The 288,358-nt window shown below is 38.5% G+C and overlaps 1 protein-coding gene and 1 non-coding gene across 2 annotated transcripts; one reads left to right on the top strand and one right to left on the bottom strand.

Moving 5' to 3' along the window:
- The first annotated feature begins 107,570 nt into the window (after positions 1-107,570).
- Positions 107,571-214,751, top strand: cdh7a (cadherin 7a). Its single transcript, XM_053486696.1, has 12 exons — positions 107,571-107,997; positions 120,288-120,725; positions 147,081-147,375; positions 161,483-161,602; positions 167,929-168,096; positions 168,406-168,593; positions 171,415-171,668; positions 173,849-173,985; positions 185,073-185,194; positions 194,314-194,431; positions 195,223-195,474; positions 212,896-214,751. Exons 2-12 carry the CDS (start codon positions 120,480-120,482, stop codon positions 213,411-213,413), a joined length of 2,418 nt encoding a protein of 805 aa, XP_053342671.1. The 5' UTR covers positions 107,571-107,997; positions 120,288-120,479; the 3' UTR covers positions 213,414-214,751.
- Positions 214,752-239,997: 25,246 nt separating this feature from the next.
- Positions 239,998-240,070, bottom strand: trnav-uac (transfer RNA valine (anticodon UAC)). The gene has a single exon. It is a non-coding gene; the product is annotated as a tRNA-Val (tRNA).
- Positions 240,071-288,358: the final 48,288 nt, after the last annotated feature.

Raw genomic sequence — 288,358 nt, 5'->3', positions numbered from 1 at the left:
CTACCGTCGTCTTGTGATTAAATGACTACATTTCTTCTTTAAAGAAGATTGAAGGTTCAGTACTGTCCTTCCATGTTTTAATAACCAGTTGGACAGTTCTTAACCCGATCCCAGTAATTACAGCTCAGTCTCCCTAGTTGTTTTCTTAGCTTGATGTAGGACAATACTTTGACTCTTCTGAAACACAATAACATCTTTGCTGTGATATTGGGATATGTCTCCTGACAAGGTTGTTTAAGTAATGAGAAGCTCCTCACTGCATGAGTTAGGGTGAAATTGTTGCAGCTGAAACACATTAATCAGTGCAGTAATTATCCAATCAAAGGCGCTTAAGTACTTGCTTATTTAAATCCAAACATGACTTCTATGGGGGGGTCAGGCAGTGTAGAGTGGGAAACAAAACCAACTCTGAATTCATGGATTTATTAGATGCAAAGATATGTGTTCTTTCTTTTTTATTTATTTCTTTATCTACGCCTTGTTAACATTGAGTTGTCAGCCAAGTATACTCTGAATACAGTGTCCAAATACACTCCATGTTCGGTAATCAGAGTAATTAGAGAGAGTGAATCGCAGATGAAATCAAGTAGCTCGAGTCAAGATGAAGTTTCGTCTAAAAAACGACTCCATTCACTTATACCACTTCAGCGCTGTTATTTCAGCCAAAGTGAAAGTATGAACTAATCCCAGTAAAAATATTCACTTTATCTTTTCTAATTAATATCTATTGGTGCAGGTGTTTGTTTAATTGTGCATTAGTAGCTTATTTTAAAGTAGATTATTACAGTAAATCTGACATAACTGTTCATAACATCGCTTTTATCCAGTATTATGATTCCACTTACGGTGCAGGTTCAACTTCGGTCAGAGATCTAAGTACTGCAAAAGTTTTAGTAAATTATGTTCAGCAGTTGATTTAAGACGCGCCCACAGTTTGACGAAGTACGCTGTCAAAACTTATGGTTTCGAATCTGGCACAAAACTGCTCATAACATCACTTTTACTCAACATTTTGATTCAATTTATGGCGCTGGTTCAACTTCAGCCAGATATCTAAGTACAGCAAAGTTTCACTGAATTCTGTCCAGACAGTTTTGCGTGATCCTGTGACAAATTCTGGTTTGACAGACAGACATACAGACATACAGACAGATATTGAAAAAGGGTTTTCTGACAAATGTACAGACAAAACCTTTCTTGTATTTATTTACTTGCACTACTTTATGGCATGTATGGCAGGATGAATTTCTTAAAAATGAAATATTTGAAAATAGATGCTAAAATTGCCTGTTTAAACTCACCTGACAGAGCACACATGATGCTGCTATCAGGTTTGGGTAAAAACACTTGTGTTTACAGATGGTGCAGGTGGATTTCTCTTAAAACACGTACTTAGTGTGTGTCAACACGCGGCATCGGCGCTGAACAGCAAAATACTTGCGAGAGTCTGCAGTCAGGTAGAATTGAAAGAAGCATGAGTCAGATTTGTCATTAAAAACATAGAAGTCAGATGGAGATGTGAGAGGAAATGGCTATAATTGCACGTCTGAGGTCTGAATGTTGCCTAGCAGGCTTTTTGTTTTATGTCCGAGTATAATCACCGATCTGTCAATCAGTCACCGATCATTAACGCTCTCTCACGGTCACCGCAAATGAAAAAGCCCAATGAAAATGACTTTTCCTTTTACAATAGAGTGAAATTGCGCACAGTGTGCCCCGGGATCCGTTCTCTTTTTCTCTTTTCTCGCCCGTGATGAGAGGTTCTATACATTATTTTTTTTTCTAAACGTTGTAATTTGAGTTCTGCTATAATTATAATCATTTCTCATAATCATTTTTTAATAATGTGTCATTTATTTCATTATTACTGTATTCAATATTATTAACTTTATCATCAAGGCTGTCTTTTGGTTCCTGATTATTCACAAGACCGTTATCAAAAACGCAATTAATTCACAAGAATTTGATTAAATTCTGAAATATACTAGAAAAAAACCATCAATATTAATAATAATAATAATAATAATAACAACAACAACAACAATACTAATAGATTTTCAGCCAGGTAAAAAAAAAAGTTAATTAAAAATAAAATAATATAAAAGGTTATAAAACAGCAGTTAGTTTATCTAACTGAAATTAAATTAATTAAATCTTCATTTTGGCATGTATATGCATTAACTGGTGTCATCATTTCTCTTTAAATAATATAGCTTTTAATACATCTTTTATTTATCCAATCATTAAAAGTAAACAGCTAGAGAGTAGAGAGTAGATTGACCCGGAAGTATCTTGTATAGAGTAGATCGGACCACAGATATCTTGTAGAGAGTGGATTGGACCACAGATATATTATATGGAGATCAGATCATGTATATCTTATATAGAGTAGGTAAGACATTTCCACTGCACTTGATGAGCACTAAAGCTGTATAGTGCCTTAAGAACCATGAACTGAAGCATCAGCTGAGATTGAGTTTAATCAGCAGGGCCAGGCTTTTGTTTTTAGATCACAGGAAAAAAGTGTTTTAGTGTGCAATAGACAGCAACATTCTAACATTACCGGATGCAGTAAGATGTAAAAATAACCTTTTGTTCTGAACGACTTAAATTCTTGATCAGTTGCAAGAATTTGGCTTCACCCTTGATTGGTTAGCTCACCAGATCTGTGCCATAGAAGCCAATACTTGAACAGGAAGGCGGGACTTAAAAGCAGCTGAGTTAAGCATTTTATCCAAAATAATAGACATGGGGAGACATGGTTGATGATTGTGCACAGATCGCACCTTAACACACACCTGCCCTTATTAAAAGTTAAAAGCAATAAGATGCATGGTATTTCCATCACTGGTACATTTCACACTAGATAGTGATGCTGTTGTGGTAGAGACAATGCCCTGAGGTGGCATAGTGCTAAATTGTAGTACATGTAGTGTTTATTTAATAAAAGATGTGCCTGATTCATAACGTCATTATCTAAACTCCTCCAGCCGAATTTTCTATACTCTTAGAAATGTAATCATCTAAAATAAAATGTGATTGCTTGGGTATGAGTAGGATAAGCCAGTTATCTCGTTAGTTGTGTACATGCGTTCTGGGTATATGTAAAAAAATACTCGATGGAGGAAATGAGTAATTAGTCGAATCCCAATGGAGAGGATGACTGTCTGCAGTCACGCTGCTTATTGTCTACTGATTATAGCGCTGATGTAGCGTAGCATGTTCCTGTCCAGGACAAAACATGATGATGAGTATTATTCAAACCTAACCTATTTATTAAAATATCCATTATCCATCCAATGCTAATTAATTAATCAATTCATCAACTGGTACAAGCCCAGCTGATTCGTTTTCCATGACGCCAATTTCTGAATTGTTTTATTCTTTTAATATTTTTTATACAACAACAACTGACTAACATCTGCAATATTTTAGTTATTAAACAGCATCATACTTTTTATTAGTTTTTGCTTCTCTTTAAGATTGTTAAAAAGACAATCAAACAAACATGCACATCTCGTCATGTTAGAGAGGAACGGGATCTCATCATAAAATTTGTAGCTTGAGGTGCAATTGTTATAATGTGCTGACACTGGGGACTCCTTCCTTTAAAAAAATGTTTTAGGTTTTTTCTTTGATAAATAACAGCACAATTAAACTTAAAGCAAGAATTCACATATTGTCTTTTGCATGCAGCATGTAGTTTTTTCTTTCTTTTTTAAAAGAAATGACATTTTATAGTAAAGTATCGTTCATATTTTCAAGCACACAAAAACATCAGGGAGTATGAAACAGTCAAGTACACGGGTAGCCATTAAAATCCAACGAAAACAAACGACTTCACCCTGAAATTGTTTTAAAAAAGTGTATCCTTGTTGTAGAACCCGATTATTTGGGCTCATTTAAGAAAGGCCAGTTTGCTTTGACCATAAATTTAGCATGCACCTCTCTCATTAAAGAGAAAAACAAGCCCCAGATGAGTGCCTGTGAGCCTTATTAATGTGGAAAGTAAGCTGGTGAAAATAGACCTGCTTTTTCCTATTGTTTTTTAGATTATTTCAGTTTCATCCTCATATAATAATGTGCAAAAGCACAGAATTGTCCTTTCGAAAGGATCCTCAGGTGCTAGAAGCGTCACAGGAAATACTTGTCATTTATTTATACAGTTATCTGATGAGCAGATCAAGAGCATTCATGTTCAAATAACATCACAATAAGGAGAAAACTCTGTCTCAACCGGGGTCAATTTGTTTGATACCAGTTTAGGTATTTTAGAACCACAAGCGCACCATTTTTTAGAGTTTACACAGGTGCTGCGTGACTCAAACTTGATTTAGGTCACTTGCAATTCTCTAATAGTATAAATAGGTGTTTGATTTGCTGATTAAATTGCAGGAAAAAACAGGTCTAGGGTTATTCCTAATAAAGTGGCCAGCGAGTGTAAATGAGTGTTTCCTGATTGAAAAAAAATTATGCTTTATACAGCACTTTCCAGTCTGATGAGGAATGAGAAAATCCATCACTGGCGGTAATTCGGCGAGTGTATTGACATAGTTAATTAAGAATAATTAGGACTCTTCTCTCAGACTTCAAAACAGAAATATATGACTGAAAGCTAACCAGAAAGCAAAAATAAATTTCTGGGGAAGCAAGAAAATTGCCCTATTAAGCAATATTCATATTTTTTTCTTTCTTTAAAAAACAAAACAAAACAAACAAAAACAAAAGAAAAAGCATTGGTGTTCCTCAGGGATGCATTTTGGGCTTTCTCCAAGTTACTGGATCCAAACTTATAACAATAGAGCAGTTGTGTTCTTTATTCTGAATGGTCAGAAAGCGTTGATTTAGTTTCTTGTAGTACACTAATATTAATGTACACCTACCTTTACACCTTCTTGTGTCGTTTTAATATACACAGAAAGGTTTAAAAATAAAAAACACATGTAATCATGGATTATAGAGATTTCATTCATTTTTGTTGCCAGATATTATTTGGTCATATTTAATTCCCACCTGTATAGTTAGGCTACTCCTCAATCTGCAGCATGACGAAAGGCTAAAATGCGCTTCCTTCGATGCGTATGATGATCGCGTCTTTACAAACTGCTGCTCATGAGCCATTAGGGGGCGACATAAAACACCTTTAGGAAAGCGCCATACAGTATCTGCTTGTACTGTATGAATTCACAGACGCGCCATAATTGGGTAGTGCTGCCAGGATTCGGGAATCAAACTCCAGATGATAGTGGGGAACGCGCTTCTGTTAAGAGGGTAACTTTTTACGTTTATTAAAGGAGTCTCCATTGTCAGGGAGGTAATGGAAAAGAGAAAGTTGACACATTTATGGCATACCATGAGCTAATTTGTTTTATGGTTATTCCTCATTTGTAAGAAAGCTATAAACAGATAAAAAGCACATTTGCTAATATCATTGCAGTTACAGTTATTTCAATACGGTTATTGTTACTTCTCATCAAGCCACCCAGTGGCTATTTTCCCATGACAGCATATAGAGTTTTTTTTTCCATTAACAAAATAAAATAAAATAAATAAATAAAATCAAAGTAAACAAAATTCCAAGTCTGAAATCAATACACTTCAGATCCTTGTGTTATGAAAAATCCTGAGGGTCTGACGAGAAATAACAAGCATCGACTCGTTGGCTGCATCGACACCGCTAATAAGGAGCTGTGAGTTCTCACCTGGAGCTTGCTGTGTCTGTGTGTGTGGAAGAAAAAGAAGGTAACAAGCTCTAAGAGGAGAATCATCTTCTCTCATGTGTTTTAATTAGCTCAAAATTCAAATTAATTGCATAATTTAAAAAAACATTTGGCTGTGGATCGTCCGAGAATAAAGTTAGCAAAATTTACGTTATAGCCGGGCTAAGCAGCCATTCGCTTCCCCTCATCTCGTTACCTTTATTTCTATTCTTTTTAACAAAAATATAATACACATTTGTTAAAAAAAAATAAAAAAATTACGGCAGTCATATAAAAAAACAACTAATCAACTATTGATTTTATGCGATGCATTACCACAAAATGTCAAATTCACATATCATGCTCCTCTTTAAACAGATGTCTGTTACTGTTCCAGCTGTAATCCGACTCTGGCATGCCTGGATTTCCTTCTCTTCCACACATTTTATAACACGTGTCTAGTCAGTGTCTGTAGCTTGAAATAAACTGCTCCCGAATGGCCCTTTGTGGAAGTGTATTTTTCAAGCTGTTCAGACCTGAAATTGCTGGTTGAAAAAAAATCCCTTACAATTTTGGGATATTATGGGCCCATTTTCCCCTCCAGGCTCTGGGTTCGATCTCCACCTGAGTGTGTGTATGTTCTCCCCGTGCTTGGTGTGTTTCCTCCACATACTCTGGTTTCCACCCACAGTCCAAAGACATGCAGATTAGGCTAAGTGGCGTTCCCAAACTGCTCGTAGTATATGAATAAGTGTGTTTGTCTTTGTGCCATGTGATGGATTGGCACCCCGTCCAGGGTGTAACCCCACCTCGTGAACTAGGGCTCCCGGGATAGGCTCCAGTCCCCCTTGTGACCCCGTATACAGGATAAAATGGTACAGACGATGAGTGACTGAGGTCCATTTCCCACCCACTTAAAGTCTTGTCCAGACCATATTTTTGACACGAACAAAGCAGAATTATTATTTTTTGAATAATGAAAATATTAATGAAAGCACCACTTGCACGTTACAGGAGTTTGGCTAACCTCGCTCCAGCACTTCAGACGTGAGGCAGGCAGTTCAATCACGGCTCTGACATACTGGGAAAACTTTCTACCTTGATGTTTTATAAGCTCTAGTGAAACCCTGGGATAAGTGCACTAGTGTAGCAGGGGCTCAGACGGAGAAATAACGCCCCTCATCTACAGTAGATCCTGCACTGTTTTATACTGAATGGTCTCCCAGTGATCTATACCTGACCGGAACGTGGTTTAAGACACCTTGCACATGCTTATTCCCCCCAGTGTTTTGAAGCCACAGATGAGAGATAAACAGTCCCGGGTTATACAGCAGTACAGGGGAAATTTTCAGGGCTTTTACATTCAAGAGATAAGCAGTGACAGTGATAAGGCACATTGCTCTCTTTGAAAAGGGTTGCTCGTCGGCACATCATTATTTTCCTTACAGATTGTCGCAGATTGCTTTGGCGAAAAAAAAAAAAGGAAGAAAAGAATGATGTGTCTTCAGTCATGGTATCCTTTACAGTCACAGTGACTCAGATTCATCCCCATTTATACAGTACAGTGTGTGTGTGTATGTGTGTATAAATATATATTCCTGGTCTGCCATTTTTCTTGACATTTTCAATAATAATGTATGTACATGATCTGATGTGTAGATGGAAAATAAACTTCCCTTATATTTCTTCGATTTCTCATTTCAATGCCGTCCAAATGTCAGGACATAGAAGCACTGATTTTTTTTTTTTTTGTTGAACTCATGCCAAAACGCAATTCTGTTTACATTTGTGCTTTGTAGTCTTCATCAATGAGCACCAGAACCTCAACGTCTCACGAGAATGGCCTTATGGGCTTAACCTGGACTTTAATAGCCACTTCTTAGAAATTCTGTGAAAAGAAAAGCATTTCACAGGATTCGACATCTTGAGGGTGGTGGGTTACAAGGGCAGATGACCAAATTGTGCTTTAGTCCTGTTAGATAAGAAGAATTTGAGACAATTACTTAAACTGGAAGATTTAAACAAGTACTTTGTGATTGACGGTTATTACTTAGTGTATCACTGAAACATACGCTAGTGCCTCTCTAACACTCTGCCTTAAATCTTACACCGATTACTCATGGCAACCTTTCTTCAACCATTCTGAACAAAATGCATCTTTATTATTACCCTTTTGCATTTATTTTATTATTCTTTAGCCTGAAGTCTCCTATTGAAGCTGAATTTAAAATATCCCGAGCGCCTTGCTTCATGTAATCAGATGTGTGTGTGTGTGTGTGTGTCTGTGCTAGAGGACACATGGTCACCTTGTCCCTCTGTTCCAAGGTTTCATTAGCATGCTGATTACACTCCCCGTGGCGCTTAAAGCAGCCACTGAGCCATAATGAAGCGTGGGCTGGGGATGAAGGTGCACTCCGGCCCAGACTAGTGACCCCCCGTGATCGTAATCAGAGCCGGCGACACGAGTCGCCCATTTCTCCATCATCCCTGTAATTACAGTTCACATACTGTTACAGACAGACACACACACACACAAAAGCCTCACCTTCACCTAGTGGTTTTGCTGTTTCACAGTCACACAGTTCAAATTTTTAAAACAGATCGTAGATGTTTCTTTATTAAGGCTTGATGAGCTGAAAGGTGATGCAAGGTGGGTGTTTATAGAGTCACATCTCAAAATCCCCTAAAAATATGATCAGCCATAACATTAAAACCACCTGCTTAATATTGTGTAGTTCCAAAACAGCTCCAAACCGTCAAGACATGAACTCTACAAGACCTCAGAAGGTGTAAAGTTCTGGTATCTAGAGGCCAGATCCTTAAAGTCCTCTAAGTTTCAAGGTGGAGACTCCAAGGATCTGACTGGTTTGTCCAGGACATCCTTCAGATGCTCGCTCGGATTGTGATGTGAGGAATTCTGCACTAGTGAATCGCTAGAAAAACAGAAAAACAGACCCATAAGTTGGTTGTGTTTTCATAACGCGTCAATAGTGCAGATTGATACAAGGAAAAAAGTGTCAGCGGTGTCAAAGTCGAAGCGATGCAACTCAAACCAGTAATTTTTAAGTACAGAGAGTAAAAACTCCCTTTATTTTTCCATATAATTCCTTGTTACTATAATTTACAAATTCCTGCGTTTTACTAGCGCTTGGGTACCATCAAGGTAGAACGCTTTCTTGCGAATGGATTGATTCATGTCCAAATATGTGGAAATGGCTTGAAGCAAGGTCAGGACTGTATGGGGGACAGGCAATAAGTCCCAGCTACAGTAAGTTCCTGTAATGTGCAAGTGGTGTTGGTGAGTGATTGTGCGTACAGTTCACACAAAGCTATGTTCCACGATTTTTAAGGATCAGGAGGACACCAGTAGTCCTACTCTCTGAATGTTCATGGGAACATCTGCAGTGGACTCTGAGTCACTTCGGTTGGGATCGTCATTTATGGAAGTACAGACTTCTTTAAAACATTTGTACTATTCAAATGCTTTACTGTGGCTAAGAGGCCAAGTTGATCATTTGTACTCCTTCATTTACTAGAAATTTCATCACAAGTCCCGGGTTGACTTGAACAACACTCGTATGTAACAATAAGAATAAAAAAATCTTCAGTTTCCGATGCAAGATCAGCCTCCTGCTTTTCACTTCAGTAGTTGATGATGCATGGAAATCCATCATAGTCATCATGGAAGTCCATGACTGCTGGGGAAACTGCAGTCACATTAACATTTTGTAAATATTCCCCCAAAGTCTTGAAATATTTTAATTCATGTACACTTTGCCCAGTCAGTAGTTTTCCCTTCAATGCTCACTTGCCTGAAAAAAAGGAACTCTATTCTCTACGTGGATTTGTCACGGTTTACAAAGTATCACATTTGTTCACTTGTCTTGTTTTGCCAAAAAAGTGTAAAATCAAAGCTTTTGTAAGAAGAACATGTTGCAGTTTTCACATTAAAAGTTTCGTTACAGACAACTTTTTGTGCCGGATTGAGTGAATTTAATTTATCGCAGTTTGCGGTCAAATTGTCCATATATGTTGTTTCTGTATATGTTTTTTAGGAAGAAAATATAGGAATTTAAACTGACAGAAAAATTGAAATATAAAACAAAGTGGGAAAAAAAGTCACATGGAGATATTTAAAATGGCTGTAATTGCACATTTTATGGCTGGCTGCTGCCTGGCAGGGGGTCAGACTTCGAAAAAGTACAGTGGCTTTTGTTCAGCTGTCACATATAATCGCCCATCTGTCAATCAGTCACCCGGAAAGCTTGTTATTTCCAATATAATAAAAATGACCTTTTGGGTTTATAATAAAATAAATTTGCACTTGTACTGTTTCAAGATTGTTAGAATTTTTGTCATTTTTTATGTTTTTTTTTTTCATGCATGCTGTCTTCAGTTTCATTTTTGTTTCGGTAGACATTACTGAGTACACAGACCCCTAATTATAATAAATAATCAACAGTTCTTGACCAATCAGATTCGAGAATTCAAAGGCATTATGGTATAATTAGCTAAAGTAGCCTAAGGTCTATTAACATGTTATTTCCTTAGAGTTTGACATCTTCTACAACATCCTATCACTATAATTACGTGTTTAAACAACATCCATCTATCAGCGCACACCTTCACGGTCATACTCATCCACACCGATCGATACAGACAGGAATAATTGCGAATGCACTCGATTCCTGACTCTCACAGCTACTTAAACTTGTCAGCATTACGGTGATCTGGCTTGACGCACTGGTTTGACACTAATTTACCGAGCGCATGCAGCATGTCAGATCACCCAACGTCTAGCAGTTAATGAACTACACTTCTCACAGTTCCGCTCTCAGCGTATATTACCGAAATACCTGCACGTGGTATCTCCAAGGAGACTATGATATAGTCGTTTATCAGCAAAACTCCAGCAGAATGTTGCCATCGCCAGTGCTGTCACACCTACCCGGCGCCGACTTGTTGTCAAGTTTCTATGTGATGTTTCGAATGTGTTCTTATCTCGTCACTCGACTCTGTGACTTCAATTAACATGACATGAATCGGTGCAGGGGAATATAATCAGAGATGATGTTTCTAAAACAGATCCGGTCGGAATAGGGGCCATGGTATCAAAGCATGCTGTGAAATTGAATACGGGAGAAAAAAAAATAATTACAGAGTCGAGCGACAGCCTCAAACGCTATTTTTAACGACGCTTAAGTAGAATAGTGCCTGAAGTAGCTCGAAATATTTCATGCAAATTCTCGTTTAAATACATACAAGTTGAAGGACAACGTCAATCACTTTGCTTAAGTTAAACAAGCAGACAAAGTCAAGCAGGGGTAATCTACTAGGGGTGTTCGAGTCAAACTGAGATGTGTGACGAAGTTTCTGGTAAATGCGTAAATTGTAAAAAGCGATTGACATTGACAAGTGATGCGTCTGTCTTTGATAACTGTACACATAATCATTCACCAACACCACTTGCACGTTACGGGAACTCGATTGGTAGTTATTGCCACATCACCTGTACACACCTGACCTCGATCGAAGACATTTCCACATGTTTGGGGCAATAAAGGAGTTCCTGGGAGGCCAGGGTTTTAGGTGTGAAGCAGGCACTCTGATTATGGCTCCGGTGTATCTCTTGATGGTGTCCAAGCACAAGTGAAACACTGGTATAAGTGCATTAGTGTAGCAGGAGAAATATCTGAAATTTAGAACATCCTGAATAATAAAATATAACTAAATACATTATTAAAGAAAAAAAAAAACACAAATATGCCACAACCAAAAGACCAAAGCCAACCTACAGCACTGTGCTTAAACGACCAAGCTTTACTGCTTATAGAAATATTATAATAATTTAGCAAAAATTTACAGTTTTTTATTATAAAAAAAGTGCTGGTTAAAACCACCAAAAATATTGAAAGAAGGACTTTAACTTATTATCGAAATCCACATGCACTTTATTAACACATATATTAATAATCGCAAAACAATTTTTTAATCGCAAAACAATTTTTTTTTTTTTTTTTACAAAATTGGATGAAACACATAAAGAAGCATGGGATCTAATCAGATCTAAATCTATCATGCAGCGAGGCAGACGCTCGTCCTCGTGGATTCGCACCACGTAAACCTGCAAATGAAACAGTTCCATGCATAAAAGCATGTTTACTCCGAAAACCCTGCAGAGAGAAAATTGGTGATAAATGCCTTCCTCTGCATCGCACTGTGGTTCTTGTGCATTACCGGGGGCTGGGCCCCATGAGATCCGTTACCTGAGTCAAATTTATTATGACTATCACGCGGCATGTCCTTTCTCTTGTACTTTGCCTGATCCTTGGCCCGTGTTTGCATTGCTAATACGCTTCCCGGCTCTCTGTGGTCTCCTGATAAATCAGCCTGAGCAGATGGTATTTAGCAACACTTTTGCACATGTCTGAGTATCGTGTTTAGGGGCCCTTTATCGCCCGGGCCCTCTGGGCTCCAAACAAATGATACAATTTTTTTTTCTTTTCTTTCTTTTTTTTTAATCTTACTCGGAATACTACTGGAGATGCATAGCAGATACTTTAGTGAAAAAAAATTGCATAAATAAGTCTTGTTTAGATACAAGGTCAGGGTAAATAGCAGTCGTTTTTGGTCCGGATGTACTTATCAGTGCAGTTTAAATCAGGTAATTAAAGTAAAGTGCCTTGCAAAAGTATTCATACCCCTAGAACCTTTTCCATTTTTTGTCACATTTCCGACTACAAATGTAAATGTATTTTATTAGGATTTTATGTGATAGAAAAACACAAAGTGGCACATAATTGTAAAAGTGGAAGGAAAATGAAAACTTTTTTTTAACAAATAAAAATATGAAAAGTGTGGTGTACAGACCATTTGTATTCTGTCCCCTTTACTCTAACACCCCTAATTAAAATCCAGTGGAACCAGTTGCCTTCGGAAGTCAACTAATTACCTAATAGAGTCCTTCTGTGTGTAATTTAAACTCGGTATAAATACAGCTGAAAGGTGTAAAGCTAAAGGTTTGTTAGAGAACTTTAGTGAACAAACAGCATCATTCATGAAGCCCAAGGAGCACAGCAGACATAAAGTTGTGGAGAGGTTTAAAGCAGGGTTAGGTTATAAAAAAATCTCCCAAGCTTTGACCACCTCACGGAGCGCTGTTCAAATCCATCATCCGAAAATGGAAAGAGTGTGGCACAACTGCAAACCTACCAAGACCGTCCACCTACAGTAAACTGACAGGCCCAGTGAGGAGAGCATTAATCAGAGAAGCAGCCAAGAGGCCCATGGTAACTCTGGAGAAGCTGCAGAGATCCACAGCTCAGGTGGGAGAACCTGTCCACAGGACTACTATTAGTGTGGCAAGAAGAAAGAGAAAGAGAAATAATTGCTTGATGTGTCCACCACGTCTCGGTACATGTTACCGGCTGGGAGAGAAACCACACAGTTCATCATCACATCACAGATGATACTCTTTGTTTACTGATTAAAGGAGATATTTAAGCTTTTGTCTAGTGTCACATTTGTCTTATAAATCAAAAGAACAAACATCGCTAATGTATTCTGGGGACAATGAGGACGGGAAGACCTGGAGACTGACAGGAGATATTTAGCACATTAACATGTTCCAGGGAGACAAAAGAGTTTTAGCGAGTCTGAGGAAGTATGACCATATAAGGACTAAGAAGCGTAATGAAGGGGTTGTTTTGTTTCCCAAATTTGGTAAGGCATGTGAGTAATTAGAAATCTAAGAAGTTGTATATTTTAAATCGCTACTTAAGTTTTGCCAAGCGAACTGGCTAACTGCTGAAACTAGCAATGAAAAACCCTCCAGGAAACAAAGTTAGCATGATAACTGATAAAGATAACGCTTTCAGGGGAAACTGACTTGCTGCTAATTTTTCTTTGCTTAAGCCCAGCGTATGCTGTCACATCAAATGCATTTTTAAACACAGAGCATTAAAGCAAGTGTGAAAAGAAACTGACATACACACCCACACACTACCTTTCCCTGCTCATTCACTAGCGTCTATAGAATAAATTCACGAATCAAGGTGGAATTTATGGCATTTATCAGAATGAACAGTGTTAACTTAAGGTTAATGTAAGGTTTTATGATTTTAAGGTGAAAGGTTTTATAGTATGATGCAAACTTTCCCATAAAACCACCCCTCTCGTTGAACTTTTGATTCCTTATACGGTAACACTACCTACATTTACATTTAGCAGATGCTCTTATCCAGAGCAACTTACATTTTTATCTCGTTATACATCTAAGGGTTAAGGGCCTTGCTCAAGGGCCCAACAGTGGCGATTTGGTGGTTGTGGGGTTTGAACCTGGGATCTTCCAATCCGTAGTCGTAGTGTTTTTCCGTATCTTCCGGGTAGAAAATCATCCAGTAAGTGTATGGAAGTGCGGCAGACACAACGAGCAACAATTCTTCTACTTTTACACCATCTTAAAGATGTGGGAGCGGTACAGTAGTTCAGGTGGCTAATGGCTCTAGGTTGTTGGTTTGGGGATCTGAGGACATGGGTTCGAGACCCACCATCAGTGGGTTTTCACACCCCAGTGCCGGCCCCCAGTCCAGAAAGAATGGGAGGGTTGCGTCAGGAAGGGCACCTGGTATAAAACCTACTGTATGCCAAGTTGTTGCGGATTGATTCTCCTTAAACTCAGCAACTTGCTGAACCTTAAACTTAACATGACTGATTAAATACTAAAGATAAGTGTACTGTATTAGTATCAGGATAAAGCTCTTGAGATCTCCCACGGATAATACCACTCCAAGCCTAATAATGATGAATCGCTGGTTAAATTTACCCCCAGGGGTTTTGCTAAATGTGTGATAAGAGACCAGATAACGGTGTATGTTGGGAAACTTCAGTCATTTTGGATATTACAGATTTTTATCAGGCTCCAGCTGGTCTTTACAACTCTTTCGGGGGCAGCGCACCGTTAGATTTACGATATGGTGATATTTACAGCTTTCTCTTCAGGTATGATTTAATGCTAAGCTGTCATTTAGTAAAATCGAAACATTGTTTAGGCGGAATATTAATACAATTTATATTCTGTTATTAAACACACCAGTTTTTGACCTGTTTATCACCCGAACTCACCATCCACATGTCAAAAGTGACTGAGGTCTCTTTTTTAGCCAGGCCGTCACACTGCGCCCTAAAAACATTGGGTGAATGCCAGTAGAAACTGATAAGGATGTAGTTTTGTCTCCCTTGACGTTGTGCTGCCACGCTTTTTTGGGCATGGTGAAAAAAATCCAGTTGAGGACACAGGATAAACTTAATGAGAAAGTAGTAACGACATTATCGACCAGTTCACAGCGTGACTTAACACTTCTTAGGGACTTCAGTGACGTACTAAAAGCATGGCGCAGACGGGAGAGATCGCATGCCATTCTGACCGAGTCGTCATTGGGATGTCACTGCATTGTCGCTTCATCAGGGAGAGTTCTCACAGCGCCCTCTACAGGCTCATACACGTTATCCTGGTGCTTACCAGGTTTATAACGCGCGAACAGCAGGTTATCAGTGTGTCTATGTCATGTTTAGAGAATTTTGTATAAACATTGTATTTAATTCCTTAAACCATCACATTGTTATACAAATACCAGTACCAGACGCCTTGAGAACGTAGTAATAACTTCAATCTCATTCACCTTGGTGAGCATGTGATCATGTGCATGATAGGAAACTAGCGACAACCACGATAAGAACCTGACAGGGATGCGGCAATTATGTAGTAAAAACTTGATGATAAATGCACATTCTTTTCCATTTTATCCCCAATCCCACTGCGTCCTTTGACATTTTTATAATGCAGTGGGAAATTCATGATTTTCATCAGAGTATGACTGGCCATTTAGTGCATATTATAAAACAGGTGCAATAAAAAAAAGAGAGAGAGAAGGGAAACAACTACCTAAATTAGGATTTAGGAAAGCAGTAATTGAACATAAAAAAATATAACAAATGCTAAGTGATTACCATAAGAAGCTTGATTATGCTAGTGAAAACAAAATAACAAACCCGGCTCGGTTTCTCACGTTCATCTACTCCAAACCTGTAAACATAACACAAGTATATCACACGTTGTTGTTGTTGTTGTTGTTGGTCTTTCGGCTGCTCCCGGCAAGTGGCTGCCAAGTGGTGCCAAGCTTGGCACAGGTTTTACGCCGGATGCCCTTCCTGATGCAACCCTTCCATTTTACAGTATCTGGGCTTGAGACCAAAACTGCATCCAGTGGCTGGAAATCGAACCCGGGCCTTCCGCATAACAGGCAAAACATGTACCACTGAGCCACCAGGGCCCCTAACACAAGTATATCACATATTGTGGATATTTAGTGTGTTAACATGCTAATGGTCACTACACAAGTGCAAGCCCTCATCTCACTTCTGGACGGCTGATTAGATCGAATCTCTATTCTTTTAGTCTGTGGGAAACTAATAAAACTGTCCACAAGTTTTTTGGACTTTTATATCGTGATAACCTCATGCACAACAATTGTCAATTGTCTGTCACTGTAAAACTTCACAGACAGAGTGTCAGACAAAACAGCATCTGGTTTGGTTTTACATCGAGTCTGACTTCACATGCAGGATCTCTACAGTCTCAAGTTTCAACCAGTACCAGAAATCAGAAATGTACCAAGGAACATTGCTAGCGATGCATCCTTACAGTAAGTATGACGCTACTGATCTCTCCCACTGACAGGTCTCGACTTCCAAGTTCACATCGGGACTTTGATCAACATGGCACATGGATCTGCAAAACCTGCAACTCGGAACACGCCGGTGCAGAGAAACCCGCTGAGTGTGGTTATGAATTTACGAAAAGAAACCTGAGAGACTAACCGGAGATTAAGAGAGCGAGCTGGTAAAGGTGTTGGGGGGGGGTGCGGGGGGGGGGGGGTACTCTGAGGCATTAGCTTAAGAACAAAATAAAACACTCGAGTTAAAGTAAAAAAAAAAAAAAGTGCCGCTTAAATGAAATGTAGGAGTAGCTCAGTTGAGCTCAGGCGGGATTTTGACCTGCTAAGAAAAGACGTGAGAGAGAAAGCGCGAGAGAGAGAGGGGGTGTTAAACATGAATTTGAGAAACACTGCAGAAAGTGAGAAGATTTACTGTATGTTGACATCGAGGGAGAGGCACAAAGCAAAGACGGAACAGCTCGGCGTTTTCCACGCATCAAAGGCCAGAAGTTGGAGCGGAGCCTGCGGGGACGACTGGATTAGCGGCTTCGGCATTGTTGTGACGCCTTATCACACTGACACATTCTCTCGGAGCGTGAGCTCTGCCAGACTCACGCCACACTTCCCCAACTTGTAGCACGTGTAATTGTGGGACGCATTCCCTCAAGCCAGAACACTGACTAACGTTCCCTTTCGTCTTCAAGTTCACATCCTTCGCTTGCGCTCAATACTCCGGATTCTCCAGACAGCAGACATGAGTGAGCGCGTGCCTCATACGCTTAGGCATAGCCTGGCGTAGCATAGCCTAGCAGATAGTGGCTAGGCTGGTTAGCGCTGCCATGTGACGGAGCCTAAATTCCTGTGACAGTGACATTTCCTGAAGCAGGACAGATGTAGGCCAGTGGGTCAGACAGGGACTGCATGCGACAGCCATCTGTTCCAGGGATTTTTAAAATATAAAGGTTTTACAAAGATACAGAATATTAGGTTTACTCATTATCACACGCTTTAGTAATTATAAAGCATTTGACAGATCTTCTGATCAAAGCTATATAATAGTGAACCATGAACACGCGTTCGTCACATGTCAAAGATATCATAACGCAGTTTATGAAGAGAATTGGTTTTGAACGTCTTCCTTCATATACAGCTCACAAATACAGTTCATAATGTATCATAAACACTTATATCTAATATAGTCTTAAATCTACTTAGTAATCTAATATATCTTTAATATAAGCAGACTCGTTACTGACAAACTCTTGATGGAAATGTGTTACTACACCACATGTAGATTTTTAACAATGACATATAAATACATTAGGAACTCCATTAAGAAACATTCCCCGTGTGTTATGACAGTGTTACGAACACTACCCATCAAGGTGCAATTATTATCTGAAGGGTAAGCGAAGGTCGTTATGTGCTTTCTCCGTGACAGCTGATGTTAGCCGACCACATATTTTCAAACTGCTGCTCACGCCATGTTGGTAACGTCGTGAAAAACACTTTGAGTAAAGCGCTATCCGCCGTTTCCTCTTGCGTGAGACACCAATGATTGGCTAAAATCACTTTAATTGATCTGAGATTGTGCATATGCCTTCCCATATGATGGCATGTTAATGTGTTATAAAGACTGTTTATAATTTATAAGTACCACTTCAATCATTTTATTTAAAGTGTCATGAATATCGCTTGTTATTTTGTTGATATTGTAATGTGTAATGGCTCTTCATGATTAGACAGAACAAACCATGATATAAATGTATTTAAAATCATACGGTGATATAGCGCACTCTACAGCGTACTTAAAAACACTTTAATTTAACTATTGACCCTGACCCTATTAAGCTCTGACCCAGAGCCAAAGAATCAGACTTTCTTATATTTATTCTAGTCTTGAGGAATGCTACTCCAGGTTTCCTGAAGGACTTAATTTGGCAAGTTCTTCTTTCTCATTTTCAGCCTGGTCCCTTTCTGGGGAATTATTATTATTATTATTATTATTATGATTATTATTATTATTATTATTATTATTATTATTATTATGATTATTATGGTTTAGCCAGACAGTGATGTATGAATCATTTAGGCATCAAAACCATTCTACTTGGTCATGACCCAGTGAGAAACAGATGCAGATGTTGACAGATGATTAGTATACTGGTGATGCTGCATGCTGAGTGGATAAAACAGATGAGAGGGGTAACGAAGTTGATGTTGATGTTTTTACATAAAGCACTTTGCAGGCTACTTCAGTAAATAATCTATTCCCATTTCTTTTAATTGTATTTTTAATCTAAAGAAATGATAGGGGTCAAAACTTCTGCACAGAAAAGTTAAATAAGGAAGAAAAACTATGTCTTTTAGGTGATGTACTACTGTACAGTACTGTATATCACATGTACAGTTAAGTTGTATTATTACAGGAGGACCGAAATATAATATTAAATATATAATTTTACTAATCACGGATATAACTCATTTTGACATAAAAAAAGAAAGAATTGTATTATATTGTTTGTTTGTTTTTAATAACTTTATATTTAAAGTGGTCCCATGCTTGTAGCACTTAATGATGTTACAAACAGCACCATCGTTCGTTTCTTCTTTTATGTGATTTTGAACAAAATCAATATACAATATAACAAAGTTACAATAAATAGTTCTGCAATATGAGGAGTACAGTATCTTCACACCAGAGCGAGTCTATGCTGCTAATAATCAAGGAACACAGTGAACGGAACAGAACGTTTACAGGAAGAAACAAGGCCTGATGAAACAATGGCAGCTGAGAAGAGAAAACGCCGTTCTGGGAAATGTTCACAGCGGAAAAAATAAAAAATAAAAAATCACGCTTATGACTCTGCATAAAGAGCAAAGCCACCAGAGAACTCTTGGCAAGCCATCAAATTGAACACATAACGCTGTCTTTTTCTCTCTTTCTCTCTTTCTCTTGTACTTTTCTCTCGTGCCTTTATTGAATTGCATGCAGTAATTCACAGCTTCGGTCGTTTCCGTTCAGCCCCGTCCCAGCGGATCGCCTTTTGATGGAGCGTTCTAGGTCTCGGAAGCTGAGTGACTGTTTGAGGTAACGCGTTGCTCTCTGACACACTGTAGTACCTTCTAGTCGCCGCGACCGAATATACCCGGCGACACGCCTGCAGATCTGTCACGTCTCTTCAGCATCAGGGAGTGACGCGGCCCCCTTTGGGGCTACAGGATGGATCTGCCATATTTTCCTCTTGCGCTGCCGTCAAGCGCTTTTTATTGGCATGGCGGCCTGGTATTTCTATGCAATATCAAGCTGCTTTGTGAAAATGCTTCCAGAAATGAAAGAGGTTTAGTTTCAGATGGACTACGCTGGCCTTTTACAACTGAAGGACCTTTATTCATATAAAAAAAAAAATCTCTAGAGTGCATAAAAAAAACCCCACGAATGTCTTTATGGTTCACATGAGTAGACACCCAAAGGCACATGAATAATTCATATTTCTTTCATTGTTGTTTTTTTTTCAGTGACATGTAGGACATGTGAACATTTCTACTTTTCATGTTATTTACCGTTTGCAGCAACATGTACAACTTCTGCCTAAGGAGTGAATTTTTTTGCCATGTTAATTAATACATGCATGAAAAAAAAAACAACACCAGAAAATAGGTCTTCACGTCGCCATTAAATATTAATCCATTTTTGAAGCAGAAACAAAAGAATAAAGGTATAAGTGGATGATCCAACGATTGAAAGAGGGGGGAAAAAAAAGCATTGTGTGGTGCTGGAGGCCACGGCAATGCCGGATAATGGAAGTCTGCTTTTGAGGCCATTGGTTGTAGATATGAAATTTTAATCCATCTCTCTAAACTTCTCGTCAGCTCAGGTCAGGCTATTACCTGCAGGTCACGCACACAGACAAAGCAGGTCACGGCGAGGGCGATGGAAAAATCAACCCCGACCTTCCATGTGTTGTTCAGACTGCATGCTTCTCTGAGCTACGGCTGTTTTGAAATTGACATCCATTTAGAAGTATGAAAAAAAAAAAAAGAAATGAAAAGGTGCACAAACTGGGGTTAGATGCGAGTCGATCACAACTTTATTTAAACGTGTACTCAAAATATATAGAAAAGCTTGGGGTACAGGATATCACACCATGTTCCTGTCTGGGACCTCGGATAAAATGTCAAAAAAATACTTAGGGGGCTGTAGTGATGGAGGAAAATAATCAATGATGGCGTGATGTGATACAGCAGACTTGATCTAATACTAGAGATTTTTCCAGTATACTGTAAATCGGTTACACCAGAAGAGTTTGGAAAAATATGTTTTCTTATTAAGATATAACACATTGTACATTTTTACCATTTACAGTAATAATTGGTTCCTGTTCTAGCTTATGTTATGGCAGCTACACATCTTTTTCTTTTTCTCTCCTGAATAGTAAGAAGGGCAACTTATGTTACCGAAAAACCTCAAAAACTTTGTTTAAAGTTATAACTTTACCTTTCACTGTTAGAAAGATCACTGACACTGGAGACTCAGAGGACATTAGAGACAATACATGCTAGTTCCACTGGGTGCAGAACTACAGTACATTATCCATCACCCCCAGCACATCAAGTGCCTCACTAATCAATTTCATTCATGTCTCGTTATGTCTTGTTTGCATGACTATATAAGCTTATATACTGGACAAACCCTCCATGACATCACCTGTTATGGAGGTTTTCTGAAGAGCAGATTCAACTGTAGGACCTCTGGTCGCCACCATCTTGGCAGGATCTGACTCTGCCTAAACCTTCATGAATGGGCAAATGGGTGGACCAATACAAGCATGGCTGTTGGTTTGAACATGACTACTGTACTAACATCAGTTAGCTTAGTTGTAGCATAGGAAAAATGCTAAAGTGGATTGCATTAATTTATAAACTAACATTGCATTTGATTGAACTCTGTCAATTCATTCGCTATTACTCAAATCGGCCACATCCTCAATATAGTTTTAATTGAAAATGAATCCCTATACAGTTGTCATGAAAGGGAAATCTAGCTTTGGAGACCAAAAATTTTTTTTTTTTTTGTACCAGGCTGTAAACATGTTTTGGAGATTGTATCACTTTTCGAGCTCTAGTGGTCATTTGAGGAACTGCACATTATGGCATTTCCACTTTCAGACTTTGCACCTTGGGAATGTTCTCGCTTTTTTGACCTTCAAGCTTTTGTTATCTTCTATGCTACATCATTGCTCCCATGTATGCTTCTTGACTAATATTCATAGCTGACATTAATAGTTCTGGTTTTAACCATCCTTAATTAATTACTCATGCTTCCATCCACCTCCTCGGCCATTTCCTGTTGGACAAATCCACATAACTCTCTTAAACACTTAAGAGAACAATCTTGTGATATGTGTGATTAGTTCCTAATTACGGCTTGACGTGCATTTTGAGACTGCAATGAATGATTCCCTTGTAGCCATATCCATCTGATGTTATAAACAACAAACTCACATGACCTATTCAGGTTCACGAGAGAAGGAGAGAAGGATAGCTGGTTGTCCTGAAATACGGTACACCAAGGTTGCGTGTGTTTTTATGGTGGGGTGAACCACCGAGAGTTCTCCAGGGAGTTGACAAGATCTTGACATTTGGATGCATCTCCAGTACAGCGGCCTGGTCTAGCTGAGATTTCATTTTCAGGTGATGAGCTGCCATCCGTGATGAGATGTCTGACAGACACGCTGAGATGCATGAAGGAGGAAACAAGGAGATGAGGTGAGTGTCATCAGTATGGCAGTGGCAAAAAAAAAATAATAATATGGTAGGATATGACCTTGGTGCAAGAGTGGGTGATATAAATGCAAATATTGCGATATGAGCAAGCTAACAGGCCATGTTTAAATATGTACTTTAACAAGAATGTTGCTAATTGTGCTATGATTATTTCAACATAACTGGTGAAGTGTGAACACAATGACCAGAATTAAGATCACAGTTTCAGTTTAACAGTTAACAAAAATGCTAATACTAGTACAGTATCTGAATGAGAGCTCACGTAGTGGTACAGTTTAGATCCGTCCGAAAAAAAACAAACAAAAAAAAAAAACTGAATGTGCAGTTGACTTAGTGAGATTTACAGCACAAGCCTGCAGTACAGTACAGTATATTAGTCTAAATGATTCTTTTCACAGGGGTAACTTAATAATATGATGTAATGTTTACCTTAATGTTAATCTTTATGGACTGAATGCTGCAATAGATACAGCATTAGCATACTGGAAACTGTCTTCTGGTCAGTGGTGGATTATGTTATAGGGCCCATAGGCTATTGCTTGCGTGGGGTTCCCCCTTACTCATTATGCTTTACCAAATAATAAGTAATTTAGTGCCATGTGCAATAGCGTGCTACAAATATTCCACAGCCCATCACTGACAATACGTGACTTACTGCACAACAATTTGTTAAATATGTTTCTCATGGCCCAATAGGGGTCTATTTAAAAAGCAATTTTAAATAATTTAAAGTAGTCTGTTCAATCCGGGGCCCCTGCACACATGGGGCCCCTAGGCCAGCCTGGGCATTAATCCGCCCCTGGTTCTTCCAGATTTGAAAGTTATTATTTAAAAAATAACAATAGATAAATATCTTTGGAATGCAAAAAACATTAAAGCCATCCGAAAATTCCAAATAGCTAAATGCTTATTCGTCAAGCCTGGGATTAAACCAGTACTTCTTCTACAAAAACTACCTGAGATCAAGCTAACTTGGTAAATAAAAACATAATTTTTATATATTTGCTATATATTTCAGTCAGTCACTGAGAAATAGCTGTGCTGGATACTTTAACTAAAATCCTAACTGTGGTATGTGAAAATACAACTTACTAGTATGTGGTTTTGCGGGCTTGAACAGGCTAATCTTACTCTCCTAGCTTATGCTAACTGTGTAAGGAAATGTATTTGGTCACTCAGTCAAGATATTCCGACAGGGTCAACATTTTTTTTATATTGATATTAGAAGCTAATCCAGCTAGTCAGCAAGGTCACATTGAAATATATTGTATAAAAAATTTAGCATCGGCATATGAAGCATTTTTAACATACAAACTAATGTTGCGCTAAAGGTGGCTAGGTTGCGCGTACATCAAAGCCATTCAAAACTTGTTTGCATTAGTGGAAAGCCAAGCGAAGATTTAGTAAAGTCATAGCACCATGGGATCCAATAATGTTAGCAAGGACGGTAGCAAGAAGAAAAAGGAGTCACTTTCAGTTTGATTTTTAAAGCAATCAGTGCGAGGAGGAATCATAAATTACGGTGAGGTGTACGTGTATTTTTTTTTCATATTTTACTTTATTTAAATTTGTATGATTATGATATGCCAGTTAGTTTGATGATAGCTTAGCATATGATGGAAAATATTAGCATTTAAGGTACTGTAAATACACCCTGCAGATGAGTTAGATAAGGTAAACAGCTAAATAAGATAAGGTTTATATTTTGACATGGCAAAGATGTCTGACGGAAATTACATCTGAGTAATCAGTTTAGCATAAATATCTTGTTGATATCAACAGTTCAAGCTAGCTAAACGTGTTCAGTCAGGACCATCCTAAAATGCTAATATTGTTATTCAAATCTCAGTCATGCAGCCTAAAATATATAACGTAAAATAGATAAGTTAATGCTACATGTGCAAAAATAAATTTGTCCTTTAGCATGTAGGAGGAAAAAACTACAAGCTAACTGGTGTTTTGTGAATGCTTGTATTTCAGTCAGTGAGCTAGCATTATCTTTATTTAAAAAGTATTTTAAAATTATTATCCTGAGGCCCTTTTGAGTAAATTTGTGCATGAACACTTAGCATGGATAATTTAAGCAGCCAGCTAGCAGCTCGGTCATGGTGTACGATAGCAGTATTAGCATTTTGGGCTTTGATGGATAAAATAAATATTAACATTGTTAGCGTTTCTGACTGAAGTACGTCTGAATAATTGATGGCATGTGAACAGATAAGTCATGCAGGATAATCAGATACAGTTCAGTCAGTCATGCTAATAAAATGCTAATAGACACTACCTGATCCCGGCGCTTACCGGTTTGTCATTCTCATGTGGGTCACGTTAGGCTTTTCTCGGCCAAGGTTCTGCTTTAAGTGCGAAGAGAAATTTCAGGTTGACGTCCAGAGTCAATCCCCTACTTTTGGCATGCTTCACAGATGCTTAAGACTCTCATGGTGGAGAATAAATGCTGTCTTTATCCATGCTTTGGAGCGCCTCGGGCTGAAGGGCAGCTCTCGTGCAAGCTATCAATAGTGAGTCCGTCCCGGGAGAGCCAAACAGATTGAGGTCTTATTGGCCGGACTCAGTCAGGTAATGTCCTCCAGGAGTTATTGCAAACTGCCCCTCTTTTCTTTCACTTTAAAGACTCTCGGAGAGCGTGACTCGTACTCTCTGAATAACCGCGAGAAATCAATGACGGATGCCGACCTGCCAGTTGATCGTGCTCATATGTCAACACATTAGCATGCTTTTCTTCTCTTGCTTTAGGCGTAAATATTGACTGGATCTCAAATACAGAGGTATTCCCAACGGTGCACACAACCAAGCCCTTTGTGTCACTGACATTCTCTTGAGCAAAAGAAGATTTTAATAATTCATATACAGTAAACATACAGAGTGTTTACAGGTTTGAAGATGGTTTCGCTTACATGAAGCAAGTGCTACCTCATTAGTATGGCCTTAGCAGCACATGTATTTAAAGTTGTATCGTTTAGTACAACAGGTTCGGTTCGGTGCGAGCTGAATGAACCTCAGAGCATTTCAGACATTTTTTGTTTTGCATTTTTTAAATAAACATATATAGAGCTCAGGATTGTGCAGTATAGAGTAATATATCCTTTTTTTCGACAAAACCTGGGCAATAAGATGAACTGAGATGATTTTAAACAATTACACACCCATGACTGAGCAAAGAATGAAAGAAATAAATGGATCTCATAGGCAATGAAGTAGCACAGATGCACATAATCACATGTTTTCCTGGTTGTTTTTGGTTGTTTCTCTGACGTAAAAAAAATCGCAAATTATATGCTCATTTTGAGAGTTCTACATTTTTGCGGCATCATTCAAATATTCTGGTAGTGGTAATATGTTATAAACTTAATACTAACTTTCGTTCTTCCTGGCATATCCAAAAACCCATATGCACAGTTTGATGTCTGATGCCGCCTCTTTAACACACACCGTCAAGGCTTTCATGTACAATGCACAGTGTGTATATATATATATATATATATATATATATATATGCAACATGTTATTTCACTAATTAATTGAAGCCTACCTCAATGCAAAGTTGTTCTAATTAGAATCAGATGGTTAACAGATATGTGGCAGGACCCGTAGGCCTCGTCCAAATCTGATATGTTCCACAAATCTGATCTTTTGAACTGACTGTCCATACTGTTTGGTCAGACTGGGATTTGGCTCTAGTTAATCTGGCTCTGGCAGCTCAAATCTGACACCTTGTCAACCTATCTGCATTGGTTGCTGTGGTAACAATGCCAGAGGCTCGCAGGCAGCACAGTGTTTCCTCATATATCACCCTGTTTCTGTACATTCCCTCTAGCTTTGCCTGTACCACCGCACCCCCACCCTCCCCCAAAGTGCTATCAGACATTTCACTTTCGTCCTCTGTCCAGCGACTACTGTTCTCCATTTCCATACTGCAGCTAAGCCAGACGCTATTCCTAAAACAACATTAATTTAGCTGCATGGAAAATTCAAGGGTGCAGCTGTCACATACACTAACAGTCAAAAGTTTGGAGACACCTTCTAATTACATCTTTCCTGATTTTTATTTCTTTCTACATTTCTCAAAAAAATGCTGAAGGCGTTTATCCAAAATACACAATAATCTCTTTTGAACAGTTATGATATTGAGATGTATATCTGCTACTTCTGCTCTGTAAAGCTTCATAACGGCTCTAATCTGAGGTGCTGGTTGTTAATTGGTGATTTCTGAGGCTGGTGACTCTAAATGAACTTCTCCTCTGCAGCAGAGCTCAGTTTTGGTCTTGTTCTCCTGGGAAGGTCTTCATGAGAGACAGTTTCATCATGGAGCTTGATGGGTTTTGCAAATGCACTCGACACGATACTGTTCTTGCAAGAACTGCTCTAGAACAGCTGACCTTCACATCTTAAAATAACAACTGACTGTTAGTATTGTTACTTAATTACATAATGCCATATGTGTTATTTCATAATTAAAAAAAAAAAAACCCAGTATAGTTATTAAATAGAAAATAAATCCAAACTTTTGACCTGTACCGTACATAGCGGTAATATCACCAGCAGCAAAAACAAAACAAAACAAAAAACCCTCCATGACATCCTAAAGCATAGCAACTTAACTATCTTTCTAAGCAATTAAAATTACTTATTTCCATCTCTTTTTCTGAAATTGTCTTCCCGCACAACCTTAAGCAATGAATCATTACGTAACGTAATGGACAGACTGAGATCTGATGGCACCCTGTCCAGGGTGTACCCCGCCTTGTGACCCTGTAAGTCTCCTGGGATAGGTTCCAAGGCCCCCTGTGACCCTGTATACAGGATAAAGCTTTATAAACAATAATGATATTTATTTTTTTAAACTATTTTTATTATCTAACTTAAAAAAAAAACTTGCATAATTTCAATTTGCTATGTATTTCCGTCAGTGCCTAGATACGGAGTGCCTAAAGTGACATAAGTAAAAAAAAAAAAAAAAAAGCAGAGAAAGTTTCATGTGCGCATTTAGTAATTAATTTATTTAATTAATTATTTGTTTTTTTTTAACTCATCCATCTAGTACGTACTTAGATGTTTTTTTTTAAAGAAAGACAGAAAGCTTTATGTGAATTTGTTATGCGTTTAAGAAATGATAACTAGTGGTTTAAAGCTTGTACTGTATGAGTTTATACACTATGTTTACAAGTTAAACTCATCCTCATTAAAAAGTAAGTGAATCTCTTTGTTGTTTAAACTTTGTTGTACCAAAAACGTCTCAAAACCGAGGTATGTTCTGAGCCATAATTTTATTTATTTATTATTATTTTTAATTACCATCACCCGTTATCGTCTCCTTTTTCTCTCTCTTAAAGTTAATAAGACTAACTCGAAGCCCTCCATCCGTGTTCAGCAACGTACCATGAGAACGTATCGTGTCTTGAGTTTAGCCTTAAATCTTTTACGCTATAAAGCCATGTTTCTGCCAAGCTGCTGTAGCATTGCTCTTAATTCTCTCCTAACACCTCAGTATACTGATTCCTAGACACTTTTTTTCCCTGCGCTGATTGACAGAACTAGCATGTCCCACAGGACAATCTGAGGCTCGCACCACAACCCCTGTTCGTTTTCTCTCTGCTGATTAGAAAAACGTTTTTTAAATACAATAGTCATGACTACATTTATCCTAGACCCCAATAAAAAAAAAAAAAAAACAGATATTCATGGCATACTTCATGCTTCACTAAACACTGTAATTAAGAGCTGATTTTCTTAGCCTGACCTTGGTGCTGTTTTGCACTTACGCACGTTACCTGCGCTTTTTTTTCCCTAGGAAAGAACCTCTCAATTACTGTATTATCTCCATGTTAATAGGGCATTATGGATGCCACTAGGGGTGTGAAATGCCTGCGTAATGATGGGGTTATAATAGACATCATGAATAATGAGCTAGGATCAGGGAAATGAGACAAAGCTCTCAGTGCTAAGCCGTAATTTAGCTTATATACAGTGGGCTGCCATTTTTGTTAGCCTTGTAGCTTCACTTATTAGCAGCCTAATCAAATACACCACCATAAAGATCACTGGGTGGGTGTAAAAAAATAACAATTTTAGAATTGTTGTCACATTCCTGTACCAATTCATACTGATTACTCATGAGCCAGTTATCATCAGCTAGTATTATTTGTCAATGATTACATTTAGGACTTATTTTTCTCTTTCTGATAGTGAAACATGTCCAAACATGGTCGAAAGGGACGTGGCCTACAGAGAGCGTCAATGTCTGTACAGTAAATCCCCTACATACGAACGATTTCCATTCCAAGAGTCTAATTTGTTTGTAAGTCCAAGTCTTAGGTACACACCACAACCACTTGTACACCACAACCACTTGTAGAGGATGCACACGGCACGCACGTGACGATGTACGCCAAATGTGTCGTCTAACCTCCACGTGTAAACTCGTGTTTATATCTTTGAAAGTTCTTAACTTGAATTATGTATGTAGGAGACTATATTCTTAGCAATTTTTTTTTAGATAATTATTTTACCAAACTCACGAGGGTTTAGATGATCTTCAATAAGATACAATATTCATAATTATTTGTGAAAACAGCATGGTTTTAGCATGTTTTAGGGGTTTAACTGTTTATGAAGCCATCCTGCAGTCCCACCAGTGGCCACCAGTGGGTTCAGTTGGAGATGAGCATTCAAAATAGCGGGTGAGTTAATTGCCTAAGCTTCAACGTTGTGACGTTGTTAATCTCGTACCTTAACACTGGCATTTGAGGAGTTTGAGATGCTGATTTCACTTAGAACTGCTGAATACTGGCAATGATGCTGCATTTTACTTTGCTTGAAAATGGGAAATTGTCATCTTTTCATAACATTTCTGTATATTTGTATATACTGTAGCTTAGTTGTTTACTCTTCATGCTTTGATTGCCAATGTTGATTTGAAGTCACTTCCTGAACTCGGGGTTGAGGAGATGCTAAGTTTAAAATGATGGAAGAATTGCTTGAAGTGTCTGCCAAGAAAGAGAGAGCGAAAGAAACACACACACACATACATACGTACAAACAAACATACACACATGCGCACATGCATATGATGCCTGAATGTTCAATTGGGTTTATTCACAGAAAGAGAGCACAAGTTCACTTCCTGATTCTATTACATTAAAGCCATTCACATGTTTTATAGAACTCCGGGGAAACAAAAAGATTCCAGTGAGCCAAGGAAGTATTACCATATAAGGAATAAGGAGAAGGAGGAGACTATGGAAAGAGACAGGGAGTATTATAATGTACAGTAAGTCCCTCACATACGAATGACATTGTTTGACTTAATCTGCTATACACAGTATAAAACTAACATGGTCCATGATCTTGTTCTATAGGATTTTGCTCATGGTTCAATGATTCATGTTAAAAGAACGAGCGATGTCTGCCACCTTTTCACCTCGCTTTATTCTCACTTTTGTCTCTATAGTTATAGCTTGGCACTTTGTAGCATCATTGCCGCTGCTTTTACGCTTGCTGCACTGTAGTGATGCGCGGGTCGTCTGGTAACCCGCGGGTCTGGTTGGGGCGGGTAACGGAATTGTCACTTTATTTACGGTGCGAGTTGGGGCGGGTCATTTAAAACAAAATTAAAACAAAAAATTCATGTATGTTGCGTGCAATTCCCTATCTATTTTGTATTCTTGGTATGAATATGACCTGATTTATCGTTCATATTCATAATCATATGTTGTTGCCAGTTTACAGGGCGATGTTTCCAAGCACTTTCAGGCTGAAATAAAGGCTGGGTTGGAAAAATACCCCACCCGGGCATCACTACTGCACTGCACACGTGTCTATGTACACTGGACATGTGATCTAACTTCCACGATTGAACATACATGAACACATATTCGTATCTTCGAAAGTTCATAACTTGAATGTTCATATGAACAGGACTTTATTTTTAGCACTGCATTTTATTTTTATATAATAATTTTTACCAAACTCATGAGAGTTTAAGGTCATTTTTACGAAGATAAGATCATGTTTTTCGGCTGTTCCCTTTCAGGGGTCGCCACAGCAAATCATCTGCCTCCATCTAACCCCATCCTCTCTATCCTCTTCTCTCACACCAACTAACTTCATGTCCTCTCTCACTGCATCCATAAATCTCCTCTTTGGTCTTCCTCTAGACCTCCTGCCTGGCAGTTTAAACCTCAGCATCCTTCTACCGATATATTCACCATCTCTCCTCTGAACATGGCCAAACCACCTCAATCTGGCCTCTCTGACTTTATCTCCAAAACATCTAACATGGGTTGTCCCTCTGATGGGCTTATTCTTGATCCTATCCATCCTTGTCACTCCCAAGGAGAACCTCAACATCTACAGCTCTGCCTCCCGTCTTTTCTTCAGTGCCACTGTCTCTAAGCCGTACCATTCAAAATGGCGGCTATTCAACGTCGTGACGTCCGAGCGCCTAATCTCTTACCTTAACACTCGAGACGGTTTATTTTGCTTGAAAATAGGAAATTGTCTTTTTTTTTTTTACCTCCATGGTAATTTTCGTTGGCTAACAACACGCGAGCTTTGATGTAGCTGAGTTGGTTACTGTTCATACTTTGATCTGCAATGCTGATTTGAAGTCACTTCCTGAACTCGGGGTTGAGGAGATTAAGTTTAAAATGATGGAAGAATTGCTTGACGTGACTGCCTAGAGAGAGTGAGGGAGAGGCACACACACACTTTTGGGTTTATTCACAAAAAAAGAGGTATATTTGCAAGAATTCACTTCCTGAGTCAGTTACATTAAAGCAATTCACATGTTGAATAGAAATCCAAGAAAACAAAGGGTTCTGAGGAAACAAAGGGTTCTGGGGAAACTAAAGTGGTCCAATGAGCCATAGGAAGTATTACCATATAAGGAATGAGGAGGAAGGGGAGGGGGGGGGGGCATGGAAAGCGAACCCTGAGAAATTTACAAGGAAGGCAAAAACGTAACAGTACAATGTTTTGGAGTTCAGGAGTAGGAATTCCAGGTTGCATGTTCTTTGTTTTTTTCTCTTCTAAGGTTCTTAATGACGGGTTGCAACTTAGTCTGAGTTTTAATTATAGAGTTCAAAGCACTGTGCAAGTTTTTATATGAAATATGCTTTTAAATAGATTCGAGCCTACGCAGGTATTGAAATACAAAGATACGTTTTTCATCTCACCCCTCACCCCAGGCTAGTACAAATTCAGTTGTTTCATTAGATAGATAGATCGATAGATCGATAGATAGATAGATCGATAGATAGATAGATAGATAGATAGATAGATAGATAGATAGATAGATAGATCGATCTAACAGCAGCAGTAGAATGAAGTAATGCAAAGACAGGTGTGTAGATGTAATTGCACATTGTAGATCTTACACATAGTCAGTAATATGCAGGGTAATGTGAGAACTGAACAAAAGTTTAATGTTAGGAACAGAAAAAAAATACTCCAAGATACAGTATATGAGAAGGAACTAATAAGTGAAATGAAGTTAATTGCACAATATTGTATGTTATAGTGAGATTAACTAACAGCTGGAAGCTAAGAACATTTGAATCTGCAAAGGACCCCATAAAGAAGCACTAATATATATATATATATATATATATATATATATATATATATATATATATATATATATATACTACCGTTCAAAAGTTTGGGGTGACTTTCTAACTCCATGATGGTTCCTGATATTTCTTTCTTTCTACATTGTAAAGGAATGCTGAAGGCGTCCAAAAAATGCATTAATCTCCTTTGAACAGTTAATGGTGAGATGTTTCTGCTACTTCTGCTCTGTAAAGACTTTATAACGCCTCTAATCTGAGGTGCTGGTTGTTAATTGGTCATTTTTCAGGCTGATAACTCTAAATGAACTTTTCGTCTGCGGCAGAGGTAGGTTTTGGTCTCGCCCTCCTGGGACGGCCTTCATGAGAGACAGTTTCATTATGGTGCTTGACGGATTTTGCAAATGCACTTGACAATACTGTTCTTGCAAGAACTATTACAGAAAGGCTGACCTTTGTGTCTTAAAATAACAACTAACTGTTGTTTTTCTTGTTGTTACGTAATTACCTAATTCCATATGTGTTATTTTTTGATAATAATAGAAATGCCCAGTATTGTTGTAGAATGTAGAAAATAAATCACTAAACAAAAACAAAGAAATTTGCAAGTGACCCCAAACTTTTGAACAGTAGTGTATATATATATATATATATATGCTTAAAAATGCATGCCCATGTTTCGAGTGTCAACTCGTAAAGTAACACAATCAGATTTCCCATATGCACTACGTAGGGTGCCTACTGAGTACAGCCGCTCAAGCGTGCATTTAAATAAGAACCCAGTGTAGCTTATAATAAACGGTCAAACCTTTATGATCAGCCCTTTAGACTGACATATGGTGGTGACACATGATGTCTCGCCTCAGGCTGTGCACACACACATACACACATACACACACACACACACACAAACAATTGACTTTCTGCCAGCGCATTTTGCTGCCGCTGCAGGACCTGACATTTAATGATCTTTAGACAGAGTGATGTCACATTTATCAGTCTTCATCAGAGCGAACACATCCCAATCGTCCAAGTGTAAACACAGGCCTGTTCATCCCCTACACACACACACAAACACACACACGCGTGCATATTTCCTCAGCCTTTCTCACTGTCTTATCTCTCTCGCTTTCACTTATACACTCAATCAGGGCAATTAACCAGCGCAGACGTTTACGGCCCAGATGGCACCGCACTAATCCTAATCCTCCTAACACCAGCCAAGTCGCTGGAGTTCGGCCAGTTCAGCGCTTTCTTCAACAGCACAGTCGTAGCCTGAAAGTGTGTGTTTCGCCTCCCTAAGAAAAAAAGACAACTGTAAGCTCTTTTGCTGATATCTCTGTTCGGAAGTGAGCGGTGCTAAGTGTAATTATGGCGTCACATTAGGAGCAGAAGTTCTTTTGTAAATAATTTACCAACACACCAGAAGGAAATGTTTATATTCCTGATAGTTTTGTCACGGCTTCATGGTTGCTAGCTACTGTACTGCGCCATACGCACGAGCTTCGCGAGAGCTTTGACACGACAAACACGTCATCGTTACATGTTACATGAGTTTATCCGAAAAAAAAGCAAAGAAAGCAATCCAGAGCAAATCTAAAAATGAATAAAATTATCTTTTAAAGTAAGCACAAAAGTAATGGAACAACTTTGTACTTTACCTGTGTATTAAAAATATTGGTAACTATTCAGCTACAAAACTTCTGTATTTTTTTTTTTTTTGAATACATAAACGTTTGCCAGGAAAATTATATAAATGCAAGAAATGTTTCTCTGACATGCCAGGTTTCAATGACACAAACAGTTATATAAACCTATTTTAGTAGTACACTTTCACATTTTGAGCAAAGCGCAACATTTAGCTGCCGGATTCCAACAAAAGACGATGCTTCAGGACGAGCCAATCACATCCCTTCTTTATCTCGTGTGATCCAGACGGTAAAGTATTACAGTTATGGTTCGCTTAATATCTGTGATACGTTTTGTAAAATAGGATATACTGTATATTTAGACAACCACAAACACAACTGCAGGCTGCTTTATCCCTTGGGTGGTGAAGTTACAGTATAGCATTTTGAAAAAAAAAAACAACACCACAAATTTACACTGACATAACCCAAATAATTTTGATCTAATATTTTGGCAACTTTTTAACACCCTTGTGACTCAAAGAAAACACCAGTTTGCGACGCTTCTTGTTTCATTACAAAAACCATTTTCTTTTTAATCAAAATAAATAAAGGAGTTATCTCATTTTGCTGCCAAACTGTTCGTTCGAACGCAAGGCCTTTTTGGATGTTTTTGCACTTTTTACTTACAAATTTTAAATGTAGACCTTCTTGAACTTTTGCTACAGTCTGTTTACTGAGCTGCATTATTATCAAATGTAATCACGTACGAAACCATTAACACACACGAAATGATCTCTGCTGTTCTCACAGCTTCATTTAAACTGTGAATTTATGCTAATCCACGACGAAAGCACGATGTACACGTTTGTTTGTGAACGCACAACAGTAACGGGTTGCTTAGCATTCTTTACATTTCTCACAAATGTTCAATTGTAATTATCAGGAAGAAAAAAACCTTCATAGCTTTTCTATAGCATTTTCTTCTTCCTCTTCTTCAGGCTCGTATAAGAGTTCTGATTCTCTACATGTCTGCAGTCTGAGCTCCGTCATACACCGGCACTTTATTAGCCGTAGTGTTCCAGTGAGGAATGGAATGCCAGCTCAGTGCAGGATGCCGGTATGATTGGAAGCAGATGCTCCTTTAATGATGTTTGAGTAAAACATTGAATGTCTTCATCTCCCTGAGTAACTCGTGTATTATAAAAACAGCCATAAAGCAAGCGTCTGTCATGAACATCCTGCCACGGGCATTACGCTCAGGATGGATTGGACTGATGAGAGCAGATTTCCAACGCTCTCACTATCCCAGCGCTGGGCCCGCTGTAGATTTATGGGACAATAATGCACCTTGGCCCGACTTCCTCTTGCCCCCCACATCATATCCTATTAACCTTGGCAATGTTTAGCGACGTAAGTACGGCCGCTCGGGTAATACTGCTGAAATAACGTTTTTGAAACATCAACCCCTCGGGAGTGACCCTGAGGGCTGGGATGTGATTGAAGTACAGACGGGGTGTGTATGTGGGGGGGGGCAAGGGTAAAGGAGGGGTCAAGATGAGGCCGAGGGGAGCGGAGGACATTCACAACATCGAGTTTCAATTCCAGAATTCTCTTTTTTTCCCCCTTTTTTTTCCCCGGTCACTCATTACAGCTGTAGATAAAGGAGGTGATGGAAGGGGGCCACGTTTGCCACCGGACTTCTGTTCGCTCTGGTCGATTGTGTTGAATTTACTCCTGCAGTGTTCAATTGAGTCTGGTTTAATCCTGCATGGAGGGAGGAAAAGAAAAAAAAAAATCAATATTTAAAGAGTTAAATAAACCTGGCTTTTTAACTTTTTTATTGTTGAAAAGACTGGCTTTGCGACTGGCCGTTACAAGGACACAGTTTTTATGCAGACGATACAGGGAGAGGGATATAAATAGGAGGGTATGATGATTAATTAGCATCGTCTCGGCCAATCGTATTAATTGTGTTTAAAAAAAAAAAAAAGCTTGCTAAGCACAATGGCGCACCCTGTGAAAATGGCTGACTTGGTGAGGCCGTGCCCAGAGCGCTTAGCACAGAGGACACGAAGGGGATGAACCTGACATGAGCAAATATTTGGAAAAATGTCTTCCATTACTCGGTTAAACAGACGCAAATTAGACGAGGCCTAAGAGCTTGTCAGAAACGAGAAGCCACTCGAGTGTGCTGCGAATAGAGGAACTGTAGCTCCTGTATGGAATACATAACACAAAACACACAAAGGAGATTTATCAGGTTTGAGTAGCTAAAAAATAGTAGCCGTGATTCCCATACCCTTACTGTAGAGTCCTTTTAGAGTCGTGTTTGAGAATGAACTCGAATGGGCGGTTTTGATTAGTTCCGCTTAGAGTTCGTCTCCTGATGGCATCAAATACTGTATGTTTTTTTTTTATTATTAAAATCTCAATAGGAACTGGAAGTAGCTTTACAGTATACTGTATAGCTTTAAAGTTAAATAATGCAGAAGATTAAAATGAGCAAACTTAGCAAACAAGCTAATCTTCCGCGATATGAAAACTCAGTGGTACTAAAGGCATCGGTGATCTCTGCTATGTCTTTCGAATCTTTAAATGTAATCTTGTAAATAAACAAAAAAAATACTTACAAATATAAATACAGTACAGTTGTAGCCTGTAGCAAGGCTTATATTTTTTCTTCCTCCATTGCAATAAGTCAAGCAGAAAATAATAATCTTAGTAAGAACTGAAGTTGTAAGCAGGCGTCACGCTGGCGTAGTGGTTAGTACTGTCGGCTCGCACCTCCAGGGTCTAGGTTTGATTCCCGCCTCAGGTCTGTCTGCATGGGGTTCGCATGTTCTCCCCGTGCTTGGTGGGTTTTAAATTGGCTTTCCCAAATTTCCTGTAGTGTGTGCACACTGCGAGGGGTTGGCACCCCGTGCTCATGCCCTAAGTCTTCTGGGATAGGCTCCCGACCCCTCCGTGACCCGAAATACAGGAGAAAGCGGTATAGACGATGAGCGAGAGTGAATGAGTAAAGTTGCAAGCAGAGGTGCTGCTTGTCAATAGGTTAGGCAAACATCTGGGAGGACCCCAGCCCTCAAACTTATTTATTATTTACTGTATAACGTACAGTAATGGTAATGAATGCTGGTTGGAAAGGTCCCTAATTTTTTGTTAGAGTCCCGAGAATCACTTCTGGTTGTAGGAGGAGAACGGAGGAAACATTGTACCACATGTCGGTCAAAGGAATCCATTTTCCGCACTGCTTATCCTGTGTAGGGTCACGGTGGAACCTATCCCAGGGAACTCACTGCAAGCTATAAGCACACACACACACAAACACACAAACACACATGCACACCCCCTATTATATCTTACAGCAAATCTGGAAACACCAATCAGCCTACAGAGCATTACAGAGTCTTTGGACTGTTTTAGGAAACCAGAGCAGCTGGAGGGAACCCACCAAGAACGTGCAAGAGAACATGCAAACTCTACACACTTACACACACACTGGAGGTGAGATCTGAACCTCACCCCTGGAGGTGGGACCAACTTACTGTATATCACACCTGCTGTACTGTTATTTGTATAGAATTGATCAAATTTCAATTGAAATGCTGAAAATGATTTTGGTGTTTGTCACCGTCACTCAGTTTTGTGTGTGTACATGGAAAAACTAAAGGTCTAGTAATTTAGTACTGTAGCCTCAGTTTGTACATAATATTTTATTCTAATGATTTTAATAATAACCTGATGTACTGAGACGGGCTTTAATTATCATTTAATGTGAGAGAAAATATTTTGGCGAGCACATAATGTGTAGAATGGGTTAAAGGTTTTGTCTATGATATACTGTCTAAAAGGGCATTTGCAGTACTGTACAATGCAACACATTAGAAGACTTTTGGGTTGTGATGGAATTTATCGCCAAGATAACACCGTGATGGAATTCACCGGAGGAGTTTTGGTACTGGCGTAAAAGCACTGGGGGTTGTTCATCTTGTGTTGGAATTAGAGCTTTCCGTAGATTTATTTCCCTTAAGCGTTAATCTTTATTTAGTTGTGAAATGAAAGCATTAATACACACATAGTTTTTTCCTTCTGTTGTGTAATGAAGTGCCCTGCTGTACCAAAGTACTTACTGATGATTCCAGCTCTTGATGGTGACATGTACGTGTCGCTAGTGGCTCTGTTCTTCAACAACGTGACAGCTGATTTGACAAATTCAATGCGAAAAAATGCACTAACATAAACAGATCTGAGAACAGTTTTAGAACGGCTGAACTGGTTCAATCTATTAGGCCCAGATTATAGAACTGTTCCCAGAACTGTTTTTGTTTGTTTATAGTTTTTGGTTTAATCAATCAGCTGCACATTACGGGAATTTTTAATTAATTAATGTTTAATCATTTTAACATGTTAAGTACTTTGAAGTGTTATTGTGGCATTGCTGACATCATTAATTGGAAGGGTTTTTATTCCGACATACTGTAATGAGTTAAAAGGGATTTCAGTCATGGTACAGTGTATTTAAAGGGATTTATGGTAAAAATGTTGTCTACTGCTAGGACGTCGGTTATAGTGTAACACATGGGAATGTCCTTTGCTAGGACAAAGTGTCCTGGTAATAGATTATAATAGGTATTAAATAGGTCATAATATATATATATTTTTTTGCATAAATGTTACGCAAGCATTTCGTCATGATGTAATGCGTAAGAAAGGGTGTCGGTTATGATAGAAGTTATCTAATGGGGTTTCAGTAAAGACGTAATGCAATAGATAGATGAGTTTGGATAGGACATAAAGGAAAGGTTTTGTTGCAACATTAAACACTATGACTTTATGTGTTGAAAGGGATTTTTATTAGAACGTAATGACATACATTAAAGGAGTAGTGGGAAAAGAGAGAAATAGAGAAGTTCAGATCGATAGTGCGATGCCTCTATTCTCTTTCCTGCCTTCGGTATATCAAGAACATTATTAGACACCTCTCTCTCTATTTCTCTCTCTCTCTCTCTCTCTCTCTCTCTCTCTGTCTCTTTCTTTCAACCTGCCGGTCCTCATATCCATGACTACCGCATATTATATACGTATAATAAAGCAATTATGAGGATATTATTGGACATTACTTACATTCCGTCTCATTCTATCACTCTGTAACTCTACAAAGCAGACGTGTTTTCTCATAACATCATCCTGACACGGTGGCACATTTTATATACAGTATCATTAAGTAAGAGTGTAAACGCTATCTGATGATAATTTGACTCATGAGAAAGTTATGAGTCACATATATTCACGTCCGTACATCGAGACCTTGGAATGATGAGGTTATATCTGACGCTATATGATTTATCAGGTGAAGCATTGAGATTCCTAGTTATTGATGTTCTCTAGGTAAGGGGACAGTTATTTTTAACTATCATAGATTAAACAAGGCCGTCAGAATGGATTAGGAAATATATCAATAAATAATGTAATAAATAAATAAATAGGCAAACAAAGAGAGGAATATTGGAACTCTGAATAGTTGAAATGTGTAAATTTGTTTTCAATTAAAAAAAATACCAATAGTTTGATTCGTCATTTTTAGTATAAAAGAGCCATTGAAAAATTTAGTTAGTAATTTGGTTCAGTTTATTTTTCAATTCAATTTCATTGCAAAGCTTAATAGTAATATAATATGGCCAAAACACAGTATCGGTGCTGATTTTTTTTCTTTTTCTTTTTGTTATACATATAATACAGAAAATGTGTGTGCTAACAAAGCTACTTCTGAAGTTTATGCAACATGGAAGTGACCAATCCCACTATTTTTTTTAAGAGATTTTATGTGCCACAAAAATAGCTATTGTTCAGCGTTATACTGTCTCGCTTTAAACTATTATTATTTAAATTGCGAATTATTATTGAAATGAAAATTGTTAAATTAAACCATTTTACCAGACGTCATTAAAATTCCAGGGTGACCTCAGTGCTTTACATCAGAGATGGTTTTGAGTAAAATCCTAAAAAGCTAAAAATCTGTAGTGTCCGTAACCAAATTAATATCTTAGTTAATATCTTAACGACTTTGTGTTTTAAAATAATACACTTTTTCAGGTTTCTGTCTTTTCATGTGAAATCTAAATCAGCCAAGTTTCATCTGAATGACAGTTAAAATCGTTAAAAGATTTAAATTCAAAAAAGTTCCGGGACACTACAGACATAAAAGGGCCTTGAAACTGTATTTAGTAAATGTGTTTCTTTTTATCTGATAAGAATATAAATGTGTAGAATATTTACAAAAATAGAAGCATGGGTGGGGAGATAAAAGGCATTACGTATTATGAAAAAGTATAAAAAATTATGAATTTTGATCAAAACAAATTATGATTCTTTACGAAGTTTATAAAAATTAAGTATTGTTATATGACCCTTTCTAAAAATTCACTTTTTCATCTAGGTAAGACACTTTTAAGCACCAATACCATGTTTAGGGTAAATATGTAGTGTAATAATAGTAACAACTCCTGCAGTAACAACAACAACAACAACAACAATAATAATAATAATAATAATAATAATAATAATAATAATAAATAAATTCCAAATAATAAAAGGAAAGGTAAAAGTCTTAAAGTGACCTGAGTAAAATACATATGTAGTGTCCACTGTACGAGCCTCTGGAGGCAGTGTTCTGGGGTCCAATGATCTGGGGTTGTTCAGTTGCTCAGGTCTAGACTGAAATGAAGTCAGCTGACAACCCAAATTTACTGAATCACCAGGTTATCACATCTATGGAGTTTTTTATCCTTGAGGCAAAGGAAATATCCCAGGACTTCGATTGTTAGAGTTCTAAGGGCATGAGGAATCATTTTCACTTATTAATGTGACACCACAGTGTGTGTGTGTGTGTGTGTGTGTGTGTGTGTGTGTAATCAAAGCTAAAGATGGTCTAATGAAATATTAGAGTTCTGCAACTTCTTCTTCTTTTTGTTTGTCCTGTATAACGTTACCCGTAAGCTGTTATTGTGAATTTAAGTGATGTAAATAAAGCATGAATGCTCCTCTCTTGACTCATGACTGCATAATTTTAAAATAGACCCCAGGCCAGCTTTTAATTTCTGAATAAACCTCATGATTGCTTATTAATGTCTGGAATGAAATGTCTTTCCTGGAATACCTCAATGAAAACACACACACACACACACACACACACACACACACACACACACACATAAAGAGAAGCAAAACATTCTACACAAGCTCTCACTCATGAAGTGGTGTGAAAAAAAAAAGAAATTGAGAAAAAAAGAAACCCCGGCAGCATCTCTCCTGATCACGTGACCAGAGCAATAAACCGAGCGTGATTAAAGTCAGGAGAGCCTCATCATCCGTCCTCCCATCCCGTCCTAATCCAGCCCATCTCCATCACAGTGAGATGTTCAGGACCGGCGACCCAGCTGCAGGTATGTCTCAGCTGCGACATTGCTTCATAACTGGATGAGCTGGAAGACGAGGAAATGGGTCAGATGAGACAACATGCTCTTCCGGCCATTATTCAAAAACGCTCAATCGGCACCGGTGACTGATCCGCAGCTGGGACTTAGATTAGACATTTTGATTTATGCCTGTAGCCCTGAATATAAATATATATATATATATATTTAAATTTCACAGCTGAATTAATCAAAAGGAGCGCTGATGTGTGCTACGTGTAATTCCCAGAACACTTAAATTTACATAGATTTATATCCACTTACATGATGATAAAGAAATCCTTCCTAAATTTTTCAGTCTAATCGAATCTTATCCGGCAGTCGGTCTGATTTCCGCTTGCACCAGACGTGACACCTGCGACAACTTAAGTTTACATCACTATTATTACACCATATTATCCCACCTACTGTCTGAAATGTTTTCGTGTCATCTCGATGCGGATGAAGATATCTCAGAGAACGTTGTCTGGAGGTGGACAGGGATTTCGGAAAAGTGAAATATGTTTTTCGAAATCGTTCGTCCGGGCAGCACCCAAGGCGATCCTTGTTGCGTTAAAACTCGACCAGGTCACGTAAAGCGTGAACCAGCAGCCCAGGGTAAACAAGAGAGCTCATTGCGTGACAGGGTGGAACGTTATTTATTTTTTTTTGGAGCGTGTCTCAACATCGTTAGCGCAATTAAAGGTGGCAGCGGCTGTGTCGGTTCAGACCCAGCTGTCACCCGACAGTTTGTTTTCCACGCCGCAGCCTTGCCTGAGCTGACAGTGCAGGGGTGAGAAGTAGCCCATGTTTAAAACCTGATGGGTGTATGCCAAATCCCTGGAGGGCAAACACAGCCGCTAGACGGGATGGTGTGAGTGTGTGTGTACTGTATATATGAGTGTGTGTGTGTGTGTTTTGACAGCAGACATGCTGAGCAATTAGGAATACAGTGTTGTATATACGGTGTAATATAATGACATGGGGCTTTGAGAAAATAATATACCTAGTCTAACAGAAAAAAAAAAACGTTTAAAAAAAAAAATCATCACTGCTGCATGATCCAACAACATGTCATTATGCTGTAATTACCGATACACAGTTTTGAAACAGTCTATTATGGACTGTTTCAATAATGTATGCAAAAATATTCAACATTAGCAGTGTGGAATTCTCAAGTTGGATCGTAGAGATATCATTGATACGGAAAAATTCTCTTTAAGGATGAATGTACAGCAGTACCTTGGGAAACAAATTTAATCCGTGTTTAAGGAGAGATTTCGTATTGCAAAACGCATTTTTGTACAAATACATTAAAAAAGGAAAAATATACATTAAAATACATAAAAAATAAAAAATACAAACGTTTGTATTGTAAAACACATTGTCCTATAGGAAATAATGTAAATGCAGATAATCCGTTTCAGACACCCAAAAATATTACCAATATTACCAATTTAAAATTTACTATTATCATATTTCTGCATATTAAACCAATCAAAACATTTAGAAAAGACATGTAAATGAAGTAAAATATGAAATAAATAGACATTAAACCTCACTTAGCCTTTATTTATGATTCCTCTTGGCACCGGCTGCTTTAAAAACCAAACTATTTTTAACGGCTCCAAGGACGTACACGCTATTTAGCCGGCATTCGGTTCGGTTCAGTTGTTTGTATGTAGAATTTATAAAGCCTAGTACTTATGATACTTAAGACATGCTCTACCTGTTCCTTCAGTACTTGGGCTAACCCCCCTAAAAAAAAAAAAAAACTATTAAACCCCCTTCCCAGTTGTGTTTAACTGATGACACTTATTCAGTAACCCAGTATAAAGATCTACCCAATTACGGAAACTTCAAAGCACTTTTGTAAGTCGCTCTGGATAAAATCATCTGCTAAATGCCTAAATGTAAAATTTAAAATGTAAATGTTTGCATGCCGAGGTACTGTACTGTACCACTGCATTTAAAATTTAAGGAAGGAGTCTCCAGTGTCAGCACTTTGACACAAATTAGGATTTTTTTTTTTATCAACATTCATCAGAATTAAATGTAACTACAATATATATTTTATATATTTTCAAATATATTTTTAATTGCTATAGGAAAGTACTTAAACTTGTCTTGATTATTTCTCTCCAACAGCATGATGCGGAATGTTCTCCCCAATAGACAGGATCATGATTACATGATTCTTTTTAAATATTTTTCCACCTCTGTTAGTTTGTGCCTAAGATCGTTATCTTGTCGGATGCACCCACACAAATACTGTATAGTTTCCCATTCAATTCTTTTTCTATTTAAAATCAACTGAGCGATGCAAACTTTTGCTCATGACCTCCAGCATGGCTGAACAGTTTCCTCTTCAGTGTAGGTGTAAACAATAGAAAGGAAAAGTGGATGCCTGAATAAAGAGCAACACCCTTCAGGGTCACACCGAGGTGTCGGATAGACTCAGGCCAAGCGCGCATCGGTGTTGAACAGATAAGTGGTCTGAGTGATACAGGAAGGAGGTGTAGATAACTTCCCACTGCTGTACGGAGGAGGAAAAGAAGCCATTAGCTGATTCGCAGGCAGTTGTTTGGAGCCGAGCCATGAACAAGCGTATCTCCTGACCGATCAGCAGCGCAGACATCAATAACTGTGGAGTGGAGCTTCTCAGGACGGAAATGAGCAGCCCAGATCTGGTAAGGTGATACGCTCGATGTGTGTGTGTGCGTGTGTGTGTGTGTGTGTGTAGAGTCAATCAATAGCACTATATCTGTCTGTACCTGTATTTGTTTTACAGCTCCAAATATCTTTATTTGTACAGTATATGGATTATGTGTGTATACACACACACACACACACACACACACACACACACACACACACACACACACACAATCCACTAAATTATTAAGTTGGCTGTGTTTTCTAAATGATAAAAAAAACACCAACACTAGGCATTTTGGATTTATTTATTTATTTATTCATCGATTGATTGATTGATTGATTGATTGATTGATTGATAGCAGGTAAAAATTGCTTTGTCTAACGTCTTGAATTGTGTAGCTCACATTCGCATCAACCAGTGTTGTTTTTCTTTATCTCTCAAGACTTCCTCATAAAAAAAAAAAAAGGTTAGCACTGTCGCCTCGCACCATCAGGTTCCGGGTTCCATTCCCACCTCGGGTCTGTGTGCGTGAAGTTCTCCCAGGGCTTGGTGAGTTTCTTTAATTGGGTAAAGGCCAATTAATGTTTTTTTTTTTTTTGCAAAATCAGATAAATCCATTATGGTGGCTTTAAAAAAAAAACTTTTTGTAAAAGATGCAAAAACTAATGCAAACTGACTATTTTATTGATTTATTTGGTCAGAAAGGTGCTAAATGCCATAACATAATGTTAAAATTGGTTGGATTTTGTCAGTGTTTTTTTTTTTAAAGAATATTAAGTTATATTAAGAAAATAGCATACTCATGCTTTGTCTTTTTCTTGTGAGTCTTTGGCAGCAAACAGACTGAGGCTAAGAAATAATTTTGAGTTTTTCTGCTCACGAAACCATTTAAAGGAGCTTCAATAAGCTTTGTAATTAAAGATTGTCTTGAACGTTCTCCAAAAGTCCACTGAATGCATTTTCTTCCTTCACAGCAGCCACTGTTTTGCCCAGCGGGTGTTTTTGCTTTACTGATCACATTAAAGAACGAATCGATGCTCGTGCCTTTTTTTTTTTTTGGGGGGGGATGCGTAGCATTTTGCTATAAAATTCATTTTTATACTGTCACATTTTGCCAAAAAAACATGTATGTTTTTATCACATTTGTCTTTTTAAAAGTCTTGGTTATAGACAAGCCTGGGGAAAGTAATTTGCCAGAATAAGTGAATGTGTTTATTGCATTTTGCAGTAAAACCCTTTGATGGTCCCCACAGAGACATTAATAACTGACAGTTTTGAGATCTTTATTAAGGTTAAACTTAAGGTTAGATTGGGTTGAATAATTTTTTTACATGACAAGTGACGACTACAGTTATATAAACCCATAAACTTATTCATTCATTTATTTTCTCCACAGTATACGCTGCATCTGCTCTCCCTTGTGAGGTCTTCAGGTATAAAAAGTATAAATCTTTTAAACGAACCGATCGTTAATTCCTAACTGTATGGCAGCGTTAAGATCGTACCGAAAGTGAGCAATTTTCACTAATAAATAGGATAATTAAAGCGTTATGCTACTTCCAGTCGATTTGCTCCTTAAACCTGGTTCAGTTCTTCCACTTACTGTAGATAGATTTATCCATTCTGTTCTTGAGTTTTTTCTTTTTTTCCTCTTTCCTTTCTTTTTTTTTTTGTTTCTGCAAGAAAACTGTAAACCTGCTCAGAACATCCGAAAATGAAAACCCAATACTTGATTTCTTCAACTAATTAATAAATGCAAGTAAACCTTTTGGAAGGAGTCTCCAGTGTCAGGAGAGATGATTTCTTAGTCACCTGAAAAGCTGTGTTTTTCTGTGATCTTTTTAGAGGGGGAGACAGAGTGAGTGAGAGAGAGTGTGAGAGACAGAGAGAGAGAGAGAGAGAGAGTGTTGATGGAACAGGAAGTCGAGCTACACATGTCGTTCCCGAGCTGCCAGTGATCCAGACTCCCTCTGCCCTCCGGACCTGTCTGACCCATCCTGGTGCCCCGCTTCTGGCTGAAGATCTCGTCACATGGATGCCCCGTGTGTCTCTCTGGGATGCGTCTGGTGTCTGGGGATGATTCTCTCTACCTAGAAAATGGTTCTAGCCTCGACTGGTGTTGGCAACTGTTTCTCTGGGGACTTGACAGTTCGATAGTTCAGGACTGGAACTTCCTACAAGTCTACCTGGGTCTTCAATAACTACCTGGACTCCATATTAACATCAATTAACATCAGCTATTATAGCTGAACTGCCTCCCACCCTACACACTGTATAAATGCAGATCATTTACTGCTTTCTGTTTCACCCAGATGAGGATGGGTTCCCTGTTGAGTCTGGTTCCTCTCAAGGTTTCTTCCTATTACCATCTCAGGGAGTTTTTCCTTGCCACTGTCGCCCTCGGCTTGCTCACCAGGGACAAACTGACCATTTTGATTAATACACATTCACATTCCATACAAACTTAAATAATTATTTTGATTGTGTAAAGCTGCTTTGCGGCAATGAAAATTGCTAAAAGCGCTATACAAATAAAATTAAATTGAATTGAATTGAACAACTGTTTAGTGCTGCTAAGTGAGCAATCTCTGTGTGCATGGAGCTTGGACCTCCTACAGTCCAAAAACATGCAGATAAGGCTAATTGGCATTTCCAAATTGTCTGTAGTGTGTGTGTGCCCTGCAATGGTTTAGCACCCTGTCCAGTGTGTACCCTGCCTTGCGCCCTAAGCCTCCTGGGATAGGCCCCAATACCCCCCACACACAATACCCACAATTTTGCTTGTTTCTATTAGTAATAAAGAAATAAATGCATTTAACAACATAATTGACATGAGGTCCCACAACAGCTAAGTGGCTAGCACAGTCACCTCGCTCCTCCAGGATCTGGGTTCAATTCCCGCCTCGAGTCTGTGTGCATGGATTTTGCATGTTCTTCCCGTGCCTGGTGGGTTTCCTCCGACAGCTAAAGACATGCAAATTAGGATAACCGACGTTCCCAAATTCCTTCATCTCCCAGTGTGTGTCTGTTCTCTGAGATTGATTGGCACCATGTCCAGTGGCTTAGTGGCCAGCACTGTTGCCTTGCACCTCCGGGGTCAGGGTTTGATTCCTGTCTGTGTGCATGGAGTTTGCATGTTTCAGCCCCTCCGTGCTTGGTGGGTTTTCTTCAGGTACTCTGCTTTCCTCCTACAGTTCAAAGACATACAGATTAGGATAATTGACGTTCCCAAATTGCCCCCGCTTCACGCCCTAAGTCTCCTGGGATAGTCTCCAGGCCTCCGTGACCCTGTATACAGGATAAAGCTGTATAAACAACGAGTGAGAGGTGATAACTGACATGAGATACCAATTATGCTATCGTCATATTGTCCAGAACACATTAGCATTAAATTACTTCCATAACTCAAACTAACATAATTTTTTTTTCTCCCATTGATCAGCTCTCTAAAACCTGGTCTTGCTAAATATCCGCAGCAGATAAGCAAGCTCTCAGTGAGTTGTATGGACAGAACGAATTTTCCTTTTTACACACAGAGCAGCATAAGTCGTGCCCGCCCCTTCCTCTCGGCTGGAGGGAGATGTCTAAGGTAATGGAGCGCGGTCAGGAGCGTAGAGCGCCATCCTGATCTCCGTGAGGAACGGCAGGACGCCGAGACGAGGTTCTGCTTTCGTGGCGCTCTCTCCGAGAGGAGCTGACATTTGCTGTGTATCCTCTCGCTGCGGGAACTCTGTGGATTGATAGAAAAGAATGTGCCGACTGGAACGTCCCACTGAGTCTCGGAGAGCCGTTTTAGATTTCTTAGTTCTCGCAGTGAAGCGGACGCTTTCAGCACGCACTTACATAAACATTTCAGCTGGAGTCATTGAGAAACTGCAGAAGCGTGATGGAAAAGCGATGCTGTTCGGGAAAATAACACAGACGTTAAGGGCTATAAAAACGTCCTGAATATACAACTGCAAACTCATAAGTTGTAAACAGTCACGGTTTAGCCGGGTGGGTGGGATTATTTTATATGACACCATGTGGGTGTTGAATTCTCGATCCTGATTGGTTTACTTTTACATTCTTGTTTCTATAGTAACAACTCAATCACAGCTCACTCATACATCAAATAAACAGTGTTGTTGTTGTTAAATAATATAGCGAAGGTTTCTGTAAAAAGGTGTTTATGTAATATTTATAGAAGAAGTCTTCAGTGTCGGAGGTTAAGCTTTAAGCTTTAAGACGTTTATGTTTACAAGTTTTGCGGAGGTGCAGGACTGATTATAGCGATATAACGTAAATAAGAACGGAACCTTGTTTCATGGACATTTCACATTTTTTATTTTCTTTTTTATTAAACCTTGGTATAAAAGAAATAAAACGCTTTGGGACATGCTATTCTTGGAATATAATCATTTATATTTGTTTTTATGTATATAATCATTTGTGGTAAAACTGTATCTCTGCTTCATTACATCAGTACATCATTGATTAGTTTCCTACAACATGAGCCGAATGAGTCGGGATGCAGAATTAAAAAAATTCCTATGCAACCTTGAGTAAGCCCGGCATTGAAATAACCAAAATTTTCCATTATGTTTTACTGTTTTCTAGATAAAATCTTGGAAGGATTTTATTGAGTAAACAGTGATTCCAAAAAAAACAAAAAATAGTCACAAAAATTACAAATAGTTCATGTACTTAAATTATAATCTTTAAAATATATATTTAGGTTGTTTTTATGTTGCTTTATTATTATATTTTTAATTATTTAATATATGTTTTATTTTTTATATTCTGTTTTATTATTTTTGTTTTTTTATATTTATTTTAAAAGTATTTAAATTTATATGTATTTTATATAGTATAAAAAAAAATTTGTTTTACTTTTTGTATTACCATTTATATCATCTTATTTTTTAATTTTTTTTTGTTTTATATTGGTTTTCAATATTTGTTTTAGTTTATTTATTTATTTATTCTTTTTAATTGTTTTTTTTTCATCTATTGACACAATATTAGACACAGTAGTCCACAACAGTGGCTTACTTGTGGAAAAAATAAAATAAAATAAATCTTAAACATTTTTAAGTTCCTAATTCCCAGTTAAATTATCAAGACAAATTTTTTTTTCGAAGAAATAAAGTATCAACATAGAATTTCTGTGCTAGCAAGCTGCTATGAAAAGCTAATTAGCTACATTATTAACAAGTGGCCTGAGTGTTAATGATATGCTAAGAAATAATGATTAGCGTATTGTCTAATGAGGAAAGATTTCTTTCTGAAAAACAATTTAATTATCAAGTGACACTTTGAAGAATGCTTGAAGCTTGTAAACATGGGTTCTGCCGGTTCTCCAGGTTCCATGTATCTTCAAAATTTATGATGAGTTTACTATGCTAAATGATGCTAGCTGTAAGAGAGAGTGTGTATATGTGTGTGTGTGTGTGTGTGTGTGTGGTGCCTTAAAATGGAATGCTGCCAGGTTTATCACATTACTACTGCACACAAATTACTGTACATTCGAACACATAATGCTAACAGACACAACTTTAAAGCAACAGGCAGGTGTGAACCAGCGCACGGAGGTGTAGTGAGGTTGTGTTAGTTGTGTGTCACTGACATGGAAGGCAGACTGATGAAGCTCATTGCTTTGGAAAATGTGCATGAAGCTCCACAGCTGTTTTCTCAGCGCTCCTCCGAGGGGTGATCGGGTTTCATCTGCTCGATCAAGCATGAGGCTGTGCTTTATACGCGGCCTGGGAGTCCTTCTCCTGCTCATCTCTTTCTCTTCACCCTCCTCCTCGTCCTCACACACCTGCACACTTCTCATACTCACGTTATCTCTCATCCATCATCCACTACTCGATGCACGTCACGTCTCCAAGACAAAGACGTGAGAGGGAAAGAAAGCAGCGTGGCCCGCTTATAAAGACGATTTCATCTCGCTGTCTGTTTGCGGGACTCGTATCCGCAGAGCGAGTTTCACGAGCGGTTCAGGAAAGATGTAACTCCTTTGAGTTAACCATGTATGCACGCAATAAAACACTCCGTGTTGTCCTGTTAGGGGAAAATAATCAAAGACAAATCGCTGTGATGAGACAAAGTTTCTCTTTTCTCAATCATGTGATTTTTTTTTTATTAAAATATGACACTTTCTTCACACCAGCTATAGCATAAATCATTAATAAAACATAAATCATTAATTCAACACAAAAAACACGAAAATCATGTTACTAAGAAAGCGCAAAATTTACATATTTACATCAGTGTGAATGAGTTGTTGCTATAGAAACATTGATGTAGTAGAACAAGTGCATTAAATCTAAGACGTGTTACTGTCAGAGCTGCTGTTATAGAAAACTAATTAACACCTCCTAACCAATCACAGTTCAGAATATAACATTGCTGTGATATAAAATGAATAATAATAATAATAATAATAATAATAATAATAATAAAAAAGAAATGTTACAGAGAGGATTATTAAATTATCAACAAAGAGTATTTCAATTATCAAAACTTCTACATAATTTGTTTATAAAATAAAAAAAGGGTGAGCAGTCACTTCCCTTATTTGTTCATTAATACATTTAATTTAAACGTTTTATTAAATAAACAACAATAATGAAATTTGGATAGAAAAACTTATTTTTACTTTTTTTATTCATTGATTTACATTCAATTTTGTGGAACAGCCATGAAACAAGTTTTTTCTCTCTCTCTCTCTCTCTCTCTCTCTCTTATTCTCTTAACACTCATTTAGGAACATGTTCTACAGGTACAGGAAGGCGCTAGAAACAAGCAGCAACTCACTTCCCTGAATTTCATTCAAATTCAACCTTATTTTTTCAAACCATTTGCCGATTTAAAGCTTTTCATAAATATTTGAACTAACTGGCTTTATTCCAAACACAACACAAACAAAAACAATCCCTCCTGTACACTGCCAATTAACACCTTTTTAGCTTTTATTTATTTTATTTTTACTACAAATTAATCACCATTAAGTGAGAACTTTATTTAAACTCTTATTAACTGTCTGTCTTCTGTAACATATTAACAGGGCTCTGAGGGACGTTTAATTAGAGGTTGGAGAAAACACACATACACACACAAACAAAGAAAATAATTATTAAATGTTAATTGTAAAAAATTATACAATGCAAAATAAAATTTTTAACACAATATGTTGTTTATTTACAACTAATTATTCACTACATTTAAGTTTCCAGCACAACAATACAGATGTGTAAGATTTATAATTTACTATTTATTTATTAATCATAAGTTTTTCCTGGCGATGGACAAATTACTGAGCCATTATTATATTATTGTATGTTGTGAGTTACCTATTGAAAGAATTTGAAGTTAAAAAGTAAAACAGTCAAATGTACTTACTGTAAGTATTAAAATAAAAAGAACAAATACTTTTAACCGATGAGGAATATTTTGTTGTGAAACAGACTTTTTTATTCCTGATCCAGGATCAGGGATTAAAATATCACCACAATATTGTTATATAATAATATAGAATATATATCGGAGGGGGCTATGCTATTTTTATGCCTTAAAAATATAATTTAACCTAGAATTTGAAATTTTTAGTTAATAATGTTAGCTATTGTATTTAATGCTAGTCGCATTAGAGAACAGTCACGATTAAACAAGCACGATTGACGACAGTAATCGTCAGCAAATTTGTTAAACTCAACATGCTAATTTTTGTTTGATGTAATTCATGCAATCTGGGCAGGGAAAAATACATTTTGTTCCTGAAACTACAAAAGCACACACACACACACACACACACACACACACACAAACACACGCACACACACACACACACACACACACAGAGATAGCTTAATCTATATTACATTGTGTAGAATGGAAAGATTGATGAACTACACTGATATGATTTTTGATTGGCTAAACCAAACCCATGCTAATGTTTAAATTCAATAAAATTCAAGGAAAGTATAAATACACCATAATTTATCATAATTAAGTACAACAACTCTAACTTTGTTAAACTAATTTGCTTATAAGTGCCTAAGTTGTAGTGAAATTGTACATATTTATTACTAATTGAAAATGTTTAGTTAACAAGTAAACAAGATTTTATTGTAAGTTTTTAATCTACCATCTTGTGTAAGTTATTTTTACTTTCTACCATACTATCCAATATTGTCTAAGAATTTATGAACAAATGGTGGATTGTTAATTGTTAAAGGTTTTTATTATAAGATTTTACTGTATATAAGCATATCACATGTATTTTAACTATTTACAATACAATACAATGCAGTAGAAAATAATCAATATAAGCAATAAGCAATACTTGATAATTCATTTATTGTTAATAATTACACTATTACTGGTTTATAAACGGCTTATCAAAAAATGAAAAAAGAGCTAACATGACCAAGTTGTATGGCGTTTATCCAAAAACATCAATTTTACGATGTTTATAGCATACGGCGTCCTGTGTGTTTTATTTAAGGAATAAAACTCCATAATTCTCTATAATGAATTAAACAGCACATTCTGTGTGAGAGGTTTAATTTCTCTTACAGGACAGCAATTTGCCTAAAACAATCACAAGCTTTTATTATTTAAAGAACGACACGTCGCAATTCGTAATTTACAGTTACATTTAATGTTGAAGGATATCAGTGAAAAAGAAAAAGGACAAAATTAATCATTCTATGGCAACAGCTTGTTCACAGGGACGTGTTCGATGGACGTGTAATCCTGGTTATGGTTTATTTAAGATGTATGAGAGTGTAAAGTGACAGCAGTTTGTCACAGGTTGCGTTTTGTCTTTTATTACCTTCAAGAAAAAGTGAAAAAGGGAGATAAATGATGAGGGAAGTGTCTGTTAAGATTAAGAGCTGCATAAATATAATTCAAGTAATAGCTGAGCTAACGTGTCCGTGGGTGTGTAACGACATTAAATGAAATCATAAATTGGTAAATTAAATTAAATTAAATTAAATATACAGTATGCACTGCCTGGCCAAAATAGCTGTCTTTTCAAAAGAGCCTCAAGCAAGTTAACTTCAAGAAAATGTGGTCAGAAACAAAATCATAAACAGGGATCACTTAAACGCTTGATGGCGTTGCAGGGTAAAAAAAAAAAAAGGATTGGGACTAAACAGCTGTGTGTCTATAACAAAACAACTTGTTATTGAGACTGGTTAGAGAGAAAGGCTTCAGTTTGCTACGGGGCATAAAGATTGGACTTTGGAGTGATGGAAAATGTCATGTGACCTGATGAGTCCAGACTGACCCTATTCCAGAGTGATGGGCGTGTCAGGGTAAGAAGGGAAGCGCATGAAGTGATGCACCCATCATGCATAGTGTCCACTGTAGAAGCCACTGGAGGCGGGGTTACGATCTCTAGTTGATCAGTTGTTCAGGTCTAGACTTAGCAATAAAATAAAGTCCTATACAAGTCCTGAATGATCGTGGTATCACATTTATGGATAAACGCCATATTCCAGCACTCTTCAGGGAGAACGGGGAATCATTTTCTACCCACATCGACTAGACGCTCTGTAATCAAACCTACAGTACATGCAGTCAAATTAAGTATTAGTGTGTAACCTTTTTTTTTTTTTCGCCAGGGGGTGTTAAACCCGTTAATAAATCAGAGGAAACATCTTGGAAACATCTTGGTGATATAAGAAACACAATAGAGCGTAACCTTGTAAGGAATCAAACGAATGAACCTGGTCAACCGTGCACTCGAGCAAGAAGAGAAGAACTCTTCATTCCGAGTCATCTGGAAGTCTGCGTGTAGTGGAAAGGCTGCAGGTGTAAAATATAATCTCTTACCGTTCCTCAGGTTTCCTTCCGGGAACGTTTCGGAGATCTTTAATGTATGATAAGCAACAGCTTGGGTATCCGTAAAAGAGCTCTTGTGAGGACGGCGCGGTCCTCCTGCACTCGCTGTCCTCAGTTTGGAGAGGTTTGTTTGCTTACCTTTAGTGCGTCTCGGGTGAATATTATTTATCTTGATGCTCATTATTCATCGCTGCAACACACCTGTGGGAGCACGGCTCCTCCGTAAGATGAATACTAATGACTCCGGCAGCTCTTAAAGTTCATCTACGCTCTCTTTAAGGATTTTCAGGACAAATATCAAAGAACCCAAGTTTATTCCCATACCAGTGTTTCATTTAATTAAAAAAAAACAAAAAAAAAACATGTTGCTATTCCTTTGCTATAAATGCTATTTTCCTCCCCTAAGAACTATAAATATTTGTGACCTACAAAATTTTTTGAAGCAATTTCCTTTCCCTGGCTGTAAAATCTTTCCGAGTGATGTAGAGTAACCTTCTTACCGCTAATTGCAGTGTTTTGAGAGCGCCATATTTCTGCCACGGCTCGGATCACGGCTTCATTTTAGCTTAAGCCATTTTCATTATTTCTCTCCGTGCACACTTTTATAGACGTGCAGCCGCTGAAGCTGTCAAATCTCGCTGCTAGACAGAGCCAAGCTCATTTTCAGCCATCGTTGTCTTCTAGATTTTTGCTTTTAGCTGTTGGCTGATGTTTCTATTCAAAGCGGGGCCGAGTCAAATCCAAAGATGCATGTGTTTAAAACTGGAATCAACAAACGACTAATCTCACTGTGTGTGTGTGCAAATGTTATGTTATGTTATTTGCATTTAACTTCCGCCTCCCATGTCTAATTCCACGTCTTATCTTTCATGTATGTTCATAATTCCAGTTTGATGTATGTAATGTTTCATGTTCCTTGTCTTTTGTATTTTTCTGTCTATACGTTCTTTTGCAAGTGTAAACCTCATTTTGGATTTTTCCATGCTCACCTCTAGAGTACGTTTTGAGTACTTACACTAAATGTTAAATCTGTAGCCATAGTTGGACATCTGAAACACTGGCCTCCCAGGAACTCCTTTACTGGACCAAACATGTGGAGATGCCTTGGAGTGAGGTCAGGACTGTACGGAGGATGTGGCAATAACTCCCAGCCGAGATCCTGTAACGTGCAAGTGCAAGCTATAGAGAATGAGTGGGTAAGAGAGAGTAATACTGTAGGTAATAAGACCCTGCTTCATCAAACTGTTGTTGATTATTTTCCTACAACAGCACAACCTACAGTAGTGTGTGTTTCTACAACCGTAGCGATCTGTGATCTGATCCTGATATACAGTAATTAAAAAGTCATATTTAATAATAACTCATTCATTTAGTGCATTTATTGTAACGAAATGCAAATATATATTTAAAAAAAAAATCTGCTAGTTTTCCTTTTTTACTTCTTCTTTTTTTTGTTTGTTTGTCTCACTTTGGCATCTGTTGCCATTTACTCTAAAATCTTGTTAGCTGGCTTTCTACCAAGTGTAATAAAAAGGGATTATGTTCAATCTAAACCAGACAAAGTGTCCATATTCTGACATTTCACATATGGTCAAGTTAAAAAAATAAATATAAAAAAAAACTTTCATCCTGCAGGAATCTTCCACAGATGGCAATCTCACAATCTGTTTATCCACAAAGAACATTTATACTACTTTGCTGTTTCTCTTCCACCTCAATAAAAAATCTCTTCCAGTAAGTAAGCAAGACATTTACAAGTAAACTGTAAAGTTAGCAAAGATATATACAGTATATACACGGATTGGTTTTGATATGATTAACAAAAATGTCTGTTCAATCAACTCAATCAACTCGAAATGACTTCTACAGTATATTTATGTGTATTATATTCCTGCTCATTTGTACCAGTTTTATAAATGTAGAAAAAGACAAAACGACAGTTTTAGTAAAATATACACATGATAAAGTAACACTGCAAACTAATCATGATTAGACAGATCTTTGATGTAAAATGTGCACACATGGTTTTGTCACATGTGATTTTTTTACAAGATACATTTATTTTCTTTGATTCACTGATTAAAAAAAATCTATATGAATAAAAAAAGTCTTTGTCTGTATGTTGGTCAGAAGTCATCTTTTCAACTATATCATTACATTTCACACATGTGTGGGCGGGTCTTAAATCAAATGCTGGACAGAAATTAATAAAACTTTGGCAGTACTTAAATATCTGCCTGAAGTTTAACCAGCACCATTAGTAAAATTAGTTATGTGCCATTAAAACAGTTATGTATAATAATATAGTATAATAATCTATTTTTAAATAATCTACTAATGCACTACTGTCTCCATGTAAACAAACACCTGCACCAATAGATATTAATTAGAAAAGATAAAGTGAATATTTTGACTGGGATTAGTTCATATTTTCACTTTGGCTGAAATAACAGCGCTGAAGTGGTATAAGTGAATTTTAACACGCTGGAGTGGTTTTAAGACAAAACTTCATCTTTATCCTTTTATCTACTTTTTCCATTTCTCATCTGTGATTCTCTCTCCGATTACCGAACAGGGAGTGTATTTGTCTGAGCACCAAAGAAGGACAACTTAGTGTAAACAAGGCGTAAGATACTCAACCTTACAGAATGGGATTTCTTTGTATTAATAAGTTAGACAGAGAGTTCTGCTGTACAGAGAGACACACAGACATGTACGTGGGCTTCAACCTCACATAATAATAATAATAATAATAATAATAATAATAATAATAATAATAATAATAATAACAATAACAATAATAATAATAATAATAATAATAATAATATTACTGATTACATTAAATATCAGATTATTTTTAGTTATAAGCTAAACTATTTCTGCAATCTCCTAAAGCTACTTGAAAAATGAATTCTAAGTAATAAAACATAAAATTAAATGAATCCTAAGTATAAAAAACATTTAAATGTTAATGATATAAAAATCATGTTGAAATAAAGTGTTAAATCCCATCTCTAAAATAAATGAACCTTGTTAAAAAGTACATGATGTTGAAATGATGTAATGTCATTTTGTCACTCTTTTTTGCACATTTGAATGTGCACTTTATATATATATATATATATATATATATATATATATATATATATATATATATATATATATATATATATATTTTTTCCTTATTAAAAAAACATAGATAGTTCCCTGTTAGCTTAAAATGTCAATCTGTCTTGTCTCAACTAGCCAACTAATTAGGTTTTTTAGTTAGCTAGTTAGTTCTGTTATTTTATGTTTTTAATTTATGTTGTATGCAGCACCTTGATCCCGGAGGAACGTTGTTTCGTTTCACTGTGAACTAAATGTATATGGTTGAAGTGACAATAAAAGCCTACTTGACTTGAAAACATGTGGCAAAAGATCAACCTTATACAAATATTGCATTAAAAACTGAAATTGACGTGGAAACGAACAAAAAAAAAAGTTTAAACATTGTTAAAATAATTTTAACGTTTTAAAAAACATTTAAAAAAACAATGAAATGAATAAATATTGTTTAAAAATACATGAATTTAATGTAAAAAAAATCAGATATGAAAATGTGCAAAAACTAAAATCAGAACTGCAAAACTGTGTCAAAAATCACAAGAAAATAAATGAACCTTCAACATCACATGTGACAAAATATGCAAAAATCACATGTACATATACATTTAGTCAAATGAAGTTTGCTTTAAAAAACAGTGTAAATATTATGTGAAAACAAATGAATTATAAATTTATTAAAAGAAGTAAAATAAATATAATATAATATAATATAATATAATATAATATAATATAATTTATCTATATATTTTTTTTGTTTAGAAGACAAAATAAAAATAAATTACTTTTGAGGGAACCATAAATTCACTTCATCATAAGGACAAAGACACAAAACTGAGAGGTTCATCTTTTCCATCTGCTTTTCTTGTTCTGTTGCTCTTGTTAAACCTTTAATGTAATTTTTTTTTTTTTACTTTACATGGAGCTGACATTTGGTGATATTGATTGTACCACTTCTGTAAGTTCTCTAAGCTTCCTGTCACAGAAACACACACCTGCTGGTCCTCGTTGTCTGAACCAATATTTGCTCTGATCCTAATCCAGCCTGTTATTTTGCAAAATTGAACAGATGCCAGGAGATGACGCGAGTGTAATTAACACAATGATCGCTTCATCCGCAATCGTGTTAAGACAAAGTCACAAAACTCAGAGGTTCGTCTTTTCCATCTGCTCTCCCTCTTGTTCTTGTAATTAAAAGACAACTTTTTAAAGGACAGTGTGAAGGGGTATGCGGGCTGAGTTTTTTACTGTCCATGTGTATGACAAAAAGTAAAAAATAAATAAATAAGTGTGTAGAAAAAGTACTGTAGTAACTGACATATTGCATTTATTTATTTACTATTTACTTTTTAGAGTTGAAAGGGTGAACTTGATTCAGGGTGTGATGGCAACCCCAACAACCCCCCCAAAAAAACAAAAGACATGGGTGCAAATGTTGCAAATAATTCAGCAGAAGTTTGCTTGTTTTTAAAATTCATAGCACATTCAGAATTTTTATTTCATGAAAACTTCAATGAAAATCTAAATTTATAGTTTCCTGAAACACGTCCTACCGAAAACTGTTAAGATAAAAGTGAAGCTGTGGTTTTAATACCAGTTGATTTTTCTTTTTTGCACAAAATTCTTGTCTTGATAATATTTTAAACTATAAAGAAGCTTTAATGCTAACGGAAAGAGTTCTGCATGGCTACTTTTTTTTTTTTTTTTAATAAAGCAAAAAAATTTAGTTGGTCATTAAAATCAATGTCAGATAAAAAATTACCCATATGAAAGTGGTCGGGTCGTATGTAAGAGTTGACGCATTTTATGTCTTGTTATTTCCGGAAAAGGACGAGTAATTGAGTTAATGAGTATTTGAAGCTGCTATAATGCAAATGAGAACGGGAAATAACTTGTTTTTCCAGTTCAAATACAATGTTGCTTTTTTTCAGATGATTACAAATTTCAATTGCTAGAAATAAAATTGTTAAGCTATAAAAGAAATAAAAGACTGCTGAAGCACTGCTACACTGTGAGCTGAGTTAACGCTTGAGGAGCAATTTTTTTCAGCTGCTTTTGAAAAAAAAACAGTACAATAACAATATTTCAGGCTTTTCAGCTTTCATGTTACAAATTTCCACAAATTACCCAGTTTTTTTTTTTTTATTCCTCCCTGGACGAGCTGCCAGCCAGCGAGGATGATTGGTCCCGGTCCTTCCTTCCTTCTGTAGCTGTGTGTGCTGTGTACGCCGCTATTCTGTCTCGGGCGGTCTTGTGCTTGTTTATTGCTCTTTTTATGTCCTGGAGTGGTTTCGTTAGTTTCACGGAAGAATGTGAAACCTGGTCGCTTGTTAGAGTTTGTGAAACTCGCACCAGGAAAATGTTGTTTTTATTAAACCTCGGTCCGAAGCTATCGATTCATTTTCTATAACAGCGGCACAGACAGGTCTTTCAGCTCCAAATCAGGGGTCGGCTTTAGTGTATGTTAGATACATATCGAACATTTAAGGAATGAGTCTCCAGTGTCAGCGCTTTGTAGCCATCAGGTCATTTTCTTGGTAACATGCATAAGATGAAGAAAATGACTGTTTGTAGCTGTTATAACATTAAATGTAACTCTAAATGGATGAGAGTTACAATTAAGTTAAAGAGTAATTGGTAAATTTCTGTGATGTGCTGTCGGAGGAAAACAGTCATCTTCTGCGTGGTAGATGTAACTTGGTGATTAGTTTCCTAATGAACCTATGAAATCTAATTAACTTGGATCTGACCAGCATGAGCTTTAGAGAAAACACTCAACAATAATTGTATCTTGCACAACCACACACAGACACAGACAAACTGGATATAAAAGAGTAAAAGCTTGTTGTCATCATCGGGTCAAGTGCTGCTGCATCAAGTTATTATTTTATTTTTTTTATTCTTACAGAGTGTACTTGTACTGCTGGTAAATTCTTTTAAAATACATTGCAGCGAGCGCGCGATTCATTTTTCTTCATTTTTCTTTCTGGATACGCACTCGCAGCCTCGTATATCAATTTCTTTCAAATGCAAAGCTACATTCTTCCTGGTTTTATTTGTGAAATTTTTATTTGTGGCAGATTTTACCTGATATATTAACTATGATTTTTTTTTCGAATCATAGTTAATATATCAGGCAAAAAAAGGAAAACAAAGCACTCTAACTTTTAGATCATCTCCGAACACAGAGTTTGTTTTGTTTGTTTAACAGCTCAGGAATAGCAATGAGAGCGAATTCAGCGTTCTGGTCAACACTAAAACACTTCCTCATTACTCCAGCTCCAGAACAAACACGAGCATGCTGTTCCGCATAAAAACTGATTTTATTACCTGAGCTGATGGGTTTAGGCCACGTGCTGAAAACGAACCAGCGCTTAGCCATGCGGCACGGCGCGGCTTCGCCCTGCACGGCTAGCCACGGAGGGAAATTATTCTGGGTATCAAGACAAAATAAGGAGAAGAGTAAATTCAATGACAAGCCAACGATGCCTTTGCCTCGTAAAAAACAATGGTGCATGAATATCTGAATAGGATTCAGATCGTTTCTTATGTAGAAGAAAAGCAACAATACAAATTGAAAACAGTCTAAACAGAACAGAAGTGGCTGGAAAACACTGCTAACATCAAACACAAACAGGAACCACAAAAATAGATTTATAAGTATTGGTGACCTTCGGTGAATCTAATGGAGAACTTGCTGGTATTAACAAGGTCAGGGGTCACTGAGCGCCGAAGGTATCAATTAGGATTTTACTCACTTAGAATCTGTGTGTGTGTGATGAGGGATGAACAGCCTGATTATAGTCGCAATATGAGTACGATGGCAGAGTGAAAGAAAGACATTTACTGACTCGCGTGAGATTTTGTTTGTAAACATGAGGTTTAGGTTTTAAAATAATTTGAAAAGCATTAGACTAATTACAAAAAAACCTAATACATAGTTCAATAATCAGTGATTATCATTTAAGTAAGTGCATTCAGAAATGATTTCGGTCACATTTGAACAGTTTGACGGCAAAATGAGATAATTCCATTGTTGCAAACATATCAAATGAAGCAATAGTTCTTATAAAGTAACATAGTATATTATATGCCTATTTTTTGTTTGTTTGTTTGTTTGTTTGTTTGTTAGTTTTTTGAGCCACAAGGAAATTAAAGCACAAATGCCAAATGATTTGTCAAAATTGGTTGGATTATTTGGTTATGGGTAAGTGTGAATTTTATGTTTGTTTGTTTGTTTTCTTTAAAGAGCTAAAACTCCTTATATCAACCTGTAGTGTTTATGGTTATCTAAGAATGCAATATCTAACAGTTGGGTACAAATTATATATAATACATTAGGTTTATATATATATAATATTATATATATATATATATATATATATATATATATATATATATATATATAAAACAAACTCATGCTCTGATTGTGGTTTTGCAGCGAGACAAACAAAAAGCAGTGTCAGCAAATTAGGTCAAGGACAAAAGTGACCTAATACAAATATCTTAGAAACACAGAAACTTAGTTGCATTTCAGTACAAGATGAGAGCTCCTATTATAGTACAGGTACAGTATGCACTGTTCATGCATCACCCGACCACGTGTCCGTAAGCCATCCAACATGGTTTATATGATTATAGTAATAGCAGACAAAGTAAATGCATCGCTTCCCCCTCCACATACACACACACACACACACACACACATGCACACACACACACAGTGTGAATATCTCATGTCTCTAAGTGTAACATTATCTCTCTGCTTACACTACAGAATCCCAGATAGTCTCTTACAGTAAATATATAACATGGTGTTCAAACAACATCCATATCGCACTATTTCACAGAACGTATTGCGGACTTTAAGTGACACATACCTGTCATTTATTACTGCAGGTGTGACTGTAATTAGAAGTAACAGCGTGTAAACATCCTTTTCTTGGCTGCATAATTTGCGGAAAAAAAAAACACATTCAAACCACTCATGGCAGCTACTGTTTTGCACAGAAAGGAAGTATGTGATTGGCTCGACATGACTGGTCAGGTTTTGCTTAAAAATCTGGCAGCAATATGAAAGGTTTGCTCAAAATATGGAATTTTAAGAAATTTATTATTATTTTTTTTTTACATTTTGTTATAGACAACCTTGTGTGTCAGAGAAATGGCAAAATTAGTAAAAAGTCCAGAAAATGGCACTTATATTGGTTATATTGATATTATGTCTATTTTATTGCAATAAATTACAATTGTAAAAGTATTAGTCAAAGATAACACAAGTTATCCAAAACAAAACACAATCCATAACCACATAGCCCTGTGTGAAAAAGTGTTTGCTTTCCCCACTACACCGCCCCCCCCCCCCCCCCTATTCTTGAATTTTGTGTTCCCGTAAAAAAAAAAAAAAAAAAAAAACTTTTATTTAAAAACATCATGATGTGTTTACTTGTGTTATCTTTGACTGGTATTTAAATTTGTTTGATGATCTGAAACATTAAAGTGTGACAAACATGCAAAAAAAAAAAAGAAATCAATAAAGGGGGCAAATACTTTTTCACACAACTGTATATACGTATGTCTTGAAAACTTTAAGCACTGACACTGGAGACTCTTTTTCTTTCATCTTCTGTTTGTGTGTTGCATTTGATGTACAATTCATGTGTAAGTTGTTACTATAGACAAACTAACATATTAGAAGAAGCCCAATAACATGTGATTTGCCTTGAAAGTAGGCCAGAACTACTTACGGCTCCTTCTGACCAATCAGAATCAGGAATCCATTCCACGAATGTTTTCTAATTATCGTGCAAATATAATTGAACACACATTTAAAACACATACATTTCCCTAGAGATCAGAACAGTAGCATGGCAGTGTTTTAAAAATTCGCCCTTCACACAAAAGCCACTTAACATTTGCGCTGCTTTAAGAGGGTTAATTGTTCCAGAATGCTGCTGAACAACATTAGCCCTCTCTGGGGTGCGTCCATGATTCTGCATTCCCAGTACGCACAGGTAGGCTTTGGTTAAGTACAACCCTGGCGTGTGTATGTCTCGCGGGACGGTAGAGCTCGCTGTAGCGTAATTGATTTTCTGGTCAAATGCTGACACTTAAAGATGAGCACAAACTTCTGTCCTTGTTCAAGGCCAGCTACTAATTTTGGATTTTTCAACTCTTCCCCATGTGTCCTGAACCCTTGCTGAGAGGGAAATTGACTCTGAATCGATGCTCCTGCCTCCTCAAAGCACAGGGGACGAGGAGAGTGAAAAATCAACAACCGCGAGGCTGCACGAGGGACGCGGGATAGTGATTGATGCGCTCCATGTCCGCCATAGCTGCTAATTTATTTCCCGCTGCTTCATAGAGCTGTAATTATCTTATATTGAGGGGCGGCACGAGCCGACTCCTCAGAGGGTCACCGAAGTCTCCTTGATCTCGTTGAGTGTGAGTGGAAACACAGGCCAAATCCAGTTGATTATATCACAAAATACAGTCTAGTGATGAGTCAAGAGAATTTCGAAAGTAAATAACAGCAGAGTGATTGATGTTTTTTTTTTTACTTTAAAGTGGACAAACTAAAATCATTACAAAAATAATTCATATTTTTTTAATCAGCTTAATTAGCACTAAGTCCCCATTAAGTGCTCAGTACTAATTAAGTTCTCTCCGACTCATAATGTTAACAGGCTACATCAAAATTAGCAGTAGATGTAAACAGGTAGCAGGTGCTTTTTATGACAAATAGTCAAATGATCATATGGTAAATAACATTGCATTATTGTACATATCTGCCTTCGAATGGTAAGTTGCATGTTGTGAAACATAAGCTACTGCAAATAAATAAATAAATAAATACATACATAAAGTAACAAAATAGGAAATAGCCCTCTATACAATAAATACATACATTTTACAAATTCTTAATGTGAATGTTATGGTTTAAATGGTTTAATTTTAAGTTTGTGAATTTAAAATATGCTAATTTGTATGTATTGTAATATGGTGTAATTGTAATGTGAACATTGTGCATATAGTGCTTGAATTATATGAATGGTGAGAAATCAAATTGCATACTTTGTGGAAATGGTAAATTCATAATGTAAAGGTTATAAGTTCATAACAAGCGTTTTTTGTAAGAATTTATAATGTAACAAAAGTGTTAAATGCTAGTTTTGTATGCGTAAATTTAAAGGATAGGAAATTTTTCAAGTTTGTAAATGTGTAACAAATTTTGTGAATAATAGAAAGTTGTAAATTCAATGTATAGATTTTGTGAAAATTGTAAATGAATATTAAAATATTTAATGTTACATTTATAAAATACAGTAATTTAGTACAATACTGAATTTAAAAATATATAGCAAATTTTACATTAAATATACTGTACATAGTATAAATGTACAACAACAGAAATAAACAACTTAAATATCTAAATAAAACTTTATGAAAAGTTCCAAATTCATAATGGGAATTTTGTAAAGGTCGTAATTTCATAATGCATTTTATAAAAGCTGTAATTTCAGATTTTGTCTTTCTTTCTTTCTTCCTTTCTTTTTTTTCTTTCTTTATGAAATTTGTGAAGGTTGTAAATTTGTTACATGAAGTGATTGGGACTAAACAGGTGCGTGACCTTAAGAAAACCACTTATCAGTGAGGCTAGTGGGAAAAAAGGGACTTCAGTTTGCTAGGGAGCATAAAGAACAGACTGCACAGCAATATAAAAAGGTCATGTGGTCTGATGTGTTTAGATTTACCTTGTACCAGATATATGGGTGCATCAGGGTGAGAAGATGTACACCTGCAGATGAAGTGATGCTCCCAGCATGCCTAGCGCCTACTGTACAATCCTGTGGAGGCAGTGTTATGATCTGGGGTTGATGCTGTTGGTCTGGTCTAGTTTCACTAACATTATGTGCCCAAAAAATGGCTTCAGTTGATGACCTGAATGTACTGAATGATCAGGTTTTTCCACCAACAGATTTGTTCTTTCCCTGATGGCACGGCCATATTCGGAAATTCATCTGGATTTATTGATCACACATGGATCGGTCACCACAGAGTCCAGACCTTAACCTCATTGAGAATCTTTAGGATGTGCTGGAGAAGGTTTTATGCATCTCCCATCATCAGTACAAGATCTTGGAGAGAAATTAATGCGACTCTGGATGGAAGTAAATGTTGTGACATTGCATAAGCTTATTAAAATGATGCCACGGTTATTGTCTTTTCAGTATGATCTAATGTCTTTTATAATCTAAAGACACCAATGCATTACCGTTAGCCATGCAGTCCCTACTGCACAAAACATGTAGATATCTAAATTAATTGCACATTATATAAATATGAGTTTGACTGGAAGTAATCCAAGATCTGCACAAGGCGAAGAACACACTAGGGTTTTATTTAAACTACACACTACACACTGACACGGCACATGTGAAAGCAGTGTAGTATTTGACTTTCCTTGAATAGTGAACAGATTCCAGACTGAGTGACGCTCCTGTATTGTCTTGAGCCGTCAATGTCAACACAAAGAAATAAATAGAAAAGAAAAGAGTAAAAGCTTAGATGTTTTTGTCCTACAGAGGAGGTTTGCAAAGTGAAAGTGCACTGCCTTAGTAAATTAATGGAAAATACCCAGGAGATTATAACTCTCCTATGACATTTTAAAATGACCCAGGTGACTGAAAATCTTGAAAAAATCTCTCACTGTTGCACGCATCCTTACTTTTCCATCACCCGCCCATGGCCCCTGGAGAAACTGGTCTTAATTAGTTCCTGTTCTGGTAATGGGCTTCACTGAGCTTTGGCCTGGCGTAATGGTGACGTGTCAGTTCCCTCATCATGTGTAGCTGAGTCTCTCTCTCTCTCTCTTTCACTTTCTCTCATTCTCACTTAGTGCAAAACCTCTGCTCATTAAAAGCTAATTATCCTCATTTGCATTTTCGCCTGTTGTTTTCATCTTAGCATCTCCGTGTCTAGACGAGGTGCGAGGAATGTTTGAATAGGAGTTTTAATTGGACTCCAGTTGATGAGTTCCAGAAACAAATATTTTACCCTGTGCCCCAGAACATGCATTATTCGCCCCTTTACGGATCCCACAAGAAAAATAATCAACAACGGGGTGCTGCGATGAAACAGAGTTTCTGTTATCCCTTCTACGTTGATAAGTATTATCAATAATTGTCCTATAATGGCATGCCCTAAAGTCTTTTATTGCTCTTACTCCTCTGCAATTTGCCAACAATGATCATTTTCATTATTAACAAACGACGGTTCAAACTATTTATCTGCGTAATTGTTGCTTTTAATGCTGCGGATCGTCCCTGAAACAAGGTTGCTGATTTTGATTGGTTCTATTATAGCAGTTTTAAAGATGCATTGCCTCAAACGCATCTTTTTTTAACTTTCAATAGGACAGACACATAAGACAAAAAAAGACAAAAGCGTGAACTAAAGTTGTAAACCAGTAGCCTGGTCATTAAGGAGAGGGCCTTGGTGGCCCAGTGGTAGTTTTTTAAGGCCTGGATTGGATTCCCAACCAATGCCCAAACCCCAGACACTGGATGCAGTTCCAGCCCCAAGCATGGTTAAAATGGGGGGGGGGGGTTACATCTAGGTACAGAACATCTTGGGTTCGTATCCTAGCGGTATCCTCTTCCTGCGCTTTCGAGGCCAGGAATAGCTCCGTTGTTAAGGTTTTGGACTATGGTCTGGAAGTTCCCATGTTCAAGCCCCACCACCACCATGAAGTTGCCCCTGTTGGGCTTTTGAGCAATGCCCTTCACCCCCAACTGTTATGAGATAAAAATGTAAGTTGCCCTGAATAAGGGCACCTGCCAAATGGCATAAATGTAAATGCATCAGGAAGGGCAGCCAGCAAAAAAACCTGTGCCAAGTTGTTGTGCAGATCAGTTGGTACACTCAACAAGAGCAGCCGACTAACAGCAGCAACAGCCTGGTTATTAAGGCATTAGACTACTGTTTGGAAGGTCCCAGGTTCAAATCCCACCACAACCAATTTGCCAATGCTCATTACATGTTTCATATACAAAAAATGTCCCTTTTGCTTTTGTTGTGTTGTCGTTTTCACAGATAAGTGTTGTATTCTGACTTTTCTGTAGCACATCCACAGAAATCCACAGTGACACAAACTCTTATACAAACCCTTAACACAAAACTTAACACAAAGCTTCTTATTCTGTTTTATCCTTGACCTTACCTTGTGAAGTCCCTAAGTGACATCTAATGTCTAATCTAACAACATCCTGGTGCGGTCATGTAACAACTTGTGAATCTTGTGAACTTGTACCCATGACATCATTTCCAGATGGGTGGCGTGCTTGGGTAGCATTATGTGCAAGAACTAGCTCCTGTAAAAGTAAAAAAAGAAAGTAAGTTTCATTCAACAATTCTAATAACTTTTAATACCATCTCGTATATCACCTGCTTTAACTGCAATTCTTGAACAAATTAATAAAATATGGCTGTGACATACAGCTGTGGCGTTTAACCCTAATTTTCAGGGGAAATGTTCAAGAAGTGTTTCATGTAATATATTTGGTTTGTCTTATATCGCCAATAGTTTCCCTAAAAGGAGAAATGGGTCCGCGTTTTTATGGGTTCACCTTCCTCAGTCTTCAAAAGCATCACCACACCACGTTCCAGCACACCTGAGCCACGTCTTCATCTAAGAGTGTTATAATTAGCGGATGGATGGAATGATGTGACAAAATGAGCACACTGGCAGCGCGACGCTCCTAAAGGCCTGCTGAGGAACGACGCTTGTCCAGCAAACCCAGCACGGCCTGCTGAATATGGCATCGCCTGCCGTGATGCGTTCCAATCCATTATGATAACACCTGAGAAAACCAGCCGAGTGTCCATTTCGGTTAAAGAGATCGTTAGTGGAATATTAGCGGAAACCTCAAACATAGCCAAACAACCATCACGACAGGGGTCCGAGTTGTACTTATTGAGGTAAAGGATAACGTGGTAAGGCGAGGCTGACAGTACAGTATGTCTATCATCATGCGCACATGTCAGGAAAAATCATACTGATGTTCTAAAACGAATGGCTTTCTAAAATCGTGCTAGAAACGAAAAAAAAGACAAGCGTGAAGACTTCATGCTAATTCATTCATGCTAATCGCTAGCTGTCACAACACAAAGCGACTGAATATAACATATAGACACATACTGTACTGTAGATATTGTTGAGATCTATATCAGGTCTCAGGCTTTTCTACGTTCTGCCTGAATTCTTGCACAACAAGAGCTTTGTGTTGTTGTTTTTTCCCCCTTCTTTATATTCTAAAGCTGTGACATTGACAATGAGATGTAGGAAATTGCAAATGAATACATCTGGAGATTATTCAACCCTCTGTTCTTGTTGTCACATCTGCTAAAGTTTAAATTTTGTCAGGAATTTTAATCAACTGCTTGAAGACATGTTGTTAAAAAAAACAAACCCAAGCCTAATAACATCCTAAGACTTTTTCAAAGCAATTTAGATTTTGCACTAACAGATGAGATTCGTTTACTAAATTAATATCTACACTGTGCATCTGCGATGCGACACTGGACAAGCAAAGCAGATATGAGGTTAATTAAATGAGTGAAGAAGATCCTAGAACAAGATCGAATAGATATTGCCTTAGAAATTTGATGCAGCTACAAACTATTCTATCACCAGCCTGTCTCTCCTCTTTTAATAGCGTATTTTTATTGTATCGGACCTGGCTGCTAAGTCGAATTGTTTCGCTGTTGAATCATGTGACTGTAATAAAATCACATTGATAGCGAATCAAATCCTTTCACTTTTGCATCAAAAGATATTGCTTTTGCATTTTTGCATCTACAGTATATCTACCAAAGCATGGTACAGTATTAGTGCATAAAAGAATTTTCAGATAGGATAATATTAATATTTCTGTTTCGTAAATATGCATACACATTTTTATTTTTATCAGCTTAAAATAAACACATTTGCTAAATACAATTTATGCCCTTTTATGTCTGTAGTGTCTGTAACTTTTTTGAATTCAAATCCTTCAGACACTACAGACTTTTTAGACTACAGGCGTTTTAATCTCTTTCCCCCGAAAAACTATTTAAGCAACAATTTTTACATGCTTATTATTGTTTGAAGCCAGATAGTATAACACTGAAGAAAAGGCCATTTTTTCTTCAAAACGGCTGAAGTTACCAACTTGAAATTTTTCGGGAAGCAAAATTTGGTCACTTCCATGCTGCATAAACTTTAAAAGTAGCTGTTAATTTAATCATATGTGTGCTATATCTAATAATATTGGTTCTCAGTGAAATTATATGATGGTGACTCGAATCATATTAGTGATGAACCGAATCATAGCGGTGCTGAATCGAATTGTAAAGGTTCGGTATATCATCATAAAGAATACGATTCAAACCCATACAATAAACAAGCAATATTTTTTGCGTCCTTAGCACATTTTATTAATTTAGCATTTAAACAAAAGTTAATAAGGCTGAAACCAGAAGCCAGTTTTCTACGCACATCTATTTTAGGTGCTCTTCAAATTCAGGTGTTGAATAACGGGTGATGAATAGCGCTTTGTTACAGCATCAGTGCCCCTCCATAAAGCTGACATATTTACATCTGAGCAGCTGACACACTTCAGTTCGAGTGCGCTTTCTGTTTCGATTATTTGCCTTTTAGCAGCTTTTCATGAATAGAGTAGGGCCGCGCAATCCAGGTCAGGTGAATACTTTTAGATTATTGAACGAATAGATTTACAAAACTCATATTTCTGCAAACGCTTTTAGGTAGAATCGAACTAAAGCCCAGAGATGAGCACAGACTCCTAACTCTAGTTCTTGGGGCGTGAGGATCCATGTACGGTCCATGAATTAATAATTAGGCAATAAAACATAAGCTCCCGGGGACGTCTGTATCACGATCCACTGCGATCGTAAAAAGTGTGCACGTTTTATGGAAGGTGAAATTCACACCACGAGACATTGGGATGTTCCTTCATGTCTGAAATTGTATAAATCATTACAGAAGCTAGTATTGGGGTGATGAAAGGATCAAAGAAAAGAAAGAAAAAAAATGCTAAGTGCAAATGTTTGTACACCCTAAGGCCAAAATGGAAAATGAAGAAATGAAAGAAATTTGAACTTTTGAAGACAGAGAAAGTTATAAAAACAAGTCATAGTGTGTGTCAGATTTTTTTTCATCTAATATCATAAAAAAAAAACACTAAGATGTTGCACCTATAGTGGGTACTGTATGTGCTGTAAACTTTTATTACTCTAACATACTTTCTGGATACCTTTTTAAAAGTTCAGTTCTAAAAATATGTCAGTTTTTCTTTTTTTATATACTTTTGCAAAAATGTAAGCATTCCATTAAGCGACAAATTTTTTTGTTGGATTTCGTACAAACCGTTTAAGCTTTGGGTAAAAGAATGACTCCATACTCAGGGTGCCATTACTTTTACAAATATTCATTTAAGCAAAGGAGTCATTTATAACATGTATAAAGTGTTCAAAAACAGCATTTATGCCTATCCTAATCCACTATAACTAAATATCACCATAAATTATAATATTTACAGCACAAAATCATACATTTTTTTGCATTAATGTGTGAATTTGTTTAAAATCTCATACAAGTTATGAAAAATCATTCACAAATTTACTGCAATAAAATATGAATATAAATATTGAAAAAAAATCAATTGATACCAAACTTCAACAGGAAGTCGCATTACCCGATTTTATTGAAGATCTCATGAATAAGAAACGTCTTTCATATTTTTATGGTTATTTATGTACAGTATGACACACTATGATAGTGATACTAAATAATTAGGTCGCTTTAAAAAGTACAATAAGCCTGTAGGCCAAATTGCACCCTGAATGAAAAATTTTAATAAAGTAAAGTAAAATAAATAAATAAATAAATAAATAAATAAATAAATAAATCCTTAGAATTTCCCTAACGTCCTCGTGCCATTTTGTGTGTTGGCTAATTATAGGCTAAACTCGAGCCTGTTACTCATTTAGGAGCAAAGTGCTGCAAAGGAACCTTGTATTAAATGAAAAATTGTCACCCGTGATGGATTAACACATTTCAACGTTGGAATTCCTTATTCTTGCGATTTCAGTTGTGCAATTACCGAGACCCTGAGATCGCGTTACTAATAAACGCTACTGTACATCAGTGCTCGGCTCCTCGGCTAACCACGTCCCGTCGCTGTTTTTATTCACCTCCTTTAACTGTGGAACAGTGAGTCTTTTCACAGTCCTGTTGGTGTTGATTATTAACCTTCCTGTGAACCGTCAATTAATCCCCTTAAGCAGGGCGCTGAGCCGGAGTGAAGCTCCACCGCCGAGCTTCTTGCCCTCATTGCTATTCAGCTCCGAGGACATTGTGTACAGGGACTTAATTTGTTACATATGTCATGTTCTTCGTGCAATCTTGCCATGCGTTATACCCCACTCTGCTGGGATTCTCAATTCGTGCTCGGGGCCTGATTCCTCCATCTCCACAGAGAGCGACACGGGAGCAGGAGGAGCGAATTAAGAAATTAAAATGATTTACTACTCCGGAGGATTACCAGGTCAACCATGCCGTCGTTTCTGCGCTCCCACAATACAGTAGCTGAGATAAATAATATAATAAATTTAATTACATTTTATTTGTATATTGCTTTTAACAATTGACATTGTCGCAAAGCAGCTTTACACAATCAAAAGAATTATTTATGTTTGTATGAGATGTAAACGTGTATGAATCAAAATGATAAGATTGTCCCTGATGTTCAAGCTGAGGATGACGGCGACAGTGGCAAGGAAAAACTCCCTGAGATAGTAATAGGAAGAAACCTTGAGAGGAACCAAATTCAACAGGGAACCCATCCTTATCTGGGTGAGAACGGATAGCAGGAATCGGTCTGCATCATACTGTCTAAGACTGGAAGTTCATTATAACAGGAGATGTGTTTAAGTTAAAATTGAGTCCAGTTCCCCAGTCACCACATGCACCCCAGGCAGACCACACAAGGCCATGCGATGAGAGCTTAACTGGAAGCAGGACACCAGGACAAGTTAGACAGGGTCTGGATCACTGGCAGCTCAGGGGCGAAATGTATAACTTGACAGAGTGACAGGTAGAGGGAAATAGAGAGAGAGAAGAGTGGAGAGCAGGAAAAAAAAAGGAAAGATGGCAGATATGTATGGTGACAGTCAAACAATGTATAATGTGAAAGTATTTTTAGTGTAGAGTGCAAGTAGAGACTCCGGCAGGACTAACTATGACATCATAACTAAAAGGGAGCGCCAGAAGAAAACACAGATATGAGGGCTCCCTGAGATGTAAAACAACCAATCACCTCAATGTCAACAAACCTGAGTGATCGATGAGTGTGGGCAAGACAGCATCTAAACATACCAGTTCACCATAATACTCTACGTCCATGAGGCCCCCAGATCCGCTCCTTTACCTAAGGCAAATCTATTTACAAAAATGCTTGGCTAAATGAAGAGGTTTTAAGCCTAGAGTTAAACACTGAGACTGTGTCTGAGTCGTGAACATTAATTGGAAGACCATTTTATAACTTTGGGGCTTTGTAAGAAAAAGCTCTGCCTCCTGCTGTAGTTTCTCGTGCGGTACTGACAAGCAGCCTGCATCCTTTGATCGAAGTAGGCGTGGCGGATCGTAAGACACAAGCAGTGTGGATAAGATGTGCTCGTATCTTCTGGTTTTAGTAAGGGACTCTCGCTGCTGCATTCTGGACTAGCTGAAGCTTGTTTATGCACCTAGTTGAACAACCAGAGAGTAAGGCATTACAATAGTCCAACCTAGAGGTATTAAAAGCATGAACTAGTTTTTCTGCATTGTTTAGTGACAATATATTTCTTATCTTGGCAATATTTCTGAGGTAAAATAATGCTATCCTGGTAATATTATCTACATGAGCTTCAAATGAAAGTCTGGGATCTATAATCACACCAAGGTCTTTCACTGTTGCACTTGATGAAAAAGAAAGGCCATTGAAAGTTACAGTGTGTTCAGAAAACTTGCTTCTAGCTGCTTGTGGACCTACTGTATGACTAAAACTCCTGTATTATCAGGATTAAGCAGAAGGAAGTTAATTAACATCCAATTTCTAATGTCCTGCACACATTGCTCAACATTAATAAGCTGTTTCTTCTCATCTGGGTTTGTTGAGACATATAAATGTGCGTCATCAGCATAACAATAAAAACTAATACCATGCTTACGAATTATGTTGCCCAGAGGAAGCATGTAAAGAGAAAAAAGCAGTGGGCCTAAAACTGAACCTTGTGGAACACCAAACTCCACTTTAGAACATATTCCTTCCCTATATACTTTAGAATAATCACCATTTAAATCTACAAACTGATAACGATCAGTCAAATAGGATCTAAACCATGAGAGGGCTGTTCCCTTAATTCCAACTACATTTTCTAATCTGTAAAGAAGAATACTATGATCAATATTGTCAAAAGCTGCACTGAGGTCAAATAACACAAGTTACGCAACCCTGATCAGAGGCCAATATGAGGTTTACTGCTTACATTTACTGCTTTAACGAGTGCTGTCTCTGTGCTGTGATAAGGCCTAAATCCTGACTGATACAGTTCATTTATGCCATTCCTATGTACATATGAATATACTTGCTGCGCTAATATCTTTTCCAGAATCTTAGAGATAAAGGGGAGGTTTGATATCGGCCTGTAATTGGACAGCTGACAAGGGTCAAGGTCAGGTTTCTTAACTAGCGGTTTAATAACTGCTAATTTAAAGAATTTGGGAACATACCCAATGCTGAGTGAAAAGTTAATTAATTTTAACAGGGGTTCTGTTATTGCTGGTACTATCTGCTTGAGAAAATGTGTCGGCATAGGATCTAATATACAGGTTGATTTTAAAGAAGAGATGAGTAAAAATAGTTCACTCTTTTCCACGGGAGTAAAGTATTCTAGGTTCTAATGTGGTGTGGTATTTATCATTTGTGTCACTTAAATGGTCTGGTTTTAAAGCCTGAATTTTTTGCCTAATATTTATGATTTTGTTATTGAAAAGTCCTTACTACTGTATGTTGTTGTTGTTGTGGAGATTTCTGCAGTGGTCATGTTTCTATTTAATTAAGCTACGTTAGCTAGTATTAAATAAAAATCTAGGATTTTTATTGTTATTTTTAATAAGAGTGTAGAGATACAATGATCTAGCATCACTGAGAGCTTTTCTATAGTTCATGATGCTCTCCTTCCATGCTATTTGGAATACTAGCAATTTATTTTGACGCCATTTGCGGTCGTTATACCAGGAAGCGAGTTTCTTATCTCTAATAATTTTCCTTTTATCTGGAGCTACATTATTTAAGGTATAACGGAACGTCGATTTAAAATATTCAATCGCCTGATCGAGTTCCGTGGAGTCAGATGGCGATCCAATCAAAGTTGGAGATTATTGATAAAGCTCTGTGTGGTAGTTGATGTGAATGTACGATTAATGTGGTAGCGCGGTGCTGTACATACATTACTACTATGACACACTTTAATTGAGACAAGACAGTGATCTGAGATAACTTGATGATTGATGATTATTTCCTACACTTGATCCAAAAGATAATATTAAATCTAAAGTGTGACCTGCTTTATGAGTGGGTCCTACTATACACTTATTTACTCTTACTGAGTCCAGTATGGACATAAATGCTGTTCACTGTTTCTGTTTCTGTTTCTGTATTCTCAAAATGAATATGAAAGTCTCCAGCAATTAACACTTTGCTGACAGAGATGACTAGGTTTGAGAGGAAATCTGCAAATTCACAGAGAAATTGAGAGTACGGCCCTGGAGGTCTGTAAATTATGATTTAGCGGGATCGACTGAGCAGACCCAATATTTGTAGCTACACTCGTTATGTTACTATAGAGAATTTCAAACGCATTAAATTTGTGTCCGTGTTTTTGTACGATAGACAGATTATAATTGTAAATAACTGTAATGCCTCCTCTTCTCCCAGTTAGCCAATAACTGCTTTAGATGCAAGAGATCTAATATTTAACAGTCCTAGCTTCAGATCAGAGATGCTGGCTGTGTATTCAGAGTGTTTTGAATTTTTTGCCTCTATATTAATTAAATCACTAAAAAAGACTTTCTACAGTACATTTGTGTTCAGCCGGGGGAACAGACACAGTCTCAATATAGTGAACCCTAAGTGACGACTGTATGCAGCTAGCAGACGGTTGGTTTAGCCTGTCTCTCTGCTCCCTGGCCTGGGCTCTGGATTGTCACCGATTAACTAGGCCTCTTCTGAGACTATGTGCTATACTACAGGAAATGAGAGCAGCACCTTCCCGAGTGGGATGGACACTGTCCCGTCCTAACAGGCCAGCTTTGCTCTCAAAGGTCTTCCAATTGTCTGTTAAGTCCACATTTTTTTGGAGCACTACCTAGACATCCAGCGTTTCAGCAAGGTAATATTGTTATTTAGTATAAATGGAAAAGGCAGTATAATTTAAACGCTGATACAAACAAACGAGGAACTTTCACGGTAACAAATACGAAAACAGAAAGCTAATATGAACTGCCAAAGCCAGGTTATTCTTCTGGGCCCTTTTTTTTTTTTGGCCGGCAAGTTCAGGGACATTAAAATTTGGTGCAAGAGGTGAATTTGAAAGAGCACCTTAGAAAAGGAGAAAACAGATAGCAAAGCGAGGGAGGGAGGAAGAACAGGGCACAGACGCAGCCCGGCAACAAAGGTTTTCTCCACAAACCGTTTCTCTGGGTGCAGTCTGGGTCAAGCAATATAGTGTCTCGCTCACAGTGCTGTTAAATAAAGACAGAAAATAGTCAGCGGTGCAGGTGAGGCGGAGGACAGTCTTTAGCGTTGATGTCTGATTGGTCTGAAGTGGGTCTTTCGAATTCCTTCACTTTTAAATAACTGATATGCAAATGAAGGTGCATGGTTTCTCTCTTCCTAATGATTATCTAGATTAAGATTAAGAAGGTTAGCCTTAGCCACTGCAATAACAGTACGAATGCTCCACAACGCCCAGCCCAAATTGTCTTCCTGTTCACTACAGTATATAAGCCCCAGTGTATACTCAGCAGATGGAGTCCAACACAATGGCATTGGAACCGATGGACATGACCAAAGCAAGACCAGCTAGGGTGGAGCAACTAGCTACTTAAATAGCTCTATAACTACATACCAACTAACTGAATATAAAGTTTCCACCATTATCAGATCCTTTAGTTTTTTATAACCTCTAACTATTACTGATTACTGACTATATTACTATTGCCGATGATGTCATCATAGACAGATGAATAGATAGACAGACATATATATTGTAGATAGATAGATAGATAGATAGATAGATAGATAGATAGATATGGACAGAGGGACAAAAAGACAGACATGGAAACAGATAGACAGATATATATGGGCAGACAGACAGACAGATTGATATACTGTATATATATAACTGTGTGTATAAATTACTCTGTACTGACTGTATGATGCACTGGGTGAATAAATTTGTCCTTTTTTAAACAATATATCAAACAGGGATTTTGAAATAAAAATAAATAAATAATATAGTGGACATGATAAATCTGATTTTATTATATGAGTGATTCGACTCCGCCTCCATGCCACCTTTAACCATACTGTCAATCTGTTTTTTGCAATTGGAAGATTATGTCTGATGAAATTGCTGTACGTTTCTCAGTTGTGTGCTGACCTCACTCTCTCTCTCTTCCCTCCTCCCTCTCTCTCCCTCTCTCTCTCTCTCTCTTTCTCTCTGTCTGTCTCAGGCCAGATGGAGTGGTCTAACACATCAGTGTCCAATCTGTCGTCTCCGGTTGAGGTGCAATCCTGTCCTCCTTCTGCTCGCCGACTTGTTTGACACCTTTCGTTTAGCTCTGATTGATCGATTGCTTTCAGCGGCGAGTCAAAACGAGAGGAGACGGTTATGTGCTCTCGCCCTCGACTCGTCAGGAACACAATAGAGGAGTGTGTGTCTGCTGCGACTCGGGCCTCCCAGGAGACACAGGCTAAGTGACAACGCTGCAATGAGGCGCCTCTAAAAATGGAGGGAGAAATTCCCGTTAGAGTGAGTGAGATGACCTCTACTGGGAATTGGGTTTGGTCTGGACTTTGATGTGCTATATTACATCATCGCGTTCCTCAGAGAGCAATTTTATTTTTTAGGTTTCCTCTAAACAGTTTTCTGAAATGATCTGATCTCATATGTGATTTTGTTTTTTTTAATAGATTAAAATTTTCCTCACTCCCCCCTGTGATCGTCCTGCTACCCGAAATGATTCCAAGCGCTTCCTAAGCACGAGGGCGGCTGAAAGCGATCGTGCTGAATGTTTTACTGTAATTCATCATGACTGGCCATTACGGTGCCTGTTTAAAACGTTTAATCCACGAATTTTAATTTCAGCAGCTGGAGGGGAAAAAAAAAAATCCTCGCCGTCATAAGTAATAAGACGAGAGGTGAAGCCTGAGCCCGTGCTGAGCCGTGCTTCTTATTAAACATGATATCGCTGACCTTTGCATGTGCTTAGACATTTCCTAAGGCGATAGGAAGAGAAGGAAAGGAAAGGCCACAGCTGAAAGGGGGAGAGCTCGTCCAGTATGGCAGACGTGTGCATAAGTGTGTGTGTGTGTGAGTTAAATCTTCCACAAAATGTGGAAGGGACTGGCTAGTTGCACTTACTGAGCTGTGAGATTTCTACTTTCCCCCCCAAAAAACAAAAAAAGACTGATGTAACGACGGAGACGGTAATTAATAACACAACCTGCAGGTAAAGCTGTAGAAACAAAATGAGAATAATGGAACTGACTCCTAAATCATGCCGCTCTAATGGGTGTTGTCAAGCACCATTTGTAAATGTAACAGGAAATAAAAATCTATCAGGGATTAAATTGTCCGCCTCGTGATTAGAGAGTATGGGGGGTTTTTGTGCGCCTTGCACGGAAGGACAAATCAGTAGCCTGGGTATCTGGGATTTCGTCTCTAGACCGATTGTCTTTCTTCGAGCATCTGTCTTTTCTCACTCGATCCTCCCAGGGGACTCGATAATATTCTGATACGTTATCGTCGCCGTAGTAACGACTTAATCGTAGCAACTGGTGCAAAAGACGCTCTGCATTAATGTAAAGCTATTGACAAAACGAATATGATGGATATAATCACCGACATTCTCTTTCAGGAGACGTTTCTTGTATGTACGGAAGGAGTCTCCAGTGTCAGTGTCAACTTTTATTGACTTTAACAGGACGGAGATTAAACAAGCCGATAGAAAATGGACAGTGACATCATGGTGCATTGCATTTTGGTTAGGTGACCATGTTCCAGGACACATTAAAAAAAAAAAATAATAATAAATAAATAGGAGTTGAATAGATACATAGATATGGAATGATGGATAGATGGATGGAGACAGGACAGATGGAGAGAGAAAGAAACAGACAGACAGACAGGCAGATAGATAGAATACACCTGAAATAATGCTCAAGTATACTGTGTATACAGCTTATACAAGTATAAATGTGTGTGTGTGTGTGTGTGTGTGTGTGTGTGTGTGTGTGTGTGTGTGTGTGCGGTTTTAAAATAAGACTTACAGTATACAGAATATTCATTAAAATATAATTGAAAAATAAATTATGCATCATGTCATTTTAAATGCTTAATGTACCTACAAACAACAACAACAATAACAACAACAACAAAACTAGGAGTGTTTTGTGTGAAAATAAAAACGTGGAACATTCCTTACACTAAAAGTTTTGATCTGTAAGAACACAAAAGTATAGTTTCTGTCTTTATATACATTTATACACTATACATTTATCTGTGCCTTTTGTATTTTATTTGTAACCTGCCACTTTTACTTCTCCCACCAGTACGGTGTGAACTTTACATGGATTTACCTTAATACTGCAGTAATCAATATTGTTCTACACAAATAAAGACGTTCGGAACTGAACTAAGCGTTCAACAGGATGGCGTAGTTTGCGTGCTCTCCCACTGTGCTTGGTGGGTTTCCTCCGGGTACTCCGGTTTCCTCCCACAGTCCAATGACATGCTTATCAGGCTAACCTGATGTCTTGAAATTCCCTGTAGTGTGTGAGTGAGTGCTTGTGCCTAATAGTGCCCGAGTCCCCTGGGATAGGCTCCAGGCCTGCCGTGACCCTGTACACGATTAGCGCTCTACAGAACGAGAGAGTGAGAGAACTGAAGTAGTTTTTCATGATTTATTAATGTAATATCTGCAACATACTGTACGAATAATGCTGTTTATGCAGCATGTGGTGTAGCTTCAAACATCTGACCTTTGACCAGCCAGACTGCCGGTTACATGTGTAGCATTGTTTAATGTCTGCTGCTTTGACTTCTGTCTGCCTGAAGTGTAATGATGGCTGATATGCCTAGCCTGGTACTGTAGTTAGCTGAGTTACAGCAACCCTACACTGTCTATGTGCGGTTAACAGTAACCACACAAACCTGTAGCATGAAATGTTACCCAAGGTGAGGTTTTCAGTACCCATGCCATTCGACATCACTTTAAGTCCTGAGTTATGGAAACATCACGCTCCATATGTGAAATGTTTTCCTTGACAGTCACGACAATGGTTATGGCAGTCGATAATTCAGCACGGGTTCGACATTTCATTATGTTTTTAAGTTGGATAATATAAACAATTCCGCAACATCAATACGATCGCGTTCTCATTAGACTTTTCTTCTATTGTGATCCCAAATCCCCTCCTTGGCTTGGTGCTCAACTTCTCTGGAGGGGCGTGGCTCAGCAGTAGCTCATTTACATAGACACTGAGATGGCGTGTTTGGAAGAGGAGTGAAACAGAGGAAGTTTAAGATATAAAACAATGTCTGAAGGGCGTTTCAGCAAAAGCATTAACACACAAACTTTAAGGGTTAAAGGAAGATAAAGAAATAACTGGACCTACAAAGTAAAAATAGTAATTTGCAAAGGTATAAGAACGTATAATAAATCATGTTCTGTTACATAGATATAAAGATATATCCTGATTTTTTATCTAATTTCACAGCTGCTATCATTGCTAATGAAGAAAATTCTTCCAAGCTGAAAGAAAAAAGCTTCTGTGTGAGCGCTACATACTGTAATAATGAGCAGGTCCTCCATTCAATCATTCAGACCAAGTCCTGCCTACTTGGATTCTATTGGCTTACATGAAAATGAGGTTCACCCTGGCAAAGTAACTGCAAAAGTACTGTTCATCATCATCCTTTCTGCTTCTGTGAACGGATTAGTGAAGCATATCGATCTCGCAAGGAGACAAAAAAAAAACATAAATGCCATGTGTAAATATTGGCCCCCTTAAAAATCCCATAAATGTGATCCGAGATCCTTATCTGGAGCTTTATTCTGTACAGGGACATCGTCAATGGGGAAACATTCCTGGAAACACTGAGCACAAGCAGGGAATACATCCTGTTAGGCTCGCCACGCAAACATGTTAGCATAAGCAATCTACTGGCTGGTATGATTTTTCAAAGGGAAAACAAGGGAATGTTGAGAAACCCCAATGGACTCCGAGAGGTAATAGAAAACACCACTCAGACACTAACCTGAAGTGTAGGGATTAAAAATCCCATCAAACAGCTTTATTATCAGTAGAAAATCTTTAACATTTGATACAACTTGCTGTTTTGTCATGTTCTGATCTCCTCAGCTCCTCAGCGCACACCCCACCCCTTCCAAGAAGAAAAAAAAAAAAGAATTAAATTAATAACAAAGTAAACCCTGTCTAGTGGGATGCATGTTAATGACAGTTCCAAAGCCTCGGTAAAGTCCTTTATTTCACGGTGTGATTTGCATTCTCCGGGTTCGCCGATTTGGTTTTAAATTAGATTGGGGAAATGGAACTGGAAACGCTGCCATTTAAGTACAGAAGGGCTGCGACCCATCGATGGCTACGGGGACTAAAGACGATTTAATAAAGGCTTCCACTGAGACTGGAGTCATGATATTTGGAGCAGAGCACTAGGGTCAAAAGATGTCTGGCTTTTGTGAACTTTTATGACCTCATGCATGACCGTCTGAGGCATTGTTTTTACGTTCCCTTGAGCTAACGCATGTGTCTTAGGGTCCTCTGAGATCACCTACACAGTTCTGCTTGTTTACCTAACCTGTCAATAGCAACATATCTAAAATCAAGGGCATTTAAAAAAATTATATTATACAATGTTTATATATATATAATATATATAATAGCAAGACATATTTTTCCTTTCTTATAAAGAAGTCAAAATAATAATAATAATAATAATAATAATATATGAGGGGTGTTCAAGTCATACACAGCTATGAGGGTAAAAAACTCCCTATATTTCTCAATATAGTTCTCTGCTACACTTATTCACGTTTCCCAACGTATGAAAGTTTTTTCAGTACGATCAGACTGCCTGCTTCATATCTGAAAGGCTGGCCTCCCAGGAACTCCTTTAATGTTTCCCTAACATGTGGAAATGGCTTGGAGCGAGGTCAGGACTGTACAGGGGATGTGTGGCAAAAACTTGCAGCAGAGGTTCTGTAGTGTTGGTTAATGGTTGTGTGTTTAGTTCCCAGAGAAAGATTGCAACAAGTCATCCATAGATTTTTAAGGATCGGGCGTTCCATTTTCCCAATGTTCATGGGAATAACTGCAGTGGTCTCCGAGCCACCTTGACCGGGATCATCATTCGCGGACGTACAGCCTTCTTTAAAACGGTCAGAAACTTTCCTTTCAAAAAGTCCCTGTTTGATTTAAACACCCTTTGTATCTAGATCCATTCAATTCCTATACTGCGTATGTCATGTAAGTTCATGTAGGCATCAAGGCATCCTTAAAGCAATAAAACAACAATCAACTTACTGCGCATGTCTTTGGGCTGTTGGAGGAAACTGGAGTACGGTAAGAAGAAAACCCACCAAGCACTGCGAGAACAAGCAAACTCCAAGCACACTGGAGACTGGAGGTGAGATTTGAAACCCCAACCCTGTTGGTGCGAAGTGACAGTAATAACCATTATAGATATACAGTATAAGAAGTACATCCTACTTACTGTATGTATTTGCACATACACTATAGCTTAGAACGTTAACATGTATGACACTGTATTCATATCCTTTGATTAATTTGGTATTTGTTCTGTTAGTAATTCTAATGAACATTTCAGTAACCTTTACAAGACTCGGCACTTAGGTGTCATTCGACATGTCTTAAAAATAAAATAGAGGCTACAATTGAGCCTGACAACTGCGATTTCTCTCAAGCGACACACTGCAAGCCTTAAAGCTCGACACTGTGTCCTGCTGTATACATGTAGAAATGAGATGACAATAAAAATTGATTTGACCTGACAAGGTACAGATGATGAAGTCTAGGTGATCTCAGAGGTCCACGGAGTCGAACACCCAGCCGTAATTCCCCTGGACTGCGATGGAAACAGCTTGCCCGTGCCCTCTGGTTAATGGGCACTAAACAATGGGCACCGGTGCAGCTTTGATCTGCTTGCTCACTATAAACCTTTTTCATTTAAGTCTGTTTTATATGCCTTTCAACTCACCCAGCTCAGTTCAATTTGCATGATTTCATGAGTGTTCACGTCTCTTTCTTCAGTCCCGGGATATCGATAGAATTCTCATGTAAAAGCGCTTGTTACACAGACTTGCTGTCAGTGCTTTACACTCTGTCTACCATTTCCAAGACAGAAATAAATCACTGACAGACTGAAACATGACATGGTAATTAAATCTTGCTTTAAATCCGACGCATCTCTGCGCGTTCCCATGGAAAAGACTGATTCATATTCATATTTTCTCTCCCAGGTTAGGGCTTCATAATGCTTTACATTATGCTTAAATCATGTGTTTTATTAAATAACATCATAGTACTTATGTTAACTAATGAACTTACATTCCCCCCCCCCCCCCCAAAAGTGCATTTAGACGTTTACATCCATAATGACGTCCTTAATTAAAAAGTACTATGTGATAATTAATAGACAAAAATGACTATTAATATTTAACAAATTTACCTAAATTCGGAAGTGCCAATATTTATACCCATACAGTTGATTTCAGGTAATAATTAACTTAAGGGGAAGTCTGATTCCTCCATTTTCCCACGGCTCTTCAGCTCTTGCACGGAGCTGCCGTTGAGGAAGAAAAGGCTGCTAGGAGGTACACGCCACCGCCCCTGTTCCCCGTTCCGGGGAAAGCCGCCCAGCTGCAGGACGTCACAGAGGACTCTCATCTCGTCCCACAGGAGAGCTGGGAGGAGCCGGTCTGGCAGGAGCAAACAGTGCAGGAGCTGCTGTCCACATGGTCCCACGCTGCCACTTTGGCCGATGCAACCGCTCACCAGTGTGTTCGCATGCCAGTGGGGCACTGCCCACAAGACCTGCACGTGCACATTGTTCCTTCCCTTTTTTTTCCATTCTCTCTCCTTTAAACCTTTCCTTCCCTATTGTCCTTAAATAAATTAACCATTTTCCCGTAAGACATCGCCTTGTGTCCGTGTTGTATGGTGCCACCTGTGCAAAAATGGGTCGAACCCGTTGCACCACTTTAAAATTTTTTGCCTTAAGAACTAAAATTTTACAAGAAAATTGCTTTGGCATACAAAGCATTTTCAACAAACTTGGTTGCGTCAGTGAAAAGCTGTGTGAAACAATATTTACTGAAGACGTAGCACCATGGGTGCCAAGAATCTCATCAAGGTTGGTAGCAGTAAAAAAAGAGAGCCACTTACAGCTGGGTCTTTAAATCAGCTTATTTCATATTTTACTTAATTTACATGTCTTTTCTAAATGTTTTGAGTGTTTATGTGCAAAAATTATAATTATAGTGTTGGAAATTGGTAATATTAGTAATATGTTTTGCGTTTGTTGAGTTTATTAATGTAAGTTTAGCCTTAGCTGCCTAGTTTATTATAGGGTTAATTTAAAGCTAAACTGACAAGATGCTATCACTTTAAAACCTAACCACGTCAAAAGCTATTTCCAAATATGGTCATTACTGTATTTTTGTCCTTTACATCCCTAATCCGTAATCTGGTTTACAGTCAATGGTACGTGCAATGATAGTGCAGTTTAAGAATTACCAAAACATGTCTTTGTACATTATAAAGTAATGTTACATATCTGAGATAAATGTTAATATTCTTAGTGATTTTGTACCATTTCCCCATTTCTGTTCTCCACACAAGGCTCAGAAAGTGCTAGCAAACCAACTAACAAACCTTTGTTTTTAGCTAGGATATACATAGCATTCCTATTTCTTGGTTGCCTAGCAACCAGATTCTGACATGTTTAATCCCCAGCGTTGCTAACGTACTGTATGGTTTGTTAGCCTTCACATGTCGATTTGAACGCATTTAACATTCAGCTTAGCCACTGATCAGTGATGCGAGATTTGTGTTGCTTTGTCTAACAACTCATCAAGCTTACTATTTCTCTCTCTCTCGCTTCCTCTTTCTCTCTTTTTTTAATAACTAATGGGACCCGGAGGCAGTGCTGAATCTTTTCATTCATGTTTATCCATGTGTCATGGCTGGGGTCCGCAGCAGGGGCTCAAAACATAGGCAGGCAGTAATCAAAGGCAAATCCATTATCATAAATCAAAGCACAGGGAAAAGGTTCAAATGTGAAAAATTATATTCGCACAAATGTACGAGGAGCCTGCAAAACAGAAGAAGGAGAAAACTGTAGAAAGCAATGATGATTAACATGAAGCTAGAAAAACTGGATAGTGTTCAAGTATTATGTTGAATTATCGTTATTTGTTATTCTGTATATGTAGCTAAATATAAATAAAAAAACAAATAAGAAATCAGTTTATTTGTAGCAGAAGTAATAAAAGTAGTAATAAATTACATTGATTTTAAACGGTCAAAATGATAAAGATTAATAAACATTGTGTGACAGCTAGCAGTTAGCGCTCAGCTAGTTAATATCCTCTTTAGCACTATTGCTACTTAGCTAACAGTTAAAAAATTGGCAATAAAGCTTTTGGAAATAAAAATAAACAATTATTAACTCTGGTTTTTAAATGTGTGTAGGCTACTATACAGTGGAACCACTGTTTATAAATTGAATATGTTCCGGAGGTGAGTTCTTACGGTGGAATTTCGTATTCGAAACATATTTTCCAATAGAAAAAAATGTAAATGCAGATAATCCGTTCCAGTCACCTAAAAATATTACCAATATTACCAAATACCAATACTATACACATATTTTTGCATATAAAAATAATGTGCATGTCTTTTCCAAATGTTTTGATTGTCAATGTCCAGTCCATACATTTTTCAAATAATATCAATGTATATCCTTAACTAATCACGTATCAATAGCCAAAAGGTTTTTTTTTAGCATCAGATAGCTTTTCTGTTCTCCTAAAAAATCCAAACCTTAACAGATGTGACATTGCTAATCATGGCAATTCGTATGCCGCCAACCAGCAATTAGCATTCGGCTAGTTTCCTCTGTCGTATTTTTATGCTCGCGTCATTCGAGAGCTTAAGGAAAGAAACTGTTGTAAATTTGGCTTAGGTAATGTTAAAGTTTTCAAATATTACGTACTTTATTGCCAGAAAAGGCATTAACTTACTATTAGTATCATTGTTAATTTAATAATGATAATGTTATAATTTAAGAGTTTGCACTTTTCTTACTTAACTAAAAAATGTAAGGATCTGTACTTTGACGTGCAAGGGGCGTATTTCGTTTTAAATAAGTAATTATATGGCTGTTTACTTAACCGTTCTCATATGAAATTATTGATTGTTTGCTACATCGATCCCAATGGTTTAGAATTACACTTGGTATCACAACGGCAGATTTAAAATAAACCTTTGTACTGCTTTAAAATTTAAAGAGTTGGTCAAAAGGACAGGCTCATCTCTCTGCTCTCTCTGTCTGTTCCATACATGCATGGAATATTTGGCTGATATTTGATCCAACCTTGGACAAACAGCAGTAAATTTGAAAAGCAGGACCTGAAACTCTTATTAAATTCCAGCACCTTTAGGCTTTCAAATTGAGCCATTAATTGGCACAAGTCAGTGGGGATAAGGGGAAAAAAAAATAATGTTGTGCTCAGGTGTTTATGCAGTGCAAGTGGCTGGGAACTTTAGCTCTGTGATTAAGTTTTCTGATTTGAAATTGCAGAACCAAAGCCGGAGGCATGCAGCATAGGAATGCTCGTTTAACCTTATGTAGTCGAGGCGTGCCAAAAATACCCAAATCTCTGCTTTTAGTCGTATGGAGTTGGAGAGGAGATCAGTACAGTGAACTGATTTCTGATTTTACTCTTTTTTACAGTGAAAATATTTTCCTTTTGTAGTAGTAAAACTGTAGCAGGTTGTGTTTTGCTCATCTTCTTGTCAAACGTACCTGTGGGTGAGCTTTAAGCATGTGCACCCCCGGTCTCTAATCTAATATTGGATTTTCAAATATAGAGTAGTGTGAAAGAGTAATGAATAGCGACAACGCTGGCAGGGTTAAAAGAACGACAAAAAAAAAGTCGCTGTGCAAATCGACTATCTGCGGAGCCGTTTACTTTTTTTTGTTGTTGTTGTTGTTCTCCGAGGGCTGACTCTAATTATCTGCTCCTCATTGCTAATTGTTATTGTGTCTGGAAGAACGAGGGGATTAAAAACCCAACGCAGGGATTATAAGGGATGAGGCAATTACGGCTGTTTCATTTCAAACTCAATATCCGTCAGAGTGAAAGCGTGGAGGTGATTACTGCCGAAAATACAAGAATGGATCGTTTGTGTAAAAGGAACTTACAGTACAAGCAAAAGTGTTTTTCTCTTTTTTTTCTTAAATTATCCAAATCTTCTCTCTGAATAGAATGCAAGGATTGTGATTTATATCATGGACCAAACAAAGAAATGAAGAAGAATTGAAGGCAGGCTTTTCTATGTTTGCTCTTAATCTGGAAACTAGCATTGATAGCTTTAGCCTTTTTTTTTTTTTTTTTATTAGATAATTTATTACAGTGTTCACCCTCAAGATGCTTTGAACTTAAATGTTACTTATCCATCATACCAATTCAGGTGTTAAGTCACATTTTTGTTGATTTAAGTTGTGCATATTTTCTGATTCTTGCTTTAATAAATAAATTCCATTTTGATACAAATTTATTACTGTATCATTTACATTTCCGTAGATATGGCCAGTGTGAGGAGCACTTTTTTTATGTTATACATATAATGCAGAAAATGTGTGTTCCAAAGAAGCTACTTTTGAAATTTTATGCAACGTGGAAGGGACTAATCTTCCTTCCCTACAAATTTCAAGTTGCTACCTTCAGCTGTTTTAGAGAGATGATCTTGTATGTGCTCCAATAATGGCCTTTTTTTTTAGCATTATACTGTCTTGCTTCAAACAATAATAATAAATCATTTAAAATGCTAATTATTCATATTTCTTTATGAGTATTGAAACTATTGGTGTAAGTTTTTAGAAGCTGATGATGTGTAAAAAAATTTGCTGATATTAATTTTCGGGAAAAAAGCTTAAAAAGCCAAAAATGTTGCAATATCTTGACAATTTTTCATTTTTAAATAATACACTTGTTCTTTCATGTGAAATCTAAATGGGCCAAGTTTCATCTGAATGACAGTTAAGATCATTGAAAGATTTGAATTTTTAAAAAGTTACAGACACTACACCTAGGTGAGATATTTTTTTGCACCAATACCATGTTTTGGTCAAACTGGAGTCACCATTTACATACTGTTCATTAAAGTGCTTTAAAACAAAGTGTAGGAATAAAATTTTCTTAATTCTGTTGAAGGATCAGAAAGATAAGTTATTTAAAACATTTCTGCTATTGCACTGTATTGACCAATAACGACTAAAATCAACCTGTACGACCTAATACCTGACATTTTTATGAAGGGTTACATTTAAAGAGACAATTGCAGCATGTTATGGTCGGATGAAACACAGTTATTGTTACCCCCTGAAGTGTGTGTGTGTTCATCATAGTCTACAGCAACAGTTACAATGGTATTATTGTTTATTAATGAATATACTTCACTTCATATCCATTTATGTCATAGCTATAAAGTAGCTATAAACAAACATACTATTACAAATCTGTCAATAAATTAACACAACTTATCGCATTTCTAAGAAATGCATAAGCGTGAGCTGCAGGTGACATGACAAACTTGTTGGTTTATCATGTTATTGTGTTGTAAAAACATGTCCTTAAAAATGTAACAAATGTTCCACAATATTAAGTGTAACTTTGAATGTATAAACAATTGTATATATATGTGTTAATTAAATGTAATTAATATCCAATTGCTGTGGTGTTAAAAATATAAAACAATTCAAGAGTGTATTAGTTTTTTAAACGTACAGAATTGGAAAAGTGTCATGTTAATCACGTTACCACAAACAATATATTTTTTAATTGGATTGAAATCATTCTGTTTAATAATTCCAACCATTTACATGGACACAGCAACTAGATATAAGATCTGTGTTTGGATCCTTAAAGCATAAGAAGAAGCAGAAATAATAGTTGCAAATCTCTCCGCAAGTTTGTTGGCGACCCTACAGTATAAATTCCCTAAGAGCAGTACATCAAAATCCCTTGGGTGCATTTTGCAAACGATCCAAAATAACTGACCTTCTGTTAAGTAGAGCAACCTGCAAGGCGAAATTTGTTCAGCTTAAATGTGTACCAGGTTTCGCGTGAATACTTGCAAGTGTGTATGAGCTACTGTATGTAGCAAAAAGTATCCCTGGATGCTGGAAAAAATAATAATCCTTAGAAGAACAAGAGAGCCCTCACACACTATGACGACATAGGGCTGATGTCATAGTACTTGGACCCTAATAATTTTTCTCCCACATCCCAGGTTGGATTGGGCTTCCAATCTTTTTCAGTATATCCCACCTCCTGTAATATGATTGGTTATTGAAATTCAGACGTATCTCTGATTGGTTAAATGCTTCATGAGGTGAGACAATCAGTGTCCTTTTCTCAGCTAGTAAATGAAAGTCAGATGGGGAGAGTTGTTCTTACAAATTTTACTGATCAGGCATAGAAGCAACCTTCTATTTCATTCCTGGAAACTCGTCACGTAATGTTACTTCCATATGGGGCAAACATGGGGCACAGAAGGAAAATACGTACTTAAGTATTTACATGGCTGATATTTACCTACTGAATGGATTATGAAAGGTTTATACCCCCTCCCCGCTTATTTCCTTTAAGGTGCTTACATGATGTAGCTTTATTCCTATTATTTGTGAAATATTAGATTCCTTGTAAATGCAGCTATTGTTTTATTCCTTATTTAATGTATATACATTATTTACACTCAACATAACGATTACATGCACGTTAACCAGGTTGTATTGTAAACGCAGGTGTATCGTCTAGTCAGACCTGTAATGCCCCCGAACAGCCTCTTATCAGTCAAACCAGCTCACAGCAGTCTATCTCATAGCATTATATTTCATGATAAAACGTTTCCACGGACATAAAGCGAATCTTCAGTCCGTCACCAGCGAATCCTCCTCGAAGCCGTTCCCCCGCGGTAACGAGCCGAGTCTGGGAGCGATGGCAATCTAATGGAGCGTGATTGAATGAGAAATAATTGAATTATGTGGGGGCAAAATCCTCACAGCGGGAGAAGGCGAGACGTCTCAGCTGCTGACTGATGACGAGAACCTTTCAGGGCCGCGTGCGTCAGCTGCTTCTGACAGATGCACCTTGTTTTGCTGCAGCAGAAGCAGGAGAAGTCAGGCATAAAGGCATATACTGATGTACTGCATCTCGTCACTTTATGATTAGTCCTAGGAAGGCCAGGCTGGAATGAGTCGACATAATCTAAAAGTTAACACGAGTTCTGCTCAGGTGTCCAACCTGGAACTAAAAAGAAGCGTCATAGGAGGCAACAAACAGGCGGTTTTTCCTCTCCTGAAGCTCGCCAGACAAACAAAGATCACGCTCATTAACACCTGATGCGTTTGCAGCATCCCGAGTAGCTGTCTCATCAGGGTGGCGTAAAGCAGAAACTTTTCTGTCCTAACATCTTCCCATATCTTGTGGCACCCTAGAGGGCACTTCCTCATGCTTCCTTGCACACAGTGTCAACCTAGACAGCATTTCATCATGTCTTCTCTGAAGGGCAGCCATTAGAACACTTTATCAAAGTTTTTCCACTGTAAATGCAACCATTCAGGCGATTTGTCCAGTTTTGTATGCTGTAGGGGCATCCTAGAAGGCACTGCGGTGAGTTTTATTGCACATAGATGCACCAGAGAAGGTATATGAACAACAAGGTTTCTTTCACATAGCAACACCCTATGGGGCACTTCTTCATGTTTCTCGAACAAAATAACCTTATAAGGCACTGTGTCATGGATTTCCCCCCCGCCCCCGGGCGAAGGGCACCCGAGCAGGCACTTCAATGTGTTTTATTTCACATAGGGCACCCTGGAGGGCACTTCTGCATGCTTTCCTGCACACAGTGGCAACCTAGAGAACATTTCATCATGTCTCGTCTGAAGGGCAGCCATTAGGTCACTCACCACAGTTTTTTTTTCCACTGTAAAGGCACCCTAGCAGGTAATGTATATTCATTTATCTGGTGTACGGGCACCTTTGATGGCATCACATGTAGGGGCATCCTTGTAGGCAATTGACCACATTTTCATGCACATAGCAGCAGCTTAGTGAGGAAACATCATTACATTTATTTCACATTATAAAATGATCAGCCAATGCAACATGCATTTTTCACTAAACAGACACCCTAGGGGGCACTTTAATGTGTTTTGTGTTGTGTCATATGAAGGGGCATCCTAGGGGGCCCTTGATCACATTTTTGTGCACATTGCAGCAACCCAGATATCACTTTATAATGTTTCTTCCACCTAAGGTTAATACTGTTTTTCTAAATGGTACCCTAGAAGCTATTTTTATCACCCTTTGTTCCCTTTTGTAGGGTAGCCATTCGGTCACTTTATCCCATTTCTTTCAACAGTGAAGTGACAAAAAATTATCTTCTGTAGGGGCACATTAGATTGTGTCAAATGCAGTGACATCCTTGAGGGCACGTTTCTTGCATATACCTGTAGCTGCACGTTATGGGGCAATTCATCGTGTTTCATCCATGCACAGGAGCCCTATAGGGCATGCAACATGAATGTTTCACTCAAAGGGGGCCTAGAGGGCACTTTACTGTGTTGTAGCAGATGCAGGGACAACCTAGAGGGCACTTGATCACATTTTCATGCACATAGCAGTACCAGATGGGCACTCCATCATGATACTCACAACTAATGAATGCCAAGAGAGCACCACAAAATGTACCGTCCCATCCAAAATGTAAAGGCATCCTTGGGGGCATGTCAATGTGTTTAATTACATCACATACTGCAAGTTTGTTTCATCTGCTGTTAGGGCACACAAAGGATTTTGGTCAGTTTAGTCATGTGCGGGGGCAACCTAGAGGGCACTTGATCACATTTTTGTACCCTAAAGGGGAATTCATCACATTTGGGTTTTTTTACGGCCAGCCATTAAGACACTTCACATTTTTTTCATTGTAATGATGTCATAGAGGGCATTTTAGTAGGGGGCTGAGTCTAGGGTTAGAAGGCGTGCTACTGTAGCCATGGATACTGTTGTTAAAAAAAAAGTTTTTTTTTATTATTATTCTCACAGGTTTCGTATGTGCCTAGCTGTTTTGTTGGATTTTCACTTTGCTTAGCTCTTATTTTTTCATCTCCCGAGGATTGCTGCCAATTTTTTTTTCCAAACCCATTTCCCACATTACCACAACTCCATTAAACACACTCAGTACGGAAGGCATGTGGCCATCTGACCCGTCACAAGCTCGGGTGCGTTCACAGGCTGTGATGAAGGCCCACCCCAAAGGCTCTGCTCATTATGATTAGTGATTCCACATCCATTCGTCTGTCACCGGCTCTCTGTGTTGCGTCTCATAGCCAGCGGCAAGCGATCTAATAAACGTCAGTCTCGATGAAGCCGTCTGCCTGAAAGAAATCAGAAATATAATAAGATCTCACACAAACTCTCCTACCGCGTCTACGCCTCCTTAAAAACAGCAGCACGTGAATGCAGACGCTGATGTATGTATGTTTGTTTGTATCTCTAATTATGTGGACACCATCACAGTGGAGCGAGCCTCATCCTGCTAAAGAGCAGCGGAATAATCCCGGCATTATGCCTAAAGCCTTCCTGGGAATTTTTTACAGCTTTCATAGTATCAATGCAGGAAGGTTTGCAAAAGCTTATATAAACACCTGCCTCGCAATCTGCCTGTGTGTTCTAAACAGCCATTGGCATTCTGTACCACACACACACACACACACACACACACACACACACATATGCACACTCAAGAGCACTGCTATCTTCTACTAGACATCAATTTGATTTTGAAAGGAAAAGGTGCAGTCACAAGCCCTTAACATCTACTGTTTTTACATTAAACTCCCTCTAATTAGAGCAGCTGAAGGTGAAAATACAGGTTACTTTTGATGTGTGTGTGTGTGTGTGTGTGTGTGTCTGTGTGTGTGTGTGTATTTCATTTCCCAGTATTTTGATGAAAAATATGCTTATTGTGATGAGCTTGAAACCTTCTAAATCTATCTATCTATCTATCTATCTATCTATCTATCTATCTATCTATCTATCTATCTCTGTTTCTATTTATCTGTCTGTACGTCTGTCTATCTGTCTGCCTGTCTTTTTTTGTTGCTATCCATTTGTCTATCTATCTATCTATCTATCTATCTATCTATCTATCTATCTATCTATCTACTGATATTGCCATTTTTACAGGCACAAATATATTAATGTATAAAATGTAAAGGCACCTGATATTTCTGAGATATTTATTGTGCTACAAACCACAACCGATGATAGAAAAGGACGAAATCACATCTTCGTTGAAATGCAGAATAAAGAACTACTTCACACGACTATAGAGAAATACACCAGGGCGAATATACAGTATTGCTTCAGAGCGCTGTAATGTACAGTAACACATGTTTACATGGATTGACCTCACTGTATCTCTTCTCTCCTGTACATCTGGCTGTAGGTTTTCTTTCAGCTCACACCATAGGTTTTATTTTCTCTAGCTCTGCACCGCTGTGAGGGCACGAGGTAACTTACAGAAGTGCTTCAGTACAAAAATAAGAACAGCAATAGAACACTACAAAGAAGAACCATCACAAAAGCAGTTTATAACAGTGAATGTTAGATGACACGCTCTCCCTCCTACATGTTTGAACCGTGGATGAAACAGTGGAGCGTCCTACATCAGGTTACACTGTTCGGTCTGATTCTTCCACACTGAGACCGTGCGTTCCAGTCTGACACAGTCCGCAATATTAGTTTAGATTTCATCAGGCACATATCTCATGTTTCTGTTCTTCCTACTTCGTCGATGAACAATTTATTCCGCTGAGAAATGGACAAGTGCAAATGTTTCGTCTTTTGCTTACAGCATTCAAGTCAACTGGGACTTGTGATGATATTTTCTGTAAATGCGAAGGTGTAGAAGCGATTAACGTTTACAGAAGACTTAAAGCAGAGACTCCGGTGTTAAGAATCTTAACCGCAGTAAATTATTTGCAAAAAACTTTTTAAAGAAATCCGTACATCTGCGAATGACGATCCCGTCTGAGGTGGCACAGGAACCACTGCAGTGGAACACCTGATCACTGAAAATAACCTTAGATAATTATTCACCAACACCACCTGCACGTTACAGGAACCCTGCTGGAAGTCATTGCCACATCCACCATACAGTTCTGACCTATCTCCCAGCCATTTCCTCAAGGAGTTCCTGGGAGGCCAGTGTTACAGACCTTCTGTAATTAGTGATCATGACTCTGGAGTACTGAGAAAACGTTCTACCTTGATGGTGTCCAAGCACTAGTGAATATATATATATTATATACAGGTATTTATAGCTAAAAGTAGAACTAATTCAGTGTAACATGCTGTATATTAACTAGTTTCATTAAACAGCCAAAACACTTGACTTTAGCACTAATTCAGTGATTATCAGTCGAGCCTTATGAATGATGTCTGAAAGCATTTGCCATTTGCGCAAAAACAATGAGAATCGACGCTCTGTTGTGACAAAATAACTCAGAGCTCTGGAGGTTTATAGATGAGGTTTGGAGAAATGCGAGTCTGCTTTGAAAAATGAGCCAAATCAACTGAGAAGAGCTGTTATGGTGTTCTGTACATTAATCTCCAATGGCTCCCATGAGAAGCTCTTAAGTAATAGTAAGCGCTGTCTGTTTAGTGATCAGTGATTAGTGATGATTAATCAGTGGTTAGTGTCTAGAGAACAGTGGTTAGTGCTAGGGAAGTAGTGATTAGTGATGACTGATCAGTGATCAAAGAGAGGTGAGCGGTAATTAGTACTAAGTGGTTAGTCTTCTGTGATTAGTGATCAACGCTTGGTGACAAGTGATTGTTAATTAGTAATTAGTGATCAATGATTAGTGATTTATTAGTGATTGTTGATTAGTAAATAATAATTCGGAAAGAAATTATTAGTGATCAGTAATTAGTGATCAATGATTAAAATTGTGTGCTTGGTAATTTGTGAGGAGCGATAAATAGTGATTATTGGTTAGTAAGTCGTAATCAATAATCATCCATCACAATTCATCAATTACTTTTATGATCATCGATCACTAAATCACTTCCTGTATAATTAATTATGGATCTGAACCACTGATCACATCAGTTACTAGTTATTAGTGATTATTGAGCAATAGTGATTAGTAGCTAGTGATCAGTGATTAGTCATTAGTAGTTAGTGATCAGTCGTTACTGCTTAGTAATTAGTGGTTGGTGATCACTGATTAGTCTTTAATGGTCACTAATTAGTTGATGATCAGTGATTAGTAATTAATGATCAGTGGTTACTGCTTAATAAATCATGGTTGGTGATCAGTCATTAGTGGTAAGAGGTTACTAATAATCAGTAATCAATGATTAGACATTGGTGAAAAGTGATCAGTGATTAGTCTTTAGTGGATTGCTGATCGGTGATTAGTCATTAGTAATTAGTGATTACTGCTTAATAATTTGTGGTTGGTGATCAGTGATTAGTCTTTAGTGGTTAATGATTACTAATAATTACTAATCGGTGATTAGTTATTGGTGAAGAGTGATTAGTAATTAGTCCTTAGTGGTCACGGATTAGTTGCTGATTAGTGATTAATAATTAGTGATCAGTGGTTACTGCTTAATAATTTGTGGTTGGTGATCAGTGATTACTCATTAGTGGTAAGTGGTTACTAATAATCAGTAGTCAGTGATCAGTCATTGGTGAAGAGTAATCAGTGATTAGTCTTTAGTGGTCACGGATTAGTTGCTGGTCGGTGATTAGTCATTAGTCATTAGTGATTACTGCTTAATAATTAACGGTTGGTGATCAGTGATTAGTCTTTGTGTGATTAGTTAGTGGTTAGTGATTACTAATAATCACTAATTAGTGATTAGTCATTTGTGGTCACTGATAAGTTACTAGTAGTTAGTGATTACTGCTTAGTAATTAGTACTTAGTGATGCATTACTACTAGTAGTCACTAATTATTAAAGAGTGACCAGTGATAAGTGATCAGTAAACTGAAATGTAAGGATTAGTAACGTTACTTAACTTGCGTTTAAAGCTTTAGCATAACTCTGAGTGATTCAGTCTCACCAGCAGCTCCGGTATTCTTACAAAATAATATAGCTTTTATATATATATATATACGTAAACTTTATCTAAATTTGATTAAAAAAAAACTTTATTTCTAAAAAAAAAAAATACATTTAATATAACAACACATATTTAATATGTCGAAAGTTTTATTAACCCCCCGCCCACACACACACACACACACACACACACACACACACACACACACTCGAGCACCAGGGGATTCTTGCAGACAGAGACCAGAGGTGTTTGTAATATTAGTGACTGCAGATAAGTCTGTGTTTCTCTTTCTGCCAGAGAGAGAGAGAGAAAGAGAGAGAGAGAGAGAGAGAGACAGAGAGAGAGAGAGATAGAGAGAGAGAAGCGCTCAGACTTCAGCTTACTGTTGACTCTTCTCATGCGTCAGCCATGTTTGCTTGGCCTTACACTAATCCTGTCTTGTTTCTTTTCATCACGCCCTTCCCTCCTCGCAAAGAGGATTTTCATGCTTTAATTAGGTGTATCGCAGTAATCTGCGAATCCTGCACTACCGTAACGCTTTTACGCGTTCAGGGCTGGCCGTGCCATTGTAGCGCTGACAGCATTAGCGTGCTAACTCTGACGACTTGGGGTGGCCAGGGCGTCTCCATATTGACTGTATCAAATCTAATCCCATGCTCCTTTTGTTCTCATTGACCCCGAGCACATGTCAGGCCTGGTTCAAAGCGCTCGTTCGCTTTTAAACACTATCCCGAAAATGTTCTCACCCTCCCCGGTGGCCGGGCGCAAATCTGATTGGCCCGAGCGCATCTGTTTCACAGGAGGGGAAAAGAAAAGACGAGGATTTGTTCTGATCCGTGCAAGCATGATGAGAGTGCGACGGCGGGAATAAAGGCAAGAGGGGATCTGAGTGTGCATAAAGGCAGGACAGGGCCTCCTGGCTTTCAGACTGATCACTCAAGCGTACACACACACACACACACACACACACCCTATAGGACCCTGGAGGAGATGAAACCACAGCCATATAAAAGCAAGCATCTGAAAATCTGAGGTCCTGTGTGAACTCTGATCAATAGATAAAATATTGTGTGTGTGTGTGTGTGTGTGTGTGTGTGTCATGGTCTGAACAAAAAGGAAACCTTTCGGTGCTTTTGAAGTTTTTTTTTTTTTTTTTTTTTTTTTTAAGGATAAAGTTTTTAACAGAGAGAGGGGGAGAAAGAGAGAGACACACACACTCAAAAAAAAAAAAAAAAAAAGACTTTTTGGGGACCGTAAAAATGTCCCCAGAATATAAGAATGTGTGACCTGTTCCTAATGTGGTGGTTTCTGAGAAAAATAAAAAAATAAATAAAAAGAATTTTGACAAAACAAAATAAATGTGAGCACTTACTTAAAAAAAAAAAAAAAAAACATTTTTAAAAAGAATGAACTTCTTTATAAAATTATTCTTTGATTCTTTGAAGTGTGGTTACAGAAAAATCAGAAAGATACAAAGGGTCAAAAACGAAATATTTTTCTGGTCCCCACAATGACAGTAAAACGTGTGTGTGTGTGTGTGTGTGTGTGTGTGTGTGTGTGTGTAAGACTGTGAGCCCTCGCATCGTTGACATCTGCCCCTCTTCACTGAGAGCCTGGTGACACAGTCCATCTTCAAAACAGATTGAGCTGCTGAAAAAAAAGAAGGAAATAAAAAAGAGAGAAAGCCTTCAAATGAACTAAAAGTGCAGCGGCACGCTTTTGTTCTCCTGTATTTCAACTCGGGGAGGAAAGAAAAAAAAAAAGATTGATGCAATTTCCTGTCTTCAGAGAGCCGGCTGAGTCGAGGCCGGGGTTTATTGTGTTGTGTCTGTCATGGCGCTCGTTCCTGCGAAGCTGACGAGGGAAGTGAGAATTCTTTCTCCTCCCCCGAGCAGGAAACGGCGCGAGAAAGTGAATCTTCATAATTATGAAGTTTAATAAAGGCGTTCTGAAGGGACCGCTTGCTTCTTTGTGTCCTCTGGGCAGAGACTCCACTCTGCCTGACAGCCACTCATGCACAAATAAACACATCTTTTAAATATCTTCACACTTATTACTTCCTGCCACCTTAGGTATTTGCTGCTTTCCGAGTCTGACAATAGAAAAGAAAAAAAAAACCCCACAATTTTTGTGGTCAGCGTGAGGACGATATTTAGTCAAAGAGCTTATTGTTACTCAGGATAGCTGCAGCGCTCTCGCTAATCGATGTCAGCTATACGGTACGGTGAGGTGTAGCGCTGTGAATACCCGGATCTCATCCTGAGAAAGACAAAACTTTTTCTCTCTTTTTTTTTTTCTTATTGATGGCTTTTCTAACTTTTTGCAAATTAGCTAGAACGACTTCTTCAGACCAAACCTACTGTAATGCATGTGGTCCAACTTTTAACCTTATTTTAAGAAATAAAGTCTAATAAAAGTCTAGCCAGTTAGATCGCTATAGATAGTACGGTTACTTACAATAGCTAGTGCCATCATTTATCCAGGACAGTGATTTAGCTAGAACTATCGGTAAGCTAATACAGTTATATACAGTACAGTAGCTTTGCGATCTGGATGGATATCCGGCTGGGAGAGGTTCCAGGCCCCTGAGACCCTGAATACGGGATAAAGCAGTAGAGACGATGAGAGAGTTACAAAGCTACTGTACATGTACAGTTATTTAGGTAGGACCATAATTAAGCTGGCAGCATCAGTGGTTAGCTTTGGCGCCTTGCACATATGGTTCTGGGTTCGATTCCCACGTCAAACTCCATGTGTTTGCATTTTCTCCCAGTGCTTGGTGGGTTCCAATTATTTAGCTACTAAAGTTATTTGGGTAGCACAGTCACTTAGCTGGTACAGTTATTGTACAGTTAGCTTGTTCCTCTACTCTACTAATAGCTACTGCAGTACACAGCTTGTAACAAAAATGCAAGCTGGATAAATAACTGGACGGGCTAAATAATTGCACTAGATATGTATCTGTGTTTTTTTTTTTTCCTCCGTTGGGGGGGGGGGGGGGGTGTAAACTTTTGCATTCAGAAATATAAAATATATTTTTAGTTATTCATGTGTTAAAAATATTAATGCGATTTTAATTCAATTGACAGTAAAATTGGTTTAAAGTTTTTGACGGAGTGGGCGGAGCTAAGAAACATAAAATACTGTTTGTTACATGTTTAAGCATAATCAATGAAGAGGTAGGGTAATGAAGATGGAGTCTTCTTCTACAAATGATAAGGTAAGAAAAATAGATTTTAAAGGTATTTTTTTTTCTTTAAAGACTTTAGGGCAAATAAAGAATTTTTTGGAAATAACAAATGAGAATTCTAATCATGGAATGAGAAAAACCCCACGTTTTGGACGTCACTGGGCCGTTATCTGCTCTTAGATAGCAAACCGCTGGTGCGGTGAGGTGTAAAGTGGCGCTGTCTCATCTCCAGCTCCACATGAACGCTATCATGTGAGTGACATGGAGAAGAGAAGGTCTCAGCATGGCCTCTGTGGAAATCACACCACTACAAAAGCAGCATTATCTCAGCGTCCTCTCAGGGCCTCGGGTTTCCATGGCGGCGGAGTCGGGTGTTTGGGCGGATGAGTTGTAGCATGACGCACATTCCATTAAAGTCTGGACAAAGTATGAATTAAAATTTTTCTTTTTTCCCAGCATGTAGCGGACAGAAGGGGGATTTATATTCAGCTGCAGAATTATTGGCACCCGTCAAGGGAATGAAAAAAAATAATGGCAGAATATAAACAATACTTTACAGTATTACAGGAATACCAAAACTTTACAGTCAGACAACCGCAGGAACTGCTCACCTATTCTACAGCAAAGAATTCTATAAAAAAAAAAAAATAATTTTATTACTTAATTAAAAATTTTAATATTTGTATTTTCTCTTCTATTCTTCCTCTTTGAAATTGCTTTCGGTTTCCAGAGTACAGCCAGACATAAAATATCAAAAAGAAAAAAATTAAGATCAATCTATCACCTCTCTGTCCATCTTTCTGTCCATCCATCCATCCATCCATGCAAGCAATCAGTATCCATCTATTGTATGTATCCATAAACCTATCCATGAATTTATACATCTGTCTGTCTATCTATCCATTCATCCAACCAATCAACATTCATTTATCTATTCATCTACCCACACTGTAAAAAAAGGGCGTAAAAAAGTTTAGTCACAAAGTTGCACCCCTTTTAACAATAACCTAACAATTAAAATACACCAACATTACTTAAAAAAAAACTTATTCTTCCAGACCTAGTCAAAGTTAAAACAGTGATTTGCATAAAACATGAGAATACACTTTCTATTTTGCTTAAAGATCAGTAAAATACCTGGAGAACACCAGCTGCTTATCAGTCTCTTACTGATTCTTTTATATTACAATATCATAACCATTCTTAAAAACTAGCAAAAGTAAAAACTTTTGGTCTCTTTTCTCCCCCCAAAGTGCCAGACACACACAAAAAAAGAGTCTATGGCAATAAAAGCTTTTTTTTTTTTCCAACATGTGAATCTGAGGGTAGCGTGTCTCTCCAAGTCCAATAATAATCGTTTGAATGGCTTCATAGGTGTCCCTTCAGTCCTTCTGGAATTCAATGTACAGAGCACAGATCTGATCAAACATCACTCCTAAAGCTGCTGCATAGTTACCCAGGCCATCAAGGACTCCAGTTCTCTCCAACACCACAGTCAGCAACTTCAACAGCCTGGTGATGCTCCTCCAGAAGCTCCACAAAACCAGCCCCATGTCACCCAAGGTCACCCCTCTGAGCCAATCCTCACCAACAGAGCTCTGGTTAAAGAGAACAGACCAAGTCTTGTAAAGTCAAAGATGAATATATTTCACAGAATATCTAGTTATGGGAAAAATGAAAGACATGAGTGAGGCACCAGTGTGTGTAAAAGTTGTCTAAGGATTGGTTAAAGCTATGCATTGTTTCATATTCAAAGGGTTTGATATTTTCGTGGGTTTTACTTTGTCATTCTCAGAAGTAACTACATGTTTGGAGCGACGATTTAAATTAACTGGGTATCTACTCAATTCGGTTTCCAGACAAATAAGTTTATCTTATGTAGCCCGGTACTTCTGTCTAACATATGAAGTTAAACAGGGCACAGTACAAATGATGATTTCGAACATCTAGGCTCGGAAGGAGGATTCGAGACCGCAATCACACCACTACTGAAAGGAGAAAAAGTGTGTACTGTGATTGAACCGTCAATATATGAAATCAAAGTTTCAGACATGCAACCAGTGGAATTTAGACAATCAGGCCTGTGTGTACAAGTAAAGAATGTTTCTCTTAAGTACAGTTTGAAAAATCCTTGGTCCCCTTTCTTTCCCTTGGTTTAAAGTCTGATCATTCCATGGATACATGGAGGGGGACAATACCTACTACCAGGGTAGCTTTAAATTCTGTTTCACTCGAGCTTTCCAAAATGTGTGGTGCAGTATATTCTCTTATCTTTATCCAGGAAATGAAGATACTTTAAGGGTGATGAATTCGCTTCAGGAAAAAAAGCAACACTCTGCAACACCGATTATACAATAATGGCTCGTCGTTCGATTATCCAAAGGAGACCCAGAAAGTACTCATCAGCAAAAAACAACCTGCATAATGAAAAGAATGTATCACTCATTAACATTCACTTTATCTTAAATGGAATCAGATTATTTCTTAATTTATACATCTTTTCTCTCTTCTTTCTTCTACATATTAACGTATGTTACAAGGAAATTCCAGGAAAAATAGACCCACCATCATTTAACACTGATTGTTTTTTTTCCCTATCTTTTGGTTTTTATCTATTATAAGTTAGTTGTCAATCATACTTCATACTCAAACACATAACAACAAGAAAGAAATTCACTCAACGGAGTTCCCCGAGATAAAAAGTAAAAAAGAAATTTCCTCCCCGACACTTTGGAAATGAACTTGAACTCTCTTTTCCAACTGTTCTATTGGGTTCCTTCAAACATTTACACTCTAAACATACAAAATTTCTTCTGGTATCTCATTTTGTAAAAAAAAAAAAACTGCTTCTTTCTTTTTTTCTTTCTTTTTTTCTTTCTTTCTTTCTTTCTTTCTTTCATGACAGAGAATTGCACTTTATAGTAGAATAATAGTTTCTAGCCCATTTTTCTCAGATCAAGAGTCTTATAGCTACCTTAAATTTAAAGGGGTTACACTTATAAAATCACGTTTTTGCATCTTCGTGAAGGTAAATTGCTGACTTAACTTGAATCAAAAACACAATATTACCTGTTGTCCCAACCAACTGCCCTTTAAGAAGTTGCACCAAAATCTCTTATCAACAATACAACAATTCATAAACATTTATATAGTTGGAGTTTTTACAGTGTACCTACTTATCCATCCATGCATCCAACCAAGTCAATCAGCATCCCTCTATCCAACTACATATTTATCCATCCTCCATCAATTTATACATCATCCAACCAACCAGTCAATCAACATTCATCCATCCATCCATCCATCCATCCAGACATCAAGAAATCCATCTATCTATCCATCAACTAACTGTCAATCCAGCCAGTGACATACAGTACAGTAGCATCTATTCATCATCTGCTCTTCCATACTTCAATTAATTTTTTGTCTTTCCAGCCACCCAGTCATCCATCAACCTAGACATACATCCACCCTTCCATCTATTAATCCCTCCATCCCTAGATACATCAAATCATCCGTACATCCCTCCATCCAACTGTCCATCCATCCACCCATGCATCCGTCCAGTCAGCATTCATACAAATATCTAATTCATCCAGGCATCTATTCATCATTCCTGTCCATCCAACCACACGGTCATCCATCGAGCCTTTCAGACAGTCAATCCAACAGACCTTTGGTCCATCTGTCCACCCATCCATCTATCCACCATCTACATTCCGTCCACTCATCACCACTGCTGTCATTCTTCTATTCATGGCTCCTTGACACGGCTCTTCGCAGACCTCACACTCTGAGATTTTAATTAAAAGTTTCTTACGCTCCCAGAACTTTATCGTTAGCTTTCTGTGTTCACAATGACGCCACATTTTCCCATTCTCACGCAAAAAAATTGCCACTGCAAAATCAGTCCAAAATTCATTCTATGTAAAGCCAGCCAAGCGCTGTTTGGGAGTTAGACTTATACAGAACTAATTTCATAAAACCGATCCGGAAACCTGACTCCCGCCAGCACTGCTGTTTTTATTATACGCAGCATGTTCCTTTCTCCAATTTGGAACCTTTCAGCTGTGAGCACTTAATATCACTCTGGCCTCAGACAATGTGCTTTCATGGTCACTAATCCTCAGTGATATAAGACTGTACTGTAGAGCTGTTATAACCGAGTTGTGGCTCTGAAAGCGCGGCAACAGCAGCCAGGAACTCATAATTAACTTTGTCACAAAGTCATTCTAGGAGTGGATTAGCGGGAGTGCTTCGTTAAGGCCCTTTGCTTATTTGTGGTGAAGTCACAGAGGGGATGTTGCTCGATTCCCTCAACGGCTCTGCGCACAGATACGAGCATCATTCTTCATAATTCCTCATGCGCACGCGCACACACACCCTCAAAAACAGAGATGGTGCCTAAGCTAAGTGACAGATGAATTAACAACACACTTCATTTCTGTCACGCTTTTTCGACACAGGCGCCGGCCATCGAGCCTGTCACGGAGAGAGAGAGGAGCGACTCGGGGAAAAATGCAATTACTCCATTAACGACTTGTCCGTCTCTCTCACACACACTCACACACAGACTTATCTTTCTTTCTCACACACTCACACTTACACTCTTACTTTTTTTTTTTTTCACTTTCCTTCACTGCCTTTCAATCCCTCTTGCACATGGAGAAGAGCTTCCTTTGTATGCACAGTGAAAGCCTTGGTGTAAAATTAACACGTAGAGCCAAAACAAGGTCAAAAAAGAGAGGAAGGAAAAAACACAGTATAGCAGTTAATTCACCTCTGGGTATTAATTCAACGAGTGGGAGGGGTTGTGTGCATGTGTGTGTGTGAGAAGACAGAGAAAGACTGTGACAGAGGTGATATTCATCGTAATACAAAGTCAAATAAAGTGGAAATGAGAGTGTGAGTGTGTTAGATCCTCTATGGTACACCCTCAGAAAACAAGGTACTGAACTGTACAGTACTTTTCTTTTTTTACCTTATTCTAATCTTGAATCTTTTTTTTTTTTTAAAGATACTACATCTACATTTAAACATTCAAAAAATAACGTAATGCTCTGACGAGAAGTTGAGAAGTTAAGAAGTTTTTGGTTGGGAAAAGATTGTGGCAATGTTAATCCGGCAACGTTATACTGTAGACACTCGTTCGTATTAGTTTTTTTGTTTGTTTGTTTGTTTATTTGTTTGAATGTCTTAATTACTTTGATGAAATGACACTAAACCAACATTAAGTGTATGTCATTATCACATCGATCACATGACCCTGATACAATGTTGAAAAAATGGCTTTAAAGCAGCTATGGTTTGTATTTTATTATATATATATATATATATATATATATATATATATATATATATATATATATAGTTTTTTTTTTAGTATTATTATTTTGGGCAACTAAGCGGGCTCCCTGAACCAGGCTCGAACCCATGTTATGGTGAAGATAGTGCTGTACTCTAGGCACTGGGCCACAAGGGAACCCGTTGCTGATGCTAGTATTATATACAATAGTATGCATTATGGAAGAGAACATTCGTCAAACACAAAAACAAAAACTAACACATTTCTTTATAAAAAACTTGTTTGTTTATTTCTTTGTACCTAAGACTATTTTTACCAAACCATCACCAACTCAAATATTGACTTTGTTTGTTTCATGAATTACAGTTTACTGCTCATTATATTATACACTACCAGTACACGTCTTCTAACTCCATGTTTGTTTCTGATTATTATATCATTCTTTACTGTAAAGCAATGCTGAAGGCGTTTATTCAAAATACACAATAATCTCCTCTGAACAGTTGATATTGAGATGTTTATCTGCTACTTCTGCTCTGTAAAGCTTCATAAAGGCTCTAATCTGAGGTGCTGGTTGTTAATTGGTGATTTCTGAGGCTGGTGACTCTAAATGAACTTCTCCTCTGCAGCAGAGCTCAGTTTTGGTCTTGTTCTCCTGGGAAGGTCTTCATGAGAGACAGTTTCATCATCATGGGGCTTGACGGGTTTGGCAAATACACTTGACACAATACTGTTCCTGCAAGAACTGATCCAGAACATCTGATCTTTTATTTTAAAATAAAAACTGATTGCTGTTGTTGTTTCTTAATTACCTCATTCAGTTTCTGTTGTTTAATAGCTTTGAAATCTCCATTGTATTGTTCTAGAATGACGTACAGTAAACAAATAACAAAATCATTGAGTTAGAAGGTGTGTCCAGACTTTTGACTGGTACTGTATATTTTTTTGAGTGTAGAAACATTTAATTCCATTATTTTTTATTTTTAGGCATCCTTGTTCTACAGCAGTTATTTGCATGTGCCTAAGACTTTTGCACAGTAATGTAGATGTGTATTTTTTTTTCCCCTCAGCATCCTGCAGAACCACAAACAGTTCGTCTGAGTCGCACCTGCTTCGTTTTCATTGCATGCAAAGCCCAGGAGCTTTCATTTGTTTTGTCTAAAAAAAAATCTCTCCCGCACATAATATGCTGCTTTCCTGTCTGGCATACAGGTATTTCTCAGTAACTCTTGTGCGATTACAGAGAATTAAGCAATTTTGTGCTGAAATATTCATTTTGGTGTACAGTGGCGTACGTGGTTAGCGCTGTCGCATTGCACCTCCAGGGTCCGGGTTTAATTCCCGCTTCATTGTCTGTATGCATGGAATTTTCAGATTCTCCCCGTGACTGGTGACTTTCCTCCGGGTACTCCGGTTTCCTCCCACAGTCTAAAGACATGCAGATTAGTCTAACTGCCGTTCCCGAATTGGTTGTATTGTGTGAATGAGTGTGTATGTGTGTGTGCTTAGTGATGGATTGGCACAGTGTCAATAAAAGGATAAAGCAGTAGAGACGGCGAGTGAATGAGTAAGTGGGTAAATATTAATTTTGAAAAACTTTTTTTTTGTTTCTGTACTGACTCAATAAAACATCCTTAAAAAAATAAAATCTTTTAAACTTTAAGTGCTTAAGGCTTTTGCATGTTTGTTTTTTTGTGTTCCGAGTGGCCAATGTCACAACCATAATTAGTTCCGGTTGTGTAGTAGGCTTTTTAGTACAACTTGGTAGAATCACCTCTGAAAGTCTTTAGACTGAAATTAACAATCTAAAGACAATTCATTGTATTTTAACATCAAATCTCTTTAAAAAATTACTAAATATTTATTATGGTAACATTTCTGTTATTTTTTTTAAGCTAAGACTTTTTTTAAGCATGTGCTTATCCCATTATGTCATTATGAGATTTCTTTTAAAAAGTAAATATATTCAGTGTATTTATTATTTTTCATGTGATATTCTTGTTTTTAACAATCTTACATTTTTTTCCACCATATTGTCTGCCATCTCTAATAATGAGCAATCAAAGATAAAAACAAAACAAATTTTAATTTTCAATTTCTGCCACAGTTCAATCCACATGCTGAATCACTGGAGTGAATCGATTCCGAATGAATCAATCTTCTTCTTTTGTCGACTCCTTTCAAAATTTGAATTGATTCGCACTGAGCTCCATCCCAGGTCTGACTTCTATGCATACCTTGGCATACAATTTTTATTCTTTTTGATTTTTAGGGCGTTCTTAAGCCGAGATTTTGTATTGTGAAATGCTTTTTACCATAGGAAATAATGTAAATGCAGATGATTCCTTACAGCCACCCAAAATATTACCAATATTACCAATTTCCAACACTACAATCATATTTGTTGCATTTAAAAACAATCAAAACATTTAGAAAAGGCATCTTAATGAAGAAAAATATAAAATAAATAAACATTTAACCTCACTTAACCTTAATTTATGATTTCTTTTGGCACCGGCTGCTTTAAGAACCAAAACTGAAAGCGGCTCCCTTTTCTTCTTACCGTCCTTGATAACATTCTTGAAAGAAATGCAAATTTTTTTTTTTAAATCAGTTCTTAAGGCAAACATTAGTAAGGCAGGGCTGTCTGTTTATATGCTGAGGTACCACTGTAATAGTAAAAATAAATATATTTTTTTTTGTTCATTAATTTGAGTACAAGCAGTTATATAAAAGACAGTGGATTGAAGCTGTTCCTAAGGTGTTGATTTTTGTTTCCATCTATTGAACTAGGAACCTCTGTAGTTTAGCTAGTAACTGTGGAGGCCAGTGGTGATTAGCATTGTATTGGACTGTGGAAGGAAACCAAAGCACCTAGCACTTTTCCAAAACATTTTCGTCTAGCCAAGTTTTATGATAAAAATAAGACGTTTGCTCTGTTGGAACATTTGCTGTTTGAGAAAATTAGTGATTTAACAGAAAATAAATCTATATAAATAATAGAAAGGTTTATAATAGAAAGTAATAGAAAGGTTGTGTCAGAACTCGTTAGTTCAATGATATCTCAGAAAAAATTCTGTCTGTTTGTGTCTCTGTCCAGCCAGAATTTGTCGCAGCATCACGAAAAAATGTCTGAACAGAATTTAATGGAACTTTTGCAGTCCTTAGATCTCTGCCTGAAGTTTAACCTGCACTATAAGTGAAATCAAAATGTTGAGTAAAAGAGATGTTACAGTATAAACAGTATGTGCCAGCTTCAATAATCCACTTTAAAATAACCTACTTATGCGCTACTCGCTCAATGCAAACAAACACCTGCACTAAGAGAGATTAATTAGAAAAGATAAACTGGATTTTTTTTTTTCTGGCAGACATATGTGCGTGCTTCAACCTGAAATAATAACATCACTAATTACATTGAAGCTGATCAGTTTATTATTATCTTTAGCCTTTTAACTATTTCTATATATACAAACTCTACACTAGTGTGTATATAGTGTACAGTATACAGTAGATATACTATATAAGAAGCAACTTTGTATTGCGAGTCATTGCGAATCGATTCCACAGAATGACTCGTTCAGGGAGCCGACTCGGTGTTGAATCTCGCATCAGTACAGGAGCAGGGACAGGACCAGCGACACTTTTGACTCTGCCAGTGACAGAGTGTGTATCGGGGACGCGCTGCGTGTGCATGCACGTGTGTGTGTGTGTGTGTATGCGTGAGAGAGAGAGAGAGAGAGAGTGATACAGAGAGATAGAGTGTGTATTAGTGTCTGAGTGTGTGTGTGTGTGTGTGTGTGTGTGTATACGCTCTCCTGGCTGAGCTTCTCTGCAGCTGCGACTCTTCAATGGACCTCATTGTCGCGGTGTCGCGCTCGTAGGCGTGCGGGAACCTCGCGGCGCGTGCACAGACCTTGCGTGCGGGAACCTCGGGACGCGCCGTTTTCTTTTTCTTTTTTTTTGCGCGCGCGTGTGTGTGAGAGTGCGTGCGTGCGTGCGTGCGTGCGGCTGGTTTTTCGTTGCGCGTGCCACCGTCCGGAGCGCAGCGGGAACCTGCTTCAGTCCGGCTTCTCCTTCTTCTTCTTCTTCTTCTTTAATTCTTTGTTTCTGTTCAGAGAGATCAAAAAGAGAGATCAAAAAACAGAGATCAAAAACAGATCAAAGAGAGAGAGAGAGAACTCAGGACTACGGGATCTTTGCGTTTTAACGCGCGGGGACGAGAAGGTAAGCCAGCTTTACGCAGCGCTATTAGAGTTGATTAATTGCGTTTCTCTGCCACTTTTCTAGGGAAATTTGTATTTGTGGTATTTATTATACACTCCAATCCCATAATAATAATAATAATAATAATAATAAGTGCGACTTTCCTATATATAGGTTTTATATACACTGTACAGTTTATAAAACAGTCCAGATTTATTGAGTGCATTATACTCAAGTGTGTGTGTGTAGGGTATATAAGACCTATAGCCTATATAAAAGTCTCACTTATTATTATTATTATTATTATTATTGGTGTTGTTGTTGTGTCAAATGGTGTCTACTAAAAATCAGGATTCATATGTTGTACTGTGTCTACACTCAATCATGGGTCTTGCACTTAATTAGAATTTTAATAATTAAAAACTGTAATGAACATGGCCACCCTGTGTGTCCACACAAGTCATCTACACTATGCATTGCATTAATATAGGGAATTTTATCGACTTATCAACCTGGCATAGGAAAGAAAAAGATTTCAACCAGACTTTGATGTCAGATGATTTATAAAACTCCTATTAGTGTTAAGTTTGTTGTTGCATCTGGCATCAGAATGCCAACTTGTAGCGTACTCTCTCTGTCTCTCTCTTTCACACACACACAAACGCATGTACACATACACACAAACACACATATGCACACATGCACACAAATACATGCTTTTAAAATAACACTGTTGTTTTATCCAGTACAGTAAGACACACCTGTACATGTGTATATTTTTACAATCTGCCTTGTCCATGACTTAATTAGCATTCAATGGATTACTGATTGTCTGCAGTGTGGCTCTGCGCATGGCATATTTATCCACACACTCACACACACACACACACACACACACACTGCTGATGAATATTATAAGCGCATCTGTGCTCGGGCCATTAAGTTCATTTGGCAGAATAACAGATGGGCTTGTAAGATTTGTCCAGTTATTTCTTCAAATATGCAATAGCCTAATGAAGTTATGAATGGATGTTTATGTGTGTGTGTGTGTGTGTTTGTGAGAGGCAAAAAAAGTTGCATTTGCATCTTTATATTTATTAAGCACAATAAACAAGTGTGTGTCTCTCTCTGCAGTAAAACTGTCCCCATTTTGCTTCTTTTCCCTCTCATTGTTTTCTTCTTTCCAAATACGATTCTTTTTATTCTTAAAAACATAAACAATGAGTGAGTTTTATGCCACCTGGAAGCTCTTCATATAGACCTACATTTTGTGGGATGAAGGAAAAGAAAAGCAGAGGGAACAAAAAAAGCTGCAGTTCTGGCAGGAAAAGTTTTTCTCCTCCACTAGGGGGCGCACTTTGATGTAGAGTATTTGATTCATTCAATCTGTTCAGTTTTTCTCACCCTTGTCATCAGCTGAGCTGCCACAGTGTTCAAAAGCGAGCCCGTCATTAATCACCAGCCTATTTGCATGCCATAGTGGCCTGTTTTTCTGATCACGCTGCTAGGTTTTTGTTTTGGCGTTCTGCATTCTTGTCATGCTCGTACGCTTCAATCCTTGTGCTTATCCCACTGACACTGCTACATTGTTATCATGATAAATTTTGTTGCTTATTGGGCTTGCTGTCATGCTGGTGTGATGTGTTAATTTAAAACAACGTCACACGCGTATCATATCGCAATAATACTCCATAATGGTGTGCTGTCATGGTTGATGATGTTTATAGATTTGAATTCAGATCATCTTAATTCAATTTCTAATCCTGTGGACTGATTGTCTCGAGCTGGAGTATTAGAGATCTTTTAGAGATGGGGTGTTCAAGAAGGGGAAAAAAAAAAAAAACTCCTCATGTACTTTTTCATCTCTCCTCAAAACAAACACTTCAGTTTTATTTTTAATTTAAAGATGAGAATCACCAGGGGCCACATGATACGATATTATCACGATACCGATTCAATTTGTATTGCGATATCTCATTTTTATAAATATCCTAATTTTATATATATATATATATATATATATATATATATATATATATATATATATATATATACAGCATATATATACAGCATATATATATATATATATATATATATATATATATATATATATATAGACAAATAGATAGAGATATACTGTATATATTAGATTTTGAACTATACAGTATAAGATTTTTTTTACAAAAATGTATTTTATATGAAATATAAAATTTTTATATATATTCGACACACTCCAAAATATTAAGATTTTTTTGTGGGTCGATAAGTGAATAAATTTTCCTCGTTTCTACTATAACAGATATAATAAATTGTGATGATATTGAGGTTAGAACTTGTTAGACACGTTTTCCTTAATTTGGGAATTAATTTAAATAATCGTAAATAATAATAAACTGAAGGATGGCATGTCTCAATAACAGCATGTTATCACTTACGCTACAGCAGTTGCAGAATAAACAGTTGTTCCTTCACTAGTTACATTTCTTTTTTTCTCTATTTCTCTTTCTATCACTTAATAAGACACACACAGCTTGTCACATTATCAAGAAAGTCCTATAAAGCTGTCCTTTACTGTTGACACTGGAGACTCCTTCCATAGTCATTAAATTAACATCTTCTTATAGAAAAGGTTGTGATTACACACAGTGTTTATATGGAGCACACTAGAGCAAGATTGTGATTTGCTTTACAGTCTGGAACCACAATTCAGCTGCTGTTATGGAAATGTAATCAATGCCTTCTGACCTATCAGAATCGATCGTTTAGCATTGTTGTGTTCTAATGATGTTGTATAGAGCTACTTTTGATTGTTTGCTTCAGTACGGTTTTAGGTTTTAAACTTGTGCCGAAACGATTTAAGCTAAAAGTGTTTTTAGCTTCTGTATTATTTATTTTATAATATTATTTTATTTCTAATTGATCGAAACACAGCTGTGTTGAAATAAGATAGATAGATAGATAGATAGATAGATAGATAGATAGATAGATAGACTGTGAAGGGAAATTTAATTTATTTGTTTTTAGCCAGACTGAAAACTGCATTGTGACATCGTTTCTTGAGATCTGGTCAGTTTTTTCTTTCTGGAAAGTTTTCTAAACTTGTGTTCAGCAAGAAAGTTTTTTTTTTCTTACAGAAAGAGGTTAAAGTTTGTGTTTACTTTACAGAAAGGAACTTTTCCAGCCTCAGTCAGCTTAAAGTTTGTGTGGAAGTCAAAAGGGATTTGTTGTCGTCTTTATATGGAAAGTGTGCATGTGCAAATTGACCAAATGTACTTTTTACAAGTTGCTTAAAGACAACAACAACAAAAAGAGACCCATTGAGTCTGGCGAACGTTCTTCATTTCAAGCTCGGCCCTTTGGCAGTCTGGCGACTCCACATTTCCATAACCAGCTCTCTGAGCCCATTAAGTGCCTGTAAGCCAGGCTGGCACTCGTGGCCTTTCCCCGGCAAGCGGATCCACCAGGAGGCTGTAATAATGAGGCCATATGTTCCCCATCCTCGCCGTACTGAACTTGATGCCCCGATGGCAGGAGATATGCACTGAGAGCGCTCGCCAACACTCTGCCCCCCGGCAGGCGGTGAGCTCCGGATCAGGCCGAGCATGGAAGCCCAAGAAGGTCGGGTTCCTCCTCATGACGGGGAGCGACGAGACTAATGAGGCTTCATCGTCCGTGCTTTTTGGGTGATTGGCCGGGAACCAGGACCGATACGCATGGAAGAAAGGACAGCGTGAGTTAAATTTAGCACACAAAGCAGACACCGACTGAGAAACCCAGAGACTCAGAGCTCATTGATAGCAACCTCTTTTATTTTTGGCCTGTGTTCCTGAGCTCCTGAACTTCTGGATCGGGATAAGAGGGAGCGATCCCATGGGTGCGGTGACGCACAGAGAGAAGAGTTTTTGCACATGGATTGAGGTTTCGGTGACACAGATAAACTTTAGCAGAACTACACTTGGGATGTGTATGAAGGTTGTTGTGGTAAAATATAACAACATGATGAAGCAAGGAAACGTTCAGAAGGATTGGGAACTGAGAGCTGGTACAGTGCAGCTCAGATGTCTGGATCCGTAAGCAAAAAATTATTCAAAAGTATAACTTATGAGGTTAGCACTGTGCCATCCTACTGTCAGGGTTCGATTCCCCGCCTCTGGAATGACTCTGTTTCATCTCATATTGCTACATTCAAAGTTTTCTTGGATTTATTATAATGTATGTGCATGTTCTCCCTTCATCTTCGTGGGTTTCTTCTGGGTTCTCGGGTTTCCTCCCACAGTCAAAAAGCACGCAGGTGAGGATAATTGGTGTTTCCAAATAACTTGATAGACACCCTGTCCAGGATGTACCCCACCTACTGCTCTTAGTACCCTGTAACAGCCTCCACGCCTTCAGAGGATAAGTGAGTGAGTGATCATAAATTATAATAAATGCTTGAAAGTTGAAAGTTTTTGACTTAACTTATGTGCGATGCTGTTTATGCTGAAAACAAGAACATTGAACATTTCTTAATGAATCAGAACTGATGATGTTCCATGCAGAGACCATTTCCTCTTTTAGTGCAGAGATTGTTCTAGGCTGATTCTGATAGACTTCTGGTTTCAGAGGTGTTAGGTCTGACTCTGTTTCATCTTATATTGCTTAAAGTTCAAAGCCGTCTTGGATTTAAAATAAAAAGAGAAATGTCAAATTTCATATGAGAAAGAAATACCTACTGTATGGACCCGTCGATTCCATACATATATAATGTACCGTGCAAAAGTCTTAACCCATGCCTCATTTCTTTATATTTGTAAATCCCAAAAGAAACCATATTAGAAGGAAACACTATATTGTGGGATTCTACATAGAACCTTTGTTTTTACTGTGTACTAGATTGTTATTTTTGTACATCATAAAGAAGATTTTTGTAAATAGAGACATGCCATCCCCTTTAGGAAAGAGTACGCTTTGTGTTAAATCGTTGACATGATAAGCTGCAAATGTTTGACATCAAGACATCGGGAATAAATATTTTTCGTTGTATATTCCAGCTTGTTTGGTTGCTGGGGTCAGAGCGCAGGGTCAGCGCCCCTGGAGCAGATTATGAGGCTTGGGTTAAAGGTGAAGGACCTTGCTGAAGGAAGTAAAGATGGTAGCTCGGCCCATGCGGGGGCTCGAACCTTGAGCCGATCAGTACCTCTTAACTGTTAAGGCACCGCTGCACCTTGGGTGAGGAGAGAAGGTGTGGGAGCGAAAGTAAGAACAAGAACTAACTTGTGTCACAACATTAAAAGTGTCTATAAACAGATTTTTTTTTTTTTTTTGAATTTTGTTCTAAAAAACAAACAAAACAAAACAAAAAAATGGGTTGATAATAAAGTCCTTGTGGTATAAAAGTAATAAAACACATCAGCAGAAGCTGTTGCTGGAAATGAATCCAATTTAAGGCGGTCGGAGTGAGTCTGCTCCGTCACACACCCCCTGAGTGTTTTATTCCTTAATTTGCATGATGATGATGATGATGATGATGATGGTTATACTGATTCTACTATAAGGGACAAACTTACTGTAGACACTCTCCGCTGGACGTCGTGGTCTTCGAGCTGTCACCCCGAATAGAAATTCTGCAGCTCTGAGCTAATTGAGACACGGTTGGAGAGCGTTTTCTTTCCGTCTCGACCGTTCCTGTGCCGTTTTCTCGACATTTGTCGAGTTTATCTAGAGTAACGTACAGCGATTTAATCAGGAAGCTAAGCACTTGTAATTCCCGGCTAAAGCATGGCTTATAATGAAGATTAGAAGCTTCCGATGAGACATTTCCCCTCTGAGGCGTGCAAAAAAAAAGAAAAAAAAAATCTAGTGTGTTCTTTTCCAGGCTGGTTAGAGTTCACATTTTCCCCCCAAAAAAAGCAAGAAAAAAAAAAGAAAAAAGATGGATGTAGTGAGATACTTGGAGTGACACAGTCTCCGAAGAATACTTTGTGAATTAGTTTGCCTCACTGTTCCTGATCTGAGTAGAGAGAAAGGTGTGTGTGTGTGTGAGAGAGAGAGAGAGAGAGAGATGAAGAGTGGAAATGGAATGAGAGGGAAGGACAGAGGATCCCCGGAGAACTCTTCCTCTCTCCTTCAGATCGCATGCTCTTTTCAGCGCAGTTACTTTAACAGATTTTAAACACGCATCCCTCATGCCAGAGTACAGAATACACTGCCAGTCCGCTCCACGTTTATGTCGTTTTCGTACTCATAACACACATGAAACAGAAAATCACTCCACGCTGAAAAGTGTTAGACTGAAAGTACTGTTCAGAAGGCATTTGATCAAAACAGCAGAGGATACGAAAGCTCCAGGAAACCGTAACACGTCATGTGCTTTTTTAATAAAGTCGACGCTCGGGACGGGAATCACCAGGGACCAGGCGATACTGTTTCATCACGATACCACGATACTGGCTGATTCAGTTTGTATTGAGATTTCATAAATCACATACACTCTCCGCTGGACGTCGTGGTCTTCAAGCTGTCACCACGAATGGAAATTCTGCAGCTCTGAGCTAATTGAGACACGGTTGAAGAGCGTTTTCTTTCCGTCTCGACCGTTCCTGTGCCATTTTCTCGACATTTGTCGAGTTTATCTAGAGTAACGTACAGCGATTTAATCAGGAAGCTAAGCAATTCCTAGCTAAAGCATGGCTTATAATGATCTGAGTAGAGAGAAAGGTTTCGATGAGACATTTCCCCTCTGAGGCGTGCAAAAAATTATAATCTAGTGTGTTCTTTTCCTGTTCTGTTTTTCATCATTTTATCCCACACTGGTTTTCATAAAAACATACAGAGATTCCTAAACAGTCTCTTGTCTCTTTGAGTCTAGAGACCCAACTCATCATCTACAATGAAAGCAAGACTAATGTACCAAAAAGTAAACATGTAAGGGGGTAAAAAGCTAATCTAATAGCTAAGTAGTAGTATTAAATAGTAGGTAAAATCTAGCGAAATCTAACATTTACATTTAGCAGACACTCTTATCCGTACATCTGACACCTTAACAGTACATCCGAGCAGTTGAGGGTTAAGGGCCTTGCTCAAGGGCCCAACAGTGGTAACTTGGTGGTTGTGGGGTTTGAACCTGGGATCTTCCGATCCGTAGTTTAGCATAGACTAGCATAAGAAATCAAACCTAGAGAGTGAAATTAAGCTATAAAATGAAAGCAAACTTGCAAGTGAAAAGCTAACGTAACAAGCAAAAGACAGCTAGCATGAGAAAGGAAATTAGCAAGCGAGTGCAAGCCTGTGAGTAAAAAAAAACAGCAGGTGAATGCTAACCTAGCAAAAGCAAAAATAACAAGTAAACTAATAAAACATAACTGTACTGTAAGTGAAAGAAACTTGTGAGAAATGAATAAGTTGAGTAAATGCTTATTTAAGAAAAAAAAAATCTAACGTAATCAATAAAAGTAAAAAGCAGAAAGTGAAAATCTAACTTAGCAAAAAATTTAAGGGGCAAACTAGTTAAGCTAACTATAAGAGAAATGTCTAAAGAGCGAAAGCTAATCAGCCAGTGAAAGCTACAGTACTGTACCCTAGCATTAAACTTACTTTGTGATCAAACGCTCACTAGTGAGTATAAGCTAATCAGCAAGACAAGGAAGTGAGAGCCAAAGCAAACCTGTGGGTGAGCGAAAGCTAATCTCGTGAGCGAAAGCTAATTAGCAAGATAAATCTATTTTGTCAGTAAAACCAAGTCAAGCTTCTTAGCAAAGCCTAGTGAAACCTGGACAGCAGCAAAAGGTAGCACAATAGTCAAAAAGGATCTAACCAACTGAGTGGACTGAAACTAGCGAGTGGATACAAACCTGGGGTCAAAGCTAATCTAGTGAGTGACGCCACACTAGCGACTGTGAGCTAACTGAGCGAGTTTAAGTTTACTGTGATGCTGGTTTAGGTTTAGAAAAAAATATTTTTTTTAATGAATGTCACTTTATTACAGTTTTTTTTTCTAATTCTTTTTTTTTGCTGTGACCAGAGGAAAGAGATAACTGAGTACATGTACTTTATCACTGTACTCAAGTACATTTTTTACATATCTGTACTTTACATGAGTAGTTTTATTAGAACATACGTTTTACTTTTGCTCAAAAGTACAGCAAATATCTATACTCTTACTTAACTACATATTGGCATGGTGTTGCGTTACCCAACCTCAGGGAAATTTTGATCCAATAACACAGCAGGTAAGAAGCGGCGCTTTGTTGTTGACAATGATGGATCCAATACTTTTACAATCAGAGAGATTTTTACCATGAGAAAGCTCTTTACTTTTGATACTTGAAGGTGAGTACTTTTACTCAAGTACACAAGTAAATGGAGGACTTTTACTTATACTGCAGTAAAATTCGCTCTGGGGAAGCTCTACTTTTACATTACAGTACATTATTCAAGCACTTTTACTGTAAGTACAACTATTCTGGTTGTGACTGAGAAACAGTTTGAGGATATTTTAAGAATCAAACTCCTAAATGAATCGAAATGTGATTGATGCGAATGTGTGCAATAGTTTGTTGTGTCTTGATAAGCTCAGAAACACATCCATTACACACACCTACAGTACGCCACAGCGCTGCTGAATTCTCAAATCCGAGCGGTCAGAAGGCGTTGATTCATTTTCTAAAAAAACAACTCTGACAGTAGTGCGACTGCAAATCACAGGTTTATATTAATGATTAATGGTTTGTATAGTGACGGCTCATTCGCAGGTATTTGTATTTGTAAGGATGACGAGAGAGATAGCCTATAAATAATAACTTTAAGAGAAAGAGCAATAAGAAGCTGACGGAACGGATGTTTATCGTTGCTGTTATGTAAATGTGAACGGGAATGTACTTCTTTCTAAAACAATAAATGTAACTGTAAATGTACTGTACTGTAATACAAAATATGAGTTTCCCAATAATGTATTATTATTATTGTTGTTGTTTCCAAGTTGATAAGGTGAAAGATGAATAAAACATGAATCAACATCAGACTGGTGCTAGTAACCTTGACAACGCTCCCCAGTACTTGGGACGTTTACTTCAATCCGAATTCATTTTTAATTAGAGCTTTGATTGTAACTTTTTACACGAACGCTGATCCGATAAAATGTACAATCACCTGCTCAAAGCATTTAACCAGAATCTAACTTTTCTGACATGTGCAGAGTGGTTCTGCTTAATGTGACGTGTCCCTTTGAGGTTAGGTTATGCTTCCTGTTTTTCTCATAAATCCTACCTTCTGGGTTATGATTGGTTAGATGCTTTACTGAATGTGAACTGTGAGCCAATCAGAGCTGCTTATTCAGCCAGCCAGATTCCCAGTGGATGGAATTCTATCGTAAAAGCTGGTGAGAGAGATTTGTTTGTTCTCACTGAGTTTAACAATAAGGAAATATCCTTTCTGGAAACTCTTCATGTTACCTTATGTTCCCCCACATGTGGCGAACATTTATTGCATTTATTCCAACAAGAGAGAAACGATCAGATCAAGTGTTTATTTGGCTAATATTTATCTATTGAACGGATTATCAAAGCATTACGATGAATATTTTTCTCTAAGAGCACAACACAAAGTGCGTTACTCCTCACTTATTTGTCAGACACTTTGTCAGATCCAACCTTCTGATCACTAGGACAAAACGTCAGCTCTTAGCAGGTTCTATACCAACATTCAAACTCAGATCTCCACTTAATGACATGTGAAGTCTTCTGTTTTCCAGAGATGCTGAATTTCTGTTCAGGCCTTGACATCCCTCGTGGCATCAGAATAAATTCTAAAGGTGTGAGGCATTCTGCTTCAAGGACGGATTCGACCCAATTTCTGTTTGAACTCCTTTGATTGGAAGTTTAAAAGGCTGTTTGAAGCATGTGTAAGCTCTGCCGAGAACCCCCAGGGCCGGAGGAGCTATGTGACTGGAATTCTGTCATTTTAGCCAAGGTTACGTGCTTCTGAACCGCAGATTTGCATTGCTAATGGAGCGCTTGGCCACGTCAGGAGTCACAGCTGCTTTGTTCTGTCGCAGCGAGCACAAAGACATTTAAAGAAAGTGTAGTGGCCGAGTTGTGACTCTAAAAATCCTGGATTGTTATGTATTTATTTATTTATTCATTTTTTAGAGGAAATACTGTGACACGAAGGGTGCATACAGTAGTTATGTAAGAGCGGTTTGTTTATCTGGACCTGTTGAAAAATCCAGAGAGTTTAAGGGGTTAAGGATCGATGTTAAGTTTGATTATATTACAATTAAATACTTTTTGAAAAGAAATACAAATAATAGGACTATATCTAAAGTGGTTAGTTTTAGCTTTTAAAATTATAGGTATATTAAAATAAAATAATAAAAAAATAGATAGAACTTTTATATATATATATATATATATATATATATATATATATATATAAAAGTTTAAAAACAGGAATCTTTAAAAAATAAGGATTATTAACTTTAGTTAAATAATATATATAACTTGTGAACTTTAAAAATATTTTCAACATTGATTGATTTTTAATGAATCAAAAGTTCTTAAAAAAGTAAAAATAAGAGCCTTTGAAACATAATATTTATGCTGTATTATGGTAATGTTAGATCATCGGAAAAATAATAGTTAAAAAGAATTATTAAACGTATAAATTGCTATAACTTAAATAAGAAGATTGAGATTTCATAACAGGCTCTCAGACAGAGCCAGCAAGCTCAGTTGTTTATCTCGGCAATCCTTTATAAAAATGGACATTACTATTGCATCATGTTACATTTGTCATTACATTACTCAGATAGTACATTACCATTATTTGTGGGAAAAAATATATATATAATTTTGCATATTCAGAGATCGGGTCAAAGTTGAAAAGAGTGCGACCCATTCCTGAATATGTGTCTTTTATCAGACAATTTGAGTCACAAAATAATCCGCTAAATACAGCTGTTGTGCGGAAAAGTGCAGCGTTCAAGTTCAAATTGGACTTGTGGATTTCTGCTGGCTCGATAATAACCATCCACAGGCGTCTCTGGTCAGTCTAAGCTTGCTGGGGTTTCTTTATTAGCAAGGTAAAAGCCAAGCCTGAGCGAGGGAGCAAGCAGTGCAGCAGTTTTTTTTTTTTTTTTTTTCACCCTGTCTGATCTCATCAGCTGCCAAAGGAAATATAAATCTCCCGGGATGTCGAGTGTCCTGCACGGAAATGGTGTACTGCTGTTCTGCTATTAGGCATTTTCATTTAGCTGACACCTCCTATACGGGCACTCGGAGTGGCATACATTTGTTTTACTGCTGTCAGCAATTGATCTCTCTCTCTTTCTCGCTCTCTCTCGCTCTCTCGCTCTCTTGGACTTTGCCCTCAAGACAAATGTGCTCCACTTTCTCTGGGTCTGTTAGTTCACCCGTAGCACTTCACACTCTTCTCATGGCTTTCTTTGAAACATCAAAAAAGATATTGCCACTTTTTAATCCTGAGGTCGAGTGTGTAGCAGCATCAGTTTATACCGATATATATAAACACACACACAACCAGTCAAAAGTTTGGGCACCCCGTCAAATTCCATGGTCTTTCCTGGTTTTTATTTAATTTTACAGCATAAATCAATGCTGAAGGCATCCAAAATGTTCAATAATCTTTTTTGAACCATCAATATTGAGATGCGTCTGCTGCTTATGCACTGTAAAGCCTTTATAACGGCTCCAACTGAGGTGCTGTTTCTTAATTGTTATTTTCCTAATTACTTAATTCCGTGTGTTATTCCATAGTTTTGGAGCAAATGCTTGAGCAAAGAAAACAGGTAGTCGGTGATGAATAAATTCAATTCAATTCAATTCAATTTTATTTGTATAGCGCTTTTAGCAATTTTCATTGCCGCAAAGCAGCTTTACATAGTCAAAAGAATTATTTAGGTTTGTATGAAATGTGAATTTGTATGGATCAAAATGGTCAGTTTGTCCCTGGTGAGCAAGCCGAGGGCGACAGTGGCAAGGAAAAACTCCCTGAGATGGTAAAAGGAAGAAACCTTGAGAGGAACCAGACTCAACAGGGAACCCATCCTCATTTGGGTAATAAATGATTAGATAGTTAAATAAGTAGGGGTTATATGTCACATTCATGGTTTAGTCATTTATTTTTTAATCCAAAGTTTAGCATTTCTCCATGTATGAGTCGAATGTTTAAAAAATATATATATTTTGTTTACTTGAATTTTTCCCGATGAGCCAAGAGCATTAGATAAAGCCATGCCTGTCTAGGATCTGACTCCTAACTAACTGCCTCAGCCCATTTCAAATCTTTCTTTTTTTTCCCCTCTCTGTCTTTTCAAGATTGGCATTCCTGATTCGTCCGTGATCAACATCCACTTCTCCTCATCAATCACCGCTGCTCCTGGTCTCCACTGCCTTTCCACAGAGAGAACAAACTCCAGAGCAAACCGTTCATTGCTGGATATCTTGTGCCTCTTTGTCACCCCACATCGACTTTTTCTCACCCCTCGTTTTTCTTCTCCGGCCCACACCATGAGCACTGGGAGCCGTGGGGTCTGGAGTGGACTGACAGCTGTCAGCATGTTGGTACTGGTCCAGTGGGCAGGCAGCTGCTGGTCCATGACGCTGAACTCGGTTCCTCTGCATCCGATACCAGAAGCATCGCTCAGAATCAAAGATGAGGACCTGGTACTCCACAGACACAAGAGGAACTGGGTGTGGAACCAATTCTTTGTCCTGGAGGAGTACACAGGAGATGACCCTCTCTACGTTGGCAAGGTAGGTCCGCTATGAATCGACGAATCTGCATGAGAGCAACAGAAATGTTAAACCTAGAAACATTAACCATTTCTTTAACACTTGAAGGTTCCCTTTAGAATCGTACAATAAAGTTTTCTACTTTTTAAAGCTTTCACATAAACTTGAGGAAGCCACGACATTCATAATCAATGTTAAATTATTAAACAGACGTGAATTGTTCCTATTGATCTATTCCGGGAACATAAGCAGCGAGCTATTTTGTAGCTAATATCTAGTTAGAGGCTCTTTTCTGATGAGTTAAATGTAAAATAGCTCCAAGTTTTTTAATACTCTTGTTTATTAGGAATATTTCTGATTACATAAAAAAAAAAAAGCTTAAATTACTTTGTCTGTGCAGAATATGTATGTTAGCAAACGATAATTATGCTAGTCCAATGCTAAATATTATGCTAGTGCTTTTTTTTTTTTTTTTTACAAAATTACTAAATTCCATCAGTTTGGTAACATTGTTTATTTAATTCTGTTAAATAGTCATTTATTGAAAAACTAATTTCAAACGGTTAGAATATGGGACCTAGCTAGCTATAAATTAGAAAATAACAGCTAGATAGCTATTATAGAAAATTAGTAAGAAAGCATTAGCTATCAATAATATAGAACAAAAGGCCCAGCTATTTCAAACTTAGAACAAGGGAGCTTACTTTCTATAAATGACTACATGAGTGCTAGTTATAAGAACAAGAAAGCTAGCTAGTGTACAAATTAGAACAAGCGCGCTAGCTAGCTGGAAATGGAGCTAATGATTCTATTTTGAATGGCCTTCTATGAGAAAGAAACATGTGACAAATGTTATTTATTGTCTTGTTTAAGATATTTATGATCATGGATTGGCAATAGATGTTTTTTTTTTTTTCTAGGTTGTGTAGTGCTTCCTAGATAAAGCACGGATTTAACTGTGAGTCATTGGTACAGGATGCATCTAATTAGTATACTAGTACTGTAAAGAACTGAAAAGACAAACAATATCACCTTGTTTTCATCTGTGAGTTTATTTCTCCTGAAGGAAACTAACATACACACTTAGCGTGTTGGTTTACCATGGTATGCGTAATGTTCGGGGTGTGTGCACCACCTCGCTGTAGACAGTGTTCATATCGTTCACGCAGATTCTCAAACAGATCCCGGAACAAAGGCTCGAGTTTCAGTACTGTATACTTTGGCGCATCCTTTATCTCGCTTGTCGCATACATTTTCATTACGGATTTTTCCAATAATGTCTTTAAATGATTTTTCTTAGATTTTAATGTAGAAAGTAACACTGTGAAATAGGAGTAAAGAAAAAAAACTAGCTACACCTGACGTCTTTTTAAGGTTAGCTATTGTATAGACAATTTTCTTTCTTATTGTTACTGATCGGTGTTCTCTGATAAGCAAAACTTTTTCAAATGTGAGCTATTGTCTAGCATCTATTTTCTATATTTGTGTATGGTTACATTTTATTGTGCTAACAGTGTGCTAAAAATGTTAGCTATGGGAATGAGGGATGCAGCGTTAATGATAGCAGTAGTACGTATCTAATCCCTAAAACACTACCTTATCTGCCTAAACCCGTACTTATAAATGTGTTCCGATACTATTGCACCGATACCACTTTACTGCAGAGCCCGATGTTCACGACGCAGCCCGTAGGTGCAACCCATCGTCCCTCCCTCCCTCCCTCCCCCTCTAACTAAACAGAAACAAAACAAAACTTCTTAAAACAGAAAAGAAATATCCCGAGAATCCACATTCAGTATTAACTTTATTCATAGCGCAGTTTGATGTTGAAATACAGTGTACAAGTTGTTTGCCTCGAGACTAGAGCGGCACGAAAATAAATCCTGTGATACTGCAACAGCTCGGTGTCGAACCTGTACCAAAAATGGAGTCTTTTTTTTTTTTTTTTTACTCTGATGTCTGTCACATTTTTCACCCCATCCATCACAACCTAGCGGAGGCTCGATACATTTAGACTCCTACGTGTGTCTGGAGAAAAAATGAGTTTCATAGCTCAGGTATGAGTCAAAGTCGAAGATATTGTTTCTGACATCTACATTTGCTGTTTTGACTCACGCCTCAGGCCATCCATCAGAGCCTGTTCTGAAATCTGAAGTCAGTGAAGGTGCCCAGTAAAAGAAAAAAAGAAGAAAAAAAAAGAAAAGAACGACACGTTTATTTGGGCGGTGTGTGTGTATATGTGTGTGTGTGTGTGTGTGTGTGTGCTGAAGAAGCTTAGATAACCAGAACTGCTGATATCAGTGTGCTTTCTAAATACATGACATAAGTTAATCTGTGCATTACCTGAATTGACCTGAATATAAAGACAAGCAAAATTGTTTTTTTGTTATTTCTCGTTATACAACTTAGGTCAGTCGATTTTTTTGTTTTTACTGATATATATATACAGATAATAAGAATTAAAGGCATATAATTTTTGTATACATTCAGTGTTATGCATTTAAATTAAAATTTTTATCCGTTACACAGACAACCATACTGCACCATAACATGCAATGAAATGCTTATCTGACTGTCCATGACCTAAAATAAAAAAATAAAAAAAACCATAAAAAAATAGAATAACACAACAAATAAGAAATTTCTCCTTTCATCTCATCTCATCTTCTACACCGCTTTATCCTGTATTCAGGGTCGCAGGGACCTACAGTAGAGCCTCTCCCAGGAGGCTTAGGGCACGAGGCAGGGTACACCCTGGACGGGATGCCAATCTATCACAGGACACACACACACTCACACACCCACACATTCATTCACACATTACAGGCAATTCAGGAACGTCAATTAGCCTAACTGTGGGAGAAAACCGGGTACGCAGAGGAAACCCACCAAGCACGGGGAGAACATGCAAACTCCATGCACACAGAGACGGGAATTGAACCTCGCCGGGAATCGAACCCGGACAAATGAGAAATTTACCCTAAAAAATACAATTAAATTAAATATAGAGTTTGCTGTAAAAGGGTCGCGGCGTTCCTGGAGCCTATCCCAAAAAACTTAGAGCACATACACACTTATTCACACACTCATTTGGGAACGCCAATCAGCCTAATCTGCATGTCTTTGGACTTTGTGAGGAAACCGGAGTACCCGAAGGAAACCCACCAGGCACAGTAACATGTAAACTCCATGCACACAGACTTTGATGCTGGAATCGAACCCGGAACCTGGTGGTGCAAGGAGACAGTGCTAGCCACTGCCTTAAACTGGAAAATAAATAATGAAATAAAATAGAATTAAAGTACAGACATGTAAAAAGCACAAAGCCATGATTTATATATAAAATAAAGTGTAAACTGTGAAAAGTATTAAGATATGAATGTGTGAAAAATATAGTGTGGAATATGACAGCAGCAGCAGAATGGAATAATAATAATAAAAAAAGCTCAAGATATTCATCTAATGTGCAAATGAGCAGAATGCAAAAAAAAGAAATGTTCATTTACAGCCTTTATTTAGTTTTACTTAGAAATGCAAAGCAGTAAGTCGCTGGAAATATCGTAATGATCGAGGTGAGAGCGTACGAACGCCACCATGACATCATCCTGTGAACGATTTAGGGGCGTGTGCAAAACGAGGACATACAGTATTTTTGTAAATCTCTATTACATACCTGGAACTTCATGGTTAATTTTATACCAGAATACTGGGACCAAACCCAATTTGTTAATTATTACCCCTGAACTCATGCGCATGAAGGCAGCAGGGTCTGTTTTAGGCCACGCCCACTTTTATGTTTCTTTTAAGACTGGTACAGAACAGATACAGATGCTGTTTTCATGTTTAAGTCCTGTTGTGTAAAGTTATTATTAAAAAGCCTGTGTATTGTTAATTAGAGCGCACCAACACACACACACGTCAACACACCAATCAGGACCGAGCGCTGTTTAGTAAACCAGTGATATCACGATAATATGCAAAAACTCCAAACATGTTCAGGTTTTTTTTTTTTTTTTTCTTTTTGAAAGTTCTTTTATTTCATATATATATTTTTAAACATTTCAATTGAGCAGTAAGAGGTGGTCATTATACTTTGAAGTTTGAGCTATGAATAAATTGAGTTCGTCTCTCTTCATTTTGTTCCTCATTAAAGCAGAGACCTCTTGAATATCCGCCTGCAGGAACATTGGATTCTTTTCACTTTTATTATTTTAATATCATAGGATGGGATTCAATAATCCAGTACTGCATTCTGATATCTGAATAGTAACAGAGTAAGATTTGGGCTCGGCGTTTTCCATCATGATGGCTGACACAACACAGATGTTACATGTGGGCATAGATACTGTAGATGGATGGATGGATGGATGGATGGATGGGTGTTCATCAATCATCTCCGGTATCAGTATCTATTGAGAGAAATGTGTTCTCTGCATCTCTAGATGAAGGTGTTAAATATGCGTTTCGAGCGCCGGGTGATGATCGCCCTCCCGAGGAACTCGTCCATGACTCCGCCGCATGCCTTCCATTTGTGATGTGAATTAGTAATAACGCCCGTTACTTCTCTCCTGCTATTAACAAAGTCTCCTCTAATATTTGCTTTCCAGAGCCCTGTGCATGACAGCGGAGTTTGAATGGCGGTAAGCTGGTGTGTATGTGTGTGTCTGCGCGCCTACTGTATGTGTGTGTTTTTCCTTTAAAGCCTGGCGCTGCTTTTTAAAGTCAACCTAAAAAAAATGGTGTTTTCAGGATTAAATCCTTTTATGAGAATTCATTTTAGTCAGCAGGCAGATCAAAGGGCAGAGTTGTGACCGCAGCGGTGTCGAGAAAATTCTTCAGAAGTCCCGGAGTTACAATTTAAGTCGGTGTTGTTGCATCATAAACATATAACAGCCAGTAATGTTGGAGTATGCAAATGCGGCGCGGCGGATTGGGAGAAATGGGTGGAGCTTTTTGATGTTCTGTCCATCCTTAGGATTTCTAACGGCTTCTAAGGTTTTCTGTAACAAGACGTTCATGCCCTGAAGTGTTTTATTCCACGAGGAGATGGAATTTTTAAAGTAATAAATAAATAGAACATATAGTAAATATATTTTTTTTGTTTAACCGTTTATAGTTTTAACATTTCCTGTTGTGGAATGTTTCCTTTCTCTCTCTCTCTCTCAATTGAAGTGGAGACTCCTTCCGTAAAAAAAAAAAAAATCAAACTAAATTAAATCTTTTGCTTGATAACTTTAGCATTTCATCAATTTGTTGCATGTCCAGCACAGTGCACTGTTTAGAAGTCATCGCCATAGAAACAATAACATGTTAGAGTACATTAGAAATACAGTATATAAGAATATATATTAAAATTTACTTTTATTCCAGACTTCCATCGTGTAGATCTTCTTTAAAATTGTGTCTCATTGACACTTGCTAGCTCTTCGCTAATGACTGGCTGTGTGTTTAATGAATATCTGACACATTGTTTGATCACGGCTCTTTGATAGCAAGAGGATTTAAAGTCCTGCTCACTCAGATTAAAGGGGATTAGTAAGGATTTGTCACGCAGGAGGAGTCGAAAGATTCGGGATGGTGACAAAAACGGTCATATCGTGTTGTATTTGTGTGATATTATAGGGGGATTTGGAAGCTGTACAAATTTCCGCGCGCAGTTGTCATCGCTAAGTTGTTGTTATTTCGTCATTTTGTTCTTTTTCATGTCTGAAAACAAAACGAACCCATCAGGAACCCTAACGCTGGACGGACATTAAAGTAATATAGATATAAAAACATTTTGAAAAGTTTTTGAAAATTAAAATGAATGAACGAGCCGTACGCAACTTCAAGATGAAGGAATTTTAACCTTTATTTAGAGCTATTACTGATTAACATTCATTCGCACGGTGTCCGACCACCTCCACGGTCCCTTAGGTTTCTAAAAGGGTTTAGGTTACTGATCGGATATTGGGACGGACCCAACAGCTTCCCACACACAGCGTGTACCTCATGTCATGCATCTCTTAGTGTTGTGATGATGCCTTTTTCTTTCATTTTCTTTCAGAAATATTACCATGTGATGCGTCCTGGCTCCTGAATTACTCTACTGTAACTGCATCACGTCCACATTCACAGGACACATCTGAGGGGACGGGGGCTGTTTTTTTTAGTGTTTCGGTAAATTGCTGCTGTCAAGTGTTTTTTTATCATGCTTATTATCTTTGCTCATTATCATGCTCATTTACAGTGCTAGCATCATCAGCATGCCCCCTAGTGGTCGGAGTTCAAGTCCCGTTTCCGGTTTTGCATTAAAGTTGTTTTGAAGTCATTTTCGCAGCAGTGTGTTAGAGGTATTCGTTCAACATTTTGCCATCATCACCTAGTCAACGTTGTTCTGACGTCATTGCATTAAAGTCATTCTAACTTTGAAAAAGCATCCTAATACCGAACGTGTCCCAACGTTGCCAAATGAACATCAAAGCTAACTTTAGTGTAACTTTAGTCCCAATACACAGACTCTAATAGGGATTTTCATGATTAATCTTAATTCGGTAATTAATTGCTGTTAAGGATTTAACCTGTTAAAAATTTAATAACCGATTATGTTTGTTTTGCAAAATGTTTCTCACATAGCTATTAACTTGCACACCACAAGAAGGCGCACTTGCAGTTTGGACAGAGTACGAATATCGGAAATTGTGTTTTTCCAAGACCCGTTTTTAAAAGAGATATAAGCATTTGAACAACTTTGTTGTTTTATGGTTTGTTTGTTTATCGTTTATGTTTTTAGAACTGTTTAATTAAACAAGAACAAAAGTGTGTCTCATTATCATTAATGATTAATTATTTATAATTTGATGTTTAATGATAATTGATCATTATCGGTTATCAATTATAAAATTGATTATTAATTTTTTTAAACTATTGATTACGAACAATGTGTAAAATTTACAAACCTTAGTAGCTAGGAAATAATGCTAACTTGCATAACTAGGCAAGGAATTAAAAAAGCTAAACTCCATGACATGAAGTTTTAGCAAAAATAACCAACAATATCATGGGGTGAAGGGCGGCACGGTGGTGTAGTGGTTAGCTCTGTCTCCTTGCACCTCCGGGGTCCGGGTTCGATTCCCGGCCAGGCTCGATTCCTGTCACTGTGTGCATGGAGTTTGCATTTTCTCCCCTTGCTTGGTGGGTTTCATCTGCGTACTCCGGTTTTCTCCCACAGTCCAAAGATATCCAGATTCGGCTGGTTCCCAAATTGCCTTTAGTGTGTGTGTGTGCCCTGTGATAGATTGGCATCCTGCCCCGGGTCTACCCTGTCTCCTGTGATAGGCAACTGGTCCCCACGACCCTGAATACAGAATAAAGCGGTATAGACGACGACGACGATGAGTGAGTGAGTGATCATGGGGTGATGAACTGTACTTAAGTGATTGTTTTTTCTTTTTCTTTTCTAAAAGTCCTGAAGTGGTTTATCAATTAATAAACGACACATTACTTGACAGAATTTAGTTTTATCGGCTGAGTAATCTTTGACTTTAAAATCAATGAGTTGCTCAAATTTTGTCATGCTAACCAGCTTCTAGCATGGATCAGTTAGCTTCAAATAGCCACATTCCTCCTGTAGCTTTATCCAGCATTACTCATACCTCCTTTTTTGATAGTGATAGTTGGTATAAGGCTTTTGTTTTAAAAAAAAATTACATTCACACATGCAGAAAGTTCGGAGCGTGAAAGTCTTAAGCTAATGCATCACATTTCAACAGTGAAGAATAATAATTTCCGCTTGCTGGCGGGGGTCACATTAGAGCTGAATTAAAGCACAAAGACCTTGAGAGATGATTTGAATACATCAGGTACCTGTCAGACGCGCGCACACACACACACACACACACACACACACACACACACACACTGCCAGACTGGATTTTATGAGGATCTGACTCATCTTCATTCGACTCGAAACCAGGAAAGACCGAAGTGTGTGTCAATGTGGAATCATATGAGCAGAATCATGTGCACGCTCTGTCCTGTAACTCTCTCTCTCTCTCTCTCTCTCTCTCACACCACAAACACATACACACACACTCCAATCTGTCTCTTGGTCTCATTGCTTCTCTCATTCACACGTGGTCTGTTGTTTACTGTCTATTGCACACACACACACACACCCCTTGCCATGCACACTTACTGTACACACATACATATTTGTTCTCTCCTACGCTTGCTTAATCTCTCGAACTCTTGCACAAACACACTTTTACACTTTCTGTCTCTAACACACAGATTTTTTTATATACGCACTTCATATATACAGTATATACACTCACCTAAAGTATTATTAGGAACACCGTACTAATACAGTGTCTGACCCGCTTTCACCTTCAGAACTGCACTAATTCTACGTGGCACTGATTCAACAAGGTGCTGAAAGCATTCTTTAGAAATGTTGGCCCATATTGATAGAATAGCATCTTGCAGTTGATGGAGATTTGTGGGATGCACATCCAGGGCACGAAGCTCCCGTTCCACCACATCCCAAAGATGCTCTATTGGGTTGAGATCTGGTGACTGTGGGGCCATTTTAGTACAGTGAACTCATTGTCATGTTCAAGAAACCAATTTGAAATGATTCGAGCTTTGTGACATGGTGCATTATCCTGCTGGAAGTAGCCATCAGAGGATGGGTACATGGTGGTCATAACGGGATGGACATGGTCAGAAACAATGCTCAGGTAGCCCGTGGCATTTAAACGATGCCCAATTGGCACTAAGGGGCCTAAAGTGTGCCAAGAAAACATCCCCCACACCATTACACTACCACCACCAGCCTGAACAGTGGTAACAAGGCATGATGGATCCATGTTCTCATTCTGTTTAAATTCTGACTTTACCATTTGAATGTCTCAACAGAAATCGAGACTCATCAGACCAGGCAACATTTTTCTAGGCTTCAACTGTCCAATTTTGGTGAGCTCGTGCAAATTGTCGCCCTTTTTTTCCTATTTGTAGTGGAGATGAGTGGTACCCGGTGGGGTCTTCTGCTGTTGTAGCCCAACCGCCTCAAGGTTGTGCTTGTTGTGGCTTCACAAATGCTTTGCTGCAGACCTCGGTTGTAACGAGTGGTTATTTCAGTCAAAGTTGCTCTTCTATCAGTTTGAATCAGTCAGTTTGAATCCTCTGACCTCTGGCATCAACAAGGCATTTTCGCCCACAGGACTGCGGCATACTGGATGTTTTTTCCCTTTTCACACCATTATTTGTAAACCCTAGAAATGGTTGTGCATGAAAATCCCAGTAACTGAGCAGATTGTGAAATACTCAGACCGGCCCGTCTGGCACCAACAACCATGCCACGCTCAAAACTGCTTAAATCACCTTTCTTTCCCATTCCGACATTCAGTTTGGAGTTCAGGAGATTGTCTTGACCAGGACCACACCCCTAAATGCATTGAAGCAACTGCCATGTGATTGGTTGATTAGATAATTGCATTAATGAGAAATTAAACAGGTGTTCCCAATAATCCTTTAGGTGAGTATATATATACTGTATATATACGTTTTAAATGTTTAATTCTTTTCAAGTGAAGAGAGTTAAACATTAAAAAAAAGTCCAAAAGTCACGAAAGACAAAATTTCTCCCGTTCTGTTCTGCTGTGTTTAATTATAGACCAGGAAATATGGAAATGATTCACATCTCATCAGGCAGATCATTCAGGAAATCTGTCTTATACAAGGGTAATAAATTACTGCCAAACCGTCTTCATTATTGATGGACCGCACCATCGGCGCCGGAGCGCGCGGGGGGTGGGAGAGACGCTGGAGATGCGTTTGAAGCGCAGGTGTCAGCAGCACGAATTGATTTGGAGCGTAGCTTTGATTGAATATAATATAGCTATAATATAGCTCTGCTAACATAAATATATAAAACCAAACACTTTTTAATCAAAGTAGAGTTCACACAGGACAGCGGTTTGAAATGTGTCAAGACATCATGTGATCTTAAAGAATACTTCCAGGTTTGTGGAAACACCACAGGTCATGCAACATTGCAACATATAAAAGTAACTTTTATATGCATGCGTTTTATTTATTTTCCCTTACAAAAAAAAAAAAAAAAAAAGAATTTATATATCGTTTTCTATTTATGTGAAGATCACAGGTCAAAAAATATGATACAACACTGCAAAAACAATTCATTAATATGGGCTGTTGTACTGTATATATCTGTAAACTGTAATTATCAAATCCTTTTTTATGATGATATGTTGTGCTCGAACCAAAAAAAAAAAAAAAAATCATTGTTTAGACCCCATTGTACAGTCCAATCAGGCCATGTGTTGGGGAAAAAAAAAGAATTTAGGAAAACAGGCTAAGTATAAGCGGCACCACCCGCTGTGTTCTCACTCATATTCTCTATTTGCTTTTCGATGTGTAAAATGGTTTAAAGCAGATACTGAGTTCAGCTAAAAATAATCTCTGGTCTTCTGTGAATTTTGGCATTTTATAAGAATCCTTTGTTATGAGTTTGTTAAATTAGCCTGGATATGATTTAAGAACAGATACTAAATTAAAAGCACTGTAAAAAAAAAAAAAAACAACAACAACAAAAAAAACCTCAGGCAGTGGTGTTATTCTGCGTTTTAAAAGAATGTTCACTGTGAAAAAATTTTGAAATCTTTTATATTAAATGCCAACATCTTTCTTTATTAGAAATAGTAGGTGGTGATGAATAAATGAATGAATAGATAAATGGAACTAACGAAATACAATAAAGGCGTACATGTTAATTTGTTGATTGACCTGTACTAATAATAGGAAAAATAGCATGGGGTCTTTAATCATTCTGGCTTTATAGAGGAATGCGTTCTACTTGGAATCTCTTCCGTAAAGGTTGATTATCAGGTTCTAATGAGTTAAACGGTGGTGGTTTCTGCAGTTCCTGCGATCGTTCAGTTCTTCTCGTTTTATCTCACCACTTCCTGTCATCATCCGTCCATTGAAGCGAAAATCCCTGATGAAAACAGCCGGGGCTTTTGTCCCCCAGCGCCGACGGGAGGAGGAGACGGCGAGCACGGGGCCAGACGAGAGCAGACGCAGTGCAGAGAATTCATCTGTGAGGTCTGAGTGCTGGTTGACTGACAGCTTTGGACAAGCGAAACCTTTAAAGGAAGCGTTTTGTCATATTTCATCTCGCTGACAGATCCTTGTTTGGACTGGTTTTGATGGGTCTCAGGTGTGTTATAGTGGGGACTGAAGGAGAAGAGACACATTGGGAGGAGCTTGTTCTGTCTAATCGTATGCATGTGTAACAGCAGGGCTTTTCGCACCAAATAATACGTTTTAATCACCTGATGTGAATGTTTAAAGAAACGGAAACATTTACAGTGAAGGAGGTGTGACCTGCACGTGTTAGTGACACTGAGGAGGGCGTGGCCTGTATGCCTGTGATTTACAGGGAAGGGGGCGTGGCTTATGAAACTGTTACATCCAGTGAAGTAGGTGTGGCCTGTGTACCTGTCAGTCACAGTAAAGTAGGTGTGGCCTGTGCATCTGTCAGTCACAGTAAAGTAGGTGTGGCCTGTGTACCTGTCAGTCACAGTAAAGTAGGTGTGGCCTGTGCATCTGTCAGTCACAGTAAAGTGGGTGTGGCCTGTGTACCTGTCAGTCACAGTGATGTAGGTGTGGCCTGTGTACCTGTCAGTCACAGTAAAGTAGGTGTGGCCTGTGTACCTGTCAGTCACAGTGATGTAGGTGTGGCCTGTGTACCTGTTTACACAGTAAAGTAGGTGTGGCCTGTGTACCTGTCAGTCACTGTAAAGTAGGTGTGGCCTGTGTACCTGTTCATCTCAGTGAAGTAGGTGTGGCCTGTGTACCTTTTCATCACAGTGAAGTAGGTGTGGCCTGTGCATCTGTCAGTCACAGTAATGTAGGTATGGCCTGTGTACCTGTCAGTCACTGTAAAGTAGGTGTGGCCTGTGTACCTGTCAGTCACTGTAAAATAGGTCTGGCCTGTGTACCTGTCAGTCACTGTAAAGTAGGTGTGGCCTGTGTACCTGTCAGTCACTGTAAAGTAGGTGTGGCCTGTGTGTACCTGTCCGTCACAGTGATGTAGGTGTGGCCTGTGTACCTGTTTACACAGTAAAGTAGGTGTGGCCTGTGTACCTGTCAGTCACAGTAAAGTAGGTGTGGCCTGTGCATCTGTCAGTCACAGTAAAGTGAGTGTGGCCTGTATACCTGTCAGTCACAGTGATGTAGGTGTGGCCTGTGTACCTGTCAGTCACAGTGATGTAGGTGTGGCCTGTGTACCTGTTTACACAGTAAAGTAGGTGTGGCCTGTGTACCTGTCAGTCACTGTAAAGTAGGTGTGGCCTGTGTACCTGTCATTAACTACAAAGTAGGTGTGGCCTGTGTACCTGTTCATCTCAGTGAAGTAGGTGTGGCCTGTGTACCTGTTGATCACAGTGAAGTAGGTGTGGCCTGTGCATCTGTCAGTCACAGTAATGTAGGTATGGCCTGTGTACCTGTCAGTCACTGTAAAGTAGGTGTGGCCTGTGTACTTGTCAGTCACTGTAAAATAGGTCTGGCCTGTGTACCTGTCAGTCACTGTAAAGTAGGTGTGGCCTGTGTACCTGTCAGTCACTGTAAAGTAGGTGTGGCCTGTGTACCTGTCAGTCACAGTGATGTAGGTGTGGCCTGTGTCTCTGTTCATCACCCTGAAGTGGGTGTGGCCTGTGTACATGTTCATCACAGTGAAGTAGGTGTGGCCTGTGTACCGGTCAGTCACAGTGATGTAGGTGTGGCCTACGTACATGTTCATCACAGTGAAGTAGGTGTGACCTGCTACTTTTTGTAAAATAGGTGTGGCCTGTGTACCTGTCCATCACAGGGAAGTAGGCGTGGCTTCTGATCCTGTTACTTTCAGTGAAGTAGGTGTTTCCTCTGTGCCTGTCAGTCAGACACAGAAGTGTGGCCTGTGCACCTGTCCATCTCAGTGAAGGTTAAAATTGGCTGTAAATATAAAAATCCATTCAAACGCACAGACACACTCAAATATACACAAACCACACACACACACACTCCTCCATGGATCAGTTCCTTTTGCCTTTTGTGGTATGCAAATTCACCATCCTCTCCTCAAAACACAGTGTTTTTCTTTTTCAAGAAACAAAAGGAGAGTGCACTAAACAAAGCAAATGTAAAAAAACAAAACAAAAAAAAACCTAATAACACGTCCATTAATGAGCTCCCGCTAATGATTATGGCAGGAGTGTTTTCTCTCTCTCTCTCTCACACACACACACACAGCCTGCTGTCACTGCTGAAAACACGGGAATAAACAACAAAGTAAGTGAGAGCGAGAGAGAGAAAGAGAGAGAGAGAGAGAGAGAGAGAGACGAATAAACAGATGAAGGCTGAAGTAAATAGCGCACAATACACACGTGAATAGACTTTGCAAATGCTGATTCGTAATGAGGCTGCGGAGCTTCATGCCAAAGCTGTTCACACTGAAAGAACCCGCCCCGAAATGATTCACATAATTATAGCAGAGTGCATTTAATGAATATTCTTTTGTCATCTCGATATTGTAACACTATTAGCTGGGATTATTGCCGATGACCCTGATGAATATTGATAGGACTGCTCCGGCTCGAATAAAGAACTCAAATTAAGTGATGTCATCAAGGGCGACATGAATAATACATATCACTGAGTCTGTAGTGTGTTCTGTATTATCAACAATTATTAGCAATGACCCCAATGTCCCTGCTGAAAATACACTTTCATTACCTTCTAGACTCCATCATGTCTGTTCTGATGGAACATCGGACCTGACGTTCGGTGTTATTAACAGGTGCTTCAAATCGGACCATGTTTAAAAATATTCACTTGTGTGTACAAATAAACAAAAAATAGCTTTTTGTCCTTCTTCCGTTTTTGTACTTGGCCAGGTTTAAACAAACTAATTAGATTATCCTCCTAATGCTGAAGGGGCGTGGCTCAGCAGTAGCTCTTTTGCATAGACACAGAAACTGCGTGTTTGGAAGAGAAGTGAAACAAAGGGTTACCGCCTGTGTTAAATTGTTACAGAAATAGTCAAATACCGGCTCTTTAAATGTAAGATTATTCCTCTTATCACTTACATTATAGCAGCTATAAATATCCTCGTTTTCCTTTTAAAGTAAAAAAAATAAAATAAAATTCAATCATGCATATCGTCCCCTGTACAAGTCCTTTGAATGAGCTGTTGCTATAGAAACCATAACGCATTACGAAGAGCGCATTTATATATAATACAAAGTTTCTTATTGTGAAACGCATTGCTCCATGGGAAATAATGTAAATGCAGGTAATCTGTTTCAGCCACCCAAAAATATTACAGATATGATCAATTTCCAACAGTTTGATCATATTTCTGCAATAAAAAAACAATCAAAACATTTAAAAAAGACGTGTAAATGAAGTAAAACAGAAAATAAATAGACATTAAACCTCACTTAACCTTAATTTATGATTCCTTTTGGCGCCGGCTGCTTTAAAAACCAAATAAACTCACTTCACTTGGCTTTCCACTTAATCAAACAAGTTTTGATTGGCAACCAGAAGTGCGCAAACCGGAAGTACACGCGTCTGGCCGAAAACGCTTCCTATGCCGAGGCAAATTTCTTTAGTTGTAAAAAGATTTGCAAAGTTCATATGCCGAGGTACCAGTGAAGCCTCACAACTGTCAGAGCTGCTGATGTAGAAAATGAATCAACACCTCCTTCTGCAATCACAATTTAGTATTTAACAGCGATGTGGAATATTAAGGGTCTTAAAGTATCATCTGAGCCATTTCCAGCTCAGAAAAATGTTAAGTCATAAATTTGGAAAGTTAACCAGATAAAGAAGGAAATAAAGTGTGGATGTAGAAATACGTCATGTTCTATAGCAGCAGCTTGAAGGACTTCCATCCTGCTTCCCTGCTCGCTTTCTAACATTATACACTTTTCTAGTTATAGCTGCTGGATGAGATCAGGTACAAGACTGAATGCACTTGGCGTTTCTGTTTCCTGCTTGTTTCCGTGATGGACTCGGCCTGTCAGGCAAAATCCCTGAGCTGGCTGTCGGGTTTCCGCGAGCGTACGGCCGGAGAAACATCTCGAGTCCTGAGTTAATTGGAAGAGATGGTTGGACCCGAGCGAGCGCACAATCTGCACTCCGTTTACATTTCTTTCTCCGCTGCTACTGTATCTAACGTTTCTACGGGTGAGAGGAATAACAGTTCATCACTCCCAACCCTAAACTTTTTGAGGTTGCCAGATATCAGGTTTCCACTCCTGCAAGTGGAAAAAAAAACCCCCCAGGTCTGTCTGTCTGTAATTAAGCTCATTCTCTCGTCTCGACCACATCAGTGATTGCATTAAAAACGAATCAAACAGAGAAAAAAACTGAGGCCTTTTCATGTCGCGACTCGGCACACGCTAGCCAAATCCCCCTTGGGCTGATTTCTAACATGTGTTTGGTAATTAGAAGGAGCTTTTTCATCTGGTGCAGCTCACCGCACATGAAAGTCATCAGGTTTCCAATCACGTCTTGGCATACTGCGCGAGAGAGTCACATAAAACAGGAAATCACACAAAGATCTAGCGGGGTAACACAACGACAGCATCTGGAGCCTGATCTATGTTTATTTAGTGTTTCAAATGTTACGATTTAATTGCAAAGTACTATAGGTGCTGTCTAAATCCTAAACTTGTTTTTTAAAATCAAGCCTTTCTACAGACTTAATTATTTGTGTTTTTTTTTGTTTGTACCTTCCTATGACATTTTTTTTGCTAGAGATGGGCCAAAAAGAAATAGATTTAGTGGCGTGGAGATATATGCATCACCGCACTGACTCCAAAACTATTTTTATTTCATTAAATCTTTTTCATACATTTTTAACCTGTACATGTTTGCATTTGAGGTAGTAAAATTTTGCCGTCCTATAGGTGGCGTACTCTAAAACAGCATCCTGGGCAAATTATTTGTTTGGCAAAGTACAAAAAAATAATTATATATATATATATATATATATATATATATATATATATATATATATATATATAAAACCCATAAGTATATATATATATAGGTTATACAGTATATATATACAAAGACCCATAAGCATATATATATATATGCTTATGGGTCTTTGTGCTATAAGCAATCCCATCTTCATAACTTCCTATAACTTCTTGTGAAATTAAAAGCCCAACGCTTGACTTTATTTTACTCTTCACATCTCTATTTGTATTTCTATAAATATACACTTTAATCTGTTCATTCTAAACAGCATATTCCTACCCAGTCGCATCCCTGACCCGAAAAAAAAAAACACTCCCGGCTCTACGGCTGATCCGGATAATTAAGGTCAGCCACGTGACTCCTCGCTTCGCACGGGACTGAATATAGGCAGCGTCGCTCTTCCTCTTCTGCGGGAGGAGGATACGAGACCAAGCCTCTGGATCTAATGGCAGGAAATAAGAAAAGGATTCCCTGACAATACCCCCCTCCGAATGAGACTCGCCGTCCCCGAGCCCAGGGCTGCTCCGAAAAATACAATACCGTACCATTTGCATTTTTATAGCGCTTTTAAGGTGTTGATTCAGGTGAAATATTACAATGGCGAGCGAATCCATCACCTTGAGACCGTATTCAAAAATCCACAGCTGGATCACTCCCACATGCGAAAGCTATCCAGTCCGAATGATTAACTTATCGCCGCTATCCAGGCAGGCACATTGTTATACGCTTGATTAGAGACGCTTTTTTTTATTTATTTTTATTTTTCTTCCTGAGGAAGGAAATGTATTTATTTATTTATTTATTTATATGGAATATTTTTTCCCCCTCGACCTAAAAAGATGGAGCTCACCGGTTCTCGTCCCGGATCTGTCGCTTGATGGTAAATGTCACAAACAAAAGACACCGCCACAGAATGAGGCTCCTGAATGCCAGGCTCGATTTTTATCACCCGTCTACAGTGACGGAAGAACGGCTTACATGCCTCAGGAGGAGTGATGAAACTGTGCTGGCAGAGTTATTGCAAATAATGATAGCTGGCCAGTCTGTAATGGCTGGACTTATTTCTCACTTGGAATCTAGTGCGTAACGCTTAACCTCGCTGGGGCTGTCGCTCGGTGCATACGCTCCTCAATCTCACTTCTTTATATATATATATATATATATATATATATATATATATCATTAGTTTCAGTGTCACTACTCAGTAATATAGGGCACAGACAGTACAAATGAAGAGACCTTTTACTGTAATTTCTGCTTTGAGTGAATGAACGTGCAGATGGAGTCAGTTATAAAACCTTGTTTTACATCATTTCACAAATCAATACTGCTGATGTGTTGCAGTGAAAAGTACTGTATAACCGTTCACTGTCTACGATTCACTTCATAGATTACGTCCTTAGAATTCTTTTACTTGTGACTCATTATCGATCTTTAATCGTGCAGAATAACAGAACACAGTCCTATTTAGGTCTCCCTACAGTATAATCCCCTGCTACACTCAATGCACTCATGCCGATGGTTTCGCTCGTTTTTTGATGCCATCAAGGTAACAGGTTTTCTCGGGACGCAAGAGACATGATCGGACTGTCTCGAAACGCCGACCTCCCAGGAACTCCCTTATTGTGGAAATGGCTCGGAGGAAGCTTGAGTTCCTGTAATGCGCATTTGGTGTTTATGAATGACTGTGTATAAAGTTCCCACAGACAGATCCAAGTCATTCGTGGGTTTTTTTAAGGATCAGGCGTTCCCCTCTCTGAATGTCCACAGGAACGATTGCAGGATTGCAGGTCATTGACAGACTTACAGGCTTCTTTAAAACCTTTGGACTGTTCAAATATTTTGCGGTGGATAAGAGTCTCTTTAACGTATCGTGCTTGAAGTCTTCTGTAAATGTCAACCGCTTTTACGCCTTCATTCACCTGGAATTTTGACTTGAACGGCCCGGGGATATGACTTTTACACCATAAATCCATCCATCTTGGAACCTCTGTTGTCCAACCAGGGACGGTGGAGGCCAATGGTGACCACTGTATTTATTCCAATTTTTGTACGACCGTTGTAGTACCTTCACACCCGTAAACGCCAATCAACATGTCTTTGCACTGTGGGAGGGAATTGGAGAACCCAGAGGAAACCCACCAAGCACGGGGGGAACATGCAAACTCCATGCACACAGACCCGATGCAGGAACCGAACCCAGGACCTGTATGTGCAAGGCGACAACCACAGCGCTAACCACTACTGTATGCCACTGCGCCACTTGATACCATAAATACATGTTGAGAATGAATAAAGTGTATGTTAAAATGTATATTTTCATGAAGGTATAATACGTAACAGTAATGGTTTGAGTAATGAGCATCATAAATCATAAAACCGTGCATGCAACATTACATTTGAGTCATATGCTAGATATTTACTCTTTAACATTTCAGCAAAAGTGTTCTGGCAAGAACTACAGACTCGTGCTGCGTAACGGATTTAATATTAATGCATACATTTACTTTGTACATTTCTTTTTATCAGAGCACAAGGAATTGTTTTTTTTTTCATTTTTTCTCGCCAACACTCTTTAACAAGAGGCATGTTCAGCGGCTTGATTGAGTAGATATAGCTAATTAAAAGAGGTGCCTCCATCTGTAACGCAGCTAAGCTGGATGAGCCTGTTCACACTTTCTGAATCTCAATGAACAAATTACGGCGAATCAGACGCGACGGCTCGCCAACGTCGCGATGAGCCGATCACTAGAAGACGTACGGCCTCGTGAGCGTCTCACTCATTAAACGCGGATGAGAGCGGGGGGGGGGGGGGAGTAATTGATATGAGCTGGCAGGCAGGAAAGCGCCACGTTTCTGTGTTTCTAATCAGCAGACGGGAGCTGGAGTGAAAGGAGGATGCGGTTCTTCAGGCCGGTTCTGGGCCATACAGCATGGAGACAGATGAACGGTAAATTAGGTGCATGTAAAACAGGAGGCGTTTGTAATCCTGGGATATAATTGGCCTCGTTGTGTGTGTGTGTGTGTGTGTGTGTGTGTGTGTGTGTGTGTGTTATTTATTTCTTTTTTTGTCCTAAAGACAGATGACAGCGCTGCCTTCATTTGTCTTGCTTTATTGCAGTGTAATGCGCTGGCCGGAACCAGCGTGCACTCGCTGATACTTCCTCTCTCCGCGCTCGTTTATTGGACGATTGTTTGTGTCTGACTGAGACAACGGGCTTTGAGTCAATAACTCTCTTAATGGAGCCTGACCGAACATGAAACGCCGAAGGTTTAATCACACGGACGTGCGAGCCATCACGGTCAGCGCGTGCGCTCACGACCATCCTAATGAACATTATGGGGAAATCGCTCACGGTTCCAGCGGTGTTATTTACACACTGAGGGAGAGAGTGTGTGTCCATGCTGCATTGTTTTTGAGGAAATCTGGCGAAGCTCTCGCTGTGGTCTTCATGTCCTCCTCTCACATTTGTCCACCCACTCCGCCTCTACCTCCATCCACTCACTCTTCCTCCTAAATCCGCTCACTTCTCCTCCCACCTCCATCCACTCGCTCCACTTCTACCTTCATCCATTCACTCCTCCTTCCACCTCCATGCACCTACTTCACCTTCATCTACTCACGTCACCTCTACCTCTATCCACTCACTCCATCTCCACTTCCATTCACCCCCTCTGCACTCACCCTCACTCCTCCTCCATGCATTTACTCATCTTCCCACCTCCATCCACTCACTTCAAAACCCACCTCCATTCACGCACTCCAACGCACTCCAACGCCCTCCACTCACTCCAAAACCCACCTTCATCCACTCTCCTCCACTCACTTTAAAACCCACCTCCATCTACCTCCCTCCACTCACTTCTAAACCAACCTCCATCCTCTCCATTCTAAACTCACCTCCATCCCCTCTATTCAAAACCCACCTCCATTCACGCACTCCAACGCACTCCAACGCCCTCCACTCACTCCAAAACCCACCTTCATCCACTCTCCTCCACTCACTTCAAAACCCACCTCCATCTACCTCCCTCCACTCACTTTTAAACCAACCTCCATCCTCTCCATTCTAAACTCACCTCCATCCCCTCTATTCAAAACCCACCTCCATCCACTCACTCCACCTCTCACCACTCACTTCTAAACGCACCAAACCCAAAACCCACCTCCATTCCTGCACTCCAACGCCCTCTACTCACTCCAAAACCCACCTTCATCCACCCTCCTCCATTCACTCCAAAACCCACCTACATCCACCTCCCTCCACTCACTTCTAAACCCACCAAAACCCAAAAGCCACCTTGAATCACACAATCCAACGCCCTCCACTCACTTCTAAATCCACCTCCATCCATTCACTCCCTCCACAACCCACCTCTATTCACTCACGTTAATTCCCTCCACCCATTTCTAAACCCATCTCCATCCACTCACTCCACCTACACCATCCATAACCCCCCTCCATTCACTCAGTCCTCCCCCACCTCCATCTACTCACTCTTCCTCCATCTCCTCTATCCACTCACTTCACTTCCAGCTAAAGTTTACTTTTTATGCAAATGAGTCTTTCCTGCTGGTACAAGGCTCGGCTCGGCGACACGACATCTAGAGTGTGCTGTGTTCTCCAGATGGATTGTCTGTGTGTGTGTGTGTGTGTGTGTGTGTGTGTGTGTGTGTGTGTGTGTTTAAATGTAACTTTAGACCTATTGAATTCTCCATCCTGATTCATTTCCTGTTTCTATAAATGTCCTAGCAAGTGAAGAGAAATATCTATCTATCTTTCTATCTACCTATCTATCTATCTATCTATCTATCTATCTATCTATCTATCTATCTATCTGTCTGTCTGTCTATCAGTGGTTTCACCTCTTATGTTCCTGCTCCTGGTCACTACTTCAGTACACCTGCTCCCTTCTTCCCTTCTTCTACCTTTTTTCTTTCAGAAAATATCAATCTTTTTTTAGCTCTCATTATGAAACGAGGGACTGAGACAGACGGAGTCGGGCCAGCTGGAGTTATAACAGATCAATAAAACATGAAAGGAGACAAAGGTTTCCTTTTTCTGAAGCGTCACTTCAGTTAGCATCATGTCACCGTGTCACTCCGACCTGCAAGCTCATGACCGCAGTAGAGATTATCGTTCAATAAAAGACAAACATTTAAAATACGGAGTATTTAATACAGAGTGAAACGTGAACTTTGTACGTACAAATGTAAACTGGTGATAAATATCGTCAGTGTGTGTTTCAGAAACATTGTAAAAACGTATAATGTTATAATGCATGTATCCGTGATCAGGATGAAGGTGAAGGTACGTAGTGGTGACAGAGTGATGGAGATTCCATGAACCCGCCGTCAAGCTTCACTGTTTTCTCTTTCCGAATACGCCTTTAATCTTTAACGAGCTTAAATGTGTAAGTACACAGGCCTGATGTCATAACACCACACTGGTATGAGACGGCCAAATTGATGGTTGTTCTTTCATGCTCTTGCTAACAAAAGCACTCATATCTTTCACACACACACACACAGTATTAGTCATTCCGATTCCGGCTCTAGCTGCCGCTGCTGTACACGGCAGTTCGCTGATTCGAGTCGTAAAGCAGCTCCGACTGTAATGACGTGCACTAATCATTTCCCGAAATTAAAATTTCACATAAGACAGCATGTGAAACTTGGAGTTTAACTAAACAGCTCTTTCTCACGCTGTTATTAGACGCAGTAAATCACTGGAGCTCGTGGCTAACAGATCCTTGGTTTACGCTAATTAGACTCAGCTGTCATGGAGAAGCTCATCCTCGGTAAACACAGCACTTTCCGTCCAGCTGCCACAATATTGTAACGCATTTTTATATTCAAATTATTTTTCTTTTTGTGAAACGAACGACAGTGATATCATCTGACCCCGCCCCCCTCCATTCATTGGTGTGTTATTCGGTGTGGTCACCTGGTTCTCGTTAGGCCTTAGTGAGCTGGTCAGTGATGGGAAGTTTGGAGCATTTTAGTGACTTGGTTCTTTAAATCTCATTAATCAAAATGAACAAAGCTTTTTCGTTCTTTTGATCAGAAATAAAATAAAATGTTACATTCTCAATAAACACACAGACCCCAATACGTCTACATACACAAACTTTGGCTATAGTTCCAGTAATGAAAATATTACAATGCAGCTAAGGACATATTATGATAAACAGAATGAGCAGCTCAACTCTTATATCTTCTAGTCCGAGTCGTTCGTTCTTTTGTCACGTGACTCCCATAGACACTATGCAGTGCATCACACAGGAAACAGAATTAAGCGGTTCTTTTCATAAGTCCGAGTCGTTCGTCCTTTTGACTCTATTGCGCTGCGTAGCATCTATGGGAGTCATGTGACTAAAGAACGAACGACTCAGACCAAGATTCGAGAGGTAGCTACTTATTACACATAACCTACGGAGGTTTAGCGATGCTTTGCGCATGCGCAGCCAGTAGAAAATAAAGGAATTACTCTGCTACTCGTTCTTCTGAGTCACGTTGAAGACTCGCTCAAAAACGACCCATCACTACGGTGTAAACGCTGGTTGTTGTGTAGGCTACAGTATGAAGGTGTGTAACCGCAGTGTGTTGTTTATTAAGCTCAATCCAATAACTTTCATCATATCGATGGTTAAAGAGAAGCTATGCAGCTAAGAGTCTCTTTTTTCTTTTTCTCTCTCTTACTATTTATATCTTTTCCCCTCTTATTCGTTCTATCCATTCATCTCTAGCCATCTCTATATACAGTATACAATGTATATATTTCCCCTCTTTCTTTCTTTCTTTCCCTATTACTATTTATATCTTTTTCCATCTCATTCTTTTCCCTTTTTTATATCTGTCTATCTTTCTATCTATCTCTAAAAAAAAAAGAAATGCAGCGTGTTTATTTTGCTCAAAAAGTGGAAATCCAAATCCAGGCCCAAACTGTATAAAGCACTGTGACTGTTCACCACAAACATCACATTAACTATTATATTATATTACATTATAAATATGTGTACTGTACATAAGGTCTAACCGGAAACGGTGAACCGATGAGGAACTGACCAATGACAGGCCGGGGGGGCGGAGTTAAAACAAACTAAAAGAAAAGTAAATGGAGAAGAAATGACACTGAGCTCGCAGGTTTGATTCACGACAGCCGAGTTAATGAGTGTCACAGCTACGTTTAATTCTTTTGTAATTCACGCGGGATTTCTTGACATGACACCTGTAATAACTTTTTTAAACACCTCTTTACCTACAGACGAAATATTTAATGGTTGTTTTGTCTACAGAGCCAAAAAGAGTATTGGTCATGTGATCAGGACAGCATGCTGCACAACACAACTGTCTATCGAACGACTTTATAGCGGTAGCTGACATCACAGTTACACCTTTAAACAGCTTGCTAATGCTTCTCTCCGCCTGCTCATAAGTAGACATGGAGATGTTGAGAAGTGAAACGACCCGTAATAAATACGCAGCTGAGCGACTTTTCCTAGAAACATCCATCTTTCATGATCCAGGGAGTGAAAGACGCGTGATGGAGAACCAAATTCTGTAATGAATAAGAGAAATAAATCATACATTTTAATTAAAGAGAAAGGGTTATTTGAAGCGAACAAATGCAGGCACACGGAGTTGGAAAATCAAGCAGGTTTATATTAGAGACGGGGGAAATGAATTCAGTCACGATTCTTTTGTGCGGCGATTCATGTATCGCCAACTGACTCCTAAATATATGTAGTTTTAATTAATGTATGCTCGCATTTGAAGTGGAGATATGTTGTAGTTCCTCTGTAATCCTACAGGTGGTGCATTAAAAACTATACACACACTGTCAGGCAGCACAACATCCTGTGTGATTAGAGGGAATTATTTTAAATTTGTTTAGAATCGTAACAAAATAAAAAAATAAAATAAAAATTGCAGTGGTGTGAAAAAGTGTTTGCCCCCTTACTGATTTCTTATTGTTTTGCATGTTTGTCACACTTTAATGTTTCAGATCATTAAACTAATTTAAATATTAGTCAAAGATAACACAAGTAAACAAAAGATTTTATTGTATTATTATAGTCTCAACTCAACTCATCTTTATTTGTATAGCACTTTAACAACATGAATGCCCCAAAGTGCTTCACATAAATAATAAAATAACATTGTAATCTAATAAAATAATGAATAATAATAATAATAATAATAATAAAATGAATGAAAATAAAATAAAATAATACATAAATAAAAGATTTTTTTTATAATAGGGCAAACAAAATCCAAAACTACATAGGCCTGTTTTTTTTTGATTATCTAAAACGGCAAACCGAATCTGCACAAGGTTTCGTGATAATATCGTATTGCCTGTTCCCTGGTAGTTCCCATCCCTAATGTTTATGATTCACGCTTACACACACACGCATAGTGTTTTTTTTCTTCTACATTCATTGAAAAAATAAGGCTGAGCAGTCTAGTCACCCAACATATTGCTGATTTAAAGTTGCTCTCCCCGCGAACGCGTCCCTTTGGATTGAAGAAATCTGCATACAAATGCACAAATGCAAAAGCTGTTGAGATCATTTCCAAGATCTCAATGTTTGTGGTTTGGTTTCTCCAGGAGAGCGCTCATTTACAGTAAAAAAATAAATACAAATAAATAAAACGGCAGAAGAAGAAAAAGCTTGCCAGCTCAAATGGAGGAATAAACAAGCCAATAAAACTTGTGTGTTTAACAGAGAGAAGCAAAAAGAAAAAAAAAAAGAAAAGAAAAAAAAAAACGCAAGAGCCACAGCAGTTCCTTATTAGTCAAGTGTTGAGTCTGTAAAGTGTGAGTAATGGTCATTAAAGGATTTCTGTACAATGCAGCAGAAAACAAATGGCACTTGCAGGCAGGACTTTTTTCTTTCTTTTTATATTTCTACACAGAGGAATCCCTGTGGGAATTAGGGAAATAAAACCGAAGTTTCATAAGAAATGAGAAATGAGCACCAGAGAATTTATTGTGTTTACACTAAATAGTTGGAGCTGTAGTTGTGGGTTAAACAGCTTTCTCTAAAGCAGACATTATTTACAGTGAGAACTCTATAGGGATCCTCATGAGATGTAAAGACAAACCACAAATGTATAATATTTATTAATAAATATCAGTTTTAATATGTAGAGATGAAATACAGTATACTGTACACTATATGATGTGACCGACACACTCTGAAAATCTCCCGCTCTAATAAATAAATCAATTTAAATTCTGAATTATTCTTGCTCATGACCGTGAAATGATTCACTGATAACAGAAGAACAAATCAACGTTTTGACCGAAAGAGTCAGTGAGTGAGAGAACGGGGAGTGTCCTAGGTTAAACATACTAACTTAGTGAAGACAAGATTGAATTTCAGTCATGACCAGAAATATTAACTAAGGGATTACCTATTACTTGCTAAAAAAAAAAAGACATGATTGTATCTCAGTCATGACCAAAAATATTACAGAGTCAATCAAACTAACTCACTAAATAAGGCATAATTAAATCTCGGTCATGACCAAAAATATTTACCAAATCAATAAAACTAACCCACTAAATAAGGCAGAATTGAATCTAAGTCATGACCAAAAATATTTACCAAATCAATAAAACTAACCCACTAAATAAGGCAGAATTGAATCTTAGTCATGACCAAAAATATTTACTAAATCAATAAAACTAACTCACTAAATAAGGCAGAATTGAATCTTAGTCATGACCAAAAATATTTACCAAATTAACAAAACTAACTCATTAAATGAGGCAGGATTGAATCTCAGTCATAACCAAAATGATTCACTGAGTTAAACACACTGTATAATCAGGGTTGAATCTCCATAATTACTAAAAACAGTCATTCAATGAAATATACTTACACATCAAAAAAGACAGGATTGAATCTCAGTCATGACCAAAGAGATTCCCCGCCGTCAAGCATTGACCTGCTAACCAAGACAGAAGCAAGTCAAATCTTGAACAGAATGATTCACTGACTCAAACACACAAAATGAATTACAGTTAACACCTAAACGATTCACTGATCCAAGGGACTTTGACCAGTTTGTCATAAACATTGTTGACACCTTTTTTGACAGTTGCAAAAAATAAACAGATTAACATTTAACAGAAATCTAGGTATAATTACGACAAGCGCTAACGATTCGTTTACCAAACTGACTTGTTCGGAAAGACTGACTGGTTCACAGACAAAACGATGTCTTATTTTTTTAAAGTCGCCAAATTTAACAACCAAAAAAATAAATCGGCAACAAAACCTCCATCCGAGAGCTTGATCCTAATGAGCCTTTACTTTTTCTCTCAGTTGCACTCTGATGTGGATAAAGGTGAAGGCAGGGTAAAGTACGTCCTCACTGGTGAAGGAGCCACCACCATTTTCACAATCGACGAAAACACAGGAGACATCCACGCCACTAAGCGCCTGGACCGAGAGGAGCAAGCCTACTACACATTGCGCGCTCAGGCCCGTGACCGTGGCACCAACCTGCTCGTCGAACCCGAATCCGAATTCGTCATCAAGGTGCAGGACATCAACGACAACGAGCCTCGGTTTCCAGATGGACCGTACCAAGCGCAAGTCCCCGAAATGTCTCCAGTGGGTGAGTGTCTCCATCCATATGACATTTAATGTAATCAGTGATTTTATTACTTCAGGTTGAAGCCTGTGTACATGTCTGTCTATCTTTCTGTACTGCAGAACTCTCTGTCTAACTTATTAATACAAAGAAATCACATTCTGTAAGGTTGAGTATCACTCTTAAATCAAAATTTTTAATAAAACAATGTCAGAATTAGAACTTACTGGGTCAAGTAAGTTCTAATCCGTAATTTTGCTCCCTAAAAACAGCTCCAAAGGTAAAAAATTTTAAGAGTAGAGAGTAAGCTTAAGAATTTAGTTTAGTTTATTTATATAGCACATTTAAAAAACAACCATGGTTGACCAAAGTGCTTTACTTTGTCATTGTAAAAAAAAGACAGTGGTCTAGTCTTGACATTATAAAAGCATGAATTACACTTTCAAACCCTTTACACTTAAGGTAGGGCTTGACTTTAGTCAACAGTCTCAGTTGAAAAAAAAAAGGCTTTTATAACAGAACTAATCTGTTTATAAAATTGAAAAGCACCATCAAAAATCAAGCATATACAAAGAAAACAGCAAAGGGCCCAATATAGACCCTTGGGGAACGCCACACAAAAGAGGGGCAGCAGATGAAAAGAATTCACGTAAATTAACAGGAAAACTTCTGCCTGTTAAATATGCCTGAAACCATTTAAGGGCTATGCTGTACTTTTCTGTACTATGACGCGGCTTAAAACCAGACTGAAATTTTACAAAAATACTATGTTCATCTAGAAATTGTTGAAGTTGATTAAAAACAACTCTCTCCAAAATGTTCGATAAAAAATTTATCTTAAAAAGTTTAAATATAGGTCTAAAATTAGACAAAATTGAGGAATCCAAAGTGGTTGCACAATGGCATGTTTAAAGACAGCTGGTACACAGTGAGTGTTCCTGAGCTGAGAGATGTGTTAACCGGATAGATACAACGCTTGACCCAACAGTATCAAAAACATCTTTAAGTAAGCTTGCAGGAATACTATCAAAGGGGCAGTTTGTAGAATGTAGCTGTTTAACTATGTCAGAAAGATGAGAAAATGTAACAGGTTCAAACTGCTAAAAGACAGCTTGGCAAAAAGAGACAATGAAGCAGTTAAAGGGTTAATTGCCCTCAGACCACGAGCAACAGCACAGGTGGAAATCTCTGAGCCAGGAGCAACCGCAGTGAATAAAACAGGCAGGTGATCTGAAATACCTGCATCGCATATTTCACTGACAGTAATACATAAACCATACGACAACACAAGGTTGAAAATTTGTCCTTTTTCATTTGTCAGACCAGTGACAGCTTGCACACGATTAAACGAATCAGGTAGACTGAGAAACTCTTTAAACAAAGGTTTGGATTTACAACACACATGTATGTTAAAATCACCAGTAATTTAAAAAAGTGATCATATTTCAATGCAATCCCTGCCACAAAGTCTGCAAAGTCCTGAATAAAGTTCTTATTATACTTTGGAGGTCGATATACTGTACCACCGCAAATAACACAGTCGCAGCAAAACTCGTCTCAAAAAGCTGCAATCCAAAACTGCTGTAGGAGAGCTGTAAAGTTTCTGAAGCAGAGGACAAAATGGCAGAAAGGAAAAATATTCTCTAAACACTGAACATAAAACTAAACACTGCTCTTCTGTCCAATTTGGTAACTACTGTGTTACTTAACTGGGCTTGTATTCACAAACCTTCTTAAGCCTAAAAGTTGCTCCTAGTCACGAAATTCTATGAAAATTCTTAGAATTATGACATTTTCTTAGAATTTTCCCTTAAATTTAGGATTAAATCTTATTTAAGATAAAAAAAAAAATATTCACAAAACATCTTAGCCCTAAAAACAGCTCCTAAGGTAAAAATTGTTAAGAGTAGAGAGGAGGACTTTTAAGAGCTTAAGAGTTTCTATAGCAGAGGACAAAATGGCGGAAAGAAGACATATTCCCCAAATACTGAACATAAAAATAAAAGAAAACACTGCTTTTCTGTCCAATTTGGTTTTCTTGTTGTTTTACTTCCTTACATCTCTCTTGGATTGTTCGCTACATAATCTTCAAAAGTGCAACTTAAAACATGCAAACATGAAATCAAGGTCAGCCATTTTGCTCCCATTAATCTGAAATGGTATAATAAAAGTAATAATAAAATCAGTATGGTAAATAAATGTAAGAACTTTAATATAGTAACTACTGTGTGGAAATTGGTTGCTTCTAAAGTAAACATATTTTCAACATTTGGCTGTTTTAATTAACATTAATATATTTAGTCTATACAAACATTATGATATCATGTATTCTATTTTCACGAAGAGTGTATTTCAAGACCTTTGCAGAGGTCAGAGGTTATTTTTTTTTAACCAATCACAGTCCTTGAATTGCTGCATCATCCCTAGCAACGGGGTCAACCAAACCCCCTCACTAAGATAAAGGGTTTTTGTACTTTCCTTACTCAGAGTTCCTTACTGAGAAGTTTCCTAAATCACTTTTAGTCTAGGACTCCCAGCTAGGACTTTTTAAGCTAAAATAGGAGCTCTCTGAAAGAATTCTAAGAAGCTTTGTGAATACGGGCTCTGGTTTCTAATCTGGCACAAAACTGTTCATAACTTCACTTCTACTCAACATTCTAATTTCAGTAATGGTGCAGGTTAAACTTCAGGCGGATATCTACAGTACGTACTGCCAAAGTTCCATTAAATTCTGTCCAGAGAGTTTTGCGTGATGCTGTGACAAAATCTGGCTGGACAGACATACAGACATACAGACAGACAAAAATGTTTACCGAGACTGGTTTCGGGTCCTCCAGTGTATGAAACGTAAAGATGTCATTGGAAGAGCGAGTTCTGAGCCCATGTACAGACAAAACCACCTTTCTTTTATTTATATAGATGTTGTGTACAGTTACAGCAAGATGTTGTGTAGTTCACACATGTTTTTACACAAACCAGATTTAGTACTGTACATTTTAATAAATCCTACTCCAGGTTTGCTCCAACTGACCTGAAATAACTACACACACACACACACACACACACACACACACACACACAGAGCACATTAGCTATGAAGCAGGCAAACAAACAAACAGAATAATCTAATTTCAGAAGCTGGAGACGATACATTTGCAATGGATTGCAGAGTAATAGAGGGTCAACATCTCCTGCATCGGGCAGGTGAAACACAAACACACACACACACACACTGAGAAAAAAGTGCTGAAGATGAGCCGTGACTCATCGCTAGCATCTAATGCCTCGCCGTGATGCGCCTCTTAAATCCTGATGCGTTTGACCTTGGTATTGACTTCCTGTTCAAGTGCACAGGTAAAGTACTAACTCATGTTTGTGGAATATTTTGGAAAGCATAAGTTTATTCACTCTACAAAAAAATAAAATAAAAATGTTCTCCGGAGAAATCCGAGCTCTGTTACAGTCCCGTTTAGTTCGCTGCAATTGAATGTTTTTCACGATTATCATTAAACTGCGATGTAAATTGTTGTACATTTGCTGAGAAGCGCTAAGTGTCGGAGTCCTCTCTTTAACACACACTCATCCACATGCTTTCATGGATCAGAAGTGGCCACTTGAAGCACAAGGAGATTTTTCAGTCTCTCGGCGGGAAGAACAGAGCAGCCGAGGTGAAGATTCGTCTCCGTACCGACACGACTATTTTACATTTAGCCACACCCACAAGACTAAAGCCAGAAACACGGCACCAGGGCTGAATATCGATGACTTATGATGAATTGTCACAGCACAATACAAAATCAAAAATACAAAAGTGTTGAGTTAATTTTGCATAAATGTTTCACGTTGTATTTAAAAAAAGTCTTAGTTAAAGGTCTTAGCTTAAAAAGTCCTAGCTGGAAGTCCTAAACTAAAAGTGATTTAGGAAACTTCTCAGAGCTACTCTAAGTAAGAAAAGTACAAAACCCTTTATCTTAGTGGGGGTGTGTGGTCGACCCCGTTGCTAGGGATTATGCAGCAATTCAAGGACTGTGATTGGTTAATAAAAAATAATCTTAACCATTTTTGCCTTAGGAGCTGTTTTTAGGCCTAAGATATTTTGTGAATCATTTTTATTTTTACTAAAATTTAGTCCTAAATTTAAGGGGAAATTCTAAGAAAATGTCATAATTCTAAGAATTTTCTTAGAATTTAATCACTAGGAGCAACTTTTAGGCTTAAGAAGCTTTGTGAATACGGGCAATGACCTCACTCCAGGACATGTTTGGAGCATTGAAAGTGTTCCTGGGAGGCCAGGGTTTTAGTAGTGAATCATGGCTCCGGCATACTGAGAAAACTTTCTACCTTGATGGTCTTCAAGTCCTAGTGAAACACCGGGATAAGTGCATTAGTGTATCAGGGGATTATATAGAGACATAAAGGGAGTTTTTTACTTTCAGAAGTTTGTTCTGTTATTCTGCATGATCATAAGTCCTGGTTTGCTTCAAACACCCTTTGTTTATGACGTTCATGTATGGTTCAACCTTGAAAGTTATGATTTTATTTAATATATTTTATCTAGCATGTATCGTTAAAATGTTGCTAAATGAAATATTATATGACATACATTTGTAACAGGGCGGCGTACAGTAGTGGTTAGTGGTTTCACAACCACAGGATTAAGGGGTATGATTCCCGCCTTGGTCGGTGTGGTGTTTAAAACATGCAGATTACTCTAATGAGTGTGCTTGTGCGTGTCTTGCGATGGTTTTGCACCCTGTCTAGTGCACCCTGTACCCCGCCTCGTGCCCAAAGTCTGTATACGACCCTGTTTACATTATAAGCGTTATAGAAAACAAATATATGGTGCCATTACTTTTGTTCTTGCTCATTGTGTTTGATTCATGTTTCAAGGCTTTCTGACTACTAAAGCTTACTCCTGAATAGTCAACAAACAGAGGATGTTTGGCCGGCGTTCGTTCTGCGCTGCTTAACCGCGCGGAGCGAATAAGAGCTGACAGTCAGGAGTACGAGTCGACACGCTGTTTTATAAACGTAATTAACATGCTGCCCACCAGCATCCGTCCAGACCTGGGAGCAAAGCCATTAGCCTCTGCTGAAGCAGGTGACCCCGCTCTCACCCACTGCTCCCGCAGATCAATTTAAAATCATTACGCCCGAGCACTGATGAATGGCTCTGATTAACGGGAGAATGATTAATTTAATTTGGTAATTAAGGAACAGGAGATTGTTTATGACTGCAGACCTTTCGCGGCACCTCGGAACATCACTCGGACTCCCGGAGTGAAAATTCATAACAGGTGCTTATGAGCGCGATCCCCGGTGCACGGTCATTTTTCAGACGCAACGGCGTTATTAAGATGCTTTAAACATCATCGGCTGGGCTCCTGAGCATCTGATGTTTTCCGTCTTGCTTATTGAATTCCATTAGCAGCTGGAACTGAGCTGCACTCGGATGAAATCAAACCGGGAGCGTTAGCATGCGCGCGACTCAGGAATAGCATTATGGAGCACACATTAGATTTGTACTGATTAGCTAATGACGAGCTCTACAATAGTCGGAAGATCGGATGCCATTCCGGTCTCCTAGAGAAGCTGTAGCAATTCTCTGACTGATCAGGTGAAGTCACGGACGGAAAAAGAAGCTCCGGCTGTGAGAGAAGTTTGGGAGTACACTACACTACGTTCGTGCTCAGAAACAAACATCAGCTCAGGCTCGCAAAGAACAAAGAACTGATTAACATCACATTATTAAGCACATAAGCATCTACATAAGCGCTTCACAGCTACTGATGGCATGTCAGTCATTTAAATGGCTGGACTTTCCCTAAAGGACTCTGGTCATTTGTGATAAAACCTCAGTAAACAACTGTATGCCTTAGAAAACCCTTTTTAGGCTACATAAGCATTTAAAACCCATCACCCGTCATAGTAACCGCTTTTTTTCCAAACAAACAACCATGGGTATTTGTGATTACATGACACTTGAACATGAAACATGAAACACAATGCAAACTGACCTAAACCATTTATAGCTAGTCACACAAGGCTACATAAGCATTAGCTGTCATAGGGCTGCTTAAATAAAAACGATACTTTGTTATACCATTCCATCGATGATCTGCGATTTTTAAAAAGGTACATAAAACTTGCATATATCGTTCATGCCTGGTGACATAAAGCTGCATAAGCATTTATTAACGCATTAGCTGTCATAACCACTGCTTTTCCAAACGAACAACTGGTTCGTGGTATGTGGTTATTCATAATAATGTGACACTTAGGGCCTGTATTTTTTGATGATACATAAAACATGTACATACTTTTTAAAATAAAAATACATGTAACTGACATAAGCCTTCATAAGCATTTACAATATAAAAGCATTAGCTGTTGTTAGGCTGCGTTAGAAGTAATGTAACACAGCACTTTGTCTTTTGGGTAAAGGTACATAACAGATACATCAGCCTTTCATGATGTGTGAGCTGACATACAGTAGTGGCTTCTTTTGTTTAATTAATTGTGATAACACTTCACTAATTACCTTTTTTTTTATAAAGATGCATGCATCCTTTGTGATAAGACTCAACTAGAAGACGGATTTCTATTTATTATTTCAAAAAAGCTACATAAAACACACATAGGCCTGTCATGGCTACTGACATAAAGCAGACACAAACATTTTCTAAGGTATCAGCTGTCAAAATGGCTGTTAAAAAAATGAATAATTATTATTATTATTATTATTATTATTATTATTAGTGTTATTATTATTATTATTATTATTATTATTATTATTATTATTAATAATAATAATAATAATAATAATACTGTAATTTGGGATAACATTTCAGTCAAGGCTTGTATTTTTTAGAAAAGGATCATGAAACCTATATAAGGCCTTTATGACCACTGACATAAGGCTGCATAAGAATTTATTCATGTGTGAGCTGACATAATGGCTGCTTTTGTAAAAACAAATTAATGAAGATTAAAAAAATATTTTTAAAGTTAAACGTTTTTGAGTCTTTCATGATGACTGACCTAAGGCTACATTCAAGGCGATACATTTAAAAATGCATCAACTATTAAAAAAGGCCGTTTTTTAAACTAGAAATAATTTAGTAAATTGCGATAATGTATCACAGTAGGCATTTTAGTTTAGTTTTAGTAAGATATTTGGAACCTACATAAGCACTTCATGAGTCATGACAAAGGTACATAAGCATTAGTAGGCATTCAGCAATCATAAAACTTGCTTTAAAATTCAGTAATGACATTTGTGATAAGCCTCAACTGAAAGCTTAATTTTTTATTATCTTAATTAAATAAAGATACCTTAAACCTACTGTATATAAGCCCTTCATGACCACTGAAATAAGCATTTATAAGGCATGATGTGTCATTATGGCAGTTTCTTTAAATGATTTTTTTATTCATCATTATCATAATAAAAAAAAGAAAAGACAATTGATATAGTAATTTGTAAAGAAAAAAACACTTTACCTTAAACACATCTGTATTTTTAGAAATGATACATGAAACCTTCAGAAACCCTTCATGTCTATCAAACGAATGCATTGTTACTGTATATACTGTAGGCTGCTTTTTAAAAGAATAATAAAAGGTGGTAATTGCACGTACTGAACATGTGTGATGGATAAGCATTAGGTTAAAACCACTGAAGCATTCCAGCATTTCTTTTTTTTTTTTTCCTGAGAACAGTGAAGTGCTGTAATTAATTTCGAGCATAAATCAGCGCTTGTTTAAGTGGAAACCTGCGGAAAGATCTGTTATGAAAAAGAAAAACGACAAGATCGCTTAATCCTTTAATCCTGTTAAAATCAGCACCTTTATAAATTGCACCATCACTTCTTTTTAATCTACTCGTACAGCTGGTTCTCCACTCCCGTCCTCATTATCGACAGTTTCTTAAATTAACGATGCAGCTCAGGAAGGGTTTTAGCTTATGAACTGGAGCAGATGAATTCAGGAGCGAGTTTGGAGCACAGTGTGTCCGTGCCGGCGGATTTGAGGAACCCTGGGGTAGATTGAATGAAAGCCTGGTTTCCCAACAGTCCTCAGAACCGCGACCCGAATGAACCTCGGCTTTTTCATCAGCACGTGCCATTTACAGGGTCAAATAAAAATGCCATGTGTGGCTTATGTGGGATTTTATATGACATGTAAATCGTGGTAATTTAAAAATTTCCCAAAGCCTTAAGTCTCTTTCAGAAATGGGACATTTCTTTTACAGAGAAAAATCCTGAGTTTTTTTTTTTTTGGGGGGCGGGGGGGGGGGGGGGGGTTTAATAGTTGCTGCTGGTTGCTGGTTTATGCTGCAAAAATGCACTGCTGGTTTTCAAGCCTGTAAAAAATATGACCTTATAAATTTACGATAATTTTTTTTTTCCTTTCCGGCAGCGGAAATGTCAGGTCATTCCTGTAATGAAGATTTACAGCATCTTCACAGGAATGGCAGAGTGGAGTGTTGTTTTTTCTTCTTATTCTAATGTGTTCATTTTACACATACAGTAACACCTACATATTATGGTCAGAAAAAAATTATATGTAAAAAAACACTTTTTTGACAAACAAAACGAAACAAAATTGTGGATATTCTGCAGGATATTCGGTAAAACTAAGAAGATAATTAACTTATAAATCTGCTCTGTGTGTGAGCGTGTGTAGATAGACAGATACAGTGGAACCTCGGCATACAAACGCCCTACTTTTAAAAAAATTTTCTTTAAGAACTAAAACTTTAGCGTTTTTGGCATACGAGCGACCAAACCGAACTGAACGGAATGCAAGTTTTGAATGAATGGCTCTTGGAAATACGCGCAACTTAGCCGGCATTCCGTTCAGTTTGGTCGCTTGTATGCCGAAAAAATGCTGAAGTTTCAGCACCATGGGTCCTAAGAATGGTATCAAGGATGATAGCAAGAAAAAAAAGTAAGGCGCTTTCAGTTTGGTTTTTAAGAACAGCCGGTGCCGAGAGGAATCATAAATTAAGATTAGGTGAGGATAAGGTTAACATTTTACTTCATTTACATGTCTTTTCTAAATGTTTTGATTGTTTTTGTATGCAAAAATATGATTATAGTGTTGGAAATTGGTATTATTGGTAATATTTTTAGTGACTGGAACGGATTATTTCCAATGGAAAAATGCGTTTTACAATACAAAATTTAGCTTTTTTTTTTTTTTTACATATTTTGCTTACATATTTTAGATATTTTAGATATTTGTGCATATTTTTGATTTTGAACATGTTTTATGTATTTTTACGTTATCTTTATATTTTTTTACATATTTTTTGGTCTTTGTTTAATTACGCAATTGTACGTGTTTTTACTTATTTGTTTTTTTTTTCGAATTTTTAATGTATTTTTTCATAATTACATTTTTTTAGAATGTAAACATTTTTGATTATATTGTTGGAAATTGATAATATTGTTGATACAGTATGTTTGGGCGCCGGGAATGGATTGTTTGCATTTATTATTTCCTATGGGAAAATGCTTTTCGCAATATAACATATTGCCTAAAGAGTTATCCTCTAGTTAGAGTTAGGTGGTTAAAATTCGTATGGCGAGGTACCACTGTAGAATAGAACATGGTTGCCATGTTATTCCTAGGTTTGGTCCTGTCTCCGCCCCCTGCTTGGTCATGTACTTATTACTCATACACCGATTAGCCATAACATTATGACCACCTGCCAAGATCAAATCGTTCTGCCTTTTGCTGCCAAAACAGCCCGGATCTGCCAAGGTGACCTCTGAAGGTGTTGAGATATCTGGCACCAAGCCGTCAGTATCAGATCCTTTCAGTCCTGTAAGTTGCACATATACATGCAGATGATTGGATCGCGTTCTGGAAAATTTGGAGGCCAGAACAACAGCTTGAACTTGTTGTTGTGTTCCTCGAACCGTTCTTGAACCCTGTGTCAGGCTGCATTATCCTGCTGAAAGGGGCCGTTGCCTTCAGGGAACACCTTGTTTGTGAAGGGGTGTAACTCGGTCAGCAACAATGTTCCACCCACATGAAAGGTTTCCCAGCAGAACACTGTACAGAGCCTCGGCAAGATCACCAGGTGCAATCGTAACCAGATAATCAATTCTCTTCACCTGTCAGGGGTCATAAGGTCATGGATGATCGACGGTGTATATGGCATGAGTTCTTATTTACATTGCAAAGCTCTGATCATGCATTATTGTACGTTAATGTCTAAATTTGTTTCTTTGTTCTGGTTTCCTCGTTCTTGCATCTTGCTTCTTATCTTTGTTTATACAATACAGGCTGGTTTAGTTGATCTTGGGTTAATAAACAGCGCTTTACAGTCCAATCCTACGCATTTCATTACTGTACATGCACCACATCGCATTCATAATACTATGTTACATAGTCATTGTCTGAGCAGCTAGTTTTATAGTCTATTTAATTGTATTTTATACAAATGGATTTGTTATAAGAAAGTACAAACACTAACCTCGGGTCCAAAGCACGAGTTTAACCTTTGTGTCTGAATCAGATCTCATTAAACAGCTTTTTTGAATTATAATAATTCTAAGCAATAGCCTCGGTATGAATGTCCTCATTATCTACAGACGGCTTCCTCCATCGTGAGCCTTATTCCCTATGTCATGCTAACTTTATATAAATGTGTTTATATACTGTAAATGCTGAGTGTATTTCCTTTTTTTATTGGTGTGCATTAGTTAATAAGGATGAAGGAGCTCGTGCATGTTCTAAACCGGAGAAATCTCAAAGATCTAATAGTTAAGCAGCACACGGTGAAGGATTTCAGCTCGATTTTTGTTGCTTTTCTTTTTTCCTTGCGGGTTTATTCCCAGCGGCGCTCTCCAGATGTTTGCGATTTCAGATATGACACAAACCGGGCCGGTCCCCAAAGGTCTTATTTAGTCCCTTTTACGAGCAGGCATGTTAAAGGGTAATCTGTGCTTCTCCCGAGGAGCACCGCAGCCAACGCCAGCCCATAAATCGTGCTCAAATGAAGGCTCGGCACTTTCCATTAAGACGCTTTACAGCTTAAATAAAATCTATCTGGGAATTATTATCCAGGCAGCCAGGCAATATTAAACTTGCCTTTTGCGGTCTCACACCCCGAGCTAGACGTCTGGCTCGAGTTTTAAAGGACGAGCTCTGCGTCAGGGACATTTGCATTCATCCGAAAAAAGAAAAGACCCTGGAGAAGCGGAAGGTAAAGGTTTAGGAGTCGACGGGTTTGAAGTCACAACGTTTGGGTCATTAGGATCCGAACCTAACCTCTGGTTTACTGTTGAAAAAAAACAAATGCTTGTAACATCTTCGCACTCATGAGTCATAAGAGTTTAAAAAAAAAACAAGAAAGCCAAAAAGCCAAATGTTAGAGTTTTTCATCTGACTTTAATTGTATGCTTTGTCGTTTTTGTCTCAGCTGAATTTCAATGAACATGTGGAAGCGATTGGAAAGAAAAAGAAATGAAGCTGCATGACACACAAGCATGTTGCCCACAGTTCAGATTTTTCCTTTGACATGTTCCTCTACTTTCAGGGTTCAGCAGCAGTGCCTCACACAGATCTGCATGTATATATTAGCCGTTTAAAGATTTCTCGGCGCTCATCCTTCATGCGGCGGCGCTCTGTGTGTGTCTTTGACTTTGTAACTATATATAGATGTTTTAAAGGACGGATTCTGTAGCAGAAGGATTCGAAAAATGTAGAAGTATTCGATTGCAAAATGGCTGACGTTTGCGTTGTGGGTCTTGTAATGGAAATCGATCACATTCCACACAGACGTCTTCGTCTCTAAAACAGGGGAACGTGCTGCTGAACGGAGGACTCTGGTTCGGCACGTGTTCAGGAACGCCTGGTTTCTAGCTAGTACCAATCATTTTCTAATCATTACAGTTTTATTTATTAAAGAATGAAACATTATAATAGTGCTGGGTGTTATGGCATCAGTCAATGTCATGATTAACTGAACATTCCACCTCGATTATGATTAATGAACAATTTTTTTTTTTCCCATTCGTGGTTCACTGACGAGGTCTGTACTGTAAATATGCTCAACTATTTTTTGATTTTTGTTTCTAATGAGAGTTCTCTGCCATTGATGCTTCCGTGTCTCAGACTGGACGGGGCGGAGTTATGTGACTACATGTTTCTACTCACAGTCGGGCTGCAACACAAAATAAGCAAAAAATGATTGAACTGGACAATGTTATGTCGATTAGAGGCTCTGAATGTCAGTTTTGATTTCTTTTCAATTAATTACTCTTACAACTGGAGCGTCCAAGTAAAACAAGTGTCTGTTATCACTGGACTTAATGTTACATTGGGTTATGTTACATTATATTACGTTATATTAAGTTATACTACATTACATTATGTTACGTTACATTACATTACGCTTTGTTACATTTTATATGTCGTTATATTATGTTACGTTGTTATATTATGTTACATTGTGTCATTATGTTATATTACATTATATTATGTTATGTTATATTAAGTTATGGTATATTATGTTATTTTATATAATGTTATATTACATTATGTTATGTTATGCTACGTTATGTTACCTTACGTTATGTTACATTATATTAAATTTTGTTATGTTACCCTACGTTGTGGTACCCAACGTTATGGTACACTACATTCTGTTATGCTACGTTATAAAACATTATGTTCTGTTACACTACATTATGTTATGCTAAGTTATGTTACGCTACGTTATGTTACGCTACAGTATGTTATGTTACCCAGCTTTATGTTATGCTATGTTATGTTAACCAATGTTATGTAACACTACATTATGTTAGGCTACGTTATATTATTCTACGTTGTTACCCTACGTTATGTTACGCTACGTTATATTACATTATGTTATGTTACACTACGTTATGTTACACGACGTTATGTTACGCTACGTTATGTTACGCTATGTTATATTACATTATGTTATGTTACACTACGTTATATTACATTATGTTATGTTACGCTACGTTATGTTACGCTATGTTTTATTACATTTTGTTATGTTACCCTACGTTAAATTATGCTACATTATGTAATGCTACATTATATTACACTACGTTATGTTAGATTATTTATCTTGAGATTACTAAAAAAAATTACAGATTGTCATATCACAGAGAAGCCACAGGCCATAAACCCACCTGTCCTGAATATGTCGGAAAACATTAACCCTTAATCGGGTAAAGCACCACATTTTGGTAACTGTGTCAGTGCCAGTATTAGTACCTCTAAAGAAAAAACACATATTTGTAGAAATAACTCAGTTGCGTTGTGGTGTCGATTTCCACCTCGGGTGTATGTGTGTGGGAATTTGCACATTCTCCACACGTGCTTGGTGGGTTTCCTCCCACAGTCCAAAGACATGTAGAATTGGCTAATTGGCATTCTTAAATTGCCTGTGGTGTGTGAAAGAGTGTGTGAGTGTGTGTGCGTCTGTGCCCCGCGATGGATTGGCACCCTGTCCAGGGTGTACCTTGCCTGTATGGGACAAGCTCCAGCCTGCCTGTGTCCCTTTACAGGATACACACCATAGAACATTAATGAATACATGAATAGAGTATTTTGTATTTTGGCACATTTTTATATATTTAAATAATTGTGCCTTTAAGTTTATCTGTGGTTTTAATATATATATATATATATATATATATATATATATATAGTATACACACTTTTTGTAAACATTATTAGGCATGGAACCATTTTAATGGTACAAAAATGCCAAATGCCAAAAATATAAAAAATATCTTTTTTTTTACGTTATAAAAAACACTTTAAATTCCAGGTATTTCAGTGAGGGCCCTGTAAAAGGTTAATAGTTTTACACTGAATTGATACAAAGCACTGACACTGGAGACTCCTATCATAATCATGCATGAGTATAACTGGAGTGCCTGGCATAGAATGAGCTGTTGCTATAGAAATTATATACAGTAAATATTATATATGAGAGTTTGTGCACTAATATACATAAAAATGTAATTTGTAGCTGCACTAATCTCAGATCTGCTGTTCAGGAAAAAAAAAGCTCAATGTTTTAAATGTGCCAGACTAAACCCAAAGACGGCTGTTGTTGTTGTCGTGTCCACAGGGACATCCGTGGTGGAGGTGAAGGCGACGGACGCAGACGACCCGACGTACGGCAACAGCGCCAGAGTCGTCTACAGCATCCTAGAAGGCCAGCCGTATTTCTCAGTGGAACCAAAGACAGGTACACACACACACACACACACACACACGCACACACACACACACACACACACACACACTCGCAACAGGAAAATCAGAGTGTCCTGGGTTCGGGGAGACTAACGTGCTGATGGGGTTCCACACCTCACTGCTTCACAGTATGGTCTCAGGAGAAAAGACGACTGAGAGGTTTGGGATAATGGGATGAAATTTATTATGTCTCTAGACAGCTGCTGAGAAATAGAGCAGAGCAGAGAAAGTGAGATAAATACATAATAATAAATAAATGTAATAATAAATAAATGCAGGTAATTATTGTTATTAAGTCCGAAAAAAAAAAAAAGATTAATTAATTGGCCATGCTCCAGTGCAAAAGTTTGCACACCCTTAGAATAATGGCAATAATGTGTAGTTATAATCTTTATTTGTGTAATAAAAATAATTTTAGGTATAAAAACTACAATTGTTCTCCCAAATTATAGACCAAAGTTCAAATGCATTAATTATCTATGAAAATTTGAATATTGAAATAAATAAAAATTCAAAATCGCAATTTAAAAGTTAAAAATCATAAAATAAATTCTAAAAAAAAGTGACAAAATGGATACAGCACCACAAATTTCACATTTAGGCAAAGAGAAAATGCGCTTTATGAGATTATAATAAATAAATAATCCAGTTTTTTTCTAAAACATGTAATATTTATGTTTTTTATTTGTAAAATAGTCATTCCTTTTTCCTTTATTATTATTATTATTATTATTATTATTATTATATCTGCTTAATGTTTAATACATTTCAGCTGTAGTTAAATTTTTTAATGACCTTTATTCAGTATTAAGTCTTTATTTAATAAGACCGCTGTTTTGTTACAATTAAGAATAAAGAATGAAATAAAAAGAAACCAAGCAGACATGATCAGCATGTGTTCATTAAAAAATAATGTTTAACAGAAAATAATAAGCATTTTTTATTTTTAATTACCATTCTGTTTAAAGAAAATTTATCATATCATTTATTACTCAGATGAAAAAAAACCTGAGTAATTGTCCAATTCTAGTCCATGATAATACTAAAAAGCATGCGACAGTAAAAAAAAAAAAAAAAAGGTACAGATGGAGAAAATGAAGTGAGGATGTTCGCTGAGTCGTTACAATAAAACCTCGGATTTGGTGCGCAGTCTGTGAGAAACGCTTTCCCGAGCATCTGTTGTTGTCTGCAGTCCTCAGGCGTGAACGGTGACGTGACCCGACGTGTTTCGTGCGTCTGAGTGAGGGAATCTCATGATAGATCTTTACTCGGGGTCGTGATATGCCTGTCTCGCAGGAGCCGGATCGTGGGAGGAAATATTGCAGTTTGAGCAACGGTGACAGCTCATAGACTCCCACAGCGAAATCTCACAAACACTCTTCCACGTCTCGGGATGGGGGTCTCGCTGGACACGGCGGGCAGAGAAACTGAAGTGTAAATATGTGAAGGAGTGAGCTGGCAGGGAAATAACAAGGGAAAAATCTTCACTATAGCAACAAACGAAGAGAAATAAGAGGCAGGACACGGTAGCGGGAGACAGTGTTTGCAAGAAGCTGAGCAATCTCAGGTTTAGGTTGGAGGAACAATTCCAGCCTGGGTGTTTACAGACTATACAGGAAAACAGTATAATACATGTGTTGAGACTGAAAACTGTGAGTTTTAAGAAGCTTTGAAATTTGCACTGATCATTAACATTAACACCACAGACTCGATTCGATTTCCGGCCAGGCTCGATTCCCGTCTCTATTGCAGATTAGTCTAACTGGTGTTCCCAAATTGCCCGTAGGGTGTGAATGAGTGTGTGAGCGAGTGTACGTGTGTGTGCCCTGCGATGGATTGGCACCCTGGCCAGGGTGTACCCTACCTCATGCCCCAAGTCTCCTTGAAAAGGCTTCAGGCCCCCATGACCCTGAATACAGGATAAAGCGGTATAGATGATGAGTGAGTGAGAGTGACTAAAGATCTGAGCAACAAATTGTGATGGAAAGACAACTGGGTGAAAGCATCTCCAAAACAGCGGGTCTTGTGTTGTGGGCCCGGTATGCTGTGATTAGAACCTACCGTACCAGAAGCATTCCAAGGATGGACAACTGGTGACCCAGCGACAGGGTCACAGGCTCCCAAGGCTCAACGATCCATGGAAGCACAGAATGCTGAAAAAGTGAATGCTGGTCTTGACAGAACACTTAGTGCATCACAGTTTGTTGTGTAGAGGACTGAGTAGCTGCAGACCGGTCAGGGTACCCATGCTGACTTGTGTCCATCACTGAAAGAACCAACAATAGGCACAAGAGTGTCGGAGTAGAAGCACAAAGCAATAGGTGGTTTGGAAGTAGGTGGTTTGGTCTTATGAGTCAGGTTTTCTTTGTTGACGGGTGCATGTGCCTCCCTATCTCAGAAAAGAAATGGCCACGGGATGCACCATGGGAAGGAGGCGAGCCGAGACAGTGTGTAATGCTCTGGGCAATTTGTTAGTGTGAAATGTGAATGTTACCTTGACGCATACTATATGACCTACCTCACCATTGGTCCAGACCAAGTACTCCACCTCAATGGTATTCCCTAACAGCAGTGGCCTCTTTCAGCAGGATAATACACCCTGACACTCCACAAATGGTTCAGGTGTTACCTTGACCTATAAATTCCCCAGATGTCAATCTGAGCAATCCATGGAGGCCCAACCTTGTAACTTAGAGGACTTAAAGGATCTGCTGCCAGATACCACAGCACACCTTGTGGAGTCCATGTCTCGCCAGGTCAGAGCTGTTTTGGTGGCACAAGCAGAGCTGCACGATATTAGCAGACATCCCACCCTGCAAATACTCATTTCGGGCAGAAGCACAAAGAGATTTCAAGTAAATCCACAAGTGCGCACAGCCAATCAAATACTACAGGTGATTTGAAAACCCCAATCAGAATACAGTGCAAGGAGAAGCGCAGGACTCAGACCAAACCCAGAGATCATGCAAACTTCACACACAATCTGTGTCTGAAATGAAATGAGGTCTAATATGTATAGCTATAGTGTATTTTTTTTTTTAAAGAAAACAAATCCTGATTCAACGCTAAAGATTTAAGCACAGCATGCCACTGGCTCTGTAAGTGCATCTCTGCATCTACCTCAAAAAGAAATGTGGATGAGATTAAACGCTCTTTGCTTCCATCATTTCACTGTTAGCAAAAAAAAAAAAAAAAGAACAAAGCTTGAATCATTTTAGCAAACGGTAAAAATCTTGACCCGCAAACGTTAAAAGTACCGAAAATGATCAAAGTTCGGGAACTTCGAAGCCCAACATGCTTCCAACGTCATGTCTAATTTACTCAGGTGTCTTAATGATTATTGACAGGTCCTTCACTACTGCCAGACACACCTGCAACTGAAGGAAAAGCGCAAGAGAAGAGAAAACAGTACAGTGTCTGAAGTGATTAAGACCGTGGCATTGAGCCTGCTATTTTGATTCACACTTCCAGAGATGGCTGTCTGAACCTGACAATCATCTTCATGCTTTGGACACCATTTCTCAAACATCTGTCAGATTTGACATCCAAGTTTCTCCAAGCCGAGTTGCCTGTATCCGCTCAACCTGACCCAGTCAACAGCTGTGTCTTTCCTACTCTTATTCCTTTAAAAATGTTGTTGTTATTTCACCAATTTTCTCCCAAATTAGTCCTAGCCAATTTCTGCCCATACTTATATCTCCCTCATCGTGAAACAGCTACCCAGCCAAGAGAGCTAATTATCATCCAGAGCTCACTGAAACTCTCAGCCAAGGAACCAAGGCTAGTTGGAATAGCTTTGGGATTGGAATGTAGAATTTGACTCTAGGCAAATCTCAAGCAGTCCAACACTAGACCAGCAAGCTTATAAAATGGTCCTGGTTCAATAAAAAAAGCACAAGCAAGACACGAAACATGAGGGAGGAAAACAGACCAGGAGTTGAATTTGGACAGAATTTTGTTTGACTGTAGCAGCAGCTCCCAACCCTCGTCCTGGAGACCACCTGTCCTGGACATTTGAGGGTTTTCCCTGCCAGGTTTATCATTCCAGCACCAAGACTATAAACAAAAGAATATTGTCCCACAAATCAATGCAAACTCCATTTTAGGCCACTAAAAACGTCCCCTTTGGAAAAATCCTTCCAGGATGAAGATAGAAGGAGCCCTAATGAGCATCGTATAATATGCTGTATTATATTGTTTTATTGTAACAATATTGTTTTTGAAAGTAAGTTAGAATAACTTAAATGTTGAATGAACAACCTGAACACAACGTTGCTCATACAACTTCAAAACAAAAGCCTTTATTCTGAGCGTTTATGTTGATTAACATCAATTCACAAACGTCCAACCACATCCGTTAAGTATGTAATAGGGTTTAGAATTCCGAACGGAGATTGGACCACAACAGCGTCTCGTACACAGCTTTTCTCTCATTTCAAAGTGTTCTTAGTCTCTTAGTGTTATAAGGTCACTCCATTTTTCTGAAATATTACCGTGAGTTGCATCTTAGCTCGCAATTTACTCTGCTGTAACATGGTGTTTGTACAGCATCCAAACTGCATCTTGTCCGCTTTCAAAGGACAGCCTCTAAGCGCTTTCTGTTTTTACCCTTTTGGCTGCTTTCCAGTTTTATATTTTAGTAAATTGCTGTTCTCTTGTATTTTTTTGTGGCACTCATTGTAATGTATTCACAATTTTACTAGCATCAACAGCATGTTCCCTAGAGGTCCAATGGTTTGCACACCATGGTTAGCGCTCTCACAGCAGCGTCTGGAGTACGAGTCCTGCTCAGACCATCGTCATATGGCTTTGAAGTTGTTTTTGCAACATTGTAATCGGAGCTGTGATTCAACATTAGCCATTATCGTGTAGTTCTGATGTCATTTCATCAACATCAATCAAACTTCTAAAAACAACCCAACACCAACATGATCTCAACATGTCGTCAATGTTGTCATAATGTTATGACGAAGAAAATTTTCAGCTGAGTTAGAAACTCTGTTTTCAGTGTTGATATGCAGACAGGATAAACAGTGTTTTTTCGTGTGGAAGAGCAGAAGAGTAGAAGGTGACATACTTGATGAGAACTTTTTTCAGGCTTCTGATTGGCCAACCTGGTTTATCGTTAGGTTTCTCTTGCCTCCTGATGTTTCAGCACGCTTGAACAGCAGAATAAAGAATAATTTAGAGGTTTTTCAAGAATGAAGGAGATACATACATGTGCACTAAGCCTTAGACCATTTTTTTTAAAACTGTAATTGGTTTTGGACAGAATTTCTTAACAGATTACAGGCGTAGGTTAGTTTTTGACAGAATTGTTTTACAAAGCTGTAAACCCTAACCCTAACCCTAACCCTAGTTTTGGAAAGATCTAAAGATCCCCCCCCCATAGGTTGAGAAATCTTCCTTAGAATTTTTCTTAAAGCAAATCTAGGCCAGAATGTTTTTTTAACTCTGACAATACTCAGTTTTGACATAATTTTGACAGCCCTAATTTTTTACAGCCCTTTTTTTTACAGCTTCTCTGTAAGAAGCATTAAAGGTATACAGTATCTAGGACACTACAATAAACTACTACGAAGGGCTCTGAGTAAAAGCCTTTTTAGAGATTTAGAACTCCTGATTATCCAATAAAGACTTAAAGAACCTTTGATGTACCTTTTGTTTTGTTTTGTTTTTTAAACAGATTACAGATTCCCTGCGGTAAGGTATTGTTCTCAGTTTATTCGTCATCTTTAATGCGATCATGAACCGAGTGTCGTCCACCAACTCTGTCCGTCAGCATGGGCAGTTCTCTGGTGTTTATTAGACTGCACTTTTTCAGTGTATAGATTAATTTTTAGCAAATTTGTTCCCCCAGCATGCGGTAGCAGCACAGAGCAAATAGCAGTGTCTATTGATTAGGGTTTAACTGAGCAGTCTAAGCTCAGGACGGATAAAAGGGTCACTTCATGGCGGGGGAATTAGTCATCAGGCGAAAATGCCAAAACCAACAAAGATCAGGAGAGAAAATTAATTCTGGGTCCAGCAAAGACATTAGTAAAGATCATCGAGCACTATTATGCTTTTCATGAAGGATAATGCAGGATTTTAAAATAAGATAATCCTATTTTAATTATGGCAAGCCTTCATTTGGGTGATGATTTACAGACTGCCATTCGTTTAGCACTCCAGCGTGACCTGAGCTTGACCCTGATGGCTGATGATGATGATGATGATGAGTACATTGGAGCAAAACCTCATGCTTGATCTTGCCTTTGGGTCCAGATAATTCTGTGTATTTTACAGCATTGTAAAGATCGTCACATGATGTTGCAGGTGTCGTGAGGACGGCGCTGCCCAACATGGACCGTGAAGCACGGGACCAGTACCTGCTCGTCATCCAGGCTAAGGACATGGGAGGTCAGATGGGCGGCCTCTCGGGGACCACGTCCGTCACCGTCACCTTAACTGACGTGAACGACAATCCTCCGCGCTTCTCACGAAGTACGGTCCTCGTCTTCGCACATCCATGATTTATTTAATGTAGTGACAGACATGATATGTGAAAATAAATTAGAAAACCTGCTTTGTTCTTAATTGTACATAATTAACAAAATACTACACAGAGCTGCGGCATTAGATCTAACACTTCAGACGATGACGTTTTTCCCTAGTAGCGTTAGCATCACATATGCAGCAGGCAGCAGAGGGGGGACACGGCACAGCCGCCAGATGATAAAAGAAACCAGAAATAGCATCATCAATAATTGTGTGTGTCTGTTGGTGTTTGTGTGTGTGTGTGTGTGTGTGCAGAATCCTATGAGTTCAGAGTGTCCGAGTCGCTGCCCGTGGCTTCAGTGGTGGCCAAGATAAAGGCCTTGGATGCAGACGTGGGCCCCAACGCTGAGATGGAGTACAGAATTATCGAAGGAGATGGCCTCGGGGTTTTCAGGGTCGAGCCAGACAAAGACACTCAGGAAGGAGTCATAACTCTGCTGAAGGTGAGTCGTGATCATGCAGGGAATAACGGAGCACTTTGTCAGACCGAGTACGGGCATTGTGGTGGTTGTGTTTTGTCTATATAAGATGAAAACAAGCAACTTGTTTATTAAGCATGCTAAGCAATCTTAAAGTGTGTAGTAATTGAAACAAGAATTTGCGTAATTGTGTGACTTGACGTTCCATCGAGACACATTTACAGCCGTGAAGAAGACAGTGACTCTCACAGAGAGACAGTTTTTTACTAAGGAAAAGGCTCCTATGAGTCAATTCAAGCCTTGTACTTTTGATACTTTAGTAAATTTGAAGGTTTGTTTTACTTTTACTCAACTACAAAAGTGAAAGGAGCACTTCTACTTTTACTTGAGTAATATTTGTCCCAGTGAAGCTCTACTTCTACTCAAGTAGAAGATTTCTGTTCTTTGCCCACCTCTGTTAGGGACATATCAGTACTAATATGGGGTGGTTGTACTGGTTGGTTCTGATGATGATCAGGTAACAACCCCTTTATGTGGGTCTATGTGTTTGCATACTGGTTTATTATGTAACTCTTGTTGCACCGCGATGCCGGAGTTTTTATTTATTTTTTTAAAGAGCTCAAAAATTTAAAAGCAATTTTTAACCAGTATATCATCAAACCTGGGATCCAACCGATGCCGGATACCAGCATGTTTTTGGAAGCGCTCCTGATACTCGTCTTTAGAGAGAATCGTACAGGATTAAAGAGAGACGGAGTGGTAATGATGGAATTAGCAGAATTAGAGGAAATCATATCTACTGTACAGATGAAGTCTGAAGGTTAATCCGTGCACACAGATGCCACAGAATATTTATGAGGATCAGCATCCAAATAAGTCCCGCGTGACTATAAACCGCTGTTAAAGTCACCAGCTGTGGCCTGCTGTGGATTTCTACACTAAACCTTAAGAGACGAAACTCCAGGGCGACTAGATTGATAGCTACGGTAGAATCACAGAAGGATAATTAGACTAGTATGAAAGTAATCATTTGTCAGATTGTTAAGGAAGGAGTCTCCAGTTTCAGAGGTATGGTTAAGGGATCGGATGTTTATACAGTAGCTGCTATAGTGTAAGTGAGAACTCGATCCACAGACGTTCCACAAAGTTAGATGTAAATAAACAGATACAAAAGTGGACTAAGTGGAAACTCTTCAGTGTAAGCAAGATGAATGATGATTTTTATGGCTCAAAGATGAGGTTAGTTAAAGGAAGTATAGTGTGACATGCAGAGTGGCACTTTGACACGTCTGGAAAAACTACAGAACTCATTTTCTCTTCCAGCATCTTAAGCTCATGCGCACACTCTGGCTTTGACTCGTTTCTGTTTTTGAAGCTAAAGTCGCAGAGTAGATTAATGACAGTGAGATCAGGGCTCGGCAGAGGACACACCATCTGTTGCAAAGCTCCTTGTACTTTTTTTTTTCCACTCTTGAGTCAGAAAATGAATAATTAGGAATATAAAAATGTGCTCTTATCCACTGACACGCTATTATAGAAGTCTGGATTCGAACGTGGATTTTGTTTCACTAGTAGTTCCTGCAGATGTATATATCTTTTTTTTATATATATATATCTTTTATTCTGTGGAATCGAACCAGACAGATGGGCCTTTGGACCTTGTGGGAATGGGTAGGCCTTGGGTGGCCATGATCCTGTCACTGGTTTATAAGTACATGATTAAAAATTGATCAGCATTGTTCAGTTCACTTTTCAAAAGTCAGAATGTTATGGCTGGTGAGTAAATAAACATTTCTAGTTCCAAAACTACAGTATATATTTTCTCCAAATCTAATTCCAAACTTTCCGATTAAAATACTTTTTTTTTACAGGATCCGATATCTGATTGTTGATTCTGGGCATCATCACAATAAAAATGTGTAAATAAAATAATAATGTAAAATAAAAGAATAATGTAAAATTCAATTATTATTTATTTTTTTAAATGCAATACATTTTGGAAAAAAAATAAACATGAATGACCTTTGAAAAAGCGAAATAAATAAATGTTTTAAACCATGTAGTAAATAGCCCTTTTGGTGTCAAGTTGTCATTAGGAAGGACATACAGTATTTACAGTATTGACATAAACATGCGTCTGTACTTTACTTTAAGAGCTGTAATGTATTTAATTGTTTTCGATTATGTGAGGATACAAGTAACATTTTGGTCAAACCTATTAATGGGGTTTAATCTGAGCCCCAAAACACTCAAGAGCAAGAATGTGTTCTGTATCTGTAAAGGGTAATGTCTCGGATCGCCCTATGATGTAAAGACTGTGATGATGTCGTGTCCTTGATCAGAGTGAAACCGCCTGTCAATCATGGAGATGTTTACACTGTTACATGCGTGTAAGATGCTTTAAAGTGTCTTGAAGGAAGATTGTTCAAAAAGAAATGATGTGGAATTTACTTCTCAGTCCAAACTTTACAGAAGTCTGAGCAGTTTTGGTTTATCGCCAGTTTTCGTCCCAATGTTGAGTTTGTTATATTGAAAGTCGGAGCAGGTGACAGCCGTCCACGTGGACGTGTGAGATAAATGTGCTGTGTGAGAAGAAGCTATTCCAAAAGACATTTTGCGCATCATGTATCTCTGTCTCAAAATCGATATTTAGCTTCGACACGGCGGCGTACTCCAGGACTCCGGTGAAATATAAGTCTTTTATCAGCTCTTTATGTAACGCTGTGATTGGCTCTGGGACTCTCTGGTTTGCTTGATGATTGAAATCTCACTCTATTGTTTTTCCTTCTTTCTTTTTTCATGTTTCATCCTGTCCTCCCTCTCTCTCTCTCTTTCTCTCTCTTAGGGTCTTGACTTTGAAACAAAGTCGACTTACACACTCAAAATCGAAGCGTCTAACAAACACATGGATGCTCGTTTCCGAGCGCAGGGGCCGTTCAGCGACACGGCCATGGTCAGGCTGGTGGTGGAGAACGTGGACGAGCCTCCGGTTTTCTCCGTGCCCGTCAGCAGGATGGTGGTCTCCGAGGCGGCGAAGGTGGGCACCATAATCGGCACGGTTTCCGCCACTGACCCCGACTCCACCAACAGCCCCATCAGGTACGGAATGCCACCTCGCACCGCACCAGGGAAATTTGTATCAGTGTTTCCTTGTTCCTCTGAGACTTAATTGCAGCATAAACACCCTGTTTTTTCCCTCCCTCTTCCTTATTACCATCACCGTTGCTGAATTACGCTGATTAGCTTTGACGGCGCACGCCGAGAGAGCACAAAGAGGATCGCTCGGCGGGGTTATTATTTCTGTCATGCCGAGCTCCTCCAGAAGTGCACCAGCGTGTTAATTGTAGAGATCGGTCTTGCTCAATGAGCTCCACGCTTGACGCCATCGCTTCAAGATTAATGTTCGCCGCTAAGCGCGTTCGGGTCACACAAGCAGCCGTGAAATTATTCTGATTGCAATTTTGATGTTGATGCAACATGGTGGTAAAAACAACAAAACATCCCATTCAGAATGAATTTTTCAAAACACCTTGAGGAAATGCTGCACAATGAGCCGGTTCTCGGTTGGAATTCAGGGATTCTTCAGTTAATTAAACATAATGGAATGTGATACTGGTTAGCTGAGCGAAATTCGGATAATTGTTAAACCGTTTTGTTACGTTTTCATAATTTAACTCGTGTTTATTACTTTAGGGTCCACTCCACCGAGCCGAACGTGCTTCCGAATCTAGACTGATGCAAATCCGTTATAATCACTCGAGAGCTCGGTGGAGGACGCTAGCAGCCGCTCACAGCCTCATTCAGGCTCCGTATGAATCCTGACGCGTTTGTTAGCGTCATTAATGTCGCTAATGCTGAATTGGAGCATGTTAAAAAAATTTCGGCTGCCCGCTCCCGACATCAAATCCTCGGTAATGCCTTGGTATCAGTTCTTAAGCGCCATTATCAAGTCGTTGTTTATTTTTAAGCGCATTTATGAAGTCATTATGGATTACCAGTTCGGCAGCCAAAATCATTGTAATAAATGTAGACGGAGGTAATGACAAAATGAACAAAGTGATATTTTAAGAAAAACAGTCATGATTAAAGATTACATGAATATTATTTCTCTTCATTTAGAAATGACAAAGGGGCAAAGCCTCGTTCCTCGTACCTGTGTGTGTGAGAGTGCAGACGGGACATTATGTACATTATGTCCCATTCCTTTAGTGTCTACACTGTAGGTTGGCGTCTGTCCGTTAATGAAGTCATTATCATACCGTTAACACCGCTGTAACAGGTTGTAACAGTCAGTAGCATCGTTTTCATTTTGCTTGATGTCGGTAGTGACGGTGCGATTTCATTGTCAATGAAAGCTCGGTAGAACGTTCTTAAATCCTTTAACGGCTCGCTATTGAAATGTTATCATGTCGATGAGAAGTCGTTACTGCCTCGTGTCAAAATGCACTGTAGAGACGTTTTTATGTCCTTACGAATTCGGTTAACTTGTTAGCGGCTCGATGTGCTCTTGGAAAATGAACCGGATTGGTTAATGACAATAAATCGGGAGACGTCAGGAGAGATCGGTGGCAAATTCGGCTCAGTGGAACGCGGGTGTTACGACTGTGAGGTCATTTATTTATTTATTTATTTATTTATTTTTAATCTAATGGTGTGTGTTTAGCGTTTTGAGGTTGTTACTTTCTTTACTCAATTTAAGTCTTATTGCGATGCAAACATGTATAGGTGAATGATGTACTGTAAGTGCAGTGGATTCCAAAAGTGTTGGCACCTGTCAGGGTATTATTTTGCGCTATTTCATGAACTTGTGAAAAATCACTTAAAATGGAACCATAGATTTATAGATTGATTGATAATTTTTTTTATTGACTGTGTGGCCATAATTAAGGATTCCTAGAGATAAAAGAACATACATGAACGTGTGTTTGTGTGTGTGTGTGTGTGTCTCTGAGATGAATTCTTCCACTTTATGACCCAGAGCTCCTCTGATAAACTCTGGATAAATCCACCGAGCAAGATAAAGAGGTAACTGCAGGTCAAAACTCAGAAAATAGTTTTCGGTTTATAAGGAGTTACTCATTTTTTATGAAATAACTCACATTAATTGCTATTATTTCACACTATTCGTTATTTCCCTATTGTTTTCTGCTGGTATCCAACAATTCAATTTGAACCATACGATCTCAGCCTGTTCTCTTAAAGGGCGCCAATACTTTTGGATCTGAGCGCTAAGTTATTTCTGTTTGTAACCGACAGTAAACCCTAATGTGGTACTCCAGGTACTCGATAGACCGGAACACCGACCTGGAGCGCTTCTTCAACGTGGAAGCGGCGACCGGCATCATCAGCACGGCCAAGCCTTTAGACCGAGAGATGAACGCCGTCCACAACATCACCGTCCTCGCCATCGAGAGCTGTGAGTCGTCTTCTGTTCTTTTTTCTTCTTCCCTTTTTTTTTTTTCTTTTCTCAGGCTTAAACCGAACAAATCCACCGGCGAGTACAAATAAGCCACGTTCTATGCAAATCTGCGTCTTTCTTCTTCTTTTTGCTCGTCGACAGCGTTTATAATTGAGACTTAGGATAGGTAGGAACGATATTTCGCTTTCCTGACAGACGGACGCCGCTTCCTATCGCGCCTCGGCGCTCGAAGCAGCTGGGTTTCTCTCGCCACAATCCCAAATTCTATTAGAATGAAATCCGCCTTACTGTAATAAGAGATAAAAATTTAAGCCTCTCGAGCAATTTCCCCATGAATATCATTACCCAGAGGCTAACAGGCTGTCACTGACCTCACAGCTGGCTCCGAGTTGCAGTAATCTACATTTCAAAATGCAGAAAAAGCTCCGGTTCGCAGTCATGCTGCTGAAAATCAAACGCACATATGTTATTTTGACTCCGGACGAGCGTTGTAAAGCGGGGTTGTGAACAGATGTTCAGAGCTCCTGCGATCCTCGTCCTTAAACCCCGCGCCCTCACGCTCAGGTCCGAGTGACCCAGTTTTCACTTTTCCTAAAGGTCTAATTTTTTATTATTTTTTTTGCATGAAATGTAGGTCAATATCGGCTTGGGTCGGCTATAATATATTTTTCTTTTTTACATATTTTTCCGATGGCACACAAAAACACACTTCGACTCTCATATGCCTGATAAACTGTGTTACAAATCGGTTGATAGAAATATCTGTACAGTATGTTTAATGCAGGCGCTCGTCTTGAGGCTTTAATGAAAATATTATTACTGTAAATACAGTATATTCATCATGTTTTAGAAAACCAACGCTCAGGGTTTTTTTGGGTGTGATTAGTGTGTAATCGGGTGTGTGAGTGTGTACCCTACCCTGTGCCCTAAGATCCCTGGGATAGACACCAGGCCCACCGTAACCCTACACAGGATAAACATCATTTTATACATTTAAAAGAACATTATAATACGGTAATATATTGCTAATACGAGGGGCGTTCAAGTCAAATCGGGACTTTTGATGAAGTGAAGACATTTACAGAAGCACAGTACGTACAGTGATGAGACGCTTAGCCGCAGTAAAACATCTAAACGGACTTCGTTCCAAGCCCTTTCCACATGCTTGGGCCAGGAGTTCCTGGGAGGCCAGTGTTTTAAACATGAAACAGGCAGTCTGGTCATAAATCAACTTTGTACTCCTGCTTTGAGGAAGTTGTGTGTGTGTTGTATCCAGTATTAGCTCAGTGCAGGCTTAGGGATTAGCCGTGTGGACTGTGGGAGTGATTGTGCAAACCCAGGAAGACTCTTGCCAATGCTGCCTCATGCAGCGTAGTCTTGTCTCACACAAAAAATAAATAAATATACATATTTTTACATGTAATTTCTTTTCTTTTCAACACAAGGTTTCTGTTTTCTTTTTAGCACACACTTCTCTTTTCTCTCTTTGTTGCTTCAAAAATCCTTTTTTTCCCCATTCTTTTGTAGTTTTCCTTTTAACCTCTATTTAAAAAAAAAAAAAACATTTCCTTCACTGAGGCGACATGCTGTAGATCCGCTCTCATACCTGGTATGGAACTAATTTCCACACACCAAGTGCAGAGACTAGGGGGCCTATATAATTGTGCGGCCAGGTGTCGTTCATCCCCTCTGATTGCCTCTACGGCGGTGTCGCCTAGCGACTGCATGTGGGGTCTGCCGCGAATCTGCCTCGGACAAGTGCATTAGTGTAACAGGGGATTATATATATATATATAGAGAGAGAAATAAAGGGAGTTTATTCTCATAATTGTGTTCTGTTATTCAGCGCAATCAAAAGGCCCGGTTTTGCTCGAACACCCCTTGTGAAAATAATAATAATAATAATCATCATCATCATCATCATCATCGCCTTAAACAAAATAAATTTTACTGCCTTTTTTTATTTCTTCTGTTTTTGTTCTTTTTCAAAAAGCCCCAAGCATCGGACATTTTAATAAAACCAGGTACTAAACTGTATCATTGCTTGTCACTTGGATGGTGTCCCTCAAGGGTATGTTTCTGGCACCTTTACGATGTATGAGTAAATAAATCACACCTTTAAAGTAAAGTATGTTGAGAGTTATGGAGGTACACTACACTCAGCTTTTCCCAGGTGAGGAGTAGAGGACAGGAGGACAGGAGGAAAAGACATGCACCTTTGAGTGACGTCAAAGCAGTGGCAAGGATTGTTTGTTTTACTGGAATTGGAATGAGGGTGTTTTTTTTACCTAGACAGATGTCTCAGATCGCACCACAAAGTAATGTGTTAATGCTCCAGCTGAAATACATCTCAGACAAAGAAATTTCACATACCTCAAGATGTGAATGATGTCCTCTAATGTCTATAGAAATGGGAACCTTATATCTACATAGGTTACTATAGGGGGTGTCAATATTATAACGCGTTAATTCATATGATTAACCCAGAAATTTAATGCATTACTAATTGTTAACGGAAATTAATCATATGACCAAGTTTGCCCCTTATGGCTTCCCATAATTGCAGTGCGGTTACCCCGCTGTGTGTGATAACGGCACGTTTAACACGGAGAATAAGACGTCTGAGGAAACATCACCAGGTGTGCTGAACAAGAAGTTTCATTATAAAACGCTTCTAGATGGAAGTTTGAATAAAACCAAGGTTCAGGCTACCCTGAAGGGGAACGATCTTTTACAAGGATACATAAACTGTAAGATGATGTGAGAGGTGTCTCAGGTGGCTAAGGCTCTAGGTGGTTAATTTTTGGATCTAAGGATCCGGGTTCGAGCCCCGCCGTCGGTGCGTTGCCACACCCCACAACTACCCAGCCTCTGCATGCAGTGCTTTGTTAAGTGCTAATGTTTAACATTTTATAAAACTGCAAAATCAGGTTGTCGTGCATTCCTTTATTCCAACATCACAATGTTTAAAATACGAGTAAATCTAAGTATTTGAGTACAATCGTGATTAATCGTGATTAACTAGATTAAACATTTTAATCGCTTGACAGCACTAGTTACTATACAATATAATGCCATGAATTAATGCCATATCTGTTAACTGGAGACACTATTTCCTCAAGACTTCCTCGTGTGGTACTCACACACATGCAGGAGATAGCTTGCTGATTTTAATTCCCAAGATCCATAATGGCCTTCGCTAAGCCACGTTTCTCCTCCGGTATCTAGAAATGTGGACATACCTGGCTTAAATTTGCAAGATCTACCGCACAGACTATCCGTCTTTGTCAAATACGCTCAAGGTCTCCGAAATGGGGCTCGACACTGAAGATTGAAATGTCCTCCTTTATCTTTTGAGAGTGAGACAGAAAACTCACTTAAAAAAAAAATCTCCATTTTGTCTTCGCTTGTCCTCGCGCGGAGCGTTAACAACATCGACAAGCACAAGGTTTTTTATTAAATTTTAACATTTTTATATTGTAAAAACTGAAATGTTTCAAGAACAGCTTTCAGCTTCGTGTATTGTTTTTGAGAGTGCAAAGCTCTGACAAGCACTCGGTGAACATCCAGTGACACAAAGGTATCACAGAATGACAATAGCACAGTAAAATGCTCAAGGCGAACACTCAGGGAAGGCAGAAAAGCTCCCACATGCCCACACACACACGCACACACACACACACACACACCAGCAGTTCGGAATAAAGTGTCAATCCTTCAACCTGCTTCATTTTTGTCCCTTAAACAATGTCCCACAGACTCCAGGCCACTGGGTTACGTTTTGTAACGGCGGAAGTAATTAAAGCTTCTATTGATGTTTGTTTGACGTCAATGAAACACCACCAGACACCTGAATTAATTAGCTTTCATTCCAGACGTGACAAAATATAACTACGATATCTTTGATTACTGCTTTAATTTCCAAAACAAAGGCTCCTCAAACTAACACATCGGTTAACATTAAGGACCGCTAATTAACGTAAACAAAGTGATTAACACTTGTATTAACTAATGTTTATTCCACCCACGCACTCAGATACACCTGAATCAATTAGCATAAATTCAATCACAACATATTACTGAATGATGATAGTCCAAACATACAGACCACTCAGAAGCGAGAATCGATTAAATTATAGACACCTTAAAATAAAACATAGAGGGAATTCTGAAATAATGTATATATACTGTATATATCTCACGATATACATTGTCTATACCACTTTACCCTGTATACAGGGTCGCGGGGGGCCTGGAGCCAATCCCAGGAGACTTAGGGCCCAGGGTGGGGTGCACATGGTCCTATTCTATTGCACGGCACATACACACACACACACACACACACACACACACACACACACACATTCACACACTACGGGCAATTTGGGAACATCAGTTAGCCTATATATAGACATATATATTATAATTGGAAATTTAAAAAGTGTATACATAAAAATATATAATGTATTTTTATAGGAAAATAATTAATTTTAAATGAAATAAACAGTGATTTACAGATTTATAATTCATAAGAGTTGCATATAATGATTGTTAGCAAAAAGTCACTTGCTTTTATCACTTTTTTTATAAAAAAGAAGAAGAACATTTGGTCTTACCCAGAAATCAAAACATGTAAACACTCTAGTAATAGAAAATTTCCTGACACTGGAGACTCCTTCCGTCGATCTGAAATAAACATTTACATACACATCAAAGTTCATGCTTTGTCAAATTATGGTCTTTTTTATAATTTAAGTTGAATGTTATACGAATATAAATAAACTACTGTATATAAATATTATAAACTATATAAATTAGTTGTTACTATAGAAACTATAACATACTGTAACTATGATGTAGAGATAACAAAAAGTGATGTATGATGTAGAGATAACGAAAAAGTGAGGTCGTTAACACGAACCTGATTTGCAGACACTGTTCCACTGCTGACATTTTATACTTTTTGTTTCTGTTAGTTTTATGTGGATGGTATTCTTTTCAGGGATAAAAACATTAGTCTGAGAATTCAGTGAATTTAGTAAATGTTAGCTAAATCAAAATTGCTTAAATTTGTTACATACTGCTAAAGTTGTGCAATTTAATTGATCTTTTTGTTAGTCATTTTATTAAAATGAACCATTTTCGTTATCGGTTATTTAGAATCGATTCACAATTGTTGTTGACGTTCAGTACTTACGTTGTGTAAGAGTATTGTCTTTAAAGGCTTTAGAATTCATGGGGAGTTGTTGCAATACTGCCATCTACTGAAGTGTTAAGCAGAAGCTTGGCAGGGGAAAAAAAAAACATTTCAATGTTTATTAGATAACCTTAATAATTTTTTATACTATATTAGAAAATGTAGCGCCTTGAAACAATTCAATAAACTGTAACGCTACTGAATGGAATCGAATTGAAAGTCGCATCAAAATGAATGAAAGATCTTCCTGTGATTCACAGCTTAAGTAAAGACCGTACATTATGTAAATACTACTCGTCGTTATGTAAAATGTATTCGTGATTAAACATTATACCTTCATTTCTTTTCATATAATTACTTAACAGTGTGCATTGTAAGCACTACTATTCTAACATAAATAGATGAATTCTAAGTGCTGGGTATTTAAATAAGTGATGATAGTCTTTTAATTATTTATTTATTTATTAAGCATCAGTATACAGTACTTACACTTTCTCGTGGTCAGGGTCACCATGCAGCACCTGCTAAAGCAAAGGAAAGGAAAAAGAAAATAGTTTTTTTTTTCTTTTTTTAAAAAAAAAAGCTTCTTATATTGTGTAAAATGTGCCACTTGTTCACTTTTGTCACCGCTGACAGCACTTTTAATAAAGCCGTGACACACACACACTCACACCCACACACAGGCAGGCGACGGAGGCCCGACTCCATTTTATTCAGCGCAGGTAAAACGATCAGTTATCGAGTCAGGCCCGTAGATGAACGAGGAGCTGTGACCGAAGGCACAGCGTTTTCACCTTCCTGCAGGTGAGGAGACGCAGAGGCAGATGCTCCTCATCTGTTTAAGTCAGAGTATTCTCTTAGTGCTGCTTTTTTCACAACATGTTTGCTAAAGCTGACTTGTGTTACACACACACACAGAGAGTGTATGCGCGATAAATCACACTCCGGTGAGTCAGCTGTTTTCACCGAGTCATCCAGATGTTTGTCTCAGCTACAGATCTTGTGTATTAAACACTTTTGTTGAGATTTATCTGATTAATTTGGGTTTATTGTCGAACCTTTTTAGCTTTGAATGCTAAAGAGTAAAACAGATGTTCTTCATATATGCAACGCCACGTCTCTGTCCACTGTTAGCTCTATTAGCCTCCTTGAGCTAAGAAGTCGTTTCAGTTACTAGCAACCAGCTGTTTGTTATTTATTAAATAGCTTTGTTAAAATTTACCTGATTATTTTGGGTCATAAATAAGAACTTACTGATAACCAAAGCACAGCGCTACTGCGACGACTATTTACTTCAGTGCAGCTAGCATTCTTATTTTGTTAGCATCATTAGGAATAATTGATATTTTCAAATATCATTAGACAAAGCATTTTTTAAATAAAATTTTCCTTCCTCTAGTTTTGTTTTTGACCCTCAACGAATGTAGCAAAGAATTCATTGATTAGCATGGCGCAAAACTTAGAGGATTGCTAAATAATCTTAGCCAAAATAATTTGTGGAGCTAAAAACAACCATAAACAATTTTGAAACTTCTCACATCCATGACATGGAGTTAAGTTTCAGTGGTAAAGGTGTTAAGAGATGATAAAATAATAAATTTTTAATTTCCACAGGCTGCAGTTTTTCAGCTCAACTATTTTTGTTAGCAACATTGCATCATAGGTCCAGTGCAAAGCTATAAATTATAAATAACTTTTTTTTTTTTTTTTTTTTTTTACAATTTTACCCAAAATATTTTTTTCTATAGGCACAGTACCATGGTAGTCTGATGGTACCAGCATGATGGTATATTAGTACTATTAGTACTTTTTTTTACTTTCTTACAGTATGCTACAGTACATGGCCTACCCATACCCAAATGAGGATGGGTTCCCTGTTGAGTCTGGTTCCTCTCAAGGTTTCTCCCATCTCAGGGAGTTTTTTCTTGCCACTGTCGCCTTCACCCTTGGCTTGCTCATCAGAAACAATCTCATTATTATCTAGACACATTTTTCTCAGACATAAACACTTCCATAAATTTTCTTTTCTAATTTTCTTTTCATTTTTGTGAAGCTGCTTTGAGACCATGACCATCGTTAAAAGCGCTATATAAATAAAATAGAATTGAATATCCTACATCCTACACTGTGGTAAATGGTTCTACAGCGGTACATGTACTGTAGTATGTCACACGGTTCTCCCATGCACTTGAAAGCCATGGCCAAAAGTTTTGAGAATGACACAAATATTCATTTTTTGCAAAGTCTGCTGCTTCAGTTTTTACTTAAGAATGTTATGAAGAGTGGTCAGAGGAATTGCAATTAATTTCCCTCTTTGCCTTAAAAATTATGTTATCCCCCTGAAATGTAAAAATTCCACAGATTTTCAGCCATGCCACAAAAGGACTAGCTGACATCATGTCAGTGATTCTCTCGTTAATACAGTTTTGATGAGGACAAGGCTGAAGATCACTCTGTCATGCTGATTGAGAGTTAGAATAACAGACTGGAAGCTTTAAGGGGAAGGTGGTGTTCGAAAATATTGTTCATCACAGCCATATATAAAGAATGATACAAAACATCCTTTGAAAGCAATTTCTCCCAACCATCCAAGAACAGTTTGGTGATGAACAATGCTTTTTCCAGCATGATGGAGCACCTGGACATAAGACAAAAGTGATAACTAAATAGCTTAGGAAACGAAACATAAAAATTTTGGGTCCATTGCCAGGAAACTTCCCAGACTCCCTTTAAAACCCACAAATTCTGATAAACTTAAGCATTGATTATGCTAGAATGGGCTGCCATCAGTCAGGATTTGGCAGAGAAAAAAATAGATATCACCCACTGCGCAACGTGACGTCGTAGTGACGTCTTTTCCATGTCATTTTTGGACGTCCAATTTCCGTCCATTGATGGGGTTGTTTTGTAACGCCAGACGACGTCTTTTTTTCGACGTCTACCGCACGTCTAATGTTGACGTCGGTGGAACGTCGTTTCCATGTCATTTTTGGACATCCAATTACAGTCTTTCGTAAGATAGGAATAAGGTGGATAGGCTACCATGATTTATTTATATAAAATATAATTTAAATAAATTTATATTTATTTATTTATTTTAATATTGCAGCAGTTTACCGTAAAAATTTTAATGACTTGATTATACGCTACTTTAAATAAAATAAAAACTGTTTGGGACGGAAAATGTAAAAATATATATATATATGGTCTACCAAATAAATAAATAGTCATACAGATAATAAATCTTGTTTGTTTATAAATAATCTGTATTCATATGTATAATCATATGTTGATAGGCATTATTTTGTAAAACACATTTACTGCCACTGCCATAGACGTCCAAATGACGTCCAAAAAAAATAAGTCAGATTAGGTCATCAAAATGACGTCCAAGTTGGGTCATGGTTGGACGTCCAAATAGTGGACCTAGTTTGGACGTCAAAATGACATAAAAAAAAAAAGCCAGATTAGGTCGTTAAAATGACGTCAAAACGACGTCCAAGTTGGACGTCCAAATAGTGGACCTAGTTTGGACGTCAAAATGACATTTAAAAAAAAATAAGCCAGATTAGGTCTTCAAAATGACGTCAAAACGACGTCCAAGTTGGGTCATGGTTGGACGTCCAAATAGTGGACCTAGTTTGGACGTCAAAATGACATAAAAAAAAAATAAGCCAGATTAGGTCGTCAAAATGACGTCAAAACAACGTCCAAGTTGGGTCATGGTTGGACGTCCAAATAGTGGACCTAGTTTGGACGTCGAATAGATGTCCAGAACTGGTCATGGACCGACGGACCCAATATAGACGTGATCTGCACGTCTATCCCACGTGCAATGTTTAGTGGGCATGCCAGGGTGAATTGATAGTCAATAAAAGCCTTTGACATTTATGTGCTGCTTATAATATGTTATAGGTTTTTATACACCATCTTGATTTCCACCAAAGGTTAATACTTTGGAGAATACCAAGGCTACCACTGTTTAAGTACCAAGTTCAGCAGGTATCTACAAGGGGTGGTCAAGTCAAACCAAGAGTATTTTTTTTTTCAGTTATGTGAGTGAAAACTCCATTTTATAATCCCCTGCTTCACTAATACACTTATTCCAGCATTTCACTATGCTTGGTACCATCAAGGTAGAAGGTTTTCTCAGTACACTTCACATCTAAAATGCTGGTGTCTCAGGAACTCCGTTAATGTTTGCCAAAACACTTAGAAATGTCTTGGAGTGTCTGTATAGGGGATGTGGCAATAACTTCCAGCCGAGTTCCTGTACCATGCAATTGGTGTTGGTGAATGATTGTGTGTACAGTTCCCACAGACAGATGAACCTCTTCCACAAGTTGGTGACAAGTTATCGATTTTTAAGGATCAGGTGTTCCAGGTGTTGCACCTCTGCTTGAATTAATGGATGTAGAGCCTTTTAAGACGTTTGCATCATTCGAATGTTTTACTGCAGCTAAAAGTCTTATCACTAGACCGTGCTTAAACCTTTCTGTAAATGTCAATGATTTGGCTTGAACACCAGCATACTGGCAGTACAGTATGTATGGAAAAGTCTGTACAAACATACGTCTTAGATACTTGCTGAACTTTGGTAGACACAGCGGTACCCAATTAGTCCCTTGGTATCCACAAAGTCACTCAGCGCCTACTGTGGTACTATATAAAGTCATGTGGTGCCATGGTAATGTCTAAAATAACACTATGGTATACTAAGGTAGGCTACATACCATAATAAAACTCTTATGTGTCTCAAATATGAAGGGCTAAATAAAATAACAAAAAAGTAAATGCAAGCTTGCACATGAAAAATAAAAAGTGACTAGTCTTATTAATTGTTGTTGATAAGTGTGGCTCGGAAGCTGTTTGGTGTAGTCAGCGATTTTCCCCAGCTGTGTCTCCTCTGCACGACTGCGTGCTGTTTGTCCTCCACACGTGTTCAGGTTTGGCTCACACTATGAAGAGAAGCGGAAAAAAAAACTAAAAACTAAAATCTCTCAGCTATGTTATATGCTTACAAAACAAGAACGTTGTGAAGCCCCATATGGCTTGTTAATTCACCGTTTGCCAAGTGTTGCATAAATAACGATATCCAGGAACGCACTGCGAAGCGTCGGCAACATATCAGGTGACCTTGAAGTGCTGAAGGATTGATGCTGAAATGCTTTTTAAAAATATACGCATGTCTACATTTATTCATGCATTGGTTTCCATCTTCACAGCACAACAGGTATTATGCTACAGTAACATATTCATTTTGACTTCTTGTTCGGGCCACTATTATATTCTCTATTAAATTCACACTGATGTTGGTGATTCTTCGACCACCTTCATTTTTATTCCCATTGCCCTGAAGAACACCGAGCATGAAAGTGAAAAAGAAATAAACATGACTGATTCTTCCTCCATAAGTAATGCAGGGTTGCATCAGTCACCCTGATCCTCAGCCTGAATATTTACCCCCCTCTCAAGAGCATCATCCAAAAAAGATGAGGCTTCTCCGGGAAGTTTCTCATGTCAGACAGAAGAACTATGAACTTTTTAACCTTTGATACACTTTCACAAACAGGATTTGGGTTGTAGATTGACTTGGAATGGGTCCTACCGAAAGGTTGAGAAGAATGTTAAAGGGTTAAGCATCCTAAAGGGTTTCAGAAAGGTGAAAGCTTTTTATGAGGAAACATTTTGTCGAGAAACGCTCTGCCGTAGGAGTCTACTGTACATAGAATTTCCTTTGATGAATGACAATAACATTTTTTCTTGTTGAATTCTTTAGCATATTATTTGAGATGCAAAAAGGCTCACAAGGTCTTAAGAGGTTTGTGTTAAAAAGAAGAAAGTTTCCAGAGCATTTCAGGTTCTAAACCACGTCTGTATGTTTCAGTGGACCCATCGCAGGTTGGAAAAGGAATCACCCTTATTACAGTAATGGACGTCAACGATAACGCTCCCGTCTTCGCCATCGAGTACGAGACATTCCTGTGCGAGACTGCCGGACCGGGCCAGGTACAGTAATACAGCGACCTACTTCCTCATGCTGCATTGTTTTGTTGTTGTTGTTTTTGTTTTTTTATCTACTTCAGCTTGATCCACAGGAAGCAAACTAGCTACTCATATGATTAGCGCGTCCCTCCGGGTTCTGACAGAATCTCTCATAAAACAGTGACATTTTCAGTGGCGGCTCCTACTTCCCTTTTTCTCCTGCGCTGACCTCAAGGAACCAAGAACACCAGAGACTCTGCTTTGAAAAGTTCACGCTTGATGAATTAAACAAATTAGTTTGATAAGAGGGGAAGCGGATGCACAGAGAGCGAAGTCGACGCTTAGAATGTAATTAGCGTTTTTTTTGTCTGATTGACAGTTTGAGGCCTTGAGGGAGTTTGAGAGGGTAAAGAAACCAAAGGGATTCTTTGCATTTTTTTTTTTTTTTAGGTTCGAGACTGGCATTAAAAAAAATGGAGCTCACCGTCTATCGTCTGCGTGAGTAATCAGCCCAATATCTGCTCTGAAATTGCTATGAAATGAGATACGCTTTAAGAGCCGCCCCTCCCCCGGCCTGCATTCAATCTAAAATGGCGAGCTTATCAAATATATATTGTATTATTTACACACACTAACTTAATCCAATACATTTTTAATGAAGCCGTGTTACAGCCGTGCCATATCCCTAAACATTAAAGTGGCGTTGTGTTGTTATTGTGGATATTATTATGAATACAGAACAGCTATGAGAATGAGTAAACCAATTTGCAAGCACATTTACTCTTTTGATTTCAGCAACTGTAATTAGAGCACAGTTATTTTACCGATACAACATTACCACACCGTACCACATGCACATAATAGACCATGCAAGGAACAAAAAAAGGCTCATCTACTCGACACAGTGTGTACAGAAGAAAGGGAATTATATCGACTATAAGTTTACATGTAAGAAATGAAACACTTGGGGGTATCTGGTGTCAGGAAAACAATCAATAACAACATGGTGCGATATAAAGCGGACTTACTGCAGAACGCCACACCTTTTATCTTTTCATTGTTCCAGACAAGCCGTGAAGGTTAACTCTTACAGCTTTACCTTTTACCGCGACAAAAACACTGACACTGGAGACTCCTTCCATAAAAGTTAAAGAAAGAAGACATCCCCATGTCAACATTTATAAAAAAAAAAAAAACATATACAGTATTTATGTTAGGTGACCATGGAACAAATTTGGACGTGTGGTGGTAACTTTTACTTAGACTTTACATTGAAAGTAAGTTAAAAAATGATGCCGTTGCATGATGACATTTATAGTTTTATCATTTTATGAGAAGAATAAAACAATGCAACTGTGAAAACAATACCGCCACTTCATCATACTGTCACACTTTACTTACTGATTACTTACTTTTACAAGATGGACTGTTATGAAAGTGGTCAGAAACTGACTTGTTCTCAGAATTTATATTTAAATCTTGAAATTTTATCAGACTTTTAAAAAAACAGAAATCTGACATTTATCTGAGGATTAGGTTTTTTCTGACCTTTTTTAATTCTTTTAGAATTCTGACTTATTTTTTTTACAGAATTCTGACTTTTACTACCAGAATACTGATTTTTTTTTTTTTTTTTTCAGAATTCGGACTTTTTACCCAAATTTCTGGCTTAAATCTCAGAATTCTGATTTTTTTTTTTTTTTTTACTCTTTTAGAATTTTGACTTATTTTTCACTGAATACTGAATTCTGGCTTTTAAAACCTAATTTCTAACTTATAAATCACAGAATAATTTTTTTTTTTAGATAGCCCTAGTCTTCTTCCATAGACTGTAAAGGCTGTACTGCAATACAATGAAATGATGACTTGCTTAAGTTTGTATTATTATTTTGCTTAATTGTATTATTATTTTAATCAACAGTAATCAAAATAACAAAAAAAATGACTTTAGGTACATGATTATTAAAATAATTATCTATATTAGGAGTAATAATTAACATTATTTAAGTAACTATAATTTGTTAATTAGTTTTCTCTCCATGGTGAATGTTCCTGAATTTTCTCTGCGAGGAAGCACTAAAGATGCTTTTAGACACTAAAACAGAAGTAAACACAAACACACACAGCTTGTGATTTTAATATCTTGTTCCTGTGCCAGCCGAGAGCATAGGGAACAAATCTGTACGAAATGATGGAGAGGAAAAAAAACAAAGTAGCAGTTTCTTCTCCAGTGTGTAAGGCTAATCAGTGGATCCGATCGCTGCACATGGGTGGGGAGCTGCACTCAGACACCCAGAGGGAAGAGTGGTCTGAAATGAGTTTGTTTAGAGACTGCGGTCAAAAAACAGAGCTGAAATGAATGACCGCGCACCCTACCTCGGATATTCCTCCACACCGCCAGAGTTCAATGCTCTCTCTGTGTGTCCTGTTCGGTCTGCGTCGTGTCGTTATCACTGGAAATGTGAATGTCCCGATGTTAAAACGTCCTCTATAAAAGATTGGGAAGGACATCATAAACCCGAGGCTCGTCCATAACACGGGCACCAACACGCAGGTGGCGTTTTAATTCCTGTAAAAACCCCAAGGTTCGTTTTTTATTCCGCAGATGGACTGATTCATTTGATGTGTGAGGATATTTACAGGAAGGAGTGTAATATGAATCGTAAACTTAAGTGGAAGCATAGCCTGAAAACAGAAGAATATCTTCATCGAGGAATTCTCAGTGTTCCCGTTAGAGCATTCGACACACAAAAACAGCCTCACTCCGGTTCATGCGCCGACTTTGAGAAATTCCCTGTTGGAAAGATCATTGTTGGCTAGCGCGGCAATTACGGCTAACTCTCAGCGTCGCGGGAAATCATGTTTGCCACCGGGGGTAACGCTCATCTCGCTAAACGCTGATAAAAAAAAAAAATTTTCAGGAAAAAAAAGGAAGAATTCCCTTCAGATCCCTGTACGTGTCTTTGGGTCAATCCCAGAATCCCCATCTCTTTTAACTTTCCCAGATATTAAAAGCCAAATGACTGTACAGAGAGCGTGCGGTATTTCTAGGACCCTTGCGAACCCTCAGTTAGATTTCCCATCAAATATGGCGCGGTTCATAAGCGCTTGACTTCCCCGCGGTTCACGCTCGTTCTGGGGTCATTCTCGATGCACTGGAGCTTGGCGGGGCGATGTGGTGACAGGCGCTTGCAGTATTGATATCTCGGGTCTTGTTAGAGTTTCAGCCCGATGACTGTGTCCTTAACACGACCCCAAAGCACCTCTGCTGCTGGACTGTTAAATGGTCCGACGGTTCTATACGGCTGTGAGACCGACGCTCGGACCTTCATGTCTGCTCGGTGACTCGTTGCGTGCAGAGCTTTAGTCGTGCTCTTGTGTCACAGGTAAAGATGTAACCACGTCTATTCTACGTGAAATTTATTCTTATTTATACTACATGGGCGTTCAAGTCAAACCGGGACTTTTTAATCTCACAGAATGACAGAAGTTACAGTTCACCATCAAGGTAGGAAGTTTTCTCAGTACACCCAGAGCCATGATCGGACTGTATGCTTCACGTTTCAAACACTGGCCTCCCAGGAACTCCTTAAACTTTCAAACATGTGGAAATGGCTCAGAGCAAGGTCAGAATGTGTTTACTGGATGTGCAATATTGTTTGTGAATTAATTAGGAAATACACTTCAAGACAAGCGAATAGAGAAAACTAATCAACATCTGCAGGGTGTGATGCAGAGTGACCACCACAAACAAAGTTTTTTTTAATTATTATTAATTTTCCCACGTTTGCCAGAATTTTTTTTGTTCTACCTTTAAAAAATGATTCCTTTTGTTCTTTATTATAAACATAATCTATTTTTTTTTATTTATTAAGAGCTGTGCAATTCAGTCAGTCTTTTGTTGGTGGAATAAATTACTTGAATCCAAGGGTCAGTTTTCAGAGTCAGAATCAGTTCACACTTTCGGTAAATTATTTATGTAAACTTACAAGCATTAAAATTGATGAATTCTCTTAAAACACCCCACTGCTTTGGAAAAAATATATATAAAACCCTAAAATATATATAAATCTCCTTGCAATTTGGATCAGGATTGCTTCTTCTTCTTTTAGGTTTATGGACAGTTGGTGCAACACTGCCACCTACGGGACTGGAGCAGAAACTTAGCAGGATAAATTATTTTAATATGTCAAAAGCTGTAAGAGATATATCTACCTGTGACAAAAAAGCCATAAACGTTAGTGCTATTAAGAAGAATAGGAAATTGCAATGCTTGAAGATTGAATCGAATCAACAGCCTACCCATAATTCACAGCCGTACGTCTGTAATTACATGTAATTCTTACATTGATGATGATGAGGATGATGATGATGATGATGATGATAATGTTTCACTAAGCAGCGCGTCATTCTTGAAGACTTCTCTTCATCCTTCTTCTTATCCAAAGGCAGAATGACAGGTTGTAATTTAAAGCTCTTTACCGTTACATTCATTTGCTTACATTATCGCAGTATCTTATAAGAAATTCCCCAACCTTTTGATGGATCAGATTTGAGAGTTATTCAGTATGGTTTATTTTGGCCCAGACAGAAGCCATTTCGAGGAGGCAGCAGCCACTCCAGAGGATTTTCTACAAATCGATGAAATGTGAAGTGAAATTGAGGCGTGGTGTTTTGTTCTACCTGCTCTCTAGTACTTCTCAAACTGGAGCGATTTTTCCACTCGGTTGAACACTGCTGAAATCGGTGAGACGAAGAACACACCCCTCCCCCCAATCATCACGGACTAAAACAGATGGCCAAGCGATTACAAAAAAAAAAACATAAAAATAAAAAAATGTCCCCAGATGCCATGCTACAAGTTTTTCTATCGGGCTCACTCCAGGTGCTTTTCTTCCCTGCATCGTCTTCTTCTTCTTCTTCTAGCTCATGGCGCTTTGCCCAGTCTCCTTGAACTGTCCCTGTGCTGTTCCGAATATTCCTTTTTTTTTTTTACATTTAATAAAGCCTTGGCGTGAACAGAGGTGATGATCTGCGAATGATTTGTTGGAGCTTTATGACGGTTCCAGGTAATTTTACAGCTGAAATGAGCAGTAACGAGCAAGAGGGTTTTTAATGTTATCTCCTTAAGGAAGCCTGAGTCGCTCTCGTGTTCCTGCGTGAGATGATCGCTCACCGGGGCTGCGGACGTCTCTTCTTTTCGACCCGCAGGGTGAATCAAACCAAATCATCCATACCTTCTAATACGCATGCCGTGCCCTTTTTAAGCTCCGTGGTGTAATCGGTTCATGATGAGTTTTGGTTGGGAATGTTTTCACGAGGCTGGGAGTTCAGATTAATGAGCGTCCCAGGTCACTGCACTTTCTTCTTCAAGAATTTAGAAATGCTTTTTTCATCAGAAACATAAAAGCGCATAGAGGCGTGTTAGAGTGAATCATTGTCGTTTTAGTCAAAACATAAAAATCTTTCCGAATGAAATGGTTTTCAGTTTCATTATCATATTAAACTAATCACCGGTAAAATAAATTAAAATTAAAACAACCATTCAGCACTGAACAAGTTCAAAAAAATGCTTCTGATAAATACTAATAAAAGACTTAAAATCATGAAACAACATTCATAAAAAGCGGTAGTGCTGTCAATCGATTAAAATTTTTAATCTATTTAATCATGTGTCAGGAGTCAGAGTCTGTGTTAATCATGATTTAAAAATACTAAGATATACTTCTATTATAAATGTGCAATGTTGAAATAAAGCAATGCAGGACAAACTGGTTAGAGGAAACAGATTATGCAGTTTTATAATATCTCAAATATTGATATTTAACAAATGTTAAAATTTAAATCTCTCGAATGGGACCGGCACTGCATGCTGTGTCTGAGTATTATGGGGTGTGGCAACCTACTGATGGGCGGGGCTCAAACCCGGATCCTCAGGTCCAAAAAAACTCGACAACCTACAGCTTTAGCTGCCTGAGCCATTGCTCCCACGGCTTGTGTTAATGTATTCTTATAAAAATTGTTCTCCATGAAGGTCGCTCAAACACACAACTTTGGTTTTATCATCTAGATTTTTTTTATAATGAAACTTGCCGTTAATCACACCTGGTGATATTTCCTCAGTCATCTTATTATTCGTGTAAAACGTGCCATTATCACACACGACCGGGTAACTACACTGCATTTATGGGAAGCCGATAGAGTTAAAGATGATTCTCTGACTAATTTGCAAAAACAAAAAATAAATATTAATGCGTTTAAATTTCTAGACTAATCACATGCGTTAATATGTTAATATTGACAGCTTTAAACAACAGGCACTTTTATGATTTGAATTTCTGTTTACCCTCATTATAAGAGCATAAAAAACGCAAAAGGTCACAAAGTATCTTCATGGTTTGATGTACATACTGTAGAACCTGGATCAATTGATGTTTGATGTTTGAACTCCATCGATTTCAGCCCGTATCCTGGAAGCCCCGCCCCTTTCCAATCTCACAACAGCAATATTTTTCCCATGATGTTCTCGCCTTGACTTGTATCAGATGTTTATGCGTGAAAGATGAAAAGTGCTGATGTGGCCTTTCTTTGCACCACGGTGAACGGAGAAGGTTTTGAGCTCATGAATATGAAAATGAGTGTATGTTTGATTTAGCTAACATTAGAGGAGGAAAAGTGAACCGTACCGTATATAAACACTGCAGGGTGTTCATTCAGCACTGTCTACTGTATATTTAATGGGTTAGGTGTATATATTAGGGATAAGGGATTGATCTTTCACGTATATACAGTACTGTATGTTTGATTTTTTTCGTCAAAATATACAGAAAGAAATTAATAAATACCATTTTAAAATGAAACTACATTAGGATTACGAGGCATCAGAAAGAATCTTAGACTTTAAGGAAAAAAGTCATGCTAATAATAGTGCTAATTTCACAGCAAAAATTCCTGTGTTGAATCAACACTACAGTGTCGATAGAGGTCCAGCTGGACTGAAATGAATTCTGAAAGTTATAAATCAAGACTGAGGGGTGTAGATGCTGTGAAACGTATCAACCGCTTAGGGAAGGGAAAGCTGCCTTACACACACTTTTCTATTAATTGCTGTGTATAACATTTTTTCTCTGGATTATGAAGAACCCTGGGACTCGGCTATCCTCAACTGGACCGTCCCTTGGAGTTTGGAAGATTTCTGAGCAGATTGACTTTGTGCTGACCGCAGCTTGACACATGGGTGCTCGGTATTAAACTCCAGCCCCAGCATGCAGAGTTAAACCCCAACAGCGTATCCAGGGAATCTCCTTACCGCTGCTCCTGACAGACAGGTCTGATAATCGTCTCCAAAACACAGCACTTTTCCCCAAATCCCCCAGCGCACTGTTTAAGCATCGCTAATCACTGATAGCGTATTGACTCATGCCCCGTGAACACCCCCATCCAAAGCCGTGTGATTGTTTTGATTAGGATTTGAACTTCATTTCAGGCGGCCAGACGGCCGTATTGATACGGACCGCTCCAGATTGGATTTGTACGCTATTACTTGATGAACGCTGCAAGGTGCAATTCAGTCACGCGTGCTCGGTATAATGACAACATGATTATTTAACCCTTTTCTAGTTGTGATTGAGCTTTATAATAATATTATTATTAATAATAATAAAAATAACAATAGTATTGAGTCTTATAAATCATACAATAGTTGTCACAATGTGCTTGTATAAGGTGTCCTCATGTATTCATGTCATCCTTTCTGCGCTTATCTTTTATGTAAAGTTTGTATCGGTTGTTGCATAAGGATACAAAAGTTTATATAGGGTTATGTCAAGTGTCATAAAGCTCTTACTGTATGTAGGACATGTCATGCAGCCTTATGGACACTGCCCTTTAATATGCACAATGTACAGAAATGACCAATAGGACAAAAAAGACAATAAAGTAATAAAGGAGAATGCTAATTTTAAATATGATAAAGGTTTAATGTATGGTCATAAATGGTGTATGTAGGCATTGTGTAGTGACACAATGATTTAAATAAGTGTATATCAGTTGTCATAAGCACTGATTGTAGGTAGGAGGTATGACTGGTACAATTAAGAAAGGGAAATGTGTTGATAGTGTTATAAAGGATTAAGTAGGGGTTTGTCAGGTCTCATGAAGCACTTATTCAGGATGTGACGTATTCATGCAGCCTTATGATCACTGTTTTAACATTTTATTTTATTTATTATTAGTTTGTTTGGTTATTTTTATGAAATAGTCGTCATAAATGAGTAAGCATTATGTAGTGTTATGTCAGTTTTGGAGATTAATAGCACTTGTCGTAAATTCTTTATTGAAGAGGTCTTATGTAGCCTTATGAACACTGTACTTGAGTAAGAAATCACAGCATAGTGAATAATGATGAGCGTATGCATGATTCATACGTATTGTATAGTGTTATGAATGTGCAAATATATATGTAGGCTTTATGTACTGTATGGTTATGTAGGTTTATGAATTTTTAATTAGGTTGTTGTCAGTTTTCATAAAATGTTTATGTAGGCTATACATATGTAGCTTTTTAAATGGTTATGTCAGTTGTCACAACGTGGTATGTTATGAATGTATATTTTACGAAAGTTTAAGTACGTTTTTGTCAGTTGTCATAAAAGTGGTTATGTGGGGTTTTTTTGTATTTTGATTTTTAATTGTTAAGTATGTTTATGTCTCTTGCCATATAGTGGATATGTTGGCTTTATTTATGTAGTTTAAGGAATGTTTATGCATGTACAGTATATATTAGTTGCCATGAAACACTTTTGTATGTAGCTATCATGAAGGCTTATGAACTGTAACATTAAGTATTACAGCAATAAAAGTAACTGGCTTTACTTTTACTACTTGCCATGAATGGCTTATGTATGCATCATGAATGTAGTCTCTGAATGTCTAGCTTCATCAGCATCCTTAGTTTTCATGTTGTAATAACATGATGAATAATGATAAGTAATTAATGAGTGAATGTAAGAATTGTGTAACATTGGAATATGACATGAAATTAGAAAAATATAAAAACAACCATAAACCACTTATGAATCAGGGCTTTAGAGTTTTCCAGACTAGTTGAAGTTTAAGCTGATTAAAATGTGTCTTCTCCTCAGGTGATCGAGACGGTGAGCGCGGTGGATAAAGACGAGCCTCCCAGCGGCCATCGCTTCTTCTTCTCCCTGACTGCCGAGGCTGCCGGGAACCACAACTTCACCCTGCGGGACAACAAAGGTAGCTTACGCAGCACTGTTTAATGCCTTATCTACTTAAACACACCTGGAAGATGTATTACAACATGTCGTACTTAGACCAGCATTACACTGATGTATAAACCTCTTTCCTGCAAAACACAGAGCACGATAACAAGTGTTCCAAAAATAAGTCTGGTTGTGTTTTTTTTTTTTTTTTTGCACTTGCAACATTTCGAACCAGAGATAATCAAGAGACATGACATCTACTGAACATGAGCCCATCATGACAACTGTCATGTCATAAGCCTTTATAAGGGGGGGGGAGGTTAGGGTTAGGCCATGAATGTTTAAGTAGGATTATGTCAGTTAGTTGTGTAGCCTTACGAACGCTGCTTACGAATAAAGTATTATAACTATACCAGTTGTCATAGACAGCTTACTAAGTGTTATGAATGTCTAAGAAGTTTTACGTCATTTGTCACCTAATAAACTCTACTCAAAGATAATACAGCATATGCAGGCATTATGTAGTGCTATGAAGGGCTTATTGCAGGTGTCCTGCAGTGCTATGAACATTTACAGTAAGTAGGCCTATGTCAGTTTTCATGTAGCCTTATGAACGCTTCTTAGCCAAAAAAAACAAAGGTTCACGTCAGTTGTCATAGCCGGATTATGCAGGCATCATATGTCGTTATGAATACTTTTTTTTTTTTGTACTAACCCTGACACAAGACTCTGATCTGTCTAGTTTCTTTTCACACCTCATTTCTTTCCCCCAGTAATCTCCGTCCACTTCCCATCTTATCTTTTCTTCTCCTGTCTTCTGCTCAGATAACACAGCGTCCATCCTGACAAAGCGTGGAGGATTTCACAGGCGAGAGCAGCCCCTGTACCGTCTGCCCGTGCTGATAGTGGACAGCGGGAGTCCGTCTCTCAGTAGCACTAACACTCTGTCCATCCGAGTGTGCGAGTGCGACTCTGATGGTGCTCCACAGGCGTGCGGCACCGAGGCCTTTCCCCTGACGGCCGGACTCAGCACCGGAGCGCTCACAGCCATCCTGGCCTGCATCATGACACTGCTCGGTAAGAATCCAGCAGCAGCATCACTGGGATCATGAACCCCAAGCCACGAGCATCATTATAATCATTATCTCTCAATAGGAAGTGTTATTACCTCAAACACCATCATCTTTAGGAACATAACCTACATAACTAGCACCGGCGTTCTCATCTTACATAACCCCCATCTGTTCATCATCATCGTCATCATCACCAGAGTTACAAACACCAACAATACCACCATAGGCACTACGATAATTATTACTACCCTGGGTACTTTCATTATCATCATCATCATCATCATCATCATCACTGTGATCATGGCCTTAACTTATTACCATTATTATAACACAAAAACAAGAACGTCAAACACCATCATCTTCAGGAACATCACCAACACATCATCATCATCATCATCACAAACAGTGTTACTACTACCAACGGTACCACTTTAGGCACTAACATCATTATTACTACCCTGGGTACTTTCTTCATCATCATCATCATCGTTATGATCATGACCCTAACCCATTATTATATCAAAATGTTTAATTAAATGTTAAACACCATCATCATCATCAGCACCAACAATGTTACTACGCACCAAAAATAGGCGCTACCATTATTATTTATATCAGGGGTACTTTCATCATCAGTATCACCATCATCATCATCATCACCAGGATCATCATTGATAACAATTATTATTATTATTATTATTATTATTATTATTATAACAATAATATTAAATTTTAAACATTATCATCTTCATGGACATCACCACCATAACCACCACCTGAATACCACCAAAAATAACATTATAGGCACTAACGTCATTATTACTACCCTGGGTCCTTTCATCATCATCATCATCATTAGCGTCGTTGTCATCATCATCATCACTATAATCATAACCCATAACTTTTATTGTTATATTAAAATAACAAGAGTGTTAAACTGCAAATACCATCAACTTCAGGAACATCACCAACATCAGCATCATTATTACTATCATGCATACTTTAATTCTCATCATCATCATCATCACTACTACAGTCACTGTCATTAAACATCACCACTATTATTACATCCACCAAAATTATTCACCACATCATCAACACTATCATCACCAACACAACCACAATCACCACTACAATCATCTCCCATCATCAGTACCATCCTCTCAATCATCACCACCAGACCCAAGATCAACATGACCTCATCCATCACCTCCACAATCATCACTGTCATCACACGTTTTTCTCTCAGCACATCGGAGGTTCACATGGCTGTCTGTAGTCTAATAGAAATTCAGTTTTTACATCAGCCGCAGCGTGTTTCAGCTCCCTATCGGCTAATTGAGAAGAAACAAATAGAAAGCCAATTACACAGCAAGGACGTTGTCTCATCATTTCGGATGTTTGTTTGTTTGCTTCTCTTCTCCTCATTGTCTTCATTAAGGCATAAACTGATTCGAAATGAACTTGTTTCTGTGTATGTGTGTGTGTGTGTGGGTGGGGGGGAAAAATTATTAATTACAGTTAAACTGGCTCGTGGGAGAAATGCCATGCTTTATGACGGAATAACGTCGGTTAATTACATTGCTGATTTCCAAGAGTACATTAGATCCATTAGATTTGATTGATCGTGCATCGTCTCACGCTGTTGATACTTGTCGCACCGGTGCACTCGGGCGGTTTAACCAGATTCAAGCTGTGAAGGACGCACGCCGCGTATTGGAGGACGCGTTTGCGTTGGTGGTGACGCGGCAGATTAGTGTTTAGCGGCTTTGTTAGCTGATTGCTTGACGAGTGGCCCTTATTCCCGAGCCTGCGCTATTCAGGTAGCTGATTGATCGAGCTCAGGATGATTGTCGAGCTGAGGATTCGCGAACGAGTGAATATAGCGCTGATGGATAAACGAGTTCATGATTATTGTATTGTCGGTGCGTCTTTCCGATCGGATTAGCGTGGATTGGGTACCTGACCTTCTGGGTGTCTCTGGCTGTACTGAAGCTTTGACGTCACAATGGTTTTCGGTCATTCGTCTAAAAATTGTAGAAGAACGGTTTGTTAAGTGGACGGCTAATGCGTTTATTTTTTAATTTTAGCCTTGTAACTCACATGCATTCTTTCTTATCCTTTTTTTTCTCGTTTTCATTAGGCAGGAAGGTCACCTCGTATTTCTCTAACACTGTATATCAAGTCTGCCTGTTATGACTTGACCAGTACTACATTTTTGAAAAATGAATAATACCTGTGATAAATGAGTGTGCTATCCATCCAGTTGTAGGTATGTTTAATGTTGTGGAACCAGGAAACAAATAAGTTCCTGTTTTTCATCATACGTACTGTAGATATCTCGCCCGCTCCTCTTTTTTCATTCTTTTTCTTTTTCTGATTTAAATGTGCCACTTGTGCCGCATAAACATGTCTGTCCTGGTGATAGAGGAACATTACGAATCTTTAATTTGTGACACTCCTTAATGATCAAACAATATTATTAATGATTATACACTTTTCTTTAAAAAAATAATAAATAATTTGTTCTTAATTAGAGAATGAGCTGTAGCTATCGAAACCTTACTACGAAAAATGCATTGATCCTCCGACCAATCAGATTTAAGAATCTCATAAACATCACTACGGTTTGCATTGAAACATGACGTTACATTGTTTCATTTTATTTATCCGTCTGGCTGATGAGCTTCGCTGCACTTCAGTCCCTTTTGATTTTTCCCCCCTCCCGACGCTATGGAAACGACGAAGCAACAAATAAAAACAGTGCGAAAGAAATCCTCAAAACACGACGCGAGAGGGATTTTAGAGAGGATGCCGGCTCTGGCTAGCTTCAGTCAGTCTTAATTAAACTGCGCAGACGACAGCTCTTCTCCCTCGTCTCTCTGTCCGAGGGAAACAACAAAACAAAAGGACGCAATCACACTGCAATCTGTTGACTGATTGCACCCCACTGAGAGGCCATCAAGGCTTGGAAGCCCAAACCATGAGTCAGAACTCGTCAGACGGTACGTGAGCTAGTGTGTGTGTGTGTGCACGTGTGTGTGTGCGCGAGAGACGGTCTCCATCAGCTAGAATAAAACTGGACCAATGAAGCTACTATGTCTCTTTTGGAGTTTTTTTTTCTTGTGGTAATACTGTGTATTTAGAAAAAAAAAATGAAACGTTGAATAGGTCAAAAATCCAGCTGCAAATTTAGGAAATCAATCGTGTCTACTGTCTTGCTTCCTACATAGCTTCTAAACATTCTGCAAGCCAGCAAAAAGATTTACAGTGGAGAAGATAAATTAGGATTGAATGAGAGACATGTGCCTAAAGATGCAGTTTAGAAATGGGTGGTTTATGTAAGAACCTCAGCAGCGACCTCGTTTCCCCTCTCGTCTGTTCCCACCACCAGCAGCATACAGTATACAGTACACTAATCACGGGTCTGATCATCTCTCATCATCTGCACCTGTTTCTCACTGCTTCATGCCTTAAGTTACTTTAGATGGGTTTTTTGCCTGAATGATTTATAGGTCACTCTCTGGTTTATCAAACACAAGACATCCCTCGGAAACTGCTCAGGTCCAGGGATAAGACTGAAAATTTGAGAGAAAAAGTCCTTCAGGAAGCCTGGAGAACTATTCCTGAACAAGAAACTCAGGCTCCTTATAAGCTAATTATTGAAAAAGAAACAAAAAAAAAACGAGGGCCGGGTTTTTTGAGCAGTGACTAATGTGTTGGCTCAGGTGGCAAAGGCTCTAGGTTGTTGGTTTGGGGTTCTAAGGATCTGAGTTTGAGCCCCGCTGTCTCTGAGGTTGCCACACCCCATATCACCCGGACACCGCACGCAGTGCCGGGCCCAAGCCTGGATAAAATGGGAGGGTTGTGTCAGAAAGGGCATCTGGCTGTGTGCAGATCAGATGCTCCACTGATATCTTCAGTACTGAAGAGTTGCACTTTTCCTGGTTACAAAAAAAAGCTGTGTTTTCCTTCTTTATTTTTTTATTTAAAATTTTTCTTTTATAGCTTCTCTAGCAAGTGGCACGGTGGTGTAGTGGTTAGCACTTGCACCTCCAGCGTCCGGGTTTGATTCCCGGCTAGGCTCAATTTTCGTCTCTGTGTGCGTGGAGTTTGCATGTTCTCCCCGTGCTTGGTGGGTTTCCTCCGGGTTCTCCGGTTTCCTCCCACAGTTCAAAGACCTGCAGATCAGGAAAATTGGCGTTCCCAAATTGCCCGTAGTGTGTGTATGTGCGTGTGCCTTGCGATGGATTGGCACCCTGTCCAGGGTGTACCCTGCCTCGTGCCCTAAGCCTCCAGGTCCAGGATAAAGCGGTATAGACGATAAGTAAGTGAGTGAGCTTCTCTAGCATAAGCGAGTAAAGGAAGCAACTCGGTCTACCGATGTTCCACAACAATAAAACCGACTATAAAGGGAGAAGACTTAAGTCCTACTTAACATTGTTCATTATATAAAAGTCGCAGTCACAGTATAGGCTAACACATTAGTCTGTAAAAGGTGACAGGGTTGCCAGATAGTGTTTTACAAAATCTTTTTTGGACGATGTTACAGCTAATTTTATTAATCCTACATTCATATCTGGAGACAAATAATCATGAGTCGATGGCTATAAATGTGATGCAGATCGACCTGCTTATTGGAAACGGTTCAATCTGGCAACATAAAGGGATTACTTTCTCTCTCTCTCTCTCTCTCTCTCTCTTTCTCTCAAATCCTGTTAGTGGTTGTGTGTGTGTGTTTTCTTTGCAGTAATTCCCTTAAAAGTTAACCATGATATTAATCCCTCTGTGCCCCTGTCCGATTGCTGCCAAGAATCCGTGTCTCTCATAGCATTAAAACTAGGAAAATAAAAAAACAAAAACAAAACATTTTTTTTTGGCTGTGTGCATATTGTCAGCTGAAAAAAAAAAAAAAAAAAACCCCTCATACTGTGTCTTGTTGGTGATTGAACGGAGACGAGGGAGGACACAGTGAGTGTGTGGATATATAGGGGGGTGGATGTGGTATAGAGATGGAACAGATTTTTTTTCCCTCTGGGTTTCTGAATAATAAATCAACAGGCATTGTGCCCCGCTGTCAGTCCTGTTATAATCCGAACAGTAGGGTTCCTGTGCAAGCTCGCTACACAATGCAGCAAACACAAGGAGTGATCCGAGAAAGAGAGAGGGAAAGAAAAAAAAACACTTACCCAGCTCATGAAGGACTTCTGTCCAAACCATGTGTGTCTATATGAGTGTGTTTGTGGTTGTGTGTGTGTTTGTGTGTGTGTGTGTGTGTGTGTGTGCAGTTTCCAGAGAAACGGGATGTTTCGGATTTAAGTCATTCATCCTCCGAGTACAGAGTGTGTCTGCAAAGCTGTAGGAGGTGAAACCAGTTGATATTCAACATTTGCGGATGTTTAAAGCGTGACATTCACTCCGCAGGGTTCCGCACTTCTTTCCACCAACTCCTTCGTCTTTAATATCAACAGAACTGCCTTTCGTGTTAATTTAATCTCTTCGAGAAAGCGGCATTAACAACTCCTAATTGTTGCTATAGCTGTTAAGTTTTTCCTCGCTTCGGCGCTGCTATAGCAACAGCCTCACCGTTACGCTCGGTGTGTTTAATCTCGGCAGACGTTTCTTAATAAATGTTTTGATGTGAAATTGGACGGGAAATTAAATGCTTTTTGGGAAAAGAAAAAGCTTGAAACACAATGTTTTCTGGTGGCTAGGGAGATGAAGGTGGGGTATCGGTTAAGCTCTCCTTGGTTAGAAGCGTGAACGTCGCTTTCTACAAAGAAAGACAACGCGGACGTGCAGAAATGCAGACAGGTTTATATGTGTGTATGATTTGAAGAAACATTTCTATGCTGCGTTCTTCACAGAGATTTGTAGACGGAAGGTCAGGCGGTGAATAAGGTCTGCACGTCGGAAATGTGCGTGTACCTGTGACTTTATTTTACAGAAATACAACGAATATATCTTTCAGTGCACAAGCTGGTAAACTAGTTTCAGTACTTACGGTACCGCAACACAATTCCATGATCAAGGTGGTGGTTCCATTACTGACACTTACTGATAGTGGTGGATTGCGTTCACACTCTCCCCGGACCTGTTATACTCTCATTGATGGCTCAAAAGGCTAAAGTTCTTGGTTAGTGGAGGTTATTGGTTGGAAGGTTGGAATTTTCGCCTTGACCCCAACTTCCTGGCATATGCAAAGAAAAAAATCTATTTCTGTGCTGTAAAGTACTGTAAGGATGAGAATCACCAGAGACCGCACCATACGATTTTATCATGATACCTAAGTATATTGCCCAAAGTATTCACTTACCCATCCAAATCGTTGAATTCAGTTGTTCCAATCACTTCTAGGTTACAGATGTACTTTATAAAATCAAGCACCTGACCATACCTAGAGGCAGACCGCTTCTACCAACATTTGTGAAAATGAAAAAAGGGGTCGCTCTCAGGAGCTCAGCGAATTCCAGCGTGGTACTATGGCGGGATGCCACCTGTGCAATACAGCAATACATCCAATCGTGAAATTTCCAAATGGGTAACAAATGGGACTGGGAATGACAACAACTCAGCCACACAGTGTTAGTCCACAGAGCGGGATCAGCGGATGCCGAGACACATAGTGGTCGGCAACTTTTTTCAGAGTCAATAACTACAGACCTCCAAACTTCATGTGGCCTTCAGATGAGCTCAAGAACAGCACGTAGAGAGCCTCATGAGATGAGTTTCCATGGCAGAGAAGCTGCATCCAAGCCTTACAGTATATCACCAACGGCAATGCAAAGCATCGGATACAGTGGTGTAAGGTGTGCCGCCACCGGACTCTAGAGCAGTGGAGATATGTTCTCTAGAGTGACCAATCACGCTTATCTGTCCGGCAATCCGATGAACACGTCTGGGTTTGGTGCTTGCCGGGAGAACGGTACTTGTCTGACTGCATTGTGGGATTATGGTGTGTGGTTGTTTTTCAGGAGTTGGGCTCGGCCCCTTCGTTCCAGTTTTAGGAACTCTTAATGCTTTAGCATACCAAGACTTTTTGGACAATTTCATACTCCTATTTTTGTGGGAACGGTTGGGGACGGGCCCTTCCTGTTCCAACATGACTGCGCACCAGTGCACAAAGCAAAGTCCATAAAGACATGGATGAGCAAGTTTGGTGTGGAAGAACTTGACTGGCTTGAACCTCAACCTGATAGAAGACCTTTGGGATGAATTAGAGCGGAGACTGAGAGTCAGGCCTTCTCGACCAACATCAGTGTCTGACCTCACAGATGCTCTTCTGGAAGAACGGTCAAAAATTTCCATAAACACACTCCTAAAGCTTGTGGAGAGCCTTCACTGAGTTGAAGCTGTTATAGGCGACATCATATTAAACCCTATGGATTAAGAGTTGGATGTTACTCAAGGTCATATATATTTGAAGGTAGACGAGAGTGTCCCACTGTACAAGTGTAAATAACTGCACTCAGGATTACTCCATGTTGTTCTTAAGCGTGATAGCATCTCAACAGTTTTTTGTTTTTCGTTATTAATTAACCAATAATCCGAAGTCTATAAATAACATTTTCATTACAAACATGCGTTATGCAAATGTGATGTATTTTTTGGAATGATACGGCACTGTGTAACATTACGGAATAGCAGCGCCTGTTGTTGTTGTTTTCCTGTCACAGCTCGAGCTCCCTCATTACCCCACGGCTCAGGGTAACAGAGCCGAGAGGTGAGACGAGCCCGCTGCGCTCCTGCCCACAGGTCGCCAGCGTCCCTGTTTCAGCCTCATCTCCTAATGGCTATAACTTCAGAGCCAAGTCTACACCCATACACACGCTCACGAAGATCTAGTACGTGCTCGCGTCCTTCTCGATTTATTCAGAAGCGGCGCGGGCGAGCCTGCGCTGTAAACCACAGCTACCTACAGCACTGCGGTCGTATAAACGTCTCGGCGGGCTCCGGTACATCTCCATTAGCGGACACTGGCCGCGTGGAAGAGAAGCCGGGACTGACAGAGAAACGGCGGTGCATAATCTAGCAGCACTGCATCATTTTTAAGAGGTCGATAAAAACAAGTCCCCCCGCTTCATACATACCGCAAACCCTCACCCTACTCAGTTTGTAAAACTCCCATACACACACACACACACACACACACAAAAAAAAAATCCCGATTGTTGTGTAATTGATTCTGCATGATGGATTGTTTTCTGAATTCAATTACGCTAAATTGGGGATAATGTTAAATTGATCCCCGGCTCGCTGCTGATCATCCATCTTGTGTCAAAACTGCGGCAATGCCGCATCAAGTCTTTAAGCAGTCAGTAACTGTACAGTCTATATAACACTCACGAACCACACAACAGCGGGGTCAATGAAGAGCGCAGCGCTAGGCTTGGCTCTCGTTTCTGGAAAACACTTTGCTGATAAATAGTGGGAGGGTTTGTCCTTTTTTTTCGGCTTGTTTAATGAAGTAATGCACATCGATGGGGTGCGGCCTCGCATCTTCTTCAACGATTTACGGAAAAGCCAGAATTAGGTTTCACCAAAAGTCATTTTTCTCTTACACTTTTCCTGTAAACTCTTTAGAAGAGCCCGCAGGATGCATACATGCGACTTTTTAAATGTCTATAAGTGACCTTGGAAAGCTTTTTGATGTGCATAAATTAGCCTAAGTGAAGGTTTTTTGTTTGTTTGTTTGTTTGTTTTTTTGTGTTGCACGGAAACGTGTCACGACTCAAACGCGATTATCGAACACAAAGACCCAAATGTGAAACTGATTTTTAAAATACAGCTTCCAAACCAGTTTAGAAAGTAAAAGTTGTTGTTTCTTGTTTTGCTCACGTCCGAGTTTGGCCACACCCACTGATCGTTCGTTGTTCACCCCCAGTGGAGTTTGTGTCACTCAGGCGCTTTATAACAGAAGCTCTGAATTTCACATTGTGGGAAAATATTAGGTTATTGATATTAGATCACAATATCTTTATTATTTTGATTATTTTGACTAAATGACTCATTATGGAGACTTATCGTTACTTGTTATTTCAAATTAGTATTTTATTTCACCATACTGTCATTATTTTGACGTATGTTGACTAAAAGTATCTTTTTTTTCTTAATATCTCGTTTTAAATGATTCCATTATTTAGATTTTGTGTCTCATTATTTTGACCTAATATCTTATCATTTTGACATCTCTTTGACATAATAATAATTTTAAGGTTAACATTATTATATTATAATAATATTAATATTTCATTACTTTTATTAAATATCTCATTGTTTTGACTTAATATCTCACAATAATAAATATATCTCATTCCTCCAGTTTCAAATCTGATGATTTACTTATAATAATAATATTATATATATATATATATATATATATATATATATATATATATATATATATATATTATTAATTAAGTAATATATAAATAATAATATTACTTAATATCTATTTTTTGACTAAATATATAATTATTTTGACTTAACTCATTGTCTTAACTTAATGTCTCATCTGAATTATGACTACAAATCTCATTATGTTGACGTATTATCATATTGTCTTAAATTATCTTATCTCATTATGTTAATTATCCCTTTTTCAACTCAATATCTCGTTCCTTTGACTTAATATCCTGGCAAAATAAAATGTATTCAATTATTTTTAAAAGCTCTGTATGTTTTAAAGGAATATTATTGAACCTAAATATCTAATTATTTTGACTTAATTTCAGTATATTGAGTCATTATTGCAAGATTAAATTTTATTATTTCATGTTTCTATGTGTTATTATTTAAAGATGCAAGTTTTTTTTTGCATTTAATTGCAATATTTTATCATTCCATGTTAATATCACATGATTTTAACTAGTCTTTTTTTATATAAATTAATTAAAAATGACTTATTTGGAGGAATAGAGTCGAAGTTTTTCCGCGTAACTGAATTCCACTAAAGCAGCGCCCGCTTAAATTTTTATTTTGGGAAACAGCATGTAGAATAGAAATATTATGACTATGAACTAATCTCACATCATTTAATTAGCTGTGTTCCTGACAAACTGTGTGAGTGTGTTATATACAGTATGATGACAGAAATACAAAATAAGGTGTCAGAAATGATAGATAAGTCAAAATAATGACATGTTGCAATAGCGACATGCTAAGCTGAAATAATGAAATCATACCTCGAAATGATAACGATGAGATAATAAGTCAAACTAATGAGTTATTAAGTCAAGATAATGCCAAAGCACTTTATCTTGCGGTTCAGGACCTTTTCCTTGTACTGGGTCTTGGCACGTGTTAAAGTCTCGAGTCTCCGTCATCATGAGGTCTGATGTGTGATCTGCTTTTTCACGTCACACAATGACAAAGACTTCACGCACGCCTCTGATCTCATGAGGCAGTTTATTTCCAGGGTGGATTCTCAGAGAAGCAGGCAGCGACCCCAAACAGCATGCGCCTGCATGTATACACAGGGTACTCATTTGTTTATGCACAAAAACATCACAATAATGCTTTTTTTTTTTTTGCCCTCTAGCAGGTGATGTGACTCACACGGCAACGTGATGCCGACGCTATTCTTTGTGCAGCACTTAATTGCGCCATCTGCTTACTGTGCGAAACACATGTATAGAGACGTCAGTGTGTATGGTGAAATCACACACTTTGGAGGCGATCATGCTTGAGGAATAAAGCAGGATGCTGTTGATAAAGACGTCTGGAACATTTTAATAGCTTATAAAGTATTCATGTCATTTCTGAATTAAGGGATTTTGTTTATCTTAACACATCTGGATTCAGTTCTTTGATTAAGACGCTGGAGTATTTATCACAATAAAAATGGGAAAATTAAAAATAATCTAATACAGAGTGAGTGTCAGCGTTGCCCCCTAATGGCCTAAATCGACCGCTGGACCGAATTTAATGATCAGACAGAGATTCTAAGAGTCCTTAGATCTCAGCCTGAAGTTTAATCTGCACCATCAGTAAAATCTAAATGTTGATGTTATGAACAGTTACGTGTGGGATTTAATAATCTATTTTAAAATAATCTACTAATGCGCTACTGTCTCAATGTAAACAAACACCTGCACCAATAGATATTAATTAGAAAAGATAAAGTGAATATTTTTACTGGGATTAGTTCATATTTTCACTTTGGCTGAAATAACAGCGCTGAAGTGGTATAAGTGAATTTTAACACGCTGGAGTGGTTTTAAGACAAAACTTCATCTTTATCCTTATAGCTTTAACATTTTAAATGTTTGTCGAGCTCTAACTCTGTTCCTATACAGTACACAGATATACCAACAGGTACCAGCGCTAGTTTATCATAAATAGCGGTTTAAGCTAGGAGAATAATTTTAGCGCCACCTGTCTGCTGAAAAAGGACTTACGAGTTCTTTGGAAGAAGTTCTTTGAAAAGTTTTTAACCAAAAATTACTTAAAAAAAAAAAAAAAAAAAACGGAACTTAGTAACAATTTTACCAGTTAAAGAAAATAAGCTTAAGATTCTCTCTTCTTTAAATTTTATTTTTATTAGTGAGCACGGTTTAAATGAAATGATGTTTTCTAAAGAAGTCCTAATAAGTAAACAATAGAATGAATTATCTTGTGTCGCTTGGTGTGTGTAATGAAGCGGAGTTACCGTTACCATTCGGAAGATGATTATTGTTCCATAACAGCACACCCTGTCGTGATTTACGCCCCGCCGTTTTTACCATAGAAACAATAACGCACGATGATGTAATGTCTGGTATATGAGCGCTAAACATGCAGCTTTTATTATGAGCACAGTTACCGTTAGCTTATATAAGTATTAGCTTAAAATTAAAACAGCTTCTGTGTGAAGGGTCTGTGAAGCTCGCAGGCTTATATTTAGGTCAGGAAAGTTCTTTTGATCTTTGTTCGTCGTCCAGGATGTGTGTGTATGTGTGTGTGTGTGTGTATATATGTGTGTGTGTGCATTCGCTACTTTCCAGGCTACTTTCCCAGTCTCTCAGCTTTTCTAGCCCTGGGAACGTACACCATGCCCTGGGATGAAATATAAGACCAGTGCACCATTTTTCACACTCTCCACGGCAATCCGATGGACGGATCATTAGGTGTTTACAACACACACACACACACACACACACACACTCATACTCACACACACACACAAATTCAATGGCTCTCTCTTTCTTCCTCCTCCACTCCCCTCACATCTCTCTTCCTCCTCCTCTCTCCATCAGCCCGTCTCGTCTCCCCTGTGTTCGCACTTCACACACCCGGGCCGCTGCTCGCGTTCAGGAGGGAGCCGCCGCTGTCGGGTCGGCGCTGTTATCTCTCACGCGCCCGCGTGAACGATGAACACTCGTTTTACGCCGAGAGAAGCACATTACGCTCCGGATCATACTTTACCAGCTTGCTGTCTACACGCTCTGAGATTTCTCCATGCTATATTTCAGAAGGATTTCCTGTTTACCTCGTTTTTTTTCTCCTTCCTAGCTACGCCTTGTGCACGCCACCAATCATACTTAGCGCCTGTCTCGCCTGATTAGTCTCGTTGTTTAGGTTTATTTTTTTCCACACTTTCTCTTTTATTATTTGTTTATTATAGCAAGAGCGATGCAACAAGTGACACCAAGAGTGTTTTTGCGATTTTTTACTTTTTACGCAAATCCGGTGTGACGAATCTAAATGAAGGTGCAAATAAATCCTGGCTCCTGATTGGTTGATTCACAAGGGTGCATCACTGGTGATATGGTGATTTTTTTTTAGGAAAGGATTTTGATCTTTGGATTGAAGGAGCCTCCAGTTTCAGTTCTTCAGAACAGATTGAAAGTTATATTAATGAATAAAATCGACGTGTTTGCCACTTTCCCGCTGTTTATTTTCCTGTCGCACAACAAAGCCAGACCTTTGATCTTTATACTCCATTTCACATCCCCTTCCTTTTTAAAACTCTCCTGTGTGTATATTTTATTCCGCTCTGACGTCCCAGCCTTTCGTTGTAATCATACAAGTGCTAAACGGTTTCCTTTATAGTGTCGTGACATTAGTATCGGCTGCTGTTTATCATCCCGGGTGACGTGTGTGACCCCTGCGTTCAGGCCGGATCGTGGATTTTGACTGATGTATAATCCTCCCTCATTTGGCCGGTGCAGCAGGCATATGCCCGCATTGTAAAACAGGATTTAGTGTCAGACCATATGTGTGTGTGTGTGTGTGTGTGTGTGTGTGTGAGTGAGAGAGAGAGAGAGAGAGAGAGAGTGCAGGGTGACCGTTTAAGTTTTGTATTTATGACACATTTCTACCTGTAAATCTCACCTTTAAATAATCAGGCCGTGTGTTTAGAGCTGCGGGTGGAGGACCAACGTCGGCTAGCGAAGGTTACTCTTAGTGTGTGTGTGTGTGTGTGTGTGTGTGTGTGTGTGTGTGGAGTGTCAAAATGACCCCAGGAGTGTGATTAGATTTCAAAAGGCCTGGGCTGTGTTTATTTATGTGTGTGTGTGTGTGTGTGTGTGTGTGTGTGTGAGTAAGTGTGCTGGTGATGACCAGATGTCCCCAGAAGAGTAATTAAGTTCCAGAAAACTAGCCTGTGTGTGTGTGTGTGTGTGTGTTAAATGTGTAGTGAAACTCTATTAAAATGGTGTGTGTGTGTGTGTGTGTGTATCTGTTTATTTAAAGTGAAGTTAAATTCCATTACAATGGCTTGTGTGTGTGTGTGTGTGTGTGTGTGTTTGATGTGTAGTAAAATATTTTTAAAATAGTGTGTGTGTGTGTGTGTGTGTGTGTGTGTGTGTATGGCATGTGTGTATGTGTGTGTGTGTGCTGGCTGGAACAAAGTGTCCCAAAAAGTGTACTAAAATTTAATTGCAATGACTTTTTTTTTTTTTGTATGTGTGTGTGTGTGTGTGTGTGTGTGTGTGTGTGTGTGTGTCAGGACAAAATACCCAAAAAGATAAGTTAATTTCCATTACACTGCATTATGCATGTGTGTGTGTGTGTGTGTGTGTGTGTTTATTGGATGTGTAGTAAAATTCTTTCAAAATGGTGTGTGTGTGTGTGTGTGCGTGTGCGTGTGTGACATCATCACGAAACCGATGTGTCGATCCGAATCACGATTTTATTCAGATTCTAAACAAATTTAGAACATAATTCGAATAGAATAAAATTTAGAACATAATTCATTCTCAATATTTTCTGCCTGCTAACATGGGAATAGTTTAGAGCGCCACCTGTAGGATTATAGAGGAAAGGCACTATTTTACCACCTTAAATGCATACATGTATACATTTATTATTAGATTTTAAAAGAATCGATCTTGTAGCCAGTGTGAATAAAAATAGTAAAGAAATAATAAATTAGGAGTAAAACGGTGATTACACTCATTATTTATTCTTCTCCTCTTTACTTACGTCCTTTAGTTCTCGCAGGATCAGTCTGCCTAAACATCTTAATGTCTTTTTAATTCTCTACTCCTGCTCTGTGAAAAGTCAATATTTCCTCATTCAGGCTGTCTCAGCGCTGCGTTTCCTCTGATCCTCGTTTACTCCTGCCTGAGAGACGCTTGATTTTTGCTTTAACAAAGTAAATGTATGTTTTTTTTTTATGTCAGTCGACGCTTTAATGACCGATAAATTATGGGAGGTGAAGGAGGAGGTGAACGTTTGATCGTTAGGTAAATGAGAGATGCTCTGTGCTAACAGGATCGAAAAAAAAATCCTTGTATCAAAGTGATATTTAGCATATTTTACAAAAAAAAATAATAAAAAACATAGCCGCATGCCTCATTTAAGGCTTGACTCCGCCCCATTCCATCATTTGTTGATCTCAGTGATCGTGTTCAGGTGTTTAGTGTTAATTTCTTCGTCTTTAAATACTAAATGTTCTTTTATCTTATTTATGGTAAGAGTGTTTTGGAGAAGTTTGGTTTGTGATTGTGTTTCCTGCTCTTGACTTTGTTTACGTTTTCATTTCATTTCTAAGTGTGATTTAAACCCCACTATGGGTTATATTTCTATCGTTATGATTTTTAGATTAGATTAGGCAACTTTTTGCACAGTGGGAAAAAAAAAAACACCAGTAATTTTTTATAATCTGAAAAGGAAGCTCAAGAAGCCGAATTAAAAAAAAGTGCATAACGCGATTCTGAATATGTTGAACTTTCACAACGTAAAAATTAACCTTACATTTGGACTTCCTGAGTTTAAACATGGACCAAAAAGTTTACATCTTTACATTTTAAAATTAATATTAAAATTTAATTTAAATTAAACTTATCTGCACAAATATGAACAGAAAACGTCATTTATTTATTCCCTTATTTTGCCTTTCACATCGATTCATCAAAAGGAAAAATCCCCAACGCAGAGCTGTCTCGCGTATCATAATTGCAGGGTAATTGCTATGACAAAATCATAAATATTGGCACCTTTGCAACAGGAACACATATTGGTAGATAAATTTTAACCCTTAATCCAGTGAAAGGTAACTCCCATGAGATTTGTTTATTTTGTGGGTTTTTTTTGTATTATTGCATATTATTCAGTAAAAAATATTACTTTTTTATATACAGTAGGTGTATAAGGTGTATGTTTTTATATACTGTAGACCCTATTCCTGGGCGAGACAATATATACAGTAGGGTACGGTAACTTGACTGTCTTTTATTCGCAACATAAAAATGACAACAATGAAAATGTAAAAAAAATTAAAGAAGTAAAAAAAACAAACAAAAAAAATCCTGAAATTTTAAAACTCTGCAATATTTCAGTGAGTGCACTATAAAGGATATGGTTCCTGAATCATCTAGGGTAATAATGTGTACAGTATATATAATTTTAATTTAATTCTAAAAAAAAAACATTTTTTTTGCAAACTGTTTGCATTCAGTCTAAAGGGTGTGCAAACTTTTGCACTGAAGCTCTTCAACATGATATAATCCCTCATTGTGTACTTTAAAGGCTTTTTAAATTTATTGTTCTTCATTTCCATCTGATCTCGTTCTAAGTTCTGTCTTGTCTAATCTAGCCTTGTCTAATAGACTGCCTGAATAAAAACTATAAATATTGGCACCTTTACCATAGGAGCTCATGTTTATAGATAAATTGTAAGGTATTTGATGGTGGTGGGTTTTTTTCACACTGAAGGGTGTGTTAACTTTTGCACTGAAAAACATCCTGATGCAAAAACATAATATACTATCCGACTGTATTCTAACGTTGATAGTTATTGTAGTAGTTCTACTAGGAACGTTAAATAGACCAGGACTTGATGCTCATTTCTCACTTGTAGGTTTCCTTTTTTTTTTTTTTTTGTTGCGAGTACTTTTGTATATTTCTGGGGCCATTTCAGGACACACCGATTGTCTGTGCTCACACCATCCGTGATGAACCACCTCTCCTCCTCTTCCAGATGTGATTTGAAAGCAACCACATCCCCATCTGATGAACATATTCATAAACCTAATGTACCTGATCGGACTTAATTGAACCGCACACGTGGAGATAATACACGTCGCCTCGTATGTGGTACACGAAATTCAAAAGCCTGGAAGTAATAGAAATGTTCTCCGGTGCATTAAACAAGAAGAAAGTGTTTGTGCGGTGCCATAAATACGCTGGCGATAGCATCGCCCGGGCGCTCTGCGAGGCCGTGCTTTATCTGCCCGCCGTAAATAGACCGCTGTCTCCAGGCACCGGTTTGTTTTTCTAAAGGGTCGGAGGCTAAAAGGGTTTTAATCTGCATTCTGTCACTTGATTGTTTTAATGGTATCTGATCAGGCTTTGAAACAATACTGTTGTTTCAAATGATATTTTAATAAGGCTGTTTATTTCTAATTTAATACTAATTGCAAATGAGTAATTAGTAAAAAGCAACAAATGTTCTGTTGTTTTTTTTATTTTTTATAATCATACATTTATCAGTTATTAATTTTCCACACAACAGTGTCCATGTTTTTGTCTCTTTATCTCCAGAGAGTTGTCTCCTTAACAGCTTTGTTTTATTCTGTCTGATGTATTTGTTCAAATTGCGTTTCTATAACATTTGTTCAACCAGATTGGATAAAGCGAAATAGAATTGAGCCAAAGCACCAACACTAAAGGTGCATCATGTCTGATCTCTCCATTTTGTAATATCTTTGGGATTTTTTTGTTTTTTTTTCAATATATTTTCTATATAATACAGTTTGTGATCCATAATACCTTTTCCAGATTATGTCTGATCTCATTTCCTCAGTATTAGATCAACTCGTCCATCTGTCCTCTGGTGTGTTTATTTTTTTCCCGCTTGATCTTTAATTCTGCTTCATTTACATCCGATGTTCTGTATCATCTAAAATAATAATCGTTTATCAGTGTGTCTAATCATAGATGTGATCTTTTAACCTTGTTTCTGATCTGTAATATGAGTTCTTTCTTCTTTTCCGCGCAGTGCTCGTGTTGTTGATCGTGACGGTACGCCGGAGAAAGAAGGAGCCTCTGATCGTGGACGACGAGCGAGACGTACGAGAGAACATCGTGCGCTACGATGACGAGGGCGGCGGAGAGGAAGACACAGAGGCTTTCGACATGGCGGCTCTGCGCCATCTCAATGCCACGCGGGAGAGCAAAACGCGACGTGACGTGACCCCCGACATGCCCGCCGTACCCACCCTGTACCACAGCCGCCCCCCGCCGTACAAAATGGCCCCCGATAACGGCGTTTTCCGCGAGTTCATATGGGAACGGTTGAAGGAGGCGGACGTGGATCCTTCAGCTCCACCGTACGACTCACTCCAGACGTACGCCTTCGAGGGCAGCGGCTCTGCGGCGCAGTCGCTCAGCTCCCTCGAGTCGCTCAGCACCGACTCGGAGCACAACTATGACTTCCTGAGCGACTGGGGGCCACGTTTCAAAAAGCTGGCGGATCTCTACGGCCATGCCGAAACCAGCAACGTGTTCTCCTCCTAGCTGAGGGGGGTCGGTTTGTCAACAAAAATTAAAACAAAAAACAAAAAAACGAACAGTCACCGAGTGCCAATGACTCACCAGTCCTCGAAGGAACGCAGGAGGGACACTTTTTATTCTGACAAAAATGGATGGTGAAAAAAAAAAAGACAACATAAATGAACAACAAGTGACAGATGCCAGAAGATGGCCTGATCCCCAAAAGAGATGGGAGGAAGAATAAAAAAAAAAAAGAAAAAAAAATAGGAACATTTGTATGTGGGAGGAGAATTATTGGCATCGATTTCCCACCGAAACGTCGATAATCCTCCCCGAGGACAGATTGTGGATTCCTACATTGTGGCACTTGGATTTAAACCCACAATAAGACGCCAAGCTCAGACAACAGACAGGATCTAGCGGGGATAAAGGGCAGGGGTTGGAGGCGTGCGAGAGACTCGCGAGAAATTTGTTTTTGCGGAGACTTTCAGAGGTGGTGATGAATCAGAGCAGTCCCGCCTGGCGAGCGAGCACACGAGCGAGCCCTGCCGCCTCGTATCCCGTGTTCTCCAGCGGTATCTCGATGTTTCTGCTCTCTCACATACAGTACAGTATTTCTATGACTCACAGCTACTTCAGCCACAAAACAGAAAAAAAAAATCAATATGAATTTAGTCGCCGAAATACTCTCGAAAGACATATTGCCTTGTGAGGTAACGCAACCGTCGCTGTGTAAAATATCTTTCATCTGACATCAGGCTTTAGTTTCATATGAAATAAAGCATCAGTCTTGATGAAAAATAACCAAGCCACTGATTTAGAGGGGAAAAAAGAGGGTTTACATGTACTATATCGCTTATTCGGGATGAGTTTCGCCGTCCTCACTTCGGAAAAAAAAGTGTCTTGTTCGGTTTCTTTTGTGCAGCGGGAACATTGAAATGATGTGAAATTGAAGGATTAAACCTATCCATCACTCTCTCTCTCTCTCTCTGAAAAACAAACGTGTTTATAGTGTCAGGTTCTGCCTCATGTACTCTGTACTGTAAGTACATTCTGGATGATTATTGTGCAAGTCTTTTTTTATGTTTTGATTTGTTGAAGGGTTTTTTTTTTGTTTTTTTTTCTACCTGAGACCAGCCAAGCTGTTGCAGACGTGAGGCGCCTCGAAACAGAAACCTTGTTAATACACGAAACGTCCATCCCGTCTTACAGCTTCTCTCAGTTTCAATTGTGAACAACACGAAACGAAAAACGTGATTTGAAACTATGCTTTGAAATATTCTTCATATCCACCATAATTGAGATATGGACTTATTTTGTACAGTCGTAAAAGTCAATAAAAAATGCACAGCTTCTTTTTAATTATCTCTTTATGTCTCTCTCTTTCTGTGATTTGGCTGATTTATTTTAACTCTCCGTTTTCATGTGCTGCAATTGTTTTTTTTTATTATAATTGAATTCATTAATATTAAATTATTTGTCACATTTACCTCATGGCACAGTGAAATGATGTTTTCCCAGTTAGGAAGCTGGGGTCAGAGTGCAGGGTCAGCCAGGATACAGCGCCCCCTGGAGCAGACAGGGTTAAGGGCTCAAGATCTCCAAAGCCATGCTGGTCCTCGAACCCCCAACCTTCCGATCAGTAACCTATACACCGACAGCCCTAACCACTGTCCTCCCTACATTAAATGACCAAACCTACAACAGACTTCAAATGAACGGTTTGATCAGAGTGTTCACATTCATATTCAAAAAAGTTTGAGAGCTAAGGCTTAAGTGCGAGCAGTGTTCATCTAAAAGAGTCAACAAGCTGACTCAGAGAACTGATTCAAAATGTTGATACAAAGAGTCGCCTCAGAAAGCCAAGTCAAAGAACTGGTTCAGAGCTTTAAAGTTCATTAAAAGGGCATTAAATGAGTCGACTCAAACAGGGAACTCAGAAAGCTGACTCAAAACAGCTGACTCAGAGCAGACAAAAAGCTGAATTCAATAGTTCAAGTAGGTTTCATACTGTAAAATAATCTGACTCAAGAAACTGAGCCAAATCAAAAGGCTGACTTCAAACCCTGAATCAGAGATCATTTTAAAGAGATGTTCAAAGAACCTCACAACTACTGTAGTTGCCTCAAGTCAACTCAAATAGACTTAAAGAGTTGACACTACAAGCTGACCCTCAGAGCCATCTTAAAATCTTGACTCAAAGACCTTACCTCAATGGCCAGACAAAGAATTCATTCTAAAAAATAAAAATAAAAAAAAAAACAGACTCAAAGGGCCAAATAAAGCAGAGATTCAAATATTCATTAAATAATTAATTTATAGAGCTGACCTAGAGAGCTAAGGCAAAGCAACAAGCTGACTCAAAAGCTGAAAGCCCATTTAGAGCAGAATTAAGAGCTTGACTTAAAAAAGCAGACTTAATGTGCTGACTCAGAGGAGACTTAAAGATCTGACTCAGAGCAGACTTATAGAATTAACTTGATAAATCTGACTTAGCAGTGCAGAGTCAGAGCAGACGCAATGCAGACTCGAAGGTACAACTCAAAAAAGAGCTGACTCAAAGCAGACTGAAAAAACCTGACTTAAAGAGCTGACCTAGAGCAGACTGAAAAGACCGACTCACAGAGCTTAATCAGAGCAGATGCAATGCAGACTCAAAAGGTACAACTCAAAAAAGAGCTAATTCAAAGCAGAGTGAAAAAAACTGACTCGAAGATTCACCATAGAGCAGACTCAGAGGGCTGATTCAAAGACTCGAGTCAGAACACACACAGGGTAGATCCAAAGTTACAACTCAAATGGTAGACTGAAAGCTGACTGAAAGCAGCAAGGAAATAAAGCTGACTCAAATGGTTGACCTAGAGCAAACATGAAGGACCGACTCCGAAGAGCTGATTCAAAGAACCAACTCAAAGCAGACTCACAAAACCTGACTTAAAAGAGCTGATCCAACGACCCGATTTGAAGAGTTTATTTAGAGCAGACTCAAATGGACCGATTCAGACAACGGACTTAGGGCAGACAAGACCCGACTCAAAGAATCAACTCAAATATCTGACTCAAGGAGCTGCGTTATTAAGGATTATTATCCATGTAGTTGTGTCACGCTCCTCTCTGAGAATAACGTAGATCTCATGTGATGTCAGGAAACAAAGTTCTTTTTCATTAAATCTAACCCTCGTCTGTGTTAAAGTCTACAAACTGACCAAGAGACGAACAGTCGATTCGACTTAACGAGATGTTTTTGCTCACAATGGTATTGCATTCGTGTCAGGAGCAGAGAAGAAAAAAAAATTCTTCTGACTAGGGAAAAAACCTCCAGGTTAAACTGTGAGTGGGAAGAACCGAGTCTGAGCTTTCTGATTTCTCCGACATGCGGCACTGACCTACATAAACACCGGAGTCTAAAAAAAAAGGGTTTATTTTCACTCTGTCCTATTTGAGGCGTACAAATGATTGTGTTTTTATTCCCATTGAGTTATCATTCTGATTATTAACAGATTGTTAGGCTGCATGTAAACAGCCAGTAAACCATTTCCCCTTTCGCTCCCTTACCCGAGTCTGATGAATGGCGCGAACCACATCCGAGTGTTTAAAACTCCTCGGTTAAATTAGCCGAGAAGGATGTGACAGATGACTCTGCAGCCGCGGAAAGGATGAATAAACCTACAGAAATACGACGGCACGTCCGGGAACGACAGGAACTGAAAACTCAGCCTATAAATCGTTAAGAGTGGAACTCTGCTTTTCCTCACGGATGAATGATGCAGCTGTTCGTTGAGCGAGTTAACCCGGGACGACCCCGCTGTCGCTGTACCAAACACGAATCAGCACAGAGTCGCTAGGCTAATCTAGGAGCTGATTCTTACTAGGGGTTAGGGGAAGGGAAAAAAACATGGAGAAAGGGAGATTTTCTGGCCTGCGCTGGGAAGAAACACGATTCTGTTCAGACACAATTGAAAAAAAACTTTACATCAATACTCTCGAAGATGCTAATCAAGTTATTGAGCTAAAATGGTTCTACTGTACAGTACATACAGTATAGGAGCATTCAAGTCAAACCAAGACTTGATGAAATTTCTGGTGTAAAACTGATTGACGTTTACGGGAGACTTCAGGCACAGTACGGTGATGAGACTCGTAGCAGTAAAACATTTGAACGGTGCGAACATTTTAAAGAAGGCAGCGAATGCCGATCCCGGCGGAGGTGGCTCAAAGCACACTGAGAGACTGAGAGAACTTCCTACCTTGATGGTGTCCGAGCGGAAGTCATCTGTCTCTCAACTGGCCAGTGTGTTGACGCAAAATACACGAGTCGACAGTCAAATCAATATACCATCGGCAGTCTGGGAATATTACCGGCTCTCTTTAAAAGTTGTTAAATTAGCAATATGCAGTTGTTTTTTTTTCCAAAGCAAAACCAAACCATGTGGTGGAACGTCTGCTTAAACCTTTAACACAACAAACCTTATTCGCCGCTTAAGAACAACGCAGCATGAATATTTCGAGTATAAAAACTTATCCGCAAAGGCAAGTTGACCTCTTTCAACCGTAAATCGACCCTCACTCAGCCACCTATAGCGGAATCCCTTCACAAGCTCGAGCCTTTCTGTGCAGAGAGTAAACCATCACAGAGATGATAATGAAGAGAGAAATAAAGAGCGGCTCCCAGCTCTGGCCGAGGCAGCCCGGGTTTACTTCACCGCTCCACGCGTGCGGGCTCACGGTGAGCGACTACTCAGCACGGCTGCACACATTCTCACACACCGTCTTTAAAAAATGTAGAAATTCTGATATTTATAAAGAAACGCCTGCCCTTGACGCTTACTAATGATTAGCCCTGATCGGCCGCCAAATACTCACTGACTGATGCGTGTGTTTTATTAAAAAACGCTCAGTGCAGAGTTTTGATTTGTTCTTTATTGATGCAGCCTTGTTATAACGAGCAGTACAGTCATGTTTTAGATAAGCATTTTGGTGTGTGTGTGTGTGTGTGTGTGTGAGCGAGAAAGAGCCCCTTAATGCTAGTTGAGGAATGGGAAATGTTTGCTTTTTAGTCGGCATTGGTTTCAGTTTCTTTATAATTACATGTAATAATAAGTGGATGAAATATGTTGCATTTGTCACCTTGCAATTAATAAAGTTTTAAAATTTTTAATTGTTTTTTTTTTTCTCAGATCCTACTTATATTTGTGCACTGATGTTTAAAAGAGTTATATTTTTACTGGTATAAATAGTAAATATCTACGTAATTAATATAACATTTTAAACGGCTAATAACTCCCACACACACACACACACACACACACACTGTGATCAGAGGTCAGTGTTCGCTATCGGCTGATTCTGATTTCGGCCCCAAAATCCCTGATCGGTGTATCCCTTAATTTTAAATAGTTTGTTACATTTTGTTTAATAAATAAAAAATAAGAAATTAAAAAAACTTTTTTTCCAGGTTGGTGTTTTTTGCGCTCCATGTTTTTTTTTTTTCCATTTTATGATTTTTCTTTTATTTAATTTTGAGTTTTTTTTTATTTTTAAAACAAAATACCAAACCAAAATATAGCGATAATTTTTTTTTATATTTCAATAAAATTTTTATTAAAACTTAAGAAACTATTTTTTTTTTGCACACTCACTTAAAAAATATAAACTGCAAATGTCACTATGTTATCTAATTTTATATTTCTGAAGCCATCTCAGATGTGGAATGTGAACAGAAACTTGCACATCAAACTCGCGGTCACAGCCGGTTGTAGCAGCCTTGGGATTTGAACTTGATGAAAGTTTTAAACCTATGTTAGCTGTCAGAAATTGAAATATCATTTGGTGTTTATTTTCAACTATAATTTTTTTAAATCCAGCTCATTAATTATCGGCCATAATTAGGAGCCGCTGGAGGAGCCGTTTGGTGTTAACTCGCATCGCTCTTTTTTAAAACTATCTTTACCAGACGCAGATTTTTAATCAGCAGCCTTTTAACCTTTTAGCGCATGAATCTTACAAAAGAACTTCATCTGAGTGGGAAATGTTTCTCCTGCAAAGTGTTCACACTACCTCTCGAAAATAATCCACATCACATCAGGAAGCGTTCGAGGGCTAATCGGCTAAAGCCGGAGCGGCGGCGTATGATTCATGAGCGCATTTCCGGCCTGTTATTAGGTTTGCTTTTCTTTTGTAAGCAAAGCATTTCAGCTAATGGATTTTTTTCCTCCTCTTATTTTTTTCTCCCCTTTGCATGAGTCCAATGCTAATTTAGTCATTTGGGTTCCCGAAAAACAAACGAAAAAAAAAAAGTAATGAAGATTGAGAACGCTGATCATTAGAGAGCGGCCGTTCTCTTGAAAGTAAATGTAATTATTTGTTAACTGGCTCACTAAATGAAAACTAAAAGGGCAATCGAAATGTCATTTGACTTAGCACTAAGTAATAATAAGTAGCGTTTTAATTAAGCAAATAAGCAAGGAGTAGCTAGAGTAAGCAGATAACACTGATGGGGGAAGAGAGAGAGAGAGAGAGAGAGGGAGAGAGAGAGAGAATCACTGATGACTATCACTACAGATGAAGCCTGCGTTCATAAATCACACTGACTCGGGATCAATACCGCTTTACATTTGAGTATAATCATATTTTTGGGTTGCTGCGCTGCCTATTGGATTTGTTAACTGGCCTACATACCTCATAAACGTTCAGCAATCAGTCACGACAAAAGCCCGACATCTCAAAGCGCACTTTTTTAAAATTATTCTGCGTCTCTCAGGAATAAAGATGTTCGCCTTATTGATTTTTTTGTTGCACTGTCGTGAATTAAAGGAACGCAAATGACGTGTTTTTCTTCTTTTTTTTTACACGGTAGGGCTGTTTGGCCCTGATAAAGGCCCGTGTGTGTAAAACTGAAAGCACATATTACACTGTAACAAGCACCATGTTGGGATTATAAACGACAACCCGAGTGCGAGTCGAGAGTCTGACTAGTTCGCACTTCGCTTTCCTGCTTTGATTTTCACAAATGCGGTTATGATATTTCATGAGGCGTGAGGTGAAACATCTTCACTCCGCAGAGGAAAATCTCCAGCGGAAAGCTGAGAACCTGCTGAAAGATCAAATCCCAAATAAAGAAGCACTAAAAGACAGAGATGAAACGCAGTCGTAAAAGATCCTAGAACTTCCTAATATAAACGTTTGTAACATAAAGCAGTAGAAACATCATCATGGTCTGGAGATTCGGAGATTTCCAGGGTTTCATGTATGACGGATTGTCACATCCAATCAGGTATCAAGACACATTTGGGTGATTTGAGATCTGATAATTTTCAGATTCCTGTTTCAATGTATCCAGCATAGATAGTGTTGATGTTTGTGCTTTAAAGTGATGTTTAGGATTAAAACATTATTAATTCCTCAAAAGGCAACATATTCATTACTAACCCAAGCGACTTTAATACAGTACCTGGCTTTATATAACGTATCAACTTAATAATAAATGTGGCCAGGAAAAAGAATTGCACAATTTTCTAGTCCACTTGAAGTGAACCAAGGATCATAAGATGCATATCATGTGGGCGTGGCCTGTCCTGCATTAGATTACATTAGCTAACAGTCCTAACTATGGGGTCTGTGTCCATCAAAAGCATGAATGACCTCTGCTGTTATCTTTCCAAGCTGTATTTTATTTTAAAATAGCCCTACAGACATTTAACAAGAATCAAAGTTACAGTAGAATGCAGTGGTATATATGTGGTACAGTCTATCAGTGGAACGTCTGGAAGTCCAAAAAGATCAAACCTTGTTTGCGTAAGTGGAAAGCCAATTTGCCATTTTGCCATTTTTTGGCATTTGTGTAAGATTTAGTGTAAGATGTAGCACCATGAGTCCCAAGAATGTTATCAAGGACGGTAGCAAGAAGAAAACAGAGCCACTTTCAGTTTGGTTTTTAAAGCAGCCGATTCCAAGAGGAATCACAAATTAAGGTAAGGGGGGGTTTAATGTCAATTAATTTTATATTTTACTTCATTTATGTGTCTTTTCTAAATGTTTTGATTGTTCTTATATGCAGAAATATGATTATAGTGTTGGAAATTGGTAATATTGGTAATATTTTTGTTGGAGTGCCTGGAACGGATTATCTGCATTTACATTATTTTCTATGGGCCAATGCGCTTCACAATACAAAATTTGTATGCAGAGGTTCCATCGTATTTTCTTACATTTTTTTGTGTGCCCAAAAATGCAGGTATAAAATAAAATATATATATATGTGTGTGTGTGTGTAAAGAGAACCTCACATACAGTGAGGCAAAAAAGTATTGAGTCAGCCACCAGTTGTGCAGGTTCTCCCACTTAAAAAGATGAGAGAGGCCTGAAATTTCCATCATAGGTATACTTCAACTATGAAAGAGAAAAAAAAAAAAAAACATAAAATTACATTGTAGTATTTTTAATGAATTAATTGGTAAATTCCTTGGTAAAATAAGTATTTGTTCGCCTACAAACAAGCAAGATTTCTGTCTCTCACAGACCTGTAACTTTTTCTTTAAGAGGCTCCTCTGTCCTCCACTCGTTACCTGTATTAATGGCATCTGTTATCAGCATAAAAGACACGTGTCCACAACCTCAAACAGTCACACTCCAAACTTTACTATGGCCAAGACCAAAGAGCTGTCAAAGGACACCAGAAATAAAACTGTAGACCTGCACCAGGCTGGACTGAAGACTGAATCTGCAGTAGGTAAGCAGCTTGGTGTGAAAAAATCAACTGTGGGAGCAATTAATAGAAAATTGAAGACATACAAGACCACTGATAATCTCCCTTGATCTGGGGCTTCACGCAAGATCTCACCCCGTGGGGTCAAAATGATCACAAGAACTGTGAGCAAAAATCCCAGAACCACACAGGGGACTTGGTGAATGTCCTGCAGAGAGCTGGGACCAAAGTAACAAAGGCTACCATTAGTAACACACTGCGCCGGCAGGGACTCAAATCCTGCAGTGACGGACATGTCCCCCTGCTTAAGCCAGTACATGTCCAGGCCCGTCTGAAGTTTGCTAGAGAGCATTAGGATGATCCACAGGAGAATTAGGAGAATGTCATATATCAGATGAAACCAAAATAGAACTTCGTGTTTGGAGGAGAAGGAATGCTGAGTTGCATCCAAAGAACACCATACCTACTGTGAAGCATGGGGGTGGAAACATCATGCTTTGGGGTTGTTTTTCTGCAAAGGGACCAGGACGTTGAAGATGAAACATGGCTGGCCCTTTCAGCATGACAAACACACCACCCGAGCACTGAAGCAGTGCCTTCGTAAGAAGCATTTCAAGGTCCTGGAGTGGCCTAGCCGGTCTCCAGATATCAACCCCATAGAAAAGTTTTGGAGTAACAGTGTGCAACAGTCTGTGTAAAAACCCTGTGAAGATTTTTTTCCTTATTTTGTCTTTTATAGATAAAGTATATCTATGATAAAAATTACAGACCTCTCTTATTTTTTTAAGTGGGAGAACTTGCACAATTGTTGGCTGACTAAATACGTTTTAAATACACAGTGTATATCAGACCACATGTGCATAGAACCAAATCATTTTGCATACAGTTAGAAGTCTGTCTTCTCTTATTGTTTTTTCCAAAGCAAAACAAAAAAAACCATAACGCTCATTAGACGACTCGTTAATGCCACATGTACAGATGTTTTAGTTGCTTATTTTATTTTATTTTCAGTTTTTATTTATTTATATAGTTTATGTTTTTTTTATTTATTTAATATTTTTATAAAGTTTTATCTGTACTTTCGATTTGTAGTTGGGAATTTAAGTCGTATAAGTCCGAATAAAAAACTTGCTGTGAACTGGCAGGAAGACGTTGTAAGGTGAGCAGCTGAGCGCAGAGGAAGTGAAGAAGTGACAGCGCTGCTGCTGACCGTTATTGTTTTCCTACCTGATATAAATCAGCACAAAGTTATGATAATGAGATGTTTTCGAGTGCAGGGATCGAACAGGTGGTTCTCAATAGATGCCTGTGAAAGAGCCTAAAGAGCCTAAAAAGCCTGTGCATATGATAATAAGGTGCATGAGTTCAGGTTTCAGCCAGGTGTTTCAAGGAATTGTTATAAAAAAAAAAAGAAAGAAAAACAAATGAATGAATTGGTCCATTTATGTGGCAACTGTAGATTTCCATATTAAGGGACCAGGCTGAATGATTATGAATAATAATAATAATAATAATAATAATAATAATAATAATAATAATAAATAATTTTTCTTTGACATCAAATTTTGAAAAAGGAAAAAATTGAATTATAGAAGAAATGAAACAGAAACCTTTTTCTTTAGTCTGGTTCTATAATGGAGACTTTTTATAAATCTCTTTATGGAACCGATCTGTGAATAAGTGTCACATCAATTCCAGTCTTTTCTCTATAATACTAATATATTTTACTTATTCATTATTAAGGTCAGAAATTTCATCATAAGTTTGAGGTATTGAGTTAACTCCATCCACATTTCTCATCCAGAATGTTCACGCCTGTAGACGAATTTAGATTCATCAATCAAGCTACCCTTAAAGCTTGTCTTTTTGTTTTTTCGTAGAAAAAAAAAAACATTAAATGATAGACTATAGAACGAAGGGGGTTCAAGCCAGAAGCAGACTTTTGACTGTGCAGAATAACAGAATGAGATTAAAAACTTCCTTTATTTCTTTTTTTTTTCTCTACACGAATGCACTTATCCCAGTGTTTCAAGGTAGAAAGTGTTTTCCATTTAAAACCCTAACATGTTCAAGGGCAGCTTTAACAGTGGCAACTTGGTCGTCCCTTAACCACCAAGTTTACTTAAAAAATAAACAACTCTTGGTTTACGAGTACAGATTATCATGTATCATGCATGCGCTTCTTGTTTTGACGCCGAGTGTCACGTGACCACAACTGAGCCAATGGTTTTTCTCTTACTGGTATAATCAACATCCGTGCACACGTGTACTGTTTACTATAACACTGTGACCATGTGCGTGTGCGTGAAAAACATATTTTATTTTGTATTTGTACAGTATGCGTCTGTGTACAGCGCACGTGTACTGTTTATTATAACGTGTGTGCGTGCGTGTAAAGCAAAAGAAAGTCTTATTAGAGAGGTTAAAGATCCATTTTCTCTCTCTATCTCTATGTGTTAGCCTGTCGTTATGTGTGCGCATGTGCATCATTGGACACCGTGGCCCCCCCACCACCACCCCACCCCCCACACACACACACACTCACTCTCTCTCTCTCTCTCTCTAATAGAAACACTGCTCTGTCACGATTCTTTTCAAAGGTTAAGTGAAGGTTACTTTGTAGGGTCCTTGGTAGGGTCCAGGTTCTGGATGTGCTTATTTGCAACGCTGCATTGTAATTGTTTTCCAAACAGCATTGAAAAGTCTATTATAGAGAGCATTGAGGGGATTAGAATTTTCCTGACTTTCATGGAAATGTAGTCTTTTTCAGTTTCTTACACTCGACTCATGCAGGCACTGCTGTTACCCAGATGGGTACCATGGTACACTAGTCTGTACCTTAGTCCTACATTATGACACCTGGGTCTACCATGATACAGTACATACTTTGGTACAACAGTACATGCAGTGTACTGAAGTATGGAACACGTAGCATTAAAAAAATATGTTCTACATGTTTATATACCACAAAATTTCAGCCAGTACAGTACGGTATGTGCAAACATATCATATTACTGTAGATACCTGCTGAACTTGTACCACCGGTAGCTCTGTGGTCCCCGATAAGTACAAAAGAATTCACCAAAGTATTGTGGTACACATCATAGTAATATCACGGTACCCAGTGAAGTGCCAAAGTGCCTACTCTCAATCATCTGCAAACCACTCTAACAATCTGTGTAAATTTAAATAGTCTGTATAGGGATGACAGCAGCTGTGTTTTTGGGCGAGTAAGGCATTTTTCCCTCCAGGTGGGTGTGGCTATACAGTATACATCACCCAACAGAGTCAATCGATGTGTTTAGACAGAGTATGCAATCGTAATGCACCTACAAGCTGGCAAAATCCTCAAGAACCACAAATGACAGCGCAACTCATCATGGCTTCCTCCAGAAAATGGTGCGTACACTATTAAAACTGAACCGTAAACCATAAATTAATCAGAATGTTGAGTAGAGGCCCTGTGATGGATACCCCGTCTCGTGCCCTCAGTCTCGTAGGATAGGATCCAGGCCCCCCGTTACCCTGAATACAGGATAGAGTGGTATAGATGAAGAGTGAGTGAGTGAGTGAGTAAGTGGAAGGGAAGTAATAAACAGTTGTGTGCCAAGATGCTGATCATCTTATTTTTAGCTTTAACCTTTTAACTATTTCTACAAACCCGTTGACAACGTGTGGTTGCCACGTACTGGCACGCACTATATGTAACATTGCTTGTGGGAACACTTGTAGTTTCAGTGTAAATATCCCCGCTGTATGTTTCAGATAAATGCAAGATGAACGATAAAAGCAGCAAATGTGATGCTGAGTAGGAGGTATGAATTCTGTCATATAAATCACTGAGTTGTGACAGTTACTGTATGCTTGTTATACTACACCCACGTTCCAAGCCCTAATCAAGTGGCTAAAATCTTGATTTTACACATTGCCTCTTTTTCGACCTTTTATCACAGCCTGTTGATGGAGGTCAGCGTTTCGGCAAGATGATCATCGGTGTTTCCGAGTTGATTAAATCATTTTAACACTCATGATTATGGTAACGTCCCTAATCCTAGACATACTGTAACCACAGAGCACAAAAAAAAAAGAGAGTCACACTTTCAGAGCATGACGTATTTATTATCAACGAGCCTGTGCTAAACGAGGAGACGGACACCAAGCCTCGTCGCTGAACATTACGAGCTTTACGACTGTCTACGATTTTACAGTTTCATTTAATTCCACTGACACTAACATCAAAGACGGACACGGCGAGAAAAAGAATCGATTAAAGCATCAACGTTTGTGGTTGCCTTGACAAAAATATGACGACGATGCAATCTGAGAGAAACGGCCGTCCATTTAGAAAATGAACAGCGCCGATAAAGACGCTCGGCCGAGCCCGGTCCGTTAACCGTGTCCCATGAAATCCATACAAAGCCTCTATGTTGGATTTACAGGTTTCATTAGGCTAACGAGATACTGCTCAGGGTGTAAATATACGGCCTTCCGCGCCTCGGACCTGCTTGTCCCACCATGTACACGCACACTTACACGGGACACGTGCACACATGGGTCTTAAAAAAGCCAACAGCATTCACACGGATACCATCGATCTCCTTTCCAAATTAAATATACGATTTCACACATTTAACAAGATTGCATCAAGAAAAAAAAAAACCAATTACTGCACCAAGAGGCAGAGGAAAACTAATTAAAACAGGCCAGGATAATTACAGCAGCCGCCTGTTTTTGAAGCAAATGAGAGGGTGGTGAATGAGTCTGACCTAACAGACACACACACACACACTCAGACACATACACACAATCTCTTGTGACAAGATCTATTCACCAGTTTATTAAAAGTTTCTTAAGGAGCCATTTTTTTGAGACAATTAAAATCCCAGTCTAACAGAGGATCAGACAGTCCATAAAAAATTGCAAAATTATGATATTTTAATAATATAATGCCATTAAGGCAATAATGCAATAATAAACCAGATTTGTTTAGTTCCGAGCCAAAACCCAGAGTACTCTGAGAATTGTCTATATTACAGACTATAACATTATACAGTAGGAATATATTCAGGTGGCACAGTGGTGTTGTGGTTAGCACGGTCGCATCACATCCCCAGGATCTGGTTCGATTCCCGCCTTAAAGTCTGGGTGTATGAAGTTTGCATATTATGCTCGTGCTTGATGGGTTTCCTCGGGTTCTCCGGTTTCCTCCCACAGTCCAAAGGCATGCAGATTAGGCTAATTGGCGTTCCCAAATTGCCTGGAGCGTGTACTGTACTGTTAATATTGACTTGAGGTTCTACCATGATCGTGAAATGGGAATAAATACTATTACAACAGTAATCATCATGGGCCTCCATGGTCCTTAGTTGGACTACAGGGGTTCTTAGATAGATGTATGGATGGATGGATGGATGGATGGAGGAAGACAATGCTAACAAATAAGCCCCCCTGTTGCATCCAGTACTTCCAGGTTGGCTAAATGAAATACTAAGTTACTACATCAGGTTTCAGGTTTATGACCATACACACTACTGGTTTATAAAAATATCTGGAGTTTCAGATGATGCTATTAGATAGTTGAACCTTTTTCCTGATACTATCAATTTTTTAAATTAATTTATTGATTTATAGTCCATAAAGTCTTCACTTCTAAACTGTGATGAGATACTCTCTGCAGGCATCATAGGTTTTGTTAGGCGAGCCACTGTACTAAATAAGAACCTGGGATTGTTTTGGTTCTTTGCCATCAGTTGGCTCGGATGCTCAGCCGTAGCAGCTTTTAGAGCCTGTCTTTACCTGGACATATGTCTCTATACGCAATTTGAAAAACTTCTACTTTTTCTACTTTTTCTCCACTTTTGCTCGAGGTTACTCTCTTCAGGGCACGAGTATGACTGTTGTACCAAGGTGCAAGTGTTTTATCTCTGCCTTTTTTTAATCTGACGGGAGCAACAGTGTCTAATGTACTGGTAAAAATAATGCCCATGCTGTTAGTCACTTCATCTAGATCGTCTGCATTTAGGGGTCTAATAAGAAATTGGGACAGATCCGGCTGATTACTTGTGAATTTGTCTTTAGTAGTCGGATTCATATATCAAATCGATAACGTGGGGAGACACAGCTAATCTGTTCTACAGGTAGAGTATATATCAGGAGGTGATGATCTGTGATATCATCACTTTGAGGTAGACTCTCTATATTAGAGACATCTATACCCTGGGATATAATTAAATCTAGCGTATGATTTAAGCAGTAAGTTGCTCCATTTACATTTTGTTTAACCACAAAGGAATTTAGTAAATCCATAAATGCGATTGCTAAAGCGTCGTTAGCATCATCTACATGAATGTTAAAGTCTCCTACTATTAACACTTTGTCAGAGTTAACCAATAGGTCTGATAGCAGATGTCCAAATTCTTTAAGAAAATCAACTTATGGCCCTGGGGGTCTGTACACGGTGGCCAGGGTAAAATATAGCTCAGGTTTATTACGTATTTCACTGAGTGCAACATTAATGATGAACACATTAAATAAGTTAAACCTGAGCCTTGTTTTCTGTGTAACAGTGAGTAGGCTACATTACTGTAGATAGTGGCGACACCACCACCACCACGACCAGTTAGACGGGGCTCGTGCATATAGAAATATTCTGACGCAGTAGAATCATTCAGACCAATATATTCATTTGGTTTAAGCCAGGTTTCGGTGCATCAAGGCAATTATTCGAGATCATTTCATTAACAATAATTGCTTTAGATGCAAGGGTTCTAATGTTGAATAGTCCAGACTTAAGAGGTAGATTTCAATTACTTTTTTGGCCTTTTTCTGGTTTTCTGGTTATTAGATTGTTTCGAGTAAATTTATCGAATTTATTTTATTTTTTTTTTTTTTACTATTTGGGGAACAGACACAATTTCTATAGGAAAAGCTATGTGTGCGCGTCTATCAGTATGGTGAGTTGTAATGTGCTTAATACGATTGGAATCTACGGTATGACTTACCGTCAGTCAGATGGTTCGTAGTGTCCTGGAGATGTTGTCAGAGAGGACTGCTGTTCCAGCTCTGCTAGGGTGCAGGCCATCAGTGTGGTAGAGCCTAGGACGCTACCAGAAAACAGTCCAGTTATCAAGAAAGGGTAATCTCTGGTGTTGACACCAAGATTTTAACCATTCATTAAAGGCAAATAATCTACTCAACTTCTTGATTCCTCTGTAAAATGTGGGAAGCGGTCCAGATACTTGTCGTGGGTGATGTGCTACGGACCTTCTCAACCAGGCTCCTGAAGTCCTTCTTTAAGATCTCCGTCTGCCTCAGCCTGGTGTCGTTCGTGCCAGCATGAAGGACCACAGCTCCAATGTTCTCCCTCAGGGCCGCGGGCACCTGCGCAGTGACATCAAGAACACGAGCAGCAAGTAAACAGCGAGTGCGCACCTTATAGTACCTTTAGCCGTGGTAGCACGGACGTGCTGGACGATGGAGTCTGCGATGATCAGCGCGTTGTGTACTGTCTTGCGAAGAGGAGTGAAGCGGCTTCGTGTCAAGATCTCCAGGCTTCGTGGTACCCCGGCGAAGGAAACCTGGGGTCGAGGTTGTCTGAGAATTCGTGTCATGCCGAGAATTTACCTGGGACAGGTGAGCGTTGGTCCGTGACGATTCCAGCGCGGCATTCCGCTGTTGCAGCTGGGCCAGCTTTACATGTAGGTCGCGTATCTGCTTCTCCACGGCCTCCAGCTCCAAATCCATAGAACGCAGCTCCAATGTATCCTCACCTGCACTCAGAGGCAGACACACAACACGACATAGAGTTTAAAAACGGAGATAATCTGTGTAAAAAAGCAAAGGCAAACTTGTCATAGCCGCGCTAACGGCTAGCGATGCTATTTGGATAGCCGGCTTGAAGCGGTGTGCTGCAAAACAATTAAAACTTAACGATATAACAGGCATTTTGAGGATATATATAATAAAATACTATAAAATACTTATCTGTTATATGTTCACTCTTCGTAAGGGGACGAAAAAGTTGATGAGATGCCGGTAGTGCAAGTGAACGAAGGCGCAAGTGAACGTTCACCCAAGGTCCTACTATGGTTGTAAAAATGAGAATAAACGCAATGGTCACCATTGGCCATCCATCCATCCATCCATTTTTCTGTAGTCCAACTAGGGACTGTGGAGTCCCTAGTTGGACTACAGAAGAATGGATGGATGGATGGATGGATGGATGGATGGATATACTGTATAGTCAACTATATCCTCATACATTTGTATGTTGATTAAGCTAAAGCTAACACATTGTGCATGTACAGTATACAGTGATGCTGTGTTTACTGTTAATGGTAATTTGACGTCACTCAGACTTGACGAGACTGTCCTGACTTTCCGGGTTAGCCTGAATTCAATCAGGAGACAGAAAGGAAACAAGGTTTCAGGAGTCTGATTCCAGGCCGTCATTCTGATGTTTTGTTTTATTGCTTCGAAACTCATTTACATAAAATGGAAGCTATTTAATTGTAATTGCTCTTCGCCCCGTCTCCGTGTTGCTTCCTGGCACGAACGCATGATGCTGCGTTACAGAATTACTCTTATAATTATTACCTAAACTATTTTCAAGCTCCTGGATCTCTTGTACTCCTGTCGCTCTCTCTCTCTCACTCTCTCTCTCTCTCATTGTATTTTTTTTCTCTCTCCACGTAACGCAGTTTCCTCAAATATGCTTCTGTGACAAATGAAACCTGAATGAAAGATGACTGAGAATCACCATTAAGTCTCCGGAGCTATGCAAATTTAAATTTGCGCAATAAGACTCTATTTTCCTCTAGCTGGAGGCGGGTAATGAAACGGGGAACGAAAAAGTTGTTTAATTCACGACTATTAACTGTACAACCGTGCAGATGTCATTCCGAGTTAATAATACAGTCTCGGTGTTAATTAAACAAGTTAATAAAATCTCTATTAACCTATAGGAAGCCATGAGTCATTGCCTTTACTTTTTTTTTTCTTTCTGTCCAGCTTCTGTCTCACATGGATCATTAGCAAATAAGCTATTATCTATTTGACCCTGAACAGGATAAAGCAGATTCTCAAGGTCTGGTGTCCAATATATTAGGAACACCTGCATACATGCTAAGTCTTAAGAGGTTCTGGTTTCAGTTAAACACCAGACCAGGTCAAATATGATGAAAAAATTAATGTTTTTTCTTTTTAGTTTTGCTCTTCTGCTGTTGTAACCCGTCCACCTTAAGGATCAGTGTGTACTTACTGTAGATGCTTTTCTGTTCACCATGGTTGTAATGAGCGGTTATTTAAGCTATCTGTCTCGAACCAGTCTCTCTCAACACCTATAAAACCTCAACGCACTGAACGTTTTTTTTTTTTTTTCTATTGCGCTAATTTAACGCTATTTCCTGAAGTACTTAAAGGTCCCATATATTACAATTTCTTTTACAGGTTCTTTAGCACGGGTCACAAGCGTGTCTGTTAAGGCTTTTGCTGAAATACTCAAATCTTACACTACACTTTGTTTCACTCCTCCTCCAAATGCACCGTTTCAGTGTCTATGTTAATGAGTTACTCCTAAGCCATGCCCACAAGATTACTACAAAGCCGAGCAACAAGCTTGGGGGGGGCGATCTTATAGGATGTCACATATGAGACCAATACAAACATGGAAACAGACAAAAGGAAGTGTATACATGCACTCTGGAGACAGATCTGGATGTCTTAACATAAAGAAAAAGTAAACTTTGCACTATAGCATGCATTAAACCTAGTCCAACTAGCACAAACTAAATTCACTGAGATTTTCCACTTTTCAGTGTTTGATGTTATCTAAGGCCTCGGTCACACTCTGATGAAGATCAAAGCTGTAAAGTTTCCACAGCATCCAAAAAATATCGAAGAACTGAACGTGCTCAACAGGTCAGATGAGATTGAACCAAGTTATTACTATTCGCACTGTGCTGTTTATGGTGCTTACCCCTTAAAGCCCACAAGACTACATTGTCATTTCTTCTGGTGGGTTGGTATAAAAAAGTGGTTTGAGTAATTGGATCCAGTATTTCTACTAAATTCTTTAAACATGACCACAAAGCTCTCGTAGCCTGCGGCATGGGTGCCATGAATGTGGTAAGCACTAGAAGTAAGTAATATCAACTTAATGCCTTTGAAACGTGGCATGGACCTACCATGGACCTACCATCATCATATTGTACGAGCCTTTAGAGTTCCTGAAAGAAATCCATTGATGGAGCAACAACGCAGTGACATTCCAACGACGACTCGGTCAGAACGCCATCCAATCTTTTCAGTCTGCGCCATGCTTGGAGTACGTCAATGAAGTCCTTATGAGGTGTTAGTTACACCGTTAATATGCCTCATTAAGCACTTCCTGCGCCTTGGGACAACCACGTCCTCACCAGGCATTTTTTGAACACATAGATTTCAAGATCTCAAGTAGATCTCTGCATTCCTGCAAAGTTGTACAAGTTCTTCACCTTTACTGTATTCAGTGATCATATATTGGATGACCAGATACACACATGTACAAACAATTTAAACTTTAATATTCATCCATCTAGAACCCTCTCTAGTCCAACTAGGGACTGCAGAGGCCAATGGTGACCAATATATAGAACTGTGGTAGAACCTCCAGTCAACATTCACACACATTCACACACTGCAGGCATTTTGGGATCGCCAGTTAGTCTAATCTGCATGTCTTTACACTGTGGGAGGAAACCGAAGTACCCAGAATAAACCCACCAAGCAAATTCCATGCACACAGACCCCAAGGCAGGGAATTAAACCCGGACCCTGGAGGTGCAAGGCAACTACGCTGTCCTTTGAAGATGAAATGGTTGGAAAAACATCAAAAATGAGCATGGGAGATCACTTAAAATTAAATAGTGTAAGAACTATAAACTGTAAAACCCACAGCTACAGTGCTATCCACTAAGCCATATTGTTTAACATCTTTTTAAATAGTCATAACTTACATACTGTATGAAAATTATGAAATATATTTAATACCATGTGTAATTTGTGCCATATTCTCTGCAACCCCGGTCTTTCCACAACTTTTGTATCACAACAACAGCTTCGGTTTGTTCTTTTCAGACATCAAACCTTACCTAACCATTCACGCAGGAACATCAAACACACAATATGAGGATTCAGAAGAAGCTGAATGAAAAGCAGAGCCTTGAGTTTTGAGTGCCGCTGTTCACATCCTTATGTATGTTTAATAACGCCAGCCCTCGGTGTCAACTTCATAACGCTGAGTTTGCTTCTTATTGGCTTTGAACTGACCTTAAAGAACTACGCTGTCCTTTGAAGATGAAGCCTTCATCGCGGACACACGCGCTCACACACACACCTTTGCACGCTCGCTCTTCTTCTGACTCTCATACACAGTTGTATACGCACGCACACACAAAAGATGCTAATCTGACCCTTGAATGTACTGAACATCTCATAGCAACAGAATGGAAAAGTCCTTTGAGTCTCAGAAACAGCAGGCTGTAAAGAATCAGCAAGGGGAGAAAGAACATATAGTTTTTCACTTATTAAAAAAGTGATTGCAAGCCTGCTGCAGTTTTTTTTAAAGTATTATTATCTGACCTCTCTATCGTGTGTCATAAGCGTTATGATTGAAATAAGGTGTTGGAGAGGAGAGGAAGAAGAAAAATACAAGGTCTCGAGACAATCAAGCAGAGAACGAGCCGGGGGATAGCGGCGTGAGAGAAAGCAATCACGCACGCGTGTCGAGTTATCAGTGTCTCAATCTGCAAAATCGGCCTGACAGGCTGCAGGGTCCCCAGCCATATGGAGGGATACACACTCCATGCTGCGCTTACTGTGTCCACAAATCAGCTGTAAATTGCCACTCAGAAAATGAGTTCCCTGAATTGGGTTCGGGTATGACGAGGACTTTTTGGAGCGCCGCGGTTATCTTCGCCTTGGGAGATGAGCACAGTGACCGTGGAAAAAAACAGTAGGAAGCTTTGCTAAGATCATGAAAGCGCGGTTAAGCTAACTCTATATTGAAAAGAGAAAACTCGCTAATGTGCAGGCTAACACTGCTGAGACTTTATTCGAGTCAGCAGGTCACACCGAACATCCGATCTTAGTATTCTCAAAAGTTTTGTGGAAACGTCATTTAAAAAAAAATTCATTTAAACTCTGTGTGTAATTTTGAAGCCACCTTTAATCACATGGGGTGGATATGACATTTGATCTTGATGTGTAGAAGCACCAGGGTGGACATGTTAGTAATATGTTTAAATAGATGATCGGTAGTGGTGCAGAGCGCCCCCTGTGTTCAGAGATGGTGTGTTTGATGTAGACCCTTTAAAATGCTGTTTTTATTCCTTAATCAGATAAAAAAAAGATTTTTAGGGACACTTGATTTTTTTTTTTACAGAGATCTTATTATGCTCTATTAATCCATCTAGGAACCTCTGTAGTCCAACTAGGGACTGTGGAGGCCAATGGTGACCACAGCATGGTCACCATTGGCATTACCATGGCGCGGTACAACCGTGGCATTACCTCCGGTCAGAATTTCTGGAGGGTAACCCACCAAGCCTGGGGAGAACGCATTTATGTGGTTCAGCTGCAAACAAGTTATTGAACCCTAACTGATGCAGTAAGTAAACAACCATCTTAGATAACATATCCTGGGGTCATGGCAAAGATGTTCCTCCAATGCAAAAAGGGATCAGGACTAAACAGCAGTGTAGCCTTAAGAAAACTTAAAATGTCCTGTGGTCTGATACCAGGTTGACCCTGTACGATGATTCATGACCCTGTCAGTTTACTGGTATATAATTGATAATCGGTTTAAATATTTTAATATTAAACGTGATACAAAAATTAAACATGTTTAATTTTTTCGCGCAGAAAGATACGTTACGTACTCACAACGCCAAAAACTCGTGGTGAATTATGATGAACCGCACTTATGGCCACCGCGTGAAACCGCGTAGGTGAGATAGGAGTATAAGCCTGTATACTTCTGTTGGTCAGGTCTAGGCTCAGCAACATTATGTGCCCAAAAAATTAAGTCAGCTGACGACCTCAATACAGTATACTGAATGACCAGTAAAAATCAATACATTTTTCTCTTCTCTGACGGCACGGCCTTATTCCAATATGATGATGATGCCAGATTTCATCAGGCACAAATTATGAAAGAGTGGTTCATGGAGCATGAGAGATCCTTTTCACACATGGATTGGCCACCACAGAGTCCAGACCTTAACCTCATTGAGAATCTATGGGATGTGCTGGAGAAGGCTTTACACAGCAGTCCACCTCTTATCATTAATATAAAATTTTGTAGAGAAAAAGCTAATGCAGCACAAATAGCTGGAAAAAGTCAATGCTGACCAGGACAGAAAGGCACCAGAACACCCAGTACACCGCAGCCCACCGCACTGCCTGACCCGGCCACTAGACTCCCCAGTTTGCGATGCAATCTGGCTGAGCATCAATGGAATGCACCGGACAAACAATTCTGATTTCTTTGAAACCCCACCCCTCAACCCATAGCACACATTTGATCCGCCGCTGACGTCCCAGGTCCATACGGGGACAAAGTTACTCAGATGGCACAAGAACAACCCATAATATTTGGCATAATGTTTCGTGTATCACATCAGCGGGCTCCTAAACGTACAGCAGCTCAATCGCCCTTTATCTACCTCCAAAGCTCCAGTAAAACTTTAATTTCATCAGCATTACTGAGCATAATGATTGTAAACCATACAGCAGGTTAAGCTAGCTACTGTAGTCCCCCGTAGACAGGAAGGACTTGCAGGAGTCACAGTTAATATAAATACAAATAAAAAACCTGAAAGTGAAAGCAGCCTAATACAATACAAGTTCGGATTCTCCAGTAGCAGACGAAGACAATCTTTAAAGAGCGTGCAACTCTTTTTTCTATCTTTTTAAAAATAACCCTGCCTATTAGCTAATTAGCAATTTTCTAAAAGACGTTCCATATCAATGGCAGCGCAGCGTGAAATGTTTCCACAATGTTTGTTTGTTATCCCGGCATCATGCAGTGGGGTTTTAGAGATAAATTAACATGGTGCTGTAATGATGGATCTGTCACACAGCTTGTGGCACTTTTGATATTTCCTGCAAAGGTCACAGATGCCAAAGCGGAAAAAAAGGACTCATCGAGGAACTCTCCGGGACATTTTTGTTCAGAAAAGTTCTGGAAGTCTTCAGTCCCTGAGAACTTTCTCAAATACCACAAACAAGGGCTTCCTTTATCTTTGCTGTTGAACAACAAGACGTATCAGCATATTGCTCATGTCCTGTCATCTGTTTGTCTGTACACAAATCATCTCATCAATCCCCTGCCCTCGCCACTTGAGGACAAAAGCCAGGAAGAAGAATGAGCCGAACTTAGCTGCAAATGTTCCTGGGTGTGATCTAGTGAGCATGCAGAGTGCCGTTAGTCACAGCCAGGCCTAAGTGCTCTCTCAGCTCTGATGCTCCATCTTCCTCAGGCCGTGTTTCCTGCCAAATGCTGCCTTGTTGCATCAAAAGGGCATCGTTAGACAGAACACATCCGCAAGCTTTCGGTGTAAGACTTTAAAAAATGTCTTGTCATGTCAGCGAAGTGACACTTTTTTTCTTTTTAAAAGAAATCCTTTATAAAAGAAACGGTGAGTGCAATTACAAAAGCGTGAATGACTTGCAGAAAATGTGGCCACATTTTAGACATCGCTTGTTGACAACATCTGGACAGAGCACTGCAGACTTTTGTACCTTTGCTCGCGTCGTCTCAAGGACAGAAGACAATTGGTAAACTGATCCAGTCGGCATCGAGGTGTGTTCCTTCCTAGGAGGCTGCGCTGTTTCATGCAAATGAAGTCTGGAATAGAGATTGACCTGCACCCTTGATCACAGCATCATCATTCATTCTGATTAGGGCACAGATCTGCTGCTCAGTGATGGATTAGCTAGCCTGACAAAGGCTTCCTTTAGGAATTTACAAATCCCTACAGTTCAATCACCTTTGGGGCTTAGACATGACCGTACTCTGTTTAGAATAGCACAGGATGGATTTCCAAAAGATGTCGAAGATCCGCAGGTTAGAAACAGAGCTAATGAGGGGTAATGAGGCAAGACTAGAACTCTCTCAGTATTATTAATATTATTATAGTTATTATTATTAGTGGTAGTAGAATAATACAGTAGTAGTAGCAGTAGAAGAAGAATAACAGCACTAATATTACTGTAACAGTAATCGTATTGTCCAAAAGATACACATGTCATAACCTAGGACATTTTGTTCACACTAAATGTTCAGACTATGCTACTGACACTAAATATCTTTTGAACTTCTCAGGTTCCTAAAGGACTAAAAATGTACTGTACTTCATCAAAAGGTTGAGCAGGATGTTAAAGGGTTAAGAAGCTCATCAGCTTTCTAGGGTTAGAAACTTGGGGTGTTGGCCTGGAGCCTATCCCAGGAAACTTGGTGCACGAGGTGGGGTACACCCTGGAGAGGATGCCAATCTATCGTGCACACATATCAACACGCTACAGGCAGTAAACCTAATCTGCATGTCTTTGGACTGTGCGAGGAGTAACTGGAGGAAACCCATCAAGCACGGGGAGAACATGCAAACTCCATGCACACAGACCCCGAGGCGGGAATCGAACTCGCAATGCAAATATATATATTATTCCTTTGTAAGTCCACTCCACTGGTCTGAGCAGGTTAGGTCTAATGGCGAAATCTAAATTATGGGACAGATGGGTGTACAGTATGCAAAGTTGCCATGACTTGGACCTGCCACTTATCTCAAGCCTATTTGTCCATTTCTGCTTGAGAATTTTAACTAAGACTATGTTAACTAACTAACTTGACTGACATTTCGTCCTCCGAATTTGATTATCCGGTTAAACTTTTCTACGCTTCACATACAGTAGAAACTAGATGGACGGAAACTCCACATTGGTTCCATGAATCCCATGTGGCCCTTTTAAGTACCAGCCTGCCAGAAAGTCACTCTGATTGCACCCCTGTCACCGGAGCAGTGCGACCCTTTCATTACAGCTGAGCAAGAATGAATATTGACTTTAAAATACGCTGTCAGGTTTTCTCCGTCCTTTGTGGTGCCTGTCACACTGCACCCCGGCTAATACCAGGTGGTGCCAGTCACCAGGCTATTGGCTGTTTCTGGAGTTGCTCTGACTCCTCGCGGCAGTTGTGTTTGTGTGCCTGAATGCTAATCTTTCCCCAACCCGACCGACCGTGCCGGATTACCATCATAAAGAAATCTCGGAATTGAGGTGCATTGACGGTGCATCCTCTAGTCTATTCTATTTTTTATAAGGTGCCCTGCACCTGGTGCCACTTTAAAGTGAAATACTGCAAAACTAACCCAATCTGACACAGGCCACATCGGTTCTGCAACATTTCCCCCCTCACCATATGCTGCTTTGGGTTATATTAGTGTGTTTAATGAGGCAATCTTCGCATCAGATAACGCTGATATCGGACATCACCTCTGTATAAAGATAAAGAAACGATATTTACTCTGCGCTATGTCCTTCCTACTTGTCCTAGAAGACTTCCCGGTACTTAAAGCCTGCGTGGGTGTTTATGTGTGTGTCTGTCTGCAAGATGAGTCATAGGAAGAGAACAGGTCGATAAATACTGTGGAATACTGTTGCTCACACGGCTTCAGGGGTACAGAGTAGGTCATCTCTGAACTTCTGGTTAAAAACTCTCCCCAGGCCTTGGCCTGTTTTGCAATAAACCGCACTGTGTCCCTTGGTGCTGTTTACGAGTTTGAAAGATATACAGTAGCTAAAAGGCAGAGATTGGTTACAACTCGAACCTCACACATTCGCTGGATGCAGTCATGGGCTAGTTTTTCGAGCAGGTCATTTTTCATGGAATGAACCTTGGGTTGTTATTATTTTGTGCTTCTTCACAGAAAATTCTCTAGTGGTAAATTAACAACAGGAGGGTTGAATTAACACCAAGAAGTGTTTATATGAGTCCATTTGGACTCAAATAAACTCAAGTGATAAATGAACACTGAGGATTGTACTGTGTAGAGACTGATTTCAAAGCAAATGTCCAATCTAAGACACTGGACTACAAAGCCTTATTTGGACATGTTTAAATTTGAATGCATTCCTGGAGCCATTCCATGATTTTTACATTCTGGCTCGCGTCTTGCCCCGCGTCCATCCAGCCATCCATCTAGGAACCTCTGTAGTCCACCCAGGGACCGTGGAGGCCAATGGTGGTTGCCATCATATTTATTCTCATTTTACAACTGTTTATGACCTCCAGTCAACACACTGTGGGCAATTTGGGAACGCCAATAACCTTGCATGTCTTTGGACTATGGGAGGAAACCGGAGTACCTGGTGGAAACCCACCAAGCACGGGGAGAACATGCAAACTCCACACACACAAACCACTAAGCCACAGTGCCGCCACTGGAAAATTGACCAATGCTAATCATGGTATTAAGTCAATGAGTGCAAGTATCCTCATGACCATGACAGACATAAAAACCCAGGTTATCCTGTCAGACAAACAAGCAGGAATTTAATTGCCATTCAGATGTGATTTTTATCTCAGAGCTGATGTGCAATTTCCTGCACATATATATCAGCGGCATCATCATTATCCAGTGTCACGACAAAATAAATGATAGCACTGTTTGTATTCAGTGAAAGGATAAGGAAATTGATGTAAGACTGTAATGGAAATTACGTGTTCCTGTTGAAGTGGATGACGGTGTCTTGAAGCATTTTAGATCAGGGTGCAAACTATACATTGCGAGAACAGAGGTCTAAAACCTGAGCACTAACTGAAGAATCACATGTGAGGGTTCTTTCAAAATTAAATGTTGTCACATGTGGTTCCACTGGGGATCGAACCCAGGACCTTCTGCGTGTAAAGTAGATGTGATAACCACTACACTACGGAACCAGCTTCAAGAACTACCACTACCATTGCATTTTTGTTTTTGTTTTAAAATCGATTGCGGTTCCATTTTCATACTTTTATCCTTGCAAAAACTTATCCTTATTGAAAGGAACTAGCAATTAGCTGTAGCTCCATACATGTGGGTGTAAAAATGTTTGAGAAAATGGTTTATTGACCTTTCACTGTAAGAGCTGCTCCATTATTTGGTAGCAGGTTTATTATACTGTAGTATTCTGTATTTTCTTACATAGAGCTGTGCCTCCATTTCTATTAATTACCAAAAAAGTGCCCTTTTTTATTTTTTAAATCAATCATAGTACAGTACAATCATGCGTGAAAGCAATCTGGTGTAATTATAAACCGTTCATGGCTTCACAATGATTCAGAGGGAATCATAAGGACGATTCATTCAGGACTCGTTCATAATATGATAATATGATTCAAGATTCATTATTATTCTGATTTTTTTTCATGTAAAATACAACACACATGGCTGTGATGTAAATCAGAAAGGATCGGGTAGAAAGTGTTGGTTAATTCTCTATAACAGCAGCTCTGACAGTAGTACAGCTACAAATCACAGGTTTATATTATTGTCCTCGCTCTAATGTGTTATTATTTCTATGGTAACAGCTCATTTATGGAGACTCATATTATAAATACATCACATAATCTGGGAAAAAGCCTTTATTTAATAAATCAAAATATTTAATCACAGATTTAATTTTTTTCTATAAGGAGACGTTTATTTAACATCAATGGAAGGAGTCTCCAATTTATAACAACAACAACAACAACATTTATTTATATAGCACTTTACAGCAACCTAAAATAACAATAATAATAATAATAATAATAATAATAATAACTAAAACATAAAATTATAAAATATTTAAAGCCATTCTAAAGAAGTGAGTCTTTAGTTTTGCTTTAAACAGAGGGAGGTCCGTATTATTACGTAACTCAGGTGGAATGGTGTTTCAGAGTTTAGGACCGGCCACTGCAAAGGAGTGATCACTTTGTTTGCACCTTGACCAAGGGACCACTAGCCGGTTTTGGTTAGCCACAGTGTAAAGGGGCTATAACGTAAATTATATTAAAAAAACTTAATTAATTTTACAAGAGGCATTTAAGTCAAACTGGGACTTGTGACGAAATTTCTGCTGAATGAAGGCGTAAAAGCGATTAACATTTACAGTAGATTAGACTTCAAGCAAAGTATGAGACAGTATTGAGACTCTTAGCCGCAGTAAAACATTTTAAAGAAGGCGGTACATCCATGAATGATGATCCCAACCGAGATTTCTCCAACCTCACCGCAGTCGTTCCTGTGGACAGGCGTCGTCCTGACCTCGCTCCAAGCCATTTAGACATGTTTGAGCCATTAAAGGAGTTCCTGGGAGGCCAGTGTTTCAGATGTAATGCAGGCAGTCTGATCATGGCTCTGGCATACTGAAAAAACCTTCTACCTTGATGGTATCCAAGCACTAGTGAAACACTGGAGTTTAGAGAAATAAAGGTTTTTTTTTTTACTCTCATAATTGCTCTGTTATTTTGTACAATCAGAAGTCCCAGTTGTGACTTGAACAGCCCTTGTATATCACACAACTTTAAAAATAACTCCAAATGGATAAAAAAAAAAAAAAACCTAAGAAACCGTAATTGTTGACAAATTGCTGTAATGATTTTATAGGAAATAAATCGACCTCATGTTAGTAGCTGTATCCTGGCATCATCATAGCATCCTTAAGTTATTTATTTTTCTTTAACAGGACGCCACTGAGTGTTTTATTCCTTACATAAATCACTACTCGGTCCGTAGCCTTTACTTACAAGGTTATCTTCACTCGATAAGTCGCTCAGCAACTTAAACGCTTCCTTTTTATTTATTTTTTTAGTGTCATTCCTTTATGCCTCCTGCAGAGACTTGAAAGTGCTTTTAACATCTTGTGCTGTATTTGCTATTTGTACACAAGAATTTCTCAAGTATTACACACACATGCATACATACATACACACCCGAAATACAATTTGAGAGGCGGCGGAAAGTGAGGTCGGTCACGAAAATCAGATTATGAAAACAGAGAGCGGGGGAGCATTATGGACAAGATGGGAATGAATAATATCATTGGCAGTCTGTCACAGCAACAGAGTCATTTTAATGAAAAAAATGCTCGAACATGTATTAAGACATTTTATTTTCTATTTTCGAGACTGTCCTGTTTCGAGCAGGAGATATGATCCTCAGCAAAAACCCGCTGGACCTTAAATACTAATGAAATGACTTGGCAGTGGTTGTAAATATAGACACGTGGACAATAACGTAAAAAAAAATAATATACGAAACATAATAAATAAGTAAATAAATAAATTATAGTACACAACTAAACAAAATCTGATAACACAAAGACATTTAAAGAAATCAGAATTATGTTAATGTACAATAAGTAGAGATTAAAACATTTACTGTTGTGCATTATTATACATGCTTAAATTACTTTTATACCACAACAATTTCATTCTAACCATTCTGTTTAAAGGTACTGTATCTGTTACATTGTACAACATCCATACAAGTCCGTGTCCACATTTTCATTACAGCGGCTATAAACAGTCTTTCCCTCTCTTTTTCCTCTCTCTTATTTAAACTTAATAACACATAAGTATAAACTCATCTGTACTGAAAATGTCACAAATCCTTACAAAAACAAGCACAGCTTTCATCTCTAACTGTTACAGTGCTATTATAAAGCACTGACACTGGAGGGTAAATGAACACGGAAAGATCTATTCACAGAAAATGTTACCATTTGAACAAGCAGACACAATTTTAGTACAAGTTCAGGTAAATAAGCTCATAGTATTAGTATAAAAATTGATTAAGGTTTAGATTTAGTGCTTTATTATGAATATTTACAAGGGATGTTCAAGCCAAACCGGGACTCGTGACGACATTTCTATTTAATTAAGGTGTTTAATTGATGAGCTTTTAAAAAAAGCTCTACATCCATGAATGATGTTCCAGACTGAGGTCACATCCCCCGTACAGACCTGACCTTGCTCCAAGCCATTTCCACAATAAAGGAGTTCCTGGGATGCCAGAGTTTCGGATGTGAAGCAGGCAAGTCTGATCGTAGCTGTGGTGTCGTGAGAAAACTTTAGATAACTGAAATAATATAATCTCACTAAAAGAAGCTTTAATTTTTACTTTAATTATAAATCACTAAATAATAAACTTGTGTTATTTTTTCCCCAGTGTTTTAGAGGTTTCTTTGAATAAGCTATGCTAGCTAACTGTTGCTAACTGGTGCTAATTCTTCTCAATGCTGTTTATTTACAGATTCATAATTTTATTATTAGTATTATTATTATTATTATTACTTTATTAATAAGGTTTTGTCTTGTTTTTTATTTGCTCTTGTTCACTGTTTTTCCTCTAAACAACTTTATTTAATTCAGTCTTCCAGTGTTGCTAATGCAAAAAGTGTGGAATGACATTATATAATATTGTGTGTATTTAAGTTCATTTTGTAGGTTGGGTTTTATATCATGATATAAAATGGTAAAAAAAAAAAAAAAAAGTTTGTCCACTAATTACTGTAATAACTGTCTACTAATTATACTGTACATATTTCCTCAGTACAAAATGCTTCGAGTTCTGTAACACACCAACAGATGGCAGCACAAGGCTACAGCACAGTCACAGGGAGCATCGACATTCGTAAGTCAGTGTGCCAAAAGACATGTACCTGAGACCTGTGCAACTGGTGCTTTGAGGTGTTTTAAGTTGCACACACGCTTCAGGAGCGGAAGAACATCACTGGAAGACCTTCAATGAACTCAACCCCTGAAAATGTACAGTAGAAACAATTCAGCAATTTATGAATGATTACCGTCACAACAATTCACAACACTGCTATCATTGTCGGTGTGTTATATGGAACAGTCCATGCAATCCTCATGTGTGACGTGAACATGCACCATGTTGCTGCCAAGTTCATTGCCAGGCTGCTGACCCAGGAGTAGAAGAATCATTGCGTTAATGTCTGGCGTTAAACTCAGCCAGTGTGTTGTGGATGACCCGTCCTTCATGTTGATGATCATGACTGGTGACGGAACTTGGGTGTATTAGTTCAGTACGACCCTGAGACGAAGCAACTGTCTTCACAGTACAAACGCCCGTCATCTCCACAACCAAAAAAGGCAAGGCAGGTCCGCAGCTCGGCCGAGTGCATGCTCATCATCTTTTTCGACAATCGCCACATTGTGCATCAAGAATTCGTCCCCAGGGACCAGACCATCAAAAGGGAAATCTACTGCCAGGTTTTAAGGCGTTTGAGGGAGGACATATGGCAAAAAAGCAGAGCTTGTAAAAAGAGCTGATCTCGAACTAATATAACTTTTTTATACTCGCTCGTAGCTAATACCATGAAAAATATTGCCTTAACACTTATGCACTTCATGTACAATGAAATGTCACTGATGCTAACATACCAATATTTTGCTGCAGGTAGAAAGAAAATTTCGGAGGAGTGTATGTTTTTCTGACTCGCCTTTATCTCGAACAGCAGAAATGCGGCTCTATAGTCCTCGCATTTATGAGCTAAGTGGCAACAGAATTGAAGCTGTCGAGGAGAGATCCTGCCATTCGATTCTGTTATGAACCAATTTCAGTTCAACATGCTGAGAAAAATTGGCCTTTAATTGTCTTCATCAGGAACCAGTTTAGCGCGATGTGTTTGTGCGAAATGAAAACAAGAGGCCTGGCAACCATAGAAGGTACCCGGGGAATCTAGCACCTTAGACATATTTTTCAATTTGTTTGTAGATTTTCAGCGACCCTATTAATGGATCCCATTCTGTGTTGGACAACCAGCACTTTCTCTCATGTTCCAGGCCATTTACTGCAACCTGAGATGCTACTCATGCTAACTCTGGCACCCAACAAATTCCCGCCTAGTGTTCCCTGATCCAAAGTGACACGTATTTACGCCGCATTAGTGTAGCTTTAACACATTTCCGAGGCTTCGCATTATTCAAACAGATTTTCCAGACAAGCGTGGAAAACAGTTTCGCCGTGGAAGTGCACAATACATCACCTCTCATTAGCCGCATCAGTGTACGCTGACCTTGTTTACCTAGCCCCGTCTCCTTCGCTGGCACTTGAGTCACATCCTGGAGGATTTCAGGCTCTGCAGCAAGAACCGGAGAGACATACACAAGCTCCTAGACATCGATAGACATCGATAGACATCAATAGACATGATTCATGGATAAGCCAAACGTCCAGATCAGCACACGAGCGCGCTAAGACAAACAGCAGACGTACACTAGCACGTAACGCACTGTCGGGTTTAAACCAAGGTTTAACCAACAATTAACACTCCTGAGCTCGAGTATTTTGCATAATACTTATGCTGAGTCCTGCTTAGAGTATTTTATATGTTACAACAATATTTACAGAGTCAGCTTACACCAAATTGTAGTTTTGTGCTCGCCAACCAGATGACCTTGGCATAATTCACACAGCCAGAGATTCTTGGAATTAAGGTGTAAGAAAAGGGTTGTTCAATAATAATAACAATAATAATAATAATAATAATAATAAATCAACAACAAACAGAGGCTAGGTTATATGAAACAAACATCAAATAATAGTCAAATATTTTTTTCTGTATTTAAAGGTTATGAAATAGCTTTTGTATGTCACATCATTTTTTTTTCTATTTCTAAATGGAAATAAAAGTAAAAAACAGTGGCACGAGTTTATGAAATATGCTAGAATCAATTACATCCTAATGCGATATTCTTATGTTTCATATTGCTCTTAATTGTAAGATAACCAATCAGTGTTAATGAAATAGAGCTCGATTATGGACGGATGTAAAAGGCTCTCCAACTGACACACACCTCTATATTTTTTCCGCAAACTTTACCCTGCTTACTTTTAAATAGACACTTTAAACACATATATTATTATTTTATTATAATGTAAATAGACACTTTAAACACATATATTATTAATGTTTATTTAACAAGCTCACGCGGGTCTCAGAGCACCACAAAAACGTGTGTTAAAGCTCCAGCTGAATTACCCCTCAGAGAATATAGAGAATATATGTACAGTATTTTGTATTTTTTTTAATTTAACTCTCTTTGTTATTCCTTCTCCAATTGCACCATTTCAGTGTCTATGTAAATGAGCTTCTGCTGAGCCACGCCCCCTAGAGCACTGCAAAGCTGAGTAAGACCAGGCGAGGGGCTCTTCTTATATGAGGTCACATTAGGGGGGAAATCTAATTGGCTAGTTTTTTATTTATACATATTTTCTCACACATTTGACACTCCTTTCCTTATTTTTTTTTTATTCTAAAAAGCTGCTTTTGGGAAAATTACTATTGTTAAAAGTTCTACATAAATAAAATCGAACTGAATGAAACCCTGGCCAGTACAAAAATTAGGAGGGCAGGGAAAGGTGTGTTTCTCTCTTCAGGTTTTTTGTTTGTATGCACACACACACACAGACACACACACAAACACACCCTGCAAACCCACCTGATTGTGGAAAGAAATGCCTTAAATAGTGATTTTTTTAATTACTGCGGAGTTCTGAAAACTAAAGTGCATCATTTTGTTATTACAGACAATGTTCATTTCCAAAAAAAAAAATATATATTTATTTATTTATTTATTTATTTATTTTTAAATAATATATTTTCATAATCAATAAAAGTATGAGCTCAGGGAAAAGTCAGAAGTATGTCAAAGTACAGGGGCTAAAGTAAAGTCAGGAAGTGTGTAATTGACAGCTTGAGGCCAAGATGTTCTGATCTGAATAATTAATGATAAAATGTTCTCTACGAGCCACAGTGACATACAGGGAGTAGAAATGAGAAATGTGTGAGGACTGGTGGAGCTTAGTGTGTTTGCCACTTATTGTTAAAGCAAGTGTGTTCCAGCTATAGGTGGTGTTAAAAAAAAAAAGCCAAGATAAATGGAAACTGTTCTTTCAGAACAAGATATATTAGGTTTCGGTAACTACTGGGGATTTCGATAGTGGTTTCCATTAAACATTTTCCCTATGACAGTTCAATGTTCCTAAAGATTTCTGAGATAAGTAATTTTGTTGTTATAGCTTAATATTCATATAAGCCTGGATTAGTCAAGACTCGATAGGGACACACAGCTCGCGCTTATGGTACACCAGAATATCACCATAAAACATACAGGCCTACAGGTAATTACCGATTTAAACCAAACCTAAGTCCACTTGCAAGACAGTAGGAAGTAATGTACAGTATTTTTCATGATAATGACTAATCCCAAATTTCCACAAGGAACCGACTGACATTAGACCATAGTCCACGAAAAACCCAATTAACACCTGACTATAAATTAGAAATAACCCTATATATTAACAGTAACTTGTAAAAATTCATGTGCATGTGCCCCAAGTCCCCTGGGATAGGCTCCAGGACTCCCGCGACCCTGAACAGGATATAGAAATCAGATCAGAGTTTAACGTATAACCTATAAATGGAAAAAAAAAAAGAATTAAACATTTCGCTGAGTAAACAATAAATATCCAAAAGGAGCCTGATAGAAACCATACATTATAGACTGAAAGATGTTATTCATATTCCAATGCATAATCTATAAAAGAACAAAAACTGAAGTTGTACACTGTGTTAATGCACTGATATCACATATTAAGTCATCAATGCTTAGTCTTAAAATGTCAAGACCCCTAAGCAAGTCATTGTATTTTTGTTGTTCGGACGAGTCCGATAAAGGATGAAAGTTTTTTTCTGCGTTTGGTCTTTCTATCAAAAAACATCACTGGTAAAAAAGAGAGCAAAGGCATTAACCCAGTCTGTTTAAACTGGATTTTAATAATAGATGTTGGGAGATGTTGCTTTAAAATCGAACAGCTTTAAAGATGCGCTTGAGATGATTGACAGGCAGAAAGCGTTGCACATATCCGGCATCCTCACTCATAATGATGAAAGAGCGATGAGCTGGAGACACGCTGAGTTCTTATTGATCAGTAGGTACTCTTAGACATCGATCTGTGTGTAGTCTTACAGATACTTTTTCTGCAGTTCTGCTCTCTGCTACAGATGCTTTAACAACCCTGTAAAAATCTCACCTCCATCTTTAAACACGTTAAACGATTCAACAAGAAACCCAATTCTGTCTCCGAGGGATTTCTTTCCCCCCACTGGAACAGCAGGTTAGTTCTTAATCATCACGATGCCAGCAGGGAGAAACGATTAAATTTTTGGCTTTAATGTCAAATCTCTTTAGCTTAAGAGTCTAATTTATTGACTTGACAATATGAACAGAATTTATTCCTTATCGTCACACTTTTGGCTTTGGAGCAAGTGATGACGGACACATCATGGGATAAGGGCTATAATATGGTTATGTCAGTCAGAAAGAAATTATTTCTAAAATCTTCTTGCCGTTCCTTGCATCTGCCCACCAGCTAAAAAAACTTGAGGTGACAAAATTCAAAGAAGATGATCAAAGAAATTGTAGCGGAAACTGGAGGCACAGACAAGAGGATTTATATCAAATTATATATAATAAAAAACTCTGAAACTGTTTTCTACAAGTGCTTTTCCCATGTCTGTGTTTCATGTCTCTTAATTCACTCCTTTTCCAAATGTGCTGTTTTAGTGTCTATGTAAATGAGCTAGCAGAGAACAGCAGAGCTACTGTACTGTAAGCAACAAGCCTAAAATAAGGGAGGGGGATCTTCTTATACTTCATATACTGTAAGAGGTCACAATATTATTGAATAGGCTTGTGCAGAGCCTGGCTGATATAAAAATAGAAAAAGAGACAAAAAGCAGGGAGAGGTCTCTCCAGGAGTAAGCCCCAACCCCGTCACCTTGACACGTCTATGAGACTGAAAATGTCACACCAAAACAGAAGACAAATAATAATTTAAAAAAAGGGTTTCGAAGGACTCAAGCTAATTTCTACTTTTATTTATGTGCACTGATTAAAAAACAGACTATAACACCTTCTGAAGGATGTGCGACGAATCCCAAAGTCACTGTGGAACGAAGCCATTATGTCTTAACCAGCAGCTGCTTTTCAGGTGTTCATTAGCATGACGTTAGGCTGCCTATGGACTTCACATAAGAGACCGAACATCTGTCATAGATTGAAAGCTAAAGACAAAAAATTAACCGCAGTCAAGGTTAGTCATAGCGTAATCAAATAACCGAGAGCTGCCATATGGCCCTTCACTCTGCCACAATGACTCTTTTAAATGCTTTTTTCCCCCCTTTTCATTTCTTTTTTAAAGTATTTCGACACTGATTATTCTCAGGCTCGTTTAAGGACACGACTCGGACAAAGCCGCTCAGTGTCTCGATGTTATCTTTAGCTCCTTCTAAATGCCTGGTCTTGTGGTGGTTTCTCAAGAACGTGGCATTATCCAACAGTAATGATACTAATTACGTGGCCATTTGGAACAGCCGGTTCATCTGACGAAGTGAAAGGGTAATGCGTAGGATTCTTTTTTTTTTTTTCCTGTTAAAAAATATATATATATCCATACGCACAAAAAGAGCAATTCCGCCCGCCTTTATGTTCAACCAGGTGCTTCTGCACTTCAGTTCCTTCATTATCGTAAAGAAATGAATGTTTTGTATGGAAATGATTTAATTAATTATAGGTATCCACGGATTCTTTCATAAAAAAAGACACTTGAGTGTCTGAATGTTCTCCATTACTCCGCTTTTTATTCACAAACTCATTGAAAAGACCTTGAGCGGCTGATATTAAGTGGCTGCTGTTAAGTACACGCTCTGCTCCACAGAGTCAAACATGCGCTGGTAATATTTTTCATTTCGTGCTACGAGTAAATAAGTTGGATTTGTTAACGTTTAGAAATGTAAGTGGCATTGCGTAAATATTTGCCCCCTCTTAAACCTTTCCATGTTTTGTAGTGCTAGACTCTGGAATTCAATTTATTTCGCAGTAAACAAAAAAAAGTTCAAGTCGTGACACAATTTTTTATTAGACTCATGGCTAGGCTTTGACTTAGCCAATCTAATGCACTTATACATTTGTTTCTCCACTTTGGCGGCATGTTTTAGAGTCATTGTGCTTTCCGGAAAAAAAAAAAAATTCATCTTAATCTCAAGTCTGTTGCAAACTGGAACAGGTTTTTGTCTGGCCTGTATTTGGCCCCTCCATCTTTCCCTCAAGCCTGATCAGTTTCATCATGGTACCACCTTCATGGTTCACAGAGGTGATTTTTTTTTTCATCTTTGGGATCAATGAAGTATCTATCTATCTATCTATCTATCTATCTATCTATCTATCTATCTATCTATCTATCTATCTTAAGAATTTGCCTACTGTAGCATTGAATTTACACAACATCTCAGCAGTTGATGTTTTTACTGTAAATATTTTTAAAAATTAAGTTTTGGGCCTGTTTTTTTTTTACCTAAACACATTGTTGGCTCTCTGGCGAAGCTTTAGAAGTGTGCTTACTCCCTGTGTCCACCAGGGGCACCATGATGCCATTTAATTAATTAATTAAATGGCATCATGGAAGGAAGGTGTCCCATTAAAAAATGTTAAATTGATATATCTTTTATAATATAATGTTGTCATATAATAAGGTTTATTACTCCAAATGAATTTCTAAAGCTCTCTTTCTTTTTTTATTTAATTAATTTTTTAAATAATTTTGGGTGAACCATCCAAAACCAAAGATATATATCAGTCTGGACAAACTCTCCCATTTAGATAAAACTATTTGACAGTTTAATTAATGGCCTCTAAAACACTCTTGAGTTAAGATTGGTTTGTTTTCCTCATGACTATTCATACCCAGACATTTGTCAAGTCTACTCACTCTGCGACTGAAACGCTCTTGTTGTGGTATGAAGGTGAGAACAACAGAAAACCATGACACATGACAACCCCATATCGGAGATCTGCTCCCAGTGGAAATCCAGGGTTAGGGTTATTGTGCTGTAGATCTCCACCTTAAGTCTTTTCCAAAGTAAAGACTTAAGGTGGAGATCTACAGCACAATAACCCTAACCCTGGATTAAAACAAGTTTTCTTCTGCCCTAAATTTGACTCCTTTATTAGACTCAAATTTCTTACTCCAAGTCATTGAAACTCACTGCCACAACATTATGTTTCCACCACCGTGCTTCACATCAAGATTGTTTTTCTCAGGGTGATGAGAAGTTAACAATTTTTTCCAAATGTAGTGCTTACACAAGCCATTCTAATTTTTATTATTTTTATTTTTTTTGATGAATCTTGGGCATTAATGGCTCACTGGTAGGCTCCTTGTCAGCCATGTGAAAGACCTGAGTTTCAGGCTTCCTAACCTCAAAAAAAAAATGGGAGAGTTGCAAAATCAAAATGTGTGTACCCCTAATGGAGCAAAACTTATTGATCATGGCTTTTTGGGACCTGATTTTCTAAAGGTAAAGTTCAGACCAAATGAATTAGTAGACAGAGCTTAAACTGAGACTTTTGATTACTGTTTATAGAATAAGAGAACACAGTTCTGAGAGCTAATGACACAGACTTTTCTATCTGTTCACAGCCGCTTGTTTTCATGTTCAAACACACCTGGTTGATCCAATCACCTAATTAAAAGGCCACTCAAGCAATAGATTCTTCAAGTGTGTTATAGTACAATAAGCCCAGCTCTCAACCTGCTTACAGAAATTGCTGCTCATCCAACTGTTCATTACTAGAATCTAATGCATATAATGCGTAACGGATGCATCGGCGAACGTGAAACATCCTTTTTAATCTAAACCACAGGGTAAAGACCTAACAGGAGTCATGTTCAGTAAGTATTGTAACTTTTTCGAGCTTTGAAAACCTCATGGCCTGATAAAGCTTTTATAATTGAAATCCTACGCTTTGTTTGAGATGACCTACGTACCTTTAAAACCAATGGCCTTTTTTTCAAAGATTTTATGAGCAGAACCAGAAGGAGTGCAAAAAGGCAGTGACACGGCAAAAATCATCAGCGCTACTTCTTTCTGCTTTCTGCTTACTGGCAAATGCTCTCATCCTCGTTGGAGTGGATTAAAGTCTTCGCTCCGTTGAGTTAGCAGGCTTGTGATGGAGCGTTCGCTGTGCCAAATCCCTTTCAGCCATCTTCATCCTACTCGCCCACCACCAGGCCTTCATCTTCCACTCGCAGCCCAACATCTAAGCTCACCGTAGGGAACAAAGTGTGAACGCTTCGCTTTCTCTGTGTTACAGCTGTGAAAAAAGTGAAAATTAAAGGAATTTTTTACTCTTACTGTGTGTCCTACTCCTATAATGGATGCTAATGAGGTTATTATGGATGTTAGCTCATGCTAGCTGGCCTGGCTGGAGACTTTGAACTCATACCGATTTGACTGTGTGTGCTTTCTAGCCTGCAAGGCAATTGGATTGAGAGGATTTCTAATTAACGTATGCAAAATGTATAGCATTCATTTTTTAGGAGTGATTATAGTATGTGTTTTGATTGATAATGTGCAAACGTAGATAAATAAAGTACTAGATTTCTAAGAATTATTTTGAAATGTTATTTTCCTGCTGATGCTAGCAAGTTAACTTACTGTAAGTATCAAATTGACTTATAGCATGCACGTCGTACTGCGTACTGTAGGTATTCACGCAAAAAAAAAAGGTCATTTGAAACCTTCATACTGTACAGTAGATCGTGACCTTGTAGGGCTGTAAATTTGTATTCAATTTACAAATTCTGTAAATAAATGCATATATTATAAACCGATTTTCCACTTCATAATGTTGACATGCAGGTGGTAGTGCTTTAATATTAAACAAAACAACAGAAAGAAAAACACATGCATAAAACCTTGTTAGTAAAAGACAAAAGAAGCTTTAAGATGGGTTGTTTTAGCATTCTTCTACAGACTCCTGATTACTATGGCTTTGATGGACTTGGAATTTAAAACCAATTTGCTTTCGGTAATGAGAATCTCCATTAAAAAGGCTGCATCCTAATTGAGAGAGAGAGTGAGGATGGAAAAAGATGGGGATGGTGTAGTAGTAAGAAGAAAAGAGTGCAAGGGGTGGGGGTGGGGGGTGAGATAGGAATTGTGTGTGTGTGTGTGTGTGTGTGCATGCACATTTGCACATTAATTACCCGGCAGGTGCTGGCAGTCCGTTATAATGGGCTGAGCGAAAGGTCAAGAGGGTTTAGCTGTCACTGCTTCTCTCACCAGAGCGCTTTCGGTATTTTACAGTTTCACATTCTCATTTCAGTATAGGATCGTCTTATTAAGAGGTTAATGAACCCCGTTGCTGAGAGAGGTTTGTGATCATGGTTGCATTTTGGGAAGGCAAAGTTGACCAATTACATTTAATTGCCTGAACTCTGTGTAAACTTCACCAGCACTAAAGTTTGTCAAAAAATCTTTTAAACGTACTAGTTAGCTTTGGTTTTCGGTCATTAGCATTAGAACTTAGGCACGGGTGTGAACTTAGGGTGCACTAGTGTTATAACTTAGTGCTGGTTTGGGTGTATTGGAGCTTAAGAGGCAGTAGTGTTAGAACTTTGCATCATTTTGATGGTATAGGTGTTCAAACTTAGAAGAGTCAGTAGTATTAAAACTGCACGTCGGGTTTGGGGCGTTAGTGTAATAACTAGCGTATATGGCATCAATGTTAGAACCTTGCCTTGGTTTGAAGACATATTAGCATGAGAACTTCGCTTTGTGGTAGTAATATTAGAACTTAGGGGGCATTACCTTCAGAACTTTATGTCATTTTGAGGGTTTAAGTGTTAGAACTCAGGGGCTGTTGGTGATTAGAAATTTGCCCATTTTTAAGACATAAACATTTAGCATAATTTTAAGGCATTAGTGTTAAAACTTAGAATTGCATCGTGTGGGTTTGTGTTAAAAATTACTCAGCATTACAGTTTAAACATTGGATTGATGGTATTAGTGTTAAATGATATTAGCATAAGAACTCCTGGAGAGCATTAGAACTTTGCATCATTTTGAGGGTTAAGTGTTAGAACCTACTGTACAGTAGTGTTGTTAGTGATAGAACTTTGCATAATTTTAAAAACATTTAAAAACATTCAAATTTAAAATCAGTTTGGGGCATTAGTGTTAAAATTTAGAATTGCTTTTTGGAGATTAGTGTTAAAAAATTAGTGAGCATTAGAGTTTAAACATAGCATTGGATTGGCGGCATAAGTGTTAAATTATATTAGCGTAATAACTCCAATTTAAACTTGAGTTTGTTCATTAGCATTAGAACTTTGTGTCATTTTGAGGGTTTAAGTGTTGGAACCTAGAGGGAAGTAAGTGATAGAATTTGGTATCATTTTAAGGACACTAGCGTTAAAACTTAGCATCAGTTTGGGATATTAGAACTTGGAGTGGTTTAGCAACATTGTTGCCACATTTGGTTCTTCAGACAGTATGTACAGTACAAGTAGACATAACCTACTGCCTGAAGAACCACAATAACCAACAATGCTAAAGATCTACTATATTGCTAATGCCCTCTAAGGAGAATTAACGATGTCATTCTTTTTCTCCATTTCTATTCTCCCTTTTTTTTCTCCACTTCTTTTTCCCCCCTCAGGCCCAGGCTATGTTCTGGATTCACAAATAAATTGTGTTCATTTAAAAATTTATGAGTGAATGAACCTCCTGATCTGTCCGCTGAACTTCGACACGCTTGCTGATCGGCTTGGACACGGTGGCCGAGACAAACACATATTCACACTCACACACACACACACGCACACACACACACACACAAAATGCAGGGTCTCTAGTTTATTCACAGTAAAAAAGGGTTTGCACGTCCACAGCCATTTCCTGAGTCCGGCTGTTTCTACATTAAAGGAGTGTGAGACATTCACATGTTCTGTAGGAACCCGGTGAGACAAAGGCTGCGCCAGATTTACGTTTTGTGGCAGTTCAGATATATAATTACAAGTAACTTTTATTTGACTCTATTGAGTCATGGGGTACTTAGTATTGCGTGTATGCTATTTGTATTGTTGTTGTTTTTTTGGCTTCATTTTTGGTAAAAAAAAAAAAATTAATAATGGCATGGTGAGAAAACTAATGTTATTGTTCGTCTAAAGTTGAATTTGCCTCATACAAAGACCCACTATCATTTTTTTTTTAAGTTTTACACAAAAACACATTCGAGGTCATTTGAGGTGTTTTGAGTGGCACACACATTTTTTAGAGTGAAAGAACATCACTGGAAGACCTTTAGTGAGCTCAACCTTCAAAGTTAAAACTCATTCATAATTACGAGTGACTTTTATCTGTCTCTAACATGGACGCGTTTGTCCTCTGAAACGGCACACAGTTAGGCTGCGTTTACACTGCAGGTCTCGATGCCCAATTCTGATTTGCTGGGTGATTTTCCTTTTCCATGTCACCTGCGATGTTATAATTCCACACGCGTTTCCACCGGAGAATAACATTATGTCATATAACCGCGAAGAAGTCGCACTCTTCATGACGTACAGAACACAATGACTCAGGAAATCCGATCTGTCTGTTTACACGACAATCACATTAGCACATATCTGATTTATATCTGATTTATTTCCACATATGAAGAAGGCCTGAAATCGATCTCGAAATATCGGAATGCATGCGTTTTTTTCCCGTTTACACGGACATAGAACATATCGGATAAGTGTCACATATGAGCAGAAAAATCTGAATCGGGTCACATTTACCCGACAGTGTAAACGTAGCCTTAGTCGGCTGTTTTTGTTGATTTCCAGAGGAAGGAAGGAGGAAAGCTTTAGCTGTTTAAGCAAATATCGCTAATGCTGCAATGCAATCCCCACACTGCCGCGGCTGACTGATGAGCAACGGGTCGGGTAACGACGACACTACATGTGGCCATAGCTGTATACCTTTCAAAAACATCATTACATCATATCCTGTGTATTGAGCATTAAATATGTAGTAAATGTACAGTGCGATTGTGTTCCACTCTAAAGGATTTTTCACCATTACATTTTGGGACACAAAAAAATTGTAGATATTGCAGCTACAAATGTAATGTGACAACCTTACATCATTCATCACCTCCAGAAATGGATTAAATACTGCACCTTGTTCATATAATACTTAGTTTAGGAAAATGTTAACACCAGGTCTGGAAAGTGTCTTGCGTTTTATCCCTACAGCATTGTTATAAATTTGTTCAGATTTTTGTATTTTTTAAGAACATGCATGCTGTGCCTTACGTATTTGACATTCCATCCCTCTTTAATTGACTTATGCCTGTGCGCTTATGACGAAAATACAAGACAGTGTAGAGTTTTGCAAGCTGTCCGGTGTGTAATATCATGGCATTGCATCAGTTTGTTCAAAATGTGTTTCAGTAGTAATATGGCTGGATTGACTGGGACAATATGGTTGATAACGATTTGTTGGTGAAAACGCATCTATGTGAGTGTATGACATTAAGACATAAACATCGTTTATCCACGGCATACACAGCCTGTTTACGTGTGTGTGTGTGTGTGCGCATGTGTGAACACTGAGACATTTGTTAAACTACAGTCTTTGCCCCCCTGCGGGAAGCCTAATGGCTTTTTTTTTTTTTTTTTTTTTTTTGCCAACGCCTACGCTGATATTCATCATCTTCATGTTTACACACCATTCTAAAACAACATATTACTTATTATTCTCTTTTTTCTCCGCCTAGTTAGTTGGAGCTAATTTCCAGCATATATGTGCAGTTTGTCCTGCTCTGGTTGCCAAATGAAGTCAAGTAGAGTCAAGTTTATGAGAACATCAACCACACAAAGAAAGCATGTTTGAAAGCGACAGACGGTGAAGCAAAGTGCTGCACAGCAAGGTCAAAATTAATTCAGGCAAAAACAAGCAAAACAATATAAAAGTCAACAAAAGACAAGTGGGAAGTAAGAAAAGAACTGAACGAACAAAACTATAGAACCTTAACATAATAATAGATATTATGCAAAAAGTTATGCACATACTCTACAGTAGGAGCGTACAGACGGTGACAAATTAAAGTACAGTAAAGCTGTTACTGTAGCTGTTTAAATAAAATGAATTCAAGCTGGTTAATTTGGGAGAGACTGAGAAAATGTCAATGTTAAAATACTAGCACTATCATCCTAGCTTATATTTACACCATCCTAGCGTACAGTAAGTACTGTACCTGATCTTGACGGTTAAAGAGTTTGTAGAAGTAGTTAAAAGGTTATGCTGAAAATAATCTGCTAATCGTTAATGTAATGAGTGATATTCTTATTATTATTATTATTATTATTATTATTATTATTATTTGAGGTTGAAGCCCACGTACATGTCTGTGTGTCTCTCTGTACAGCAGAACTCTCTGTCTAACTTATTAATACAAAGAAATCCCATTCTGTAAGGTTGAGTATCTTACGCCTTGTTTACACTAAGTTGTCCTTCTTTGGTGCTCAGACAAATACACTCCCTGTTCGGTAATCGGAGAGAGAATCACAGATGAGAAATGGAAAAAGTAGATCAAAGGATAAAGATGAAGTTTTGTCTTAAAACCACTCCAGCGTGTTAAAATTCACTTATACCACTTCAGCGCTGTTATTTCAGCCAAAGTGAAAATATGAACTAATCCCAGTAAAAATATTCACTTTATCTTTTCTAATTAATATCTATTGGTGCAGGTGTTTGTTTACATTGAGCGAGTAGCGCATTAGTAGATTATTATAAAGTATGTTATTAAATCCAACACTTTGATTTTAGAGCATAACACTGGGCTTTCAGTTGGGGTATTTCACACGCCTTCACCTCGGGCTGCTGTAGATATAAACCCGCTCTAACAACCCGTTTCATAACTTTCTGGTTTTAAACTTTTTGTTATAGGGAGAATAAACGTGCATTCTTCTGTCCATTCATTTATGAAGGTTCTGGCCTTTTTCCTGCAGTAAGCCGTGCTGTGTTGCACGTTCGTTTGTGTTTTGTAAGGATTTGGGCGCTTGGTAGGTGCATTGAGGTTGTTTCTGTGTCCTTCGCATACTATGTGTATTTACAATGAACTATCGTGCTGATTGGCTTTGTTGATTGACGCATGTAGCCACACCCACCTTGAGGGAAAAAGCTTCTTACAATTCTGCTCAGCCAGCATCGTGTGATGCTGCGACTGGACAGTAATACAGACCGAAATTTTTCATGAGACTGGTTTCTGGCCCTCCAGTGTATGGAACGTGAAAATATTATATAAAGAGCGAGTTCTGACCAATGTACAGACAAACCTGATTATGTAGTTACCAAAGATTTGTTCTATATGGACAAATTATGCTAACAAAATTTCTGAGGGTTTTATTATTATTATTATAATAAACACTTATAAACTAGATAGCTGCCAAGATGCACTAAATTAAATTACATACAAGAGGATTTTTCATTTCTCTTCATTAATGTTACTGTTGAAGCAAGCATGTAGTCAAACATGCGTGAACTTGGCAAGATATCCCCCCCAAAAATCATCCTTGGGGAAAACAAGCAGAATAATAAATTCAATTCCGTGTTTAAGAGGATGCCAGAAAAAAGTGCAGTGTTGGAAAAGGGATATATTATCCTTGTTTCTTGTGCTGGTCAGGACTCTAGGAAGTGCATGAGAGACAGAAATGATTGACACACTCCCACAGAAAGACAACTACAACAGTCCATACAGCTGTCAGAGACTAAGAGAGAGCCAGAGAGGTGAAGGCCAGCATGCATCTCCTCCGATTCCAATTTTGCAGCACTGATTTACTGACCAATTCTTCATTCTTAAACAAAGCTCAGAGAATTTATCAAATATTTTCAATTTTATGGTCTGAATATTCCCAGATGAGGCCATGGATGCTTATTAAAGCTTCTCTACCATCGTCCCATGCAACAAAAAGAACAAAAATCACTTGCACAGCATCAAGATTTATTTCCGCATCTCGTTTGTGTTGAGTTGTGGGGAGATATTCCCATCCGGACAGCGCCGTTGTAATCACCAAGGAGGCCAAATTCGTGTTTGCAAGCATGCAGCGCTTAATATGACATATTACAGCAATTACACGACGCATTTTCTGCCATTAATAATGCAAGTGCCATCCTGCAGCTTGGAGACACCCATCTATCAGGAACAAAAGGCAAACTCTGCGCACCGCCAGAGGCGACCGCAGTGCCTGTGTTGCTGTCCGGCGATATTTCTAAAGCATAACACATCTCTCTCTTCGTCCTCAGTCGCCTTCAGCCATTTTTCACAGCATCAGCGATTCTGTGCGCCTTTATCTTCCCAAGCCTGCCATTTAGCAAGCAAGAAGTCTTTCATGAAATTGCAGGGGGTAGAAAAGGAAAGACAATGGCAGAATGGCGAATAGCTACCCAGCAAGTTGAAAGGCCTTTTCTGAAAGGCTGATGAGGACTCTCTCAGAGGCACAGTGATACTGACTCAGTCTGTTTGCCCGTCTTCAACAATTTCCATGCTCCTTTTTTCTACAGATTGAAAAAGCAACAGAGCAACACCTGTAATTAGAGATGAGTGTGCTGTAACCCTCAGATCTACTGAAGACGAACACTTCTGACCAAAGCGCTGCTGGATACAGGAAGTGAGGAAACATTGGTGTCAGTGCTTCAAAGCTTTTAGCTTCAGTTCTCCGAAGTAACAGGTTCTGTAAGACCCTTCCTTCAGTCAGCAGAGGTAGCAGTGTGTAGTGTAATAAACAAGACCAAATATACACCGATCAGCCATAACATTAAAACGAAAAACTGTAAACTTGTGTAGGTTCCTCTTGTCCTGCCGGGGAAGCTCTGGCCCCTCAGGCCATGACTCCACATGACCTATAGGGGTGTGCTGGGGTGTCTGGCACCAGGATCTGGCATTAGCAGCAGATCCTTTGGGTGCTGTGTGTTGCAGGGTAGGGCCTCCATGAATCGGAGTTGTTTGTCCGGCGCACTCCATGGATGCTTGATGGAATTGTGACCTTGAGAATTTGCAGATCAGATCAACAACCCTGTCTTTGCCTGCTGAACCACATACACAATGGGATGGGCTGTGGTGCAGTAGGTGTTCTCTGTGTTCTGGTGGCTTTCTGTCATCGCCAACATTCCCTTTTTTATTAGTTTGTGCTACATTGTGCTTTTCTGTGAAATTGGACCGGATGAGATGGCCTCTTGTCCCAACAGGTATAGATGAACCTTGGTTCCCCATAACCCTGTCACCTGGTACATATTTGATAATCAGTGTTACTAAATCTACTGGTGTTAGTGTTGTGGCTGTACAAAATATAGATTTACTGTTTTGGATCCAGTTATTGCATTAGTTTAGGGGGTTGAAGTTTTATTTACATTTACATTTACATTTAGGCATTTGGCAGACGCTCTTATCCAGAGCGACATACAAAAAGTGCTTTAATGTTTACATAATTGGATACATACTTACACTGGGTTAACTAGGTTAATAACTAAGTATTTGAAAAATGAGGGTTACTTGCTTGAACAGTGTTCCTTTAAAACAATTACCAGCCATGGGTTTAATAACCTTCCAGTCCACCAGTTCTCCTTCTGGACATGTTCTTTCCTGAGCCAAGCCTGAAAACCATGTTCTTTAAAGGTATATGTACATTTTAAAGACCAATGCTGAGGTCGTTGATTATATAGTAAAGCAAGCTGCTCTCCATGCTGGCGTTTTAAGATGCAACAGTTTCTCATAACTTTAGTTAGCACTATAAACTCTATAAAAAGTAAGTGGAACTATGTGGATGTCCTTTCCATTGGCTGTTGGAAAAACAAGCCTTATAAAACAAAGGTTTAATAAAAACACAATCAGGACCATGAATCAGGATTTTAAGCAAAAACATTTTTTAGAGCTCCAAGGGACAGAAGTTGTGTTTCCAAATTGTGTAGTCTTGGTCATCACTGGGTCATGAGCAATCGAGTCCAAGTTATAGAACCTAAGTCATGAATCTGAGTCATGTCCATGGTCCAAATCTGTGGAGTCCAAAAAATTGTTCCTAGAGCCTCCAAGAGCGCCAAGCTGTTAAGCCCCAAAACAAAGTGTATCCACAGTCACAAACCATGCAGAGTGTGATTCACATCCACCAACCACAGCATGAAATCTCCAGGTCATGTTTCTAGCATTTTTATTATTATTTTTTTTTTCATTTACTTATGAACAGGCCCATTTGATTGTCTTGGGTTTTGCAGGTACGGCTACATCATACTCATAGTCCAAAAGCCTGCAGAACTTGTTTTTGTCAACTTGAAGTGGCGGAAATAAATCCTGAGTTCAAGTGTCGTTAATAATTTGCAGTAGGTGGAATGTCAGCCAATGTGTTGGCATTAGCCCTTTTGTTTTTTGGAAAAGCAAATCTATCTTGAAAAAAAAAATGCCAAAAAAAAAAAAAAGAAAAAAAGAAAAAACAAACCTAACTATAAAAGCCTCTAAATATGTGGGAGTGATGAGAAGATATCACACTTTTCAAACATGAAGCCTCCCTGGGGAAAGTGATCAGCATGCTGCTATTAGAAATCTGTTGCTGTTTATCTGCTAAACAGCTTATTTAACAGGGTCAATATTGAGTTAGGATGGGGAAAAGAACAACATTTGAAACAGTTTTATTAAATGAAAATGCAAACAACTAATTCAGCCGCATTATTGTTGTTATTGTTGTTGGAAATTTGGAAAAGTGTAATTGCATGTAGCATTGTATGTAAACATACATTCTCACGGCCCTTCTAATGTCCTGGATGCATGTAAACCTTGCCCACAGCTGGTGTGATGAAACCAGCTTTACAGTACAGGCAGAACTTGAGATTTACTGCAGGCTGCACTGGGAATGCACCGCATCATCCTCGGAAAACAGAATAAGTGCTTTAGCTGAGCCACTGAAGCTGTGCCATGTGCCCGCGGCCCACTCTTGTGCTGTACCACCACTCCGCTTTATCGTTTTGGCATTTGAGCTGGAATATGAGTAGGTGGGCAAACAAAAAAGAAGGGCTGAATTTTAAACAGTTATCTGGCTGCCGCATTTGTCCGGGACCACCTTAATCCCCCGAGCGCTAAAGCGTTCCTCCATTGTAATGAAACTCTAAGGAGGACATAATCAGCTGTGTTCCTCCGTTTGTGCCTGCTAAGTACTGCTAACACGGCCAAAACCAGGGCTGGATCAATCGCTTAGTCCTGGGTTTTACTTTTCCCTACACAAACCTAATGCATTGTGTTGTCTGTCCATGCAAAGCTTTAGAATAAAGAATGAGAATTAGTACAGATCACTAAAGGTGGTAATTAGAAGACACATCTGTTCGTGAGAACTGTACACACAAATGTGTATCGACAGCGCTTGCACATTACAGGAACCCTGCTGGTGTACTTGTTTGAAGGAGTTCCCAGGAGGCCAGCGTGTTAGACGTGAGGCAGGCAGTCCAATCATGGCGCCAATGTACTAAAAAAAAACGTTTTACCTTGATGGTATCCAAGCACTAGTGAAACATTGGAATGAGTGCATTAGTGTAGCAGGGGATTATAGTCAATCAAAAGTCCCGGTTTGATTTGAACACCCCTTGTACTGTACATAATTATGGGGGATTTAAGTACATTCGATAATTGATGCTTATTGTTGCATAAAATTGCTTAAATATTAAAGTCACTAATAATACTTAGCTGCTTTGCAACAACATGCTATAAAAATGATTATGTAGTCGCAGCCAGTTCCCTCCTGTCCTCAAAGCTACCAACCAGGGAGGACAAAAGATATCACATGCTTCCAACATCACCAACCACAACTTTTCAAACTGCTCACTCACACACACTACGCTGTACAGTAGGATACAGCTACTGCGTCAGCACATGATTCAAACTCACGATAGCCAGAATTGTAACCCCGTCCCCAAAGCGACCCATATTGCACCTTGTACAGTACAGTATGAATCTTTCGACCACGTCTTAATTTCAAATGCATGATTATATGGAAGGATTGTCTGTTTTTGTATTTTATTGAAGTATTACTTTGACATTTTAAAATTGACAAACAAAACAACAGCATCCAGTGCTTACAGTAAGTATTCGTCTTTAGCTGTATTTTATTATTTATTTTTTTATTACTCCTACTATGTAACAGAAAACATGCGCTATACAGTATTACTGTACAAACCCGTCCACAGTGGAAATAAAATATCTGATTCAAGAGACTTTTAGCCTTTTAACTCCAACCATGTTCATCCTAATGTGGTATTCAGGAGGTAGTGGATAAAGTCTGGAAACGTTACAGCTGGCAATAATTTATTTGATATGATTCTTGGACTCTCTGAAACATAACAAATTGTACGGTTCAAACTGCTCATGTCTTGATTCTCTTTCCAGCCAACTGTTTTGAAATTCATGACTTGGGCTTTTTCCAGGACGAATCTTGCTCGTCTTCTGTAATTCCGATTGACAAACCGTGAAGGTTAAACGCACACGCAGAAACAGATAGCACTTTATGTTTGTTTGTGAGATGCCCGACCTACAACATTAGTAAGTGTGAAGAGCACCGAGGCAGGTTTTAGATCTCGGTTAAATCGCTCTGAAACGGGGCTCTGACCTCATATCATGCCTGGTACTTTTTATTGGATGCCCTTTCTCATCGCACAGCCGGACCACGTACTGTAATGCCACCAAATTTATTCAACAATGAAGCATGTAATACGGTTTATGGCTGGTTTATTAAACGTGGCTTTTTGAAAAGGTTAAGGATAGTAATGGTCTGTTTCTCAGACAGTCACGCGGCTCTGCTGCGCTGTTTACTGCCATGTATAAACCTTACACATCCTCAGGTCTTGACACACTGTTAGTGCATCTGTGACAGAAAACGAGTTAATGAACCTGAGCGTGGATTTGGCTAGACGGCGGACATGCTCATAGTGTCACAGAAAGGTCAGTGTAGTCTTTAAAAATTCATATTCAGACCATTTCTTTTACAATTTAGTGGCTTAAAATTGATGTTTCAGAGACAAAGCTATTAAGGGGTTCCGGATATAAACAGGAACAACAATAATGGCCCTTTTGTATTAGCAAAAAACACAATTACCTCTGACACTCAAGCTTTGTCTTCTAATAGATGATGCAGACACGGGGAGAACACGCGAAGCTCATTTTTAGAGATACTAGCTACAGTACAGTAGCATCCAACTGACTCCCTTAACCTCGAACCTCATTCACTCACTTACCCCAGGATGCTTAGGGCACGAGGCGGGATACACCCTGGCCAGGGTGCCAATCCATCGCAGGGCAGACACACACATACACTCGCTTGCACACTCATTCATACACTACGAGCAATTTGGAAATTGCTTTTGAGCGGAGTAAAAGTGAACCCAAGTGAAGTACAGATGGGTGAAATATGTACAATAAGTTCAGTATATAAATAAGTACATAAGTACCAAACTACGTGTATCCAGTGCTCCCACCTTTGCTCATCAGTTCACAGTGAATTACTGTAAGTCATGAAATTATGTAAAATTAGATTTGAGTGACCTCAAGCTGTGCGACATCGTTCGAAAAGTGCTATTAGCATATAAATTACCATAAGCCATTTCAGTATTTAGCTAAGCTATCTAGCGTGTGCTAACAAAGGGAGTTGGCGTCCTCCGTCCAACAGCCAGTATCTGTTCATTCCGTCCATTTGCTCATTTATGGAATAAATGTAGTTTAGGTGGAGTAAGCTCCAAGACCAGAGCTCCTGCAGTTGAGCTTCAAAACCGCTCTTCACAAAAGCTTGGGGTGATGCCATGGAAGGTTTGTTCAGTTTGTCCAGAATCTAATCATATTTTCTAGCTCATGTTCCAAGTGTTTATGAAATTATGAGTTTACTTTTTGTCCATAGGCTAAAAAAAAAGCAAAATCGAGAAAATGGAAGACCTTCTTTTCCCGCTGTAGCACCAGTTGACCGGAGGTCAGGTGCTAAATCACTGTTATTGAGTCAGTAAAAGTGGCTCACTCCGGGGCAGGAGGCTGCATCATCGACTCTTCTGCTATCTCCTCGATTTTCTTCCTTCTCTCCGCCTGCCATCGTGGGTGTACAGTTCCCTACTTTTGTTCTGCAGCCTGTTAGCTTTTAGGACTTGGGTTGCAAGCACAACTAAAGCCTAGGGGTACTTTTTTCTTTTTGCAAAACCTATATTTATTTATCTCAAACCAAAGCTGGTGAAGTGCAGTTGGGTCTTTTTTATGTCCTGTCAATTTGCCCTTGACGTTTTAGCATTTTGAGCTAACAAGCGTTTACGCTGTATTAGATTACAACAGAATGTGTTGTTTTAAAGCAATGAAAAAAATGTGTTGAAGAATTTTTTTTAGTCCTTCTATTACTGGACAGTGAAGGCTCAGTGGTTGAGGTTATGGGTTTCTGACTAAAAGGTTAGGAGCGCAGTAAAGCACGGTAAAGCTGCTACTGTTGATCTCTCAAGCCATACCATGAACTCTCTGAGTGTTTATTCCTCTAAATAAATTAAGCAACTGTGAAGTGTGTGTAATCCCTTAACCTCTCCAGGGCTGTTGGTCATTGGTCATTTTAGATCTGGGGTATTCACTTAACATCATATAACATTTATGTATACATGGTGACCCAAAAGTTAGAAAAAAAAATATTTATAATGCAGAGCTGAAACTGAAGCCACTTCTGTCTACACTGAATACAAGAACTTATACATTTCTCAATGTACCAGGACTAATGCTGTTCCATGTATTTCTACCTTTGGTGCAGAGATCGTTCTGGGCTGATTCGGAAAAAACAAAAGAAAACCGTCGACTTTTGTCTGGTTCTGTTCCATTGTATGGTAAGTAAGCTTAGAAGCTATTTTTCAAATAAAAATAACAAAAGTAAAAAAAACAACAACAATAGATCAAAGACTTTTAGGCTGACTTGTATAAAATTTCTTTTATGCAAATATTTTGCTAATAAATTAATAAATACAGTGAAACTCAGATTGCGAGTAATACGGTTTGCGAGTGTTCCGCAAGACGAGCAAAGATTTTTAATCAATTTTGACTTGGAAAACGAACAAGTCTTGGTTTACAAGTACCGAGTATCATGTAGCACACATGCGCTTCTTGTTTTTACGTCGAGCATCACGTGATCAAAACTGAGCCATGTTTTTTCCTCTCTCTTGCACTGCGTGTGGCTTCGTAAAACATATTTTATTTTGTGTCTGTATGTGTGTGTGTACAGCGTGCGTGATGAATAAAGCAAAAGCAAGTCTCATTAGAGAGGTTAAAGATCTATTTTCTCTCTTTGCTCAAGGCTCAGCCTGCTCTTTGTGTCTGTGTGCACGCACGTCAGTGTGTCGCTCAATCGATTGTCATGAAAGAGATTTCTTGTTTATTTTTCTTTTTTAACCTTTCTGTTCTGTGCGCGCGTATGTAAAAGAGTGGAGGAAGGGTAACTTACTTTAGATTTACACACACAAACAGCACCTGCGTGTGGAAACGGAAACACTTATCTGTCAGGATTTATTTTTACTTAATATTTTATGTAAATTATTTTTATGTATTAATTTTGGGGGGCTGTGGAACGAATAATTTGAGTGGGAAAATTTGATTTGGTTTACGAGTGTTTTGGAATACGAGCCCGCTTCCGGAACTAATTATGCTCGTAATCCAAGTTTCCACTGTACCTTTTAATACTGAACCACAATATGTTAGTTAGAGACTCAGATTAGCTTGTAATGTAAATTATATATGTACAGTATGTACTGTATGTATGGGTAAGTCAAAAATTCCCTGCCCTATATCCTGTTATATCAAAACTTCCGTTGCTTGCTTTCCATTCAAGGCTCCTGTCTCCCCAGTCACTGCCGTCACTACATGTCTTGTGGAAAGTTAAACACCTACAATTCTCGTTAGATGGTTAGTTAAAGTGATGCTTAGCATACAGCTATTGGTTTGACACTTGCAATGCAACTTGAGCAATGTCACTTAAATCAGCCATGGCACTTCTTATGCATAAATTTGTTGCTCATTGTCATTTTAACTGATGGGTTACATAAAAATTCGTACAGGTGCTATGAATGGAGAGTCTAGCTGTGGAGACAAAACTGTTTTTCATACCAGGCTGTAAACATGTTTATTTCTGTTGTAAAGGTTTTACAGACATTTTAACATGGTGCTCTATGGGGATTGACCCACTTTCTGGGCCAGAAAAGACTCTGGTGGTCATTCAAGGAACTGCATGTTTTGGCACTTCCAAATTGGCGTTATTTTTTTATAACTTCAATTTTTAAAGCTCATAACTGAGATAAGTGCATATGACTGCATATGGGTGGATAATCTACTACAGAAGTCACAATGATTTATATTTAGTAAACTAGAATACATAAACTGCAATATTTCTTTTTCGTTCCATATTTTAGCTGGCTAAAAGTCCATCTATTTTTTTTTTTAAGTTGCCCTGAGGAGCATTAAGTGTTTTTTTTTTTCTTCTTTTTTTAACATACTGTGGAGAAAAAAAAAATCTGCCTTTTGCAAAATAACCAAATTGGGTTGCAATTTGGTTCATAAACTTCTACCCATGAATACAATTTCTTCAATCCTCCCAACTTTGGCTCTTCACACATGAACCCAGGATGTGGTCCGGCTTTTAGTACAAATTATTTTTATTAGACTATTAATAACTATTGACTAATAAATCTCTTTGAAGTCAGGGAAAATAAAGAAAAAGCAGAACAGTGCGGCACAAAAAAAACCTCCAAAGTGAGCACAACATGCAGTTAACTCCCACGTAAACACTATATCGAGTGAAAAAAAAAGTTAAAGTCAGACAATGTAGACAAAGCAGCACAAATCTTAGTCAAAATCTTTCTGCCGTTTTTGTCGAGGACTCAAACACCTTTGCCCTTATGAAAATTCCGAGGATCTGTGTGAATGCAACAATATGCAAATTAAAACGCCCTTTTCTCCTTCAAGCTCATTTCCCTCTCAACACTACACAAGTTACATCACAGGTTAAGCCATGTCCCTATTCATTAGGACTAATTTGACGACACACTGTTTTTTAACAATAATAACAACAGCGACAACAAAAGCCCACGACTATCCACACTGGTGTTTATGCAGTACAGTACATCATGTGAGAAAAATGTTTTCATCTACATAGAATTAGAAAAAAACACACCTACATTGAACATGCTCAGAGAACAACACCTGAGCCATGCAGATTACGCTATTTCACGCCTCTGACACAGTTTGATGTGATGCCCGCCAGCAAAGATGGATAAGTTTAGTGACAAAAATGTCATTAATCTCATAAAGGTCAGCCGCACGGCACTGAATACTAAGTACCTTGTCTTGCACACAGTTTAGGATTTATATTGTACACACCTCTACTCAGTTGTAAAACAGTTAATTTAACCCATCCTTTTTATGAAGGCCAATCTATAGATTTTATAGGCGTCTAGTTTCCTCCATCCACTAGACATTCAAAACTATCTTCAAGAAGTTCTACAAAGGTTCATTGTTGTTGATAGAGTGAAGTTTTCTGTGTCTTTAATAATTCTCTGTAGTATAAGAGGAAAGAAAGACTTCAGGCCAGGCCTCACTAAATGGTGGAGTGCGGTACCAATCCGGACCGAGTGACAGTTCTATCCAGACACTAAACGCTTTTCTGATAAATGAGGATAATTATTATACCAGTAATGTAGCACTTTCTCCCTTGGGATTTGCACGAGCCATACTGTACGCGTCACTTAATAGAGCTGATCAACACAATAGTTTACCGCGTATAGACAGAGTGTGTAGAAGAAACAAAAACGTGACACAGCATGGCTTACTCCAACAGAAAGGAAAGTAGACTATGAAAACCAAAACTTTTAAATGGATGTAAACCGTGAAATAATGAAAAGCTGTAATGTGAAGCTCCACTATAAGATAAAGAGACATTAGAGCGAACATTTCCGCAGCAGTCAGATGTGAGGGCAATTAAAATACCTGAACTGAGAGCCCGGTATAACAGAGCAACCATGGCCCGGTTTTCCGATAATGTATAGCACACTTATGGAATGAATACGATGAGATGACAGAGTAGAGGTTTAAAGCATTACAATCACTCAGAAAAATTAATGGATGCGGTGTTTGAAACTCCCAAGTTTTTTTTCTCATAAAATAAAACGTGTTAAAAGAAAAGTCCATCCAGTCATGGATGATGCCCAATGATCAATGAAACATATTTTAAACAAAAAGCAGCAAGTAGCTGGATATCGGGACGAAGAGCGTAAGTACCACATGTCGGCCTGGAAAGTGCGGGTCTAAGCAGGTCAAGAAGCTCCATAATCTGTTGCCTTGGAAGGCGAAACTTTTTAAATAGCCACCTCAGGCAAAATATGAAAAGGGCTGAAATTTGCCCACACGGCTCCGTGGACGGTGCCATCCTCGGTTTAGCACAACAACACGCTGTATCGCTGCCAAATTTGTTGCTTTCTGGACGCCACCATGATTACCCATTTATACGATCTTAGCCACTTAGAGCCAAAATTTGTGTGCCACCTTTTCAATAATAAAAGTGATTGCCAATTTTAATGCATTAATCACATTATGAAATAGGCTAATTAAAAGTCACTCTATTAGTTCTTATATCAAATAAAATAAAATTCTTAAACAGGCCTACAGTATATTCAATCATTAAAACGACTTTGATAACGTGCCATAATGTGCTTCCATACACCGCTGATTTATAAAGACTGCTGCTCAGTAGTGGCGACTAGCGTCTTGAGCTGAAACTACGCTAATATTGAGTTAAAGTTGGTTCAGACCAACCATACGAACGTCTGCCTTACCTAAGATATACATAGAGTACGAACGTTTCAGGAAATGCGCCATAACGTTAAGAGAGAGGTACAACTTAAGAACTACTTAGCGATAAGAAGCTTTTGGGAGAACAGGCCCTGAGTCCTTTTTACATTCATTTACAGTCGAACAGCGTGCAAATAAAGATTCACTATAGATGGATTAAAGTTTGTTTTTTGTATTTCATAAAATGTACATTAATGTTTAATGTAGTTACTGCAAATTGACAATAAATATTATTAAATGCTATGGAAAATTTTAATTGCTTATTTTTTATAGACTTTCAATAATTGTCATAGTAATAGGAACCCTAAAGCAAATGTAAAATTTGGACTTTGAATAAACTTTTTTTTTAATCACAGTCTTAAATTTGACTTCAGTCCTCCTGCTTTACAGTAGGACGTTGCTGTTAATAGAGCCCTAACAGTGCATAACATTGTAATATACAGTAGTTGTATTTACTGTAGGTTGTGACAACAATGTTTTGAATGTTAGACAGACATTGGGATGAGGGTGAATAAACCCAAGATAATATCAACCTATATTTATTTAATAATATAAATCAGAGAGAGAAAGCTGTTGAATATCAGCACAAAACTAAAGTAAAATTTGCACTAATGATAAAATTTATGATGGAAATATATAAAATGCAGAACAATAGGTATGGTACAGGGACTCTCCATCTTCCATTCAAACCTTCCCAACAAGACGAAAGATCAGGGACAGTATTGTAGACCTGAACAAAGCTGTAATGGGCCTAAGTCTATCAGCAAGAAGCATGATGAGAAGGAGACAACTGTTGGAGTGATTATTCCTAAATTGAAAAAAAAAAAAAACACAAAATAACCATCAACCGCCCTCGTTCTGGAACTTCATGCAAGATTTCACCTCATGGGGTAAGGATGATCATGAGAAAAGTGAGGGATCAGCCCAGAACTACATGAGAGGAGCTTGTGTTGAAAACATCCTCGCATTTGTGACCATGGATTGAGCTCCTTCAGTGCTGCAAGGTCTCCCTCCTTAAGAAGGCACATGTACAATCTGGCTAAAGTTTGCCAATCAACAGAGAAGGATTGGGAGAAAGTGCTCTGGTCAGATGAGACCAAAATTGAGCTCTATAGCCTCTATAGCCTCGCTGTGTTTGGAGAAAAACGGTTGTTGACCCTGACGGCACCATCCTTACAGTCAAGTATGACAGTGGAAACATCATGCTTAACGCTTGTTCCTCTGCTAAAGGTAAGGGCTGACTTTGCCACATTGAGGGGCCAGTAGATGGGGTCATGTGTTGGAAACCTTTGGATAAGAACCTCCTGAAGATTAGTTATAGATGGGTTGTCCAGCATGACATTGACCCAAAACATACCACCAGGGCAACAAAGGAGTGTCTCAAGAAGCAGCACAATAAGGCCTTAAGAAAATGTATGGAGGGAGCTGCCAAGTGACAGGCAAGAAACCTAAAGGATTTAGAGAAGATCTGTAAAGAATAGTGAACCAAAATCCCTCCTGAGATGTGTGCAAAGCTGGTAACCAACTACAGGAACGTCTTATTTCTGTGCTTGCTGACAGGGGGTTTCACCACCAAGTAGTATGTCATGTTTTGCTTGAGGATGAAATACTGTACTTATTTTCTTTGTTAAAATGCAACGTATAATGTGTTTTTTTATTCTGGATTTGTGTGATATTCTGTCTTTATCCTTTACAATAAACCTATGATAATAAAAAATTATAGCCCCTTAATTTCTTTTTAAGTGGGCAAACTTACAAAATCTGCAGGGGACCAAATAATAATTTTTCCCCACTCTGCAAATACTGTGTACTGCATACAATATGTGCAAGCAGATGTAAAACTGTGCAAAACACAAAAGGGGGTTGTGCAAGAGTTGTGCAACACAGGCTTTCTCTTTAGGTAAATTGCCAACAGATGTATTGTAATGTGTGTATAAGTATTTATACAGATGTCTAAAAACGTCATATATTATCAGTAATGTACAATAAGTGGGTGTTGTGTAAGCGGTCAACTGATCAGAACCTGACTGGGCTAATTCTCTCTTTTTCTCACTCTTGCTCATTCTTTAACATCACATAAAGCCTTAAGCCTATCTCAGGAGATTTGTGGCACGAGGCAGGCTGTGTCCTGGATGGGGTGCCAATCCATCAAAGGGCACAAGCACACACATACTTTGGTGAATTTTTGGAAAGTCAATTAGCCGAACTGTAGGAGTAAACCGGAGTACCTGGAAGAAGCCCACTAAGCACGGGAAAAACATGCTAATTTGACGCACACCCCTCTGGGGTGGGAGTCGAACCCTGGACACTGGAGGTGCAAAGCCACAGTGCTAACCGCTACGCCATCATGCCATGGCCTAATTCATTCCAACTGGGTGTCTACAGTATATCGCTTTTAATAAAGGACACAGAAATAAAAGATACTGATGTACAGTGTATTACAATGAATAGATTTATAGCTTGGTCCATTTGTTGATGTTGGCAAAGAAACCCTTCCGGGGACGACATGAGGAGAAGGAAACCTTGAGAGTCAAAAGAGAACCAGGTCTCATTTTGGGTGATACCAGACAGAATGACTTATGATGAACAGATCCTATTTATGACTGTTGTGACAGATGAACAGCGGTAAAACAGGACATGCCTTTCATTCGTTAAGGATACAAACTGTTCATTGACGGAAACTTGGATACAAAACTGTCCGTGGAGATTTCAGTAATAAATCTCCTAAAACTAATGTGTACACAGCACACCACTGTGCTTTATTGCTTACGTGAGACGACTTATTGTATGTGTACGCAGGTGCTGTATATGTTCCTGCAGAAATTGCGTGAAGCTGAATTTCTGCATAATCTGTATTTCGGTTATTAACATTCCCGGCTCCATCCAAGGTAAAAAGCCTGAACTCATTTCCATAATGCTAACTGGCCTTTGTTCATTATTGCCAACGTTAACATCTGTGGATGAAGTATTCCTCTAAGCAAAGAGGAAGGGGGGGTGAAGGGGGTGCCGCGTTGATCACATTTCGAGCTTGATTTATGATGGAAAGAGCGCTGAGGTGACGGAGGCGAGAGTGCCGCTCCATTTTGGCCAGACACTTGCTCTTAATCATTCCCTACTGTCAGAAAACGACATGCATTATTAAACATTAGAGCCCTGTAATGCTGCTCGCCTGGCTTTTGTCTCCCTGGCGCCCCGTGTGAGCGGTTTTGTTCCTCGCAGTCTGGGACTACAACACCGATTTGGGCCCCTCGTGGCTTGCTTTTGATTTAGTTACCAGTTCAAAGCTTAAAATGTCTGCGTTGCAAATCAGTATTTAAAACGGAAATGCTTTGTAACGATATTTCATTATTCGAGACTGACCAGGATTCGTATGCCGTGAGATTGAAAGCAGTATTAGATATTTTGCTCTGAAAATTTATAGACATGGTGTGCACAGGTAGCTCTTTTAGGAGATAAGAGAATACACACACAAGTAATTAGAAAAACAATTGGTCTTTAGAACGTTATCATTCTTACTACTAATACTGTATGTACTGTAGCGACTTACACCAAAGTGTAGCTTTGTTTGATGTCTTTCCTTTGAAGAAAGTAGTTTCCTCAATTTATTGTACTTGTAGAGCAAAAATAAAAAAATTACTGTACATCCGGCAGCCTTGTCGTTTTGGGTCGCACCCCAAAGAATTGCACCAAAGAACAGATAAGGGCTCGATTCAAAAGCATTAAAAGTCCGCTACCGGAGCTGTATCAGCTCTTATTCTGACCTCCGATAAGAAATCCTGCGAGAAATCTAGAGTAACTAATCTCTGCTTGTTCTTTGGACACTGATCTTTGATCCTGAGGTCACGTACAGTAACACATATGTGGTGTTTAAACAACAGCGCTCTGGAGTGAAATTGCAAACTAGCCTCGAACTTTTTTCGACAATCAGTGCCCAAGACGAAGCTGCCTACGCTGGGGATTCTGAAAGGAGAACGCTTCCTGAAGCTGATTATAGGGTCAAACTTTTTAATTGGTCATGACTGAAGGGAACAACTCATGGACGCTTCGCTCTTGTGGTTTTAATTGGAGTTTACTCTGAGTCAAGTGCAAGCTCAAATCATATTAATAATAGTCAGATATACTATAAACAGATACACAGTGGATACACACATGAAAAGTACTGTGCCTCTCTTCTGACGGTCAAGGTAACTACTGACATCTTTAGAGGAAACACCTTTAGGTCATGGATATACAGAGGGGCCCGGGGATCCTGGGATGTACTGTACTTAGGGGACTAGGTTCAAATCCTCAAATCGAGTTTAGGTATTCTTATAAGAAGGCCACACAAAACCCTAAAACAAATGGATTCTATTTGGCTTTAAATTGGGGGGGTAAAACACTGAAATGCTAAAATGCTAAAAGAATCAAACATTGCAGTAAACAGCAGTGAAATTGTCATCTCTCAGCCATCATCACCTGATATTGATTCGGTTATTACGCTGCTCCTCCATACACCACGCGCTATCGTACTGGCTGCTTTCACTCAGGCGCTGTTTCAGATTTCTATTACTGAGGACTGAGCTTGGATGAGCAATATAATTTGACAACACTGATGTCTAAGTGCTTTGTGACAGCCGAGGAAAGGGCGACAATCGAGACGAGGCTGAGGAGCAAAGATGCAATTAGCAAAAATGCCAGTGTCAATCAAAGACAGGAGATGAACTCGAAACACGCACAGCTGTCTACCAAGTGAATCACTGGCACCATCAAGATCACACGCTCTTCGGACCTTCTGATTTAAAAAGCGTAAAGTGTTCCTGCAACAAAGTGTTTACACACTAGACATTGTGCTTTCTTTACATACTGTACTGTATTTTTCTCCTTTCTATAGATTGACAGGTGGTCTAGGTTAAATGAAAGAAACGGGAACAAATGTTTTATTGCAACAAAGTGCCTAAAGATACAATTTAAAATTTGTTTGTTTATGTAGCAATGTCAGCAGCGACCTCGTTTCCATTCTCATCTGTTCCAACCACTGAGCATTCTAATCACCGGCCTGATCATCTGTCATCATCTGCACCTGTTTCTCCTTTTTCTTGTCCCTTAAGTTAGATGTTTTTTATACCAGAATTATTCATAGGTCACTGTATGGCTGAACAATGGGCATCGGTGGCTCAGTGGTAGATTTCTCATCTGCCATGCGGAAGGCCCAGGTTCACTTCGCACTCAATGCCCAAACCCCAGCCACTGGATGCAGTGTCGATCCCAAGCCCAGATAAAACCGGAGGACTGCATCAGGAAGGGCATCTGGTGAAAAAAACGGTGCAGATCGGGTGGTCGGGGACCCCATGATGGGAGCAGTCGAAAGATGAACAACTGTGTGACAAACAACAACATTACTCTGAAACTGGTCAGGTGCAGAGATTGAACTAAAAACCAGAGGAAAAACATGCCAAAAATAAAAGCCAGAAAAGCCCTTTAACAAGCCCCCTAGATCAGCTATTTGGTTGTCTAAATTCTAGAACAATACTGGACAATTCATGAAAATCTATGAAATGAAACAACATACTGTATAGCATTGGGTAAGTGAGTAAGAACAACACAACCACTCATCGTCTACAGTATACCGCTTTATCCTGTATACACAGTCGCGGAGGGGACTGGAGCCTATCCCAGGAGACTTACGGCACAAGGTGGGATACAACCCTGTACAATCCATCGCAGGGCACACACACATACACTCACTCACAAGCTGTTTCACACACTACAGGCAATTAGCGTAATAAATATAATAATGTATTTGGACTGTGGGAGGAACTTGGAGAACCCAGGGAGAACCCACCAAACATGCAAACTCCATGCGCACAGACCTGAGGCACGAATCAAACCCAGGAAAGCAAGACCAAAATTGAGCTCTGCTGCAAAGGAGAAGTTCATTTAGAGTCGCCAGCCTCAGAAATATATAGTGTATAAAACTAATGCATTGTGGGCCAAATATACTGGGCTTCCTTCCATATGTATTATCGTTTTGTAATATAAGCCTTAGCTTAAAAACCATTACGTATTATAATGTGCTATATACTGTATACTGTTCATGTTTATTGTATATTAATAGCACTTTCACGAAAATAATCATATACTGTAAGTGTTTTTTTTTTTGTTTATACTAAATATTTTATCACAATACTCATAAACATTTCATTTCACCACATATAATGACATCATGCCTTAACATTAAATACATACATTATACATGAGGTGGTTCTTAGAGGACCGCCTGCACAGTTTAGTGTTTTTGCAGCTCCCAACACACCTGATTTAACTAATCATCTAATTAACAGCTTTTCCTTAATTGAAGCGAGTGTGATTAAGCAGGAAAACCTGTAAATTATGCGGAGCAGGTGGTCCTCCAGGAGCAGAGCTCAGAACCACTGGCATGCACAATTAGCACTATAAATGTCGGGCATTAATATACATAGAAATCTAAGAAATACTGTATATAGATAAGGATAAAACTAGTGTTGACTGGAAAAGCGTTTGTAGAAATAGTTAAAAGGTTAAAAATAATTTGCTCATTAAAATGTAATGGGTGATATTATTATTATGATTATTATGATTATTATTTGAGGTTGAAGCCCACGTCCATGTCTGTGTGTCTCTCTGTACAGCAGAACTCTCTGTCTAACTTATTAATACAAAGAAATCCCATTCTGTAAGGTTGAGTATCTTACGCCTTGTTTACACTAAGTTGTCCTTCTTTGGTGCTCAGACAAATACACTCCCTGTTCGGTAATCGGAGAGAGAATCACAGATGAGAAATGGAAAAAGTAGATAAAAGGATAAAGATGAAGTTTTGTCTTAAAACCACTCCAGCGTGTTAAAATTCACTTATACCACTTCAGCGCTGTTATTTCAGCCAAAGTGAAAATATGAACTAATCCCAGTAAAAATATTCACTTTATCTTTTCTAATTAATATCTATTGGTGCAGGTGTTTGTTTACATTGAGACAGTAGCGCATTAGTAGATTATTTTACAGTAGATTATTAAATCCCACACATAACTGTTCATAACATCACTTTTACTCCACATTTAGATTCACTGATGGTTCAGATTAAACTTCAGGCGGAGATTTAACTCAGGACTGAAGGAGATTCAGTAAATTTTGTCCAGACAGTTTGTGTGATGCTGTGATAAAATCTGGCTGGACAGACACACAGACAGAACATTTTCTGCGACTGGTTTCGGGTCCTCCAATGTTTAAAACGTAAAGATATCATTGCAGGAGCGAGTTCTAAAGAAAATAAAAAGACAAAACTTTTATTTATATCGATGAAAAGATGAATAATTATGGCTGACACGATTATTAATTGTTTCCCTTTTTTCAGATCTTGTTACCTTCCAAAGAGATTTCGGATATTTATTTAGCAGAGGCTGGATTGTTGACGGTCCTACAAACAAATCACTCGGAATCATAAAATTTAGCTTTCTATTGTTAACATAATTAGAGTTTAGTTTATTGCAAAGCATAAAACATTGACATTGAGTCCCGACCTGGCCGTCTTCGGGCTGTTCGAGGATCCACTTAATACCACTAAAGGAAAGTCAACAATGTGTTTCTAATGAATTAATAGCTAAACCTCACTCGCTCGCTCACAAATGCAACAAATATTTTGCTATGTATGCTATAATATACATTATATAATTAATAGTGTCTATTTAATTGGTGTAATATTTTTTTCTAGGTTAAAACCAAGTGTAGCATCATTTATTGTACTTTTTTGCACTAGGGTAATGTGGGGTGGCCAAACATGAGGTCTAGTTACAAGTCATAAATGATAGCATGCTTCGCAAATCCTCATCTAATTAAGACCTTGGTCAAAGAACTGATCTAATTATAAATGCCTAATTAATTTCTTGTTATAAAGGCAAAGTTTAATGCATGGTGCGTGACTTGTATATGATACACACTAACTCAAAACCATACAGCATAGAATGTCTTATTAAATCGAATATATAAGTAATAGGAGTTTAGAATACAAAAGAGAAGCAAAGTAAGACAAAAGGGAAAGAGAGGCATCAATACTGTACGTTTTTCTGTTGGTTCTTATTATGAGACTAATGAGGTTCCACTTCCCAATAAATGATTGTCTAGTGTTGTGATGTGAAAAGAAGGTGGTCTCTCTCTAGGAAATGTGTAATAAATCAGTCACACGTCTGAAATCCTGGTTGGAAACTTGGGAAACATTTCACTCGTTCTGTGTTTGCTGTCAAAATCTTATCAGTCAAAATGGCGGCTCACGTTGTGAACGTCACGTATTACATCCTAAACATTAATTTCAACCTCATACAGCAACTTTTTTTTTTTTCATTTTTATTGTAGTAAAGTGCTTAAATACTAGACAGAATCTTTTTCCCTCCATGTTGATGCCTGTTAATCAGTGAGCATCGCCAGAAAATAGCGATTTTTAAGTTTGATGTTTAGAATTAAAAGCTAAGACCAGTTACCAGTTACATTAATAATTAATTTGTAATTTGTAATTAAGACGTATGTTAGATGTAGGAAAAGCAAAAACAATAAATGATATATTAGCAAATAAAAATGACTTTAATCTAGTCAAATCTTTGTCACTTTTCTGAATTTAAGGCTGACTATTATACAGAATCGTGTGAATTGCCTTCCCTCCATGAAATGCTTTTAATTATTTAGCGTAGCAGGTGTTTAACATCAGAAGCAGAGATTGTTGGACAAAGTGACAGCGACAAAAAACAACATGGTTTTTTTTCCAGATAATACAAGCTTAGTACTTTTGGCACATAAATTTTAATAGATTTAAAAGTAAGTACTTTTTAAACATTTACTTAAGTACATGTTCAGTACGGTGTAAATGGACGACTTCTACATTTACTCAGGTAATATTTTACTTGTTTAATTACGTCTGTTTTTACTGAAGTACAGGATTTATGTACTTTGCCCATCACTGTCAGTTATCAAAATATTACAAAGTAAGTGTGTGTGTTAAATTTGTTTGCATTTTAAAGAAGGGCTTTGGTGCAAAATTAATTTTTTGGTCCTTTTCAGACATTCAGATGGGTCTCCCATGGGCTTGTACAATGAAAAAGTGTGATACTGTAGAAACTTTTTCCCCTGGTATTTGTACTTTTAGCATTTTGTACAGATACCAGTTGGATTTTTCCCCCATTGTGACCTCATATAAGAAGATGGCTTGTTGCTCAGCTTGGCTATTTCTGGGAGGGCGTGGCTCAGCAGTATCTCATTGACATAGACACTGAAACAGTGCGTTCACAGGAGGATTGAAACAGAGTGAATTTGAGGTACGTAAAAGTGCATTATCTGAGTTGTATTTCAGCTTCAGCGTTAACACAGACACTATAGAGGAGTTCTGAGACCTGTATTAAATTGTTAAGGAAATCAAATACTGGACCATTAAACTGATGTACAGTAATAAAAGGGCCAGCATTCACCCATGACACTGATTTGTTTAAATTCGTTTCTCTACATCAGCAAAACGTCCCGAGGTTCTGAACACAGTTGATCACATATCGTTTGGAGACGACTAAATCACAAATCATCACGTGATCACCTCTATGTCATGTTACTCAAGTACACGTTCGGTACAGTGTTTTTGTTTTTGTTTGTTACTGTTTTTTTATTAGAGACACTAATAGAGACACTCTGAACTAGTGACATACATTACTTTTGAATTTCACAATGAACACATGAACATTACTTTGGTCATCTCTCAACATCCCATTGTCATCATCAATAATAATAATAATAATAATAATAATAATAATAAAACAAGCTATGTTATCATTTAACTAATCGTACCAGAGACCATGGATATTTCTGTGCACCAGTTTCCCATGAGAAAATATTTGTGCAACATCATGTGCATGATGTCCTGCACTGTCTCTAAAAGTTACTCAAGAATTTTTAAATAGTTTGCACTGTGTGTTTTTGTGAAATAAAAAATTGTGTAAAAACAAACAAGATTCTTCAGGAAAAGTTAGAGATATCGGCCATGACTTTTGACTGGCAGCATGTATTAGGGTTTCCTATTTGTGTTTTATTTGACCAAGTATTTTGTTCATGGACTAATTTTTGTATACAGGAATGCTTATTAAGTGGCATGTCTCATTAGCTGCAGTCTGGTGAATTTAAAACAAGATATGGTCATAAATTTTATAAATTTACTTATATATACAGTGAATAATTCATGGCTTGAGGATGTCTGTAGTGACTAGGATCGATTCGTTTTGATTTTTTTACTTCCGAGATGGGAATGAGTTCACGATCAAAGTTTAAATAAAGAAAGAAAGAAAGAAAGAAAGAAAGAAAGAAAGAAAGAAAGAAAGAAAGAAAGAGGAAATCCAGTTGTTTCATATATTATACACTTTATCTTAATGCTAAGTGATTGTCTTGATCGTCATTATAAGCACTCATGGTAGGTAGGGTCTGGCCATGTAAAATATGCTAGGTCACATGACCATATCTGGTAGGAGTTCAAAATTCAAAACCTCCTGGAAGTATCACTTCTTAGACGCATTTTTTAAGCATCATCAGTAACAGATAACATCAGACCTTTTTAATCCTTTAACTGTCAAATAAACCCTATGGACCCTGTTAGTATGGATTTATTATCATAAACAGTATTTCAAATTTAAATAAAATTCATATCAAATTCAAATTTTATTTGTCACATACACAGTCGTACACAGTACGATATGCAGTGAAATGCTTAGACAACTGCTTGTGACCTTAAAATAAAAGACTATAAATAGGAAATAAATATGAAAAATAAAATAGAAGGTAAATTTAACTAAGAAAGAATAAAATTAAAATAGAGAATTAAAATTTAAATAAAATAACTGTACAACAAAAAATACACAATATAAAAATATATGAAGAAATATAGAACAATAAGAAAACAGCTAAGTAGATATAAATTTATGGCATTTTTGTGTGGAATGAAGTTAGATATAAATGGTAATAAAAAATGGTAATGTCCAGGGTTGTGCAATCCACATATTTTTTTAATTTGTTTTATAATATTTGTATAATATTTGTTTTATTATATTTAAATTTGTTGCATAATATTTATTGGAGCTACGATGCCTTCTGTTCATAAACTTTGGTGGTTAAATTTGGATAATGTCGCTCACGATTTCCACCCACTGGAATAATAATAATAATAATAATAATAATAATTCTTGGTGTTCTCTGGACCCTATTGTTCTTTATTATATTGTTCTTTGTCTTAAACTGGAGTTGCATTTTGTTTTTGATGTAGAACGACAGAAAAGGGTGAGGACTTCCTGTAGAGAAGATGATCTTACAGAATCTATTAAAATCTTAGCGATACTCTGTTCATCATTACATAACCCCACCACGTAATGTAACTTAAACCCATCGGGCCGAATAAGGCTTCAGAAGTGCATTTTTATTTTTTTTTTACCCACAAACTCGAAAGAGTTTCTGCATCTTACAGAAAAACTTCAAAGCTGTATGGCTTGTGAAAAACAAAACGATCCGGGCGTGACCCGTTTTTATCAAGTCATCAAAGTTTTGTAATTCTGTGCTTGATCTTAAAGATATTTGGTAAAAAAAATTATAAAAAAAAAAAACGTTCTGTGGAACGAGCAGCAGGCCTGAGCATGGGGGAAAAATATCATGCTTAGGAGAGTGTGTAATTAAAGGCTCTGCCTACTCAGCACCACACACACACACACACACACACACACATATACATGCACACAGGATGGTAAAAAGTATCCTGCTTCATGCAAAAAGCTTTCTGGACACTGAACCTCCAGATCCACACACTCATACACACACACACACACACACATATTCACACGCACTCGCTCTGCGCTTGACTTCACAGGTAACCCTGACAACAGAACCAGGAGCTGCTCTTGAGCGTGACCTCTGCGTGAGCGGAACAAACCGAGAGCTGTGACCTCAGCCAGGAGGAAAAAGGACAAAGAAAAGAGCAGAAGACGGTGTGCTCCTGCCTCGCAGCCTTCCTCATTAGCCCAAGCTTCACATCCAGCTGGAGCTGCCTTCAAGTTCTGAGCCAGCCCGGCCCGCTTCAGGCACAAACCCGAGCACCTGAACATGTTCTGCATTCAATTACATCTTGGTGTGTCTGGGAAATTTATGCACCGGACGGAAATGTGACACGCGCTCAGACAAGGAGGCCGCATCATCAGACTGCTAATTGAAGTCGCGTGGTGATTAACTGTGACATTGTGCTGCAATTCAAATCGCATTCTTATTAATCAAGTGCATTATTTCCTCTCGGTGTCTCACAGTCCGGAGAACGAGGACCCATCGGCTCTTAGTTAAAGGTTACCGCCTCATTCAGGATCCATTCTGACTTATAACGTTGTTTCTGTTTTGCAGTTCACAAATATGTTTCAAAATATCAAAACTCACACGTAACAACATAAACTTCATCACGGCCCCAGCTCACCTTGTGCGAAGTGTCGTACTGTAGTTGTGATGAGGTTGTGACGTTGCCGCCTAAAACACAACAAGGATGGCATATGATGTTTTTTACTTTGATAAACTGAAAACAACAATTCATCAACATTTATGAATAGTATTTAAATCCTGGACTTTCTCATCCTCATTACGTTTTTTTGTCCTTTCCGAAGCGTCCTGATTTAATGGTTTGTTAAATGACAGCTGTGTGGTACGCTCGCTTCATCGTACTGTGTTTTAGCCGGGAAATATAAATAAATCCTATGAATAAATGTTGTATTCGCAGCATTGTTATGGGGGTCATTAGTTCAGCATTATTTGCAAGTCGTTAAGTCAGCGTTGCTACTGTTACTAATGGAGTAAATCTTTATAGCTGCTATAATGTAAGCAATACCAGGAGCTAATCTTATTTTTCATTTGACCTCCTTAAGCTTTGATTAAAGCACACACACTGTGGCGTCCAGTTTATGTGTGTAAAAATGATCCTTCACGCTCCCAGATCCACTCCTCCTGGAATATGGAGGAAAACCTCCATAGATGTGATAATGTGATAAAAGTCATTCGTTACACTCGGGTCGTCAGCTGACTTCATTTTATTGCCCCATAACGTTACTGAGTCTAGACCTGAGTAACTGATCAACCCCAGATCATAACACTGTCTCCAGAGGCTTGTACAGTGGACACTATGCATGATGGGAGCATCGCTTCATGTCCTTCCCTTCTTACCCTGACACGTAAGAATGCATGGAAATGCTCTTACTTTTACCATTAAACATACACGTGTTATACAGTTCTTAACCTTAACTATATTGTACTTACTAGCATTGTAGCTATTATTAAACCTAACTACAGTGTATACTGTATACTGTATATATATATATATATATATATATATATATATACACTCATCTAAAGGATTATTAGGAACACCTGTTCAATTTCTCATTAATGCAATTATCTAATCAACCAATCACATGGCAGTTGCTTCAATGCATTTAGGGGTGTGGTCCTGGTCAAGACAATCTCCTGAACTCCAAACTGAATGTCGGAATGGGAAAGAAAGGTGATTTAAGTAATTTTGAGCGTGGCATGGTTGTTGGTGCCAGACGGGCCGGTCTGAGTATTTCACAATCTGCTCAGTTACTGGGATTTTCACGCACAACCATTTCTAGGTTTTACAAAGAATGGTGTGAAAAGGGAAAAACATCCAGTATGCGGCAGTCCTGTGGGCGAAAATGCCTTGTTGATGCTAGAGGTCAGAGGAGAATGGGCCGACTGATTCAAGCTGATAGAAGAGCAACTTTGACTGAAATAACCACTCGGTACAACCGAGGTATGCAGCAAAGCAATCGTGAAGTCAAGAAATCACTTTAATACAAATCTAAAAAAAAATTAAAAAACACATGAGAAACAAAGTAATAGACGTGTCAGTCTGGAAAAGGGTTACAAAGCCATTTCGAATAAAAATAAAAAAATAAATAACATCAGAAAGGGGCACATACTTTTCATCAGATTTGTACATTTAGAAAATGCTCATTTGCCTATTTTCCTTTTTACCAAAACTGCTCCTGAGTGTTTTAGGTATTTTAGCTTTTTAATGTCTCTCTATTGTTCGCATTAATCTTTATAATACAGATGCACGTGACAGTTAAGTGTAAGAGACTCACAAACTGATACAAAACTAAATAAAAAATGTCAGTTGTCGGTAAAGTAAAAGTAGAATTTTCCTCTAAATACGGTTCGATTTCTAAAACACACAAGCTTTATATGCAGGTTTAAAAGTCACGGTTATTTATTTCATCATTTTAAGTAAATTCATCTATGGCTATGAAGCTGATGTGCAAAGATGGAGGAAATCAGAAAAAAAGCTTTGCACTGGAAATGTGCGATTAGTGCGCCTGTACACTTAACACCTTTCCCTGGTCTGCTAAAAGCAGCCTTTCACCCGACTCATACGTCTGAATTTGGCAAATTGTGTTTAATTGGACAGAATGAACTAATCATGAGTAGACATTAAAACATTTCATTCATTTTACAGACGTTCTAATCACCCCAGCCATCAACACAATGAGAGAAAACATTTGGGAAATGAAATGGTCCTGATTATTAATGACATCAACGACATCAAATAAAGTTAACTCAGCTGGTCCTTTTTTCCCGGTTTTGTACAGCGATATAAAACCACAGCACCTCGACATGTCGCCCCGCCGCGGCCATGCGGCTCGTTATTATTGTGCGCCGTAGCTAACGCAGAGCAAATCCAGCAATATTCTTTGTTTGAAAGTCGCCGTAATGTCAAGAACAGCACTCCCTCGTCCTCTATGCAAAAATCCTACAGGCTATAACGCTGTCCTCCAAACCACGCTCTGGTTATTTGAAAGATAAAACATATTTTATCTGTGACAGGACACTTTTCCGTGTTAGCCTCGCACAAATCTGCGAACACCAGTTATGAAAAATGACAATGGCTCAAATTCATGCCTTTCTCGCAGCCCACATAATAGCAGAGAATGATTCCGAGAAAGGGATTTTTTTTTCCTGCGAAGCCAAGGACATGGCTGGGAGGGGGGAGCTTTTCTTTTAGTGAGAGAGAGAGAGAGAAAGAGACTGAGATATGTGTTTATCACAGTGGGTGTAAGAGTGATAGAGGGCAGATATAGCTCCACACACTGACCTGTAGGAAACTTGTGAAGTCTGTAGATGAGCTTCAACAACAACATGATGGTCTTTCTTTACATTAAAGCCTTACTGTATGTTGCAGGGTAATTTTTTTTCTTCTTTTTAAAAGAAACAGTGCTGCTGTCCATAAATGTGCATACAGTAGATTTGTAGATTGTAATAGACATCGAGCGTAAATCTTAATTATAGACGCTGCAAACCTAAGTTGCACAAATCTGTGTCGGCAACACGGTATTGTTCGATGATATTAAAAAAATATATTTTATATATATATATATATATATATATATATATATATATATATATATATATATTATCATCGACCAAGACATAATATGTTGCCGATATAGATAGATAGATAGATAGATAGATAGATAGATAGATAGATACTGTAGATAGATGAGCAGCTCACCTCTCATATCTTCTGGACTGGATCGTTTGGTCTTTTGAATCTATTGCACTACATAGCATCTATGGGAGTCACGTGAAAAAAGAATGAATGACTAGGAATAGAAGACTTATTAAGAAGAACAGATCAATTCTGTTTCCTGTGTGCTGCACTGCGTAGCGTCTATGGGAGTCGCATGGAAAAAAGAACAAAAAGAACGGATCAAAGACTCGGGAGGTAACTACAGAACTCATTTCTGTTTCCTGTACATCACCTACGGAGGTTTAGCAATGCGCGCCCAGTAAAAAATGAAGGAATCACTTTCCGAGACTACTCGTTCTTCTGAGTCATGTTAAGGACTCGTTTAAAAAGAACGAATCGTTCAAACGACCCATCACTAGTGTTTATATGGAAGCCTTGCTGATGTGCGGTTAAACATTGGTTTTAGTTTATGTCAGGTGGAACGAAAGGTATCATTAGTTTTATAATGTGTTAGAGAAGTATGTTAGAGTGGTGCAGGACATGTATGAGAGCTGTAAGACAGTGGTAAGATGTGCTGTAGGTGTGACAGAAGAGTTTAAGGTGGAGGTGGGTCTGCATCAAGGATCGGCTCTAAGCCCCTTTTTGTTTGCTCTGGTGATGGACAGGATGACAGATAAGGTAAGACAGGAGTCCCCATGGACTATGATGTTTGCAGATGACATTGTGCTCTGTAGCGAGAGCAGGGAACAGGTGGAGGAAAATTTGGAGAGGTGGAGGTATGCTCTGGAAAGCAGAGGAATGAAGGTTAGCCGCAGCAAGACGGAATACATGTGTGTAAATGAGAGGGACCCAGGAGGATCGGTGAGGCTACAGGGAGCAGAGGTAAAGAAGGTGCAGGATTTTAAGTACTTGGGGTCAACGGTCCAGAGCAACGGAGAGTGTGAAAAGGAGGTGAAGAGGCGGGTACAGGCAGGTTGGAATGGGTGGAGAAAAGTGTCAGGTGTGTTGTGCGATAAAAGAATATCAGCGAGAATGAAAGGAAAGGTGTACAGGACAGTGGTGAGACCAGCGATGCTCTACGGCTTAGAGACAGTGGCGCTGAAGAAAAGACAGGAGGCAGAGTTGGAGGTAGCAGAGCTGAAGATGTTGAGGTTCTCTTTGGGAGTGACAAGGATGGATAGGATTAGGAATGAGTTTATCAGAGGGACAACCCACGTTAGATGTTTTGGAGATAAAGTCAGAGAGGCCAGATTGAGGTGGTTTGGACATGTTCAGAGGAGAGATTGGGAATATATCGGTAGAAGGATGCTGAGGTTGGAACTGCCAGGCAGGAGGTCTAGAGGAAGACTAAAGAGGAGATTTATGGATGCAGTGAGAGAGGACATGAAGTTAGTTGGTGTGAGAGAAGAGGATGCAGAGGATAGGGTTAGATGGAGGCAGATGATTCGCTGTGGCGACCCCTGAAAGGGAACAGCCGAAAGACAAAGAAGTTTTATAATGTGTTAATTTTACCGTTACCAGAATATAGGAATGACGTCGCAAAACCGTAGAACTTTTAAAATTGATTTGACTAATTGATTATTCTTATTTTTTGGTTATACAAACAATCGAAAACAACCAGAAAAACATGTGATCATGATTGTATATTTGGTTGAAAGTAAATAAAATTAAGATTTATAATATTGCCTAGGTTGTGCTGAAAAAAAAGTATGTCACTCTACAGTATATTACACATTCCTGAGCCCTATAGATATGTTTATTACAAATCAGCCAAACAAATAATGGCTAAAAATCTCTTCTGAGGGCTACTACTGTATAACCCTGGTATTCTCTCTAAAAAGCTCGGCATTTTTCTTACAGTTGAACAGCTTCATTATACCTGACTTAGAGGAGAAGGTTCGATTTCATTGGCAGTCTGATCTCACCCCAGTGGCGCCTCCGAGGAAGACCAAGCAGGTCACGGCCCGAGTACGAATACACTCTTCTGCCGAAGAAACAGTTCCACAACTAGACATACTGTAAATTCTTGTTAAAATTTCTTTGTTTGAAATGTTTGTATTTAAATGTTTTCTACTTTTCAAATTCTATCCAAATTGTAGCTAGTGTTAAGGTTACAGTATTTCTCATCTTGAATCCCTGCATTTGGTACACACAATGGTGTGTTAATGCTCCAGCTGAAATGTAACTCAAATAATACCCTTTTGTCCCTCATACTCGCTTCATTTCACTCCTCTATTTTAAAGAGCTACCCCTGACTCCTGAGCCACGCCCCTCCAGAGAACATCAGAGCTGAGAAACAAGCCGAGGGAGAGGATCTACTTATATGAGGTCACATTAGGGGGGAAAAAATCTAATTTGCTTGTTTAAGCCTCAGCCAATACAAAAATTAAAAAGGCACAAAAGCAGGGAATTATTTATTTTCTCTCACTTTCCTTTTATACAATCACAGTGAAGATCCTTTTGAATCTGGACTAATAAGTGACTTTTGCATTATAGGTGCCCTTTAAAAAGGTTAAGTCTGATGTGGGTATTGCATCCCAATTAAATAATTGTTCGGTTGTTGAGATTGAAGATTGTGCACATTTTCATCACCATGGCAACCAAGTGCTCAGTGCATTCTACAATGCACAATGTACAAAAGGCACAAATAATAGGAAGATACTATACACAATGATGCAGACTGATGCGACTGTACTAATAGGCAGAACAAAATACCCTCATGTTAATAATGTCAGGTTATTTGAGCCCATTTTTAAAGCTAGAATGAACTGGTTTCTGTGATGTAAGCCGTAGTTAGCACAACTTTCTCTTTAGAGGATCCTCATCGCACCATGTGACTTGGAGAATGCACACCTTCACATGTTGTGTGTCAGCATTGTTTTTGGAATAATCTCATTTACAGTAGTGTCACAAGTAACAATTCTGAA

Source organism: Clarias gariepinus, chromosome 25 (genome assembly GCF_024256425.1).
Source record: "Clarias gariepinus isolate MV-2021 ecotype Netherlands chromosome 25, CGAR_prim_01v2, whole genome shotgun sequence".
Lineage (NCBI taxonomy): Eukaryota > Metazoa > Chordata > Actinopteri > Siluriformes > Clariidae > Clarias > Clarias gariepinus.
Note: the sequence above shows the minus strand (reverse complement) of the source record. Positions and strands in the feature narration are given on the sequence as shown.

Excerpts from the sequence above, each read along its gene's own strand:
- cdh7a (XM_053486696.1), top strand. The coding sequence starts at position 120,480 with ATGAGCACTGGGAGCCGTGGGGTCTGGAGTGGACTGACAGCTGTCAGC. Across the intron at positions 161,603-167,928 it reads CTCAGTGGAACCAAAGACAG|GTGTCGTGAGGACGGCGCTG; the intron begins GTACACACACAC and ends ATGATGTTGCAG. Across the intron at positions 171,669-173,848 it reads TCCACCAACAGCCCCATCAG|GTACTCGATAGACCGGAACA; the intron begins GTACGGAATGCC and ends GTGGTACTCCAG.